The sequence below is a fragment of the Hesperophylax consimilis genome, chromosome 4, assembly GCF_061612785.1.
Source record: "Hesperophylax consimilis isolate HC1 chromosome 4, BYU_Hcon_1.0, whole genome shotgun sequence".
NCBI classification, from domain to species: domain Eukaryota; kingdom Metazoa; phylum Arthropoda; class Insecta; order Trichoptera; family Limnephilidae; genus Hesperophylax; species Hesperophylax consimilis.
In genome coordinates, this window is record NC_142839.1 from 14,397,723 (window position 1) to 14,640,483 (window position 242,761).

Sequence of the window (242,761 nt, forward strand, 5' to 3'; positions counted from 1 at the left end):
CACAACTTTTTTTCGAGTGAATATAATAACATATAAAACATTCCCACAATTCGAACGCAAAGAAAACAACCATTCAGATTTTAATTCCATATCGCATTTTGATTTGAATATCGATTTTTAGTGCACAACCCAATTAAAAACAGTGATTTTTAAAAACATTTTCATTAATAATTTAACCCATTAAACAATGTTTTCAAACATAATCCATTAAATATATAGTTAGAAGAGTGTTCTAATAATTGTTGAATTTTACTTCCCGTCGGTAAGCGATTGTAAAATTCAAAGGTATTTTTCTTAAAATAAATTCAACGGTGTTTAATCAATTATGAAATTGCGGAAATAATCCCTGTGACTGTAGTTAGAACAGAACTTTAGATTGAGGGTGATCATGCTTCTTGGCACCATGCAGGACGATTTGGTGTTGGGGGCCCCCAAGGCCCGGGCTACGGACTTCAGTATAGCAGCCATCATGTCCCGGGGGGCGCAGCCCGCTGGCAGGTACCCCATCCCTTGTAGGAGAGCGTCTCCAGGGACTGACAGCACAGGTGAGCCCCTTTTATTAGTATTTCGACAATTATAGACTGATTACAACTGAAACAGTACCTACTTATCATAATTGTGCTGATCAAAAATCTATTGATCTCTAGCTGTATAATTTATTTAGGAGGGTAGGTACGTAACCAAAATTTACCTATTGTAGTCAATGGTAGATAGGTAGATACATTTCTACTTTTTATCATATTTACAAGCCTATACATCTTTTTATATACGTTTACATAACAATAAAAGTCAAATCATCAATCTACTTAAATTTTCTCGAATCAAATTCTATTAGACATCGCATCGATAAGTTCATCGAGCTTTATCGATAATTTATTTTATCATTTGAGATTAATAATGCAATTATAAAGGTACGTACCTATACTTTAGGGTCATTGTCAGTAGGTACCCATATAGATCATCTACTAGGTACAACTAAATTATTTAATATGTTGGTACTTATCTATTTTAAGTTAGAAGGTACCTACCTAGGTATCGATTTTGCCTTCAAACATAAAGGCATTTTTTTTGTTAGCGTTTCATAGGTTCAAAATGTTATTTTCTCCTTTACTGTAAATATGAGCTAGGTTCCTAACCACCTTACTTACCTACCGACAAACATACCTAGAGTAGGTACTAGGTACATATATATCTGCATGAAAACCTCTCTTTGTTATAGTAACGCCGTTTTAGAAATTGCCAATACCAAAATGTTTTCTTAAGGTGTGTACTGTACACAGTAGGGATAAATAAGTATCTAATTCAAATTCGATTTGATGTAATTATTATTTTTGTAGTTTTTAGTAATTGGTACCAGTGGCGTGCAGTATACAAAGGCTGAAAAGCTTTGCCTACTTTAGGAACAACAAACCATAAATAAATCTGAACGACTGATACTTGGATTTTCTTGAATAGATTGTAAGATAAAATAATTATACCTACATATAATAAAATTTACGTTTGGGTCCCACCCAAGCGTCGTGAGTTGGAAGTAATCCATTACTATACAAGCAGCATTTTTCGCTTATTGTGATGGTAGTAGGAGCTTTTCTTATGTTGATAGGTTTGTTTGTATTTTTAATGAACAAAATAATATTAAAATAATAACTTTTATAAACAAATACAGGGTTTTCCAATAAGAGGTGTTATTTTGAATAGCCTGCTATTTCGGTAGATGTTACTTTTTAAGCTGTCATTTTTTAACATTTGATAATTAAAAACTACGCCATTAATAAAAATGGAACAATACACGCTTCAACAACGCATTGAAATTATTAAAATTGAGTGAATCAAATGCAAATCATTTTGAGTGATGAGGCCCATTTCCACCTCGGTGGCTTCGTCAACAAGCAAAATTGTCACATCTGGGGCTCGAAAAACCCAAATGTTATTGTCTATTAAAAGCCTCTCTATCCTCAACGTGTGACTGTTTGGTGCGGTTTATGGTCCGGCGGAATCATTGGACCTTACTTTTTCGAAAATGATGCTGGAGCAACAGTTACCGTGAATGGATTGCGCTATCGATAGATGATTAATGATTTTTTATGGCCGGAATCGGATGATATTGATCTGGACATCGTTTAATCGATTAATTTCAACAAAACGGCGTTAAGTTCCCCACAAGCAACGAAACCATTGATCTTTTACGATTGAAAATCAAAATAACACCTCTTATTGGAAAACCCTTAGGTAAGAAATACGAACTTACGTTCATAATATATTCAGTTGGCCACAATAATCTGCTTAAAATATTCAATGCATCCTAATTCATACCCAAACATGAACTACACAGCAATGCACGCCACTGGTTGGTACTTACTTGAAGATAGGTAAATGTTTCCACATTACAATACCAAACAACATGCCTACTAATAGTAGGTAGGTAGCAGTGACGTGCATCTCATTTATTCAACAACTATCGATGATAATTAATTTAGGTAGGTACCTATTACTTAAATTGCTACATAATGAACGAAGGTTATCTATCTTAGATACACGGAGAAAAATGAGTATGGTTGATAAATTAAAATCATGTTAAAAGCGTGATTGCATTCCATTTCTTAAAAAAAATATTAGTTGTTTCATAATATATCAGAACAAGTGTTCATGCAGTCGCCGCTTATCCTGTTATTATACAAAATACAAAAATATTACAATTTTTATGAACATGTGTTCCGAGATCCTCATAATTTGTTATAAAATCTTTATTCTTTCGTTAAAGACCTGTAGTCCCGTTTTTAACAGGAATACAAATAATCTGACCAGATTTTTTAATAAATTAGCAATGTTTTTAATTATCAGTAACGTTTCTCTGTGTATCTTTGTTAAAAAAATTCTTTAAAGTTTTTTGCGAAATTAGGTAGAATAATTTGACCAGATTTTTAATAAATTAGCAATGTTTTATATCAGTAAGTTTTCTCCGCATATCCTTATCAAAAAAATTCTTTAAAGTTTTTTTCGAAATTAGGTACAATTTTATGTGTAAAAAAACCGATAGCTATGACTAAGAAGTAGGTAGGTATCTGTGCTGAGATGAAAGTAGGTACCTACATAGGTCTTGTCCGATTTGAAGATTTATGAAAAACAATTATCGTTTCAATTTATTGCATCTATAAAAGGTTGATAGAATGCCATTTAACTTATATTTTATGAAATGAAACAGATTTTATTTCTTATTCGAAGCTTTATATTCGATCAATCTTTTTTACGACCGGGCAATGAATTTCAGTGCAATAATATTGTTTTGTATTTGTAAGCAAAATTTAAAAAATATTTATTCTAGGTGTTGAAATCGAAAAACGGTCGGTGGGAGTTGGTATGTATATAGGTACCTACCCACCAATCATTTTACAGTATGTTCGTTAAAATCTTCTTTTGTTATGAAGAAGTTCCTTACAAGCTAGCTTGGTACCTATTGTAAGTATAGAACACTACGTGTTGGAGGTAGGTACCTAGTAAGGTGAGATCTTAAAATTTTTCAGCCAATAGCCACACTTAATTATTTATATATTTATCCTTAAGCTTTGATGTCTTAAAGAGTGGATATACTTCAAATAATAGATATTGTTGTGTTTTCCAGGAATTTAAACTACACCTATTTTTCTTTTTTTGCGCAATTTATTTATTTATTAAGACATACACAGTACAATAAGATAAAGTTAAGGATGTTTTTCGTTATTACATAGTTTTAGTACCTATTACGTACGTCCATAAAATATCATTACGTAATTTCGCCTGAGATTGTTCTGAAAACTAATGATTTTAAGTTAAAATCAATGAATTCAAGTTTAAATTTATGTTCGAGTAGGGAATAGTTATAAAAGGAAGAAAGTGTATGGAGAGAAAAAAAAAATCAAAAATTACAATATGCTCACGAATTGACTGTTAATACATAGAAGTTTTGCCTGTTTAGATTTATGCAAGGAAAAAACATGGCCAAAAACTGCCTTTTATTTTATTTTGTGAATGTTCAGACATATATTAATTTTTTTTTATCATTTTATAAATAAATTAATTTTTCCAGATTATACAATAAAATAATATCCGAAAATGGGTTCGTAAGTAGGAGATTTTGAACTTTAAAGCAGTTTTCATAGGCCTTATACATTATTTTTTCTGGTCTTATAAAAAGACTTATCTAAAAAATACTCGATTATTTCAAAGGCCAAGATGTATTCTACTCGCAGTATTTAATTAAAGCATCTGAAACATTTCTAGGCGACCAAATTTTCAAACCAAAAAACATGATTTTGCATTACTACGTATGGCTAGTGCTAGTCTTAATATGGACACGTAGGTATCGTATCCAGTAGCATGCATACATTTTTCACCTTTTGTAAACATAAAAAAAAACTAACAGTCCAATACTGCCGTCTAATAACCTAGTAAGATATTATCCCTTTGTTTAGGTAGGTACATATGTGAACATGACATTATGAAGAATAACCTATTTTTTTATGTGGTAGGTAACGCATAAGAACCGTCTCTATCCAATGAGACTATAACATCCCCAATTGGGGTATCGTGATACTGAAGGTAGTGGGGACGGGAAGGCGGTAGAAAAGTGGAAGGTGGGAAATTAACTGCCTATTCAAATCTGGTCAACAAACACAGCTAAAGCCATTTCAAGCAACGTTTAAATTCGTAATGGTGGTCTTTCACCAAGGCGATACTGAAAGTGTCTACCTCTCTCTACAGATAGGCACTATACATATATTTGACCGGTCAGTGGCTGTATTGCCTGTGTCGGCTGTGCACCCAGGCGTAGTGAGTTCAATACCTCAGCTGGCTAAGTCCTCCAACACGACACAAGCAACATTTTCAGTTTACTGTGGTGGTAGCAAGCAATTTTCAAATTATTGTCAGATTATTCGAACACGGGAATGATAAAAATATGTATTTTAAATGAATTGTAAATTAATAAAATAAAATTTACTTGTGCAGGCTTACATAATTTATAAGGCCTATGCTCGTATTATAAATAAAACCTATGCTCACCTAATAAATAAATTAAGTTGAGTCAGTTATTCAGTGGGAAACCCATTAATACCTAGTATCTGATATATTCACAAACGTCTAGAAAAAACATAGTATCTTAGTAATATTTCTTGGGAGTAAGTCCCGCACTTCATATAGGTACTTAACACTTTGCACTCCTATTGGATTCACTAATGACCAGTAGTCTACTCTGGGGTTGAAAAAAATAAACATACTTTCCTTAGAAGATTAAAAAAATACATTATTTTACTCATTCTTTTTGGACAACCTGTTTCTCCTATATGGTGACCATTGCAGCGGGATAATATATTAGAACGACACTATTTAATTTCGTTATCTCTAGATAAAAATATTAATTCTATTTTTATGTTTACTCTCCAATACATGAAATACTACTTTTATGCAACCTAAGTACATTACTATAACAAGTAATGTTATAATAATTTTGTTCCTCATTTTCATCAATGATATAACCAATTGCTTCAACGATGTCGAGGTATTGCTCTTTGCAGATGACGTCAAACTATACAAGAAAATAACTGATATAAATCATTGCCATATACTACAGTCAAATATTAGTAAGTTTAGATATTGGTGCGTTCAAAATAATTTATTTTTAAATGTAGTAAAGTGCAAAACCTTGACTTTCTTCAGAAACAAAAATTCTGTTTTATTCGAATATTCCATCAATAACATAGCTTTAGAAAGAGTCACGGAAATGAGAGATCTTGGAATTATTTTGGACGAAAAACTAAGTTTCACCAATCATATTCATCAAATTGTGAACAAAGGTATGAAAACACTAGGCTTCGTATTGAACAACTAAAAACTTTAATTCTTTGCAAGCCATTAAACTATTATACGTATCTCTAGTAAGAAGTCTAATTGAATATAACTCAGTAGTTTGGTCTCCATCTTATACAATTCACATTAAAAACATTGAGCGAATACAAAAAAAATTTCTACGTTTTATAAATTTTAAATTAAATATCCCTGTCGAAGACTTAAAATACAATTTCTTATTAAATACTCTAAAAATACATACATTAAAAGATAGACGTAAAATAAACGATTTAACGTTCTTATTCAAAATACTCAACTCTAAATTCGACTGTTGTGAACTCCTGCAACTTATAAACATACATACACCCACAGTAACAACACGACAAAATACAATATTCTACAGCAGCACACATAAGCTTAACTACATTGCCCACTCTCCGATACAACGACTTCACACCATGGGAAATCATTACTTGGGTGATGTTGACATATTCAATACCAACTTGGCAAGTTTTGTGGATCATTTAAAACATTTATTTCAACAATACTCCTAAACACATCATGTAAACCAACAAATAGCTGTAATTTTCTGTTTTTGTTTCTTGTGTTTGTATAACTTGTTACATAGCTTTTATCAAATGTAATTTTATTCTTATTTTTTATGTTTGAAAGTATTTGTCAAATTAAAATTATACTACCAACCATGTAAAAGCCCTCTGGGCGTTAAATAATAAAAAAAAAAAATAAAGTATATTTTATTTGATAGATTCAATTCAATGTACCTGCGCGTTCAACACGCTCTTCTGTTCTGTTCAGGGTGGATCAATGCAAAACAAACACTAAGCAGAATTCTTGCCTTAACAATATTGCAATAATTGCAATAGCGTATTATCCAAGGTGGATATTTTCAGTTGCGAACTTACCAAATACAAGAGGTCCATAAATTTACATTTCTCTGATGGTTTGTAAACAATGTTACGTCTCTATTGTTTCTATTTTTATTATGATTTGATTTATATCTACAACCTCTCTCCATGACTATAAATGTATTGAAAATGTTTTGTTATTTAAATTTTTCGTTTTATGTTATTTATAAATTTTTGATTTCGTATTCCTTTCTTACAAATTTAATTTACTTATTATTTATTATGCTGTCACAGTAGGGGTAAAGTCACAAGGAGGAAATCCATAATTGATTTATTTTGGCTACATAATACTTATGTACAAACTGAAATAAATGTTAACTGTCGATTTCTCAAAAATTAATAAATAAATCATCACATTTCTCAAATCAGTTGAATTTATTAGGTATATTTAATGTGTTCCATAACTCTCCCCGTAGACGGGTGGGGAATCCAGATGGATCGATAGATGTAGGTAGGTAGCAGGAGAGAAAAGCCTCCTATCGATCTTCAGAAACCGACAATGTTCATTATTCATCGTGTCAGTATTGAATCTACGCTGCTAATCGGCGATAATCCCTCCTTCATATCATCCCACCTTCTTCTTACCTCCATATTACCGCACCCCTCTCCCTCACTCCCCTTCCCTGTCAGACACTTCTTGCTAGGTGATCTCTCTTGCCTTCGTCTTGAAGTAACAAGGTCTCATTTAATACGGTTCTGTTCTGGGATAATGAGCTCTAAAATATCTCTCTTTGGAGCTAATTTTCAATTAAATTTCTTCTTTCTGAAAGGTTGGGAAAGGGTATAGTTTTATATTATCTTCCACCAACCTAATTCGTAAGTAGGAAAATTAAGCATGCCAATTAGTCAGAATATATGAAGAACACCTGTTATTTTCCTAATAAATGTCATGACGGAATGCGAAAATATCAGTATGTCAATAGGTATCAATATAAATATGTGTATGAACACGTGATAAAACATTTGCTTTCACATCATACTTTTTTAGGAACTTTGTCAATTCATTTGTTAAAGGCTTGCAGTCCCGTTTTTAACAGGAAGTGGTGTAAATAATTGTAAAAAATATTAATTCTAATGATTTTTTTCTTGCAACAAGCATTTTGTAAACCTTTCTTGGTTAAATAAACAAACATTTTCATACTTATTAAGTTAACTAACCGAAAGAAGATTTCATACAACCGACTTGATGTTTTTTTTCCTTATGTTATTCGTCTTATTACTTAGTGAAATTTTGCATGTACCTACTTATCACGCTGTTGTAGGTTGATATATTCATTTCTCATGAAGGAAAAACTGGCTTTGAGAGTTGAAAATAGTTGCGTTAATTCTAAGCAAAAAATAACGTGAAAATTTCGCCAGAGCTCAAAGAGAGAAAATTGCTGCCGTAGCTCATCTTTCGAGAGATTTAAATTCAAAATATGGATATAGCTTGTGGCAAAAGCCAAAGGAAAATAATGCATCATTGGACAGAAGTTTAGTTTTGATTTCGTATTATAATTATGAAAATGTTCTTACTATCACCGTAGGTAATGTAGACGGAGAATACTTACTGATATGAAATATTATTAATTATTAAAAATCTGGTCAAATTATTCGTTTTCATGTTAAAAACGGGACTGGAGGCCTATAACGAATTAATTGAATACAAAATAATAACAAACTATCAGTAAAGCACAAATATGTTATGAGGTATAAATACGTATTCTTAAAAATAATGATTCCTCGATGAGGTATATTATTATATATAAGGCGGTCTGCGTGAACACGTATTTAGATATATTCTGAATGACTAATATTTTATTAGGAAATGGTCATGCAGTCACATTTTTTTTTCGTATTCTTACAAATACTTCGATCGAAATCCGCTTTCTTCTCTCTTCGATTTCGCGGCCTGTCTATTATATATTGCAGATATCTCAACCGCAACTTGCTTGGGAATAACAGTGCACAGTAATTATACCTAATTTATTACCTTCAAATTAATGACGTATTTTGATAAGTGGCAGGCAGGTAAGTCTTATTACGGGTGTAGTGCACCTGCCTTGTCATTAAAGATGGTGTCAATTTACAATATTATACAAAATGTCGATTAAAACATTGAGACGTTTTAACAACCCGTTTATTATTGGTACGTATCGCAGCAGCCTATAAATTGATCACGAGAAATTGGATCCTTTTTATGTGCCACGCTTGAAATATTTTGTGGAAATTTAACGATTGGTACTTATTGAAAACGTTCATATAATCGAATAGAAAACGTACTTATCTATCGGGCTTTTTAAATAATTTCTTTTGGTCTATAAAAATTTATTATTCACAACACTCGTAAGCTTTAAGGTATCATTTGTTGCTGTAAAAATGACAATCCTTTAAAAAACGCATCGTAAACTGGTTGAAATCTTCAAACTTCTACTTAGATGGCCAAAAGAGGTCGAACGAACGTACTGAATATTTTTAAAATCCATAATATTGATGTGTACAAATTTTACACAAAAAAGGTGGCAATACCATCTACACAGGTAAGTTTGTATAGATCAATAAATTATGCAGCCGGGGAAATTTCCACCGTAGATATGTTGTTACCCGCAAAAAAATAAGATTTTTTTTTAATTTAATTTTTTTGTTAAATCGTTTCCCGATTTTCGTAATCCAGTTAAAAATAGGATTGCAGGTCCTTAACGAATGAATTAATATGTTTCGCGTTAAACTTTTAGTAAATTACGATGTCGGAATACATGCTCATAAAGATCATTAGCATTAAAAATATCTTAGCATTTCGTCATTATACCTATATTTTCAACGCAAATGCAGCTGCATGAACATATATTTGGAATTTACTAAAAGTTTGTCAGAAAACTGCCTGCAAACCTGTTTTAACTGTATTTCCAATAATTTGAAAATATTCTTAATAATTCATTTTTTCCATGTAGTGTGTTCGTTTGTTAGATCGTGCTTTAAGGCGATGCCATACGTAATAATGTAAAATCATGTGTTTTTGGTTTGAAAATTTGGTCGCCTAGAAATGTTTCATATGCTTTAATTAAATACTGCGAGTAGAATACATCTTGGCCTTTAAAATAATCAAGTGCTTTTTAGAAAAGTCTTTTTATAAGCCCAGAAAAAATTAATGTATAAGGCCTATGAAAACTGCTTTAAAGTTCAAAATCTCCTACTTATGAACCCATTTTGGGTTATGATTTTATTGTATAATGTGGAAAATTAAGTTATTTATAAAATGATCGAAAAAAAAATTAAATATTTATCCCTGAACATCCACAAAATAAAATAAAAGGCACTTTTTGAACATGTTTTTTTCTTGCATAAATCAAAACAGGCGGATGGTGTTAAGCAGGAATTTAAACCTTATCGCCATCCACGTAAGGGTTGTTATTGATAGCGGCTCAATTTAAAATATTACACGACGTAGTGCATCGCCTTAAGCTGCTTGGGTCTCTCCAAGATAGATGTTTGAATATTTAGGGCTTACCGATGTTGATCATAAGGTATTCGTTGTTTCGTAGGTATGTATTTGCAAAGGTTGGTTTAGTTACTATTTTTCTCACTCTCTCGAGGCAATAATTCACTAGCTCCCTAAATAAACTCATTTTTCTCTTATTTAAATTACGAAAGCATCCCTTAATTTTGACAAACCTTACCGTTTCCCATAACTCTTGAAAATTAATGCGCCTACCTCGCGGCATCTGCCCTCCTTTCGCATTTTTTACCGTTTCATATATCATCCAGAAAACCGTCGTCCTTTTCCTACGTTACTTCGAAGACAGGTCTACGCCCGCCGTAAAGCCTCCCCTACCAGTGGAGGGTAGAAGGTAGGGAGGGGTAGATTTACCTATACAAAATAATGTATATTATATTCTAAGGAACCCTCTAATCCCGATACGGCCCTGGAATGGCGGCTATGACGACAGAAAGGGGTTAGACAGGTCGGGATTAGGGCGTGATACAGCTAGATTTCGTTAGGGGATTACAAATTCGCAAATTTGCTAAGACGAACGTGTCTTGAAGTTTACTTACCTGGCCTATCGATTCGTCACTTTGAAGTTGGAGATTCAGCTAGAGAGATTATTAATCATTTAAATTCGATGATTTTGCATAAATAATCGTGAAATACATTAATATTCACGGGAATATACAAAGCGTAAACTTACTGACGATTGTTCAATAGTAAAAATGGTATTTTTTTATTTGTTTTTTTTTTTTTAATGAAATATCACCTCAATGTCGTTTAACAAAGCATTGAAAAATCATAAACTTTTCTTATAGATGATAAGAGGTGTCATAAAAAAATTGAAATATTACAGGTCGGTAAGTACCTACCGTTTTAGTATTTAGATTTGTACATAGTAAATCTCATTAACTATAAATCATGCTACATAGTACCTACATAACTAGTGGTTGAGAATAAAAATAAAATGTAGGTATATCTGTTGATATTAAAATGTAATAAATTTTTATCTGTTTTTTCCACGGGTTTGAACCCGCGACCTCTGTGACCAATGCCAAGGATTTTAATAGTCTCCCGAAGAGGTTGTTTATAGAAATAAACAAGTTATTTGTGTGTTAACACCACCACTATGTCCATAAATCAATTTTATTAATTGTAACTTTTATTTGTTGGATACTGCTACCTAAACAAAACGTATAACGAAAATAATGCTTCTAGTACCTACTTACACAAGAAACGGCGCTATACAAATCAGAGTGGAAGATACTATAAGTATAGCCCTGGTGTAAGACCACCTTTCAGAAATGCGGTTTTAGCCATGTTTGGTGACCAGATCTGAATAGACTGGAAATCCCCCACCATCCTCTCACCCATCTTCTTCACATACCCACCAACTTCAGCCACACAACATACCCCAATTGGGGATGCCATAATCTCACTGGCTCTGGATGGTTGGGAGCAGTTCAGACATAAAAGAAAAAAAGACAATATTACTATGCTTACTCTGTAGCTACAAACCTACCTACTTTTGTTTTTTTTTTTAAAGTTTGTACCTACTTTTCTTGTTTTTAAATTTGAATTGTCTTTTTAACACATTCACTGCCAGGAGCTTTTCTTACCATCAAAATTACTTATAATTGGTCCGCTCATGGGAGTGATTAGCATAGGACAGGTTAAAGTGTAACTTCCCTCTACTTTAATTTTAATTCGTTAGAAAAAACGGTAGCCATATAAAACAGAAAAGTGAAAATAAGAAGTATAAAATAGTTTTTTGCGTTCCTTTTTTTATTAGTTTAATATAATACTCTCTTTCATTTAATAAAATAACAGTTTATTTATGAACAAGTTCTGCTGCGTATTTATTATTGAAGTGAAACTTCTTTAGGCGCGTAATGGATTTTCGGGGACGGAGTAAAACCGAGTCAGGATCGACACGAAAATGCGGGTACCCCCACCACCGCTCACCGTTCACTGTCCCTCTCTCACCATATGCGCTTGTTGAGGTGGGGGAGCCGCTCACGAACGTTCTCTCTCTTCTCTTCTTTCCTCTCTCTCAGACACCAGCGAACTGCGCCACGCCAAGCATCAGCTGCTTGGTTAGTATACTGCGTCGTGAGTGTAATACGAGTGAAATACGTAATTGATTGTGGTTCATACGGTTTGGTACAGAATTTCAGTGTTAAAAATGAGTAGTGACGAGATAGAGGTGATGAACACATCATTGTCATTGTAATTTCTTTGTAATTTTTAATTGTAATATTGTTATTTATGTAATATTGTATACTTGTGAATAAATTGAAAATTTTTGGAACTATACATTAATCGAACGTCATTCATCTATAAGAAAATATTAGAAAAAGCAAATCCATGCTTCGTCGTTGAATTATTTAACCTCTAATTTTCAAACTAACCTAAGAGAGAAAATAGAGATGATGAAATGAAAATAGAGAGAGAGGAATACTAGAAGTTTCACTTCTGTCTTGCGTAGGCTTGACACACCCACTTTTTTATTATTACTACACGACAGTTGTTTCGCCTTCTGAAGGGATTATTAAACTTGAAGGAAATCTATTTATGAAAGTATTTACTTACGTAAACTGAGATCGATAATGCCTTCAGAAGAATAAATAGCTGTCTTTAAACTTGTCTAGTTTTTCATGTTCTGTTTTGTCAATGTTCTATTATTCATGGAATCGAAAAACATTTTTTTTTGGTGCGACTGGAATTCGAACTGATTTAAAAAAAATGTGTTGTTTCAGGGGCCCTCTCGCGTCAGGGCTCCCCCGCCTCGAGCGGCTGCCCGGAGGAAGACGCTGACGTGGACGTGGAGCGCTGCTCCGACGGCGAGGAGGAAGGGCGCAGGGACAGGGGGGCGCCCCGCGCGCACTCCCCCGGCTCCCCCCGCTCACACCGCTCCTCCCCACACTCGGGCTCGCGCACACCGTGCTCAGGTGACTATATCAAATATTATTGTGGTTTTATCTTGAACATAGGAACAAAGTGGAAGTTATCGCTATGATAAAAGGTAGTCATTCGATAGGAATGATTTTAGCCATATGTTTAGTTCCTGGTTCCATGAAAACTCAGGACAATGGCACTTCAACACACTTTTGAAAAGTGATATAAAGTCATTTAAAGCGATAAAAAACTGGTATATAAACACGACCTAACGTAACATATTTAACCTAGTTTAGTTTTCATCACGATGAGTCATTTTGTTCGTTATCTTTTCTTTAAATGCTGAAGTATTCAGTTTATATTTTCAGTGTGTTTTATAATGCGCACTTTAAAATCTTTAATGTTATTTATATTTCACATACCGAGTAAGTAATAAAAAAATGCAATAATTTGAATTGATAGTAATTTTGATGGTGTGCGTTCCATAATTGAAATAAATTATGAAAGAAAATAAATTAATATATATTTTTTTTAATTGGTGGATGTTTTTAACATCACAGTCGTTTTTCATTAATAAATACATAAATTGTTTCTATCCTTATAACAATGACAACTTCAAGACCGTTGAAATTTTTAACAGTAGCCTTGAACGATTTAAGAAGTATGTAAATGCCATACATTGCCCTTATAATGTATATGTTAAGATAATTTTTTAAATAATGTATCTAAAAATATGTAATTCATGTATATTGTAAATGAACGCACGATCTGAAATACACAAAAAGGTAGAAATGAAAACAGCACTTTTAGTAATATAACTAAATGGCTATTTTCAAATTTTATTATTTAATGGACAATTATTCATTCCCGAACTTGAAAAACTCTACCCAGACCTCCGGTCATAGATAAATGTACGCCACTGGAAAATTCAATTTAATATTTTTCCAGATGCCGGCGAGCGCTCCTCCCCCTCCCCATCTTCCTCTCCGGGCCCCCCGCGCGCCGCCCCTGCCCCCCGCTGCAACTGCGAAGAGCTGCTGCAGGCGGACTGCCGCTTGGAGACCAAGGACCTGTGGGACAAGTTCCACGACCTGGGTACCGAGATGATCATCACCAAGACTGGAAGGTAGGAACCAAACAAACAAACAGTTAAACTGCTTCTGATTGTACATTGATTAAACGCTGCCGGGCCGAGAATCGCCGGTTAATGGGGAAAAGATTTTCAAAACGATAAAAAATGTCAAAATAAAAAAAATTATGTTAATGGTAGCAAAATATCAAATATAACGGGAATAGGTACACCCAAGATAATAACTTTTCTTTGTATGTGAATACCGCACAAGAGTCCCAAATTTTCCAAACTACCCGAATCCAGTGAGATATTGACAACCCCAATTGGGGTAAGTTTGTGAAGATTAAGGTATAGAGAGGGGAGTGACATGCGAAACCAATCACGGCTTGCCACGATTGCGTTTTCCTACAAACTTGTCGATTATACTCGAATAAAGATTATGAAAGACACAGAAATGATGTTTTTTACACGTAGTCACCTTATTTGCATTACCAAACAATAAATGTGCGAATGTTTACTCAATAAAATAATTAGTAGGTAGGCAATGGGTATGATAAAATTTACGATTAAAATATAATGGCTTAATTACGATGTAATGGCAAATTTAATTAATCAAAATCTATGTAAGTAAGAAATTAACCTGTAACTTATTTTATAATTGATTTGATTTGAGGGTTATTTTTAATTAATTACAACCCCCAAGCTAAATCTCATTGTTGCAACACAATAGAGGCTATAAAAATATCTCCCCATCATAATTACAGCGATACATCAAGAAGATCGCCTAGCTGTGTAGCTGTAGCTTGTTTGTACACCCCATCACCGGGTAACAGTTTAGTAATGAAATTGAGTCAAGCAGCATCCCGTCCACTCGAACAATCAGTATATCAATTAACCCTAGCATCCCTCTGAGATTACTCCACTTTGTTTTGTTAGAGGCAGGGCCGTGTTTAGGTAGCAAGATGCCGTAGGAAAATAAATTTTCGCATCATTCCGAACTTTTCATTTTCTCTCTGAATTTTTGCACTAGAACAAATATATTTTCAATATAATATAGTTATCGATAACAGGCATGTCGCTATATTTTGATTTTTTCGTTAATTTGCTTCTTTGAGGAGTAAGGAACCTACGAAATCCAAAAGTCCGTAAAATTTTCTAGATTGAAAACTATCAACGGATGTTAAGTATAAAAAATATGAAAATGCATTTTTAAAAAATCAAACAGATATACAATATTTTCTTCTAAAAAGACTGGGGAAAAAATCTTAAAATCAGTTTTGTAGGAGAAAAAAAAGCAATACAAATCCACAATTTTTACGATTTTATGAAGTTCTCCTCATGAACGTTTCAACAACAATTAGGTTTTCAGGAAGTTTACTATTTTAAGGATCCATAGAAAACGTTCAGCATTTTTGAAAGGAATATATACAAATGCAAATGTCAGATAGAAATGCATAAAAAACAATAAGAATTAAGCGAAAATGTTTAAAATATTTATTAAAATAGGACTCGTTTGAGAGATAAATATTCAAGTTGCGTTTAAAGATACGGTGTGAATTTTTTCACACGTGTTTTTAATATTTTTCGGAGTTTTCCTTGCGATTTTTTTCTATCGAAGGAATTTCATAAAATTATATATAAATTATTATAAATGAAATACACTATTTTTTTACGAGGAAAACTTCAATATTCATTCAATGTATGTTATTTCTTTAAAGAAGCTACCTATTTTTTTATCATTACTATCTTAATATTATTGATTTACCCATATTATGATTGGTAAATTTTTTTGCGTTTCGGCTTCGATTTGAAGGTCTAAATATCTTCCCGACATATTGATAGCATTTCAAAATCGATATGAAAACTTTGTAGTGTCCAGAATTTACGGAATGTGTCCCCCCTTCCTAGATACCCATGTCTAATACGGCCCTGTTGGTGGCCGGAGGGGTGGGGGGGGGGGGTCGCCTTGTTGACTGAATCAGTGCCTATGCTGCCCCCCGCCCATTAATCTGATCGCGTTACGCCACTGGTGGGTGTTTAGCTATCTTCCGTGGCACAATCTCCATGTCTAATGGCTCGCAGTATCGCATCAATCTAAATCACTAAATGACTCATTGTTCCCTGCTCACTACTCCCCCCGGCTAGGCTGGGAGCTGGACCACTTGGGGATGCTGTTTTGTGGGGGGGTTCTCAATCTGTTGCTTTCCATATATGTATATTATTCTAACGACATAGAAAATAATAAATAATCATTTCGATCCAATTTAAAAGACATTTGAATCACCTTTTTAAAAATAACTTTATATCATTGAACAAATTAAAATGTATCGGTTAATTTTTTGACAGCTTAATTGATACGTTATTCTTCCGTATCTCACACGATAAAAAAATCGGATATGTAAGAAATGTCTCAATTTTAAACTTCTTCCTATGGAAAAGACGTTGCAAGCTAAAAATTATATATGCATTCATTGTGAAATTTCTGACAGAATATTTTGTGCAAATTTCAAGACGTCAGTGCTGACCGTTTGAGCGGAATGTTCTTGGTGCGTCAAATAAACAAATTTTCCTATTTGTAGTTTCGAGTGTTTTGTATTCTTACAAATGTGATCTATATGGGTTTGAAAGCAAGTTATAGCAAATTTACACATTACATTTCTACTCCTAGGCCCCAGACGAGCATAAGAAATAGACTATTCCTTCAAGAAATTTTGAAATTAAAAAAAATTCCAAGATCATCAGAAGGAAAGAAAAATGAATCTCACTTCTATCTTTAGAGTTGAAGGAAGGTATCTATCTACGTAATTGTTTAGTGTAACAGTTTGAATATCGCCTGCATAAGTAATCTGTTGCCTCGATCGCACCTCGAGTGTTAGTATATATCTGCAGTGTAAAATTATTATTTATCAAAAGCTTTGATCACCTGCTGCTCGCTATTACTTTTCCCGCACTATAAATGTCCACCTTGTTTTACATAAATTACTGGCGTCTGCGCCACATAAAATACCATCCGAACAAATGCGGGGCACTCCGATCAAAACACTTGTTCTTCAAGTATGAATATTATGTGCTTATGAACCATAGTTTTACGCGGATTTTTCCAATTATAACTAAGAAAATGCTAAGCTAACTAAAAAAAGCTTAACCGTAACGGAAGAATCAATCAAAAGAAAAAATTTAATTTGTAGAAATATGCCAAACATTAATTTAAGGCGACGCCATACGTAGTAATGCAAAATCATGTGTTTTGGTTTGAAAATTTGGACGCCTAGAAATGTTTCAGATGCTTTAATTAAATACTGCGAGTAGTATACATCTTGGCCATTGACATAATCGAGAATTTTTTAGATAAGTCTTTTTATAAGCCCAGAAAAATAATTTATAAGGCCTATGAAAACTGCTTTAAAGTTCAAAATCTCCTACTTGCAAACCCATTTTCGGTAATGATTTTATTGTATAATGTGGCAAATCAAGTTATTTATAAAATGATCAAAAAAAATTAAATAATTATTCCTGAACATCCACAAAATAAAATAAAAGGCACTTTTTGGTGATGTTTTTTTCTTGCATAAATCAAAACAGGCGGATTGTGTTAAGCGGGAATTTAAACCTTATCGCCATCTACGTAAGGGTTGTTATTGATAGCGGCTCAATTTAAAATATTACACGACGTAGTGCATCGCCTTAAACAAATAAATTTAATTATGTAGGGAACATTCGATTACTTATAAAATGTGACAACAGGTAGAGCAGTGACTACGGATGCGAAATGATGTTGACTCTTAGGAATTCCTTGAATCATTTGAACCTTTTATTCCTCCAAGGTTTGAACTCAATAAACAATCTTAGCACAGGGCTGACTTAGTGTAGGATCTCCCATTTTCCATATAATATAATTATTTACACGGTATTATATAAAGTCTTCTTGTAATTCTTAGAAGAAACAATTAAATGCATGACTTTTAAGAATTGAATTTTTTTTATTTAGATGACAGGAAAAAATTAAAAAATCTCAATCAACTAAGTTTTCATAACAATGAAGTTTTTCGGGAAAAATAATCAATAAAAAATATCCTTTGGCATGCAGCATAATATTGTTATTTAGGAGCAATTGCATATATTTTTTATATTCTCTTTATCGTTCACTAGTAAATTATGTATAGTGAATCTACCGGTCGGTGGCTGAGTTGACATCGCGTTTGGGTCCCACCCAGGCGTAGCGTGTTCAATTCCTTGGCTGGCTAAGTCCCCCACCGCAATTCAAGCAACATTTTCAGCTTACTGTGTTGGTAGTAGGAGATTTTCAAATATTGTCAGGTTATTCGTAACCTGACAATATTTGAATTATGTTCATTTTTTATTTATGTTTTACATTTAAACATTAAAAACCCTCTTGTTGTCTATGTATCATGTATTAAAACATGTAAAATTTTACATCATATAATAGCCCATCAGGGTGTATATTATCTATAAATAATTAAAAATATGTTTGAATTATTAAATGGAATTTTTCAAATCAACCAAAAGAGTTTTAAATTCAAACGATCACGACGTACCTACGGGGGTAGGCAGAGAGGACGGACCGCCAAACAACTCGGTCTTAGCACACACTCCTTGCCAATTCATGCGTACTCTTCTATTATTGTGACTTTTGACGTGGCCTGACTCTAATATTTGGTTCACTTGATCGTGCACCTCTTACTCGGGGGTCCCCGACTTTTTCTACCATTCACGTTTGCCTCAAATATTCTACATATACTCATTTCTTTGTTAAATTGCTCTACATGCTCTAAATTACCCATTACGCTTGTATTCATATATGGTTTTACCCATAGACATATGAATATTAGTAGACCTGCCCTAAGTGATTAAAAGCGTATTATCCCCACTCCCCATACCGGTTCCATTGGAACCGGCTGTGCTCGCGTATGGCCTCAAGTGAAATTTGAAAACGTGACGTCATCATTCTTGTGCGAACTATGGTCGAGGCATCATCGGTTCATTTTACGAAATAACACGGCAAAATGTTGACTTGTACTATGAAAACTTGTAAAAATAGATGTGAAAAAGAGAATAAACCCAATTGTCGTATTACATTCCATATATAAGCATTATTTTACTTTATTTTAAGCATATTCACATCGTATAATATAGATCAGTTTTAGAAACATATACTATCACATCGAGAAACGTCTGGACGCGAAACACAAAGCTGGTTGGTTGCTGGGAAGTAAATTATGAACATTTATAAAAGTGTCTTAACTAAATACTTAAACGAAATATTCGACTCTGAAAAGAGAACCGATTTTTTTGCCGAGTTTGGACTTCGCAAATTTGTTCATAACGTGGCGAGTAATTTGCGCTCCCATGTGAAAATGTCTATTCATTCTAAAGCAGATTTTACTTTTAAGAAGTAAATAGTGATATTATAATGCGAGATGCCTTTTTACTGTCAGATTGATTTATTGACGAATCACAGTCAGCCTTACGCCCTTCGTTCTTCAACAGTTGATTTTACCCCTCGCCATTATCTTCTCGTCTATTAATTCCTATGTCTGTGGTTTTACCATACTTACGCTCAGGGATCTCATTTCTACAGCATGTGTAATTGTGTTACGTGACATACGAAAAATCAAAGAAAAAGTAAATTAATAATTAAAACAATATTTTTTTTTTCTTTTCGTACTAGGCGCTAAGTGCCATAGCTCCGGCTCTGCACGGGATACTGCCGATGATACGATTATACGCATTCAGTAGGTTGGTTCGTTGGTTCTTATAACATCTGTGGGCTGTTTGGTCGGGTATCCAATTCATGTCCTGTCTCGCCCGTTTTATCGCGTACTGCCCGCTTTACTATTGTGCATTCGGATAGGCCATACGTTTCCACGTTTGACATTTTTACTAGTTAGTTCAACACCTGAGAACCGCTCGTATAAATCCTAAGCGAGTTTTACGGGCCGGTCGGAATATAAAATATATGGTCGCCTAGATGAAATTTCATAAATCAGGTGCGCCTTAAATTATCCTAAATGGTGTTTTGTGTTTTGTCATACACGATTTCTATAGCCCAAGGGAATTCAATCGTGTAAGATATGCCTTACAGCTGTACGTGTAAATGCTTTACCATCATGCCTGAAATAGGCAAGCGGTTGGTTATAGCAAGGTGAATTCCTTCTCGTACAATATTCAACAATTAAAAATTACTTTAAATTTTCAAATCATTTATAGGTATCTAGGAACAAAACAACTTCCCGGTTTCAGCGCTCTTCCTTTTTGTTTTTTTTTTAATTATTTTTTTTACATTTGTAACTAAAATACATAATTAAGATTGATGTTCAGTACATATATAAAATATGTGGAACCTGTAATAAAAGAGTAACACTAGAAGTGCCTTCCATACAAATTTGAATGGAAATAAATGTTCCATTTAGCCCAGAAGTTCAGCGCCCCGTCTCACTTACAATTGCCTGATACAAATCTTCATCCTATTTGAATTTCGTAAACACAGTTTTGTATTGCAAATTAAAACATCTATTAATTTCGTAAACACAGTTTTTTATTGCAAATGAAAGCATCTATTAATTTCGTAAACACAGTTTTGTATTACAAATTAAAGCATCTATTAATTTCGTAAACACAGTTTTGTATTGCAAATTTAAGCATCTATTAATTTCGTAAACACAGTTTTGTATTGCAAATTAAAGCATCTATTAATTTCGTAAACACAGTTTTGTATTGCAAATTAAAGCATCTATTAATTTTGTAAACACAATTTTGTATTGCAAATTAAAGCATCTATTAGGCAAATATTTGGATCACAAAACATATCCACAAGGCTTGTTTATGCGTTATACATTATTTTATGTTTCAAGATATTCGCTTGCATTATTTTTTTTTAGTTTAAATTGATTTATATATGTTCTATTTTATTTATCTACCACTAAATGGATACTTCAAAGGCTTTATAGCTCATAATTGAAACGACAGCGTGATTCTGAAAAATGTAAATTTAAGCCGGAAAACACTGTTCAAATTGATTATGTGGTTACCAATTCGACAGTTTTTGTTTGGTACTTATATAGATAATATTTAGATAATAAATAAATAATATATAGATAATGTATAGATAATATGTAGATAATTCATTATTGATAAGTATGTAGCAAATTTGAAAGGAAAACCTATGCATTTTTCGCTTCGCCAGAGAGATTTATGCTTTATGGTTCGAAAATATCTTTTGCTTTTCAACAGCTTGCTTTTTAACTTCTTTTGTAATTAATAGCTCTCAAATATTAAACTTCAACTCGAAGGTTTCCTTAATTTTAATGCTCTTATGCATTCTCGTTATGTAGGCAACTACCACCAAACAGTGATAAAGTTGTCCCTCGGGTTGATTTAGAGTCACAGTTTTTATTGTTAAAGGACACCTGTTCCTCATAAAAGCTGAATTTCTATTGTCACATTTCGGTCACGAAAGCTCGTTGATGTCAATAAATATATATTTTTTTAATTTTATTATCACAACACCTTCGTTTTATGGTAAATATTTTCGAGTCCATTCTCCCAATGTTGCGATGGGCCAAATGAATAAATTCTTAATGTGAATTTTAACGTAAAGAAAAGCTTGAATTATTTATTTCGAATGTCAGCAAATATAAATATTATATTACAAATGACGTAATTCAAAGAATTAATCTGGTAAAGGATGCAATAGAGGTAAAAGTATAGTCGACTCGAATACCTACTACTAGTGAATTGGTTAATATACAATTCATAAAAAATATTCGTAAATAGTTATATTTGTAGTTTTCGACTGTTAGAAAATTTAAGATAAGTAAAAGCTTTTGGTAATAAAGATTTTTTTAATTATATTAATACTACCCGGTTTCAGAGTTATTTCTCTGTGTTTTGTAAACGTTTAGGCATTGGATACATCAAAGCTCCGTAGCTCACGGTGGACATGGGGTTACGAGATGAAAATTATTGCTTTGACTTATGAATTGAGAAATTTCAGAAAGATACCCACGTCTCATGACGTCTGAGCATTCGTTATACAGTACATTTTGAGATTTGAGTAGGTTGGTACAATATAACTAACTAACTAACCATCACGTTATCTCTCCACAGGGATAGGCAGATAGGATGGACTGCCAAACAACTCAGTCTTGGCACACATTAAACATTAATACATCGTCGCATACATACTCTTCTGTTATTCTGACTATTCCGACATTGCCCGGCTCAAGTATCGGGTTCACTTGATCGTGTTATTCATTCTACTTACGTTCCTTTCTACAAACACAATATTATATATTACTTACAAAATGTCGATTGTTCAGAATTAAGCAGTTGTTGATTTGCGTGATTTTTATATCCATTTATAATAATATGATTACAGAAAAGAGAAATGAAACTCGTTTCTATAATATTATTATATTCAGTAAAAGTCTCCTGCCATGACTTTGACAGGTTAGTTGAGAGTCGTTAGCGTGGCTGTGTGTTGATACCGTTGGGGTCACCATTACATCGAAACTTTTACTCACACTGGCACAGCCTTGGAAGCTTTGGGTGTTAACTCACTTTGTAAGCTTTCATACAAATCTGCTGCCGTGAAAATATTCTTCTATTGTTGCACCCAAATACATGATTGTATTTATATTGATTGACAGGGCAGGGGTGGATGGGGAAAAAGATTCAAATATATATGTTATAAAGGGCGCTAAAAGTGAGAGTGGTTCGAGAAGACAATTCAATCTAAAAAGTAAATATTTACGTTTTACTTCAAATACTTTTTACGTGAATATATATTATGAGTTCTAACTGGTCCCATTTGTTCAGGGACTGTTGTAGGTATTTTAAATTGGGGTTCATTATGAGGAAGAAGGGTGTGGCAGAGGGAAAGAGATGGGGAAGTTTGTGATGTATCTGGCTATTCAGATTTGGTCACTAAATATGCTAAATCTAATTAATCTACTTAAGCAACACTTCCATTCCGAATAGTGGTTATTTACCATGGCAATGCTGAGAGTATCTTATGTATATAAAAAAAATAAGGAAAGTTACAAAAGGTATCTTAATACATAAAAGTAGTCCTATTAAAATGAACATCCACCAATAAATTTAAGGTTTTACAACTGGAAACCCTGATAATAACTATCCAAGGTCAAATCAAGGAATTTAGACATCAACCAAGTTTAAGAAATAATGTTTCGTATGCCTGAAATGTAATAAAAAAATTATGGGTTATAGTTAACTCAGTGGGCAATCGGGAAATAGACCTGAAGTATTGATACCTTAAGCAATATTTATACTTATAACTAAATTGCATATTAAATGCAAATGTAACCTAATGTTATATAATTGTCGAAGGTTTTTTTTTTAAATATTTATGGGAGTCGCTTTAATATCGCGAACATATATTAGATTCCCATTGCATAGACCAAATCTTGAAGATTTCTTTCAATATTCGCTTTAATCTAACTGATCTTTAATCTTTTCGTATAGTAAATGATTAATTTCATATCGTTGCAAGAAACGAATTCGATTTTTTTTCTAACCACGGGAGACGTTCCCGTCTTCTAAAGGTCATGGGTAAATATTTGGATCCTGTCTTTAAAATTTATAAATCCATAAATATCCGTCCACAATCCATTATAATATCTCACTGGCTTATGAATCAAAATAATTAATCTTGAAGCGCGTGACGTTGTTGACACCTGAACAACAATTGAACAGCAACTGCTAATAAACCGATACGTAACACGTATTGTTAGCCCTGTGAATATACCTCATAAGGCTGTGGGCAATACCATTGTTGGGAATACAACAATGCAGCCAATGAGGTACATAATGGTCGACCACATCACGAAACTAAATATGTAAGATTCATCTTAAAATTAACCATGAAGTAATAAATCTCTACCATTAGCTCCAGCACTTACCAATCGTTGATAGTTATAATCAGAACCTTTCTATTGTTGTTGAGAGGTATCAGTAAGTTTGCAAGAAGCTGTTCACCTATTCTCGCATCGTTGTTGTTAAATTTTCACAATAATAATTTGAATGTTGTGAATAATTTATTATTTACATGGTTAGTCGAGTACAGTTTCCAGTTTCCAGTTGCAGACTTATTGCATATTCATTTAGTATGTTTATCTTGTTTGTCATCGGCGCTTTAAAAACTGTGGGAAGCGTTATTAAGTGCATTAATTTATGAATTCAGGAAATGCAGTCTCCTAATGCCTATTATCTTGTTCTGACGATCAAAATAATTAATTCTGACCTTGTTTTGATTTCTTTCGATTAATTGTATCTTTTTGCAGAAAGATTCAATTGTTAATGTTATTTTATCTCATATGGCTGATCAGTTAGATAGAAAAATTGATCTTTACGTACTTAATGTTTTTCGTACGCAATAACCTACGTTTTTGTACAGTTATTTTAAAATTCAAGTACTAGAATTAAAATTTTAAATGTGATTTTATTCACAATTATTTATTAGTGGTAGTTCATTGAAGCATTAAGCTTGTTACATACGAGGAACATAATATACAAAAAAATATGGTCTTGGGCATCTAACCTCCTCGGTAACAGACTTTTGAAAAGTGAGATACAAATCATGAAAAATGATAAAATTAGTAGGTTAAATAGTTTACATTAGGTTAGGTTTGTAGGCACTTTTAACGACTTTTTCAAAAGTTTGTTGAATTGCCACTGTCCTTTGTTGACATGGAACCAACTCAATCAAACGGATTGTATGGCGAGCGGTATCGTGAGCTGTACTACACCCACATATATTATATATGTTATTCCTCGTGTGTAACAAGCTTTATGATATTATCTACTATTGGTGAAGCAGCAAAATGATATGAGATATCTTTTTCTGTGTGGAATTTGTAGATCAACGCAAATATTTTGAGCTATGAAGCCTTAAAAAACATTTAAAAAAAATATTTATTAAAAAAAACTTGAGATCTCCAGGGAAGCTGATCAGTAGATAATGTAAGTACATTATAGTAATATTATAGGGAAATGACATTGGGTGTTCCGCGGTCCGTAGTTACTGGGTTACCTGATTCAAAATCCTCTCAGTTAATGTATTCCTTGTAAATCTAAATCATTTTACTAAGCCGACATGAATAAACACGTATAAGAGGTCCCATTCATTGTTCGTTCAAGACACCGACCAACGGTAGAACGGTAGCGCGAGGCGACCAAACCAAACCGGTACTGAACTGGAGTCAACCGTTTCCAAACAGTTTCAGTAGCGATTCAAAGGAATTAGTGAGCGTTTTGTTAAAGGCAAATGTTACTAGAATGGTAGCCGGTTTTCAAAAGTGACAAAACATTTAGTATAATAATTCACCTACTAAATTTAGCAACAATGCATAATTTATCAAAGAGAACTCATTAATTTGGAACATGGCAACCCAATGAAAATAAATAATGCCTTGTAACATTATGAGAAAAATAAACTTTGATATTCTGAATTAATTGAACATTTTTTTATATGAATACGCACAAGAGTCCCAACTGCTCTCAACCGTCTGGAGCCAGTAAAACTATGGCATCCTCATTTACGGAATTTTGTAAGGCTGAAGGTAGTGGGGAGGAAGAGGAGATGGGAAAGAGGAAGGTGTAAGAATATCTGGCTATTCGGTTCTGGCCACCCAAATTCTGAATGGTGGTCTTACACCGGGGCGATAATGGGAGTATTTTTCACTCTGGAACGTGCCGTAAATATACTATGTAATATTTTAAATGCATTGATTTTGAAATCAATATTTTAAATATCACAAATTATTTGAACCCGTGACCTTCGGCTTGCTAGTCGAGAGCCTTACCCCTCGACCACGGAGGCTGTATATATATATACATATGAGCATATGGTATTGCATAATGATTTTGAAAAATCAAAAAAAATCCCGTGCAATCCAAACGCTGCGTCTCGTCTCTGACGTCACAGATAACCGCACAGGAAGATATAGCGGATGAGATTGACGACCACGTGACGTCATACACGTAGTCGTCAATCAAATCTTAAGAACATTATTTTGCTGTAAAAGACAAAAGCTCTTAAGTAAGATGGTGAATATTTTAACGAAATCTATATTTCTGATATAAAAACGGTCAAAATCCATAATAAGTTTGTAATGGTTAAATGCATACAATATTTGGACTTCATTTCAACATTTCCAATAGGGACAGAGCAATTTTGTGCCCAAATTTCTTTTTCACTCTTCCAGGGCTGCCCAAAGTGTGTAAGTATTCCTACCAAAGTAGTATTTGCATCCCGGTGATGTTCCAACATAATGGGCGACAATTATTACAATAGCTAGGTATAGTTACTTACCAGGGATGCTTGAACGCGTCACGCGAATCCCTCATCAGTAGTGGCCCTGCACTGCAGACCGCCTGTACCTAGAATGTAAAATAGGGCTGCCACAAACTACGTACTTGCCTGGGTAGGTACATGGAAAAAATAATAATGTTTGTCAAAATGTACCTTTATTTCGGTGGCAACTTTTATCTCAGGCATTTTTTCGGGGGATCACATTTTAAGTTTTACATTTCAGCACGTTCATAATTTGTCATAATCGTTTAGATTACCTCAGTTAGAGTTCAAAATCTGGCATATTGGTTAACAGTTAATGCTTTAAAACGGTGATCAAGAAATTAAATACCTGGTTTTTTTACATTTAGCTCACACAGGAAGCCTTGAGAATAATAATGTCTTTCAGGGCCTGTCATCTTTTGGGATGCTGTGTGGAAGGTATTTTTAAGGAAAGGAAATAGAGGAAGTTCTGGTTAGGTAAAGTGTGAGGAGTGACGGACGAATAAATATATCCCTTCCACTGCGGCTATAGAGTTTTGATAAATTTTTCCTGTGAAAAAAGCCTTTTTTTCTCTTTGTTTAATTTGATAATGATTTGGAAAAGCGTTGTACGTAGACAATTTGCAGGTGCAATATTGCTATTTAAAATCGTTAACAACACTATCCTGAATTATTAAATATAATTGAACTGAAAGTACCTACGCAGCACAAGCGTTCTTGCAATGTATTATGAAAAACATTGTAAAACAAATTCAATTTTTTTTCCTTATACGATTTTGTTCAACACATTATGAAATTATGTCTGATATAGAATATAGAATAGTATTTAAAAATTTGTCACATCCCAACGACATAAAATGTCATATCTCAACTAAACCAAATGAAATGATATGTTATTAAGTAATACCTTCACTGTTAAATGGTTTCTCAAAATAAATTGCACAAATGTATTAACCAACTATATTGTAAACTCTCGATATCCATTTAAAAAAACGCGTTTTGAAATCTAGAAACAAACAGTCCAGCAACATAATAAGCTGTTGCCTTATTTTCTGTTTTGATGATCTAACAGTTTTACTATCGATTGTGCCTACTAAAGATGATCCACAACATTGTAGCTCTATGTTCATAATTGTGTATTTTTGATTTTCAATGCTAATCTCTCACAATTATAAAAGTTCGTCACGTGAACATTTACAAACGTGAATAATTTTTAATACTTCTGCAGTTTACGTGACAATAAAAATTGCCAGCGATGTGAACCGACCCTATTCACACTACTCCGAAGATCCGACTTTTAATTCGCCTGTGGGAACGCGCCGTGTCTGACGAGGTGTTACTTCTTTATTGGTTTTGTTTTTTCTACCTTCATAAGTCGGTAATTACGGCCAGCCATGCAGCGCACGACACGAATGCTCGCTGGCAATACCGACGAACGGCAGCCATCGGCCTTATTTGACGATTGTTTGTTTCGTGTGACAGGGCACTTTTTTTGTTAATTAGAAATTAAATCCTATATGTATCAGATATTGAAAATTTATATTTGATTGTTTTAGAAATGTTATTTTTTTAAACGTACGGCTAAATAAACAGTAATGATGATAAGAATTTTTGAAAATTATTTTGTTAGATTTTTATAACAATCTGCGACCTGTTGTTACAATCGAAAATTGGTTACGACTAAATTAACATAATTTTCACTGTGCGACCTTAATCTACAATGGTATGTCAAATAAAGCCAACATAAGTAAATTGTTTATTTAAAACAATGGATACAGTGTAACACGTTTATGAAGACCACGCTTATAACGAGAACACTGTTGTAGAGTTTTTTTTAAATTACGCGTTTTTCGACAGAACGGTTATTACTAGTGTTATTCAAAAATACACCGTAAATCATTTCATGCTTAGTGGTACCTGCACTGCAAAACAGTTGATCCCTACATGCCTATCAAAATAATGAATATATTTTTTACCAATCTTATTGACAATATTTTGAAAACTCACTCTCCATCGCTTCTAGTTAGATTTGTTACCGTATTGAATATACTATGCAAAGGGGCTAATATTGTAGATTCAACTGAATTTACGCATATCTTGCCAGTTTTCCAGTTATGGTAAATTGTTTTAACAATTACATCCGCGATCAAGCGATTCTTGGAAAGAATGGTAGTGAATAATAACTTGTTTGTGTAATCTGGGAATGTAACAGAAATAATGATTATAATATAGTTCTCAGTGGTAAATATTAAAAAAAATATATAGGTTAACGTATTTATTTATTTAATATTTATTAATAAAATTACAGGTATTTAAATGTTTCTTCTTCGCTAATGGAAAATTTATTTTGTGGCGTCATAATCATTTTTAATTATATGTAAATCCAATCCACAGCACGGGAGATCTCGGTGAGGATATCATTATATCTTTTTGTAAAATAAATAAAAAACAAACTTTATTTACATTTCTATTTAAGGCGATGCCAAACGTAGTAATGCAAAATCATGTGTTTTTGGTTTGAAAAGTTGGTCGCTTAGAAATGATTCAGATACTTTAATTATATACTGTGAGTAGAATACATCTTGGTCTTTGAAATAATCGAGTATTTTTTAGATAAGTCTTTTTATAAGCCCAGAAAAAAAATAGTGTAAAGGCCTATGAAAACTGCTTTAAAGTTCAAAATCTCCTACTTACGAACCCATTTTCGGTTATGATTTTATTGTATAATGTGGCAAATTAAATCATTTAGAAAATGATCGAAAAGAAAATTAATATTTATGCCTGAACATCCACAAAATAAAATAAAAGGCACTTTTTGGCCATGTTTTTTTCTTGCATAAATCAAAACAGGCGGATGGTGTTAAGCGGGAATTTAAACCTTATCGCCATCTACGTAAGTGTTGTTTTTGATAGCTACTCAATTTAAAATATTACACAACGTAGTGCATCGCCTTAATAAACATATCAAAATCAACATATTTTAAACCCTCTTTTTCATCGAGATATAAAAATTTTTCTAAAAATTAAAATAAGTTCGGACCAATAAGCGAAATTTTTTTAATTAATTAGTTATTATCTATTGTAAAAAAAGATTAATAAAAAACATTAAAGTTTCTCACTTAAAATTTAATGTTTATAAATTAAAACAATAGTAAAAAGATGTGTATACAAAGTTTTAATATTTTATTTTATTTAAGTGGTGCATTATTTCAATTTTTTGGCTTTCCATACTAGATACTGATTGTTTTGGTGTAGGTTTTCTGTAAAAATAAATAAATTTTCCGACAACAGATAATGTATGGCACTGAGAAATGTGTTCTCATTTTAAATCGTATGGCACTTTTGAGGGAATAAAGGCGCGTTCCCATCTGGCCCCTTTTGTGGTTCTTGTCACGTCCGTGCGGGTCCGAAAAATCGTGTCCGCGCGAATCTCAATGTTGTCTAATTGCAGACCACGCGGCCTGTATCCCTCGTATCCTTCGAGGGTCGTGTAATCGAAACTTGTTTTATTGCCCTTCGTTGTCAGTGCATAATTTGCCATGTGCAAAACCGATGTATTCACGGGAAATATGCCACTCGCCGTTGCCGTTGTTATTGTTCTAATTATAAGACATTATAACTCGATTTGTGTTCATTATGGCATTCGATTTTATTATTAATCGCTGGGAAAAATGGTACAATGACGTCCTGTATTCACCGTCAAAAGAAAGAAAACTTTAGACAGATTACACACCTTCAAAAACGTATTGACTTATGTTGATGTCTGGAGTCGTAGAATAATGACATTCCTATTATGATAAGAGGAGATGGAGAAAGAGAAAAAAAGAGAAATGTTGAGTTGTTGACTTCCTAGATTTTCATAAATATTTACCAAAGATGGATAAGATATTTCAAAAGTCTCTCACCAGGACTGTTATAGGTATTTAAATTACCTGCATTACGCTCAGCGAAATGCAAAAAATATTATACGCGTATCTCCATGTAAATTTTAATTAAGTGAAAAACTACTGGTGATAAAAAGCAGTTTTCTACGTTAAAATCAGTGGTTTAAAACAAAGAATTTAAATGCTATATCTTGCATTTATGCCTTCACCAAGATTTGAATCTGCAACGGCTGTTACACATGCATTGTCATTTGAAAAAAAATCCCAATGTATCGTTTTTCGTCAGTATTGCAGTAGTTAAGGAGGAATTTGTAGGATTGGCAAAATCTGATATTACAAGCTTTTAAAAAAAAATTTTTTAGTGGATATATAAAAATAATGCCCATGACACACTGCGTCAAGTTAGTGCACGACATCGGATGGTGTCGGCATTTGTCATCGTCGGTGGTGTTTCCCCTTCACACCTGACGTACCGGCACCGTGCGGCTGTCGCTCGCCGCTAATGCCTAATTAGCCATTGAGAATTGGAAAATAATGATCGGTTCTGTGTTCGGTGTTCTGTCGGACGTTGTCGCGAGCTCCGCTATCATTACGCGCGATGGAAATTGTACCTCACCTTACTCGATGTACAGGTGGTGCTTAATTTATTGATTTTTTATTAATTATATGCAAAATTTTGTTGACTTTTTGATAATGTGTCAATCAGCATTGAAAAATGAACGTAGGTAGGTGTGTCAAATGTAAAAGTATATTTTTCAAATTAATTGAAAAGTTTTCGAAAACCACGTCAGGGGCGCTTTAAAATAAGTCAAGTTATTAGTTGAAAAATCTAACCAAGAAATGCTACCAATGTTCAAAAAAAAATTTTTTTTTATATTTCTTTCTTATAATGAAGAATGTTACCACTTATAATAATAATATTGTTAAATTCACCAGGTGACAAACTGCTTTGGCAGTTTTTTTTGTAGGTTTAATAATTAAGAATAAAAAATGTATGATTACATTAAAAAGGGTATTAACCCTTAAATGCATACTGTTGTAAAACTGCAACATATCGTTCAAACCACCTTTAACTCTTTGGTGTATACTTAATGCATGCCGTTTTAGAATTATCAAGTTCACGGTAATATATTTTATCGAGTGGCATCACCTTTTTTATCTTTCGCGAATGTCAAATGTCACTTTTTCTTCAACAAAGTGAAGATTCTCGAAAATTGGTTAGAATTACAGTTTGGTTTTCCTGTTATTATTTTCATTTTCTTAGGTAAGTAGATACAATAATACAATACTTATATGTATGTAATAACTCGTATTTTTCCGGTACACTTATTAGTTTTGAGAATTTTTTTTTGGGTTTTTTATTTATTTTTTCATACGTAAATTGTTCATATTATTTTTTATTAAATACATGGTGTTGTAAATTTGCAACAATTTTTTTTTAAACAAATATCATTAAAAAATTACAAATAAAATAAATTCTTTATATTTCCTTGCATATGCATGTAAATATCTACAAAATGTATTTTTTCCAGAAAATTTAATAAATCATGCATTTAAGGGTTAAGGGATGTTTATTGACTTACTTACTTTAACTAGTGATTCTTGACATTATTTGGAGTAAAAATGTTAATGACATTTTTTGGTCTTCGATGACAATCTTGATGTTTTTTTTACCACTAAAAACATAAACAATCTTTAGGTATTGGACAGTTAGGGGCAAATTTTTCGTGTTCGTTTAAAAAAAAAAAAAAATTGACAAACTCAAAAAAAAATTTCTTTACACTTTTACCCATCAATGAAAAACCCATCAAAATAGTTACTTCTTTACATAAACGAAAATTTAAAATTATTTGTTTTATGTGAAAATTCGATTTCATTTTAATGAGGATTATTTTTAGCATCCTGTATCTGAAAAACAACAGACCGGCCTAATAAATACATTCAACCCAGGCAAGCAGATATTAGGTATACCAATTTAACGTCGGTTGTTATATTTTCCCATTAACAATAAAGTGTCATTGTCTTACCGGTGACATGAGGATGTCAATTGTCACCAATTTGGTATTATTGTGATCAATGTACGAACGAATGTGTACATTCACTTCTACATCATGTGGCGTTAAAATATAGCCTTAACGGGATGATAAAATGATTAATGGAGTTGTCTTTGTTCGGTGGACGCTATCCTATTAGCTGTAATAATGAACAATGTTTTTCATTGTATACTTTTTTTATTATTGTGGAAACACACAAGTTATCGGTGTTACTTGACGCGAAATTATATAGGCGAAAACTGGTCTGTGAAAGGCCATACTCATTACTCCCGGCTTGGGTAATATCACTATGCTATAAATTACCACTTTACATTATTTGAACGTGTTAAATTACCTTCAGAAATAAGCTATTTTCAAGCAACATTTTCTACTTACTGTGATGGTAGTAGGAGATTTTCAAGTATTGTCAGGTTATTCGTAACCCGGGAATGTTTTTCTTTCTTTAAAAAAATACTCAATCTCTTTAAAAAAGTTGCTTTATTGAGTTATGAACTTACAATCCAACTGGACATAAATTTCTGTTTTAGCAAACGCTCCTAGTACATCATTAACAATCGTACGAGTACCTACTTAAGACGGGTTGTTCCACAGAATTTTAAAAATTCCTAAAATTTCAAAATGGGTTTTCAAGTAATGTGAAGGTTTTTTTCAAGTTCTGTTATTATTTCAAACAACTGACCAATATTGAAACAATAGCAGAACTTTAATAAAACTTGAAAATCAACTATGAAATTTGATGAATTTAATTTTTCATGCTTTTCTGTTATCCCGACTACTGATACTATGGCACAAATCAACTATTTGATTCGTTTTGTCCGTGCCATGTTTTTCTTCGTAAATAATAATAAATAAAGGTAAAAAATGGTCACTTCGTTAATTTTTTATTTATTTATTTATGTCTATTCTTGAATACACATTTTACAATTTTTTACAGTGGTTTATATTGTAGTACAGAGAAAAAAGTACATAAAAATAGGTATAAAAAATAAAGAACATAGGTTGATGTAGGTAAAACTGTGTGTGGTTGATATTGTATGTTACGTGAACACCTCACTAGGAGAACCTGTGCTGAGGTGTTTACGTGTTTGTGATTAAGTGTGACAGGTATTTATGTGTTGTAGTAGAAAGTTATTTATTTATTTATTTTTTCATAGACATATTGAAACATGAAAACACACATATATATGTGCGTGTATGTAATTTTTGGATAATTCTTAAAGAACGTGTATAATATTTAATTTTATTTATCATATTTTGGTTATGTTTGGTTTGGAATTATAATCTTTTGAATAAAGTGAATATCTTGATTTTTTATCCAGGCTACGATATGTTTTTTGAGAAAGTTTGTAGATGTATTTGTAGTCATTAGTTGTTTCAATGTAATGGGCATACTGTTAAAAAGTTTGGTTGCGTAGTATTGAAAGTGTCTTTGTCCGTGTGTGGTGTGTGTTATCGGAATGTTCAGTGTTTTATTTGTTGATGACCTGGTTTTTATTATGGCTTTTGGTTGATTTGTAATATGAAGATTGTTATGGATGAGATGTAGGAGAGCAGTTTTGGCGTAAAGTTGTCTTATTGACATGACTTCTAGAGTTTTGAACTCTAACTGTTTAACTTCGTTAGTACCTACTTTTAACCTTAAGCTTTGTTAATTGTAACTAGCATAGCAGAAGCGTGAATTTCAAAAGAATATTTGCAGGAAAATCAGACAAACATTTTCTAAAAAAAGGTAGGTATTTATATATTGTTCCACGGTAACTCAACTCAATGCAAATTCAACACGCCTTTAAAAAGTGAAATCAAGTCAATAAAAAACAATCTTTAAACGTAACCATTTAGCTTTTAATTCAGTTTTTGATTCATCACTTTTCATAAATTTACATAACTTTTTAAAGTTGAATTGTCATTTTGATCAGTTATCCGGTCACCTATGATTTATTCAATACGTTACCCAACTAATCCACAAACCTCGGAATAATATAGGTTTGCGATGTTCCTACGTTTTAGGATTACGACTAGCGTAAACCCGTGAAAAATCACGGGATTTTTTAATTATTGTCGGATTTATGAAGCTGAAAGTATTTATAAAATAATATTCACCTCAGATCATTGCATATAAAAAACAAATATTGACAATTTTCTTCAAAATATACTAAAAAATATATTGACAAATGATTAAAGAGACAGCCAGAATTACCTTTCGAATGAAAACCGTAAGTAAACTTTTAAAAAATATTATTATTTCAGATTAAAATCTGTCAATAATTTAAACAAAATAAATACATATTTTTAAATACTCATTTATTAATATAATAATGTTATAACCAATCTACTTTATCGCTTCTCTGATTCATAAGTTCTAATTTTTTAAATTATTATTTTGAATAATTTTACGCATTACGCGGGAGTATCATCACATCACCCATGCACCGATAACTGAAATCAGTATACTGTTTAATTACGTGACTACTAATCGCTGCAAAGCGTAAGAAGAATGTACGTAATTTCTTGTTATTCGAGGGTACCTGTGAGATGTAGGCACACACAACACAACACACGCCACGTCACATATTCGTTACGCGCTATAAACCATAATGCAAAAGTTACCACCACGACAATTTACCCGTGATATACGAGAATTCGGTTAAACGTCAACTTCAACACGAAACTGGGTTAACGCATAACCGCCACGTAACCCCCAGTTACCGGTTTCAGCTAACTAACTTACTTACTATTCCGTAAATCGTGAAAATCATTCCACGCGTAAAAAAACACAAGTCAATACGCCTCCACGAAAACCACGCATATAATTATAATTTCAACTTTTTAATGAAGTGTTTCGTTTTTATGCTTGATTTTTAACTAGTGCGAACATAACACGCGACTTGGAAAAGTCTAATAATTATATCAACGTGAATGTACGTCACAAACCTACCCTTATTGTAAGGTTTTAGTTTATTTTTATGGCTATTTGGAATGTATATTTTTATCAAGGCATTGTGGTTGCGCGTTCCTTTGAACTAATAATACATTACTGTGTAACTTACATATGCAGAAAAATAAATAAAATTCAAATTAATATTACAACAGACGGAATCCATGGTTGAGCGGATACGATCCGTGGCCAGGAAAGCGGAGGTCGCGGGTTCATAACCCGGCCTGCTTTAAATAATATATACCTACATTCATAGTGTAGATATTTTTGGTACGTTGAAAGACCACTAACCAGAATAGAAATATTGAAATTGGTGACCAGATCTGAGTACAGATACGTCACAACCTTCCTCTTGCACATCTCCTACCCCTTCCCATAACCTTCAGCCTCAAAACACACCATAATTGGGGATGCAATACCCTAACTGGCTACAGTTGACACCTAACAATTGACAGCAGTTGGGACTCCTGTGTGGTATTCACATTAAAACATGGCTTTTTCGTAAGCAGCAATAATTATTTATTTATTAGTAAGAAGCAAAAAGCCTTTACATTATTCATTAACAGCATTACTGATAAACTTGTTCAATTTTAACCAACTGGTAAACAACCATTTTTGTATGGTAAACAGTTGTTTATAAGTTGTGCAAATTTATAAAAAAAGTTTATTAGTAAGCCTGGTAATGTTTAATAAATAATTAAAGATTTCTATTAAAACATGGTTAATAATTTATATTTCAGAATCCGCATTGGATGTCGATTCCGAGAATGATCTTTAACGTGAAATTGACATTGACATTATTGTACGATTATGTTCGTATTAAGCGTTGTTTATTTCTAAATATCACGCATTATGATAATATTTGTCCATTAAAATATTCACATAGACATAACTGTCCATTAGATGGATAAAATATTTCTTTATTCACGATAATTGTCATGACAATAATGTCATCGCATTGTCGTATTAGAATTACTTATTTATTGAATAACCACAAAGAATAGATTAGGATAACAATTATAACACGGACATAAAATACGCAATATGACAATGACGAATAATTATGTCCACAAGTTTATCGTAAATAATGTTATACGTAGGCACGCTTTATATTAAATTCCTATATTGTATACGCGTTCAATAAAACAGGATAGGGCGTTTTTTTATTAAATTTGTAGGGTAAAAGTAGCAGTGCCAGTTTTCTCTAAAGTTCGTTTGTAAGGTGAAAAGATATTTATTTAAGACAAACTTGCATTATGATAATGTGAGCATATTATGAACAGTACGCCATTAAAATTCCGCATTTAAAACCCACGCGACCGAAAATGAGGTCGAAACTCGGTTTTCCCATTTTGTGCTTTGTACATCAGCACAAAATGCTAAATACAAAAAAATCAAAACATCACAATCGCCCTGATGGTATCGGTATCGCAAACTTATGCCAAATTAAGACTATCATGGTGCGCCGCGAAGTATGATTTTTAATGCCACGTTACCTTGAGATTGATGTTTGGCGCGACCGGCCGATCTTTGGGCACAATAAAGATGCAATAAGCTAAATGTTATGTTTTGGTATTTAACATTCTACAGGAGTCGTATTAAATTTTTATTTTCTTGTCCCTGCATTTCTCCAATCGTTTGCTTAATGGCATCTGTAAATCTGCTAGTATAATGAACACATTTTAATGTGACTGTACTTATTTGAAATTCAAACCTTTTTTTAGAAAAGACGTTATTTTCATTTACGAAAGTTTCGGCAAATGCCGTATTGTCTATGTCGCTAGTTATGTAATATTGTGTTGAACTTTATCCAGTATATAGTGACAGTGAAAATAAGTACATTTTGATTAAATATATCTTCTCTTGAATTTCTGAACCCCCAGATGAAAAGACCACGAACCGCTACTGGTGAGAAGTATGGTTTACACATTTTTTTACTATTCCTATCTCACAAGGGATATCTTGTATCGAGACAGGCTAGGTTTCAAATATTTTATTTTAGCAATAGGTACATACATACATTTAAGGTAAATTACAATGGATACATTTTTTTAATATGTTTGACGTAAAAATATTTGATAGAATTAAATCAGGGAAATACAATAATGGGATTAGATAATTTTAATTTAGATTTGGGTGAGTTGGTTAACAATGGTTACATTTTTTTAATAATGTTGGACGTAAAAATATTTGATAGAATTAAATCAGGGAAATACAATAAAAATACAATAATGGGATTAGATAATTTTAAATTTAGATTTGGGTGAGTTGGCTAATTATTACACGAGCTATATTAATGATCCAATGTTTAACCAAGATTTTAAAATTGTGTAGATTTATGAATTGTCTAGTTTCGTCAGGTAGGTTATTTCATATTGTATTTTCAATATATTTCGTAAATGAAGCTAAGACGATTCACAACATTGCAAATTTAAAGCTCTGAAGTAGGTACCGAATAATTATTAAAATTAACTGTCAATATAGGTCTTGACTGCCGGCAAAAGAAATTTGTATTATGCACACTACTAGTAGGTGCGTTCAAGTGGTATAAATTCCAATACTTATCTTGACTTATTGATTCAAGATGCACTTCTTGATTTCATTGGTTCACAATACAAATTAAATTGAGAGATAATACAAAACCATCAAACAATTCATTATTATCGTTATTTTTTCTGTATTATTCTACTGTCCATAAATTGAACTCCATACTCGAGCTTTTCGAAGGATAAACATACGTAATAGAAATTAATGCTTAGTTGCTGATATATAAACGATATTCAAAGAATAACATAAACATATTTTTGTTCATTTATCATTATAATTGGGTTTTTACACATATAGATACAATATTTTAAATATAAACAAAACACAAGTAATAATAACCTATTAATCATAATAACGGCCGGCATAGTCCAGTGGTAACGCATTGGACTGCCATTCCGAAGGTCGCGGGTTCGAACCCGGCGTGCGCAAATAAATTTTATTTGATTAATTTGTGTTATTTCACAATTAATTAATTAAAATAATTTATTTTTTTATTTATTTATCGTTTCTTTACATTGTATCTTTTTTTTAAAGTTATAATTTTTAACCTCACTAGGACAAGCCTGTGTTGAGGTTAATAATTTTACAAAATATTAAAAAAATAGTACAAAGATTATAAGAGATTTAAAATAGTACAAATATTAAAAAAAAATAATTCAAATATTAAGATAACAATATTGTTACATTGACGTTTCTGCGAATTGGATACCTACATGGTACCTATCAGCCTATTCATTACAATATAATGCTGTAAACATGTAGGGTGACCATGATATTTAATTGCAATAAAAATGTAACAAACTATTTTTTTTTTTTTTAAACAGAGAAGAAAGAAAGAGAGAAAAAAACATTTACATTAAAAAAAGAAAAGGATGAAAAAATTAACTTATTCAAAATATTATGCCACAATTTAAAAGGACAAAGATGAAAGAATATGTTGGAAATCCTCGGATGGCAGAAATAATTTAACATTCTTTTTAAATGTACACAAGGAATTTGACGATTTAATGTGATCTGGAAGGCTATTAAATAAAAGTGGAGCCTGGTACAAATAATGTCTTTGCCCAAATGAGGATTTAGGGTGAATTGCCATAAAGTTCAGACCAGAGCCAATTCTTGTAGTACGAATTTGTTGCGTTCTTTTAGCAGAACTAATATTGTTAAAAAATCTGCATAACGTTTGTAGGATAAATAGTTGTTTTAAATTCATGATATTACATTCCTTATAAAGTAACTGTGTAGGATATGTAAATTTTTTCTTATACATAACTTTGAGAATCAGTTTTTGGGCAATATTAAGTGGTTCTATTACAGTCTTCAGGCAGGAACCCCAGCACACTATATTATATGAAAGTAGGCACTGAATTATAGCAAAATACACTGTTTTTAATTTTTCCTTGTCTAGTACATGTCTGAGATCTTTAAAAATATAGATAAGTCTCCTAACTTTATTTACTAACATTTCGACATGATCATTCCACCTCAAAAATTTATTAATTTTTACCCCCAGGTATTTGAGGCTGTCTACACTTTCCAAGGGGTTGCAGTTACACGTTTGCACACACTTGTGAATAATCAAATTATGAGAGGTAGATGGCTGACTTTTATAAGAAATGCTAAAAGTGATGTATTTGGTTTTTTGTGTATTTAAAGTTAAAATATTATTACTCAGATAATTATTAACTATTCCTAAACCTGTATCACATTTTTCAAAAGTTTCACTCCAATTTTTACCCTCAAATATTAAGGCAGTGTCATCTGCAAAACTAACAATGTTACCTGGAATTTTTAGATTGCATAAATCGTTTATATAAATAAGAAATAATATTGGCCCGAGTACACTACCTTGTGGTACTCCAAATGAGATAGATTTACTATCGCTTAACATTTTATTTATTTCTACTTGCTGTGTTCTATCACTAAGGTAAGATCTGAACCAACCCATAGCTGTATTATCAATGCCTAAAGATAATAATTTCTTAAGAAGCAACTCGTGGGAAACCGTATCGAAGGCCTTTTATAAGTCTAAAAATACCGCTATAGCTTTGTTGCCATAGTCCAGTGCGTTTATAACTTTGGTCAATACCTTTAATATAGCATCACTCGTACTTCTGTTCTCTCTGAAACCAAATTGGCTGTCGGAGAGTATTTTGTATTTTTCTAAAAATGATACTAATCTTGACTTAGCCAGTCTTTCTATTATTTTTGAGAGAGTATTGAGCAAAGATATTGGTCTGTAATTATTAACATTTTCGTGATCTCCACCTTTGAAAAGAGGTATAATCTTGGCATTTTTACAATGGGAAGGAAATATGCCATTCTTAAAACTAAGATTAACAATATGAGTTATAGGACCAGCTAACTCATAAACATGCTGTTTATACACCATTATACTTAAGCCATCGATACCACAGGAAAAAGACATTTTTAATTCATTTATAACTTTAGTAACTTCAAAAATGTTAGTAGTTTTAAATTCAAAACTATCTCCTGTAACTTGAGTACCAGGTTTAAAATTGTTAACAAGATACATTTCGTTGGTTTTATTAGCACTGCACAAGTTTTTTGCGTATGTAGGACCAATATCACTGAAGAAGTTATTAACATGGTTGGTAATTATATGTGGATCCTCCTCCAATGAGATAGTTTTGTTATTGATTACTAATTTTTTTATGGACACTTGCTCCTTTTGAATATTTATGGCTTCCTTTATAATCTTCCACTGTTGCTTGTTATTACCGTTGACTTTATCCAGTTTCCTTCTGTAATACGTTTGCTTTGTATATTTTATAATTTTTGTACACCAGTTTCTGTATCTCTTATAATAAGCCAGCAGTTGAATATTATTAACCTCTCCTCGACATTTGTTGTGCAGTTTGTCGCGGGTTCTAAGGCATTTGATAATTCCATCATTTATCCAAGGTTTTAAGTATTTGATGTTATGTTTTACACTTTGTACCGACGAGCAACTTTCCACGTGCATTTTTAAACATTTTACGAAGTTTTCAGTAGCTGAATTAACATCTTGCGATGACAGGACTGACTGCCATGATTCTTCTTTTAATTTAGCCTTCAAAAGAATGTTATTTATGACGGTTTTGATTTTTTCATTTTCCTTTGCTATTTTCTTTTGTCTAAAGCTCATAAATCTCAGCAATACCGCATCATGATCTGTTATGTCAGTAGTGAAGACAGCTCCCTGTGGTTCAAATTTAGATTTTACCATAATGTGATCGATGCAACTTGAAGCAGTAGACGAAACTCTTGTAGGTGAAATTATAATAGGCTTTAAGCCGTGAAAAGCCAAAAGTGAGAGGTATTTTTGAGTTTTTATACTGTTCAAATCTAATGTATTAATATTTATATCACCACATAAAATGATTTCCTTATTTTGTATAGATGTAGAATCAAGTAGGACACTCAGTGATTCAAGGAAACTATCTATAAGAGTCTGGGACGGAGATCTGTAAATGGCTATTAAACATATATTATTCGATATCTGCATTCTTAAGCAGTTTGCTCCAGGGAAAACAATTTCCTCAACAGTCGCCTGAACATTTTGTTTCACGTAGGCAACTACACCATCGTTTTGCAAATAGTTATTATTTGTATTGTAAACTGTGTATCCTGGGATGCTAGGTATATTGATCAAATTTTTTAGCCAAGCTTCTGTAAAAACTAATACCTCAGGACGATGTTCTATGCCATCAAGCATAGTTAAGGTTTCATCAAAGTTTTTACTTAAACTTCTAATGTTTGAACAAACTAAAGAAAAGTTTGAATGTTTCAAAAAATTTTTGCAAGTAAATGAATCTTTAATAGTTAAATTAGGTTCTGTATTGTCATCCAAATCAATGTTTTTTCCTAAATCGATGTCCATTTTTAATATATTAAATATTGTCGGTGCCTTTTACCATACAACTTCTAAATTCTATTGAGGTCATCTTCGTGTTTTATTTCTTTAATTTTTTCTCCTTCATCTTCTTTCATTAGAATTGATCCATTTTTAAACCAAATATATTTGTATTTTAATTCTCTTCCCTTTAATTTGGCTTTCCAAAGCAGTTCTTTAAAATAAGGAGATAGCGATTCTCCTAGGAATATCATTTTCTCACGGTTTGAGATCACCTTCTTGTTTGCCAATAATTTTGATCTTGTTTCTGGATTTCTAATTTTTAAGAGAATTTTTTTCGGATGACCTGGTCTTCTGTCATATTGTCTTATTGCTGATGTAATATCCTCTGTACTTATTTGGATATTAGCACTTTTTATTAGGTTTATAGCAGTTACTTTGGGATTTTCATCTGTCTTTTCCTCAATTCCTGTTATTTCAATACAGTTATCGAGGTTCGACTGTTCTAAACAAGCCAGTCTGGTTTCTAGATGTTTAATAATTTTACTTTTATTTGTCAAATCATTTTTTAAGCTTTCGACTTCTCCTTTAACTTCATTCATGGAGTCCAAACGAATTATTATGTCATCATACTTTTGACAAATAAATTCGGTAGTTTTTTGAAATTCAGACATTTTTTTTTCAATGTTTTCGAGTATTTGGGTTTTGAGTTTCTCCAGTTTTGTGTCTACGAAAGACGCAAATTTAGTAAAAGTATCTTCTTCTGGGCTAGTGTCTTCGGGGGCAGTGTTCATTTTGTTTTTGGATCTTGTAAATGTATTTAGAGTATCTTGTTGTTGAGAGCTTGTTTTTTTGTTCGAACTCATGGTCACCCTTGCAGTAGTTTTGGTAGAAACAATAAGATGCGCAAGCGCCGTCAAAGCAAAACAAGCAAGCCGAATGGCCCGAGTTTTAAAGATGGCGGTGGAGTTGGCCAATCACAATAGATTCACTTATACAGTAAACAGATGTCAACTTCACCGTTACTATTTCGCGATGTTAATAATTTATAAATCACTTGAGTAATTTCGCTTCAACGCGCAAAATTCTTATCACAATTGATGCAGTGAACACTTAGTTAATGTCGCAACTGACTCGAATTGAACCGTTCACCGATATACACAATTAAGCCAAGTTTTCAACGGGTCACTATTACTGTGTGCTACTTTGATTGTTGTTGTTGATCGTTGTTTCGTATATATATATTTTCGTATATATATATTTGTAATATATAGTATATTTGCGGCACGTTCCAGAGTGGAAGATACTACCAGTATCGCCCTGGTGTAAGACCACCATTCAGAATTGAAACGTTGCTCCAAATGGCTTTAGCCGTGTTTAGTGACTAGATCTGAATAGCCAGGTACTTCCCCACCTTCCTCTTTCCCTTCCCCACTTACCTTCAGCCTCACAACATCCCCCAATTGGGGATGCCATAGTCTCACTGGCTCCAGGCGGGAGCAGTTGGGACTCTTGTGAGGTATTCACTATAAAAAATAAAAATAAAAAAAAACAAAGTGATTCTATTAAGATTTTTTTCATATCTGCATTCATATTTGCTTTTAAAGCAAGCAATGTTCTTAATTTAAATATGTCAACAATGCTTAGACTTTCCCCGCACGAAGCAATCTCTGAAAACAAGAATTGTACAAAAATTTTTGCGAGAAATAACTACATTAAATGGAGCATGGAGTCTAGTGTTGTATTTATTCGGTACGCGATATTAAATCATACCAGATCAGGGCTGTCTTAATGTCCGTTAATGATTTTAAATAACAATAAAACATCACAATTTTTTCTTTGTAGTGTCAAAATGGGTAGTTCAAGTAATTGCATTAAATCCTCATAATTTAATTTTTATATTAATTAATTATAATATGCAATCTATAAATTTTGGTGTTCACATAGTATATACTTCGAGTGTTTTAAGAAATATATATTTCATTTTCTTATTATCGCTTTAGGAGTAGGTGCAAATATTAAAACAACCAGTATAAATTTTTGTTATCAATAATACCTACTGTGAATAAGTTTAAAAAAAAATAAAAGATTTAGAATGTGGTGTCATTTCAGATAAGTATTTAACACAACCGCGGGGGTATTTGAGTGATTTCGTTTTGTAGAAGTATTCTGATTTGAACGTCTGTCATGACATTATGAGGGATGACATTTACCCTCGGGGGGTGTTTAGGTGAAAGGAACCCCCGCGGCAACTCTCATATCAATCTACCATACACACCTATCACATTTTGATTGGGAATTATTTTAAGCTAGAAATACATGGTTAAAAAATACCTGCATTTTGCTTTGAGGTTCGGACTAGAAAGAGGCAACACGATGAAGTAAAATTTCTTCTTTGAAAAAATGTAGGAAAGACTTCGATCTGCATTTTCAAAATTATTAACGGTATGAATGACTGACCCAAGTTGCAACTCATCCCTTTAGATATCCCTTTTGTAGAATCCGAAATTAAGAATTGCTTATCCACAATTAACACTCCACAAATTATCGATAACATTCACCAATGTCCAGAATGGCTAGACTTGTCAACTCAAATCAGGGCCTTGGATTTTTTATGTAAGTCCAAGGACAGGTTGTTTCAGAGAATTTGAACAATTTATCAAATTTCACGGTTCATTTTCGAGTAGGGTAAAAGTTCAATTATTATTTCAGTGCTCTGAAGCAACTAGCCCATGTTCATATAATAACAGTACTTCAATAGGACTTTCGTAGAAGTAAGAAATTAACTTTAAAATTTGATGAATTGTTCAAATTCTCATAAACAACCCGTCCTTAATGATTGTTGTCAGTTATTACGCAAGTAATCCAAGTATTTTGTATTGATGTGTCAGAAGTCGTGAACTCCATCAAAACCTTGTTCCTGTATTGACTTGACATATTCTTTATTGTTTTTTAGCCCTATTTTGTCATAGCTGTATTTTTTATCCTTTACACCTCACATTTATTGTATGAACTCCTTGCAATAAAGAATAAAATAAAAAGTCGTGTAAAATGTAATGTGTTGTAATTGGACACAATACGTCACAATAAATAAATAATGAAAATATTCGGTACCTACTCGTACCAGTTTCCTTAGCATATTACTACATTACGGCATAGGTATTTAAAATTTTGTGAAGAGTACCTAATTATTGCATAATTTTAAAAAAATCACAGTTTTTTCAATCAGTAGGTATCGGTTGATATTATGAATATGTCTGTGAAGTTTATATGAGTCTCATAATTCAGTAAAAATTTATAACTAATTATTTTTTCTCATTTATCATCCATAAATGTCAGTCCATCTCACCGACCCGTGTAATTTTTAATTTTGTAATCTTTAATAGCATCTAAATCAAACTCGCCTGGGTATCTGATACCCGTTTTTTAACTGTTATCTACCAAAAAACATAGAAATCTCATACAGGCCAAAATATCACCATGAAAATTGTGGCAAATTATCAAAAGCGATCGAGAATTGTGCCTACCTAATTTTAATGAATTTTAAATCGCTTCCCCCTTTTACTATTTTCTGTCTACTACTCTTTATTTTGACATAATTCTAATTTAGTACCTACCCCAAATAGTATATTAAAGGTTACGCATTTACATATAACTATCCCCAAAGCACTGCTTAAAATACACACCATTAGCATAGTGCTGAATCATACATTTACACCTCAAATTTTAATGTATGCCACAGCCACCTTTGTGGGTATCATTTAAATACTTACTGAAGTTGAACGTTCTTCAAAGTGGTATACAAATAGTACCGGGTTTAAAACACACGCAAGGAAAGATTTGTTGCTTAGTATGAATTCTTTCAATTTCATTGTAGATTCTTTGATTGTTTGTCGATTTAAGTCTGATGCAGTATGTGGTTGGAATGGTCCACGGATTGTCATGGTAATAACCGCAGCGGGAGATTGTTGGAGAAGTCTGCTGTCATCACCCAGATCAAATTATTTATGTAGACAAGGAGGTTTTTGACAGCATCCAGTATCCACTAGCTTACGACTCCGCATCGTTTTTATAGCACCAGAAACACGCGTCGCCTCGCCAGAATTACGTATGTTAATTCCACAAAGAAATAAAATAACACAAAACGTTTAGTTTATACCATGACAGAGTCGTTTTTCATTTGTAATAATTAAAATGGAAACCTAATGGCGTTTAATAATCAAAGGCCGAATGTTCAATAATCAGTTCTTATTATTATTACCATCAACTGCATATAACATGTAGGTATCTAACATTGTATTAATATTGAATTTTCTCGAAATTAACTGTCCGAGAGTTAATAATGTAAGTATCGTGAAAAGTTAATGCCAACATCGATATTACTCAAATTATTTGATACAGTTTAAAAACCGTTTCCCGAAGGGCTAGGCAGAGAGGTTAGCTCGCCAAATAACTCGGTCTTGGCACAGACTCCTTAATTCACACTTATTCACGTGCGATTTCAATCTCACCGACCCGTGTAATTTTGAATTTTGTAATCTAATACTCTAATAGTAATACTCTAGACATAATACATATTAACGGGGGTTTGCTTGAAATTCACATTTCAATTATTTCTGATGAACGTATTACTAAAATCTCAAATGCTTCTAGAGGTATCTTCATGAATTTAAGTTATTTATATTCAAGATTAATAAAACAGGACCTTACCATAAAAATATTAGATTTAAAACGGTTTCAAAATTTCATTACAAGTTTTTCAGCTATAAAATTAGCGGTAAGCACCAGATTTTATTTTTCCAGACTATGAATTAGATCCCTCTAGAAACATTTGCGATTTTAGTAATACGTTCATCAGAAATACTAGACATGCTAGGGCAAAGTCGACTGTAGGTCCATTGAATACGCAGGGCCACGCACCGAATATTGTTTTTACATCACTTCATTACTTATGTCGTTAAGATTCCCACTTAATTTTAGAGTTTTGATAGAGAAAATTCAACCGCAGGTCTGTCCAAAACACCAAGGCCACGCATCGCATATTTTTGTGCACGGCTGCTTTACTTACGTCGTTAAGATTCCGGCTTTATTTCAGGGTATTGTCTCGTATTGACATCATCTTAATCAAAGACCTTACACCCGTTTTATTAACTGTTATATACCAATAACTCAGATTCGCATACATATCAAAATACCACTTTGCAAATTTTGGCACATTAGCAAAAGCGATCCAGAATCATGCATATCTTATTTTAATGTATTTAGGTGAATTAACATCCTTTTGATGTGATTAATGTTTCATAGCTTAATTAAATCGCAATACGGAGAACGTATAAAACACTTGTTCGTTCATTCAATATTCTGGAATACAACTCCATTATTTTGGCTCCTTCTGAACAAAACCATATCCTTGAAATTGAAAGCGTACAAAAGAGGTATCAATTACTGTATCCCTCCTTGTTCTTAACAGGAATGAATGATTTATTGAGCTTTATGTGTTACCTAATATTTATACATACTATCCATTTCTGCATCCATCCTTTTTTTAAATAGGAATAAATGATTTCTTGTCCTTGGAAGCTCGCCGAAAAATATTTTTAGGTAACATTTTTTGAAATTCTCTGGAACAACGATTCTGCAATAACCATCGACATTTTCGTCATCACTTATAGTCAGTTCAGCAACTATCTTTTAGCGAATGTCACGAAATAGTTAAACTGCCCCCATATGTACCTCAAATTTGTAAACTTCTTTGTAATATATTGGTGTATAACCGTTTTATGGAGAACACGAAGAAATGAATAATAATAACATAAATCATGTAGTACATGGGTAATATATATTGAATATTAATTCAAAAAGATTATAACATATTATGAACTTACTTTTCTGCGAATTCTAGGAATTTATTAATAACATAACAATAAATCTTCGATACTAATATTTTCATATCAAGATTTACGTCACACCTTTCATAATAAAAGGTAAATATAAATACCTTGCAAATAAAAATCCACTGAATTTCAGAAGCCAATATTGATAATCATCTTCCAAACAAAGCTACTGTAATTATATTATAATATGTATATAGGTACCTAATTAATATTCTCCAAATAACTGTCGATTAAAATTACCAACCTTAACCGATAAATTGTCAACAGTAAAATATTTTGTCACCACTTTATATTTTTATCAATTTGTTTTATTTTCTCAAAATCCGTGTGTAGCAGTAACTAACGGCCTAACAATGTATTCTCTCTGGACCTCCTGTGGTCCCCATGAAAATACCAATTAACTGGACGTTGAAATATCTTACGCCTTCTGTAGGTACGCAAAACTAACAACGAATGAACACGATCGATTAACGTGAATAAATTTCAACCACCTTGTAAAAAATGCTGAAAAACTAAGGAATGTCAAATTGAGAGATTTGAAAATGAAAAGCTCTTTCTTAAGAGATTCAGAATGGTATCAAAATTGGCCTGTTTGGACTTAAATTTAGGAAATATGCCTAAGCAGAAAAGGAAAATTACTCTGTATTATATTTCCATGTACATGCAAATAGTTTGAAATCCCTTTTGTGAGGTGGTGTAATTTTACTTGTACAATTTCCCAGGGATTAAAACGTCTACGTCTTGTATCGCTGGATGTGTTGTTGTATTTGTATTAACACACTAATGTTTCGGTTTGACCAACGAAAATACTTTACGACGCTCTTTTGTACAAGAATATTTTTTTAATGTGCTGCATATACTAGAAAATTATTTAAATTATCACGCTTGAATTGTCAACGATGATTTTTGTGTTTAATAAAATGAAACGGTCCGTTAAATTAATTTTCTATTTTATTTATTGCCCGCTGATCGCTTACAAACATTTAAATAAGCTTAATAACTGTTATTCTATTTGCATAACAATGCACAGTTTTTTTTAATATTATTTTTTGAGCCTAATAAACATAATTTTTTTTAAAAGCTATTTTATTGGGAATTTTTAAAGCCTAAATTTGTTTCTTAGGATCCTATCTAAAATAAATGATATAAAATACCAAAAGAACCCAAAATTTACCTGCAAACCATTGTCTTACAATCTAAATATATAAATATATGATGGATGTAGGCTACAAAGACTTCCAATATTACATTTATATATTGTACACGGTGTCCGGAAACTCAAAGAAAAAACTTATAAGCAGGAAATTTGTGAATCTGCATCACATTTGTCTATAAAGCTATAACATTTTTGTGATGAGCTTCGTTTTAGAGTAAATCGAGTTCAAAGTTGGAATTTTCTATGCTAATTTGAAAAATGTCTTGTGAAGCGTAGACTCAGCTACAAAAGTTTTTTTAAACGCTTTAGTTGCCGAAATAAATTTAAAAAGATCGAAATGCTCAGACACAAAAATAGTTCATTGAGTTCTCTACATGATGTAGACCCACTGGTTTCCCGCTTAATAATAATAATAATACTTGGATAACTTGTATAGCGCCGTTTTTGTGCAAAAACACCTCAAGGGCTTGTACATTGTGTTCCGTACACCGTGTACTGTATTATTACATCCCTATGTAAACATGTAATAATCTTTAAAATTTGAAATTTTCTACGATTTTTCGCCTACAAGCAGTAACAGAGAGTGCAGATTTAAATCTTTTAACAAACTGGTCATCATCGACATCTTCTGGCTTAAATTTTCTTAAAGAATTAATTTAAAACCCAGTCGGTGATATTTAGAGCCATAGTAGCCAAGAAATTGTAGGGCTAACACATCCAAACTAAACTTTCATAAAAATACGATTATAAGAGAGTCAACAGATCAGCTACTATGAGCTCTCATCGAAGAGATATAGATGTCTATTGGACTACGTTATAATAGGGCGACGTCTTTTAAAAAAAACTTTCATAAAAATGTGTGTTTTCGTAAAAAATATAACTAACTATAATGTTTCCGAATGGCATGTTTCTTGAATTTCGTTAGTTAGGTAGGTACAGTAATATTTCATGCCAAACTTACAGTGGTCACCCACCGGTCACACCACAATAAGTCTTGTAACGCCCCTTTTATTAAGCAAACAATTGGCACGCACATGAATGCGATGCAATTCAATGCAATAAATTGAGGACCTACATACTGGTACAAGTCCAATACAAGTACAAGTTTCACTCCCCGACTGCTTGTCCGCTTTTGTGCAGTGGACGGTACTGTCCAGTATTGTATAGAATATTATTTGTAAGCAGTTTGGATGGCAGTTTTCAAATTTATTTTAAAGTATGCTGCATGCCTTGTGGTGGAACGAATTTTATACTCACATTTTAAATTGTTATTATTTTGAGAAAAAATAATAAATTGCAATCCGTAGGTATGCATATAATATAACCTGAACTTTTTCAGTTTTCGATTTCAGTGCCGGCAACCCGGGTTTTTATTTTATTGTAATACATTTTATATATATTATTTATCTGCCTCACTAGACAAAATCTGTTCCATATTTAGAATAATTATATATTTATCCACACACTCATCGTATTATTACTACAATATTTGCAACATTATACACGTACCTAGAAACATGCATTGCTTATTTTAATTATGCTGCTGGGTTTGTTAATTTGTTTACACACTCTAGATTCTAGATAATATTATTGAGTAGGACATCACCGGTTTAATAGATTTTTAATCATTATTGGTACTTACTTAGTGCTCGATGATGTTTTATTATTGAGGCTTCTCTAGGTTTTGATTGAATGAATAATTTGTTCACACGACTACATACAAGTTTTTATTTGACTTTGATTTGATTACCATCACCTTAGTATCTCTTGTTCAATGTGTAAGTCCTTCACGCTGCACCCCATTCGCTGATCACTTACTCCCCGCCTTCCCCTGCATATTTATGTACAAATGTTCAACTACCTTAATGTGAGATGGGAGTAAACCTAAATACATATTCATGTACTTACGCACTTGGAGGGGAGAGTGAGGTAAGACGTTTCTGCTCAAACTGTAACAAGAAACTGTCTGTTCGACTTATAGGGGAGAGCAACTGCATTCATTTCCACTTACAAGCAACTTACTAACGTACAGTACACGTGGAACGAACACATAGGTACATTCAGTTGCAATTTCAATTTTTATATTGGCTTAGGGAGGCGGAGGGAGACGAGTGAGTCGACACCACTTGTGCGAGAAGGAGATGGGTTTAATTGGATTCAATACCACAATGCCTTTGTATTTGTGTTTTCCTACAAGGGGTAGCTCGGTAAGCGCTCCCTTAGAGTGTTGTAGCTTGTAGCTGCTTGCTGAGGGGAGATTTTAACCTATTGAAAAGACAGAGGGGATTGTGCTACTCTGCATTTGCTTTACTTGAGAGATACTCGCACTATATATAATAATCGTGAACTCAAATTTGTCTTTAAAGTTAAATTGTTTTCCAACATACTTACAGTTTGTACGTTATATCATATGTATATCGTAACTATCGCTGTCGCCACCATAGACATTGGGAATAACAGTGCAAAATTAACTCCCGAGCATTGGCTATATTTGAAAATAACAATAATTATCATCTGAATATTGCAATTTATTAATCTTAGGCCGGCGTGGTCTAGTGGTATACGCTTTTGACTACAGATCCGAAGGTCGCGGGTTCGAACCCGGCGTGCGCAAATAAATTTTATTTGATTAATTTGTGTTATTTCACAATTAATTAATTTAAAAAATAATATATAGTATATTTGCGTACGTTCCAGAGTGGAAGATACTCTCAGTATCGCCCTGGTGTAAGACCACCATTCAGAATTGAAACGTTGCTTGAAATGGCTTTAGCCGTGTTTGGTGACCAGATCTGAATAGCCAGGTACTTCCCCACCTTCCTCTTCCCCATCTCCCTCCCCTCCCCAATACCCTCAGCCTCACAACATACCCCAATTGGGGATGCCATAGTCTCACTGGCTCCAGACGGGAGCAGTTGGGACTCTTGTGCGGTAATACTGTAAAAAAAAAAAAAAAAAAAAAAAAAAAAAAAAAAAAAAAAAAAAAAAAAAAAAAAAAAAAAAAAAAAAAAAAAAAAAAAAAAAAAAAAAAAAAAAAAAAAAAAAAAAAAAAAAAAAAAAAAAAAAAAATTTAAAAACAAAAAATGCAATAAAATTCGTAAATTTGCTTAAAGTATTAAGATAAAAATCCCAACTGCTTCCAATAACCGTCCGGAGCCAGTGAGACATTGCCTTCCCTAATTGGGATACGTTGTAAGGCTGAAGGTAGTGGGATGGGAATGAGATGGGGAAGAGGAAGGTAGGAAGTACCTGTCTAGTCAGATCTAGTCCCCAAACACATCTAAAGCAATTTCAAGCAACATTTAAATTTTGGGGGTGTTCATTTACCAGGGCGATACTGAGAGTATCTACCACTCTGAATAAATCCACAAATTCCAAAATATTGAGAAAAATATTTGGTGCATCACTTTTTATAGATTTTTACCATTTCGGTTCCGTTACATCATTAACAATTTTTTTAAGTTTCAGCCAACATAAACACGTGTCATGACGTCTGGCCACCTTTAAAGCTATCCGTGTCAAGCTGTACGTCATTGTCTCAAAGAGCTTAAATTCTTTATTTAAAACCAACCATTTTATTTTATTTTTTTTTATTTTTTTATTTATTCTTTAATATATTTGTTAAACAATGGTATAGTATATTGTCCTCCACGCTAGGAGTTCACCTGTGTTGTGGAGGACTTTTTCAATTGTAAAGTTATATAATTCTAAAATAATACAGTGGAGTTGGTTACACAGAGAAACATTAAAAATTAAAATATAAAATCGATTTTTCCATAGTTATGACAGTAGTTTTTCCATAGTTATTCCAATGAGGTATGAGATAATATAAAATGCATTATAGTGTCGAGAGCACGAAAAAACTGGTTGTAAATAACCAACGACATTAAAATTAGGCCAAGTACATGACAGCTTTTTCTTCTGTGGGAAACCACCGGGAAACAATGGTGAAAGAATTCATTTTAATTTGTAAAGAAACACAACAAAAATATAGCAATAAAACAATAAAAATATTTGGTCGTGTGGCCCCAGGGACCCCCACGGCGAGGGCCCGTATTTCATAGTATTATTATTTCTTGGACCCGACTGTATTATTTGTAAGGTGCAATCAACTTGACATGTGATTATATTCAATCCAACCCAATCTTATTTCGCTGATAATATGATCTTTGAAAATAAATAATAAGCATTAAAATATACTCACCCGGTGAATATTTAGAACGGATTAAAACGCAATCGTGTAATATACCTAATTTTACAAACCCAAAAACTTTTTGCTTCTTTACAGGGTATTTATTAAGATTACACATAAGATAATACATAAATAACAATAAATGTACGTTGGTATAGGTATATCTACCATGGACAGCTGAGTTCTATGAGCTGTATAACTTCTCCGTAGAAGTAGGCAGAGGATAGATCTGTCTTGATACACACTCCTTGCTTCACTCATATTCATGCACCGTCTCCTACATATGTACCGTAAGATGGGATTACTTGAAAAATTTTCAACTTGATAAAATTTTTTTTTTTTATTAAAACACATGTGTTGGAAAATTCAATTTCAAATTTATTTCACATGATTAAATTATTGAAATATATCCAAAAATATGTATTTGTGTTTTGGGAGGCAAAACAATCCCCCAAAAATTGTTAAAAAATGCATGTTCGAATATTCAAGTACCTAGTAACATGTCGAGAGACACATATATTTTTTACAATACAATGTCGCAAAAATCATTTTATCTCAACTTTGCCAAGTTCTATGTGTTGTGACGTCACAACGGAGCTCTTAGCGGAAGTATCGTTCTAAAGTAGAAATCCAATATTCCAAGGCAGTCTTGTATATTAACTTGGTTGCAAACCCAAACCTGTTGACAACGCTTAATGAAAGGGCACGCTTTCGTATTGTCTAAGTATGTAGACGCTATAGGTATGCCTCCACTTATTTTCATCCCCTAAAACAATATCGAACAAAAGTTTACAAGCAATTGCGAAGTGTTTTGTAGTATCAATTTTCCACGGGTCGTAAAAGTAGGTACTACGCATTAAAGGGATCGTATTTCATCCATCAGTCGACGTGAGGGCATGTTGTTTATACCAAAAATGTGACAAATGCTTTGTAACTACAGGGACAATGGGTCCAAATCTTGTGGTTCCCATGGATAGAGTTTTGAAAATTGACTTCCCGCTTTGTTGGACCTTTTTTTCGACTATCGCTATTGTGCTATCTTAGTCTTTTTGCTCTGTAGACGAGTGCCTAAACGACTAAAACCGAGTACTTAGCCAAATTAGAAATCAAAAAAGAAATGTTTAGTTTTGCGAACAATTTATTATTAGTTGAGGCGCGCGCTGTGAGAATTCAAGGATGCTAAATGATGTGAATGGGAAGTGGGTATAGAGAGAGTTTGTTCATTTTGTTTTTGAAACATAAAAATATATATATATATTTTTTTTTTTTTTGTAAGAAAGACAAACATTCCCGGGTTACGAATAACCCAACAATGTTTGAAAATCTCCTACTACCACCACAGAAAGCCGAAAAATGTTGCTTGTGTTGTGATGGAGGACTTAGCCAGCCGAGGAATCGAACACGCGACGCTCGGGTGAGACCCAAGCGCTATGCCCACTCAACCACTGACCGGTATATTTATGTGACACCTCATAAGAGCGCCCGTGACTGTACAGTGCAAAGACTGTACAGTGAAAAGATTGTATAGTGAAAAGATTATACAGTGAAAATACTGTACAGTGAAAATATTGTACAGTGAAAAGACTGTACAGTGCAAATACTGTACAGTGAAAAGATTGTACAGTGGAAAGACTGTACAGTGCAAAGAAGGAGAACAATGTCGCTACCCGGTTGGGTAACATTGAGACGGGCTAAAGTAGGAGCTCTAGGAAGGGATTTGTTAATGCGGGTTTTGAAGAGGCCCGGATTATATGAAGGAGGAAATACATATGCCGGTAGTTCGTTCCACTTAGTGGACTTACTAAACTACCCGTTCTTATGAAGCCAACATCAACTGTGATCGGGTGTTCCACTAATTTCCGTCGAGTATCACGCACGTGCACCGGTGCACCGGGTGCACTCCTTAGAGTAGGCTCCATAAAATTACCTGTAAAACAAACTTAGCATGCCAACATTGCGTCTGTGCATTAGAGATTGTCAACGGATTGTTAATCATTATCAATCAATCTTTAGACGAACCGCCTTCCTTTGTATAGAATTAACTAGGTTTATCAAGTATTGTGGAGCTCTAGCCCAGAGGTGGCTCCCAAATTCAATGTTTGAACCGGTCTGACATACTTGATATACTGATGAGCATTCCAATGAAACTGCGGAAGCAGTGAGTTTCGGAATCATGAAATTTGGACAACCTTTTGAATATATGGGCTTTGTATGTTAGTGCAATTATTTTTAGCTTCTACGTAATTTAACCTACGTTTAGTTTCATGGTGTTTTGTACTACATGCTAAATACTAATCAACGGTATTTTTATAATTTTATATAACTTGCAATATTGATGTACTTACACAAATAAATTAAACAAATAAAAAACATCATGATCAATAATAATAATTTGACAAATAAAGCAAGACGCCATAAAATTGTTTGTCCCACCTATTATAACTAAGGCATATATTAGAAATACTAGATCTCAGTGTCAAAAATATATCCAACCAATAGAATATTTTAACAAAAAAATCTTATACTACGGTAATAAACTCTAAAACAAAATTCCACTTTCATTCAAAAATCTTAATGATAACATTTGAATCTCAAATAAAAAGCTAGATACAAAACACAGGGAGATCGAAAATAGAAATACAGACCGAAACCAGTCAACTGCACTAAAAATACTACGTAATGTATTAATAATTGTTCATAATATTAAATTATAATATCTCAATGAAATCCTCAGCACCGAAGATCCCAGAGAGGATACAAAAAGGAGGATAACATAATAGTTATTAATAATTTCAATTGATAAACAAAAATTACTATTTCAAAACAGAATTTTATATTCTGCTTTACTTGGTTAAATAAACGAATATTTAAACGAATAAGACAAAAGATTTCATCTCGTAATCCGATTATCCAATAAAGCGAACGGACGCTCGTTAACATCTTCATGGCATGCTCCGCGCTCATTCTTCATACCAGTTGAGCATTCTTATTGGCCTGTCAATCTTGTTATGATGGATATTGGACGTGGTCGCGCCACCCACGGACACGCTACGGCGGCCGTATGCCATACACCACACACAATCCTCCAACACAAGCTAACACGTCTCGTCTTCAATTTGTGGACCAACACTATACTCTTTCTTTACGACTTCACTCACTGAGGGATCGCATATCACTTCTTACACATACAATCCTCGTCACAATCTCTAGACAATTCTTAAATGAAATTCTGCCTCTAGATCTATAGTAACATCTCTTTCTGTGTCATACGTTGTTTATGAGAGAAAGGGAAAGATTAAAATGGAGCTATCAGTAGAACTAGACTTTTTCTTAAATGGAATCTACGCGGACAGAAAGAAAATCTTTTACATCAAATACTTATCGCTCTTTCAATGCGAAAAAACTAATATAATATTATCTAAGACTTAGTTGAAAATGTTCTCAGTATCGCTCTGGTAAAAAACACCATTCCGAATAGAAACTTTGGATGAAATGACAATAGCCGTGTTTAGTAACAACATCACCCAATTCGGGGTCTCATAAACCCACTTATTTAAGGACATTTAAAATATAGGGACCTAGTGCTGTAATTACATAAAACAAATATCTTGTTTAAAACGAAAAGATTTTACACAGTATTTTACGTTTAGCTTCGAGTATATTGTAAACATATTTTCTAGTTTTGAAAAGCACACTAGAGGTGATTTTCCTCAAAATTTTGATTTATGGTTTTTAAATGTTCTAAAACAATCCGTATTCATGTATGTTTAAAAAAAACTTCTAATTCAATTTCCTCTGGTAATTCGTCAAATATCTTCATTGCTCCGTACACCAAGGACTATGGGGTTTCTTTCTAAAATGGAGAGTTATTTGATTTCTTTTCCTCGTCTCTCGTGTATGCTTGTGAAGCAGGTTTTCAATTTTTCTCAAAAATTCAGTTGATTTGTGACCATTAATTATTTTGTGGTTTAAAAACAATGTATTGATGTAAACGATTTGTTTAAATGTCAAGAAATGAGCTTTCAAAGTTAGCCAAGTGATATATCAATGCTTTTTGCGTTTGTGATTTAGTGTAGTGTTGGTCTGTGGCCCTACTAAGGTCCAATTGCTCCGTTGTAATAACTCTTTCTGTGACATGCTCCGTTAATGGTAAATAGAGAGACCCGATGCTACCAGGATATGCCTTGTTTTATTTATTTTATCGATATATTATGTAAAGAGTATTTTAATAACACGAACACTGAAAAATAACAATAACACTGAATTACTAAAATTATTATTTTAAATTTTATTATAGTAAAGCGCATTTGAAGTAAAATAACACAAAACTGCGTTATTCAAGTATACCTTGTTGTTATTATTATTGTACGGAATAATGCGGGAAGAACGAAGGCATTTCCCATATAACACTATCTCTGTTCTCCTTTGAACAAAGGGCCCAATGTAATTTGAAACATTCACTATCGACTAGCAAAATGAAATATCCCGTGCAGATTTATTATTTAAACTTTCTTCTAAGAATCACGCCTAATGTGAGTGATGCTTTGATTGTATTTAAGTGTTCAGTAATTTAAAACCTTTTGACACTTGTTTATTTAGGTATAAAAACTTGACAGATTGTAATAAACCATACGTTATTATACTTTTGATATTTGATAGTGGTAGCGTGTCTTCGACTCGTGTTAAATGTTAAACAAACAGTATTGTACTAATATACTTACACATTTAATATTTCAATCTCTTCCGACTTTGTATACATTTGCTGTCCGAGATTTTTAATAAAATTAATCCATGATTAAATTATGCCAAAAAATAATAGTGTCATTTTTTGGAAATATTAGTACCTAACTATTAAGAAATATCAACATAAGTGCGCTTTACAAAAAAAGCAGCAAAAAATCTTGAAAGGTATTGTGGAATTTGCTCAACTTTTGCTATCAGCAATGAAGGTCAAATCTTTTTCGTTGCGAGCTATGCAGATTTTAAATATTTTTTACTTTTCATAATGGCAAGAAGCAATTTTTAATTTTCTGTGATTTTCTGTGTTTTTTTAGATTGTTCAATACGGTTGGCATATAGCATACAACAAATGGTAACTTTATTTACGAAAAATACTGGTGAATTTTTTACTGAGATCTTAATAATTTAAGTTAACTTTTATAGCGGGGTTGTGAAAATCACCTCAAGGGCGCTGTACAATTTATTACGACTTCCTAGTCTCTTTCTAATTTTATTATTGACAAACAGATTCAGAAAAATATTCATATTGTTTACAAACATACACAGAAAAACATTACTTAGCAATCTCGAATCAAAATATGTCAAAATACCTATTCACTACGCTATAAAATTCTCCTTCTTAGAAGGAGATGCTCGTGAGTAAGTCTTTAGTAAGCTTGTAAGCTAGTAAGTGGTAAGATTTAATCATTCGACTTTCTAGAAGTTGTAGCTAAAAAAATTACACTTTACTGAAAGAATCCTTAAAATAGGAATTTTTAAATCTTACCATTCTCTAGCTCAATGTCTGAGCCTTCATTAGAACAAAGGCTGTATTTATTAAAAAGCTAGTGAAATATCTTAATAATCAATGCTTTGTTTTATTCGACAGAAGTTGTAGAAATGTTGACAAGATATAGCATATTTAATTTAAACTCTCCCATTAAATAAAGAGGCAAGAGATTCCTCTCAGCCCATAAAAAAAGTTCACGCCTCGTACACACTATAAAATATTGAGCATTTACTTAGCGGAGTTTTACATATTATTTCCCGGGCCGTAGATCTATGTCTTGTAATAAAATGGAATATGACAGGTTAAGGAAGAAACGAAATACGATCAGATAACCTGGCTATTCATATTCACACAATGGGAATGTGACTGCGTTTTAACAGAACCGCACTGGCATTGTACAATACGTATACTTATAACTTATTCATTGAGTCTATAAACGTTCCACAAAAGCTGTAGGTATAAACCTTTCGTTGGCGGAGTTACTCTCCGCCTTCATAGGAGTACTAAGTCTCTTTTTTGAACTAAACATGGTTTTTTAAATGGACGAAAATAGCTAGCGAGCTAAACATGTTAATCTAGAAAGTATTACAGACAGAAAACCTGTCCAAATTTCACGTCAAAGAAATTACGTAGGTAATTAGGCATTTCCATCTACAACTTCATATTGAAATAAAAAATTCCTTTTTTAGCAATATTGGAGGAGGGTATGAGTACCGCCGCCCGGGAACCCGTTATTACATAGCCAACACCTTTGAAATTGGTCTCCCGAAGTGGTTCGCTACATTTGGTGACTTAGCAGAAGTGCCCTTCTTCATGGGGATAGGTTTGTCTAGGTCTTAAAGGGGGTGGGGTCTCCCCACCTACTTCATGGTGGGCCGGATCGGGAGACTCTGGTTTAGAGATATCGTTTGACCTCTCCAACAAGACTCTCTCGACCCATCGCCTTGCACCACAGTTGGAGGGATGAATCAATACGTCCATCACTCCTGGACCCACAGACCCCCAACTTTCTATCCACCCCTCGAACATGTTTCCTTCCCAGAACATCTCTTTCCTTTCTTTAAAATGACCTTCCACCCAGCATCCCCAAAGATGACATAGGCCCTAAAGAAAATAATTTTCCTCAGGGTCAAAAAAAGTTGTGTTTTGTCAATATTTTTTCGGTTGAGGTAGTTTATGGGGGAGTTTAATATTTTATTTTTGTCAAAATGGTAAGTTTTTGTGCTTTATGAATAATTTTTTCAAAAAATAAGTTTTCCGTTTTTTTGTGAAAATATTTTAAGAAATCTTCTCCCAATTCTGCCCCATGTTTCTTCTTCATAGAAAAGTTCTCAGCATTTTGTATGCGTTGAGTACCTACGATCCTTCTGTCAAAAAGAGGTTATAATAAAATCTTATACGGATTATTGGAGCACAGTCTTCACCTACATCAACTCTACGCTCTAATATCCTTTCTATCTCAATCTCCCATCAGTACTCCGCGGGATTTTCTTTATCTTTCGCAATCTAGAGTCATATTTTGCATCATATTTGCAATTTACATTCCTATTCAAGGGGGGATTTAACATTTCTTTTTCTTCACCGTAAATAAAATAAATAACTTAATTTACATTGTCATGCTATAAGATTTTATGTTTCTGTTCTTAACGGTCTCACACTGAACATATTAAGCATAGAAAAACATTTAAATGTACTGGTCCAGTCCCAAAGCAATAATTATAAAAAGTTTAATAATTTTAACAACAATACAATGGAATTAATTCCAACACTTTTATAATGTAGATATTTGTGAAATGAGTGTCTACAACGACAGAACGGAGAATATATGATGCTTTCGTGATTGGAAGAAGAAATCAGGGACGCCCGAAAAATAAATGGCCAGAGAGTTTTGTGGAGATCTATCCTCTCTTGTCTTCTCTCTTATCCCTTCGTAGAAATGGTGTTATGGTTAGTAAGTAATACCGAAATGGTACATACACTCAGTATTGCCCTGGCCTCTACATTAAATTTGCTTAGAAAGTATTTAGTTGCCTTCTAATCATGTGGTGTTCAAAACCACCTATCGATTTTAAATTATTTCATGTTTTATCTCTTCCCCTATGATTTACGTGGCAGCCACTTCTGACGTCATCTTCCTGACAGTAACATTATCTCCCGTTGCCAGTCTACTTACAAATCACACAGTGCTCCAAAAAAGCTCGTACCATTTTTATGACCCTGTTCCATTGTTGCGCGTCGCCTTGTTGGAGACTCATTGTCAGTTGGGCATTTAAGTCACATAAAGAGAGGGTGTCCCGCTGAGGTGAGGAACCCTGACCACCCAGCACTGTTGACAAAGGCCATCCAAGTGTTGCGAATCTCTTGCACCACCCAAAACACTCCTGACCAAATATTTAGGGATTTAAATCTCTAAAAGATACCCGATTTCATGGTGATAAAAACGTACAAGAGTGATATATCCTGCCTGAACGTGTCGCTTCGAATTTGGTACTTCATCTATTTGGTTGACAAATATTTTGACAGAATCTTGTGTTAGAAATTAAACCATGCAAGTTTGTGGTTTTATTATTAGAAAACCGTATCTGTAAATATTGTATTCTTGTTATAATTGTCAACATATTTCTAACAAAATTAAAAAATAACGTCTGCTTTTAAGTGTTAGGAAAATTGTTACTTTTATACCTGAAACATTAAATTCGTATGAGATGGCAAGGTTGAACCAATTATTTACTGATATTAAAGGGTTATTTTTTATATATTTTAAATATTGTATCAGATATTTTACAACAGAGGGAAAAGGGAGAACGGAGAGATAAATTATAATAAGCCATAAGCTTGAATGAATCACTAGCCAGGTGCACTAGCTACTATGCTACGTCGACTTATACAAGAATATTAAAAATCTAAACAAATTTAAAATCTTATCTAAACATTGGATCATCAATTAAGGTCGTAAAATAATAAGTCAACTCACACAAATCTAAGTTAATGTTGTCAATACCAATACAAAACAACCGGATTTAATACTGTCAAAAATTTTTGCTTCCAATTTATCAAAAAATGTACATTGAAATTGACTGAACCGAAAAATGTGCTTACTTATAATAGTTGACATTATATATTTTTGAACTAGCCTTAGTTTCGACACAGGATATCCTTAGTGGGCCAGGCACAGAAAAAACACATTAATTTGTGAATAACCCTTTTTATTTTTTTTTCTTCTTGTTTATGTACGAAATCAAAACCTGTTAATCCAGAGCCAAGGGGTGTGTCGCTTTACCTCAGAGGTGTTAAATAGCAAAGTTAACGTAATATTTTTTTAAATGATTTCATCTTAAATACATTATTGAGTTCCTACCTATCGTAAATGGCCCAGTTCTCCGTACTGTGATACTGCACGCTATTTTTATGAAAAGAAGACCAGAAAAACTGTATCTATTATGATTTGAGCGTTCTCAGGAAACATTGAACGGAAACTCTAAAATATCGTTAGGGAGAACAATTCGCTTTAGAAGTAATGAGCGACAAGGTGACAATAAGTAAGATTAATGACTGTGAAATAATAATGGCCGATTTATACGAAACCTTTTTATACTTTTCCGTTAGGTATCTTTTTGTACTTATGCTGTTATTCTCTTTTGTGTCTTTTATTCGAAGATGCTCCAAAAAGGTCGATCACGCTATAAAACATAAACAACGTTCATTCTTTATTTTGTAAAACCCTTTAGATTTTATCTATATTATAGTTTGGTACATGCCATATTATCGAAGAATAATATAGCACATTTTCTTATTTTTTAGATAGAAGGTATTTAAAATCTCAGTAGCTCATAATACAAATGACATTGCGAGCTAAAGTTTAATAATATGCCTGCTTAATTCTCGAGAGAACGCAAATTACTTGACGCCATAGGGATATAAATCGATTTAATTTTTGAAGTTAGCAAGACTTATGTAATAAATTAATTATTTTTAATGATAAATTAATGTTTAATAGACTAGATTTTTATTCATAGCACATAGGATAATTTTTTTGTCGGGATATTATTCAATTTATATAGGTTATTTCATGCTAATAATTATTGACTAACAATAATTTATTAAATGGTTAATTCTTAGAAAAATGCTTATATTGGCGAAATTTATATTCAAACATGCGGTAAGGGATTGGGTGTTTTTTTTTCATGAACGTACTCGTATGTATTTTCGATCATACCCTTGAACGAAAATGATAAAAAATAACCCGACTTTGCCACTTTGTCAAATTGACACGTGCGTGATTCGCTTAAAATCCGCGACATAAATAATGTATACCCAATTTGTATTTCGCCCCTCTGACGAAAAGCGGATAAAACGCTAAATACTAAATAGCCAGTTTTTCCGGCGGTGTTTCCACAGCAATATCGACAGCCACGTTCGACCCGTGATTGTGCAAATGAGTATGAGTTAATTTGTCAGGGCGGGCGCGGGGCTAGAGCGGGACGGGGGGAGGGCGGGCGGACGATTGACGAGGGCGGCAGTGATAATCCGGCGATAATGGCGGCGGTGGGTGGCGACAGCACCCGCCCAAACTGCCGCCCGCCCGCCACCCGGGCGGCCCAAACCGCCCAAACAATCTCACTAGGACTAGCCAGGTGAACACTGATTCAGATTCTAAAATCTAAACACGATGACGATCCACTGACTCACACATATTCATTAGATTATATTAGTAAAAATATATTAATTAATTAAATTATCTTTTGACCTGCTATCATAATGAATGAATCATTAATCATGGTTAACATGTAATGAATATAATATTTTGATATGATTTTACAGCGTCTATTTTGAAGCTAGAATACAACTCTCTCAACTATGATAAAAAAGCTTTTTAAAACTTATAAGTATTTATGAATATTTTATATTGCCGCAAGATTTAAACCGTTTAGGGTTTAGAACTTATGGGGTATTTACCCAAAAAATAAGGTATACCTGTCAATCACAAATCAGCTCTGAAAATTAAGTTTTTTGGGTAGTTACCTTGTTTGTATCATTGTGGCAATTATTCTACGTTCTCAATTCTGTTATAAATAGATTACACATGAATTTTATGATAATGTTGCTGATGTTTTTAATATGCCTCCATTGAAGTATAAAGCTATACTAATCAAAAACTTTAGCAGTACGTATTTTAACGAGATCACTGCATAGCAGGAAGTTTTTGTTTCTTCTTCACTGCTTTCATTATCCTTGTGTATAATGAATATAAGTATATTCTTTTTTCTTTTGTTTGTTTTCTTGTACATACTTTTTAAAGTGAATCTTTTTTTCTTCATTCTATATTGTACTATGCTTGTCAAAAAAACATGATAAGAAATAAGTTTTCTACATGATAAATAATTTTCGGATTTAACTTTATATCTAATCACATTACACACTTATCAATTTTACCTTTACCTAACCTTAATTAATATTATAGTACGTAGGTACTTACTTTGTAAAAAAATAATTGTACAACTTGTAAAAATTTTTAATTCATTTTATTTTATTTTATTAATTAATTTATTTTATTAAGTCCAGACGTGTGTTGATGTGTACTTTAACACATAAGCCAGGTAGGTACTTTACACACATACCTAATATTTGAAGCATTCCGGCTATGCGGTATCATTCGGGGTAGGTACTTCCTCGCCGAAACGGATGTATGCGGTCTGCGGTTAGCGTACACCATACAGTAGTGTAGCTACATACGCTAACTGCAGCCACCCGCCCATCCGCGGTCGCTCGGCCGAGCGGATGGACAGTGGACAGCCTCGTGTCTGACGTTCCGCTGGCTGCTGGTGCCGTTGCGGTACTAGCGGGGCCTACCTGGCAGTATTCACGCCAACGGCCGCTGAACGATTTTCGCGCTTATTGATCGGGTATTCGTGGCAAATTGAATGGAGATACATTGTACATCGTTGACACGTGCAAAATACTTGTGCAGATATTTACTTTGCCCTTGCAAATACCCTTTTGAAAATATCAAAAGACAAGCAATTAAATGACATTTTAACTAAGCTTCGTACATTTTTCATCAGTTCATTTTTTTAATTTTTGAAATTTTTGACACATACATAAAGCAAATTGATCTCTTGTCTTATTATTTACACGGAGAAAACTTACTGATATGAAATATTGTTATTTTATTAAAAATCTGGTCAAATTATTCGTTTTCCTGCTAAAAATGGGAAAGCACGACTATAACGAATGAATTCAATAGTTTCATAAAAAATATCAGTAAAGCACGAATATGTTACGAGGAAGTCGGAACACGTGTTCTGAAAATTATTAATACTTTTCTATTTCGTCCATGATATTTATTCGGACAAGCCACCTGCGTTGAATACGCCAGTGGCGTGCAGTGCACAAACTCAGAGCTACTGACCATTTTGTAGCGTTATGTAAATATCTACCGCTAATTAATATTCAAAATTATCACAGGCGGTAATTTTTCAAAAGACGAAAAGCTACAAATTGGCGTCAATCAAAATAAAAGCATGAAATAATTAACTTGGCTCTTCATAACTTGCCGCGTACCTTTTCATGCAGTGCTCGACAAATCCGGCCCGTGGGCTAACCTTAAAAAACAAAGAAAAAATTGAAATTACAACAGCATTTTATAGTCACACCTGAAATAAACGAAAAAAATTTGCCTGCGGCGCGTCTCCTTATTTGAAAAAAAAAAAACAATTCTACATCTACGTGTTCTTTGAAAAATTACTTTTATCATTTATTGAACATTACTTCGATTAAATTTGTCGCCACGATGAAAACTTTCATTTATACGGTATCAAACAAGGTTTAAGTTCAAAATCTACAATATTTTTTTTGAAATGAATTGGGGTCCGGCCAACATCCAAGTGTCTGTTTTGTTTAGTGTTCCGTTGCTAGGAGAATTCGGGATCCGCACAGTGGGCTAAAATCGCTTTTCATAGACATAGAGACTTACTTATAATGCTAAAAATAAATGCTTTACATATATACATTTGTACACGCAATTGCTTCATACAAAATTTTATAGCATAGTAATGATCATTTTGGAGGAGGCCCACCACTTCCCCGCCCTGTTTTAGGTACTGATGGTACCCCTTCAGAGCTCTCGCAAGGACGCTAATTTTTAAAAAAACGAATCTACATTTAAAATTTCAAAACAAGACCTCCAAAATGTCCATGCATACGATGTTATTCGCAGTATGCAAGTGCTGTGTTTTAATAATTTTAGTAAGTTCTATTCTACTTGGTTAATATAATAAAAACACATTTACAAAATGTCAACAATAGGTAGAGAAGAATTAAAATAATACACAGCCACCTACAAAGAGAACAAAAAAGAAAAATGGTAAAGTATGCGCCTCTTTCTGTGGTGAAGGGGGTGTCGATACCCACTAACAGGCAGACCTAGGGAGAGAAAGCTGGGCGTTGGATTGGCTTCACGAGAATCAGGTTCCGCGCCCCTAAGCCAGGAAACCGGTTGTGCCTCGACGAGAAGTGTGAGTTGGGGTTGGGAATATCCCGAAGACCATGAGGAGAAAGCGTCGGAATACCTGGAGGCAGGGCGGAAGGTTGCCGATCCACGTTCGGCCCATCCTCAGTCCAGTTCCTGACCTCAGGGGAGGCGCTGCGAGCAGACGATGACACAGATCCCTCATCGTGATTTGATCTTGAAGTTTGATATGCACGGACGAGGTCTTCTGTCACCCCAGAGTTGGGGTACGCCGGACTGACACAAGAAAAATATAAGTTCAGTGCTACTACCAGCAAGCAGGTCACTCTATAGTAGAAAAGAAAGAACAAGATACAAAGCAGTGTATAAAAATAAAAGAAAATCTTAAAAAAATTATAAGCAGAATCAGTCTGTTACAAAATATCCAAAATAACCTGCAATAAGAGATAGAAAGTAAACATTAGATGCAAATAATAAACATTAGTATAATCAGGAACAGAAAATTTGTAGAATGCTAATTAATACAGTAAATAAACAGAAAGAAAAAGAAAAAAAAAACAGTTATAAATATGTACATGAAAACAATTGTCTCGTAGTCCATTGTGTCCAGGAGCAACACCTGGCGTTAAAGCTATCGATTTTAGTCTAGTACTCGACTCTAAGATCAGACCATCTCTCAACCCAGTATAATAACAACCATAGTAATGATCAGCAGGATCCATTTCTAGCCAAAAAAAAGACCCTTGAAATTTCAAGTCTATGTCTATGAAAGGCGATTTTCAGCCCACTGTGCGCCGTCGACCTAGGTGTCCTCGAGTTGCTTCCCAGCCCGCCAAGCCTAATTTTTTTTCGATTTGACCCTTTACAAAAAAGTTTGCAGAGCCCGTTTGATGCATACATTTCAGACAATTATAACCTAAAATTTTTGTTCCGTTGCCTTAGAATAATTCGTCACGCGTTTACGCAGAAACTTGTCAAATTATCCGTAAGTGAATTGCATATTCGTAATTTACGAGTTATTTGATGAATACGATTATCTAGGTTATTATTAACGTGCTTGTTGATGATTCATCTACGTTAATTAACTTTAATTTACGCGCGTTTGTTACACGTAGAATCCAACAAATAATACTGTGTAAGGTTTCACCACGTTAATTAAACGCGGTGATTGTCGGATTAAAGAATATCATAACAAAATTACAGGTGGAAATCAGTGCGTTCTAGAAACTTGATTACCTAGCTGGTAATTTTGAGGTATTTTTATGTTTTCAGTAAAAGGAATTTCAAATTGATAATTTAAGAAAATAAGCGATTGAAACAATGTCAGCACTTTCTTTTGGTTAAGTGCGAATATTAATTTGTAAAGTGTAATGCCTTTGTCATAATGGTTCTTTATAAGTTTATCTATGATATCGGCATCGCGGAATAATAGTCAATAGACTGGTATGTAATTAACACATGGTATTATCTCGGAAGAAAGGTGATAATGTACTATACTTGTACAGCGCCCTTGAGGTGGACTTGCACAAAAACGGCACTATAAAAATCATCCAAATATTATTATTATTATTAATGAAGAGAGACCTGACAACCATGCAAACTTTTTATATGACTATAGTATAGTTGTTGTCTTGCTTTTATGCCGTATTTCTCTTATAATGCACTTTAAACCATGACAATATTCGACACCACAGGCAAAGTAAGCGAAAATTTAATTGAAACTAAGTTAAGCATATAGATTTGATTAGACAAAAATTATCACGAATAACTCATTTTTGACTAAATTGTCACTTACGCCCTATTTCCTTTCCGGCTTAAATATGTGGATACCTACCTACCTTTTCTAACAAATCAAAAAATAAAATATACTTAGAATGAATTTGGAATTACCAAAGCTTTAATATTATACATTTCGCAATTCACAAACACCAATTTTCACTATGCGAATATCTTAATTTGTTAAAAAAAGGCCAGATAGACATAAATAATTAGGACAAATTGTTTTAAAAATTACTGATTTCCGGTCTTAGATATTTGTTCTTCATTTAAAAAATATTAATCTTAATCCAAATCCAACGGAAAGCTTCGCAGATATTGTGATCGTCAAAGGCAAGCAGTTAATTCTTAAATCACATATTCTTGATTTCCCAAATGATGATTGCAATCTTCTAAAAAAAATCAATACTCTACCAATATTCTAATCCCTTCACCTGTAATATGTTAGCCTGTTACCTGCTTACATAGGTAGGTCCTGTGAACGCAATTAAAAGAATATGATTAATATAATTTTAGTTTGGGTTCCAGGTGCCCTGCCCGGGCGGTGGGCAATGGGCAGCTGCCCCGGGGCCAACACCCTTCACCCCTTCAGCTCCCAACCCCCAACCCCCCCCCCCCCACTAACAGGTCCTTATTCCGCTCCTTGGGTTACTCGGATATACTAATATTTGCATTGGGATCCTTTGGGCAACTTCCGCCGCGGATATTAATTAATTTTCCCAAATGATTGCTCGAAATGCAATATTTAAACCAATTAGATAGCAGACGGTTATTTAGAATTCTGTTCAATAGTTAGTATAAATAATTACGTATACCTAAAGATATCAACCTTAATAGTACATTCTAGATAGGTACTGGAGGTAAGCATCAGTAACTCAGATAACAGACAATAATTTCTAAGTTGAAGATTCTCTCAATATTTTCATGCGTTTGGTTATTTAGATTAGAATCATTGCTTTAGCTATGTTAGGTGACAATATTCCAATAATTCAAGTACTGCGCAACCCTTTCTTAAATCTCTTTACTCCCATATCTGCATTCAGCCCTCTAACATTCCAAAAATAAGTTTTTCTATAGCTCCACTTATTCCTGACAGTGATAACTCACCTGACAACTTGTACAAAGTAGGACAATTTTCACAGTACCATACTTGGAAAATCTTGTAAGAAAAATTTACAGTGCTTAGCTAAGTAAAATTTCTGATGAAATAAATAGTTTATCATATTAATTTCTAAGCAGAAGTGGAATCCAACTGGTAGCAACTTGGAAAACATCCATAATATTGTACTTTAATCAATGAACAATACATCTAAACGAAACCGGCAAGTTTGAATATATCTTTTGGACAGAGAAATGTTAAAATCTATTCTACAAAATTATACAATGCCCTACCAAACAAAAAATAACGGAATTGAATATATTAAAAAAATAAAAACATGGCTGAAAAGAACAAATTGATATTCAACTTACAAACATTATGAATTCGATGTAAACACAACTTGAATCTAAATAGATAAGTACAAAAGTTTAAACTACAGGCAGCCTCAGAATAGGAAACTCTAGTGAGGAGAACTGTGAAAAATTGCTTGTATACTTATATTGTGCTTTATACCTACATCAGGTACAAACTTTGCAATTGCAACTAATAAAAAAATAAAAATACGCACAGAAAATAAATAAAAGGTAACGGTCGCAACTGGGAATTGAACTCAGGATCTTTGTCTTACCGGAACAACACATTTAACCTCTCGGACATTGTTGCTACTTTTGTTCATAATTCAGACGAGGGTTGCACGTTGTGCATGAGGTGTAGAGCCAACCTCACTGAGTAATGGTCGATGTTTCCAACGATATGCCGCGCGTTAAGTTATTCTTCCTGTTTGTCATAATTTGTTTTTATAAAAGTATATGTATACTTGTTGGCGCAACGGAACAAAAAGCGAATAGCTCTGTTATTCGGATCGAGGACCACCCCTCGGAAAGATCGTCAACATTAATTTGTCAGGTGATATGAGCGCCATGCGAAAAATATGTGACATTTATTAGAACTTACGACTTATTTAAACATTTATGCGCGATACGTAGGTTAAAAATAATAATTTGTTGGAATGGATGACCCTTTATGAAAAAAAAACGAAACATATAATATATGTTGTGTCCTACCGCCATGTTATCTATATAATTGACATGTGATGATTATATTATGAACGACCAGATATTATTTCCGTGATTTAATGATTTTTTCTCCAATTTAATGAAGGACGGAAGTTAAATCAGTGTCTCGTTGTTTGAAAGGGAGGATACGAAAGCACTGTGTACCGAATACCTAGCTAAAATAACCTTGAATTCAAGTTTAAATGTCGCGAGAGGCGGAGAGGTTGAAATAACAGTACAATATATATTGGCAAAGGAAGGAAAAAAATAGAAACGGATAAATGCAGTAGAAATGTTTTTTCCTGAGACATGTCCATGGTAAAACGCCATAATGATGTTGTTGGCATACTTAACGTGATTCAGAAAGGGACAGTCATAGCTCGTATCAAAGGATACCATGAGAATATGGGAGAAAGGAGAAGTCCGGAAAGACCCAGAAAGGCAAATTTGGTGCAGCTGAATCGAATAACTGATGAGTACGTTTAAATATGGATGAATCAAGATGTGTATGCCAGGCCAGAGTTGTTGTGTTGCGTTTAATCTTTTCTTACTAATTCTTCAGAAAAATAACATCATATTTGGGTTAGGTTATATTAGATTCGTTTTGCTATTTTGAATTAATTTTACAGCCTAAATCCTAATCATCCGTAATTATTTTAAGATTCACTTCATTAATTAGGGATATCCGACTTGTGGCGTTATGGAACTGAGCACTCGCCTCAATTTTTAAGCTCGTAAATGACAAGCAGCGAAGTAAGCTTAGCTTTACATACAGATGCATTTTTCATCCGATGCATTTACGAGAGTGGCCCGATTACGGTCAATAAATAATATTTTATAACCGACTACATCCGCGGCATCGGTCGCCTGTCAGTGCGCAGTGCGACGTGCGCAGTACGAGGACATCGCTTCACTAATATCATAATGTCATTGAGATACGCATCTCTGAATAAATTAAAACTAACTTTTATATCCTATCTTACGGACGGAAAATAGCGCATCTTGATTGTTAGATTAAAAACTTATATTTATGTGACATTTTTAGTATGGTGGTGGCAAAATAATTATTAAGAAATTCCCTTTACACACACGAATCAATAAAGGTACTTTAAACTGTACTAAAGATAATTCGTTGTTAAATTGTGTGCTGTCATTTTAGAAAAAAATAACTTTGAAGGCACTTTAAAAAGCAAGAAAATAACTATTTACTTTATTTAGATAACTTAACATAAAAATGATAAGCTTTAAGCTAAACTAAAGTGCGGCGTTAGATAAGGAGGTTCAATGTCCCCAGTGCTGTACAACGTATATATGGATGAGCTTATTAAACACGGAACAATATAAGAATCGAATGCCATATTGGCGGGGTATGTTTACACAATATTAGCTATACAGACGACATGGTCATACTAGCCCAATGGGTAGGATAAATGAGAAAACTTCTATCCATACGCGAAGCATACTTGTAGACACAGGTTGACGTACCTGTGTCTACAAGTATTTCGTCTTTTATGTTCTAAATTATAAAAATGACACAGATCGCCAAAGAAGAGCACTGATCGTGCGAGCCAACATGTTCGCCAGGAGATTCAACAGGTGCAGTCCTCCGGTGAAGAAGCAACTATTCTAGACATACTTCATGAGCTTTTGCACTAGCGAACTATGGACAAAGCAGACACAAGGCGTCATGAATTCACTCCGAATACAGTATAACCATGCATACAGGGCGCTGTTTACCCCCCCCCCCCCCCCCTTGGCCGCAGATGTTCGCTGAGGGAAGATTGCATGGGTTCGCTGCTTTAATGCGCCATACAGTAGCCGGGACAAGTCAGCGCTACCGGAGATCAGAAAAAACTCTTGTCCAGGGCGTCGCCCAGTGGCAGGGTGCGTCCCTATAACATAGATAGACAATTTCCCTCAAGCAACCGTAGTACAAGAGCTATATATGTTTACCATTTTATTTTGATTATTTTATTTTCAATTTCATGTGATGTAATTAATTTAGATGTATGCTTTTATATGGCAGACAGAGTATTGCACTCATCGCTCTGTTCATCTGAAATAATAAACATTATTATTCGTATTATTCACTGATATCATCAATGAAATGTCAATATTAATAACTTTTTGAAGTTCCATCAGGTTTTTCCCCATAGAAGATTTTTTTTATAAAAACAATTCTATAGCTTGTGCGCTTTACCCACAGACACTTGTATTATTAATGGCAAAAGAAATGGGATAGATTTGGAAAATAAAAATATTTTTTAAATTCTGATAATACCTCGGGCTGGAAAAAACCTAAATCAAATATTTACATTTAATAATAATAATAATTGGATGACTTGTATAGCGCCGTTTTTATGCAAAATCACCTCAAGGGCGCTGTACAAACTTATAATCTATGTTCTTACTTAACTACTTATGGAGAAAATATACAGTACAATACTTACCTGGTAGGTCACTTGAGATTAACACTATAAACATTATCGAATTGTTTATTGGCGGAATTTAGATACAGGATTTAGGACTTTATTGAAAAATTGAATACAACTGGACTTTCTCTTAGGAATGGTATATTTAATTTAAGGGTACGACAGCTCAAAAAGGTAAGTTTTCAGTTTAGACCTGAATTCTGTTGGACTTGTTATGGATCTTAGTTCCGGAGGGAGTTTATTCCAAGCCTTCGGCCCAGATACTCCGAAAGCGCGATCACCAAACTTAGTATTTGGCTTGCGCTTAGGTTCTATCAGTCTGCCTACAGCTGATGATGTTGCTGATCTAAGCGTTGACTGCCTCAGACCAGTGTTTTCCGGGACGCATAGTTCAGAGATGTAGGGTGGGGCCATTTCATTGATGGATTTAAACACCACCCAGCACAGTTTGTACTGGATTCTTTCAGGGCACTTGAGCCAGTGAAGGTTACGAAGGTGTTCTGAAATGTGTGAATATTTTGAAACCCCGGTTATGAGCCGTGCTGCTGCATTAAACACTGTTTGAAGTTTGTCAATTTGATATTTTGGAAGGCTGGCATAAATGCCGTTGCAGTAATCGAGACGTGAGACTACGTAAGAGTTGACAAGTAGTTTTGTTGCTTCTGTAGGAAGGTTTCTTCGGACAGACTTGAGTTGTCTTAGGTGAAAAAAACCGGTGCTTACAGTCCTATTTATTTGACTTTTAAACGAAAAGTCTGAATCTAAATTGACACCGAGAAGTTTAACTGTTGTTTTTGGGATGATATCGCTGCCGGAAATAGTAATAGGTGAATTGTCTATGAAATGTTGACGTTTGTTTGTGGCTGCCCAGAGAAACTCAGTCTTAGATGGATTGAGCTTCAGCTTGTTTGAAGACATCCAACGAGTTATTGCTTCTAGACATTCAGTTATACGGATCTTGATTTATTCGAGATAATAATTTATTAGACTTTTGCAAATTCTGATTATTAGTCACTCGGTTATTTGCAGTATCAATATCCATCGACTAGAATGATTAGACCAGTAGATTTGTATCAAATACAATTATTGTTTCTGAAAGGGAAGGTAAGTACTTGAATTCTGAATACATAGAAATTTTCAGAATTCAAAAACGCATCTGATTAATATTTTCCTCGAATCGAACATACGCAATAGTATCAATACAAGACACAAGGCTATGAGGAAAGCACTTGGCGTGATATGGAGTTGGAGTTTTATTTCTCCTCATGTGAGTGCGGCCGCGGCAATTTGCAAGCGCGTTTCCGAGAACTACCGCCATGCGACGCTATTAGGAACAACTCGTACGGCAGCTATTTTAAGTGATCGTAATTTTGGAAATAAACACTTACAGATGGCGTCCACGGCTTTTTATTATTTTAATTGGCGGACTCAATTTAAAAAGGATCAAGTGTGTAAGATTCAATGCTTTCCACTGCGAAGGTGAATTTTGTATGAAGGCTCGTTTAAACGTTTTAAATTGGTGTTGCAAAATTTTTTTTCAATTTCCGTAATACCGAAGGATGCAAATTTGAACCACAGTGTACTATATATTTTTTATTATCAATGAACAATATTTTCTAAATTGGTTGCCTCTTTAAAAACTCGCGAACGGAGAGCTCTTTAGTAAATAGTAGTAAATAATAGTAAATAATCAAATAAATATGGCTGTGTTTTCAATCTTGGAACTCTACTACAATTTAAAAGTTACAAGCCACAACTGTTGAGTAAGTATGTGATTAAATTAGTTAAATTTATATTAAAGTACCTACCTACACTACTTAGTACCTACTGAAGTTAATACAATTAAAAAGACAACACCATTATGAAATAATTTGCATAATCTAAAATCTTACAATCTGCCCTTACGAGTATATCCTTCTAAATTTGTGGCAAGGGATCGTAATTCCCTGGCCAGTAGGCAGAGGGAGTCCTTCACAGAATGGCCCTGGGACTTTTGGCACACGGCAGGCGGGGGACGCCGATAAGTACACTGAAGTTAATTAGACGGATGAACGACATCAACTCGTGTAATTTAATAAAATATGAGATATACTCGTAGTATCTAATTTTATACACACTTTATTGATTATTGTTTTCGTTTCATTAAACGAAAAAAAAAACTTAATTTTTATTTTCAATGTGAAAAATGTTAAAAGGGGGTAAAACCAACTCTTATCGGATTTGTCAGCAAAACTCTGTGCGGTAAATTTGCTTCTATTTTCACTAATATTGGTAATGGATCAATTCTAAATGATGATGAATTTTCATTTTGTAATATAATTCCTTGTGTATTTTTATAAACCTGACTCACGGTTATTTCATAAGATACAATGAATGTACACTGTAGGTGCAATACAGTATAATGAAATTATTACAATTTCATATTGATCCGGTTCATTTTTTTGGCTCTTTTTAACTCATTGAATACTTAGGTAATTGAAAATAAAAATGGTCCAAGCAATATGGCACATTTTTTTCAAAGCTCCTTAGCTCATGGTCTAAATGTCGTTGTGGCCTGATAAAAGTTGTTTTTGCCTGCACAATGATGCCATAAAAAGCTATTCAAATTTCAAGACGCCAGGGCGACAATCAGCTATAGATCTGCTTTATAGAAAATGGGTATCCGAATTTTTTAAAACTTTAAACTCAAACACTTAGAAAAAAGAACTGTTTCTTTAACAAGCCACCTCAAATTATTATAATATTTAAATGACCACGAAGGAAGACCTCAAGGAGGTTAACAAGCAGCGGTTAGGAAGACTGCAACGGATCAGCGGGCGTGATAAAAGCGTCCCTGTCATAATATACTCCGAAATCCTTTGTTGGAAGATAGTACTCTATCATCGAAATAAGTATAGTTATTTCCTTCCACAAAGGAAGGGTGTTACGAAATGACGGCTTGGCTAATGATTGTAAACACGAATCCGCTTGGGTCAACCGCAATGGTGTTTATTGTGGCCTTTACAGGAGAAGTGACAGGTTGCGGCAACGCCACAAATCCTATCTGCAAGATGTTGTTTGGGGCAACAGATTTCTCTCTTTTCCCTCAGCAAGACTGTATTTTGTTACTTTCGAGTTGGACAACATGTCGTTTTTGAGGTGTCGTTATATTGACACGAAATTATGATAATAATACACATTTTGGTGAAATATCACCACAAATTCTTTACGGAAGTGCTAGTAATATTGCGGTTCAATTACCCTTAGAAGACTTAAATTACCTTAAAAAGCTGCTATTCTTAAAAGAATTAACTAGATGGTGTAACATCACAATAATATGGGATAATGAAATGTTTTGGAACTTGTGAGAAATCAAGAAAGTACTTTTCATAATTGATTGTAGTTTTAAGACAGTAGTATTTAGCTTTGATCGAGAACTTTTTTCACCATCAAAAACTACCCTTATTTTATGATAGAACATACACCTCAATAAAACATCAATATTCACCTATGTCAGTGGTTGAAGCATCGCGCCTGGTTCCCACCCAAGTTCAATTCTTCAGCTGACTAAGTCCTCACCACGAAACAAACAAGACTTTCAGACTTTCGTAGCAGATTTTCAAATATTGTCAAATTATTCGTAACCTAGATTTACTTGTCTTTCTTTTAAAATTAAAAATTAGATATGTAATTACGTAGATTTAAGTCCAATAGGAAGCATTTTTCACTGTTTTCGTTTCAATTGTTTCGTGTTGGCAAAATACACTAGCAACTTCATGCGCGCGGGGAAATTTAAGTGGTAATTAGAAAATGAAATGTTCAATCCGCAATCAATTACTGGGGCCATTAAATACCACGTTTGTTTGGCGCTCGTATCTAAAGTGAAGCTAAACAGAATTTCAAGAGTTCTGCAGCATTATCAGCTGCCAAGTGCTGCTAAATTCGCCAAGAGGTGATTGTTGCTCATAATTGAAAAGTGAATAATTCAACTTATCGGTGTCTGTCACTCAACTGACTCAACCAAAGCGAATAAACTAATGGTGCATTCTGAAACATGTTATACGTAGTTCGTAATACAGCTACTTATTGGCATTGTTGCTTTCAGGCAGTTGCATGTTGCATGCATCGCGTTGGCTGTATACATTGTGTCAGGCTTGCTAGTAGAGTGCCAAATATGACAGTTTTATTAAACGATTTGTGAACGTGTCAGGTATGGCACGTGCAAGAGATTCAAAAGCTCTATAGTTACCAGCTATTTCATTTGTAAATTTAACATGATTACCAAAAATAAAGGAAAGCTCAGGTTAATGTTATATATTTTGATACGTATAGAACTAGAGTCTCAAAAATGACAGATTTATTACAATCATCAAAGTGTGGCACCATCAAGTTACACATGTTTCATATTATATAATTTTACCTTTATAAAGAAAATGAATACTTCTAACACAATATTTTACGTGAAATTTAGTCGCATTATTTTAATAGAATTTTGTTTAATTAATTTGCATTTTTACTTTTATTTTATATCACCCTGTACTTAATAACTGTTGCAATGCATCAAAAACTTTAATTACAAAATAATAAAACTCATTATAAGCCATTTTGGAAATATAGTCCCAATATAAGGGAAAGCTTGGTATCCTTAGCATTATGTAATTTTTAATCGATTATTTTTTTTAGTTTTTATAACAAAAACTCTTTCTGCTGATATTTTCTTTGTAACCATAGAATAAATGTGATCCTTCTCTATTCCTCACGAACATACATCTCTCGAGCTCTCAGCGGCAGATTCATTTAACTATTGCATATCAATATTGAAGTCCAGTAGCAATTAACGCTACTACGTCAATGGATTTTCCTGGTGTCTGAATATTCCTCCCACAAGTCGACGCAGACCTCCACAATACGACCATTGATATTCTCAATAATCTGCCTCTCGAGCCGACAGTATTCTGCTTTGTCTCAACGCTAGACGATTTTTATAGACAGCTCCTAACGGCGGAGTGGCTACGAAGCGAGCAATATAAACTCATGTTAGCGAAATACTGAACAATGTAATGAAGCAATGCTCTCACGGCCGCTGATCCTCATACCTATATGAATTTTCAATTGTCTTCATTGAAATGTAAGTAGATAAATATACAGATTAAAATAATAAATTTGATCAAAACACGTTTTCAGATCGCGACTTTACTATTTGTTGCCTTCAAAAAAACAATTAAGCATTGATGAAAATACACTATTTTAATCGCAATTGATTTCAAACACTTTTTACAGCTTAATTATTTATTTGCTAGATGGGAGCGTCTCACGAGCGTTGTGCGGCCAGTCAAGAGGCAGCTATTGGAGAGTGGTCCTTTGCTTTCTACATCCATAATTTGTTTTTAAAAAATTGGTACATGACGTATTTTAATTTTTTAACAACATTAACAGTATAATAATATAATAATTTAAGGTGATTTAAATTTAACACAGTTAATAACATAACTTCACAATTTGAAAAAAGGGCATAAATATGTAATATTTTCAAAAACCTGGAACGAAAACTTTAAAAAATACTGAACGTTTTAGAAAACCTTCCTAAACATAAACCTTACTGAAATAAATCACACAACAGGATCATTGGCGTGCCAGAGTTCTTGGCAACAAAATAAAATTCTATGATGCGTTACAATCATTAGAACGCTCCGTCATTGCTAACTAGTTGTTTTTTAATCTTGTTTTATCTAATGAACTAATAACTTGCTAATAACCATTTTCCCACTTTCGCCATAAGCAGAGTGCAGGAAATGGTTACATCTTAATTACTCAAACGGTTCTAAATTTCTTCTACCTGCAACAGTCAGGTATGTGGTGTACCTACCCAGTTCATTAATTTACTAAAGACAAGTTAATTAAATTTCTTTAACAATACACGAAGATTTTTCTCAATATTCATCATATTCACAGACTTTATGGCTCCCTGGCACGATATTCATGAATATTTGCGCACTTTTATTCAGAATTATGGAGTGATGTTATAATAGTTTTACTGCCCGGCTCTGCCCGTGATTTTTTAAAACTGAAATCTTAAAATATTATGTTTTATTTCTCTTGAAAAAACTGGCATACTTTTTTGTCACTATTATGCTGATACATAAGCATGTAGTGGTTGAGAATTGTGCTGATACATAAGCATGTAGTGGTTGAGAATTGTAATGGTATCTGTAATGTAAATGGTAGTTTTTGGTTATTTGTAACATTTTCGCACCGTTGATATTTCTCAAAAAATAGTACCTACTATAAAAAGAGCCAAGTTAATACCTACCTATCATTATCATATTCTTACAGGTATATTGTTGTTGAACATTCAAATATCTGAAAGTAAGGAATTTTCTCACAGTTTTATTGTAAAACTCGGATACTACATTTACCAAGCATAACAGATTTTTATGTTACATACCTAGGTACTAGGTACGTAGTGAAGACTCACCGGTGCTGAACTGTTTTTGTCTGGACAATGTATTGTTGAGATGTTTTTTATGCGATCGTTGTATGCAAAAAGAAATATACATATTTTTAACACCAGCTAAAAAGAAGAATAATTTGATGGCGAGAAAACTAAGAAAATTTTTCACTGAACGAAAACCGATAAGCAAAATTTAAGGTAAATCCAAAATTTTACAAGTTTTCATTAGCATGGTTACTGATAGTAGGCTAAACCAACGATTTTTTGTCTAGGAGAACCGATAATACATTAAATTTGATATATTTTCGCTGAGGGAAAACAATATTAGGCAAAATTTTAGGAGTTTTGTTGAGGGAAAACGAGAACAGGCTAAATTTGACGGCCCATTGGCTTGGCGTCGATTAGTACGCGCTGTGTGTGGCGAAACAGATGCGGACATTTTTTCCTCACTTGCATTTCCGTTATTGCCCCTGTATTCCAGAAAATATATAAATACAGCTTGCCCGCTAATCGATTCTGGCATTCTCGTTCGTTCCCGTGACATATTTAGCTCGAAATACCAACAATATTGTCAACGAAAATTATTTTGGCATTAAGTACCAAAGTACAAAATAGTATTCGTGACTTCGGAATTTCGTACGTTCATTTAAATTACGGCTTTATTAAAAAAAGTCTAGTTATAGCTCCTCTTGTAAGATAAGACATGTAATTGGCATTTTTTTCTTTATTTATTAGCCATGCTCAATAGTGATTTATTTACAAAAACACTCCATCATTACTCTGAGCACAGTCATACTGAAAGATCACCATTCTGATTTTAAAATAGCTTGAAATGTGTTTAACCGTGATATCGTATGCATATGACCAGATACCAATACCCAGGTACTCCCAAACCATCCACTTCCTTCAGCCATACATTCCCCAAATTTCCATAGTCTGAGTTTTTCTGCAAGTTTGGACTTTGGTAATCGCATAAAAAATAAAAATAAAATTGCAAATCGCCGTCGATCTGATTATTCGTAAAAGCGGCCATAAATAAATTACCCAATTACATTTATTAACTGACGCTTGATCAATCAAAATTCTGATTGCTGTTTAAAATATTCCGCTTTTTATAAAGTGCTATTCAAACTCCCAGCACTTGATATTGACAGAAATAGCCCTTCTTACCACGTGGAAAGATGTTTAATTTCACATTATGACCTGGCCACATTAAGTTCTGTTTCCCCCAGAGTGCAAGCCATTTTAATAATAATTATTGCATGACAGGAAACAATTACAAAGTGTTAACGTGACTACGAAGGCACTTTTAAGGTACATAGGAAATAATTTATCTTGCATTTTATAGTATCCACAAAGAGTGTGAAAAAATACTAATTGCGCATAATTTTTTTAGAACCCTAGCTTATGTTAATTTTCTACCGCGCGTGTCTTGACAAGTACAAAAAAATACATAAAAAATATATCACGATTATTTATTATGTGAATTCTTTAATTCAACAAAAAAGTAATTTACTATTTTCGATGTATTTTCATAATTTTTAAATTTCACACTATCGTATGTAGCTTGCAGGAAAACATACCTGGAGATATTATATGATAATACCATGCGAGCAGGAATAAGAGGAGATGTTATCAAAATAAGTTCACACACCTAGTTAAACATCGATGTTTATTGGACGGAATAACTCGAATAGCTTCCGTAATCGACCGTAAACGGGTGAATCGAAAAGTACTGGGAACCCACTCACTTGTCAACTGAATTAACATCATTTTGACGTCACAAGTGACTAAACGCTTGAGTGAATACAACTATATTACAAAAACAACCACTTTTTATAAAATTATACCAGTTACAAAAATGCTTTTTTTAACTTTTTAGACTAGCTAGGTACCTTCTCTTTTGTTGACAGCTTTTTTATGATTTCGGTAGGAAAAATTATCTTTATAAATCTAATATGTAATTTACGTTTTTTTTTTCTCTAGGGTACTGTTGAAATTAATATCAACTCTTGACAGTCCAACTGGAAGGCCTTACGCAACACTGACCCGACTTGTCATTGCTTCAGTTGATCGAAATTAATTACATAACCAGATTTATAAGCGATCGAAAATATAGTACGGTTGAAAGAATGCAAGAAACAAGTTGTGTTTTTATTGCGGCGCTTAGCAAGCAAGCGGCAAGTATGATTTCTGCATGCAAAACAATTAGCAACGAAATAATAATGAGTTAAAAAAAATCGCATAACATAACATTTTTCATGTTTGTAGATTATTTCTTCTTGCTAACCAATTTTTGGTGTGAAACGTTTTGGTTTAAAACAATTTATTATAGTTCTAAGTTACCGAAATTTCAGATAGTTCATTAGTAAATACTCAAAATTGTTTTTATAAAAAAACATTTGGAACCATTAGAGACTGAAAGAAGTAAGAACGCAGACCGCCTTCTTTTCATGGTCCTTTAAAATATGGTTCGATTGATTCGTTGATCGAAAAAGTCGATATCGATGACATCAAAGGGTGATATAACAATCAAGCATTCCAACCGAGGTATCCCTTTTTATGTGCTAATGGTCGACAAAACAATGTCGATCGTAAAAATGGTTAACATTCCGAACATATCGTTTAGACAAAAAACACAAAGTCAACGTGTTATACGACGGTAATTCTTGTTCCTGAAAATTTACAGCCTTACAATAAAAAGCGAGCGGACTGTCTGACACACCGGCAGACACCCGAGTTAAATTACTTAATAAAAATCGCCGGATCGGCCGTAAACTAGTTGTAGGCCGGACTGGAAGGAGCGTGAAAAAAAATATCTGGTGGTACTATAATTAAGTATCGATTAGGCGATAGGGAACTGCCTACTCGTAGCGGCGTTCTTTCAGATCGACCCTCGGAGATAGTGGCCACATGTGCGGTGTTCACCCCGCGCGAGCTTTACGCAATAAGACGGTCAACCAAACCAGCCGGACGCGAGAGGAACTGGCAAGGTTAAGATCTTGCACAGAAAAGGTGATAGCGTTAATTAGACAGCGCTGTTTTATGTCATCGGTGATTTGTGTCGTTTGGAGATGTTGTTTTTTTACTGAACCGATAGTCTTGACCCAGATTAATCCAGATACAAATACTTAGGGGTGTTCCTAGATTAACTGTTCTATTAAGGTGCGGTATATCAGTCTGTCCGTGTCCTGCTATGTACGATAATGCTCGCTCAAATTTAAGTGGGCTAAATCAGTCGATCAAGATTTTTAGATGCCGAGGCGCTAGCAAGCACTTGTCAAACCTGACATTTACATAAATATTTCGATACTTCCATCTCACCGAAATTTACGTAAATTGCCTAATTTTATCAGTATGGCCTGTTATGTTAATCGAGCGATCAGGAACGTCTATGGTATTAATTGATAATCAATCTAAAATAGTCTTGTAAAAGATTTCAAAAGTTTCAACGTCAGGACAGTTCATTTTTTGCGGTTAGGTCGTCATAATTTAATGAACAGTGCACCGACTTCAGCAAAAACATATACTATTACAAATTAGTATCCTCGCATATAGCATCATGCTAACTGGAGAGGGGAACTCTTATAAAAAATCAACTCGTAAATTAAACCCGTTTAACAATTGGGTTATTGACATTTTGAAAGACTGCGATCTATTGATGACGGTAGAAAGCATATATAGATCACTACGCAGACAGTAGTTTGGTTTTACAATGAAAAATAAATACAATCCCTCAGTTAGAATCATAAGCAATAAGTGTATTATTGCGATATCCAGGCTTACTACCTCACGGATTTTGTTCCAAGCCGCGCTAAGCTCAAAATTCCAACCAAACCGAGCTTAAAATCAACTGATATACCGGGCCCTAGAGATACTTTTTGATAATTTTGATTTTGATTAATGTAGGCTGTGAAAGATAATGTAAATTTTAAAGAAAATAATGTTCACACTCTTGATTTATTTTTTGTGAGCTTATATTTCTACTGTAGTTTCATTAAGTTAGGTACTTTGTTACGTAATTAAAAACAAAATTTCTGAGTGTTGTGAATACGTAGAAGGTTTCTACATTTTGTTAATAATCAATCAAACCCTGACAAAGCAAAACAAAAAAATAAAACTGAATATTAAAGTTAACCACATTGGAAACATCTGCCTTTTAAGAGTATTTTCTTAAGTTGTTGGTAAATGCTTATTTACAATCTGTGGGTATTCATAAAATTAATTAGTTTGGACTAATTGAATTCCTGCGCTATCTGTCCATAGTTCTGAGACAATGAAACACCTTTGTTGTCTTCGCATGCGCATGTTGAAACGACAATAATTCATGTGTTAATAGATTTACTTTCTAAAATTAATTTTAACATGGACATTTACGAGCAGAAATAATATGTGAATGATCGCTATAATTGCACGAATTTATGACGGGCATCAACATCAACTTTCATCTATCAAACGAGAATAATAACAGAGAGATAATTAATAATGACAATAGATTTCCGACTTTCTGAAGGTGTTGCAGAAATGATGTAAGAGATTGAAGCCAATGCTGACAGTTTTAATGATGTCATTCTGTTCCACACTTCATAAAATCCGTTTTTTGATCCCCCGGGCAATGTTGTTCACGATCCTCTAAACTGACATAAGCCGCTAACAAAATATTTACGCGTCCAGAAAAAGTTCATTCCGACTCCACCTGCAGTCCAGCATGATGGATGCATTAATAAAATAAAATAAATAATACCTGAAAAACATCGACCCTCGTGTTTTTTACCGAGCCGAGATCCGTATCTCGATTTGCTCGAGAGAAGACCCTCACCGCGCTATTAGCGGGTGCATTAAAATCCGATGCATCAAACGTTGTTTGATTTGCTATGTAATTTCACATTCTTGCTCTATTCTTCCGTTACCTCCTGCCAGTGGATGATTAATCGCCTTCGCGAGAGTTGACGCCTCTTTTCGTCCTCCAACAGGTGGCTTAGAAATTAGTTTCATTCCCTAATCAATCAATACATTGTGATTATGATGTTGTGGCTTGGACAGCCGACTCTTTGTTGTGGCTTTATCCGGACACACGAATTTGGCTAATCAATTTAGATTGTTGATCCACTTGAAATGAATCGACAAAGACTTGTTGGTTGATTGATTTTTGGTAGGTAACTAACTTGCTTAAGCGTTTCTTTAATTGGTAGCACAAAATCACTCATGCTCTATCAAGCAGGTATAGTGGAAGTCAACGCCCGCGTCTTGCCGCTCATGGTGTTACCTCGTCGATCCTTTAGTCTTCATCACTGATTCGTTCCAACTTCTTGTTTCAGACGTATGTTCCCGACCCTCCGAGTGTCCTTCACCGGTTTGAGCGCCAGCCAGCGCTATGCCGTGCTGCTGGACATCGTGCCCGTAGACGGCAAGCGCTACCGCTACGCCTACCATCGATCCTCGTGGCTGGTGGCGGGCAAAGCGGACCCGCCCGCGCCCGCTCGCCTTTACGCGCACCCCGACTCCCCCTTCACGGGCGAACAGCTGCGCAAGCAGGTCGTCTCCTTCGAGAAAGTCAAGCTCACCAACAACGAAATGGACAAAAATGGACAGGTAAAGATTAAAGATCTAACAATTTACAAAAATAACATTAAGCTCTAACCGATTTCTCATAAACAACACATCTAACAGAAATTTGGAATTCAGTAATGGCAGAACCATCCTAACCATCTTACTATTTATGTTCAAAATTGTAAATGGTAGTATAGACAGTCCTGATTTAATTAACCTCATTGAATTTCATATACCCACGAGAGCTATTCGTTCTAAAATTTTGTTTAAATGCAACAATATCAGGACTGAGTATTCCAAACACTCGCTTGTACCTAGGTTGCATGAAGTTAGTAATAGATACGCAGATGTGGCAGATCTATTTGACTGCACGCAAGGTAGGTACAAAAGGGCTATGCTATCAAATCTTTTCAATCAATATTAATTTAATCTAATTCTACCTTATTTGCACTATAGAAACTTATGTACTTGTATCTCTTGTTTACTTACTTACTTACTCTCTAATGTCATTTCACAATCAAATGCCACATATATTTGTAATTCTTTTTTAAAATATTTCTACAATTTTAACTGTGACATGTTATCATTGTTTATGGTATATTTATACCGTTGATATTAAATAAATAAATAAATACATAAACTTAATCCATGCAGGGTTGGAAAATGGTAGCATTATCATGAGAGTGCTTGGGTTGATTGCCTGTACCCCGTCCTTTGTCAGTTTTTGTAGAAAGTAGTACTACACATAACAGGGAGAGTTCGACAAATATTGGACTAGTGCATGACGCGAAAATGTAGCAAAGAGCGTAACTCGGATTCCCAAACCCAGAGAAGAGATCATCTTAAAAAACGCCTTTGTATTCAAGGTATTCAATGTAGAGTCCCATATAAACATTTAATGATGACAACAATTATTACTGTAACACCAATCAGCAACACTTTCTTTCATTGTAGCATTTTGCAGAATAAATTCAATCCTGCTTACACCCACAAACATCAAGACGTGGTTTTAATGAAGCATTATAATTTACCTTTTTAAACGTATCCCATTAAACGCAATGCGCCTCGGAGGGGCCGTCGGTAATACAATAACAGAGCGGCCTCGGCAGCCTATCGCATGCATAACCGCTATTTTTCATGCATTACGTCTTGATGTGTTATAAACACATGCTAACCGCGTTTCCCTGCTTCTTTAAACTTTGTTTTAAAGGCGATCTAACCCGTGGTCAGGCTTCCCGTCAGCTTACCAAAAGTATTCATTACAATTTACTGGCCGCCCACGACAGAAAACCTGGAACGCAACTTACTTCCGCCCTTGGAATAATAGAAACGAAAAAACGCACAAAAATGTAACAAAAATTAAGTTTTTAGTTTTAATTTTTTTGTTTCTGATTAAGGACACTGGTTTAATGGCTGTACAAGCTCAATTATTTCTATCAAAAGGAAAAGTCCACAGTGTATTGTTCGATATCTGAGTAGGTATTACTGAAGAGTTCTTAGACAACGGGAGTCACAACGGGAAGGAGAAAAGGAAGTTGAAAGTTGACTGACTCTTCGGTTCTGGTCACCAAACGCAGCGGAATATATTTAGAGAAACGTTTCATTTCTGAACTGTGATATCCTAGAGAGTAGTTTAAGAGTTTACCTATAGATGGCACATTAGCTGTCGATAATGCAGGGATTGAGGGTATCATAAATAATATTGCAAAGTCGATGCCCAGAATAATTCCTACCGCCTGTTAAATACGAGACATTATGTCCAAAGTATTTTGTTGAATCCGGAGTTTTATTTAAAGAGTTGTGAGACAAATCATCCAAATAATAAATTCTTGTAAGCAATAATTAGTCGCCTGTAATATCAATAGAAATTGAAAATATCTCCCGAGAAAAAATAAGCCGACGTGGCTCAGTGGTCCAGAGCGTCTGACCGGACATCAGAAGGCGCGGGTTCAATTCCCTTCAGCGGCATTTATTTTTACTCGGGAGATATTTTCAATTTGTATTGATATTACAGGCGACTAAATATTGCTTATCATAATTTATTATCCTTTGTGCTATGCATAAAAACTTGTGTTATAAACATTAGTTTATCATTAAAAAAATAATAAATCATTCGAAGTTACAACATAAACGATTGGGGATAAACGAAATACAACGACAATTAAAAAAAATATGTATCCGAAAAATAAAAAAAATATATATTTGACAGTCTAAGTCCTAATTAAGTCCTTTTGCAATGGCGTTTCTTTAACAGAAGTGCCAAATTGAAGGTTTTCAAAAATTTAATCGTTAATGCTCCATTATTGTGTTTATAACTTTAATTTAAATGTGAATTGGGATGGCGGAATAATGGTCAATAGACTGTAATTAACGCAATGTATTATATCGAGTAACAGTGGTGACGAAGAAGAGGCTTGGGACAACTGCTCACACTCTTATACACTCTATTGTTCTCGTTATCTAATACCGTTTCTTTCATTCTCAACGTCAGTCCCACGCTTGTAGATATTGGGGAGATAATGCGTAGATATTGGGGAGATCCGAGCACTCGTCTCAAGTTAAATTTTCTAAACATTTTATAGTTAGAGCCACGCCGAGTGTCACCTGTGTCACCGTGACGTGGTTGATGTTCGGCGCTAAATCAACGCCTCACATTTACAAAACCCATTACATTACGACTTTATAACCGAAGTTATTACAATGTCACTGGATATCCCCTAACAGCCAACAGCTACCTTGTCCGAAGATGACCACACCTTGCATTCTTACCTCGCTGCTCATGCCGCGTACCACGTTACACCACACGATCACAGCACATAACCACACGATACTACATACAACCACACGGCATACCGCATACCACCACACGCGGGTAGAGACATTTAGCTGCAAATCATACCAAACAAAAAACAGGTAGTAATGTTTTACCGGAAATTTGATAGCTAACTTCATTGTGCAGCCGGCACACAGTCGGTATCAGATATTATTGTTCTTATCTCTCCAAAGATTTGAATATGGTATTTCTTATGGCATTTCACAATATTCCATCGAAATAGTCACCTAATCGATGTCACGTATAAAAACGTATCCCAGTCTTTATGAACGTAATATATTCGCTTTTAATTTATGGATATACGACAGCTTTATCCGCGAATCCTCCATTCATTTAAGTAACATCGCGTAAAAATCTAGTCACTTATACTCGGCTGAATATTATTATAATCATTTGGTGGGGATTAACGTAATTCATGTTTATGCTAATCTTATATTTACTTATCACACGACATGGTGGCATCTTGAAGCAGGGCTTAAACTAACTCGTATCGAACTAGGTAGTCACTTTCTAACGTGGTTTATGTTAATGATGAAAACACGCTTCTAAACAGGTACGTCGATGATTTGGTAGAATAATTTTTACATATTATATTAAAAGTTTACAAACGTATGCTATAATTTTCAACCCTAACATTTTGTAGAGAAATGGGGAATTGTAACTAATAACCTTTTTAAAAACTTTGACAAATTGATAAAAACAGTTTAACCCTCAAATAAAACTTTTTTTCAACTAACGATGAACTTCCGTACATACCTACGAACTTTCGCATGCAAGTGTAACTGATTTTATATTTCGAAAATGAATAGTAAACATTTCAGTTTTTCACAGTACAACAACTACGACATAACATAGTTAAACGGAGAAAAATTATCCTGTTAAAAAAGTGACAGCATGCTAACTTCCCGATAAAATATTTGTCGTTGTGTTCTTTTCCTAATGGATATCATGACGGAATGCTACAATACGAGTATGTCAGTATCAATATCAGTATTTGTATGAACACTTTTTCCGCCGTCCTCATAAAACATTTGCTTTTGACTGATACTTTGTTACAAACTCTTTCAATTTATTCGTTATAGGCCTGCATTCCCATTTTTAACAGAAAAACGAATAATTTGACCAGATTTATATTAAATTAACATTATTTCATATCAGTAAGTTTTCTCCGTGTGGGGTCATCCCTAGCATGGCTGGCGAAAAAATATTCTAATTACACTCTAACTATTTTACTTATGGTAAACGGTAAGGGCATACAAATACAAAATTGAACTGAATCACGAATACAATATTGTAATTGTATGATTTTCTTGAAAGTATTTTCAGTATTATACTGTCCTGATGAAGCTACGGTTGTAGCGAAACCCGGTCGGCATTAAGTATTTACCTATAAGTGATGTTTACAAAGTTATTGTTTAATTTAAAAAACAAAATTGAAAGAATTGAGTTTTATGCAAAAAAAATTATTCATATGTATATTGCGTATGTACGGGCGCAAATAAATAATTCGTCTTATTATTTTAAAACATAACTTGCAAAAGTGTGTTTTCATAAAATAATTCTTGGATCGCTATATACTCATGTCACGCAGATTATAATGAAAGTTACGTTCCTTAAAAAATGTGTAATTACATAAATACCTACCATTTTCGTCTATTGTTCACAGTATTATACAAGTATGAACCTTAGTATAGTGTGTGGACATAAATAATTATCTTGAAAATCTATTATTAAAAAGCGCTTTGAGGGTAATATTTCAAGAATTGCATGTTTTCCAGAGGCGGTTCTAGTAATCTATAAATGGAAGATCAATTGAAAATAATAATGTGTTAAAATTATATTTTTGGGAGGTTACTGTCCCATTGACCCAAAGAATCAGCTGCCCCTGGTGTTTTCTATTTTGAATTTAAAGATTGGTTTCTAGCTGGTACCTACAATTGAAAACATGCAAATTTATTTATTTTATATTAGAGTCTTAACCACCTTTTATTTAAAATTGAGGTACCTTAATACAAGTCAGTAATTAATCGGTATGATCATGTGGGAGAGATGCTGGATTGAGATAAAGCCCGTCGCTGGAGCAATAACTTAGCCGCGACAACAAATTTGTCAGCGCTCTTAACTGATGAAACGATTTCGTCGAATTGATATCAACTAGAAATAATTAATGTAATGTTTCTAATAGTTTACGTGTGCAGATAAGAAGCCTTCTGCATCGTGATAATTGAGATAAAATTACGACAAGTAAAGTTTTTGTAATATATGGTCCATTGCTAGAGAATTCAGTTCTTGAGAAAATAACAGTTGTTTTGTAATTAATATTTTTATATTTCACTGCACCCTTGAGCTGATTTTTCACATTGATTTTATAATTATCTGTTAAATATAATTATGATTACATATTAATAATTACATCATGGAAATATCTACATTATGTTACTTTCAAAACCGGACAATATACAAAAAAGAATGATAATATTGTTATTTTGTGTGGGTGTCTTATTTCGTTTCATTTAACTACTATAACTATGATCTTGCAAAAAATAACGAAAACAGCAGAGAAACTAATTATTTTCAGTTTACAGGACCAATTAAAAGATACAAAACTGTCCTCATTACAAACTGATGATACCTTTGCGAAAAAAATAACTAAGATCACAATCTAGCGCAATTTAGTGGAATCCATAATACGCTTCGCTGTAAAAGATTAACCTTTAGAAGGTACGTGCCTGCTATTCTTTAACAATGTTTTAATCTATTAAACCTTTTCATTTTCTTAAAATTACTCCAAACTCCTCTCATGTTTACATAATCACTTGAGTAACCTAAAATGACTCCAAAATTCATGTTTAGATAATCACTTGAGTAACCTAACATTACTACAAAAGTCATGTTTACATAATCACTTGAGTAACCTAAAATGACTCCAAAAATCATGTTTACATAATCACTTGAGAAACCTAAAATGACTCCAAAAGTCATGTTTACATAATCACTTGAGTAAACTTGCCTACTAAAGTCTAGGAAGTGATATTTGCACAGCGTCATCAAGGCGATTTTAACTAAAACAGTGCTTTCTACAAAAATTATCTAAATTATATGATTAATTTTTAACTATGTTATTAACATAAATATTAATAAAACTATTCATCTTCAATGGGTAGGTGGCCTACTCAAATACTGTGGAGTTAAATGTGACTATTTGTGTGTTTTTATAACACTCAACGTGTTAAAAATGGGTTCTTTTTATGATTATTTGTAGTCACCTTTATCCCGAGAATCTATTATTGAAATGGTTGCGAGTCCGTGTATCACGAGTAAGGACCCGTCCGATGACGGGGACCTCCCGCTAATTTACGGCCACCCGAGGCTGGATAGCTTCACTCCGCACAATGCCAGGTATTCTATGGACCATCGCATTCCAACTAGCATCCAATCGATCTCGTCAGATACTGTCGGATTGATTCTCCACTTGCTTGTTCAACACGCCATTTGGATCCTCTTCGATAAAAAAAACATGTAGAAATATAAGGTCGTATAGCGCTGTTTTTATGAAAGATCACCTCGAGGGCGTTGTACAAATATTAATTGCCAATATTTATCTTTATATTATGTACAAGCAGATACAAAATAATTGTTAATAACATTTAACGAAAGATAAAGCGGAAGTCCCGAATGAGTATAGCAGTAGATAGACGCATCTGTGCACTAGTGCAGTAAATAATAATGTATTCTGTTATCTAGTTCAGATATGCGTGCGATTTTATTTACGATTTAAAACAACGTTTCTACTCTTTAGTATGGAGATACTGTTTTAACATAAAATCAATTGACTGTTTAAAATTTTTGGTTATATATATCCCGCTACCGGTTTTTTACTTGAACCCTGACCCTTGAAAAAAAAAGTAGTTATGTCAGCATCACACTTCGTTAAATCGATACTAACTTAGTCATATCAGTAAGGTAAACTGCTGATAGCTCCGTTGTAACATATCTATCTCTTTTTCTCATAAACGATGCCTACAACATAAAGAGAGGTAACACCAAACTGAGCTCTCATCGAAAGAAACATACGGCTACTACATTCTACTGGTTTAGTATACAATGGGAGAGCACTCAATCAAACCGTTCAATGTTTTTATTATTGATTTTAGTAATTTATTATTCAGTTGAATTCCTAAAGATCTGATATGAATCTTGGAGATACACGCACGTGAATTTCATCTGCTTATCACTGGGAGGAATGCAACGTATCTGTGTGGGGGAATATAAATTAGGAGCGCGACTCGGGGACAACACTGAAGCCCCCAACCTCATTTGTTTAAATCTGTTGTGAAAAATAAAATAACTAAAAAGAGAAAAATTCGTGTTTGGTTTTGCCCCCTGTTGTGCGGTCGGTTACTCCCCACCCACCATTTCTTCACGCGTCCGGTATCACATTATGTGACACTCGTGAAAATTTATTCTAATTTTAATTCAACCACGATCCACGATGAAATATGAAGAAAGCTTAAAAAGAGATATTCAATAAAGCTATAATACATTACCTTATTATCTAGCCGTTTAAAAGTTTGAACAGAAGTTTAGGATTTAGTTTTGCCTCCTTGCCGTCTAGCCCACACTGTCAACTATCACGCTATCTGCTCGCTACATTTATTACAGAGGAACAACTGTCGTAAATCTTCACACATTCTTTCTTCCACGAAATGTTTTACTTCGGATTTAATTTATTGTGACAGATTATTACTTAGTGCGATCATTTCATGTTTAACACTCATTTTGACTATTAAGTTGAAGCCCCAAACCTGATTATATTCTAAACATAACAAATAAAAGTCACTAAACTCGAAAGATATATAAGTACCGTTTAAGTACCATTGAACATTGAATCAAAAATATATTTATACATGTAACAAAAACACACGAGCCAAAAGGTTATTGCTATTGCATCTGAAATTCGGGAACTGGGCGACTGTTTTAAACCGTAAGCTCTTCAGACCTGCTTTGATCTGCCAAGAACACTTTTTTTTTATACACTTTTAAATATTAACAACTTTTCATGTGTCCTTCGCCAAAGGCTTCAATTCTATATGTGTAACCATGAGATATTCAATTGTTTCATTATTAAAATTTGACGATAATCCAACCTAATTGACCAGTCGGTGGCTGAGTTGACATCGCGTTTGGATCCCACCAGGGCGTACTGTGTTCAATTCCTAAGGCTAAGTCCCCCATCACAACAAAAGCAACATTTTCCGATTACTGTGGTGGTAGTAGGAGATTTTCAAATATTATCAAGTTATTCGTAACCTAGGAATGTTTGTCTTTCTTCTAAAACAAAATTATTTTTTCATTATTAACGCGAATGTTAATACACATTATATAAAAGTGTAATTTTTTTCTCGTCAAAGATACGAACGGATTGCAGATGGGTCGATGCGTAATGAATATGTTTATGAAATGGACGATTTGTTAGTTTTGGCATACACATGGTGTCCAGAAATTAGTGCTTAGAACAAGCGTGGATTTAGAGTCGATTTTGGGTTATAACTTTTTTGATTTGAGCTTTCGTTTTCGAGTAAATCGAGATCGAAGTTTGAATCTTTTTAGGTCAAAATAAATGGTCTTTAGGGGGTTAATATAAGCTGTTTAATATCGATTAAAATGCGTTAAAGCTTTGACCTGTCTTCAAAAGATGTCATTTCATGGAAATGGCAAGATTTACCAAGGGTAGCCGAATAAATTGGTGAGAGAATATACTCGTAGGCCCACGGAGAAAAAAATTCTGTTAAAAGAGTGATAGCATGTCAATTTCGTGATAAATTATTAGTCATCCAGAAAACATCAAGAACTCTTGTTCTTTTCCTAATACATATCATGACGGCATGTGAGAATATCAGTTTGTCAATATCAATATCAATCGACACGTATTCCACCATCCTCATCAAACATTCGCCTTTAACTGATAATTTGTTAGGAATTCTGTCAATTCATTCGTTCAAGGACTGCTTTCTAGATTGACCAGATTCATAATAAATTAACAGTATTTTATATCGCTTATTATTCTCCGTGCATATCGCGTCATATCGAGAAAAGGAATTATCTTCTAAAACAATGGGAGATCAGAAAAAGATAATATACTGACACCAAATATAAAGTGTCCTTAATGTCATAGAAATAAGTTGTCAAAAGGTTAATACAAGATATAAAAATGTAATTTTTTATAACTAAATAAAAAACTAACAAAAAAAATAAATTATATTTTTATAATTATTTTAGAAAAAACACTATTTAATATATTTTCTTATTCAAATTACAAATTTTTAATAATGTAGGTTAAATCCTCAGCATGGGAGATTCCAGCGAGAATATTAATATATCTATTTGGTACAAAAAAGAAAATAATAAAATACAACATTATTCGAATAAATTTGTGACGTTTATTTTAATGATGCATTTCGATTTCAAAAAATATTTATTTGAGTTTTTTATGATGTTATAACATACATATTACGACTGCAAGATAATGGATAAAATAATGAATAAAGAACACGTTCTGTAATTTGCGAACAAGATATACTAATTATATGATTTCCACGATTCAGAGAATGCATTGCCTTCGTTAATCTCACATCTGAATCAGTAAAAGTATCAATCTGTGACTAGTTGTATGCAAGCACTAAATCATTAAATATGGTTTTATTACGTTTATGATGTTTGTTAGCTGTGGAGAAATTATATACTGGATCAGTGATATATGAGAGACTAGGTATAACCTTTGCCTGTAAGATAACGAAGGAGATGGACCATTTGATTTATTTTTTCATAGTCAGACCTTACAGAAACAAAAAATCTTAGATAATGTAAAAAAACGTTAATTCATTAACAGTTATTTAAGAAAAATGAGGTAACAATAATATTTTTGACCAAAATACAGTTGGAATTATTTAAAAAAAAAAAAAAAAAACAAATACGGTGTCACTCAGATGACCTGCATATGACCTAAGTGATTTTTTAAATTTAAATAAGGTAATGACTTTGATCAATATTTTATTCATAAAAAGTAACACCAAGAATTTTTTACACCTTATTTCCTGAACTCTCTTAAATTCGATGATTATCTGAAAAACATTTCAATATCTGTTATTTCTACACTATAATAAAATCGTTTTAATTTTCATTGAATGCAGTGAAAATGTTTGTTTTACATTGACCTCTTGTATAAATTCATTGTCCTGAATGAATATCCCACAAAAATGTCAATTAGCGTCAGATTGTGTTGGCTCTTAATTGCTCGTCAGACAAGCGCTCTATGGGCATACAAGATGGCTATCAGCATCGTAAATTATATATATTTTAACGAGTAAAACCATGATATTCATGAGGATATAAAATTTGCTTAGTCAGCATACTAGATGAACGCGAATTTTAACTTATTGTATAAGAAAATAATATGAGAAACCAAATTTTTTTTAAGTTTTTCAGCAGAACAATTTTTAGGTTTGATTTGAACAACGTAAAACACCTTTAGTGTACATTTCAAGTAAAAAAGGTGCGAAATAATTGGATGGTAGAAAAAATCAAATGCTTCTAACGCTATGCATCTTTTCCCAAAGTGACCCGTTTCGCTTTGTGAACTCTACTCCAGCTCGCGTCGTAAGGACGTAGTGCGCCGTAAAGGGAACAGACGCGTCGCTTTCCCGCCCCACCGGCGGCCATCTTGTCCCCCTCCCACCTCCCCTTTACTTCCAACACCCTCTCCGCGCTGAATCCCCCTGTTGCCTAGCAACGCCCTCCCGCTGCTTGGGGAGCAATGACAATAGCCATTTTTTACCCGGTGAGTTTACATCCCCTGGAAATTTAATTCACCTGTGCACCCTGTAATTTGGCTCTGACCCCTTCATGTTTGGAGACAAATATTTCCGCGTAGGTAGATACTACCCAACTACCACTGTAGCAAATAAGTTGACGGCGGGGGTGGAAAATGCTTTTTACGACAGAATTGGGAGGGTTAGAGGCAGTTATTCTTCACAATTTAAAATGCTGGCCGTTGTATTTTCCGGCAGATGATATTCTGTTAAATTGACAGTCAATTAAGAGGTTAACCAAAACAACAATTTAGTATTTAAAAAACTGAATATTTTCAGTCATACGTTAAAGACACGCAATCATGCATGAAATACATATTATTTATTTGAGGTTTCGTGTCCAAAAACCGATTGCATAAATACCTATATTATTTGTGAATGAGTGTACACGAAATAATAATTGATGATTTAAAAATGTTTTTGGGACTAATAATACTAAATTTTCTTATAATTAATTTTCTGAGATGCAAATATCACCTACTACAATTATGTCTAAACAATGTTTTCTTTGCAATTCATCTACACGTGAGAGGACAATATGACTTACTAAGACTGATTTAATGAAATACAACTTAAAGTGTCAGCTACACTACTCGCTTCGACGCTTCGACGAAGTCCTCGACGAAGTTAGCCGAAGTTCGAAGTGCGTGCCCACACACTCGTGCAACTTCGCGAGTAACGCTTCGAGTCCTTTGACTCGGGCGCATTTACCGACAACAATCGAAAGTCGGGCGAAGCGAAGCGAAGTTGCCCGAAGCGAAGTGAAGTTCGTGCCCACACTATCGTATTCGGTCAACTTCGATCAACTTCGCGAGTAGTGTAGCTGGGCTTTAAGTTTTTATTTTACATGTAATATATTTTGACTTTTTTATAATTCTATAAAACAAAGACAAACATTCTCGGGTTACGAATAATCTGAGGATACTATAAAATCTCCTCCTATCACCTCAGTAAGCGGAGAATGTTGCTTGTGTTGTGATGGAGGACTTAGTATATTATATATACTTAATATATAAGTTTTTGCTATGTTATTTTCTACTTTTTTATGTGATTACCACACAAGTACTACCGGTGGTCTAAAGCCAGTCTCCAATGATTGTTATGTGTTGTGAGGATGAAGATAGTGTGAAAGGGAAGCTTGTAGCTATTCATATTTGCTCACAAAACATGGCTAAAGTTATTAAAAAAGGTATTGTTTCTAAATGGAGGTCTCTCGCCAGGGCTACTGAGATGACTATTTATCTAAAAAATAATGTTTTATGTTTTATTTGATCCATGGTATAATACAAATCGTTGATTATTTATTTTTTTATTTTTATCATAAAACATTGATATTACAAGAATCTTAACATTAAAGCGATGCACTACGTCATGTAATATTTTAAATTTAGCCGCTATCAATAACAACCCTTACGTAGATGGCGATAAGGTTTAAATTCCCGCTTAACACCATCCGCCTGTTTTGATTTATGCAAGAAAAAACACGGCCAAATAGTGCCTTTTATTTTATTTTGTGGATGTTCAGGCATAAATATTTTTTTTTTTCGATCATTTTATAAATAACTTAATTTGCCATATTGTGCAATAAAATCATAACTGAAAATCGGTTCTTAAGTAGGAAATTTTGAAATTTAAAGCAGTTTTCATAGGCCTTTACATTATTTTTTCTGGGCTTGTGAAAAACTTATCTAAAAAATACTCGATTATTTCAAAGGCCAAGATGTATTCTACTCGCAGTATTTAATTAAAACATCTGAAACATTTCTAGGCAACCAAATTTTCAAACCAAAAACACATGATTTTGCATTACTACGTATGGCATCGCCTTAACTAAAAAAATATATTAGATAAAGTTGCCACGTGGCAACTTGTCTGCAATTTCCACCATTCTCTGTAGAACAGCACAAGTTTTGAAGCCAGTGATGTGCAGCTAAAATTGAAAAAAAAAACACTTTTTCAACGATATTCGAGCGCATTATTTTAGTTAATTTTGTATCTCAAATTCAAAATTTCCCTTTAAAACTCACGCCATTTGAATAATGTATAGTGATCAATAAATAATTAATACAAAAATTCACCCCGCCATTTTAAGAAATGTCTGACAAAACGGTTTTTATTTCTTTGAATTATTCTTATTACCTTCCGTCAAGAAAGTGGATATGAATTATTAGTGGAGTCATGAAGAGACTGAAAGCGTTGTGAAAGAAACAATTGTTTGTTAATTTTTAAACACGTATCACTTAGCGTGAAAGAATACCCTTTTCTGTGAATTGTATATTTTAAATTAAATTTATCTTGTCTAACACTTCGCAATATGAAAAGTTACAAGTAGACAAATCCCCCTTCCCCTTATGCATTTAATATTTGAACGCTCGATATGAGCGAAACCCAATTATTTTTGTTATAATCGACTCGTTCGTTGATTATTTTAATCGTTTTTCACGAAAGTGTAAACTTTATTAAACGTATTTAATTGTAACACTTTGAATTTTTTGTTTGAAAACTTATGAAATTGTTTCCGACGGGTAAAAGTTTTTCTATTTGTCTTTCAGCCGAGAGGTTACTGGTTCGTTTTCCGCAGCAGCGCTTACATGTCATGTGCTCTATATTGACAAGATTTTTCATTACGTATGTAGGTACATCATACATTTTTTTCTCAGAGATTTGAGATTCTCAAAATTTGATTAAAATCATTACTTTAGTGAAAATGAATTAGTACCTAAACACAAAAATGTATTTAGAGTGGTCATGAGAAATTTTGATAAATAAGCAAACATGTTTAAAAATACATTTTAATGAACGCTGCTAGACTATAGAAGTAGTATATAAAATAACCCGAAAACACACCTGTGATACACTTAAAAACGTAGAAATTCATAAAACTACCTGGCCGTATTAGGTGAGTTGCGGTAGGCGTCCATAAACGGGCGGAAATCTGTACAATTTATCACGTAATTTCAACATCTCGGGGCGTCGAAAGAGCCTTAAGGGGCGCAGGCGCTCAGCGGCCGGAAGGGCTTTGAGGGGTGAAAGCCTTCCGCACGCAAGCCACCCACCCAACCACCAAACCAACCACCCAACCACCCTCGGGCAGGCTTTGTGCGTAAGGCTCCGCCGAAACATGCGGCCGCTGATAACATCTTTGTTGCCGGCTATAACAAGAATTCTCGGTTTATTTTAAAAGCGAGATTGAGCAATTTATAATAAATATTCTTCACACTTTACTGCCTAGTACTTACAAGGTAGTTTTATTAAATTTTCTTGAAAATTATAACCCTCTAACTATCACACCTTGTTTACGTGAATAGGCACAGCTGATAGAATGGTATTACGTCATTTTCTCTTTATGAATAGCATTCTATTAACAACTCTTTTCTTCATCAAGTTTTTATACCTACACGTAATAGCGTTCTGGGACATAATTCTTTGATTATTATAACACCGAGTAATTTCAATTTAAAAAAAAAAAATTTACGACGAATATTCTCATTTTCATAATACAAAAATTCTTCAAATGCTTCGGCTGGGGTGAATCTACGCGATGTGATGATAAACCCGGGTGCGGGGTGCTAAAACCCACAGCTAGGCAAATGGGTAGTTGGGTAGTCGGTAGAGCTAGCTAATTAACGCGCGCCTTCCGCTGTTTCAGAGGTCGTTAGTAACAACAGCCTGAAGTAGACTAATGAGTCTCGATATTTCATAGCGGACCCACCCCGGAAGAAAAATAAATTATTAAACATAACCCCGATTAGTTAGACCTCCGAAACTACGCAGGATCAAAAAACTCTAGGTACTCATTTTGAAATGACTCAAACGATACAAAATCCCGTTGCATTTATCTACAAGATTACATCGTAATTTCAAATTATTTATATATAATCTTTTTAAGCTGTTAATATTACACTCATAATTAGTAATATTACTTGCACAGACCCGTGAAAAATCACAGTTTCGTCATTCAATCAGAACTCTTGAAAAATCAGTTCCAATTCTGAAAATAACAAAAACATTTTTTTTTTTAATATTATCTTAGAGGTAGGTGCTTTATAACTTGTCTGAATTCTTAACACAATCGGTTCCAATTTTAATATGATAGAAATTTGAGTTCATTAAACCAGACAGACACATAATAGAAATGAATACTTTAGATAATTATAACATATATTAGCATACCTCTTCAGAACAGAACTATTAACGGTTTACTTCATTGGACACTTTTTGACAAATTGTTCATCATCAAGATCCAAAGAGCATACCTAACCTCCTAATAATAATAATAATAATAATATTTGGATGATTTTTATAGCACCGTTTTTGTGCAAAATCACCGCAAGGGCGCTGTACAAGTAATACATTTCTACTATGTTATTACTAACTATATATAGACATAGTATACAGTACAATACTTACCTGGTAGGTCACTTGAGATTAACACTTAATTAACATTAACTAATTGTTTATTAGCGAAATTTAGAAATAGGATTTAGGTCATAATTGGATATAACTGGATTTTCTCTCAGGAATGGTATATTTAATTTAAGGGTATGACAGCTTAAAAAGGTAAGTTTTTAATTTAGACCTGAATTCTGTTGGACTTGTTATTCCAAGCCTTCGGCCCAGATACTCCGAAACATAACTTATTCCTTTCGCTCAGACAACACTTGGTCAAAATTTTATTTTGATGCTTTACAATCAAATAATGCACTTCAATCGTCCACTAGACAGACCACTAATTACGCTAAATATTAATAGGGCACAAGCCAATACAGATCAATCATCAAAAAAAATTTTAAACCTCCATCATAAGTAGGTATTACCAATGTGCCATATATAAAGTTACAAATATTTAAAAAAATAATATATTCTATAACGAATGCTTATTCCTATTAGAGTTTCCATAATAATAATTATTATTTACTTCCTTACTAAGGCGATGCACTACGTCGTGTAACATTTTGAATCGAGTCGTTTACAATAACACATCTTGTGTAGATGGCTATAAGGTTTAAATTTCCGCTTAACACCATCCGCCTGTTTTGATTTACGCCAGAAAAAAGCATCGCCAAAAAGTGGCGCTTATTTTATTTTGCGGACGTTCAGGCACAAATATTTATTTTGTTAAGATAATTTTGTAAAGGACTTAATTTGCCACTTTATACAGTAAAACCATAACCGAAAATAGGTTCATAAGAAGATTTTGAACTTTATAGAAGTTTTTAAAGGCATGATACATTATTGTTTTCTGAGCTTTTAAACAGACTTAATGCTGTAGAAATGAGATCCTTGAGGCATAGGTGTGGTATAACCATGTATGATCGTGTGAGAAATGTGGAGATCCGCAAATAGTGCAAGGCTGATGTAAGCGTAATGAGTAAGATCAAGAAAGGGACGCTTAGATGTTTTGGGCACCTAGAGCGAATGAGCGAAGAAAGGAGTGTAAGGAGAATTAGCGATGCAAATGTGAATGGTAGCAGACGTCAGAGACGGCCGAGGAAGACATGGCACGACCAAGTGAATCAGATACTTGAGTCGGGCCATGTCAAGAGTCAGAATAATAGAAGAGTATGTATGAGACGATGTAGCAATGTGAATGAGGTAAGGAGTGTGTGCCAAGACCGCTTACAACTCTGCCTACCCCTGCGAGGAAATGGCGTGATGGTTAGTTGATTTCTAAGCGATCAAATTTTAAAACCAAAAACACATAACTATGCAGTGCATCGCCTTAAATTAATTTCGTTTCTTGGGACAATGCGTTGTATTGTCCCATTCGAATATAACCAATTATAAAATATATGTTTTTGTATGTTCCACGACCTTTCATTATAGTATTAAAACAGTCCGGTTCTCCCGTATAATAACATAGACGATATTTTTATTGTGCCGAGTTTACACCTACATTGTGTAATGAAATACGATGACGTTCCGTTTTCGGAGCCGCGCTCGTAACGTCCACGTTTAATGGCCTACGGAAAATGTTTCCCTAATTTGCCCAAAACACGTCGGCTTTTTCATGATTCGGGGTCATCAGTAACCGGGGGTTACCACGCCCCTCCGCCGTAATTACCCGCTGCATTCTTCGGACACAATCCACAATCACACCGTATTGTTTCATTACGCTGATGAAAGTAGCTTTTGGCTGTGTGCTTTATTGACTGCATGACATGATTGTGAGCAATTAATTAGACGGAACAACAAAAGATGATTTGAAAGGAAAATTTAGTGAGAAATAACACGTATTAACGAACTTAAACGTTTGTATCTATGATTTGCTGCGTTATTTGAATCATCATAATGATTTGACTTTAAATTGATGATCCGATGAACAGGTTTAAATATATGCTGGCAATAGTAAGATTTCTAAATAAATTGTTTTTATGCTAGTGACATTTTTCTTTTCACCAAATAATTTTTATATTTTATTAATGGTAAAACTATTAACGTTGACTCTCCACAAATTTTCATTCTCTAGTACCTACTTAATAGTATAAAATTCTTCAGAAAATGTATTAATACCTAATAGAAATTAAAAATTTACCGCTTCCAAATTTATTATTTCACTTTAAAATGCAGAACGGCTGAATAGAAATCAATTATTATCACACATACCTATACCATCAAGGCATGCAATTGCATTTGACTCGATAGTATACCATGCGAAAATATTCGGATTTTCATTGCGTTCCTACATCGTAATTTGCAAAAATTTGTCAGGAAACCTGTTAATTCATTCGTTAAGGCCTGAAATCGCGTTTTTAACCCAAATAATTTGAAAAAAATCTTAAAATAAATGCCAACGACGGAAATTGCACCCACAGCCTTCTGATTGCCGATAGTGTCTGTGTGCTCGATTCTCGTCGGCCACATAATTTTTTTTCGGAATATTTTTTCAATATATGGGTATTTCAGGCTAATAATTGCTTATAATAATGAATTATACCATCGTATATTAACAAAAAAATGTTTATTGTTCCAAGATCGTCCTGAACTCCATGCACCGCTACCAGCCTCGCATCCACCTGGTGAAGTGGCGCGAGCACACGGCGGGTCCCATCGTGGACCTGGAGGCTGAGCAATACCGCACCTACATCTTCCCCGAGACGGTCTTCACCGCCGTCACCGCCTACCAGAACCAGCTCATCACCAAGCTCAAGATCGACAGCAACCCCTTCGCCAAGGGCTTCCGGGACTCGTCCAGACTCACAGATTTTGACAGGTAAGACACGAAGATAAGCGCTCGGATAATAGTCTCCTGGTTCGAATTCGAACTGTCCGGAATGTCTATGTTAAATGATAAATCATTTTCTAGGTATAATGATTAACTGTCCCGCAGCCAAGTGGGGGAGTAGGTAGTACCCAAAATGACTACCCTCCTTATTATATTAGCTTAAATACTTGACATATCATTTTAGTATTTTACCTATACCTACGCAAATAAATAAGTTACCATTAATAATTGACTGAATAATTGGGATTTCTATAGTTTATAAGCCCATAATACAGAAAAACGCATGGGGTCATCGGAAGACCCACTTGGTTACAGACTTTTTGTTTGGCTTCTTGGCCTGTTAAGAGTTAAGTAAATGTAAATTTATTTTACAAATTCACTAAAAAAACTCAACGAATTATTAACTGAAAAATCCTCAACCTGTAGTTTGCAGAGTTATTTCAAGGAATTTTTGTTAGACAGGTAGGTACTTACTTTAGTGGGCCTAAAAAACACCCCCATTTTCCTGAGGTTTTCCAGATATACCTGGCAGCTTTAGAAAGTAATTAATATGTAATACGTTAGTAGGTCATCATCTCGCAAATTACCCCTCATTATTATCCCGTTTACATAACTTAGAATTGTTAAAGGCTGCCCTCAGTCACCAGATTACCATTTTATGGACATTTACACTTGTGATTCAAACCTTTTTTACTCCTACATATTTTCAGAAACAAAATATTAGTATTAACATAGTCTGAGTTTCAAGTTCTTCTTTCATTGAAAGTACTTATTGTAAACTGTCAAACAAACTGCGCCTCGCGTTTTTTAACAGTTAATCTCTGAGAGCTCCATTGCTCGTGCTAGAAATGAAGTACTAAACAGAAAATGGTTAAAATGTCTTTGAAATTAGAGATACAAATAATATGGAGCAAACTTCACAGCGCTGGAACACCCCGTGGGAGAGTTTGTGCTGCTTTCAATATCACACAAATGGATGTTGTGCCTTTAATAGTATTATGTGTTAATTTGTCATGAATTATTAGAAGAGTTTATTAGACACGATATTTTCTATATAGGACCATTTGGAAACATGAGAATCTATGCAGATTCTTATAAGATTCTATCTGGGTCGTGTTACGTAGGCGTATTTATGCAACTCAAAGTAGGTATCTTGAGATTTCCGACATAACTCATCAGCTTTGATATTTACCGCAGTTTCATGATCCCGGCCGCTTCAGTGCCTCAATATATCACAGTCTATGATAAGCTGTTAGACGCTTCACATTACATAAATTAGGATAATCTGACAAGGTCTGTAATCATCGGTCAATTTCGTCCCTCGATCGATCCTCTCTATGCCTCCTCTAATCAGGGTGTCAATAATAACATCAGGGTAGTTATGTGTATTGTTGTATAGTAATTAATGAAATTTTCAATGCCAGCGGTAACTACTGACAAATTTTTTTTTCTCATAACATTCACGTGGGTCCAAATAAAAAAGCTTTAATTCATTTGATATTTTTATCCAACGGTTTACAAAACGTTCGTATAAACAGACCTTTATAAATATTATTATTTCTCCGCGCTCGGTCAGTTGTTCTATAAATTACATTTTTTTTGTATTTACACTCTTTTAGTTGTTTATCGATTACAATGTTTACATAAACGAAAATTGGAACATGTTTCCAAATTAATAACCGCTGTTACTAGGAATGCACTTTACGCCTCTCTTGGCGAAAATACATTTGCGAGCCGAAACGCGAGCCGAGCGACAGAAACCGCCGCTTGCGGTTGCTTCGTTCCGTTCTCATAATTCTAGGCTTGGCTCGCGCTTCGGCTCCCAAATGTATACGCAGCATCAGAGATGTTATACAAAAACGAGCATTACGACTCGCAAAAGTAAAGCTACAATTACACTAGACACTTTTTGTTATAATTTTTGGTATTTAGAACTGCTTTGTTTAAAAACCTAACTTAGCTTTTTTTGTTTAATTATCGTTAATTTGGCGCATAATTACCCCCAACAGTTTCGCGGTATTTTTTTTTATTTTTATCTAGTACAATATTTTTTACATTTTAAAATGTTCCAGTAATGTTGGCCCCCACTGGGTGGCTTGCCCGTGCTGAAGCCATCATTTTATAATATGAAAATAAGTATTATAGGATAGGTATAAGCGTGGAATACAATATGTCTCCTCTATTAAATAAAATTATTAATTTCTGTGTATCAAGTACTAGAATTCGCCTTGCAGGTATAAAACAGTTTTTCTTTTTGAGAACATAAATAAAATTGTGCATCTTTAAGTACAGTTGGTTTACGTTTGTTCTTCGACCGTGAAGGTAATTGACCAAAAGGCAGGTATCGCAGGAATGCAGGTAGTCGTGTGAAATACCCGTGTGTGCTTTTGCGGTGCTGAGGTGTTATTGTCTGTAGCGATGCCGCCCTGTAATCTCGGTCTTAATATACCCCCTCCCCTTCTCCTTTCTGTCCCTACTTACCTACTTGTGGTCACCCCTGATTTTCGACCGTCACACTTAAATTTCATCGACGAATCATTGCGTGTCACAAAAAGAATAATAAATTTACATAGATTATTGCAGACAATACTTCTTAATTCGAATATTATACGATGACACCGTTTTACCATAATAATATACCTTGTTAATAATGAATTCCAGAAAATTTTATTTTTTAATATGTTTCAATTCACCTTCTAAAAGAAATGCCGGTGTTTTTTTACAAATTTCGATCTGACGGGATCTGAATCTGACGGGGTACACGTGACGTCAGACTTACCCCTGTTTAATCGGTTCCCAGTTAGGTCAATCCCACTTGGGTCGGTATAAAATCAACAAATCCTAATTCAAATATTTAATAAGATTAAAAAAAACACACAAATTCTTTTGAACTAATTTTTTTTTACCGCTGTGGTGACCTGTGTGCGAGCCTAAGCAGCGCAACTTTTTACAAAATTGTCCGCATGCAAAGTACGCGGCTGACCGACCCGTGAGGTATCGGCATAAGTTCTGTAGAACCCGCCGACCAATCACAGGGCGTTTATGTCTCTTATGGTTTGAGTCGTTTTTGAATGATGATTTATTAGTTATATTTATAATAAAACCATGTAATATTCAGAATCAGGGTTTGTTGATCTATATGAATGCACGTTTTTTAAGCCATAATATTTATTCACTCAAGTTAAAAACAACATTTGATTTTCAGAGCAACATTTTTGTGATACATCACCTCAAAGGCATTTAAAAAAGCTCGCCAAAAACCTTAAGCTTTAGATTACAATACTAAATATATAGCTTGCTATTCTACGATGGGTTTACGAAGCACTGTTTTCACTTACTCATAAATCAAAGCTTAAAGCGTTGTTATTTCTTCTAAGAGAGGTTTTTTAATTCCTTTTTTGTTTGCCTTACATTAAACCAAATCATACTTAAATGTTATGTCACTGACAAAAAGTGATTGACGATTCTTTCCGGGTGAATTCTTGACACTACGATTAAAAATCAACTTGTCCACGAGACGAGAAGCTTAAACCAAAAAATATTACCAGTGAAAAACTTGTATGTACGTCCCCTGAAGCGATACTGCTACCTGATTATAATTTGAGGTTGTTTTTTGTATTCTGGAAATCTTTATTTTGAATTTTTAGTCTGATGCGACAGCGCATGTCCGCCGCGATGAAAACGCTTTGATACATCTCCAGCGGTAACGTATTCAATGAGCATGCAAAACAAGAAGATACTTCTTAAAAAGCTACCTGTTTATGGCAAGGTGCAAAACACTTACAATTTAAGATTTTAAAATTGGAATTTACTTCAGAAATCCTCCACTTCATGCAATTTTTCAATGCAGGATATAACTTACCCGCGCTTACGGCCAACAATTGACAAATGTTAGTTAAATAGGTAAATTAGGTCGTAACTGATAAGACTTATCGTGTTTGAACCTCTCATTGAAAAAGGTTCGAGGTTTAAAGAAATAATTCAGTGCAGCCATAGAATAAAGAATAACACAAGAAGTGCCGTGTGGGCGTGTTGAGTGATCCAATTAATTATGTTATAGTTCGGTAAAAATTCGGAATGCGGGCCAATAAAACACCAAATCTTTGATTTTAAGTTAATTACCGGTGGTTTCGCTATTTTTTGCTATTCGCCAATTGCTATTAAAACATTACAAGAGCCTAATCAGAAGTTGTATTTTTTTTACCCCACAAAAGCAGGAGATCGGACAGTGAGCGGAAGCAGTAGTCATTACGTTAACATGTTGATATAGATATAGCCAGACATATTAGGCAACTAATTTGAGTTAATGCCATGCTGTTATAAATTGATTTCGACATCATCTCACTGTACCCAGCATTACGCTGTATTTGGACCGTTTTGTTTAGGCTGCTGTTAATCTGACTCGGTTAGGAGATAACTTGTTTTGTAAATGAGATCGCAGCCTGTTGGGATTATTTGTATAAATGTTTTATAATATAATACAGACTTGTGAATTTTAGTTGCCAGGTCATATATTATTACAAACGCTGTGTTACGTGTTGCATATCGTTCGACTAGAGTGCGTACGGAACTAATTATTTTACTCATAAAGTTTTTACGATTTTACTGTACGACTTCGGTAATTGATTTTTTTAATCAAGATTTATAAACATGTATCCATTAAAATATGGAGATTATTAATTTTACTATTACCTAGGGACAATTATTATTAAATAGCTATATATCTACGACCACATTCCAAAACATTTCAAACATCGTTTAAACATCCAAATTATTCAAAGATCACCTAAGTACATATTACTGATTCTAAGATTTATAAGATTCAAGCTTAAAATCTAAGAAGAACATTTAGCTCGTTTAAGGTAGCTGGCAGCATGAATTATCGATTATAATTTTTACAATTTTTAATTTAGATCTTAGAATGAGGAACTCGTGTGAAAAATATTTTGGGCGATCCCGCTCACCGGGTCACCACAGCGGTATGCAAATTATAAACAAAAAGTGTTATTTTTTACTGTCTTTAAATATTTATTTCGGAATTTTTGATTTTGACCGACCCGTGTGGGAATGGCCTTACTGTTGAATGACAAAACCGATGTACGTATGACGTCACGCGTACCTCCCTTATTAAAATTCGATCGTTTTGGCGGGATTAAAGAATACAAAATTAAATAAAAATTTTACTCTCAAAACAATATCAATTTGGGAGGCCGGTATGGGTACCGCCTTCCCGGTAACCATTTATTGGTTAACCAACATCTCTACCATAGGTCATCCCAAGTAGTTTGCTACGTTTGGTGACTTAACAGGGATACCCGGGTTCACGGGGCGAGGTTTATCTAGGTCTTGGTGGCGGATGCGTTTGTCCACATATTGCGTGGCGGGTTGGATCTGGAGAGACTGGTTGAGGGAGACCTTTTGACCTCTCCAGCTGAATTCCCTCTCGACCCATCACTTTGAACCGCAGTGGGAGGGATGGATTCATACGTCCTTTACTCCTGGACACACTGACCCCCAGATTACTACCTACACCTCATACCGCTTTCCTCCCCACAACTTTCTCTCCTTCCTTTCCTCAAAAAGACCCCCACACAGCATCCCCAAAGATGACATGGCCCCCTGAGGGTGTTTTTTTCCTCGGGACCTCCTGTGTGGAGCTAATGTTAAAAAATATATTTATGAACCAAATTAACTAAGAAAACGGCGCTATAGAAGTTATGAAATTATTATTATTAATTCTTTATTAAAATTTTAAGTATGAAGTTATTGAAATTGTATCTTTCCAAAATCGTCGAATGTATCCTAAATACTACTTTCAACACCAATAAAACTCCACCTCTAAGCATATCCAAGTTTTATCGATGTAAATTTAATATTGGCATGAGACATGACCATAAAATATACTTGGACGCGTTAGATTCATCGCCGATAATAACCGTGTCATAAAAAGGTGCTGTAATTTGCCCTAATAACGGGTTGTTTTATTAGTTTTCAATGCTCTAAACTGTTGCTAATAACTAATAAGCGATCAATCTGCGATCGGAGATGATCCCGGCTCTGTGAGTAACCATATATTATAAATAACCATTCACCTTGGATAAAAGGTTTTGCCAGAGACCTTTGTTAAAGGGACCATTGCCCATTGGCCCCCACCGCTCTGAAAGATGACGATAATAACTATCATACTCGATTTAGATTCATTTATTCTCATCAGCTTAGGGTGTATTGATAATTTCAAAGAACAGTCCACAGTGGAGTTCTGGTATCATCCCTGATTTATTGCATTGACGCGAGGCAGAGGAAAGATGGAAGTATATTGAATGCTAGAAATGATGATGTACGGTAAAACCATATATGATCGTGTAAGAAATGTGGAGATTCGAAAATAATTAAAGGCAGAACTAAGCGTAATGATTTACATTAAGAGGGCAACGATTAGATGGGTTGGCCATGTAGAGCGAATTAACGAAAATGGAGAATATATGACGCGAATTTGAATGACATGGCACGATCAAGTTAACCAAATACTTTTTGAGTTTGGAGTCAGAATAACAGAAGAGTATGTATAGGGCGATGTATTAATGTAAATTAAGCAAGGAATGTGTACCAAGACCGTGTTGTTTGGCGGTCCGTCCTCTCTGTCTACCCCTGAATATTGATATTGACATTGACATGAGGAAAATAACATGTGTTCTCAATATATTCTGAATCACTAAAATTTTATCAGAAAATTGGCATGCTATCACTTTTTTAACAGGATCAAAGTAAGGAGGTTATATTTATCTTTAAGACAGTATTATTAAAGATTCAAGTCCGGAAATAAAAGGTTTTAATTAACCACTGTCTGCAGAATAAAGAAAAAAAACTTTTGAAAAAAATAATGAAACGTGTTTTTAGCACACCCATCAATGATTTTAAATGCATTGTTCGCGAGTGGTAATAGCCCTCGTGTCTGTTGGATTCTGGGTGTTTAGGCAAATTTGGGCTATTTAACATTCCACATGGGTTTGAAGGGTCCAACCCTTCCTGCCTACCCAACCCCCCCGATCCTCTAAATTAGGTACCTACCACCTACCACCATGCCAACTCACGAGATGATCTCATCTGTGAAAAGGTGTCGATTTCCTTTTTCGTGCCAGTCTATTACTCCTAACGAAGTTCATCCATAAAAATATATTGTTATTTGCTAACGTTTATATATTTACTTTCAAGTTAAACAGGATGTATGACAGCTAATTATCTAGGCGCGCCAGTATATACATGTATTAAAAACATAAATTAAGTAATAAATTTTCAAATATACTATGCTATTATGAGTAATTTGATCTTTAAAGTATCATTAAGCAATGTTATCAAGAAATTTGCAAGTTATCTCCGTTACATTACTATTATAACAAAGTGTAGGTATGTACGAATAAAAATTTAGCCAGAATATGTTTCAGCTCGTAAACCTCGAAAAGTAGTCGTAAGATATCGCTGAAAATTTCAAAGTTTGTTATTAGTGCCAGCAGTGTTTAGAAAAAGGTTTTGATTTATGGCAGAAGTCGGGGACGCCTGAGGAACAATTAACCCAATATCTCTGTACCTGAATGAGATAGGGAATCGTATTAAAATTGATGTAAAGTAGTTTTTTAACAATAACATTATGGTATACAGTTGTGAATGGTGGAATAAATCGCAGGCACCCGAGAAAGACATCAGCAATAGCGATGAATTGCGGGGTCCGCTGGTAATTTTATAAACAGATTATCATATTATTCGTTTGCTTGATTTTTGAAAGCTTGCAAATTGGCGAGTTATAAAACTCCCATTTAAATCAATACATTTTTAACTTTTTTAGTACGTAGGCAAATTATTTCATATTAATATTCAATATTTTATGGAACATCACCTGCTGCTGTTTATAGCGCATGGGAATGTACGGGCTGAATATTAAAGTAATAAAAAGGCGCAAGAAACTGATTGAAGCGAGCGATGTAGATGGAACATGATCGTATAATGATGCCCTATTAAATCGGCACCTTCATTCCTGATGGACGTGAGGGTACCTGTAACATAAATATCTGCATACATAGATGCATGATACTCTGTACATTGTATACGATTACTGACTTATATATGTACATTGAAATGATTCTTTAGTCAGTTAGAAATGAGGAACGACAAACTTTTAATTATTTTTTTACTTGAAGTGAAAATAATACCTTTGAGACGCGCACAGATAAATGTAGCATCTAATTTGCCAATTAATCGTGTTCTTCATACATTCAAGTACATTTTAACTATTATATCGACATTTTTTGATTCACTGCCCACATTTAAAAGGAGTATCAAGTCAATGATATAAGATGTTTAATGCGAATACATAATATATATAAACACACACTCAGATTTAGCTGCACTTAGGAACATCACAGGGGATCATAGGTACCCACTATTTAATATCTGTAAATTGTTTCATCACTCTTTAGTTTCTATAATATAAATAAATAAAAAAATAAAAATAATTTACGCAAAGGGTTTTGGTATTATATTTTTATATATATTTTATATATTTTTATAGATTTTGCCTAAAAATTTATGCTTTTATTTTTACTGTGAATACCACACACTAGTCTTCCAACCCTCTAGAGCCAATGGGACTATGGCATCCCCAATTGGCTGTGAGGTTGAAGGGAATGGAGAGGGGAAGGAGATGGGAAAGTGGAAGGTTGGTAACTATCTGTCTAGTCAATTCTGGTTACTAAACACGGCAAAAACCTTCTCAAGCTTCGTTTCGTTTCTGAATCGACTTTCACAAGGGCATTTATGACTCTGTTAGCAATGAACTTGAAATGTCCCCATTAAAAAAACTGTGAAAATAGTAATACCTTTTTTCGTTCATTTAGTCTTAGCAAATAGCTACAAAATTTTAATATCTGCGTACTATGTTCTGTCTAACATTTCATGAAGATGGTGCTATTGAAATTAGCAAAGTGTTTTGATTATTATTTACAGCTTCTCTGCCACGTGTAATTGTGTAACCTTCTGAATTGCCTAACGTGCTGTGATCTGATACGGTATTTCGATACTTGAGAGATCAGGAGCTTAAAGCAAAGACCGTGAAGTCTCAATTCAAACTGCCTGGTAGCCGTAAGTAATAATGAAATTTTCCGTGTAATTTATTCCCTTGTCGGCGCGAATACTTTCCTTGAACGATTTGAGGCGGATCATCGGCATTTTCCATTTATTGCCTCTTAGACCATGGACGACCGCTACTTATTCAAATTGAAAAGCTTTTAAGGCACATTACGGTGTGTTTACAGGAAAGATTTACATCTCGGATCGGCGGCAACAAAGCCGGGATCGTTCTACCGCGCTCATTATCATCGCCAGTGGGACGCAACCAACCTATCTACCAACAACCTGCCTACCTACCTATGGTGGGAAGAGGAACCTTTGCGAACTCAACCATTATCCCAACTTTATGTATGAACAGATCACGTAACCGTAGAAGTGTAGATACAGCACCTCGATGAGTGGATAAAAACAATGATTGTGTTCTTCTCGCGATTAACTAAACATCAGCTAATGTTGGCAGCACTGAGTTTTTTAAGATATAGGTAGTCACAAAGTTTCTTACTGGCATTGCTAAAGTTTCAACCCTTACAAATATTTCAAAACTTCATAGCTCATGGTCGAAAAGATATTACGCGCTGAAAATAATGGTGATGATCTCAACATTACATGGAAAATAAGCAGTGCAATTTTTATAATGTCAGAGCTTTTCGTTCGATAGTTTTAGCTAAATTGAGCATAATTTCATATATATAGCCTTTGAAAAAAGTTACAGTATTTTTTAGTTCAACTCAGAAAATGGTTTAAAAACCAATCTCCCGTAATGTCATATTATTTCGTTAATGCCATTGTGTTGATTGCAATAAAACATCCTCGTAAGTTTATAGTTCTTTCGTCATTGACCCAAGCCCATCAAGCAGAAAGTGAAAAGCACCTACCGTAAGCCCAAAAGGGGATCAACCCTACAAGGTGTCGATATCACCTTCGATTGGCTAGCCCCGACCCTTTCCACGAAGTGTGGTGATCTGTCAAACGGGATCACTTGCATGATCAGTCTGGAAGATAGGTCCTCACAGGTGCGGAGAGAATTATAATAACTGCCCTACGTGCTAAGACCGCTAATGGAAATTATGGAAATTTACGTCAGATTTGCCATTCTCATCGACGGAGGTTGTACCGAGGGGTAGCTTAGTGTGAATATACGCGTTACTTGATCATATTTTAGAAATTAATACATCGACACCCTTTTCAGATAATTCGTTTTTTTATCGAAGAAATACTATGAGGCAGTTGCGGTAAATTATTGATACAAGTTTTCCTGCAAAATTACTTGTAATGGTTGGAAGTTCTCCAATTTCATCGTTCAATCATTGTTTTCTTCTTATTATTTGAATATTTTCAATGCATATTTATAATTGCACCTACTGCGATGAGTTTATTCAGAACTCATTGTCGCATTATTTTTCTTCTGATTATTCTGGTGATCTTTCATATCGGAGGTTGGCTTTCACCAGAGCAATCTTCAGTATGTTTAACTCTATGCTATCTCGCTCCAAATTCCATTTCGTCATATAATCTAGCATTCTCTTTCTTCTTCTGGTGCCCTCACCTACCGGAGTCTGGCTATCATCAAGGCAATGTTCTGAACAATTTTCTTCTCCCCTCAAGATGACTTTACCATTATGTATTAAAGAAATTCTATCGTAATGAGTTATGAGTCATATTTACTTAGAGGCTAGATATTGGCATCGATGTAAATAAATTCATCAAGTAAAATAAATAATTCGATCATTAATATTTCAATCCATCATTGAAATAGTGTGAAAGTAAATATTTCACTTCAGTACATCGATTATTGCATCAAATTATAGCAATTGAAGATAATTTTTACTTCCAAAGATGACCATTTTCACTTGCAAACCGTTCAGCTCCACACAATGCAATCGTGACGCTGCAAATAAATTGCAGGCGTTGGGGCAACTTAAAGAGAACAATTTGTAGTAATTCCCTTCGGAATGTTTTTCTTCAACCTTCTGCGGCGCTCACTTTCTTTATGGAAATATCGTCGATAATAATACCCCCCAGTGTAAACTGCTCCACTTACGGAGTTCCTTTTATGCGTCGATATGTCGAAATGAATTAAGTAGCTATTTAGTTCCTTCATTATTGCGCGAGACGAATTGATGACTCCTCAGCGTGTAAGGAAAGCGCTTATTTCAGATAAATAGGTCAAAAGCTCGTTTTTCAACTAATTGGATATTTTTTCTTTACAATACCATAATATGACGTACTAATGTAGTGTGTAATATTATAGCAAAACTAAATTACCATCGAAACTATTTCAATACAGATACCTACACTATCTCTTATAGGATGGAACTCCCTACAACTCACTTTGTTCGCTCTTTGTGATTTAGGTGGTTTTGATTTCTCTGTCCTCTTTGATAACCTTCCTTATTCCATCCTCTTTCATACATTGACTCACCTTTCAATGATTATGACGGAATTATTTGATTTACTCAATCAATTGTGTCATGTCTTTATTGGGTTTTCCTGGTTTCTCCTCTCATCCACTGGTGCCTCACATATATTCTGACTCCCTTTTCTCTATTTATCTACGTGTCCAAACATGTATGCCTTCAAATCCTCATCGTAATCATCTCACACCACGCAAACGCCTCAGGGATTACATTTCGATTGCTATCACTATACTTTTGTTACGTCCTTTCTCTGCCAGTTCGACGCTTCTCTGTAGATATGTATAATACTAGAGAGCAATTAAAGACGCTAGCCTTGTTTCCTTGCAAGCTTCTAAAGTATTATTTTTTTTAAACTCTGAAACCGTTTGTACGGTGAAAATCTATCCCTTTCGTATGATGAAAATGAATGACTTGCATAATATATCCATGAATACAGCAATACCTTACTTTATGGTTATTTTAGACGTGCCTGCATATTCATAACTCAACCTCTCCGACTTGCAATCAACTTTAAGCCTGCATTAGCAATGCGTGAAATCTTCCAATACGCATCCACTAAGATTCCATTTCGCGGCGAATGCGCGTTGGTAATAATAATTAAGAAGAGGAGTTTTGCATGCCCGCCTAAACGTTACTACCTCTCGCCCCTCTGCGCTCCCGGCAGACGAATTTAAGATGTGAGTGATGTGCCCGTATTGGCAGTTGATTGGATATGTCGCTCATGTGGTAAATGGCTTCTAAAGATTCCTGACGAGCATTGCCCAGAGCAAGACTCCAATGCGGACAGGGGGGGTGTGTAATGAATGACTGAGAAATCATCCTAAATGGAAAATAAAATGGTTCCACTTCTTAAAAAACTGTAAGTCACTAATGATGCTTTTTCGCATTTTGATACATTTCTATCCCTGTCTAGTATAACAATAAATAGTTCTTGATAGACGAGTTATAACATTGGAGACAGAATTTTACTAACTACGAGTCAGCGAAAACGTTAACGAGGTTTTTTGTCATTAAAAAAATATTTAGAACTAGCGCAGACCCTGACACAGTGAAAAATCACATGACATTTTAAATGTTGAATTTTTAAGGCTGGAAGTATTTATAAAAAGAAAATATTTGCCTCAAACTTGAAAAATTATGAAATCGATCACACTAATTAATCATTGAAATGTGTATTTCCTTACAACGATTAATTAATGTTGGTACCTTTATACACATTTTCCCTGATGATGAACAATGTAACGCTTTCCGAAACGTTGATTACATAAGGAGGCAGCGCAACACATGATAATACCCCAAAAATAAATCACGGAAAAAAATTGAAAAATTGTAAATTACAATTACTCACCAAATGTAACACTGTGACTTTGTGCATGTAACTTCATTTAAAAACAAATGCCGACCGGTTTCAACCCACTAGTGTTCGTCACTAAGTAACTAATTTCAGAATAATAAAATTAGTGCGAGAAGCAACTACAGGAAATGGAGCATGGAGTCTCGTGCTGTACTTATTATTTGGGCACACGATAATTTATGTCAATGACCTTTTAAAAATGTTCTTTTTGTTGTGATTTTGATATTCCGTGAAGTATTGCTTTGTAGCAATTCGTTCCTTTCAATGATTTTTGAATATTTCCATCAATATAAAAGTAATAAGTCCTTTAATTAAAAGTTTAGCCGTTGATTGCCGGAGAGTTACACCCCCAGCCTCGGGGTTCACACCGCGATGGACCCAGCCTCCTGCGAGACCAGTTTCTCATCTCGTCGGCCACGTTTTTAAATGCTACTTTATTAAAATTATACCTAAGTAATTAAATAATTATGTAAATTAAACGCTACTCTACTGACTAACACCTTACTCAACCGCAAATATATTTACAAGATTGTGTACATACAAAAAAATATTGAAGTAATAAAATATATTTGTTGCGAATATTTTGCTTTCATTAGCTTAAATTAAAAAAAATCTATTTTATCAATTTTTAAATGTAAACCTAAGCACTGTGTCATAATAACACTTGTTGTAGCTAAATTGTTTTGTCGTTGTCATTATTTTACTGTTCAATGATATAACCTATCCAAAACAGTTAAATATATATGCGCGAAGACTGTTTATAACGAAAATAAATACGCATCTCTTTTGACGGTTTGTCCTACGATTTACAGCCCGCGATTTAAGTATTTTTTTATATATGTGAATATATGAATATATTATATATATGAATACCGCACAAGAGTCCCAACTGCTCCCAACCATCTGGAGCCAGTGAGACTATGGCATCCCCAATTGGGGTATGTCGTGAGGCTGAAAGTATTGTGGAAGGGAAGGAGATGGGGTAGAGGAAGGAGGGAGTACCTGACACTTCAGATCTGGTCACCAAACACAGCTAAAGCCATTACAACCATTTCAATTCTAAATGGTGGTCGTAAGAACACTTTAAAAGAATAAATTGTGAAAAAATACAAATTGATCAAGTAAAATACTTTACCTTTCTTGCGCACGCCGGAATTCGAACCAGCTACCTTCGGCTTGCTAGTCGAGAGCCTTACCTCTCGACCTTATTACTTACGTGAAACGCTAATAGAGGTATTTTTTAAGGTTACTTTTTTCTACATTTGTAAATCATTATTCTTCAGAGGTGATAATCACTATTTTCTATAATCATCTGAAATTATGAATACATACCTACTACTATAGATGTACTTAAAAAAAAAAAAAAATCAAATGAATTTTTTTTGTGGGCGTGTCCGTGTGACTGCAGCACACTCATTTTTCCTCACTCCTGGTGATTTTATTATTTAATTATCCGAATTCTTTCAGCAATAGATATTCAATTTCACTTCATGTCTGTGGCCAAGGAGTCAAAATTGTGAATTGGCGACACCATTTTAATTCAAATCGGTATAGACCACAGTTCAACGAACTTCATTTCCGATAAAACATATTTATCATCACCTCATTTCGCGATTTATTTTCATTAATAATTATGAATTTCAATTAAATAATACCAAATTTCACTGTATTGAAAAAATCAACATTGTAAACGTCAATTGGTGCAATACGATATAATTACGAAATCTAGAATATAGGTATTACATTTCTCAAGATCATAAAGTAAAACCCACGCAAAAATAAAAGAGCAGCTCATTTTCTCACGCGTTCAAGAAATAATTTTGATTTATTAGAAGCACGGTGTAAAATCTGATCCCCACAGGTGTTAATTTAGTAAATATATAATTAGCCCTAAATTAGCCCGGCCAAATGACTTACACCGATATAATACACCTTCGGCTCTTACATAAATCATGTGAGAGGAGTTTTCATTACAAGTCCTTATTTTTTTCTGTATGGAACGAAGAAGTCGGAATAGAAACCCGGCGATACCTGCTCTAGTCGCTCGGTAATTAAATTAGTAACAGATGAAGTGTTGTCGACCGAGTTTGATGAATCGCGAATTAAATTAGACGAGATGATGTAATTTATTCCAGATCGGTGAAAAAATATCTTAAAATTTTTATTTTTTTTGTTTCAAGCCAATGAAGTTGAAAATGATTTTTTCTCAACAAGAAAATTGCGTATTATAAGGTTATAATGTGAAGCATCAAAAACTCTAGGAAGATGAGCTCTGTCATTTTAAACGGGTTAGTATTAAACTTGCCACTTGTCAATGAAATTCCATTATCGTGCCCTACGAAGGGTAAAATTGAAACAACACATTTTTCATGGAATGGAGCTTTGAAATATCTTTATAGTAGGAAACCGCCGCATATTTTATTAGGCTGCTAAAATAATAAATAAAATTAAAAATCGTATCTTGCGTATTATCGATAAACCATTTATTGAGTTAGTTAGAGCATGAAAAGCTAAAATAGACAGATTTCCAAACATAGTTCTAAGATGAAGCTCATTTTACAAAGTTGTTCAAAATTTTAATGAAATAAAGTTGAGAAGGCCTGGCCTGGCTGCGCACGCAGGTCCTCACTTTACCATCATCATGCCATCAACAGCAACACCTCCCATCTGCAAATTACAGGGCGGCGAGATTCTGGTTCTACCAAGCTCCTCGACGTACCTCCCCCCTCTCCAATCCACACCCCACCAACCCGCATCAGTCCATTAGACTGTATCATCACTCATATTATCCAGATATTTATAAATAATATTATTTAAAAAAATCCTTTTCCACAAAAATGCAATTATAAGACTCTCTAGACTTATTAGCATCAATGTCCAATTTAGCCTACTGTAGTCAGTATATATGTCTATCTTCGGACCATCAATTTGTGACTTTTTATTACGAATGTTGTTAAAATTTGTTTGGGCTTGATGAAGTTTTCAATAACAGACGCATGGTTTTTTTGTTTTTACTGCACAAAACTGCATTTCACTTTATTTAATGTTACAAAGAGTTAAATTATTCCCGACCCGGACAAAACACTTTTACTAATGGTCTATTGACCATAATGACTGCTTGTTACTATTTTATAGGAGAGAAGAAGAAAAAATCCAGTCGGCGAGGCTTTTTATAATCCAACCAAGTAAAACACATTGACAAGCTAATTGTAAACAAACACTCTCAAAGAAAGCCAATTGATACAGCAAAACATCTGTTTTATCTGTTAGCCCTAGTTTTACTTCTGACCGCTAGGTGCTATGTAAGAGCCTGTAAAGTAACTGGTGGTGAACTTTGCTAATGGTTCGTACATTTTTAACAAATCTAGATATATTACGAATAAAATTAATATAAAATAAAATATGATTGTAGTGGACGTCCGAACGACTTTAGCCACTCGAGCGAGTGTTTGTATACACACGCATTTATTATATTATTTTAAATATCATTCTTCAAAATATTAATACTCAAATAAATTAAATGCTTACTGTGGCTTAAAGCCAATGAATTCACTTAGATTTCGCCGTTTTCCCATAATTTTAGATTCTATAAATTTGGCACTTTGTGACAAGCGATCGCTCAAAACGTTTACACATTCGCCATAATATGCCAAAAATCGAACGAGTGTATAGAGAGTGAATCGTCCATTAAGAGGAAGCTACAGCCCATAAATGTGTATATTCTTGGTATACCTTATATTGTAGGTAATAGGCATTAAAATCGCTTGACAAACGGAGTCTAGAAACGTTCGATTTCAAGCGCAAAACTGGTTTTTATTTATTTTGTAAATAATTTTATAAGAAAGGAAAAAAGTTAATCAAGTGAAACTGTCACATATAATCTTAGCTATAGTACTGTATTATTTAAAAGTTGTTTCATTTATGCTTCTATTGAAATAATTTTTTTTTAGTAGTTTACATTCATATTTTTTATTAAGTAATTTATTTTTTATTTTTATTCTACTCAAGCGAAACGATAGGAAAACCTTCAATTTATCTAAATCGTATTTTTTGTATTCATAATGTATACCAATTCGTTATAAAAAATTATAAAAATAGTGATTTGGTACATTGCTACCTACGATGCAGGTAAAAAAACACACATGCAGGCGAATGCGGGAGCAGCGTTTCAAAGGCGTGCAATCACTTCTCAGGAATCGTGAGACTCCAGACTTACTGACGCCGTTCTTTTACTGTTTTTATAGGTAGATTTTGTAAGACCAATGTACTGAAGTTGAATTAACTTTGCGAAAATATGGTATTTTTTTATGAATTAAAGGTTTACGTAGGTACCTACTAGATACTTCAAGATTTATTCTTATTCCATTCATTTTTACGAGCCCAACAGAGCATAAAGCTTTATGAATCCTTAATATGAGCTTTCTGATAATTATTTGCCCAAGGCGCGAGATCCAAGCGGAGTGTAAAATTATGAAGAGAATGATTTAAATGGACTGTTAATGTTTACAACATTTACTTTTGTGCGTTCCCTCGGCTAAGTACCGCCCGATACCTGATAGCAGTCATAATAACATCACACCTATCATGAAGAACTATTTCTACTCCACACTACGTGCCTCCCGGGCGCCGACATTATTAGAGGCTAGAGAAAAAGATCCATTGCCTGTTTTGACTTAATGATCATTTTTGTCGTTTTCGTTTAATTCGGCCTTTAATATCCTGCGGCCGCCTCAGTGAGGCCCAAACGTTTATACCCCTACACACCACTCCGCAAAGGGGATAATTTTACCGCGGCGTCTTAATTTACAACAAAGTGATAAGATGCATTTTTTTACACAGTGGATAGAAAAATTGAGGCGCGGCAACATGAAACACCTGTATAAGGCCGGACCACAACCACCTGTAATAGTCTGCTATTAGAGCGGTCATCATGTGTAATTCTATACCGCATTTCTATTCTTGCACCTCTCTGTGGGATTTTACAGGGTGTCCAAATATTTAAACGTACACGAGAAGACTTAATAGCATCGACATGTATATAATTTTTTCAGCTTTTCTTCAGTCCGTAATAACGGTGGCGTAGATTTTTTCAACCTGGAGATTTTGTGATGTCTGTAATTTGGCTGAATTCACCGGAGTGTACATTGATGATTGAAATGGATAAATGTAATGACATAACTGAATTATTGTTTCAAACTTAATTCGAGAGGTCTCCTGTAAGCGAACACTTCTCATTGAAAATATAATGCTTCGGAGTCTAAGAAAAATCTCTCACATAATTAATTCTTTAAATAAATTGAGGTTTAAAGTCTTGTAAAAATTAATTTAATTTTAAAACTTAAAAAAAATGTTCAGATCAGTCAGTTTTGAATACATGCAAGTTTAAATTAAATAAATATATCTGTATAGTTGGATGATTTTTATAGCGCCGTTTTTTGAATAATTAACCCAAGGGCGCTGTATACCACTATTCAATCAAATAATCGACATATTTAAAAACAATTTTTTTGTTCGCCAGGATAATGAAAACTAACAAATATAAGAATAGAATAACAGGTATAGTCAAATAAATACATATAAACATAAATATTACAATTAGCAGTGATAAAATCATTTATTATTATGAAACAAAATTAACAATTATATAAAATAATATTTATTAATGTAAATTATCCTGAGGAAGAAATCTCTAGTTTTTAAACATGTCGGTTATATTGATTACTTAGTGGTTAGTATAAAGATATTTATTTTTTCGTAGAAAACAGTTAGGTACTTGGTGTTTTAACAAATTAATTAAATTAAAAAAAAACTGTTTTATAACTAAATTATTTTATTTATTACCTATTGGTTTCGCTTAATAAAAGCATCATCCGATGATGATGCTTTAGAAATAGTTATATAATAGTTAATATTTACTATTTAACTCAATAATCGTAAAAAACTATTTCTAATTAATCAGATGATGATGCATTAGAAATAGTTTATTTACTATTGATATCAATAACAGTAAATAAACTATTTATAATTAATCAGATGAATTAGAAATAGTTTATTTACTATTATGGGTTTAATTTATACAACTCCATATATATATTTTTTTCACAATTAAAAATAAATCATGTTATTAATAAGTTCTGCAAACACATTAAAATTCATATTCATAGCCGGGGTAGTATTTGCAACAGATTTTAATGGCAATTACCTAACATAATTAGTATTTCAATTTTCAACGTAAATTGGTTTCAAATAAAATATTACTTTTAAACTGCACATATAAAATAGGGTAGGTGTAAATAAAATCATACAAATAAGTCGTCTCCATGTGGCCAAACCACGGTTTGAAATTGCTTTGAAACAGTTATCACAATAATAAAAAAGCTGTTTATTATTGAAATCAAATTGCAAACCTCTGACATGATTCCATTTAATTATGATGTGGAGAGAATGACTGAACGTAATCAGAATTGTAACGTCATCTGAATCAAAATCGGATGGAGCACTAATCACTTCAAATCTGTCCTGTTTTCTCGAAACAAAAAAAATATACTTAAAAAAAATTTTATGCTAAGAAAAAGGTGAAAATTCTTAAATTTCTTTTCGACTTTGACTTTTTCTGATTGATATTATTATAAACAAACATCACACAGGAGAATGCGGACTGCTTTGTAACATTTATTGCTTCCCTTTTGTCGGCGTGCTTCATACTCACCATTATGATATAATCATTTTATGGGAATATGATAGACACGAGAAAAAATTGAAACACCTGAGAGAGGCTGTGAACCGATGGCCCGGGGACTTATCGCGCTGTATTAACACGTCGTAATTGCGGCCAAACCGACCGCTTTTGGGCCCCGGAGATTCCGGTGGTGAAAAGATTGACAGAAGTGGAATATTGGGTGGGCTAGAGAAATGCAGACCCCACAGACTTTCTCGAGTTCATGTCATACTCCGAATCTTAAATGTATATATATCAGGTTTTTATTGTACATTATTTTGTATAGCTATATTTTATTCACAATAAATGACGTCAGTTGGCTTAAATCATACTTATTATATCTTATAAACTAGTTAACGTGTACTCGGCGTTGCTTGGGGTTATGAATAGTTTGGAGTAAAGTTTTGAGGTTGTGAATTCTAGTGTACCTGAAAACTAGGTCTATTTTTAAGGTGGAAATAAAAACCATATTAAAGAATTCATTACTGTATACCACATTGTTACTAATAAAAAACTATATTATATCGTGTAGTCCAGAGATAATGTGAAGACTTCCCCGGGCGTTCCCGAATTATTCTACCCATCAAACCACTAAACACTTCTGGCAATAACAAGAACGAACTTTGAAATTTTCAGCGAAGTCAGTCAAGTAGTTTTTGAGTGTATAGGGGACAAACACACAAACAAACGAACATTAATTTTTAGATGAAAGATGTATCACTTTTTAAAACCTTTTGAGGTACATTACCTTCACCACTATTATGTTTTTCAAAGTAGCAAAATAAACCTTTAACAATGGGAATATTTTACAATTTTTTAATAAGCCATTCAAGAATATCTCTTTTTTTACGGTATCAATAATTAGTTTGTTGATATACTCGTATTAATGTATTTCCTACATTTTAACTGTGCTTTTAGTAATTCTTACTTATAATATATATATATTTTTGTGGGACCCATTCCGACATCTGAAGTCATTATTAAACCGTACTGTAAGCCGAGGGACCTTTTGAAGGGAAGGTTACTTTTGACCCTAGTTTTCATGGGGACCGACTTATAACAAGAATTTTTGTTCTTATTCTTTTACAAGTTCTTCAAAACTTTGACCTTTCAACAGCTTCAATAACATACAATCACGAATCTAGCAAAACCAATTTGTCTTACGACGAGGATATAATTTTTTACATTACATCATTATTTTAATATAATAAAAGGCTTTTAAAACTTTTTTCCACTTTATTTTAAGATTTACTGCACGGCCGACTAGGTTGGGAACCCTCGCTATGAGCAAACTAAAATAACAAAAAAAAACTTTTTTACTCTAGAAAACTTAACTAATAATGATTTAATTGTTTTGTCTCCAGAGATCCTATGGAGCTCATGCTGATGGAGCAGCAGTTACTTCGTGCCCCCCTGCGCCTTTACCCGGAGTGCATGCAGGACGTAGAGAACAACAACAATCTGGCCGCCCTAGCTGAGAAAGCTCGCGCCCTATGGCGGCCGCTCGGCCTCTACCCCCCGCCCTACCCGCCCTGGCCGCAGCCCCAACATCCACAGCATCACCTCCTGCCACCCTTCCCCGGGGCTAGGTACAACCCCTACCCGCCACCACCCCCCAGGAGATCGCCGCCTACGGGTTCTCTACACTGAAAGTTCAACCGAAAATATCGAAATTGAATGTTCATTGTTAATAAGAAATAATGCTTCTTAATGTGCGTAGTCTGATTGCTGCAAACATAGCACACGGATTATTAATATACACGGACGCGAAAATGCATCCTAAAGATGAATCTTAGAAGATGAATCTCCCAGCGACATAATATAAACCACACGATTTCGTTTACATGAGATTTGTACATACCTCTACATATCATTAATACGATAAATCTATCAGCAGAAAATGTACCACATGCACGAATTTGTGCAGAGGAATTTGGAACACGCGTATCTATGATAATATGAATCTACTTGGAGCAAATATACCACACGCTTTCATGTATCTACAGAAGGTTGGAACATAAGATGAAAATACCCATTGAAAAATTTTCCACATATTCATGTACTATATTATGTAGATAAACCTACTTCTAGTAAATATACCACTCGTGTTTAGGTATATACCACACGGTTTCATGCAAATTTACTACACATGAGGACTGGAACACATGATAAAGATAAGTCAACCTTCGGCTCATTTATAACAGTTTCTTGCATATGAAGTTCGAACAAGATGACAATACCTGCAGCAAATTGACCACACGGTTTTATTTACATGCGGGGCTGGAACATGAAAGTTTAAAGATGAATCTATCTTGAACAAATACGTATACATTAATAAAATGAAGCTACCTGTAGCAAGCTTACCATACGGTTTCACATACACGACGTTGGAACATATCCTTAATTAGACGAATAGATGCGGTGTCACAACTAATATCGAGAGACCTTTGTATGTTTAATATTTGATTGTGTGAAAGGAGTTATATCTAAGAATCAATCGGTATAATAAATTACGATGGTGTAAGAGTGTATGTATTAACCGATGTTTTCTATAAATATAATATACGTACATTATTAATATACCTTCAAAGTTTTATCCAATATTTGTCTTACCTACCCATACCCTGCACCTACACGTTGCAAGTGGTTTATTGTCTAAATTTATTTAAGTTAATAGTTATAGGAATAAAATAATTACTTTTAAATGTAGGCGCTGTAAGTTGATGTCGCTTTTTATGTTTGTTATTAATAATGCCAAAGATGATGTTGTATAAACCTATTGAAAGATGTGATTTTGGCGGCGTGATAAAATGATTTCTTACACGGAGAAAATTTAATGATACGAAATATTGTTACTTTAAAAAATTATTCATTTTTCTGTTAAAAAATGGACTGCTGGCCTATTGCGAATGAATTGAAAGAGTTCCTAACAAATTATCAGTCGAAAACAAATGTTGATGACAAATAACGATGTTTATACAGACATACTTATATTGTAACACTCCGTCATGCTATCTATTAGGAAAAGAACACGTGTTTCGATATATTTTGAATGATTAATATTTTATCAGGAAGTTCGCATGCTGTCACTTTTTTAACAGGATTATTTTTCTCCGTGTATTCAAGTATCCCGGATGTTTTTCCGCAATAATTTTTAAGAATTTGTATTTTAACAGAAAAGTAACCATTTTCCATGATCTCTGTGATTCTATAAATCATTTGTATGTTTAAATATGTGACTCTACAGTGATAAAATAAAAGCTATATATACCTACATTCACAATGAATTTCCATGTTGATTATAAGTATAATTTAAATTAAACCTTTTTTACAAAAAATATCAACTACTTCTCTCCAAGTATTAATTACTTTATTGTAAGAAGTACCAAAAGATAGCATAATCCTGTAAATATTTATTTTATCTAACCTAAAACCAGTGAATATTTTTGTACTTATATAAACACCCGATTATATTTATTTCGATATTATATTGTTAGACAAGATTGTAGATAAAAATGTAATTAAAATATTTATTAATTAATATTGTAAGATACGAATAAGTAACTATGACAGAATAATCCAACTTGGTTAATAAGAACAACCTACCAATACATTCATAAATGAAAATCCAAAAATGTAATATAGATCGATTGTAAAATTTATGTTTCGAATGTAAATACAATATTTGTGTTATATTTCAACCTAAACTTGATATTGTACGGTGTAGATATTTATTTGTAGGTATTAATATTTTTTTGAATATCACTGAAAATGTAATATTATATGTACATTCTTGCGGAAATAGATGTGAAATATTCCTAAACTTATGTTTTATTATTACCTTTACAATACGTTACCTTTACAATATATTACCTATACAATCTTTTACCTTTACAACATCTTACCTATACAATCTATAACTTTTACAATATATTGCCTATACAATCTATTACCTTAAACAATATTTTACCTTTACAATATATTACCTATGCAATCTATTACTTTTACAATTTATTACCTATACATTCTATTACATTTACAATATATTACCTTTACAATATACGAGTAGGTATCAAAACTAACTACTTTTACGTATGTACATTCGCCTCAGAGATATCATGCTTTATGATGTGAATACCATACAAGTGTCCCAACTATTCCCAACTGTTCAGAGCCAGTGGGGCTATGGCATCCCTGATTAGGGTCTTTGTGAAGTTGAAGGGAGTGGGGAAGAGAAGTAGATGGGATTGAGAAAGGTGAGAAACCTGGCACTTCAGATTTGGTCACCAAACACCGCTAAAGCTATCTCGAGCATGGATTAGAATTTGAAATGGTGGTTTTTAAATCAGAATGATATTTAAAATAGGTAGGTTAACTACTATTCAGTACATTACAAAAATACCCTCCAAACAGCATTCCCAAAGTTGACGTAGTCTCTGAGGGAAATACTGAAAATAATTTCCCTCTGGGCCCCGTGTGTGGAGTGAATTTAAAAAAAAACAGTAAATTTTCGTACTTCCTCTGCCAGTTGACCTCAGGGTTGGTATCTTAACTCCGATTTGACGTGCTCGTATTATTTTGATTTTCAACTGAATCAGTTAATGTTCTTTCAGTACATATCTCGCGAATATGTTTACTTTAAGTACAAAAAACATCTACTTGGTAATCAGGGGTACATCGATCAATTCTCTATTACACAGGGTTTTCATATCATTTAATTCAAATAAACACTTCTACCACACAGGATCCCCGAACATGACGTAGGTCCTGACTTCTGAGCGAATTTTCCACTCGAGCGATCTTGGCATATTTACAAAAACGTTTTGTGCGATCCCTTGCCATAATTAGCCAAATTTATAGAACCTTAAATATGGGACAAATAATGAAATATGGGTAAATTCATTGACTTTTAACCGCACCAAACAGTTTCATATGTTTCAATATTAATACTTTGAGGAATTGTATTTATTAAATAATATGATAAAATTAAAGGTATATATGACACCAATCGTTCGAGTGGATATCAACATTGTATATAATAAATTAATTCCTTTTCGTCATCCCACAATAAAAAACACGATTTAAGTATTTTTTTTTTGAAATGCCACTATAATGACATTAAAATGATGACAAGATAAAATATCGTAATTTTCCACTTCAGCAATTGATATTTAAATATTTTATTTTTGATACTATACAAAAAGTATTCCATGTTCCATGCGAATAAACGTTGTCCGTTTTGCAAATTACATTAAAAGCAATTCACTTAATACGCTTTATGTGTGATTGGCATGACACTCCTTATTACGATAAATGCATGTTTCAATCATAATGAAAGAATGCACTTAAGATAAATGCAGTGTTAGATATTGCAGCGTTAGTACAATGATTGATCTACCGGTCACCTACCGATCATTAAATGCATTAAGATCTCCGATAACTTGCAATAATATTCACTGACAAGGTACCAAGTATTTATCTATTCATTGCACAACTCATGCAAATTTTCAAACAAATAGACCCACTGACATTAATTAATATGTCATTCAAATTTATTTTTAAAATATAAATATATATATAACCATATTATCCTATTTCAAACGGGAAGAAAAAAACGATAGAACAATGGCATTTAAATGCATGGCAGGCAAATTAAAAACAAAAACCTCTGTAAAAACAACTGAAATTAAAAAAAATAAGTGTAATGCAGAACAATTTTGTAAATCCAACCGTCTGGAGCCAGTCAGACTATAGAATCCCCAATTAAGTTTTGTTGTAAGGCTGAAGCTATTAGGGAGAGGAAAGAGATTGATAAAGTGGAAGTCGGTGATTAAATAGTCAGATCTCACTATTTTTTTATGATAAACTAATGTTTATAACTCAAGGTTTTATGCATAGCATAAAGGATAACAAATAATTATAAGCAATATAATTGGTCGCCTGAAATATTAATACAAATTGAAAATGTCTCCCGAGTAAAAATAAATGCCGCCAAATGGAATGATTCCGTTTGTGGCTTGAATATTTCAGGCGACTAATTATTGCTTATAATTATTAGTCAGATCTGCACACAAAATACGGCTAAAGCCGTTTCAACTCTGAATGGTGGTCTTAAACCAGGGCGATACTGAAAGAATGTTCCACTCTAGAACGTGCCGCGAATATTAAAAAAAAAAGTTAAATAACAAATTGCGAAATGACACAAATTAATCTAATAAAATTTTCAAGGGCACGTCAGGTTTTGAACCGGCGATTGCTAGTCTACAGCGGTTCAATGGCAAATAAGGACAGTGTCAATTCAATAAACTTTCAAAAAGTGATGAATATCTATTTAACCCAGTTTTGACACCATTTTTCAAGAATGTGTTGAATTGCCTTTGTCCTAAGTTGACCGGTTATCTCGAAATCTTCCATGTCGGAGACCGTCCAGGTTTCCATATTTCCTGTTGCGCATCTAAGATTTTAGGTTTTAATTTCTTTATGACAAAAGTAGGATATTTATGATACTCAACATACATCAATCTGAAAAACTTAACGAAACATTATGATAGATGATATAAAAACACTCAAAAGTCACCCAACAACAAGCTTTTAATATTTTTGAAAAATGTGAATTTGTTTCCTAAATTCATGAACACTGGGAAAAAGTCATTCGCGCCACTTCTATGTAAGTATGTCAATTACCTTCCTATTTTAAAGCCAGCGATGAAATGCAAAAGCTGGAGGCGTTATCAGATTCAATATGAAACGAACCATAATTATTACATTATTGAATAGAAAATCGTTACTTCATCGACAACTCGACGGATACTGACAGTTTGTACAAGGCAACAACAGTCGTTGCCTTGCACAAACTGTTGTCAGTTACTTACAACCTTACATATTGTGGTTTACACGAAGTACCTAGCTGAATCATCACTTGAGAATAGAGGTAGAAAATTAGTAATTAATAAATGTTAATAAATACTACGAACCATGGCCTAATCCAAGGATTTAATAAACGGCACTAATTAATTCAATTTTTTTCAAATACATTTGCACAATTAATAATCACGTACTACATAACAAAATTTAAAAAAAACCTCTTTCTACTTACTACCATCATTATAATCGGAAAATATTAAAATATTGCTTGTGCAATGATGAAACACTTAGCTAGCAGAATAATAAATTGAACCCACGACGCCCGGTTGGGAACCAGATGCATGTATTCACTCAGCTACTAAGCGCTCCAAGGTGCGTGTATTTCATATTCGGGTTTCGCTACAACCGTAGCTTCTTCCGGGCAGTACAATAATCAGTACTGCCCTAAAGAACCATCACGCCGTTTCTCCGCAGGGGTAGGCAGAGAGGACGGACCGTTAAACAACTCGGTATTGGTACACACTCCTTACCTCATTCACATTCATTCATCGTCCCATACATACTCTTCTATTATTCTGACTCTTGACTTGGCCCAACTCAAATATCTGATTCACTTGATCGTGCCATGTCTTCCTCAAAATTTAAGCAACACAATTAGTAGGGATACTTTAAAGGGCAATTAATAACCAATAAGGTAATAACAATAAAATATTTTATTTGTATTATTATAAGTACGTGTATTAAAACGATGGGACAGAGGAACTGAAATGTAATAATTAATTAGTTGATAAGAGTGGTTTATGTCAAGACCGAGACAAGGTCTTATCAATGGTGTCCCATAGTTCCACTGGCTCCCTACAAAAATACGAAATTTTGTCACCAAATTTGTCTGAAATTAGCGACGGCGACACAAAATAATGTTTGGCTGCTGTATTATTGTCTTTCTTAAAAAAAAATTTTAAAGAGATTTAAAAAAAATCACGACCACTCATTTTTACCCGTAACAAAAAAAATCAGCCGGTTGTCGGGAAAGGTAAATTAATGAAGAGTTGGCCGTTCTATCCTAATTTTTTTTTTTTATGTTTGCAGTAAAAATTATAATAAACACGTCGAAGGAGCGAGGATTAGTGTTCAAATTTCTCAGCGCCCGTGTAATAACCCAAATGGGAAAGAAGTTCGAACTTTCAAAGCCAGACTAGTTTTGAGATGGATTTGAAGTGCTTTCATGAAGGTTGCACATCCATAATGAATCCTGAGCAAAAAAATTAAGCCTGCGTATGTTTGCTCACTCAAAACTCAAAAAGTAGCCCACTGATATTACACAATATAAACAATCAAAAGAAGATGCTTACCCAACTTATCTCTTATATTGTAAACATGAACATAATTTACACGATGTTATGAATTTAATGTAATATAAAAAGTAATTTACAGGATGTTCTGAATTTAATGTTATATAAAAAGTAATTACTCCAATGATATCAATTTATTGGTGACCGGATAAATCATCACAATGATAATTCATAACACCTTTAAAAAGTTATATAAAGTCATGGAAAGTGATGAAACAAAATTTTTATTAACTGGGTTAAGTAGGTTAGGTTAGGTTAGGTTTAAATTTTATTTTTTTTCATCGTTTCTAATGACTTTATATCACTTTTTAAAGGTGTGTTGAATTGTCACTATGTTGAGTTATCATGGAACCCAATTTATTATTATGTACTTGAGTTACATTACCTACTTCATATGAACTAAACCGATCAAATTGATTGTTCTGAAACGGGAAACCTTCCCAGTTGGACAGTCAAAGATTAATTATTCTGTATATGAATTTTTTAGTATCTTTAAAAAAATCAACTTTTATTCTAATTAGTGCCTGGAGTAGTTTGAATTGCACCGGAATGAGATATGGAGTCAAATCGTTATAATAATTACACAACAGAACTTGTTTATAACTGTATTTTTTATAAATTGAAACTAGTATTTTCAATTTTACGTGTCTAATTTTTGTCATCAACGGAAAACGATACGTGTGTTTACGGTTCCTACATCTATGTTCATAAGTACCTACATGAATTAAGTTTCATTTAAAAAAAGGCATCCTTCGGAAGCCTCCGTCGTTAATCACCTTAATGGCTGCCATCGTCCAACTGGTGATGAATTTCCTACTCTAAGATCCCATCACTACATACGAGTGGATAACACATTGTGATAAATGGAAAATAAAGTTCGGCTTATATTTCTTGGGTAGGTTCTAAAATATTATTATTAAAATGTGATAAACCATGGTAAATATATTTAAGTATACAAAAGTATAGTACCTACACGGAGAAAAATGAGGAATGCTGATTGAATAAAAGTTCCTTAATTTTTTTTAATATGAAACAGCAAAAGAGTTCCAACTACTCCCAATCGTCTGACTGTTTGGAAGTTACTAATTCATCGTCATCATTTTGTATTTGAAAAACGTTTTATGGCATTTTCAAACAGTATTACATAAAATATTTTAATGGTAAGGTCCTTTTTTTATTTATCTTAAATATAAATATCTTACATCCGTAGGGATCCCTCTAAAAACCTTCTTAGATTTTAGTAATACGTTCATCAGAAAAAAGTCTTATGTAGCCTTAAAACGTATCCGCAATCCTGTACTTGGTCTTACAAATGTTATTATCTATATCGAAGTCTACCTGATCGTCTTATCTTAAATAACCTACAAAAGTCACACAATAACAGTTTCAAATCTACAAGGAGAAAAATAGTCGTGTTAAAAGACAAAAGTGACGGCATTTGAATTTCCTGATAAAATATTATTCATTCAGATTAAATAGAGAACACGTGTTTTGTTCCTAATATATATCATGAAAGAATGCAACAAAATCAGTATGTCAATATCAATATCAGTATTTGTATGAACACGTGTTCTGCCATCATCACAAACATTTGATTTTAACTGATACTTTGTTAGGAACTCTTTCAATCATTCCTTATAGGCCAGCAGTCCCGTTTTTAACAGGAATACGAATAATATGGCCAGATTTTGAATAAATTAACAGTATTTCATATCAGTAAGTTTTTTATAAAATTTCGCAGATAAATAATTTAGAAATGTTAGAGATTAGAAAAAGTGTTGACATTGTCAAATATTATTAAAAATCAGAAAATTATTCTAAACAATCATCTTCAATAATAAACTTCTACTGCTTTCGCTCGTTCATCAATTCTTCTGCAAGCGTTAATCCTGTAAGAGCCGGTAATTCAGCATATTAATTAATCAAACCAATGTGGTTTCCGGCGTTTAGTTTTTGGTTTAACCATCAAGTACCCTATATGAAGAACTGTTAAGCTTAGCCCCGTCGTCTCTATGATGATGGGTACCTGGCATTTTGTAAAATTTGGACATGTATTATGTTTGTAAAAGCCAATAAAAAATAAAGTTACTCTAGTCTGCCTAGAGTGGCTATTATGAAACAAGCCTAATGATGAGCACCTTAATGACACCCCTATCCGACTGTACACAAAACGAAAGAGTCATAGATACGCTGATACATACAGAGATACGAGATACACGAGTAGGTTTGCATGTATGTATACTTGAGATGTATGGAGGAATGACTACTAGTTTACAGTATACCCGCGATCACACGTTTAAAATAAATCAGCCGCGTTCCTCCCACGTGGCCAGTGGCTAATACCCCCGCGAGTGTTACCTGGCAGGTGTATAGATTATATATAGCTTCTGCTACAAATTGATTTCAGGCGATTTGTTATACTTTCAGTACGGACTCCGAGGAGCCGATGGTCGCTGATGTATTTCATTTTCATTGGGGTGGTAAGTGGTTGAGGCACTACTGGTTGCTGGTAAATACACCCACACACGTTGTTTATTAATAGAACCTACTACTCTGAGAAATTGATACGAAGAGATAGTATGTAATTTCTATAAAATGTCTGCAAATCTTTCGGCGGCATATAATACATGGGTTTTACAAACATACATTCATTAAAGTTGTTACATACAGGATAGTTATTGATAGTCTTCATGAAAAAATTATATAAATTACATGTAGTACCAGATAAGTAAATAATTGCTTTTATTATTTATTATTCTCAACTGGAACACGAAAATCCGAGCGCACAAATCCGAATGGTTCCAACCATTTCCGGACTTAACCGATCTTGGGGTCGGGATCCGACATTCGCTTGTCACAGTTCTCAAAGACTAGAACCTCACGTCAGTCCTTACAACAATACTATTATATATTTTATCGTAAATAAAGCAACTTGTAATCTCGACGAACCACGTATATAATATTGATAATGCACAAGATTCAAAAGACAAAATAATACAAAAAAATAGTCGTAATTAAAGGACATTTCCTAATAGAAAAACGAGACAAATGATGAGACCAGGAAAAGAAATAAATTAGACTTCGCTTTAGAAAAAAACCGAAGTCAATGGTCGTTATGTACGGAGCATTTAAGATATTTGACGAATTACCAGAGTACATTCATTTAGAAGAAATTACAAAGCAATTTAAATTTACTTAATCCATACAAAAGTAGTTTTGTATTTCAAGATTGTTTTCGGGTATAAGTAACTACGTATATATTTAAAATACAATCTGATTATTATTTTTTAGTGACTGTACAGTTCAGAATTTTTGTAAACGGAAATGGCGCCCTCTCTTAATTTAAAAAAGTACCGTTGAAGTTTTAAAACCACAGTAGCGGGCTTTTACTTACTAGTAAATAAATAAATATATTCAAAAGAACTGTCCAGATTCTAGAGATCACGATTCCCAACACTGAGGAAGAAGACGACGGGAAGACAGTATCTAACGCGTCTCTCTAACTACCCAACTGCATCAATTCCAATCATTGACGTGTGAGATTTTCTAATCAGTGCAGGCAGTCGGAAAAACAGCGAATTAATTGGTATTTAAATAATACTTTAGACTTCGAAATTTTCGCAGCTGTTGGCTTTTTTAGATGATGTTGGTTGGGATTACCTAAGGCATATCAAATATCAAAATAAAAGATTCATTTATGTTACCTACAAGCTTATTACCTACTTGAAATATCTGAAATGTTATTCTTCCATATCTATTTTATTGTGGCTTCTCGTTATATGTGTACTTTTGTTTTATAATTAATCTTGTGAACATGACCTGCTGACAAACTGCTTTTATTAAAGAATAAAAAATAAAAATAAAATAATTATAATTAAAATATCAAATTTTTGACACAATTGCATGAATGAAAGCCAATATAATATATATAATAATTATTTCGTTGGTAAAGTAGTACTAATTAATACAGGTACCAACAGATGGCACTGATTGCTACATTCGTGATTTGGACCGAAAGGCAATGCTTTTTTCGACACTAACACAAACGAATCGTCCCTTGAACAATCATTGCGCACACATGTACATTTTTGGGTCGAAGAAGACAACGTTTGAATATGTCATGTGCGTTATTTTGCATGCTTAATGTCTGCCTTTGACGATGTTTCTTTATTTGTGTGAAATAATTAGGTCCCAGTGGCCGAGTTGGTTGCCGCTGTGATTCCAAGTCAATGTTTTACGCGTATTTTTGAAAGTGTAGACTGATTTCTTGCAATCTTAATCGTAATATATACAAATTCAGACTGCGTATATTTGTGCTTGCAAAACTTGAGAAGCAGTCGACCGATATATATAAAAAATTAAAATTTTGTTCTTATTAGTGCCGGGAGTTTTCAGACAGTGGTTTGAATAGTAGAAGACGTCGGAACGCCTTAGGAATACTTAACACAATATCTCTACACCGGAATGTGATACGGAGTCCAATTGATCTAATATTCGATGAAAACTTGTCATTCATTGAACACATCAACTATATAACTAATAAGGCTTTAAAGATGCTTGGCTTCCTTTGCAGAACTTTAACTGATTTTAAGTCCATAGATTGTATGAGAACCCTCTATATTTCATTAGTCAGAAGTCAATTGGAGTATAATTCACCTATTTGGTCCCCTTTATATAAAGTTCACTCCAACAATATAGAAAGAGTTCAGCACAAATTTCTTAAGTACGTAAATTTTAAGCTCGGAATTCCTATTGATTACATTAATTATGTCAGTTTGATGAATCAATTGCATCTAATAACACTGTCTGACAGGAGAATTATTTCAGACCTGGTTGTGTTACACAGAGTCATTAACAACTTAATTGATAGTCCTGTTATCCTTGCCACTATTAAACTACATGTGCCGACTAGGAATACAAGACAAAATGTAACATTCTTCTGTAATACATACTCAACCAACTATCAGACACACTCACTGACCAATAGGATGCATGATCTGGGCAACAAGTATGGGGGTGCTATTGATTTATTTATTGACTCCATATATAGAATTAAGCATAATCTACACCAACACTTTGTTGAATCCTACAAATTAGAGTAGCGTCGGTAAATTAGTTTTAATGATTTGTCTTATATGTAGTGTTGTTGTAATTTCTTTTTTACTTTATGTTACTCTTACGTTTTACTAATATTGCTTCTAATTTTTTAACATTTTCTCATTAGAGTACTTGTAATCACAATTTTACAAGTGTGTATTTTTTACCTTCTTTAAAATGGATTACATCTATTTACTGTCAATATCTCCTGTATAATACATATTCTCTTACTGTACTGCATCATGTATCACTTCTATGTAAAAGCCTTTTTAGGCGTATATATAAATATATAAATAAATAAATAAATAAATAAATAAATAAATAAATAAATAAATAAATAAATAAATAAATAAATAAATAAATTTATAAATAAATAAATAAATAAATAAATAAATAAATAAATAAATAAATAAATTAATTAATAAATAAATAAATAAATGAATAAATAAATAAATAAATAAATATAATGTAGTTTTTAACAGTAACATTGTGGTATACAGTAGAGAATGGTGAAAGAAGTCGGAGATGCCCGAGAAAGACATTAGCCACAGCGAATCTTTGCGGGGTCCAATAGTAATTTTATAAATCAGGGAAGAAAGGGTAATTTTATAGTAGAATAAGCAGTGCCTGTATGTACGGCATGCCCCTGATTTCAACTGTAATAGAATAGAATCCAGTTAGTGAAACAGTAGGTAATGTGGTGTCAAATAAAATATTCAAGCAAAATTACGACTGTGCGCGAGTGGGTAGGTAGTAGTAACTGAAGTTATTGTTTAAGACCTGCACAATAATACCCAATTATAAATTAATGCAATGTGTTCGCATTACAGTCATATTATTATTTCCACCACTGTAACGTTGCGTTATTATTTTATGAGGTTGTTAGAATAAGACCACTGGTCTCATTTGCATAACTTCCACCGACGCATTATTCATAAATTCATAACAAGTGGAATACAATATAACTTAGATTGCAACGATTCCTATTGAATAATAAAACGATGAATTATCATGATGATTAATAACCTGTGTCTAGTGAGTAGGTACCGGGATGAAGGATTGAATGATGACTGTATTTCAGTGGTTTTCTGTACTTTGCGAAGGAACGGCCTGTCAACATTTCAAATCATTATCGATCATTAATAATGATTCTTATTTATACAGCTGGAGAATAAGGATGCAATATTTGAACAGTTTTAATTTATTTCACTGTTATGTAAAGAATAGGCAGCAAAGTGTATTTTATTTAAAATAAAAAAGTAAAAGGAGCTTTTTACGCTTTCTGTGTTTAAATATATTCAAAAAATATCATTATAAAATTAAATACAAAAGTTCCACTGGTAGGTACCTGTATATACCCGCCTACTTGTTTTTTAAAAGCAAATTCATAAAAAAAAATTTAAGCTCTAAGTATGTACCTGTGTTAATTGATTCGCAATAAAATCTCTAGATGCCTAAGGCTTAATAGTTGTTTATGCGCTCCGTACTAAAATAAAATATTTTTATGCTCTTTTTGGTTTTCATAAAAAATGCAAAATTTGACGTTGTTTTTACAACGCAGAGACCTCGTTTTCAGGGTGAAATCACACATCAAAAAGTGCTAACTTATTGTTGCAATTCATAATAAATATGTAGGTGTTACAAAATACATAACTCCATCTCTTTTTCCTCCTCATCGGGGATAAAATAGTCTCACTCGCTTCAGACGGTTGGGAGCAGTTGGGACTTGGGACTCTTAAGCGGGATTCACATAAAAAAAATATATTTTTTTAAATTGGCATATCGATGAGATTACCAAAGTGTTAGAAAGATTTGCGCCCTTTAGGTGATATTTATTACTAAACGGCGCTATATAATAATTATATTTTAACAATTAAAACTCAATCTCAATAAATCCACCATTCTTGAGGTGCACGGACTGCTCTGTTCAGTACTCAAGCACAGACTAAAAAAATGTTTTTTCAAGCTCATTAGTTCAACTCAATAGTCACGGGTTCGAAACCACACTCACACTCAACAAAAACAATTCGTTATTCAGAAAAATTCGGAAAAGGGGTGCTTTTTTAAATTATTTAATATAAACGATTACTAAACTGCAAAAGCAGTTTGTCAGCAGGTCATGTACAAAATATTAACTATTAAAAAGCAGACATATAACGACAAGTCACGATATAGAATAAAGATACAAAATAGATAGCTATAACACAATCAACATACTCATATGCATACACACACTCAAAGGCACCCTTGTTTGTCCAATCCCGATTTCGAGGACTTCAACTGGCTACCCGAATTCGAGGTCCTGTTATATTATATAAAGTAGACATGTATTCTACACTTATACGTATACTCAAGTTAATCGTGATCGTTGCTATCTATTCGGTTTCATCATACACCCGGTAAGCACCTAGAAAATGGTCCTCAAAAAACCGGAATACACAGCCGGTAACTGAGGACTTCCCATATCCGAGGCCTGTCCACGTATTCAGGATTACACATACGTAAAATACACGGATCTCGGAAGGTCCTCGATTTAGTGGTCTATAGTTTTTGGAGGTCTTGGGTCCTCGAAATAGTGTGGAACGAATTTGTTACACGTATCTTGGAAGCGTCGCGGCTCGTCCTAACGTTCGCTCGTTCGGTGAACAGGCAACAAAAGTATACGCCTCATCGTATTGCTAAATATTTTATTTAAAATATAAATTTTCACAAAACTTAAAAAAAGGTTCAAAATAAAATTGAATTGCCTATCTAAATATATGAATTTGGTAAGAGATCATTACGGCTGACACCCGACAGGCAATGCACCCCTCCACCCGCGCGCCCGGTGGCGTATTTCCTTTTCCGTGTTCAATAGGAGGAAGTACTGCCTCGAAACCCGCACGGGTTTGTAACGCCATTCTCCTTCCAAACCCGTGTTCAATACGAGGCACGCGTCCTCCTACTGAATACGGGTTTGTAACGCCATTTCTTTTTCCAAATCCGTGTTCAATACGAGGCATGCGTTGTCCAATCGTTTATAATTACCATGCGCATTAATTGAGCACTACGGATCCATGTTTGTTTCGAGACATTTTTTGTATGTGTAAATTGTTATGTATTAAGGATGGGCAATAAAACGCATAATCTAGGAACCTTTTTTATTAGGTATTTATTATTTATTAACGCCCTAGTGGGCTTTTGTAATTGTAAGAAAACAAGACAAATGAAAGCAATAAATTTTGTGTAAATTATTAAAATATTAATACGATGATTTGATATATAATACTGCTATTAGCCTGAAATATTCAAGCCCAGTGGCAAAGAATTACTAATATCTTGGAAAGGAATTCAAATGCTCAACATACAAAAATTCTCACCAAGTTTGGATGTGATTTGTCAAAGCTTAATTTGAGTATACTATCATTTATGCCGGCGTGGTCTAGTGGTATACGCTTTTGACTACAGATCCGAAGATCGCGGGTTCGAACCCGGCGTGCGCAAATAAATTTTATTTGATTAATTTGTGTTATTTCACAATTAATTAATTTAAATAATATATAGTATATTTGCGGCACGTTCCAGAGTGGAAGATACTCTCAGTATCGCCCTGGTGTAAGACCACCATTCAGAATTGAAACGTTGCTTGAAATGGCTTTAGCCGTGTTTGGTGACCAGATCTGAATACCCAGGTACTTCCCCATCTTCCTCTTCCCCAGCTCCCTCCCCTCCCCAATACCCTCAGCCTCACAACATACTCCAATTGGGGATACCATAGTCTCACTGGCTCCAGACGGGAGCAGTTGGGACTCTTGTGCGGTATTACTATAAAAAAATATATATAGGTATATATATATATTGTGGAAAAAAAATAGCCGGCAAAGATTTCGAAAAATTAATGTACAACCTATATCGATCGCTCGCCGCAAAGAAAGGGTCTATCATGCGGCTACAGGAAGGATTCAATCAGGACGACCAGCCAAGTCTTAATTGATCAAGAGAAAACGTATTCACAAAATTGCATTAAATATTGATGATAATGAACCTCTTGCCAAAAAATATTGATTAAAAAATATATATATTATCATGTTTTTATTTGTAGGTACCTAGTTATGTAGATTACCTCACATAACGTATACATCTTTGAATGTAGTTTTATTTCTATCCTTGGTTTTTAATAGGTACAACTCGTCATATTTTTTTTTTTTTAATCTCTATTATAATGTTATATACCTGACGAGTAAATAAAATTATTATTTATTCTGTTTTATTGGTTTATAACGCAGAAATTGTGAGCACACACTTACTTTTTTTATGTTATAATTTATTCAAAATTATGATTTTCCAAAATTATGATTTTTAATCCAAAATTATTATTACAACTGATAGCCTTGATTTAACAATACCTGATTAAACATTTCAAACAAATATAATTTTAAAGTTCATAATAATCTCAATACTCAATTATAAACATGCGAATGTATGAATAGATATACTTGATGTTAATAATTTTGATCTATTCTACTTAAAAACAAGTCACTTTTTTACACATTTTTAATCTCATGTCTCATAGAAATCGTTGTATCTCCCTTACTTTCATGGTTCATGGTTAGGATATGATCTTAACGGTGTTAAAAAGAGAAAAAATCACACTTTATAAAAAATCACACTTTATAAAAAATCTAAAAATGAACCGCAAAATAATTAAGAAGTCCAACATAAACGAATCCTAAGTTTCCAAACGCTATTTGAAAAAATAATTATGTACTTTGAGCAATTTATATTGATTATTTTTTATATGGCACGACAAAAACTGAGATGACAATATCGTTTATAATACATTAGTCTATCACAATATGAATGCGTTTTTTTCATTATCAGTAATTTTAGTTACAAAAATCGTAAGATGAGTCATTTTTAAAACTTCCTTATGCTGGCATGCAAAATACTTATATTTTTAAAATTAAATATTTATTTTGAATTATAAAATTTGAAAGGACATTTCATAACCTTTCCAAAACGGTTATTAGTTTTCGGATATATTTAGAAATATTCTATTATTGGGATTTTATTACAAAACGGCAATATTTTAAACCTCTCACAAAATACTGTCGAGGCCCAAGGAATTACATAAAATGTTCTATATTATTATAACATTCTTTACCTTATGAGTACTTCATATTTTTCCTTTTTTTATGTAACCCACATTAAATAATTGTATCCTGTATCTAAATACTAGATTTTCCATACAGACATACTTTGTTTTATATTATGTCTTATATTAATCAATCAAAATAACAAAAGTACATAGTTCTTTTTTTATTTTCTTTCAACATTATCTCAGTGTACTTCTAATAACAACTGTCTCATTTCAGCGATAATATTTCTAAGTACTCACATTCTTATTTTGTCCATAATACTTAAAATAATTTTTCCCTTCTATGTACCACTGCATACTTATAATACAATGTATCACTTTAATGTTAAAGCCTATTATGGCGTTTATATTAATAAATAAATAGTTTCTTTTATTTATCATTTCAGGCTAAGAGCAGTATTATATATTGAATCATCGTATTGATATTTTACTGATTTGCACTAAATTTAATTATATCCATTTGTCTTGTTTTCTTACAATTACTAAAATTCCATGTAAAAGTCCACTAGGGCGTTAAAAAATAAAAATCTTTCGAAACCAACACGGATCCGTAGTGCTCAATTAAAGCGCATGGTAATTATAAACGATTGGACGACGCATGCCTCGTACTGAACACGGATTTGTAAAGAGAAATGGCGTTACAAACCCGTGTTCAGTAGGAGGACGCGTGCCTCATATTGAACACGGGTTTGGAAGGAGAATGGCGTTACAAACCCGTGCGGGTTTCGAGGCAATGATGCCTCCTATTGAACACGTAAAAGGAAATACGCCGCCCGGTGCAACAGCAGATCGGCTAGTAATCGGCGTTCATAATACGGAAAGTACCGAAAACTTCCGAACTATTACGAAACAGGTCTCCAGCGAAATAGTATTCTTACTTAGGGTTTGAACAAGAAACCATAATATGTCTCTCGCAAAATGCAACCATTAGTCAACGGGTATTACGTGCGATATTATTGTATTATATTATAAAGCGCTTAATAAGCTCTTTTTATTGCGTTTTCGATTTTACACCGGCCGCGCCTGCTTGGAAGTTTGGAGGTTAAGTCAGTTCAGTCAGAAGTCAGTCTCAAGTTACGCTCTGAGGAATAAGCAGGTTCGAGTGAAAGAAAATAACAGCAAGGAAAATGTGGACTTCTGCTGAGAAGGATGCCGTATCAAGGCAAATGGCTGTCTTCTGGATAAGAAACAAAATTCCAAACAAAAAAGAGTGCGAAGAATGTTTGATCAATGAACCAGATTTGAGACAGAGAACATGGAAAAACATTAAATTTTTTGTGCACAACATCATACAAAAGAACGCCAAGAAATAAAATATAAAGAATCATGCCTGGAAGGAAAGAATTATAATTTTTTAAAATTTTTATTTTAACTTTATGAGTAAAACCTCAAATTGTAACATTTAATTAAATGAAGACAATGTAAGCGAAACTCAATCGAAAATCTGGAAACAGAAAAATCAGAAAAAGATATTGGCACCTCTAGGACTCGAGCCCAGGACAAACAACGACGAATTTGATATCGACACCTTGGCGCAGTGGTTAGCGCGTTCGCCCGGAAGAGCGAGAGGTCCTGGGTTCGAGTCCTAGAGGTGCCAATATATTTTTCTGATTTTTCTGTGTCCAGATTTTCGATTGAGTTTCGCTTACATTGTCTTCATTTAATAATTTTTTTAATTTTTAATTTTTTTTTTATTAGTGACTATTTAATTACAGGTTTGATGAGGATTACAAGATATGATAGTGTATATAAATATAAATGTTTCATCTGTTTGTTCTTAGTCCTCCTCACTAGGTGGTCGGTCCTGTGCTGAGGCGGACTGGTAGGTTTATGTTTTTAATACATTCTATAGTATGTCTGTATTAATTTCTACTCATGTTTTGATTTTTTCCTTAAACTTATTTATCTTTTCTATCTTTTTCAAACTTGGATGAAGGATGTTGTAGAGTTTGGTTGCCAGATATATGTGGTTTCTTTGGCCAAAACTTGTCTTGAATTTTGGATCTCGTATATCCTTTTTGAGGCTCTTGTGTCATGTATCCGAGTTTCATTGGGAGATTTTTTGTGTTTAAAATGATGTATAAGAATATTCTTGACATATATTTGTTTTAAATCATTATTATATTGGTTCAATAATTTTAATTATAAACGACTTTGCTGTCTTAATTTTTTTGTCAGACTACCTAAAAAACCATAAATTTTTTTTAACGATTTTGTATGTTTTATTTGATGATAATGTTACTCTGCGTTTGGTAATTTTTTCCGACTCTTCAAGATCCGCATTAATAAAACCCTTCCTACAGCTCCTCCTTAACCCGCTTGATAACATCACTCATCCAGGTGGCGATATTCTTCCCTTGTCCTTAATTCAGACAGAGGCGTTTTTGTGAGGTGTAGGTAATAGGGTCATAGAGCGGATTAACGAAGAATGGAGTGAAATAAGAATATATGACGCGGATTAATCAAATACTTGATCAGGTGTCCTAATTACTTATTAAATATTACAATACCGTACATCGAATTGAACAGTATTACAGAACATAGTTCACAATACGAACTAAACGCAATATTGAATTTTGTTTCAACAGTCAAAAACTGAATTCCTTGTCGGCACAATCTTAATAGTGCAATACTTATTATATAGACATGCACGTAGGAATTTCGAACGACGGGTCCTCGGTTTAGGGCGTAGGTGAGATTTCTTGACACTCGAGCTTGCAGCGCCTCCTGGTGTTCACATTCCGGCAATCGAAACCGAGGACTTTGAGAGAGTCCTCGGTTTAGGGTCTGTGTGTGATTTCCAGCATTAGCGGCGCCGCCCTGGTGGTCACACATCCGTACTAATGAAACACTAGCCAAATTAAACACGATATTTTTCGCCACGAAAATGAGGACTCTCTCGGATCGGCCCGAAATTTCGACAGTTGGCCAATCAGAACGCATAGATTATAGGTACATATTCAGTTTTTCGCATTTTGAATCCGAGGACGTCCTCGGATTCGTGTGAGTCCTCGGATTCTGGGTCTAAAGGCCTGTGAAGGTCCTCGAATAAAGGTGCATACAAACTCACACAGCATTTCTAAACACTCTCATAGGTATATTTATACAATTAAATGCAAACAATCAATGGATACTAATGTAAAAAAATGTTTTTGTAATTTAACTACAACTCTAAAATATATTAATTACAAAAATTGTATTAGATTTCTGCCACCTCGAAAAAAGCTCTACCTAGTAAGGTGGTTTATTCCAAAAAAAATCAGTATGTCTCGGTTAAAAAATATTTTCATCTACGTGATCAGTTTTCGAAAGATATGAATGAACGATTTTTATTTTTTATGATAAAGTTATGTTTATAAGACAAGGTTTTATGCATAGAATAAAGGATAACAAATAATTATAAGCAATAATTAGTCGCCTGAAATATTAATACAAATTGAAAATATCTCCCGAGTAAAAATAAATGCCGTCAACGAGAATTGAACCCGTGCCTTCTGATGTCCGGTCAGGTGCTCTGTAACCACTGAGCTATGTCGGCTTATTTCCAACCCGCCAAATGATTCTATGTGTACTAGTACCTCAATCAAAAATTACTTCTAATTATATTTTTTCCGCCTGTAAACAACCAAGTTTATTTTTGTAGGAAAGGCTTTGTTAGTGCTAAATTTCTCACTAGATGGCGTCGAGACATATAATATCTTCATTTATTGGTGAAATATTTTTGACTTGTCAAATATGTATTATTATTTTTTAATGATTAACTAATGTTTATAAGACAAGGTTTTAGGCATTGCATAAAGAATAATTATAGGCAATAATTAGTCGCTTGAAATATTAATACAAATTGAAAATATATCTCCAGAGTAAAAATAAATGCCGCCAACGGGATTATTATTTTTATGTACTTATTTATATTTTATATATTTAAAAAAATATACAGTAAGCAGTAATTGTTGATTGAGGTACTAGTACATATTGAATCATTTGGCGAGTTGGAAATAAGCCGACAGAGCTCAGTGATTTCAGAGCACCTGGCCGGACATCAGAAGGCACGGTTTCAATTCCCGCTGGCGGCATTTATTTTTACTCGGGAGATATTTTCGATTTGTATTAATATTTCAGGCGACTAATTATTGCTTATAATTATTTGAAAGATTTTGTTTATTTTTATTTTTTTTTTTTCGAAAAAATAATAGTTGTTATACTTTTGATTCGTAACATTTTTGTTTCACGATTGTGAATTTTATGTTTTTGCATTTTGTTCCGAGCGCTTTCTGACGAAGCGTGGAAATTTCTTAGAATCGTATTCACTTCATACGCTCTGTTGGAAAACCATTACTGTTTATATTTCATCTGATAAACGTTGCAGACGACCAAATTATCCGTACATTGAAAGATATCTTCAATTTACACAAAAGGTAATATATGTGCCTTCAAGTCTAACGATTTGAATGTTTCTCAGCAAAGCTTTCATTCCTTCTTCAATAAACGCAATTGTTATTTAATTTTATTGTGCAGCTTGACGTTAAATCAGTGCCATTAACGTTTTGAACTTCTTCAAGGGAAACACTATAATAGTTTTTGAAATTTACGGCTACGTGTAATGGAGTTCGTATCATCAATGTGGTAGATATTCTTGTAAAAGTGGAGGTTGTTGTAGACTTCTAGTCTCTATCTTGTACTCCGATTTGTCTAGTTATGACTTCAAATTTATGCCATGTACTAGGTATGCAAAAAGGTAGGTAGGTAACGTTTGCTTTCAAGGGAAACCTTCATGGTCCAATTTAGTAAAAGAAAAATAATTTTCTGTTTAAATATTATATTATAAGTTGGTACTGAACACCTACTTTATCACTTGTCTGCATCATTCACACAATCAGTTCCAATTTTGAAATGATACCGAAATTCAAAAAATATCTGAGTTCAATGAACCAGATTGCAAGGGAGAAAACGTACACGGAGAAAGATGAGTAAGGCTTTTTTATCACTATATTTTTAAAAATGTGTTTTATCATAATACTGTTAAAAATATTAGTCATTCAGAATATATTTGAACACGTTGTCAAAAATACGGACGAAATGCAACATTATTAATATTTCCTCATAACATGTTCGTGCTGTACTGTTATTTTATCATGCAATTTGTCAATTAATTCGTTATAGGCCTCCAGTCCCGTTTTTAACAGGTAGCAGCAGATACATACCTGGATGGATGACGAACCTCGTGCTGGCACTGTTGGTGGACGCGGTGGACTCTCTCGCTGCAGTAGCTGGTCCAGTTTCTTTACCACCTAGGATTCTTGCTGCCGAGTCTCCATCTTCCATCTTCCTTGAACGTCACAGCGGTGCTGTTGGTCTGATATCTATGTGAGGATATTGTGTCAGCGCTTTATTAGCAGCAGACACATACCTGGAAAGATGACAAACCTCGTGCTGGCACTATTGGTGGACGCCGTGGACTCTCTAGCTGCAGCATCTGATCCAGTTTCTTCACCACCTAGGATTCTTGCTACAGAGTCTCCATCTTCTATCTTCGTGTCACCCGTTTCTGTTCTTCATTTTAATTAACTTAACTTTACTTTATTTTTGTAATATTTATATTTTTTGTAATACCTGCATCAACTGTAAAGCGTCACTGAGGTGATATCTCATAAAAGTGGCGCTATACAAATTTTCCAATAAATTAATTAATTAACACGAATAATTTGACAAGATTTTGAATAAATTAACAATATTATATATTTGTAAGTTTTCTCCGTGCACAGACAACCGAAATGTATGTTTGATGATTGAATTTAGAGTTTCTCTCAAAAATACGTGAAAGTTTATTAATAAATGAGCCTTTTATTAAATCACCGCATATTAGTGGTGTTTCCTAAAAGTGTTTATATGGGTTTTATACGCAAAGTTTTTTAATTAACTTTTTAGGCTTATAATAATAATTTTTTGGATGACTTTTTTAAAACATATTTGTTAACATTATTGATATTTGAAGACTACCGATTTCGGCACCCAGGGTCCTTTTGTAAGATAACCCAGAATCGAAACATAAAATCGTAATATTTTGTGCATACACAACTTACATATGAGTATGTGGTATTGAACACAATTTTAAACAATTATCAGCCTGTTAATAGTTTTCACTGTGCTAAGGAGTTTTTATGAAATAAAGTTTATTTTCATATACGCTTTGTAGAAAAATATCTTAACACACTTTAATATACTAATTATATCAGTATCTAGTAATGTAGCTCTCGTTTCAATATATGGAAAAGAGATAATGCAGTCCCTACATTTTATCGCAAAAGTTCTCACAACATCATAATAGTCAACCCATTTGAGGTCATCCCACACAATACCGCTAAAACGTTCCGTCAATTATTTGTCAAACGACTTAAAGAAACTAACCTCGTCTATAATACTGCCGATGATATTAACTACGAGTGTAGCATGTGTCCCTAGTCCCGACCTACCTGAGGGCAATACACAATACTCCCCCATGGGTGAAATGTGTCCCGGGACCAATTGACCCCGCACCCACTCGTGTAAACCTGTCAATTATTGCCGTTGCAGGGACGGATCGATACTGAAGTCAAAGCGTCCTCTGTGTGGACGTGTTTTGAGCTAAAAAAATTCCATGGAGGTTTCTTGCCAATTTGCCCCTCGTTGTCGAGGGGTAAGGCTCTCGACTAGCAATTCGAAGGTTGCGGGTTCAAATCTCTGTTATTTCGCAACTTATCAATTTAAAAAATCTATAGTATACTTGCGGCATGTTCCAGAGTGAAAGATACTCTCTGTATCGCCCTGGTGTGAGACCACCATTAAGAATTGAAACATTATTTGAAATGGCTTTGGCCGTGGTAATCCTACCTACCTTCCTCTTTCCCCACTACTTCCATCCTCACAATATTCCCTAATTAGGGATAACAAAGTTCCACTGGCTCCAGACAGGTGTTCTTATGCTGTCAAATTATTGGGAAAAAATAAAGGATGAAAAAAATCAAGTCAAATAGTTCATCTTCGTATGGTGATCTCTTCTTTAGAATTTTGGCTACCATCAGTCAATCTTCAGCCAGCAGACTGCGGCCCTGAAGAACTTAGTGGAATTCTACTCGTACCAGTCCTTTTAGTTTTAAAGTCCTCCACTTCTTCCCTTTGAATTGATTCTTCCTATTCCATCGATCTTCCCCTGGCATATGAGGTTTATAATCTTATATCGCTTTTCATGATGTTACAAAGATATTGGTGTTTTGAGGTTGAACTATAACTAGTATTCGAGGTTGAATTAGTATTCGTAGATTTCGGTATGAAAACCGTCTGTGCCCAAAAGGGTATTGTTAGTTTGTTTCACTGTTCTGTAGATCAGCGTCTTCACAATCTTGATCTAAAACTTGCCAAATCGCACTCTGTCCTCTGTAAACCGTTTTAAATTAATTAAATTCTGATCTTACATTTCCGGAAAAACTCTTCTTTTTCAATCACACGACTATTGTGTGCAAAATACAGCCCTGTGGTTAGAAGCGCATCGCCGCGCCGCGCCGGTCGCAAGTCGCAAATCGCAACCATTAGTCGGCCATCTTGTAACCTAACCTATAACGGGGATATGTTTATTGTCACTTACGGTGCTCTTATGTCGGGCCCTCAGATGGGTGGCACTGGCCAGAGACACCATGCTTTCAGGGACATCCCCATTAGTTGTCAGGAGACAATGCAACTCGATTCAGTCACTCTGTACATCTACTGTTGTGGCGAATTTATTCTGACAGTATTTTAAAAGGAATGCGACACTTATGAATTGTCGGAATACTAAAATGTTTGGAAGTGCTTTCAAGCAAACAATAGGTGCAGAACAAGGCAAAACAATAAATTGAAGATCTCTTATATATATGTTGATGTTAAGATTAAAATCAATTAACATGAAAATATTGAATTGTCCTTGCTTCATGTCAATAGTTTTGTTCCATCTGGGATATGATGCTTCTTGAGATAAAGAAATTATCACGGTATCTCCCCGCATGGGCAGATAGAGAGCATAAAATGCCTCATGAATATACTCTGTTTGAACACATAATTGTTCATACGGTGACCGGATAAATTATCAAAATGATAATTCATCACATCTTTAAAAAAGTTATATAAAGTCATGGAAAGTGATGAAACAAAAAAATTATTAACTGGGTTAAGTAGGTAAGGTTAGGTTAGGTTTAAATTTTTTTTTTCATTGTTTCTCATTGTCACTGTGTTGAGTTATCATGGAACCGTTCACACATATCGTCTTATATATTATTCTGTCATTTTTGCTATTTGTTTTTGGGATGTTATGCCGTGTTGCGCTAACTCCTTCTTTAGCCACATGATGCCACTTTAGTTATTAATAACACATCTGCCCTGATGATGGACACTGCAATGCTGTCCGAAACGTTGGCTAAAGAAGGAGTTAGCGCAACACGGCATAACATCCCAAAAACAAATAGCAAAAATACTTTTGGCCGTGAAAATCTTAAATCATATTATTATTCTGTCATTTCTAATCTCGACAAAATGCCCGAATTGATGTTTTCTAGTGACGTCACGACTTCTTTTCTGCAAAAGCTTTTTTTAACCCTATATTTTGTAACATTTGGAAATTAACCGGGTTGTTGAGACCCTCTCAGATTAAGTGGGATATGGCAGCTTTTACTGTTACTGGAAAAGGTTCTACATTTGTTCTGAAATAAAAGTTTTTTTTCCAGCGATCATACAATGTATATTTAAACCAAGGACAAATTATGTATTAATAAACAGCATACACAAAGATAATTAACAAGGAACAAGCATACCCGTTGACCCACGGTAAAAACTGAGCTAGCTGAAGATCCAATGGTGGCCGAGTTGACATCGCGCTTGGGTCCCACCCAGGCGTACCGTGTTCAATTCCTCGGCTGGCTAAGTCCTCCATCACAACACAAGCAACATTTTCCGCTTTCTGTGGTGGTAGTAGGAGATTTTAAAATATTGTCAGGTTATTCGTAAAACGGGAATGTTTGTCTTTCTTTAAAAAAAAAAAAATGTAGAGTGTGCGTAGAACAAGTTGGTAGCGCAGAAGGTCAAACAAGATCCCTGGTTCGTCATGAGCCTGGATGACGAGACCACTGCATCCCGCGAATCTGATCCTACAAAAGCGAGGATGGCCGTCAACGTGCTGGTGAATGGAAGTTCATTGAGATCTTTTCATCAAGGAGTTCCACAAATAAATCCTTTGCTTATTCGATTCTGTTTCACTTTATCATCTCCAACGGCAGATGGCTTTCGATTCGGAAGCGCAAAGCAAAACCTCCGATGTCACTTCACACTTTTAAATCATCTCGACAAAAAAAGTATTCATTTTTTAAACTCCAACATGACACTTAGACACACAGCACAAACATTCTTACCAACAAGGATTGCCCGAAAAATTAAAAGAAACAGATCGATAACTTAATTAGGTGACATAGTCGAATCTTCGTCGGTTTCCCAGCCGGCGAGAATTCCAAAAGTGAGCCTCTTTTTCTGCCGAAAACGAAGCTCTCCTAAATTCACCGAAAAAATGTTACCAGTCAAATACAAGCTAGTGAATTAATTCTTTCACTGGTCAGGTAAAGTCAGAAAAATAATTATTTTTGACAGTAGGAATTATTTTCGTGACAATTTACAGAAAAATATGAAAAAAGTGTCAAATAAAAAGGTTTTTTTGTGATTTTCTGTGCGACGTGGATTCACCAGTTTCCCGCTTGCACTGCGAGTTTCCGGACACCGTGTGTAAAGATCCCAGATCTCCCGAGCTAGGAATAATATAATCTTCGCGATCTACGCACCGCGCCTTTTTGCGATAAGCTCTTTCTAGCTCCATAAGAACTAAGTATTTTGTAAAGAATTTACAGGTTGCATTAGTTGATTGTTTTTCTCAAACTCTTTCCCATATAAGGTATCCCATCTGTTGTGAAATCCTGATTAAAACACTTCCCACTCTCCAAAGAAAAACCACCGTACACTCACATTGTATAATAAGGGAACAAAAAATCTTGGTACAAATAATAGCCTGATAACCACGCCCATGTTTTTTGTAACCTGCTATCTGTTCTCAAGATCCAAGCTTTTCAAGTCCTGCTCGGCGTAATTCAATTAAAATATATAATTAATACCTCACACTTCCACCTGTGCGCTGATCACTTTGCGATCCCGCCCTTTCTTACAATCTGTTAACTTATCCCTGTCTTCCATCCACAATGTACCGACTTCCTGACAATCTGTCAGGGCGGCCGATTGTGCGGGCGGCTCAAAGCGGAATGGCCTTCCGTGTCCGCCAATAAAAGTCATCAGGGATGAGATATGTCCCCCCGGAGCCACGTCCCGGAGCCGCGTCCCGGCTGGGCGGAGCCCCATACATTACCGGGCCATGGCCGGCCGGTGACGTCGCCGCTAATTGAAAACTGAAATAATAAATCTCCTCCGCCCATGCACCGATTCCTTCCGATGCACATTCGTTAGAACTGTGACACATTGATATTGATGGCTGTTTGCTTTGGCTCGCATTCCTCTTGTGCGCAATCAATTGCACGTGGAAAATGAGTTACCTTCGTACACCTTCCAACCAATAGATTATGTGAAGAATTATGTTGGAGTTTGGAAAATATTGAATTTAGACAAAACGTTAGTAAGTTTGTTAGATAATAATCCCGGTAATTGACCGGTCGGTGGCTGAGTTGACACCGCGTTTGGGTCCCACCCAGGTATAGTGTGTTCAGTTCCTCGGCTGGCTAAGTCCTCCATCACAACACAAGCAACATTTTCCGATTACTGTGGTTGCAGTAGGAGATTTTCAAATATTGCCAGGTTATTCGTTGCATGGGAATGTTTGACTTTCTTTAACAAAATTTACTAAAATAAATAAGTAAGAACATTACAAATACATAAAGCATTGTAAACTTATAAAAGTTATACGTTTTGAGCATATAAATATAAATAATTTCTGTTGAAAATGTTTGTTTTTTTTAATATCTACATTTATATTAACATCATAAAATTATTAAATTATAAATAAACAAGTAGGTACATGGATTGCAGTCACCTATTAGATTTATTTTATTATGGTTCTAAAAAGAAAAGAGGTAAGTATTGAAAAACGTCACCAATAATAATATTATTTAATATTTACTAGAATAACGTTTCTATTAACTTTTGAAGGTTAAACCGAAACAGAACAAGACACAGAAAAATAAAAAGGTAACGGTCTAAGCTGGGATTCGAACCCAGGATCTCTGTCTTACCGGGATAACGCCTCTTAGCATCGGCCATTGTAGCTTATATTTTTGAAGTGAAACTTCTTTAGGCGCGTAATGGATTTTCGGGGACGGAGTAAAACCGAGTCAGGATCGACACGAAAATGCGGGTACCCCCACCACCGCTCACCGTTCACTGTCCCTCTCTCACCATATGCGCTTGTTGAGGTGGGGGAGCCGCTCACGAACGTTCTCTCTCTTCTCTTCTTTCCTCTCTCTCAGACACCAGCGAACTGCGCCACGCCAAGCATCAGCTGCTTGGTTAGTATACTGCGTCGTGAGTGTAATACGAGTGAAATACGTAATTGATTGTGGTTCATACGGTTTGGTACAGAATTTCAGTGTTAAAAATGAGTAGTGACGAGATAGAGGTGATGAACACATCAGTGGCACAAGAGGAAATATCCTATCAAATCCATGCTTCGTCGTTGAATTATTTAACCTCTAATTTTCAAACTAACCTAAGAGAGAAAATAGAGATGATGAAATGAAAATAGAGAGAGAGGAATACTAGAAGTTTCACTTCTGTCTTGCGTAGGCTTGACACACCCACTTTTTTTGTTTTGCTTGTAATTTCTTGCGTATTACATTCCAGACAAATATTTTTTTGTTTTGCTTGTAATTTCTTACGTATTAAATTCCAGACAAAATTTTTTTTCAAAAATACTCCTGAAATTGCTTTTTTTGTCAGTTCTTTTTTCAATTTTGAAATACTTTGTTAATTTAATACATTAATTTAATAATAATACATTTTTTTTATTATAATAACCAATTAATCGCTCATTTAATCAAATATTTATTGTCGGAACACTTATTTGTCTACAAGTGTTTATTTGACTATTTTATTTTGTCTATTATATTAATTCAATTTCAGAACACGTTGTTATGTTACGAAACGTACTAGGTTTGAAACTTGTCGATTATTTTGATTAAATAATGATGTGTTATTCTCATTTATGTTTTAATATTTTTCCGACTTCATGTCCGGGTTAAATATTCCTATACTCCCACACACTTTTCCACAAATGATCATTGAGTCAATCAACATGATGCAATTGCATTATATAAGCGTAATAAATACAAAACAATACAAGAACAACACGTCAACTCACCAGAGATCAGATGGAAAAATAATTCACCGGCTCCAGATATTTTCATCAGAGGGTTCGGCTCGGTAGAACTCCTAACTGGACCTATAAATCCTACTGATCCCTCAATATAAATATTTAAAAAATCTTTGGTAATCCTACATGTATTTAAAATGGCTGATTTTTGCATTTTTATATATAAATTCTTTGACAGATCTAATACGCCTAAATTTTGATTGAGAGAGCTAGGTTTTTTTTTTATATTAACTCCACACAGGAGGCCCTGAAGAAAAATAATTTCCCTCAGGGCCTATGTCATCTTTGGGGATGCTGTGTGGAGGGTCTTTTTGTGGAGAGGAAGGAGTGAACATGGGTCTTGAAGAGTCCCATGTTGTAGGAGGGAGGAAACACAGAGGCTGGCAGTTCGTTCCACAGCCAAGCTGTTGAACTCAAGAACGAATCGTAGAAGCGACCCGTTCTCATGTGACAAATGTCAACCGTGTACAAATGTTGGGCGCGAGTTTGGCGTGTATCCCGACTACGCACCGGTGCCGAAGGGATCAATGACGCTAGTTCCTCAGAGCATCTTCCATTGTAATACCGATAGAACAAGGACAGCATACCTACCTGACGCCTGTGCTCTAAAGATTGCAGTCCGTTTGTTAAGATTGGGGAATCTATCAAACGGACCGCCCGTTTCTGCACAGAGTCAATGGTTTTTTTTCAGGTATTTAGGGGCTCCGGACCAGAGATGGCTGCCAAATTGGACAGTAGGGCGCACTTGCGATTTGTACAGGGTCAGCAGTTGTGTACTATTAAAGTATCTGCGGGCCCTGTACAGTACGCCCAGCTTCTGAGAGGCCAGCTTTACTCTGGCTTCGATGGAGCCCCCGTACCTGAGCTGGTCACTTATAGTTACACCAAGCATATCAATGGAAGGCCTGTTCGGAAGATTGCTTCCGTTGAAGGAGACTAGATTATCATTTAGATCCCTTTTAGACGTAATCAGACAGGATTGGGTCTTTGAAACATTAAATTCGACGAGATTATTTTTACCCCAGGAGGAAATACTCTCGAAATAACTGTCCATTCTCTGCTTCAAAGCCCTCCGAGCCGTTGGAGTTTGTGTAATGATATAGGTATAATGATATAGAAAAAAATACTAATATATAATACTGTTAATCTATTAAAAGTCTAGTCAAATTATTCGTTTTCATGTTAAAAACGGGACTGTAGGCCTTTGACAAATAAATTGACAGATGTCCTATTGTTCCTAACAATGTATCAGTTAAAAGCGAATGTTTTATTAAGACGGCGTTCATACACAGAGAAAAATGATCCTATTAAAAACAGCATCAGCTTCCTGATAAAGTTACAGATTCAGAATATATCGAGAACACGTGATCTTTTCCTAATAGATATCATGACGGAATGAACACGTGTTCTGCCGTCATCATAAAACATTTGCGTTTGACTGATACTGTGTTAGGAACTCTTTCAATTTTTTCATTACAGGCCTGCAGTCCCATTTTTAACAGTAAATAATAAGAAAATAAACTAACAGTATTCAATATCAATGTACATACATGCTCTGATGTATATGTACGCTGTATACAGTGTATATAGTGAATACAGTACATGTATACAGTGTACATATACTGATGTTGACATTAACACACTGTCCCAATCCGTCATGATAATTATTAGGAAAATAACACGTGTTTTCGATATATTCTGAATGACTAAAATTTAATATCGAAATTGGCATGCTATCAGTTTTCCCCGTGCATAATATTATTTCCATTTATAATCACATAGTAAAAAAATATACATTTATGATGAAACAAACATCTATAAATAAGGCAATTCTATTTATTTTCCTATCCACATCAAAGATCACATAACAGTTCCTGTAACATTATAGATCTCAGGCGTTCTGTGAATTTCAGATATCATAAATAACAGATAAAGTTTATCGACGAGCATCTTTATTGTCAGTTCTAACGAGGATCATGTTTCCCAACTAAGTTTAATTGGGCGACTGCGGGGGTTATGGGTGGAAGTTATAATAAGCCAAGTAACTCTTAATTCCCATTAATTTCTTTCTAATCGAACGATAATCCGCTGGATCGATCACGATACTGTCTCTGTTTATAATTTATTTGGCCTTCGAACTTTGTGATTGTTCCGGCGCTGGCTGGTGCAATGTGTGAGATGGTATCTGATCTCCTGATCTTCTCTCGCTGGTGGTGAAGATGAGATGCTGGGCGGATAGTAGAGGCGGCTAGTGAGGTCGGCCGGAGCCCCATCTTTCTCTCATCTGCATCTGCCCAGCGTCCATCGCCGATCGCCCAGCGCAGGGTCAAATGCCATCGTTATGCGAATAAAACACTTTGGACGGGAATGCCAAAGGCACATTTACTTTCTTTATTCTTTCAAAAAACAAAAACTATAAACTCGCTGAAACTTCCTTGTCTAGTTAAAAGATATACAGGATTTCAATTTGAAGATTTTTTTTCCGGTCTCGTACATTTGTATTGAATTAAGAATGCCATCTTTTTCTTGACCCATATATTCAACCCATAAAACATATATTCCATCTTATTTTTATCTCACTGCCTCACTGTGAATATTCGAACCGAAAATACTTACAACTTCAAAAAACATTTTATATTTTCGAATTTTTCAAAAATATTTTACATTCATTGCCTTCTGATTTCGTTAAATATTATTTTTAAATAATTTAATTTTTTTATTTGTAGAGAACTAACAAATATTTTTTTTCTCTTTAGGTACTTATTGGATTTTTTATCGTCTCTAATTATTTTTTTGATAGGCATACGAATATATCCCGAGGCAAATATTTTCAACTCCCCAAATCATTCAATTATAATATCCCATGTAAAACACGTGTTCCGACTTTCTAATAACATATTTGTTCTTCACTGATTGTTATGAAATTTGTCAATTCATTTGTTATAGGTCAGATTTTTAATTAATTAACAATATTTCTTATCAATAAAATTCTCTGTGTATTGCTACACAAAGTAGAAGTACGGATGAAGAATTTTGAAACAAAGTCAGGTAGGTACTATTTTTAAATCATTAATTGAAAATGGCCTTGAAAGCCGAAACAGCTGTAACAATAACAAAAACCAAAAAATACTTTAGAACTTAATAATTCTTATAATAGAATAATAGAAATTAATAGAAAAGTGTGTGGAAGGGTTTAGTTTTTCCTGTGGGGAAGATTTAACCCGGACATTATGTCGGAACAAATTTGATTTAGATTAAATTTAAAACAAAAATTAAATGCAGCTCTACGAATTAAACACAAAAACAATAAATAAGCCAATATTTGCCGATTGGGCACGATGAAAACAAACAATCGACATAATAGTCGACACAAGTGAAAAATATCTATTGGGTCTTGCAAACTTTCTCACATTCTTTGGGTATGCAGTAAGTAGCAGATAGTACCTACTGTAGGTAGTACTAGAAGATATAGTACAAGCTGGATTTCTCCAAGATAAGGTAACATCTCACATCCTGATGAGTTGTCAGGTATTCCGTGACCTGCCCCAAGAGGCGAACGACGCGACGCTGACGGGGTAATGAACACAACTGCCCCGGTCCTAGAAGGAAATTGCAACACTCCACTTCACGATACCTATCGAGCAACGTGACATTAAGATTGCCACTCGAGGAATCACTGTTGCGGAGAGATCAATACGGACAGCTGACGAGAAAAAGAGCGATCGAGACACCAACGACCAAAGTGCGAAATTTTAAAGGATTTGTAATGTTTTGTTTTCTTTTGTGCATAGATTTCATGTAAGGATTTCTGGTTAAGTATGAACTATGTGACAATTTGCTGGACTTCCGATGAGATAAAATTGATAGATTAAACTACAAAGTAGAAATATGAAGCATACAACGAATCCGTAAACTTTCTGTTGGGCCTGGGTTCAATTGCTGTTAACTTCGATGAATTATGATATATGTGACAATTCTGTAGATTTTCTCAGTGGGCTTAGGTTAATGTACATGAATGTCGATGAAAAATTCAGATAATGAGGCTAATATGGTTGGAAAATATAGATCGGATTGACCGAAAAAGTATTTTTAACTGGAAGATTGGGGATGATTTTTCTACATGTGTATTTATTGTATTGTTTACACTAGACATTTCGGAGAAGCATGCGAGACAAAACCAGGCACGAACGCATTCAAAATTAGGAGATTCTAACAAGTGATTAGAAAACGAGGCAGATGTGGAGAAGTGTTTCAGGGGAATCAATACTTGATGCTCAAGTGCATGGAAGAAGAAGCTAGTGACCCTCAAAAAATCATGACGTGAATCATATATTTATTTTTGGTTATTTAAAGAGTTTGAATAACCTAATAGAAGAATATGAGACGATGTATAGACAATGTGAATATCAAGATAGTGCAGAACAAGGCGGAAATTTGTATGATTACATGATTTCTACTTTCCACTACGGCAAATAGTGTGGCTCGTTAGTTTCACGTTTTAATAGGTAGGTACCGATGATATTTTCTGTACGTATATTTATGTTCCACACATCAATTAGAAGTTTAACATTTGGGTGGTCGAAGAAAGAGTTTTTTTTGAAACTGGTGCAGATAATCCTTATTAAATGTAGTGGTTAAAATCAAGTACTCGTCTTACTTTAAGAAAATAGTAAATTGCAGTACTTCGAAGCACGAAAAGCCCTTGCCCTTCAAGTGCAACCTCTCCTGAGATCCGTCAGCATCGGTGATCGCGTGATCAACAGATCAGCTGACGTGATAGTCCCGACCTGCGCCAACAAAAGCACAACACAGACCCATGAATTGCGACACAGCTACACGAAGTACAACACAACCACACGAGGTGCAATATAAACACACGAAGCGCAACACAACCGCGATGTGCAATAGCCATCACTTCCGGCGTGGCACTTCCTCTACTCCGTCAGGTCCCGATCCTGACGCCCTCGCCCGGAGAACAGACTGCAAACAAGTTAATCGCTACGATTTGGATAATGGTCATTCAATGGTCGGAGGTAAAGAGCCATTGCTTTGTATGTTCGCCTGGTTAATCTTGAATTAAATTGTGCATTCAATGGGCGATGCTATAGTACCTTCTGATAGTTAGTTTGTTGTAAGTTGAAAGTAATAGGGGGCATTTAGAGCTTGCACAGAGAAAAAATAGTAATGCTGATTTCTTGAAAATCTCTTCAAATCGTTAATCATCTTGTAAAGTGTTGGTAAATTCGTAATAATATCGGAACACGTGTGTTGCACCGGAATGTGAAGCACCTGCGTTGGTCTTTAATGCATCAGGACTAAATGCAAAAAATGTTAGGATTTTTATCAATATATTAACACGTGGTCGGACATAGTGACAAAACATTGGTATTTTACTTAGAACGGATTGTGTCACAGATTTTGAACAATACATCAAATTTCACAGTTGAAATAGAGTTCGTTAGTCTTGTTAAAAAAGGGGGAAGTACTCTTGTAATTAGTTTCAAAACCATTTGTACATAATGTAATAATAAATTATAAATATTTAAAAAAAATGCTGTTACTTCTCATTAAACACCTCAACCTTTAAAACTCCGAAGTAAGCGTTCAAAGATGGTTTGAAAGGGAGATATGTAAATACGAATTACAGGGAGCGCGCTTAATTATAAACGATTATAATTAAGCAAAAACGGTAAAAATATTTCATAAAAAACGGCTCGTTGAAATAGAGCAAAATTCTTCAGTTGCATTTAAGGCGATGCACTACGTCGTGTAATATTTTAAATTGAGCCGCTATCAATAACAATCCTAACATAAATGGCGATAAGGTTTAAATTCCCGCTTAACACCATCCGCCTGTTTTGATTTATGTAAGAAAAAAACATGGCCAAAAAGTGCCTTTTATTTTATTTTGTGAATTTTCAGGCATAAATATTAAATTTTTTTTCGATCATTTTATAAATAACTTAATTTTCCACACTATACAATAAAATCATAACCGAAAATGGGTTCGCAATTAGGAGATTTTGAACTATAAAGCAGTTTTTATAGGCCTATACATTATTTTTTTCTGGGCTTATAAAAAATACTCGTTTTTTTCAAAGGCCAAGATGTATTCTACTCGCAGTATTTAATTAAAGCATCTGAAACATTTCTAGGCGACCAAATTTTCAAACCAAAAACACATGATTTTTCATTACTACGTATGGCATCGCCTTAAAGATAAACTATTTTTTCATGCCTATAACATTTTAAATAACAGAACAAATCGTGTTTTTACTTATTTTCGGAGCTTACTTTGCGATTTTTTTCTATCGAAGGAATTTCATACAGTTAACGTTTCGGCGTAACAAATGTAATGATATTATCTTCAAAAAAAATTTTTTTTGAAGATAATATTTTGGGATTAGAAAACTATTTTTATATAATTTTTTAGGATTTAAAAACTTAAAGAGTTAACGAGAAACTTGTTATAAATCGGTAGAAATTTGGTATGAGGGGACTTAACGAATCAAGCTCTTCCGCCAATTTAGACATTTATTGCCTACTTTCTAAAATGCATTAGATCCCCAGCGTGTATTGGCAATTTAACATGTTTTCTTTCCAGTCATAGTCTTGTATCATGTACGCGTTAAGTAACATGAAGCAGGGGGTATAAAATGGCTGAACTACCTTCAGGAAAAATACGGAACTAATGATGGAATAAATTTTAGCAAAGCTTGTGGCAGTTCCAATAATATTGATTTTAACTGCAAATGTGAAGATTTTGACTGTGTGGAAAACATAATGCATCTAAGTGTTATTATAGACAATAATCTTAAGTAGAAATATCATATCGATAAGCTCTCAATAAAGATTACGAAACATTATTAGATAAAAATGTCAAAGAAGAATATATTTCTGACTGTACAACTCCTTGTTAACATACGGTTGTATTGACTAAGGAAAATATGGAGGGACAATTTTGGATGAGTTTGTGAAGTCTCAGTAATCTATAATTAGAGTCATTATACGTTACTGCGTTCTCTAGCGAAAGATCTTCGAAAAATTAAATATTCTTGACGTTTGGCAAAAATATATAAAAAGGTGATTTTCCACGTATAGAATTTTTTTTAAAATAAAATTAATCATTAGTATATTACAATAAGTCACACTAGAAAGAATCTCATTGTCCCTAGGAGCAATACAAATCTAATTTCAATGTAAATCTATGTGTGTTGTTTTTTTAAAAAATTTTGGAACGTAATTTTTACCTCTATGCCTAAAAATCATACCTACATACCTACAAAATTTTTGCTTCTCAACAAAAATCCTGGAAATCCGTTGAGAAGCAAAATTTCAGAACGCTACATTACGGGAGACATAGGCAACATATGAATTGCACGGATATTGTAAACTTGATCGTGTGAGGATCAAATTTCATATAATTTCACATCATTTTTCTTAAATGTTCTTATTTTCTTTCAAACTAAAAATCTAATTGTTTAGTAAGCCTTACTCCTTGGTTCATATAAATTACTAATTCAATGTAAATATTATACAGGTAGACTTGTAGAAATATTTTTAAAAACCTATTTGAAGCGACCGCCTTTGCAGAGAACATTGGCTAAAAGAAAGAAACATTTTTGTATGCTATTTTTAAACTGTTACAAACCATGGGCATATTCCCCCTACCCTTTTCACCTGGGAAGCAAAATGTCACTAACATTTGCTAATAATCAGTTCAACTTTAACCTTCAACAAGTCTTTTTAGTCACCTACAAGTTTCTGATCATCAGCTGCCTCGCCATTGCCTACTAGACTCTGCTTGGAAAACTTCTGATGCCTACGTCAACAAGATAAGCCGGCCCTGTTAGGCAAAGCGAATGGCGCCAAAAGCAAGTAGAAGCTAAGCATATCCTGTGTACAACATCTACCGAGCACTGGGTGCGGTAGGCAATCTATAGCCTGACTATCATAATCATCAGCATCCTCATCGATTGAAAACATGATTTGAATCTATAGTCTTGTAAAGGCAACCCGTCTCATGCAAGTGGTCCTTTGATCCGGATCCCTGTAAGCATTCAAGCAAAAGTCACCACCAACACTACGATCAAAGCGTACGGTTGGTCTCAGGCCATCGTTGCGCCTGACGTCGTATCTGAGGTCACCCCCATGTCAATGTGCAGCCTGAGATGGCAAGCTCTGCAGATGAGAGCAGATATGAAGAGTCGCCGCCAACCATATCTGCTGAGGCTGATGGCAGCTCTTCAACCAGCTGCAGCAGCAGCAACTACTACCCTAACTGTAACGAGCCCAGTGCCTCTGGTGGACCAGAGGTACGCAACACTGGCTCAGACAAGGCCACGAGGCCCTGCGCGTTGTTTGACGTTATATCATATCTGCCTACCACTGCTGAGAATAGATGTTGTTATTAGTTAATTAGAGCAAGAAGGAATTCTGACCAATTCTGAAAAATAGGTGACAAAATAAGTTGAAAATCAGTGGTTAATATTTTTTTTTACCAATGACTATTTAATTACAAAGTATAATAGTTTATTCTCAGTTCTTTTCACTAGGGATTTCATGGTATATGGAATTTATGATTTTTCGGACCAAAAGATGTATTTAATTTCGTCGCGTTCAGTAGAAATGAGGTTTTCATTCTTGTAGTGTAGATGTGTTGGTCAGTAAGGTACTTATTTTTCCTAAAAACTTACGTTTTATAATTCTGGAAATATCAAAGGTTAAAAAATATTGTAAACTAGTTTTTTAAAAAAAACCTTTTTTCCTTTTTTTAAATAAATATATTTTGTTAATCACTGACCTGACTTACCAATGATAGTTGATAGAAGATAAATAAAAACCGAGGTACGCTCGCACTTTAAAAGCAGAATCGTGTAAACATCTGTTCAATAATGGGCTCTCCGAAGTGCATTTCTGCAGAGTCATTGCAACACATTTTATGCAATCATTCAAGATAAACATTGCTTTATACTAAAAACTCGAATAAATAATGTTTATTGCATTTCTTCAATCATCATTATTCTCGCAATTTATTTCTGCAATTAAAGAATAATACAGGGCAAGAACAAATTAACTTTCTACTTAAACTAAAAGTATAGTTACCTCTCTATGTTAATTTAAAAAATTATGTTTATTAAAATTCTTGATAAACGTGTTGAATTCCACTAATGCAAAGGCTCTAAAAAAACAGCACTTGACTTCATTAAATTTTGATTGTGTTAGTTTGGGTTATTTTAATAATTTATGCTTATTTTCTTACCTTCATCTGCATCTTTTACCATCTCTCACCACATAAATAGTTATTTCTTGTAGTAATTAAGTTAAAACCAAGTTTTTATTTATATTTTTTGTGCATTAAGCGTGCAGCGGAATTCGACAAGATTATCAAAGGTTTGATGCAGCTAAATGACATGATTTAATAAGACATTAAGACATATGATTGTATAAGACATTATTTTTTACTACACTTGATTTGTGGCAGATATGATAACATATGAGGTGTTTTTGCCCAAAAACGGCGCTATACAAGTCATCCAAGTATTATTATTATTATTATTATCATTTTTCAAGTCTCAATTATTGGTCTTTATCAAAATTCGTCCAAAAGGTTTTGACTTGATCTTAACTTATTTATGTTAATTTTTGTCTTACTCTTTTGTCATTTCTAATCATGGATAATATGCTCTATTTTCGCAGTAATCTCTGTTTTTCCATTCGTTGTTAAACTCATTGACTACATAAATACATCAATGGTTAAACTGAAATTATAATTACTAAAATATTAAATGAATCCACGACAAGGAATCATTTAAGTTCAAACTTCACGTGAATTAGAGGTATGGTTTTCCCTTTGCTTTTAATGAAATGAGCTTTCGATAAATAAATGTATGGAATTGCAAATAAAACGCATTACAACTTTACATAACAAATTAATTAAAAATAAATCTATGATTTTAAAATATTAGGATCACAATTTTAATTGAATAACTTTTGTACCATCGATATTAATCTATTATAAACCGTCAGGTTTAATTCTGATCGACAAATACTGAGCTCGGGCTTTCAAAAATCTATACCGCTATCTTATCCGGAATTTTTAGGTCTACACAATTCTTTCCTGCTCAACTCTTTTCAGCTTACAACGTAATGAACTGTGCTGCTCTGAAACATATTCACCGAACTCTCAAAAATTACTAGGTCCACGCAACTGTTTCCAGTTTACTACATCATGAGCTTCTCTGAAGCATATTCAATGAAGTCAACGCAACTATTTCCAGCTTATAACATCGTGTACTAAGCTACTCTGAAGCATACATACTGAACTCTCAAAAATTACTAGGTCAAAGTAACTCTTTCCAGCTTACACCATCATGAATTATGCTGCTCTGAAACATACACACCGAACTCTCAAACACTAGGTCACCGCAACTCTTTCCAGCGTACAACATCATGAACTAAGCTGCTCTGAAGCATAAACACCGAACTCTCCAAAATTTACCAGGACGCCAAGTTTTTCAATTGTTCACTGAGTTGTTCAATTTGTGTTCAAACTCAAGGATAGTCTGGTAGTAACTACCAACAACTTGTAATACATAAGGTCCGTATGTCAAAAACATTGTTATTATAATTTTTCATCTAAAATGATTCAAAACAATACTCCGATTATTTTTTCAATTGAATGAAATCGAAACTAATTTTGAGAATCAATGATCTTTTTCTTAAAATAATTGATTTTTTAAGGAAAAGATCATCATTATGTACATCACTATTCCAGACCACCACACACGCCTGTTAGCCTAGAATATATTTATATGCGTTCAGGCGCGCCGGCGTTTCCCACTCCCAAATACAATATATAATATATTAAAATTTGATCTGCAAAGGGTGACCCAGTACCCAGTAGTTCAAATCTCAATTTGAATTAGTAACAACAAACCGTGAAATTTAAGCTGCCCATAAATCAGTACACCCTTGTTTTTTCCAGCGACCCTCCTTTGACCGTAAAACGGCGCCCAGTGCTTGCCAAACTGTTTTGTTTAATAAGTTCAACCTAGCTTACTTTAAATGTATTTATACAAAATAATAATTATTAGATTATTTGTATATCGATGTTTTTGTGAAAAATCACCTCACGGGCGCTGTACAAATATAAAAAATGTTTCTACAATGATAAACGGGACCGCAGGCCCTTACCGAATGTATTGGTAGATTTCCTGTGAAACTTTCAGTAAAATGGAATGAATTAACGTGATGTCGGAACACGTTTTTTTAAAAATCATTACATTTTCTTATTTCGTCGTTATGCATTATCAGGGAAAATTCGGGTGCATGAACACGTGTTCCGATATATTAGGATTGTGCAGGAAATGGCCTGCAATCCCGTTTTTAATAGGATTTTAATAAATTAGCGAAATTCATATTTCTCCGTTCATCCACTTAACAAATTGACCAATTATGCTGTGTTAAAATGTACATTTATATTATTTACAATAAAAGAAATACATTTATTTTAGACCACTAGTTTCGGAAGCACCCTTCTTTCGTCAGGAAAATATTAAAATATTATTATTATTAAGATATTATTATGTCTTTTATTGTAAATTATGACGAGCCACAAAGTAAATGCTTATTACAAATATGACATAAATTATTATTTATTTATATTATATACTCTATACTTTATACTATTTGTATCATTTTGAATAAGAACTAGTATCTTAATTATATTTTACACTAATAATGGAAAAAAATAAAGAGTTAAAATAATTAAAAAATAGACCTTTCGCCACCCACATCGACCGTTTGAGAAGCTTAGCGTCGCTTCCGAGTAAGGTCGAGTCCCGCCACAGTTTCCGAATGCACGTATAAATATTATTCCCGTATAGGAGTATCTGCTACGGCGCGGGGGTCCCGAGAAATCCCAATTTAGATATTTAGATGAGTGAGCTACCGGAGGAGAGCGATACCCGCGCAATTTATTGCCATGCCGTATCAATTTTCCGCTAAATATTCTTGCAGTAACAATGGCGAGGGGCGCACGAGCGACGCGAAGGGGTTAACTCGATTGCCGACAAAAGTACAAAAAAAGGCAGTGGTTTTTTTTGTTGAAACTGAAAAATATTTCGTTCAGTAAAAATAACAAAATTGTAAAAGTCGCTCCCAAAATAAACCAGTCCTTAAAAATTAAAATCCCGCGAAAGTTGAGCTAGGGTGTCATGAAATTTGCACTTGTAAAAATTCAGGGTTATATCTCTTTTGGATCCAAATTGCATGACTATCAAAAATATCTAAAATTTTTAAATTCGCCATTTGAAGCACGATGGGACTGTAAGAAGGTTTTAAAAGACGCGTAAGTGGGTTGATGAATTCGGTGATGCCCCATGAAAATAAAGGAACGCAGTATAAATGTAAATGAAACAAGGAATGTGTCAAGACTTGTGCGGCGATATGCACATCTAATAGCAAAAAGAGTTATTTTCAAATGACGAAACGTGAAAAACAGAGGTCTTATTAAAAGTGTAAGTAACCATCGAAATAACCATTACACCACTTCTCCGCAAGGGTAAACACGTAAGGACGTAGCGCTACTCAACTTGGTGCATATCCCCTGCTTTATTTAAGTTCTATTTACCGAATATATTTCAATTAAATTCCATTTGCTTGCTCTTCCATAGATATTTTCTAGGTGCGGAGAGCAACACATATAAAGGTAGATATTTCACAAAAAATGGCATGTAGGTGCAATCTTGGTCAAGTATACTTTATCAGAAAAAGAAGAGCTCTACAGACTGATACGGGAAACATCATTCTTAGGATGGGTTGTTTCACAAAATTTGAACAATTCATCAAATTTAAACGTTCATTTTCGGATTCTGTGAAAGTCCCATTCAAGTTTTGTAATAATGTCATTATAGGCTAATTGATTGACAGAAATGAAATCTTTCACATAACTTAAAAGTGAACTTTTCATTTTGAAGAATTATTCAAAATCTGTGAAACTACCCATCCTTAGTTTTTGCTTTTATTATTAAATGTTTCGTAAAAGATATTTTTTGTTTTTATTTTTATTTATTTGTTCTCATTTGGTCATTAATGCAGAGAAATATAGTTTAGAGATAATTGTAATTTTTTCATGACTTGGCAAACATTTGAATTTTGAACAAAATTTTGCATATCGGTTCTTTTAAAATTAGATGTTATACATTTGTTTCTATTTCTCATAATTTTATTGTTTACCTGATTTTCTTATTCTTATTTTGATAATCAAACTATTATTATTATATTATTTCAAGCAAGTAAACATAAAAGTGATTTTACCGCACATTTTCTCGTTTTAATGAGTTAAGAATTTAGCACTCAAAACATTCGATAAATAAATTCTTCCTCTGAATACGAATGACTAAATGAGAGGCAAAACCAATTAATAATAATTATATTTATCAAACTTGAGAAAGGCGATACGCCGTGTTGTAACGAAATGTATGTGCTGGAAGTTATCGTTTTTAATATAGACGCGAATAATTTGAATACTTTATTAAGCCGTAAATTTTAATTGCCGATTTCGGGCGATTGTTGTTCGCGGGCAACTCTCTTCACCTCTGCAGGATTCTCAAGTCTCACCTGTCTCTCGGATGCAATTATACAAGAATACCTAGGTCATAAACATACTTCCAGCAGTGTAATTAACGGTGTTTTATATCGGAAGCAATTGCAGTTCAATTATATACAAAATAAAAGACCAAATATTTATACATTTTATATGTTTTAAATTTTAATTTAGTAGAATTTCATCCTTATTGCACTTTTGTTTATAAGAAGCCACTTAAGAGTTTAAAGAATACGGATTTAGTGGCTATAGTATTGAAACATAATGGGGAACACTGTGAGAATGAGAAGAAATGTTGGGAATTTACTGGCTATCTGTGGGCCTACTCTAAATCTTTCGGGTTAACCAACCAGTAAGTTCGTTGTTTAGTAAGGGTTTGCGATGAGGATAAACCGGCGGCATGGACGTTTTGAAAGATACAGACTTATATGATTTAAGATTTTCACGGCCAAAAGTATTTTTGTTATTTGTTTTTGGGGTATTATGCCGTGTTGCGCTAACTCCTTCTTTAGCCAACGTTTCGGACAGCATTGCAGTGTCCATCATCAGGGCAGATGTCTTATTTGAGGTTGTGTTAAAATGTGAGCTTAAGTATGAGGTTGTGATACCGTGTTGCCAGCTCCAATCCTCTGAGCTAACATTAACGTATCATTTTTTTATTTAAAGTGGTTTTCTTCGTTTAGCTCTGGTGTATCCGTCAATTACCGGATACCAAGAACTATTAAGCTTAGCTCCATCGTCTCTATTAATGTTTACGGGATTTTTATGAATTTCAATGGCCTCCGTAATCAGCCGTGCTCTATAAGTTTTCGGTCTCCCCAGGATTTCAGGAACGAATCCAAAGTAATGCCCGGTGTCAATCAAATGCTCGGCAATTGCCGATTTGTCAGGGTGGCCGAGTTTACAAGCTCTGAAGTGTTCCGAAATTCTTTTGGAGATAGTCCGCTCTGTCTGGCCTACATAGACCTTGTCACATCCGGAACAGCTGAGTTTATACACTCCATCTGTTTCCAGAGGAAACTTAGTCTTTGCAGACCTCAGTAAGTCCTGTATCTTTGTTGTTGTTCCGAAGACAGTCTTGATATTTTCCTTTCTCAAAAGCTTGGCAATTTTGTCTGTCACATTGTGCACATAAGGCAGGAAGGCACAGCCTTTCGACTCTTGTTCAACTCTGTCTTCGTTTGGTGCAGATTTGGCTCTTATGATTTGCCTTGTCTGACTTGCTGGGTAGCCGTTACGCTCCAGTGCATCGGTCAGCTTCGTAAGTTCCGCTCCGATTTTATGTTTTTCGCATATTCTGGTCGCTCGGGTCACCAATGTATGGATAAGTCCTCTCTTCTGCGCTGGGTGGTGGTGCGAATCAGCGTGTAAGTACCGATTCGTATGGGTTGGTTTCCTATATACAGTATGCCCTAGGCTACCATCGTGTTTCCGCATCACCTCCACATCTAGAAAGGGCAGGATTTTATCTTCGTTTTCCAGTTCCATTGTGAATTTAATTTTGCTGTGGAGAGAATTAAGATGGTCCAGGAATTCGTTTAGTTTCTCCGTTCCATGAGGCCAAATGGCGAAGACATCGTCGACGTAGCGCCACCATACTTTAGGGACAGCCGAAGCTGTGTCGAGTGCTACTTCTTCAAACTTCTCCATAAAAAAGTTGGCTAGTACTGGCGATAACGGACTGCCTATCGCAACTCCCTCCAATTGCTCAAATAGTTCACCCTGAAATGCAAAGTATCCCGTTTTGAGGCAGTGTTCAAAAAGTTTGCAAATGTCTTCCTCATATATCTCCCTGAGCATTGTCATGGAGTCTTCTAGAGGCACATTTGTGAAAAGTGACACGACGTCAAAGCTGACCAGAATATCTCCTTCCTCAGTCTTAACTTTCTTGAGCTTACTTATCAGATCTGTTGAATCCTTAATCCACGATTCAGTTTTACCAGTTTGCATCTGCAGTAATCTTGAGAGGTATTGGGAAAGTTTGTATGTAGGAGCGCCAATAGCGCTGACAATCGGTCTCATTGGGATTTCCTTTTTATGTATTTTTGGGAGACCATACAGGGCAGGAGTTCTAGAGGCTTTTACAAAAAGCTTAGACCAATCCTCTTTCCTGATGCTAGAAGCTTTCACTAGTTCCCTTGTCTTTATGTCAATCTTGTTGGTGGGGTTGTTTTTAATCTTCTTATAGGTGCCTGAATCGCACAAGAGGTCTTCCATCTTCTTTGTGTAGTCTGCCGTATTAATCACGACAGTGGCATTTCCTTTATCGGCTGGCAGAACCAAGATTTCCTCATTGGCGCGTAATTCTTTTAGGGCCATAAACTCTCCTTTCGTGATATTGGGGCGGGGTATTTCAGCCCTTTTCAAAATATGGCAAGTCTCTTGCCGGATGTCCTCTGCTTGCACCTCTGACATTTTGTGTACTTTCATCATTGTATGCAGTGCAGTCTCTACACCACATACGATGGATTCCACAGGTATCTTTTTGGGGGCCACTGCAAAATTCATCCCCTTTGCCAGTACAGAAGTTGCGTCTGGGCTCAACGCAAGGGTCGAAATGTTGATGACAACTTTATTTTGATCGAGTTGTTTTTGATCACCTTTTTTGTCTCGGTTGAGCCTTTCAAACTTTTGTTTCTGTCTCGCATCTGTTGACTGCTTAGATCTTACTGCTTGTTGGTAAGTCATGTTGTCAACTTTTCTCCAGTCTTCTTCGGTAAGGGTTGCACTTAGGTGCAGATGTAGAGCGAAAAGGTCACGATGGTAGCCTAGGGCATACTGTATATAGGAAACCAACCCATACGAATCGGTACTTACACGCTGATTCGCACCACCACCCAGCGCAGAAGAGAGGACTTATCCATACATTGGTGACCCGAGCGACCAGAATATGCGAAAAACATAAAATCGGAGCGGAACTTACGAAGCTGACCGATGCACTGGAGCGTAACGGCTACCCAGCAAGTCAGACAAGGCAAATCATAAGAGCCAAATCTGCACCAAACGAAGACAGAGTTGAACAAGAGTCGAAAGGCTGTGCCTTCCTGCCTTATGTGCACAATGTGACAGACAAAATTGCCAAGCTTTTGAGAAAGGAAAATATCAAGACTGTCTTCGGAACAACAACAAAGATACAGGACTTACTGAGGTCTGCAAAGACTAAGTTTCCTCTGGAAACAGATGGAGTGTATAAACTCAGCTGTTCCGGATGTGACAAGGTCTATGTAGGCCAGACAGAGCGGACTATCTCCAAAAGAATTTCGGAACACTTCAGAGCTTGTAACCCTGACAAATCGGCAATTGCCGAGCATTTGATTGACACCGGGCATTACTTTGGATTCGTTCCTGAAATCCTGGGGAGACCGAAAACTTATAGAGCACGGCTGATTACGGAGGCCATTGAAATTCATAAAAATCCCGTAAACATTAATAGAGACGATGGAGCTAAGCTTAATAGTTCTTGGTATCCGGTAATTGACGGATACACCAGAGCTAAACGAAGAAAACCACTTTAAATAAAAAAATGATACGTTAATGTTAGCTCAGAGGGTTGGAGCTGGCAACACGGTATCACAACCTCATACTTAAGCTCACATTTTAACACAACCTCAAATAAGACATCTGCCCTGATGATGGACACTGCAATGCTGTCCGAAACGTTGGCTAAAGAAGGAGTTAGCGCAACACGGCATAATACCCCAAAAACAAATAACAAAAAAGATACAGACTTGACTACCTATTTATTACACATAGCTCAATATTAGCTCTAAGTCATTATGGTGATTTATTTTTGGGGTATTATGCCTTGCATTGTGGTGAAGTATGTGCTTATGTATGTAGATGCGATATAAGCTCCAATTTTAATGGTTTAATGGTATGACAGTATGATTTAATATGGTTTTCTGCTTTTAGTTTTGGTGTAGCAGTCAATTACCGGATACTAAGTTTAATGGATGATTGAAACTGGCCATTACTTTGGATTTGTTGCCGAATTCCTGGGAAGACCCAAAACGCATGGAGCACGCCCAATTACGTAGGCAATTTAAATTTACAAAATATCTCATTAATATTATTAAAGACGACGGGGGTAAGCTCAAGAGTTCTTTAATTGACGGCTACATCAAAACTAAACGCAGAAAACCATTTTAAATTATACTGTAATACCATCACAAGGATTGGAGCTGTCAATCGGTATAATATCTACATAAGCACATTTGCCCTGGTGATGGACACTGTAATGCTCTCCGAAATTTTGGCTAAAGAAAGAGGTAGCACAACTCGGCATATTACCCCAAAAGTAAATCACCATAATACTTTTGGCCGTGAAAATCTTAAAGCATGGCTTAAAGTCATCCAAAATAGGTAATATTTGATTCTAGTGGTCTCTCCCTAGGGAGATACAATTTACAAATAATATTCTGTAACGATGTGCAAATATAAGTACTTAGGTGCTATATTTTAAAACAAGACTTTGAAATTGTGACCTTTTGGCCCAGAAACAAGTGTCTTGAAAATTTTCAAATTACCTGACTCTTAGATGTATATATAAAAAAATATTAATAAATATGCATATAAGATATTTTTCACCAAATACGGTTATAACCCAATATGTGTTATATCATACTTAATTATTTTATTTCTTATGAACAACGTATGACAAGAGGCCCAGAGGAAAATAATCTCCCTCAGGGTCTGTGTAATATTTTGGGATGCTGTGTAGAAGGTTTTTTTTAATGAAATGGAGGAGATGAAGTTCTGGGAAAGTAAAAGGTACGAGATTTAGGTAGGAATCTAGGGATTAGTTTGTCCAGGAGTGACGGACATATGAATATATCCCTCCCACTGCAGCGCAAGGTGATGGGTCTAGAGACCAGTATTAAAGTTCAAAGGATCTCCTCAAACCAGCCTCTCCCGATCTGGCACGCCACGAAGCTGATGGACAGCCGCACCCTGAACAAACTTCACCTGATGAACCCGGCCACCCCTGCAAAATCACAAAACTTAGCGAACCACTTGGGGTGACCTATGGCAGAGGTGTTGGTAATCCAGTAAATGGTTCCCAGAGCGGCGGTACCGAAACCCGCTTCCCAAATTCATAATTGAATTTGATGAAATTTTCACAGTTCATCAAATTTCTAAGTTCATTTTCAAGTAATGTGAAAGTTCATTTCAAGTTCTGTTTTTTAGTTTTGAGAAACAACTAGACCATAATGAAACTTTCACAAAACTTGAAATTTAGCTTTGAAATGTGATGAAATCTGATGTAATGAATTTCAGAGTAAAAATCCTTCCGTTTTTTAAATATTAGTTAGCTAATGTTGTTTCTATCTGAATATAAAATGCTTCCATTATATTGTTAAACATTTCAGAGTTTTTTCCAACTCATTAGGAATATAATTATTACGTTTGCTCCTGGAATAAAATATTTAAAAAAAACAACATTTAAAACACACCAACTGCTGCAACATTTACCTATTTTTGGATTTAAAAAAAGTATAAATACAGTCTCCACACATAGCACGATAGCAAAAATACCATAGAGTATTATCGAAGTTCTGTTGAATCGATCGAATAAATATAACATAACTTCTTTTAGTATTCGAGATAAACACAAAAAAAAAAGTTAACCCGCGATTAAAACGTCAACTTGGTAGAAGTATTTTAATTGGTGACATATTAATGCGTATTGATCTGTATCGATTGCATATTAATTGATGATTCCCCGTTGATGATAATGTTCACAGGGTTATATCTTATTTATTGAACAAGCTCTCTTAGCTATAACGATGTCTTTCACAATAAAACTCTAATTTGTTCCTATCTAAAGTATTTTATTCAAATTAAAATGCGCTCATGTAATATAATACATACATAGCACATGCTGAGCGTTAAATCGTAGTAGGCACAAATATTATATTGAAATGTATACATGTAATATAATACATACATAGCGCATGCTGAGCGTTAAATTGTATTAAGCACATATATTATATTTAAATGTTCACATGTAATATAATACATACATAGTGCATGCTGAACGTTAAATCGTAGTAAGCACACATGTTATATTGAAATGTACACATGTTATATAATACAGACATAGCGCATGCTGAACGTTAAATCGTAGTAAGCACACATATTATATTGAAATGTACACATGTAATATAATACAGACATAGCGCATGCTGAACGTCAAATCGTAGTAAGAACACATATAATATAAATACATAGCGCATGCTGAGCGTTAAATAGTAGTAAGCACACATATTATATTGAAATGTACACATGTAATATAATACAGACATAGCGCATGCTGAACGTTAAATCGTAGTAAGAACAAATATTTATAATATAAATACATAGCGCACGCTGAGCGTTAAATCGTAGTAAGCACGCATATTATATTGAAATGTACACTTGTAATATAATACATACATAGCTCATGCTGAACGTTAATTCTTAGTAAGCACTCGTATATATACTTTTTTTATATTTTGCGTTCGTTATTAAAAACGTTTAATTGTTGGTTCCAACATATTTACTGAGTCTACTTCAGCTTTCATCCTGCTGCGGAGATTGTTACACTGCAAGCAGTTTCGTCCTGCTACGGGGATTGTCACGCTGCAAGCACACACAAGTTTGAAGATGCCTTAATCAGGTAAAACCAAGCAAAATATTTTAAAAGGTTAACTTTGGAGATGCTGTGTGGAGGGTATTTTTTAAGGTAATGAAAGAGAGAAAGTTCTGGGAAGGTAAAAGGTATAAGGGTTGGCAAGGAATCAAGAGGTCAGTGTGTACAAGATTGACGGACATATGAATAAATGGTTACCGAGGCGACGGTACCCAAACTCGCCTCCCAAATTAAAATTGTTCTATTGGCACATTGATGAAATAAAACAGTAATTACTTTGTGTATAACCGACCGACCGGTTTCGCTTAACACAAGCATCATAAGGCAACAAAATTAAACTATTGAAAAACACAACGTGTATGCTTATAAATACAAATAGTGTGAGAAAAAATACAACAAAACATTCAGAAAACACGAAAGAGTAAAAAAAACTTACTGTTCCTTTATTATGTTATATTTTGTCTGACTCTATTTGTATATGTATATAAGCACACACCACGTATTTTTTGAGCAAGCGATCGCTCAAGACGTTTTGCAAAGTTACCATAATATGCCAAAAATCGTATGAGTGGTTAGTTCAGAAGACTTTCATTCCGAAAAAACAATTTTTACTTTAAAATTTGAAATCATGGGGAGGTACATTTAATCTTCATTTATATATACATATATTCTTAATTTTTCAAAAATATTTTTGTACTACAAATATTTTGCTTTTGCTTTGATTTGCACACAGTTTAGGTAAGTATATATTAAAAGATTTTTTTGGGATTTTAATTAAATTAATGAAAAAAGTTATTCAGTGTCATTTTGTTATTTGTTCTGTCATAGTTGTGTTAAATTGTAAACTACATAAATATTATAAAGTTATTTGTTAGGTATCTAGGTGGGTACACCCAATTGTTATCTGATTCTGGTAAAAGGTGTTTAAAAAAACGTATTAAAATCGAATGTCAATAAATCGATACACGTTTAATCGATCCATTCCGGCGATCATTAGCCAGCGGATAAGACGAGTAAAAGAACAGAGGAAGTGTTCACAATAATAATAAAAATGATGTGATTTTCTCACACAGGGTTATGCCTCGCCTCGCTGTCAGACACGCCTAAAGGCCGAGAACCGAAAGCAACCAGAGAACTAATAAAAAAAACTATTCAACATGAAGGTGAGTGATTTGAGAAAACTTTGATGGACTGTTTCTTTTTATTCGGAGGTGTATTTTGCCTGTTTTTTCGCATGTTCTTTGGCGGGCGGTTAGGGCTTAACAGCGGCAATCAGCGGCAGAAAACAAAAAGGGTCTCGAGATGAAACGGCCCCGCGGCCCCCGGTCCACTAATAGGCAATAAATAAGGGCGGGCGCGGTAGGGCGGGGGTGGCGGGGTGGGCGGGGGCAGGGGATGGGCGGGAATCGAACGGCGGGAACCGGCCCGGCACTGAGCCCCGCAATCGGAGATATGGCCCACTCGTGATCGGCGTCTGATGTCGTGAAAGGTATCGTTTAATCTAATTGCCTTCGAAAGAATGTATAAATTTTACCAATATCGCCTGGTGACTGTTGTGGCTTTCGGTTATGGGATTCCTTAAAGTTTAACCTCTTGTTTTTATTGCAAATACATCACATCTTCTTCTGCGATTGCCACCTCTCGCTAACTTTGATTTTATGGTTTTTTCCGACTTTAACGAATTTCCAGAACAAAAAGTATAACTATTGGTATTTCATTACGTATTTGAATTTTTAGTGGGCAAAAACCAGAAAACGCAATTTTTGTACCTTACCTAACCAGTTGTTAAATACGGTGACCGGATAAATCATCACAATGATAAGTCATCACATCTTTAAAAAGTTATATAAAGTCATGGAAAGTGATGAAACAAAAACATTATTAACTGGGCTCGGTATCTGTGAATCTTTCGTTCGTTTGTGACATTTTAGTTAAAATATTAGGGTAGGTTAGGTTAAAAAAAAATTTAAATCGTTTCTGATGACTTTTTATCATTTTTTTAAAAGTGTGTTGAATTGTCACTGTGTTGAGTTATCATGGAACAGTTAAATACAGCTATTTGAAATTCACTTTTGTTTTCGTTAATGAATCAATGAATGCAGATAGACGCTTTGTCGATGACATTGCATTCTATCAACTTTCTGGCAACCCGCTTACACACACGGAAATACACATATTTCTTAGAAATTGGAGGACATTGCATAGCAGTTAATATATGACTTAAATGTCCTTCTTACCTATTAGGGATTCGGCTCAGTTGTTAGCGCGGTTGACTCCAGTGCTTGGTGAGAAAGGTTTAATCCTCAATCAAACCAAAAAAGTATTTTTAATGAAAACAGAACTATTGTATACAAAGAAAACTTGCTGATATGAAATGCAGTTATTTTTTTAAAAATCTGTTCAAATTATTCGTTTTTATGGTAAAAACGGGACTGCAGGCCTTCAACAAATGAATGAAATATTGACATTCTAATCGAATTCCGTCGTGATATTTATTAGGAAAAGAACACGTGTTCTCGATACATTCTGAATGAATAATATTTTTCCTATTTATTAAAAACAGTGAACAATGTCACTGAATCTTACTTGTAGATATTTAATTACAACTACTGAATAACGAATAATTCTTTAAAATTTTCGTTGTATCGAAAAATATCTTCATACTTTTAACGTTGCTATGCGAGAGTGTCATGAAATAAAATGATCAAGTGCGAGAATAACGCAAAATGTATAAGTACCGACACATTTGTTGGAAATACTGATTTAGGTAAATCTATTGTAGTCATACATAGAAATATAAGAACATTATCTGCGTATTCATGTTAGTAGTCCTGAAGGATACCCGCAGTGTCGCCACCTGGTGACAGACCATCACTCAGAACTGACATATCACTGAAGATTATTGGGTGCATATGGGTTATATTAAATAAAAATAATGGAACTACATTAAGTAACCATACAGGTACCTGTTGAATCCGAAACTGCCTCCGAATAACAGCTTCAAGTGGACTGTAAATGAATTAAAACGAGACGGAATGAAATGGTGTTTGTTGGAATTGGATGATCGTATGTGTAATGAATGAAACAAGGTATGAAAAGAAGGAAAACAGGATGACCAATCACTTACCAAGATGGAGCATTACAACACAATCACAATATAATGAGTTCCAACGCTGAAATGGGAAGCCCTAATTTTATTACTTGGACTTTCCATGCATTGCAGTGCCTCCTCGATGTTCACGAAAGAACATTTTTCTGGATTTGCAGCTGTAATAAGAAGGATGGCAGGACTGATGAGAAGGACCAACAACCATTGATGTATTATACTAGATTAGCCCTGTCTAGTTAAATTCATTTTAAAAATAACGCCACGTAGCGTACGTCACAAATATGGAGATGAACTTAACAACCCAACTCTGTTTAAACTCCTTGTACAAGCGTTCAAACTCGTAAGCGAAACCACGGAGAATTCGTTGTCAGAGGTGTTGTAATATGGACATAATTCAAATTTAAATATTTGGAACTGGGTTATTTTTGTGATTGAAAAAATGAACCTGCCCAGCATAGCTGAGAAGCAAAATAGCTTACTCTAGACCAACAAAAGGTAAAACGCAATGCACAGTGCCCATTTCGGATTGCCACACAGTGCGTGGGCCTTTTCATAAATGTGCACGTGAACCAAACCAAAATTGTGTTGGGGTTATTTTTAAATGAATATGCCCTGTCTAGTCTAATTTAGTCTATGCCAACAACTCTTGAAATGTCTCCATCATCGGATCCCGCCTGACTTCAGGAGCAAGCATCGAGGAACATTGAAGATAAAGTGTTCCGTGATAACACAACACACCTTTAAAAAGCGATAAGTGGCTTTTAAAGGTCATTAAAAGTGATGGAAAAAAACTATCATAATCCTAACCTAGTTAACCTATTAAATCTAGTTTTTGTTCCATCACTTTTTACGACTTTATATCATTTTTTAAAGGTGTATTGAATTATCATTGTTATGAGTTACCCGGTCACCTTGATAAAGATATTGGCCCATACAATCTTAACTCCGATGGACCAATGACGCATATAAGCGATCAATAAATGATTTAATTTTTTTATTTTTACAACATAAATTTAATTAAAAAAAAATATACATGTTAAATTCTCTTATGATACCGCTTTACTTGCTAAAACTTTACACTTTATTTTTTAATTCTTATTTATAAACATGTTCTTACATATGTAACTATATACTTTCTATGTGATCTCTGGGATTGCACTTACCTCCCCGCATTCTGGAAAAAGACTACTGTTGTTATTATAATATTTTTTTGCATTTTACAAAATACCGGTCTTCAAAACCGACGTATATTTAAATTCTAATCTCTGGTATATACTACGTGACTAAAAGGACATGGTATACTAAACCAAGCACCATTCATAAAACGAATTTATATAAATAAAAAAAAATCTAATTTTTGTATTTCACTTTCCAATCTTAGAAACATCACTCATCAACATATCATAACTATTCCAGAGCAGTAATAACAGAATACTTCATCCTCTTTAAAATTAGTTAAATCTCTTATTTCCAATCTTCACTTAGAATAATGTATAATAAATAATGAATTGTGTTCAGCGATTACGTTATTTAGAAACGTTTCGCTTTTGTACCCAACAGAGCTTAACGTTTTAATTTATGACTTTCAGATACAATTATCTATTTTATAATAGATAATGTAATAACGCCATTCATTAAAAATATTGTGTAAGTGTTATTATTGAAAATGCCGAAGAATTATAATAAAATGTTTTAATTTGATTTACAACCTGGTCTAAAGTCTGAAGTAGCACCTAAATATAGAACTTCATTTCGTCTATGAAGTGAAATAATAATTCGACAGTTTCTTTCGTGATTAATACTTATTATACAATATTTAACCAAAAATTGTTGTTGTTTTTAAGACAAATGTTTTGCACAGTTAAAAAGTATAACAAATCATCACAATTTGATGTCAAATTATGCGTTCTAGTATTGATTAAAATACCATGTATCAATTCTTGCCAAGAGTTATGAGATTTTTATACATTCTGCAAAATTTGAGTCAATTCAAGGTTTTATTACTTTTTATGTGAACACTGAGTCTCACGGGTTGTCGATTGTCGGAGCCATTAGGACTATGGGAGTATTTGACAGATTTTGACAAATGGCAAGATGAGCTGATCGTTATTTTTGATAAATAAATGATAGATTAATAACGCTGATGACGCTTTAATTAAAGTTTTTATTTCGATAAAAAATAATACCTCAATTTTATGCATGAAAGTCGCTAGTCATCTTACTGCGGGGAAATAGCTAATAAAATGTCTAGCGAACGCTGTTTGATATTCCCCATCATTCACGCTCTTAATTATCAGCAATTATCATTACAATAAGGACGATTTCTGCACTAGGTTTTTTTCACATGTTAAGGGCTTTAATGACCGGTGTAAAACATAAAAGCATAAAAATGTAAATGCCATTAGACACAGATAATTAAATGTTTTAATTAATACACCTTTGTGTGACTGTGGGGCGGGGATTATATTCGTTAAAAGGACACAGCAAAATGATATACATATTTTATAACATGCATTGTTTGATTAGGTCGATCTATTTTTGTAATATATTTTGCTTTGAATGCAGAGCTAAATGCTTGTTTTTTCATTCAATTAGTATCAGATACCACTGACTAATAATTATTCAGAAACATGTTACTTATTAATGGTTGGAATAGACTTCTTAATTTCAAACACGTAATAAGTAAGTAATAATCCATCGATTTATTCAAGGAATTTTTGATATTTATGCTTTTGCTGTTAAAAATAGATAAAACAAAGACATGTTTATGAATTTTATTTTAAAACGGTCATGTATTCCGATGGTTTGAGTTTGATTTTATTGATAATTTTTTTACCACCATAGGTAAGAAAACAACGCCTACTTTGGTGTAGTCTATTTCTAAATAAATAAAAAAAACAATAAATAAAAAATAATAAATAATTCCGACTTACTACAACAATGGTTCCGAGAGTCAAAAAATAAAACCTTTAAAAAAATCCTCAAATTTTCAAGTCAACACATTTACCAAAATGTATTTTTAAAAAACTAATATTGATTAACCATGAAGTTTGCTTGTTGCAGGTAGGTATAGTCTGAGGTTTGGAAGTTGCGTATGTCAATGACATTAAAATAATAGTTTCACCAGGAAATCTAGAATGATCTTTAAAAAAATATCCAAAACATTATCCAAAGTAGGTTGCAATAAAATTTTGTTGATTAAATAAAATCAACATAACAACTAGCTGAGATTCCGTGAGCTATCGAAACTGTTGAAGTTTAGCGAAAGATTTCGTAAACTATTCAATCCATTGAAGTTTAGTGAAAGATTCCGTAAATTATTGAAGCCATTGAAAGTTAGTGAAAGATTCCGTAAATTATTGAAGCCATTGAAGTTTAGTGAAAGATTACATACATGATTGAAGCCATTGAAGTTTAGTGAAAGATTCCGGAAATTATTGAAGCCATTGAACTTTGGTGAAATATTCCGTAAATTATTGAAGCCGTTGAAAGTTAGTGAAAGATTTTCCATTAAGTTACTAGGTCCCAACACATAATATTTCCTTGGCTCTGTAAACTCTTTTTCTGAGAATTTGTGCCTCAAAATAAGAGTCCTTAATAATTCTTTCAGCTTTACTCAAAGCTCGTTAGCGTCCGACACCTTCTGAAGGGCGAGCTTTTTATATGAAGCCTATTATTATTATTTACAACTCTCCAGTTATGCCTAAAGTTTACTGCATATTTTTAAAAACGGCCATAAATGATGTAACTTTGTATTTTAATTTTGTCGAATAATTATCATGTTCCCTAATGGAAGTGAATGATAGACAAAATTTCGAACCTTTCGTGGTTTGATCGAGTATTTTAAAAAACCATCAATCGAAGAACAAAGGTTGTTTTTGATAAGTTTGTGCAACCTGCGTACCACGCCATTATTGTTATGGTCTTATGTTATGAATTTTTAAAAAAAAGTCCGATTTGAGGGTGGTATTGAGTTTGCAATACACCTCCATTCATATTAAAGGAAATATGATCACACAGACAAACCTAGACAATCCCCACACCATGCTGCTAAGTGACCTCACGTAGCGAACCTTATGAGGTGACCTATGGCAGGGATGTTTTTTATCCAATAAATGGTTCCAGGGGCGGCGGTACCCATACCCGCCTCCCAAATTGAATTCTGGTAAAAAAAACCATTTTCATCATTTCTCCCAAGGGTTGGGCAGAGCGGATAGACCTCTAGGCCACACAACCCTAGGCCGAAACTTCTTGCTTCATCCACATTCATATACACTTTTCTGGTAGTGTGACTCTTGATATGACCCGACCGAAGATTTTAATTCACTTGTCGTGCCATGTCTTCTTTGGGCGTCCCCGATTTCTTTTAGTATTCGCTCTTATATTATATTTACTGTCATTTCTTTGTGCATCCGTTCTACATGCCCAAACCATATATGCGTACCTTTCCTAATCTTATACATTACGCTTACAGCCTTGTATTACATAAGAATCTTATTTAACAAATGAGTATTTGCTGATTGATTAAAATGCGCTTAAAAACGGGGCAGGCCGTTCACTATTACTTTTTACTTTTAGTACATCCTCAATATATCGGAACACTTGTTCATCTACCTGAATTTTCTTTATAATAACGAAATGCGAAAAGATAATAATTTTTATAAACACGTGTTCCGACATCGTGATAATACATTCCTTTTTCACTAAAAGTTTAACAGGAAACCTATCAATTCATTCATTTATGTCCCGCAGTTTCGTTCTTAACCGGATTAAAAATAATTTGAAAGAAATTCTTCATAAATTAGAAATATTTTATATCAGTAAGTTTTCTCCGTTTTCTAGTCGTTCCTTATACCACATCTTAATTTTACCTCACGTACAGCGTTTGCAGGCATTTTTATCTCCACACAGGAGTGAAGCTGGGTCTTGGAGAGACCAATGTTGGTGGAGGGAGGAAACACAGATCTCGAAATATAAGTTTTGTAAATCGTTAAAGGAAATGTCGGAATAAAAACTCCAATGAAAAAGCAAATAAAATGACGAGTTACTACATATTATAATAATCCTAGTAGAGAAACGGTTTTAATTCTTCTAGCATAGAAAATACAGTCATTAATCATATTTCAGTTTAGCCGTAAATTAAAGAATGACCAGCAATCCGTCTCGGTGGCGAAGTAATCCCGAAAAGTTACACAGAAGTGACCTTACGTCGGGTCTACACTGTAATTACCTCCACGCTTATTTATGGCATCGCGCGTCTACCTTTATTTGGGGCAATTTGTAATTTGAGGTATTTTATTGGTGTTGCTTTTCTCACTTTTCTGTAAAAAAATGCCTTAAAACACATTTAATGTAATAATACGGGCGTGATCAAGATAAATATGCGCAGTATGTACAGTAAAAGCTACTAGAATCTACTATGTTCAATTCACGGAAGGAGTAAGCCCTAAGAAAATGTTGTAAGTGTTATAAACATGAGAACTTCAGGTGTATTCATAGCTCATGAAGAAAATTAGTGCTTCATCATAAAAATTTATAATTTAAAAGAAATGAAAGTTTTATAAAAGGGTGTGGTACTTATAAAAAAAACGCAGACAACCGCTTTACATAGCACATAAATTATTAAAAACATTTGCACTTAAATCAAATACATATTTGTCAAAACTTTTGTTTAAAGAATTCAAAGTCGGATAACTAAACGCATATCATCCAACATTGCAAATATTCTAAATAAAATTGCACCATTTCAAAATATTAGAAATCTTAGACAAACACCAATTCTCCAAAATGTGATAAGCACTGGGCCAATTTATTTATTAAATAGTAAGACAATAATGGATCTTTGACTGGGATGGTTTTCCGTTTCAGCACAATCAATTTTATGGGTTTAGTTCATATAAATTAGATAATGCAACACAAATTCACAACAATAAGTTCAAATCATTGGAGAAATTACTTTCTACATAACAATTACTTTCATAATTACAATATAAAAGATAAGATAGGTAAGCAATATCTTAAATTTTTCTTTGTTTCTCTGATGTGTAATAATTTATGTGTAAGAATTATTATTTTAACTGATTTAACCTCTACAGCGTTTCAGGGTCAAATATGACCGGCGTCCATATTTATAAACGTTTTTCTATCAAGCGGAAATACCTACTTAGTTTTTTGATATTGAAAGAGAAATAATAATTCTTTCCAGTTTGCCTCAAATATTTGTAACTAATGCCATCAATGAAATCTTGAAAATAGCCAAAATAAATAAGTAATATTTCGTGTTATAAGTTACAGTTTTCTTACAAATTCCCCAAACAAAACGAATGTGTTTTCGACATATCGAGTTGTCTAAATTTTTCTATGGGGTAGAAAATTAAGTCAACATTTTTCACGTTTGATACTAAAATTTTATTATTTAGAAAAGTAATGTTTATTTTAAATGCGTAAACCAGTTATATAATTTTATCTAGTTTGTAAAAAAGTGTTTTTTTTAGGGAAAATCATAAAATGAGATATGTATAGCGTATTTTAAATACGCTACAAATTTCAAAAATATGTAATATTATAACGAGGCGAGTTTACACTATCAGCCCCGTATAATACCTATTCATTTTTTACTTGTTTGATTCTAGTATTTTCTCACATAGCTCTAGTATTTTTCTGAAATCTCGTATGTTTATTTTCCCTGAAAAAACTGAAAGAATATGAGAATCCGGAATTCAATTCAAGCCTCGGACAAACTTTGTCTAGTGAGGCGGATAAATAATCTAAATGTTACAATAAAATAAAAGCCCGGATTGCTGGTATTGAAATTGAAAATCATATTTTGACAGTAGGTAAGCTACGCAAAGTGTTCAAGAAATATCTATGGTGTAATTTTACAATCAACGAGAATATTATTATGCCTTTGACTACTCGTTTTTCCGAGACCGGTTCTGCATGTGACTTAGATACTTTGAGTGAGAGTAAAAATATTTTACTCTCCGCAACTTGTGTTTTTGATTGGTCAATGCACTATAAAGAGATTACAACAGTACCTTCTCCCAATAATTTAAAAATACTCGCTTACCTCTCATTCGGTGGCTTATAGCATTTTATAAAACCGGCTGATCAGATTTTTTAGGCAGTAAAACGTATTATTTACTTACCTACGTGTTTGGTAAAAATTATATATTCATAAACACCAATAAAGGTGACTGAAGATTTATTTAATATGAATAGCGTTTTGTAGTTTTGTTTTATGACAGTATTATTATTGAAAAATGTCGTTAATTTACGATTTATTGGCTAGAAACGCTGACGTTTCGTATTAGCTTATATTAATAAACAACGTTTTGTTTGTGCCCCTCGCTAAATATTCACGCCCTGGCGATCAAACATTAAAACTAATGACCAAAAGCTCGCATTTGACACCCCCCTTTCAAGTTATAAAGACATAGGTACACGAAACAAACGTTGTTTAATAATACTCCTTCTGATCATAAACATATCACATGTCAGATGAATTATAAATACTGAGAGCAGGAACATTTCTTTAATAAATTGTCGAATTTTGGTAATGTTGTTGTTCACGCTTAGCTTATTCGAAAGCCGGGCGGCACTTGTCGATTTTTGTTACTAGATATTACTGGCGACATATATAAGACTAATAACAGCTTTGTTCGACGCTTACATTTTAATTATTTCTCTTGAACGTATTACTAAAATCTCAAATGTTTCTATAGGGATCTCTACGGATACATATTATTTATATTTAAGATTAATAAAAACAGGGCCCTACGATTATTTTTTTTTTGTAAAACGGCTTAAAAATTTTTATAAAACTTTTTTCAACTATAAAATTAGCGGTAACCACCAGATTTTACTTTTTTAGAAAATTAATTATTAACTTCCCGAGAGATCCATTTAGAAACATTTGAGATTTTAGTAATACGTTCATCAGAAATAATTAAAATATACCCCACGGAAAGATCGATTCTCTATATCTGCTAGGATAAAGTCTACCATGGGTCCATCCATTACTCCGGGCCGCGCGCCGAAAATTGTTTTACACGACTTCATAATTTATGTTGTTAAGATTCCGACTTTATTTTAGAGATTTGATAGGGCAATACACCAGGGCCGCGCAGTTAAAATTCTGGCTTTATTTTATGGTATTGTCTCGCATTAAATAGGTACTTTGGCTAAAACGATACTTTTTAATTGCCAAAAAGTTGACGTAAATATAGTATCCAGCTTATCAAATTAGATACTTGATTTTGGTATCTAATAGCTAAGTGTAGATAATTTTTCACTGATCACTTTAGTGGTTCATTTTTGCACTTAACAGAGTGCCTATTGAGATAAATGAGTGCGGTTTGTAATAGTGTGGTGGAGGAGAGCTACACGTGCAATCATTTTAGTGTTAGTGTACTTATTAACCACACATTTTACATTAATTATATAAGATATTAATAAATATGAAACTTTTTGTAGGTTACAGAGTGTTCAATTTGAACGCTAAAGAACTCTTCTCGATCGGGTAAAATAAAATAAACGACAAGGGATTATTTTCTAACTGGAGAGTATGTAGGTTATCGGTGGGTTTAAAAGCTGATTTTTTTAATATACCACATTGAAAATTTTGTTTTGTGTCCAAATACCAACCAAATTTTTTGTTAAGGTTTATCGCAAAAATCATGACACGACCCTTAAGCCTGCTTAACAATTTATGTTTTCAAAGGCTAAATATTCACATTCGTAGTTTTGTGCCGTGTCATTACATTTATAATAAGATTCATTTACAAAATAAGGTCTCCATTAATCGAGGTAAAGGTGTTCCGAGTGTCAGATCCCTATTATTAAACACGTTAAATACCACACGCAAATCGTTAAACTTTCAGCGTTGGAAAAACTTTAATTAAGAATTAAGGATTTTATGGCCCCCGATGAGGTAGATCAGAAGAGCTATGTAATGAAAAGTTGGCAATGGTAAACCATCACTGTGTACTGGAACATTTGATATCAAGCACTTATACATTACATTAATTACATATTATAATAATAATTAAACAATCGATTGCAAACAAGTTTTTGTAATCTTGCCTATTTTATTTACTCAACGTAAGAAAGTTGAGGCCTCTGGAAATAAAGATGGACAAAAGATCATTACGTTTTCCGAGAAGCAAAACACTTAAATAGAATTAGTTTATACTTAATATTAAGTTTTAATTATTTATTGAGGTAAAATTTTAAACTATTCAACCTAGGGTTTGCAGTGCTACTAAGGTCATTTATTTACTTGGCCACATTTGATGTTAAGTTTTGCCTTCAGTCTTTTTGATAATAAGCTATGAGATTTGGTCATGTTTGAAACTAATAATGTAGTTGGCCATGTTTGATATTAATAATGCAGTTGGTCATGTTTGATACTTCTAATGCAGTTGGTCATGTTTGATACTAATAATGCAGTTGGTCATGTTTGATACTAATAACGCAGTTGGCCATGTTTGATACTAATAATGCAGTTGGCCATATTTGATACTAATAATGCAGTTGGCCATGTTTAATACTAATAATGCAGTTGGCCATGTTTGATACTTATAATGCAGTTGGCCATATTTGATACTGATAATGCATTTTGGCAGTATTTGATACTAATAATGCAGTTGACCTTCTTTAATACGAACGATGCAGTTATCATTTTTTTGAACTAAAATAAAAATTATATCTTTTTTTATTTTTTTTATGTATAATGATAAAAATCACTTAATATTTTGGCGTTTTCAATAATATATTGTGTTTATTAGTTTTTATAGTACACGTTTTTTTCTGGTGCCTTGGATAACTAAAACCTAGCAAATATAATGTCCATCCCACATTTGAACGCTTTGAACCACTTTGGTTCAAGTGTTGATGTATCTCATGTACATACTATTTATTGATCAATAACCTCTCTTTATGTGGTTTTAGGTGCGTTTTTACTGAATTTATCAGCCTTTATTGATCTTATTTGTCATTACATCATTTCCACACAACATCTTGAACATAATATGTAAAGAAGTGCCGCACAGTGGTCGGTCCTCGAGTATTAAATTGTGTTCCTTAAAAAATCATTAGGTCGGCATAAAGAACTGGTTGGTTCATAATCGACTACTTAAAACTACTCGCTTAGTCTAAGCACAAACATTTCATTATAAGTTGGTGCAATTCGGGAGCCGACACGACGTAGTCAGGTTGACTACCATACTACTTACTAGCTTAGATATCAAAACTGTAGAGAATACAGAAAAACCCTAATGAACACAAAACCAGTTGCATAAGGTTACCGCACGCCTTTTTATTTACCTAATCGAATGCAGCACGAACGCAAATAGTACGATAGTATCAAATGGAAAATCAACATTAAAACCTTTAAAAATGGGAAATGAGTTACAAAACTGCTGCGACATGATGGCTAAATATATATAAATTCACCTTGTTTTTGGACTGGTTTATACTCAAACAAATATTTTTTCCCGTTAACCAGCAAAACTACTTTTTTCATGTAAATTTCGAAAAATCTCAAAATTTTATTTTTGCAATTACTCAGTTGGGGATGTCATATAGAGAATTTTTTAAACAGATATGGAAGGAACACAGAAGTCGATGCATTTTAAAAACGATATGTCCTTGTGCAAAAAAAATCATTTTTTGGGAAGATACCGGTACAGTTGCAGGTGCTATAATAATAATGAAACAGAAATTCACAGAAACAGAGCAGTGTGTGCAACACTGTGAGTCCTGTAAAAAGGATTGAATACAAGATTGTACTCGGATTTTCGGAAGTGCTGATTCGTTCTGGCCGCTTTGTGCACTCTGGCCACTCATCAAAGCAACAAACTCATGTCCTCTTCACTCTTCAAACATCTGCAAACCGCTGCATCGCCAGGGGAGGCCGAACAGTTCCCTGTACGCGTGGTTATGGACAGCATTGAATTACCAACCATTCATAACATGTACACAGCATTTCCCAGCCACCTATTCCAAACCGCCAATTTTATGAAATCTACATTACAATCTGCTTTTCAAAATGTTAAGGATTTTTTCAGATATCTCTGGGCTGGACTTGCGATTTATTTTAAGCTGAACCCGAAATAGAAACACGATATCTTTAAAAGCACGCGTTCCTATAACGCATAGTAAAAAAGTAACAGTTCTATGTTTTTGGATCAATATAAATTACCTGTTGACCAAAGCAACAAAATCACAAAAAGTTTTTTCACCATTGTACCAGAGGAACTCGTAGTAAAACGATATGATTATACTGAGTGGAATACAAAAAGAGAAGAAAAAGCAGGTGTCAGAAGTGAACGGATGAGCGGTAAATGGTAGAAGAACAGGTAGATGTGTAAACTTAGGTTTACAACCAGCTGATTAGGTCGTAAGATTGTATCACCTATTTCTACAAAACTAGCCGTTTAGTGCCCTTTACATCGTTTTATATCACTTTTATCTTGTAAGCAATTAGATACCTTCATTTAACGACTCATTAGGTTGGCTTAATGCTTTGGTTGTTATTAGTCAAAATTCGCGTAATTAGCAGAAAACAGTTGAATCATTAAAGCTTGCTTTAGGTGTGAGGTAGAAAGTAGTTTTATAACCCGTGTATATGTATTAGAGATTTATTTATTTATTTTACCCTTTACATGTCACATTATTATTTTAGCTTTATCGACCACCATACTAGGCTAATGCCCGTATCATGATAGTCGAAAATACGTTATACAAAATATGTCAAATAATGCAAAATAGATATTGTGCTAAGTAAAGATATCGTTCAGTGATTATTTACGGATAGTCTGTCACCTGCTTTAAAGAATGGGATTATTATGGACTGTTTCAAAGAACTAGGAAATATATCAGTTTGTAAGCTTAAATCAATTACATGTTAGAGGTAAGGCGATATTTGAATGTGTTCAATAATTTTTGTCGAATTAAATATCTAGCTCGGTGGAGTTATTGTTTTTGAGATAAGATGAGTTCTTTTGTTGGCAAGATCCTTCTCAGATTCTTTGTTTCTGTTGGTATTATAAGCAAAATTGGGATGAGAATTTGAGAACATATTGTACGAACCAATTTAGTATTTTAAATAATCCTCATCACGATAATCTCGTTGGGAGAGATTTGGCCTCCTACATTAATGTTCTCCACTGACTGTGGTCTCTCGCCATTCGCCTCCAGTCCATAGTTCTCTCCGTCCTACCCAACCTTTTCCATGCAGTCTGTACATCACTTCCTTGGTCTGCCTCTGAGTTGTTTCCACTGGAGAATTCAAATATCTTAGGAGAGTAGTCACTTAGTACGCTACCACGAACAGAACAATGATATGTTATGTCTTGCTATTTTAAATAAAACCCTACCTTTACATTGATTTAAAGTTAGATGTTATCGTGTTTTCGTCTCAATCAGACGGGTAAATAATCTTTATCCAACACATTCCTAGATTGGTCAACAAATTGATTCCGGCCACACCGACCTTATAGTGTCCCGAGTAACAGAGTAGTGGCAATGGACGCAGAGGCTCGACTGCCGCTGTCGGATTAATATCCGACATTCAGGGATTTACTTCTTTATCAAGTCGCATTTCTTTCTCACACAAGCGATGGCCAGCAAAGGTGAAATCGCCGATCGATCGATACAAACACTCTCTACAAAAAATGCCTGAGTGGTGAACGTTCAGCTTTCATGCAAAGGTTCTATTATAAGTACTGCAGACTAATGCGTGACTTTGTCAATTCTCCACCATCAAGGTAGAAAGTGTTACCACTAACAGAAATAAAATAGGGAATTTAAATCAAATATACTAATTTCGGTTGTCTGTGCTGTGCATTAGTTAGTCTTGCGAAAAATGTGAAATCTGGTTCAATGAACTCAAATTTGCTTTGAATTGTCATTTTCAATATTGGAACTGATTGTGTCATCAGTTCAGACAAGCTATAAAACGCCTGCCTATAATAAAACGTTTTTTTTTTCAGAAAAATATTTGTATTGTCTATTTGAAATGTATTTATTTTATTAAATTTCTCACGGTTAATCTTGAAAATGGTAAAGTCATATTTGGTGATTTTTCAAGGGTCTGCGCTTTCTGTCTATCCAACTAGATTTATTATATAGTATCCCGTGATATTTAATTATTTTAATAAAAATTATTTTAATATTTTTTAAATATTACTTGTCAACAAAGCATAACATAAGAAAGTTCTAAATCCCCAACAAACGCTGGACATCTGAATGCGGCTCACTCTAGCCTTCAGCCGAGAGCAGAGAGATCCAGGGTCTCTACTCCTCGCTATCAGCTCCCCTGATCTCCTCACAGCTCCCAGCTCGCAACTCCCAGCTCCTGACGGCTATGACGCGGCCGCTCCCGATAACAAAGTGAAGAATGCCCTGCGACTACCATGCTACATTATTATTGTTGGTATTAAGAATACTCCGCGACTACCATTCTCTATTATTACCGTTGGTACCTAGTATATTATTTGTCCAAGAGACGGGAGGTATGTTGGATTGTCTTGCGTACACCGGTTGGAGACTGGCTTAGAAGGATGTTTATGATTGATGTGGTATTAGCATTCGTTTAAATTATTGTAAATAAGTCTACCTATCTTGTAAATTTGTAGTTCTTTTTATGATTGGCTTAACCACAATGCTACCTATGCTGAGTATTTATCACGAAGATGACAATACACCTCATTGAAAAAAATTGGGTTACCATAACGAAATCACAAATTAAAGCTTTTTCGGAATGGTTTTCGTTTGCCTTATACATTATTTTGTTTCAATAATTAATTATGATATATTTTACGTTTTAATTTTAAGTTAGTGTAAGGTATTCGTATATTCTCTTCACCCAACAAAGACATTGTTGTTACTGTGTTTAGAAACTATTGGTACTTTCCAAAATTCGACATGATATTCTAAGATATTCAAAAAATATATATTTGACGCTTTGCAAGCAACACGGTTTTTTTGGTATTTCTCAAATGTTTGTATCACAATACACATTTAAAATCTACTTATTAAATCAACATTATAAATTTGAAAAAAGTTAAAAATTAAGTTTTGTTGTTTTTGTTTAAAAACATAATTTCAAACTCAAATATGAAGAATTTTGAACGTGAAGAACATATTTGAAACGTTTTTGTACCAATTGAATAAATTTATAGAATTTTATGCCAAGATGTACAATATTTGTTACAATTTTTTTACATGTGTATGTATATATATGTATGAATGTGTTTATACGTGTATATATATATATATATACATTTTCTCTTATTATTTCCTTGTTTTTGACATTTCTTTGTTTTTAACCTTTCTTTGTTTTCTTTGTTTGTTTATTGCTTTTTAACCTTCTTTATCTTTATTGCATGACGTGAACATTGGTTATTGGGTTGTAACCTAATTCTTTTACTTGTTTTTTCTCTCTCTCTATGCATTTTATGTTATAAACCTGTTAATGTTCCTAATAAAATAAAATAAAATAAAAAAAAATTCCAACGGTTACCTTTATAATTGTATAGAAGCCTTACAAACAAATGCACCATGTTTATTTTTTAAATGAATGTGAAATCAATCAAACCAGGTAGAAGTTCTTCACTTCTGCATCTTTTTTTGATTGTTTCTGTATTTGCCAAGTTGGAAGTTGTTGGTAGTTGGAGTTGCTATCTCCTTGTCAGTGGGACAAGCGGAGCATTGAGAGACCTCGACCACACGCAAACCAGATCGCTAAAGCAGATATCAATCAAACGTTACATCAATTACAATGTTGCAGATGTGGATTAGTTGTCAAAATTACTTCGAATATTTTAGAAGTCAATCCTAACTTCCATTGCTTTACAAAACGAACTGACTGTTGAAGGCCTTGGACATAAAAATGTAGGCGTCGTTCTCGCTAAAGGCATAATATACCTAACTGTGTTAACTTTCTGCGTAATTCGTAGTTTTTTATGACAAGAAGTTTATACCAACAGTTTTAAGATTTTCTCAACAAAATATCATCTCATCAATTATATACATTATTTGTGACAGTGTGAAAAGCAGAATTTTGTGTCAAGAAATTATTCTTTTATTTTACTTTATTTGAGAAACAAAGTAAAATAAAATAATAAAAAATAAAACTTTGGGAAATAAAGTAAAATAAAATAATAAAAAATAAAACTTTGGGAAACAAAAAAAAATAAAATAATAAAAAATAAAACTTTGGGAAACAAAGTAAAATAAAATAATAAAAAATAAAACTTAGGGAAACAAAGTAAAATAAAAATTAGGGAAACAAAGTAAAATAAAATAATAAAAAAGTACCTAATGAAAGTAAAATCTTTTTATTTTCAATGAAAAGCTTTTCTTATATATACTCAATAATATTATAATTATTTTTAGAAAAACAACAGTTTATTTATAATTTATGTTGTTTATTTATTATCACTCGTGATAGTAAATAAACGAGTGCTGTTTCGCCGACTGAAGGCATTAACAAACTGAGGGGCGAATTACAGACGATCTTTTTACCTATATTACTTCTAGTAATATATACATTCATCAGTGGCGTAGCTATAGCATTCACATGGGGGAGTTCAACCCTGGTGGGGGTGGCAAGGTAGAAAGAGGGGGGGATTAATTAGAAGGCTTTTTGGGAGAGATGCAAATCATATTGTTGTATTTTCCAGGAACGTAATCTACAACTACCATTCTCTTATTTAATGGGGGGGGGGCGTTTAAGCGTTGCCACCAACATACGCCATTGACATAAATAAGTATATAATAATATTCTCGAACATATGGAAGAAAAACTTAAATTTAAAATGGAATTCTACAAATTAAACTTTAAATAAAAAATTGTAAAATGTAAATGGTCATTTCGAAAATGACCGAAAAATTCACCACCACCACCGCTGGGAAAGACTGCAGCACATAATGAGACGATTATAAATTAGCATAATCAAATGAATTTTCGTAAAAAATGTGATAAAAATCATGTCGATACGAAAATATATGATTGATTTAAACTAAAAAATGTTTTTGAAAATTATTATATGTACAGAGGTTTTGTTAGGAAATAGGTAATTTCAATGTACCCATTAAAAAACCATAAAGGGTGGAAGTAATTTGAATGCAAGCGAAGATAAAGACGAGTTTTTTCCCTCCTTTCGATCCCAAAAGAATGCAAAAACGAAGTTAGCATAGTTAATGTTTGAAATAGACCAAAAGATAGTCGGAGAAATTAATGCAGATAAGAGTGTCAGTAGAACATAGAACGCGGAAGGCATAAAAGTAAAGGAAGAAGTTCGGTGCGTTAGAAAAATACATAACACTATTGACTGAATCAAAAACTTTAATTATTGGATCATTTCAAAAGTCTGCTCAAACAATAGTATGAATGTTAAATGCAGCATGGATTGTTTACCAATATGGAATTATGCGACGACCATAATACCCCTGCATTAGAAAGTAGGAGAAGACAGTAAGTTAGAGGAATACATAACATGATCAAGTTAATCAAAAACTTGAGTCGGTATAAGTCAAGCGCACGGGTAAAGGAGAATGCAGAGATTGACAATGCGGAGTTGTGCGGCGGTCCATCTGTTTGCCTATTGCTACAACATAATGGAGTGACGATTAGGTAATTAGTTCTATTTAAATCTGATGAATGCTTACATTTACATGGATTGTTATTTACTGAATTACAATTACTGATATTCTCTACTGAATTACAAATGAGGTGACGCTTTATATGCTTATACCGTGGATGGTGATGTTGTCCTCTGTTAAATTCTACCGCTTCTTCAAAGATTCTGGAAATTTCCTGAACTTCGCTGACATCGAGGCTATGGCCAGTCAGCTCTTACTAACTCAATAACCAGTGAATTCCGCACATCGAAATATCATAGCAATCGGCTTCTTGATTTAGGTGAATTCGGCGCAGTGTCATCATAAGTGTAGTAATTCGGCTCGTGTATCTAACTAATTTACTTGTTTTAATTGTTTTATCACTGTGCAAGTATTATCAGCGGGCAAGTTCGGGCCTGCAGCGTTGTCGCACTGTAGGCTTTAGCTACCGCCGGAGATCTCAGGCGATACCAAACGTGTGTCGTTAAACATATTTCAAATGTCCGCGTGTCCCGGGCATATTTCAGATGTTCACGTAAATTTTATCGTGATATTAATGTATGGGGCTTGTGCATGGGCGCATATTTCAAACGCGAGCTTAATGGCCGATACGTGCACTCGTTCATCTCAGATCAAAGCGGGTATTGATAGATTTGCCAAATGGAGATAATGAAATCATAGTTTTAGATTACGAGAATAAGTATCAATAGAATCTCAGATTCTTTATTTTACTGCAAAAAAATAATGAAAAGGCTATTTGAATAGTTAATAAAATCAACACAGGTGGACGTATATTTCATGCAAGCAATCGATTCATGAAACTTTTAGTTGTAGTGGTAAAGATAACCGATGCATTAGAGCGGAACGGTTACTTCGCAAAACAGATATGACAAATCATCTGAGCCAAATCTACCCCTAACGATGACAGAATTGAACAAGAGCCAAAAGGCTGCGCTTTCTTGCCATATGTTCACAATGTGATGGACAAAATTGCCAAAATACTAATAAAATAAAGCATTAAGACTGTCTTCGGAACCACGACCAAAGTTCAAGACTTACTGAGACCTGCTAAAACCAAGTTTCCTCTAGAGACACATGGAGTATGTGAACATAGCTGTTCCAGATGTGACAAGGTTTATGTAACCCAGACAGAAAGGAAAATCTCTTAAAGGATATCAGAACTTTTTCGAGCACTCAAGCATCCGAACAAATGGGCAATTGTCACGCATTTAATTGAAACCGGCAAATACTTTGGATTTGTTCAAGTCCTAAGAAGACCCAAAACGCATAGAGCAGCACGCCTAATTAAGAACAAAATTGATATTCACAAAAATTCCATTTGTATTAATAAAGACAACGGGACTAAGCTCAATAGTTCTTTGTATCCGGTAATTGACGGCTACACCAGAACTAAAAGCAGAAAACCATTTTAATCATACTGTAATTACTAGCTCTTAAAGGATTGAAGCTGGAAACATAGTATCGCAAATACATACATAAGCACACACTTCACCACAATCTTTTACACATCTGTCCTGATGAGGGAAAATGTAATGCTGTCCGAAGCGTTGGCTAAAGAAGGAGGATGGGCAACACGGCATAATTGATCAAAAATAAATCACTATAATACCGAAATGCACCGAAGTTATTACTTTCTTGAATTTTAAGGTCAACTCAACCATCCCCCCCCCCCCCCCCCCGCAACCTAATTTTCTCCAAAAACTTTGAAACATAATCGCGGTGAAGAAAGAATGTACCTGACTGTTGTATGTTTTTTTTAAAGAAAAAAAATTTTGGGTTAATAGTTTATTATTTTCAAAAACAACCCAAGCTGAAGGCATTCTAAACAATAAACTTAAGATTTTCAGGTGACGACAAAAAGTCAAATCATCAGGTTAGGTTAGCGTACCATATTGCATACATCAAAAAAAGAGACAGTGAAACGGATTGTATGCAAGAAAACAAAAAGACGATACATCATAAAATATCCAAAAAATGACACTTTATTTTCTGTGCGTGTCCCGCGATCCGACCCATTTAATTCTATTACAAATCATTTTGATGTTTTTATTTAGGTGGTCGCCACTCATGCGCAATGATTTATTATTAATTTAGTATTCTGTCAGAAGGGGATTAAACCTTTTACCTTTCCCAAGTGGAAGAGTTTAGAAGCAATCCATCTCGGAGCGCGCAACATCATGGACCAATGATGGATCACGTTTCTTTAATTCGGATCTCTAATACGTTCCAATCTGACAGCTCTTTTTCCACGGTTATTTTTACTTGTGGCTATCTGTTGTGCGCGTTTGATTCGATATCATCTGGTTTGTGGTGTATGTTTTTAATCTGTATTGCACATCCTTGATATTTTGTAAACCAAAGTAGGTACCGATCTTTTAAATTAGATATTATGCCTATTCTGATATGTCATGTTACAACTATTATTTTTTACTATGGTGATTTGAACCTCTTATATAAAAATAAACAAAGAATAGATCTTCGTGCGTTGCTTCTCCTATAGTTGTGTTGTGGTTATGTTTTGTGTAAAAGTTATTTTATTTTGCAATTTGTTTTTTATGAGTTCTCGTCCTGTTGACTTGATTCAGTTTTTTTTGTTTGCTTTTGAAAACAATATTGTTTATTTTGTGTTTTAATTACAACCGGATTAATATTATCCGTATTTGCCCCCCTACATACCTATAACATATAGTAAAAATATAATACTTATCATTTCACTAGGTGAAATCCATAGTAGGTACAGTATATATAAATAAATAATATTTTTCTACCTAAAATGAGGTTTTTTTTTTACAAATAATTTATTTTTTTATCTATATGTCTTCAGTACATTTGCGGACGTTTCTCTGTAACTGTAATTGTTAAATGAGTAATTGCTCTTGTGAATAACCTTTCCCCTTCCTACTTCCCCCAGCCTCACAATACACCCACCGACTCGAGTAGTTGGGACTCTTGTGCAGGTATATTAAGAAGTAGAATAATAAGTTAAATGAGTGATTAAACAAACCAAACTATTTCTCACAAATTGACTTAAACAGCAGTTAAAAACATATACAAATATTTTGACTTATAAATGGGGAAAAATATATACATAAGAATATTATTTTACAAATAGAGATATGAAAGAAATGCGCAATATCCTAATAAGAATTTACAAATTATTTTTGAAAAAATTTAGAAGGTAAAACAAAAAAAATATGTATATATATAAATAGATAAACATTGTTAAACAAAAATTAAAAAAAAAAATATATATATATATTTAAACGAAGTATGTCTAATAGTCCAGTCAGTGGGGAGTTTTACCTTGCAAAAGGTTAGGTAGTAGCGATTTTGATATATGTTGTTAAGATTGGGACTCTAAAGAAAAAAAAAAGTTTTCGACCTTGGGAGGGTCGAGCTCGATCCGCCATCTTGGATTGAAGGTGCCAAAATTTGTTTTTTTTTAAATAATTGTGAAGTGGTCGTTTTTACAACCAAATTGTTGAACGCAAACTTAAAGACAACTAAATTACCTACATTTTTTGTAGAAAGTTTTTTTTTGTAAGTCTAATAGATAACGAGTTACAGTGGCGGAAATGTAAATATTTTTCAAAAAAGTGATGAAATTCCCAACTCTGTAATTTTTGCGGGTTATTCATTACATAATTATAATAATTTTGTTAACTCATTTCCACACCACCATGAGGTAGAGAACATTGCGCATTTTTTTTATTGTGGTATCCCCAGTAGGTCAACTCCACAGATATACCAGCGTTATGCTACAGTAAATTATGTTACATTACTGTGAATTATGTTACTATAAATTATGTTACTTAATAACAGTCTTCGTCATCAATGTCATCATCTAACTCATTGCCTGTGATATTTGGGCTTCCATTGACAAAATCTCTTCTTCTTCGTCCTCGACATCGATGTGAACCTCTGGCGAATTTCGGCATGTTTGACCATTACAGCACCCACATACAATAGAACACTTAAATCCAGCTTTCCTGCAGCCACATGCAACGCCGCATCCTTTTTTACAATTGCATGAAATAAATTTTATGTCTCGGGTGCTGGTTTCTTTGTCATTCTTACTGGAACAAGCCCGTTGATGTCACGTTTCCAGGCCCAGTTTTCTGGATTTTTTTGGATTCCATACCATTTTTGGACTTGATGGTACGTTCTAAATGCATGGTACCGTGTAGCGTCGTTCGTTAGTGGCAAAGAGGCAAGATTGAATTTGCTTTTTGTTGTCGACAACGACAACAATGGCGAAACGTTTGTAGAGGACTTCTTCCAAGGTTTCCTTATCCATGTCACCCCCGTATAAAGCAACAAGAAAGCGTGTTCCTGCAACTGCTATTTCTTCTGGTGTTGCATCATGTTGTTTGAAGATTCTTATCATGGCATTGAGTCTTGTGTCGTTTTGCACAAGCGAACTAAATTTATTTTTTCCTTGGTTGAAGAAGGACGATGTTGTATCGCAGCCGCTAAAGGCATGAAGAAACAGAATATTCTCAGCCGCCTCTTTGTATTTCACACTTTTCGCGAAATACAATCTTTCAAAAGTTTTGCCTCTACCGGGTTTGCGAAGATATATACTATTTTTTTGTGGTGCTAATGCTGTCATGCTGTCAGCAGAACTAGGAGATCAACGTCTTCGCCAATAATGAAAACAGCGTCATATGATGAACACAAGGAAATCGCAGTATTGACAATCAACTCATCAGCATCTTCTTCAGCCTGCTTAACTGTAAAATCATCCTGTATAAATTGCTTTGTAAGCATCGAAATCAGACGGACTTTGTTATTTTCATTGGCTAAAAATCGTTCTTGTGAAACTTGAACTGGCATTGTTTAATCGAAAAGAACATCTGCAGACATGTGCTTCTTCGATCGGCGAAGTCTTTCTGCGGTTTTCGTATTTTTTTCACCATCATCAAGCGGATATCCATCGAAAACAATGACTGCATATGATCCATAGTGATTTCTTACATAGTGAACGTACTTCTCGCAAATTGACCCAAAATAATCATTCCGATTCCATACAACTTTATGTAAAAGATATCCTCCATCTACAACATTAATTTTGCTACCTTCAAGTTGCACGCCTTCTGGAAGTTGTTCGAAAACACCATAAAATGATGATTTCGTACCTTTGCGCACGAGCACACTGTGTGACCGAGCATCCAGGCAACGTCCTGTAACCACCCCGACTCAATCAGTGTTGCCAAGTCAGCTGTAGACTAGGATCCCACTATAACAAATCAACGTCATCGAGCACACGGATGATGCTATATAAGTATATTGTAACGTAGAAATTTGTTAAAATGATATTGTGTAATATGTTCGTACAAAATTTATCAAGAAAACTGGAGTTTTACAATTTTTTGTCAAAATTTTCTTCTTTCAACCACTGTAACTCGTTACCTATTAGACTTACAAAAAAAAACTTTCTACAAAAAATGTAGGTAATTTAGTTGTCTTTAAGTTTGTTTCAACAATTTGGTTGTAAAAACGACCACTTCACAATTATTTTGAAAAAAACAAATTTTGGCACCTTCAATCCAAGATGGCGGATCGAGCTCGACCCTCCCAAGGTCGAAAACTTTTTTTTTTCTTTAGAGTCCCAATCTTAACAACATATGTGAAAATCGCTACTACCTAACCTTTTGCAAGGTGGAGCCCTTTTTTATCCCCCACTGACTGGACTATAAGTTGTTTACTTTGAACTTTGTAGGAAAACAGTCTTCATTTTTCTACTAAAAGTAGTGCGTGTATCAAAAAATAAGTCAGAATCCTTGAGGTTTTGATTCTGATTAAGTGATTCGCACATTCTTCTGATTGGATCCCTGACACCAGCATTTGTATGCGTCCTGCTAATGTGGAATAAGTCGTTAAGCCTTGTTACTCTGGGTGGGACTTTGAAGTTTATTAATTTCAGTAAGTCGGGACAGTCAATAACGTTGTTACAGATTTTATACAGAATCATGAGATCAAGGTATGTTCGCCGGTTAGATAGAGTGGAGACGTTATAACTCGAGAGCATATTTATGTACCCGCGTTGGGGTGCACTCATTCTGTAATTGAGGCATCGCTACATAGTTTATACTTTCAGAGATGTTGATGGGAATGATACCTACCTAATTTTTGTGTAAATTCATTATTGGCGTACCACCGGTAGGTCCGTTGTTACCTCCCCATTAACAGGTTGGTCCTACCGGCAGGGAGGAATAGTAGGTAGGCACCTAACAACAGACCTGCTTTTTTCAGAGTAAATATTTCTCGAAGAAATTGAACGTTCATGTTCGGTACCTCATCATTCTTACCGAGTTATGACACAGTACGGGCCCTGCAATAAAATAACCCGACAATATTTCAAAGGTGAACATTGATCATTAAATCGGTTGAGTTTCCCTCTACAACCGCGACACCGGTAACTGGATAAAATAGAACAATGACAAAACAAAACACACCAAGATAATTCATATAATAGGTAAGGTTAGGTTATGTTAGATTAGGTTTGGTTTTATAGCCAGAATAATATAAAGGTATGTATGATTGTGGAAGAAGCAAGGAGTGTGTGTGTCTGATATGACTTGTTTGGTGGCATAACCTCTCTGCCCATCCCTGCGGAGAATCAGTCAGCGTGATGATCAGTTAGTCAGTTTATGTATTTTATATTCTACAATTTTCTTCAATTTTTTGTTTTGTTATGCTCTGTTTTGTCACTGTTCTGTTTAGTTATAGTTCCGTTTTATTATTTTTCTGTTTTATCACACTGTTTTATTTTGAAACTTTTCTGTTTTTGTCACTGTTCTGATTTATCATTGTTCCACATATCACTGCTCTGCTTTGTTCCTGTTCTGTTTTATCACTATTCTGTTTATCGCTGTTCCGTTTTGTCATTGCTCTGCTTTGACACTGTTTTGTTTTGTCACTTGTCTGTTTTTTCACTGTTCTTTTATGTCACGGAACCCACGGCATCGCGCCTAGGAGTGCCGGGAGCCGGGATTTTGAGGACTCGCGTGCCGCCATGTTGGTGCATGTCAAAATATCATCCATAATCGTCACCCAGTAGAGAAATGTTACAATTTAATGGAAGTTAGGTGTAAATTGAGATACGAGCGGGCGCCCATTGCTCGTTGCTTAACACTTCTGGAGTGATGGGTGGCAAAGTGTGGCTATAATTCGTGTGTGACGCCGGCTTTTTATGTGCCTTGTCAGGCCTCCGTTCTAGAATGTCCCTGCAGTGTGATTACACCTTTCTTTACGCGAGACGTTAAGGGAAAACTTCTACGGATTGCTTTTATTAACGTGACTCGGAAGTTTAGCGCGCGCCGTAAATTACTAATTTTAAGTACTTTATTTTATTTTAAGTAGGTTGCCTTGCAGATTTCCTAGAACCTACCCACAAATCTAAGCTTTCATTTTTGTCACACGCAGAAAATATACTGACATGAAATTATTCGTTTTCCTGTTAAAAATGGGATTACGGGCTTATAACGAATGAATTTAAAGAGTTCCTAACAAAGTGTCAGTCAAAAGCGAATGTGTTCATACAAATACTGATTTTGATATTGAAATACTGATATTGTCGCATTCCGTCATGATATCTATTATAAAAAAAACACGTGTTCTCGATATATTCTGAATGACTAATATTTTATCAGGCATGCTGTCATTTTTTTAACAGAATCATTTTTCTCCTTTCACCTTGTACCTATATTGCAGCTTACCTTGTGTAATACCGCACAAGAGTCCCAACTTTTTAAGGTTAACGGAGATGGAAAAGGGAAAGAGATGGGAAGGGTAAGGTTGGAAAAAAACTAGAAATTTGGTCACCAATCATGCTAAAGCAGTTTCCAGTTTCGATTCTGATTTATGGTATTTAACAATGTTTCGATTCTGATTTATGGTATTTCAATATAGCGATACTTAAATACTACTATGATTTAGCAATACTACGTTAAGTAACACGAGAAAAATAAAAATAAAATAATATTTCTAAACTAGAAGAATCTTATTTTTTCCAAATGTCATTGTGAAATTTAAAAAAAAATCATGTATTTTAACGCGAAAGAAAAGATTAGAACCAGAGAATAATATTAAATTGAGTTAATTATGCGTCTTGTACAAATAAAACTATTCAATAAATTGCATTCCGTTGTTGCGTTCAAGTGGTTGCTGTAACTGCATGTATGTTTTATATTTGAGTTTCCTGCCAATCACTATGCTATAAATAATATTGCTTTGAATCCGGTTTAATTACAAATATAAATAACAGAATGGAATAAATCAAATCAAATAAAGATAAGAACCCATTAATAATAATTCATTGGCAAGGTGGAGTAACAGAGATAATTATAAAGTTTACGAGTATTAAAAAAATCTTTATAAGACAATATTTAGTCGTTGCTACAAAATCAGGAAATAAAATGTTGGTATTATCAATAAGATACACAGATGAGCGCACGAAATCAAGCGGGTGTTGTAAAAGACGTGTTTGACGTTATTCGAGAAATGATCTTTAAAGCAGTAAAAGTTACGAAAACTGGGAAAACATTAGGATTTAACTCATATTTTTGGTTCTTAATTAAGTTCTTCAGAAAATTATCGTAAAAATTTAAATACAGAGTTTTCCAATAAGAGGTGTTATGTTGATATTCAATCGTAAAAGATCAATGGTTTCGTTGCTTGTGTACCACGTAGCGCCATCTTGTTGAAAGTAAACGTTGTCCTGATCAATGACATCCAATTCCGGCCATAAAAAATCATTAATCATCTCTCGATAGCGATCCATCCAAGTAAGGTCCAATGACTCCGCCGGACCATAACCGCACCAAACAGTCACACGTTGAGGATAGAGAAGCTTTTCAACAATAACTCTTGGGTTTTCCGAGCCCCAGATGTGACAATTTTGCTTGTTGACGAAGCCACCGATGTGGAAATGGGCCTCATCACTCAAGATGATTTGTATTTAATTCACACAAGTGAATTTTAATAATTTCAATGCGTTGTTGAAGCGTGTATCGTTCCATTTTTATTAATGACGTAGTTTCTACTTGTCAAATGTCAAAAAATTACAGCTTCAAAAGTAACATCTACCGAAATAGCGGGCTATTCCAAATAACACCTCTTATTAGAAAACCCTCTATTTGTGCCTGAAGTTCGCCAAATAAAATAAAACACGCTTTTTGGCGATATATTTTTCTTGCGTAAATCAAAACAGGCGGCTGGTGCTGAGCGGGAATTTAAACCTAATCGTCTTCTGCACAAGGAAAGGCCAGATTCCAAAACGTAGTCCATCGTCTTATGTATAGAACACACATAAACGTTGATGACTATTTGAAAGAACTCCTGAGCCTCGATTCTCGACGAAGTCATTCTAATTGAACGACGAGTGGTTCGACCCACTTTTGACGTTTGGCGTATGATACCTTTAACCAGACTCAAAAATAACAACGTCGACCAATGTATGTACATTCGACGGCGATTGGAGAATCGATACCCTGGTACCACTCTTTACAAACATAAATAAATATAGGCATTGGCATAACGTTCTCAACAATAAAACTAAAACAATCATAGAACATTTCCTTAAATTTACCCTCCTCATAATAAGGATTTCCACTATTTTTTTTAGTCTCCACATTGAAGATATTTTTTTAAATTTTATTTTTTTGTCAAAGAATCATTTCCTATAAAGAATAAAAATGCGCCGTTTCGATTTGCCACCAAAACACCGTGTTCATTTTTTAATCGTGAATTCTGTTGCGTTGACGTCACGCCAAGCGACATTGGTACAGCCGTCATACCAGCCAGTGGCGTTTTCTACGTCATAATGACGCTGTCGCCAGCAGGAACCGTTTCGGGATGTGCTATTTTTCAAATCAATAGTTATGTTTTTAGAACGATTATCATAATCAGAATAATAATAATAATCAGTTTGTGAAAATACCCCATCGGGTACCAATTGTTTGTGAAACAATGCCTCTTTTCTCTGGTGAGTATTGTGGGACTAATCTTTGATTAATATTATTCCGGAACATGTTTCTTAAGGCGATGCACTACGTCATGTAATATTTTAAATTGAGCCTCTATCAATATCAACCCTTACGTAGATGGCGATATGGTTTAAATTCCCGCTTAACACCATCCGCCTGTTTTGATTTATGCAAGAAAAAAACATGGCCAAAAAGTGCCTTTTATTTTATTTTGTGGATGTTCAAGCATAAATATTTAATTTTTTTTTGATCATTTTATAAATAACTTAATTTTCCACATTATACAATAAAATCATAACCAAAAATTGGTTCGTAAGTAGGAGATTTTGAACTTTAAATCAGTTTTCATAGGCCTTTACATTATTTTTTTCTGGGCTTATAAAAAGACTTATCTAAAAATCCTCGATTATTTCAAAGGCCAAGATGTATTCTACTCGTAGTATTTAATTAAGCATCTGAAACATTTCTGGGCGATCAAATTTTCAAACCAAAAACACATGATTTTGCATTACTACGTATGGCATCGCCTTAAATATAATATAATTCAATATAATGGGACTCACAGGTAATCTGTCTACAGAAATATAACTAATTGCTGTAAACAACAGAAATATAGTTTCGCCATAGATACTAAATACCATACAGTGCGGCGTCCATACAATGCATGCGCAGTTTGTGCAAAAGTCGAAAATTATTTGAAATATATGCAAGCCATTCGCTTACTTGTGCAAATAACAACTAATTTAGTTTTCCAAAACCCAAAGCATCTTCAACATTTAAAAAATATGACACAAACACAGAGTCAAAAGTCATTGATGTACGGAGCGTTGAAGATATTTGGAGAGCTACCAGAAGAAATAAAATCAGAAGAAAACTTTAAAACATTTAAAATTAAATTAAGAAAATATGTGATTGATTCATTTTAAATGTGTTACTATAATTATATGTATATGTATATAAGGATTGTATTAGGACATAGATAACTATGTACCTACTTAAAATACCTCAATAAAAAATAATAAACAAACTAACTCTACACGGAGAGACATCGATTTTCGCCCTCACGATAAATTATTAAAAACTTATAAATATCAATATCAGAATGTTTAATCGATTTCCCTAGATTTGTCATGACGATACAGAAAACTTTTCGTTGTAATCCAAAAATATTCGGATTTTCGTGAACACGTGTTCCAGCATCATGATACCGGTTAATTTATTTCATGGTAATTTATTAATAGTTAGGCCTGCAGTCCCGTTTTTAACTGGAATCACCAATAATTTGAATATATTCGACACGTAATAACGGGGGTTTGATCGTGGCTCACATTTTAATTAATTCCGACGAATTTGTAAAGGTAACATTTATATTTTTGGAGCGATCCCTACGGTTGTAAGTCATTACATTAAAGATCAATAAAAACAGTCTCTTACTAATTTAATTTTTGGATGGTGAATTTGTAACATTTCGAGGAATTCTTATATAAACATTTTAGATTTTATTAATACCTTTATCAGAAAAGATTTAAATAAACCGCATGGAAAAATCAGTTTTGTAGGCCTGCTAGGGCGAATTCGACCAGGTTATTTTAGAGATTTGCTAGGGCAAATTCAATTGCAGGTCTGTCCAATACACCAGGGCATCGCGTCGCATATTTTCGTGCTTGGCTTCTTCACTTACGTCGTTATAATTTCGACTTTATTTAAGGGTATTGTATTGAATACCACCGCAGTTATATTTATATCATTTTATGCATATATTTCAGGGCCAAAGTTAGGTTTTGTTTTGCATTCACCCCATATTACTTCGTCAACATAGTTGAGCAAATATTTATCTAATTATTTTCGGAAAAGACAATGTGTCAATATTATTCATTAGCCTTAAAAGTGTTTTAATTTTACGATGTGAATGTTTAGGTATTATTTAATATCATTCATTAGTAATAATAATTTATTAACGTAATGTAAGACTAGTGAGTGAGCTTGATCCACGAAATAATGCAACGAAATGAATTATATTGCGTCCGGTTGGTGATTTATATTCTGAACTAATTTCTAACAAAGCATTGTATATTTACAGTTTTAGTGAATACTCAGATTCGGTCCTAGGAACATTCCATTTTCTTATGTATATTTTTAATAATAATAATAATTCTTGACACATCAGTTCCAATTTTGAAAATGACAGTTCAAATATTTTTCTGTTATAATATTATATTGTAGTACTTACCTAAGGTAGGTACTTAACCGTTTGTCTAAATTATTTGATACAATCAGTTCCAATTTTGAAAATGACAGTTAAAATATTTTTCTATTGGAATATTATGTTGTAGGTAGGTACTAATTAATCGTTTTTCTGAAATATTGATACAGTCAGTTACAAATTTGAAAATGACTCAAATTCAAATTCATTGAAGACAAGTTATGTTTAAAAATTATAAGTTGATTTATTTATTTGCGCCCGTAGGTAAATCCACAATATGAAAATGAATAAAAAATTTTGTCCGTATACAAACTCAAATCTTTTTAGAAAGGCAGACAAATAAAAATATTGGATTGCATCTCTGATACAACATTGTATTTGTATGCCTTAGTACAAACATGAGGTTTAATACGGGCAAAACAACTCATTCACATTCATATTACGTACGTACGAACGCAAAAAAATAATTTATTTAATAAAGCATTAATCGTAAAAAGGTTTTTCACCAAATAATTAAATTAGCCATCCATGAAAGAGCAAATTATGAATTATTTAATGTTTAACGTTAAGATGTTTCCATCAAATTGGATGTCGAAAAACAAAACGTATCACCATTTATTTTTAAAAATCATGATGGTTTGAAAATATAATAAAATTTTATGCATGTTATCAAGTGTCAGCCTCCGTGGTCGACAGGTAAGGCTCTTGACTAGCAAGCTGGAAGTCAAATCCTTCTAAATCTTATTTGATCAATTTGTCTGTTTCAAAATTTACTTATTTGAAATAATATATGGTATGAATAATATATTGTTCCAGAGTGAAAGATACTTACAGTATCGCCCTGGTGTAAGACCACCATTCAGAATTGAAAATTTGATTGAAATGGCTTTGGACGTGTTTGGTGACCAATAGCCAGGTACTTCTCCACCTTCCTCTTCCCCATATCCTTCCCCTCCCCACCACCTTCAGCCTCACAACATGCTCCTCTTGGAGACGCCATAGTCTCACTGGCTCCAGATGGTTGGGAGCAGTTGGGACTCTTGTGCGGTTTCACATAAAAAAGCTATTCAATAATTTCAAGGCCGATGTTGAAAATCAACCGAGAGATTTCGTTTAGCAACACCATATATATATATATATAGAGAGAGAGAGCGCCCTTGAGGTGATTTTCTCACGAAAACGGCGCTATATAAATAATCCAATCATTATTATTATTAGAGAGAGCGTAGCATGACTAACAACTACCACCAGGGTCGACACCACGATTTGCTCGGTATTGCACATGACAAAATGGATGGCTGTGGCTATGCTGTGGTGGAAAATTCATTTTGTCATATGCAATACAGAGCAAATCGTGGTGTCGAACCTGGTAGTAGTTGTTCGGTACGAACAATTTATAGCATAATATTCGTACACAAAACAACCTATGTAATACATATTCCGTATATAAAACGGGTGCGTGGACGAATAAAACCTCCGGTCAAATTATTCGTTTTCCTGTTAAAAATGGGACTGCGGGCCTATAACCTATAACGAACGAATCAAAAGAGTTCCTTACTAAGTATTAGTCAAAAAAAAATGTTTTGTGAGACGACGGAACACGTGTTGATAAAAATACTTATATTGTTACTGACATGCTTATATTGTAGCATTCCATCGTGACACGATTAGAAAAGTAACACGTGTTCTCGATATATTCTGAATGACTAATATTTTATCAGTCACTTTTTTAACAGGATCATATTCTCGGTGTATATTGGACATATCCACCTGCAATTTAATACGTAGAAATTCATTAAATATATAAATAAGACTCATTTTACAAAGAGTTAAATTTATAAATTGCTTTCAACGAATAAAAATGTTCATTGGTACAAAAACATGTAAAAAAAATAAAATAATTTCACTGACAATTATTAAATAACAACGTTTTTCTTTGTGTTTTTCATACCGCGTAAAGCGTTATAATTCAGTGTTCTGTTTTGTGTTCATAGGAGCCTACTAGTAGCGTGGCATTAGCGGCGTTTAATTTATCTGGTAACGGCGGTCTTAATGTGTCGTAATTAAAGCCCTTGCACAAAAACGCAATTACTCACCTTTACTCGAATCAATTGTGCGCGCAAGGAGCGATGATTTATAACGCGCAATAGATCGGCCAGCGGTCGACTATGACTGTTATTATCACGGCCTGAATTCATCGCTAAAGTCGGCAGTCGTGTTCACTGTTCATGTTGATGTGGTGAGGTGTTAGGTAGACTGGTGTTGAGAATTTGTCGAGCGTGGCCATCGGACTAGTAGTCATAATCTTGTCATAATATATTATATTACGTTGCGTTATGTGGTAATATCACAGACATAGGAATTAATAGACGAGAAGATAATGGCGAGGGGTAAAATCAACTGTTGAAGAACGAAGGGAGTGAAGCTGACTGTGATTCGTCAATAAATCAATCTGACAGTAAATAGGCATCTCGCATTATAATATCACCATTTACTTCTTAAAAGTAAAATCTGCTTTGGAATGAATAGACATTTTTACATGGGAGCGCAAATTACTCGCCACGTTATGAACAAATTTGCGAAGTCCAAATTCGGCAAAAAAATTCGGTTCATTTTCAGAGTCGAATATTTCGTTTAAGTATTTAGTTAAGACACTTTTATAAATGTTCATAATTTACTTCCCAGTAACCAACCAGCTTTGTGTTTCGCGTCCAGACGTTTCTCGATGTGATAGTAACAACTGATTCATATTATACGATGTGAATATGCTTAAAATAAAGTAAAATAATGCTTATATATGGAATGTAATACCACAATTGGGTTTATTCTCTTTTTCACATCTATTTTTAGAAGTTTTCATAGTACAAGTCAACATTTTGCCGTGTTATTTCGTAAAATGAACCGATGATGCCTCGACCATAGTTCGCACAAGAATGATGACGTCACGTTTTCAAATTTCACTTGAGGCCATACGCGAGCACAGCCGGTTCCAATGGAACCGGTATGGGGAGTGGGGATAATACGCTTTTAATCACTTAGGGCAGGTCTACTAATATTCATATGTCTATGGGTAATATACATTTGGATCAATGTAGATAAACGTTTGTTTCTTTGTTAAAAAGAATCTCAATACTGAGTTAAATATATGTTGAAGTAAGGAAGTTATTTTCTTATATATATTTTTTATTCATATGAAGTAGATACTTCGTGATGTGACATTATAATTTATAAATGAATGTTTGTCCCCATAGACTCAAAAACTACTGGACCGATTTTGCTGAAAATTTCAAAGTTTGTTCTTATTAATGTCCGGAGTGTTTAGAGACTTGTCTGAATGATATAAGTCGGGGACGCCCGAGGAAGACTTAACGCATTACCTCAGCACTGGAATGAGATACGGTATCGAATAAACGTCGATACAATGTGGTTTTATTACTAGTAAGAATGTGTTATACTGTAGTGAACGGTAGAAAAATTCGGGGACGCCCGAGGAAGCCAACAAGTTAAATAATAAATGAAAATTTTTAAATTCTTTAGAATAATATTATTTTCACCTTACAACTACACCCAGTTTTCAGGTACAATAGAATTCACAACTTCAAAACTTTACTTCAAACCATTCATAACCCCGAGCAACGCCGGGTATTCGTCAGCTAATTTTAAATAAAACAAGAACTTAGTAAACATCACTTTTATTTTTTATACTTTATGCCGACCGAGTTTTGTTAAAATCGTAGCTTCGTCAGGGCTGTATACGTATACTGTATTAAAATTAAAAATCGACAATCATTTAAGACATTTCTTCGGATTCACTGCCCAAATTCAAACGCGGCATCATGTCAATAATATAAACTGTTCATATATACAGACACAAACACTCACACATACATTTCACTCACACCTATATACTACATACGTCACCTGGTAATTAATGAATAAACATACCACCTAGCAGAGATTACAAAGAAACATATTATAGGTACCCATCATGATGTATCTAATTCCTGTATATTGTTTCATCACTGTAAATGTACTGTTTGTTTGTATAATATAAAATAATTAAAAAAAAATAAAAAATTCTCTCCATAGAACGGTTTTGCACCAATACATTACGGAGAAGGTTAAAATTTTGAGGTACATTTAAGTATCAGAGGTCATGGGGGGCAGTTTTACTATTTTCTGACGTACGTCAAAAGATAGTTACTTAACTGTCTGCTGAAAATGTCGATGGTCAATGCAGAATCGTTAAGCAGTTGAGTCGCTCTGTTGATTGGTGCGTTCTGATAGACAGAAGTCCTCGCTTTCGGAGTGTAAAAAAGTGCATGAGATCTCCCGCGAGCGTACTTGTTAGGCACGTATAATTTAACCTCTTTCAATATAAGTGGAATAATTAAAAGAGAGATTATTCATAAGTGGAATAATTAAAAGAGAGATTATTCAAATAAAATGTTTGCCTAAATATATTTTCCGGCGGGCTTCTAAAGTGTTGATATCGAGCATTCCTGTTAACAACAAGAATGGATATAGGAATGGATGGTACTTATATTCTCCCATATGTAGGTAATGCATAAACCTCTTTTGTATTTTTTTGTATTTCTAGGATATGTTTTTTTCAGAAGGGGGCCAAATAATAGAGTTACATATGTTCCAGGATACTGCGAACAAGGGTTTTATATGTTCTTCCTATTGCAGATCCGTTAGTAAATTATCTCGCATTACGAAAAAAAAATCTAAGCATTTTGCTGGTGTGGGAGAAAATGTTACGTATGTGAAATTTAAAAAAGAAATTTCTTTCGAAAATCACGCCAAGGTCTTGAATCTCATTTTTGCGTGATAATATATTTTGATTAACATGGTAGGGGATCTTGTAAATGTGACGGCACTGCATTTTTGGATACTGAAGGGTAATTTGATCGGTTCCGATCATTTTCCAAGAGAATCGAGATCATTCTACAGATGAATGGAAGCGAAGTGACTGTCAATAGCTTTTACAAGTTTGGTATCATCAGCGAAGAGGAGATATTTTGAGCAGGTAATGGTCTTGCCAATGTCGTTAATGAATAAAGGAAAGAAGAGGGGTTCTAGGTTCGATCCCTGGGGAATCCCGGAGTTGGTTTTGAATTCGTAAGAAAGATGGTGTCCGTGACTAATAAATTGACGACGATTGTGTAAGTAGGTAGCTACGTTTAATTTCTTTGGAAGAATTTTTTTCCCCTTACAAACAATTCAACTTCTTGTATGGGGAAAATCTAAATCTAAAAATTACATTAAAAACTTGCAATTTCAAAAATTATTTTTTTTACTTGTACTATCGTGTACAATCACCCCCCGAAGTAAGCACTAACCCTCGGACAACCTGTATATCTTCTATGAAGAGATAAACCAATAAAAGTTTGGTGTGGGCGTGTAATAAAATATGAAAAAATTAAAAAAACACAGTTTTTTAATGTAATAATCTTTTTTTATTGAAGGATGTATTTGACAATACACACATATATTTTTTCAATGAGAACTATTAACGGCTGAACTAATTTTTCTTTTTTAGCTGCGGAGTGAATCTTCGTCAACCGCGCTAACAACTTAGTCTAATCCCAATTGGGTAGGACCGACATTTATTTCATATATTAACTGCTGTAATGTCATCCGATTTCAAAGAAATGCGTATATCTTGCGTGTGTATATGTGATTGCCACTATCACTTGAAGTGGATTAATTTTCACATTCAAGATTCCATTTCATTCATATATTCAGTTAAGAAAACAAAAGTGAAATTTAAATAGATGTTTGTGAAAATAGAAATAGTGACTACTTTCTTGGACACATGGTAATTTTATTTGACGTGTCCGGGGTCTAGACTTCGAAAGGTAAATTTTTAAATACCCTGTGTACCTGTATGTACCTAAGTACCTGCATTTACTTAGCTCTAAGAATGATTATACATAATTTGCATTCAGTAAGTAACAGATAACTGTATTGATTTGTAATTTAAATAACCTTAAAAAAACAGTAACAACCAAAAGCACAAACAGATGTAAAAGTCATTATTTCCGGCAAGCTTGACTAGTAACTACCCCAACCCCAATTTGCTTCTTCCCACCCCCAATCGCAGAATTACGAGTTCACCCATGGGGTGTATTGCACAGTTCACTACAATGTTATTATTAGCATCCGCCTCCCTCAAACATACAATTACCATGATATCATCATGTCACCCTCACGAATAATGTTCAACTCTTGACTGCTCTATTCTGATCAAACAGTGTTATACAATTACATTTTATTACACTTTTATAGAGCTGTTACAAACCTACTTATATGCTTTCATACAGATAACATACAAATTAATTCGTCAAATGATACAAATATTTCGAATATTTTGCCATATCAGCCCTAGAGCTACAATTGGAGGCGTTTTTGCGTACTAATAACTCATCGAAACTTTTTCCATCATTAGAAGGCGAGAAGCTATAAGATAAGGATTCAGAAGTTTTAGTTAGTTACAGCGTTGGGAGAATTAGAGGTCTGTTGTAAGTAAAAAAACGGAACCTATTTTTTTCGGTTCATATATCATCAACGATACCAGCTTTGTTTTTGTTAATTTTATTTTATTTTCAAAAAAAAAAAAAATTGGGTTACGAACATATTGAAAGTGCAAAGATGGATGTCTTAAGATCCCGCATTCCAAATTTCTTACGAATTTTAACATCATTCCCTTGAACGCTTTAGGTTTTCAAAAATATTTATGTTTTTTTAAGACAATTTCTATTAAGGCGATGCCATACGTAGTATTGCAAAATCATGTGATTTTGTTTTGAAAATTTGGTTAGAAATGTTTCAGATGCTTTAATTAAATACTACGAGTAGAATAAATCTTGGCCTTAGAAATAATAGAGTATTTTTTAGATACGTCTTTTTATAAGCCCAGAAAAAAATTATGTAAAGGCCTATGAAAACTGCTTTAAAGTTAAAAATCTCCTACTTCCGAACGAATTTTCGGTTATGATTTTATTGTATAGTGTGGCAAATGAAGTTATTTATAAAATGATCGAAAAAGATTAAATATTTATGCCTGAACATCCACAAAATAAAATAAAAGGTAATGTTTGTCCATGTTTTTTCTTGCATAAATCAAAACAGGCGGATGCTGTTAAGGGGGAATTTAAACCTTATCGCCATCTACGTAACGGTTGTTATTGATTGCGGCTCAATTTAAAATATTACACGACGTAGTGCATCGCCTTAATTTGCTTAGTTGAAAAATAAATTATATGAAATTTCGTCGTTAAATAATAAAAATTATAAAAAACACATCTGTATTTCACAAAAGTAAGGATCACGATATTTACATATTTTACACAATTTAAAAATGGAATAAAATGAAAATCGAATTCATCATCAGATAATACTAATATAACATTTTATGTATTACAGATGTTTTAAATCACAGATAATGGTCAGATCTCAATGATCTCATGCAAGGTTAGATAAATAGTATATTTCAAGTCTCTACGTAGGTAACTACCAATACGAATAGTTAAAATATTATAACTTTATCTACATTGCAATTATTCTTCAGTTACCTACTAATTGTCAGACAAATTAAGAAAATTCATTATTGGAATTAAGTAATTCGTAATTAAACTGTTAATTGTCTGCCATAAATTAATGAAATTATCTTTTTTAACTACATAATACGGGAAACATATTTCATTAATCAGCAATTTTAGATTTTAATGATAATTATTGCGATTAGGTTTCGCGTAGAAATGGACATTCACTTATTAAGTCATAAAAATATCAATTTCAAATTCCAATGGCGCCTACCAACAAGAATATAAATTACTTTAGTTTTTAATCAACCTTTTAATTAACGAAAATAAAAGAATAATAATTGTCTTGTTGTATCGAATATTCTAATATATTGTAATTTGACCAAGAAATCCTTTAATAAGAGATTTAATAAGGTTGGTAGTAAAATGTTAAGAACTTAGTCTAATTGAATGATAAATATATTGAGAAAAAAAGAAGTTATTGTATCCTTTTTTTAACAGATAAATGGATAATTCATGAAAGCTATATACAGTAAAAAATAGTGCCGCTGATCTAAATATTAAGGACAAAAAAAACAAAGCAATTTTATGACGCCAGAGCACAGATTTCGTGATTTATTAATAAAACTACATACAGCTTAAGCAGAAATTTATTATCATATCTTCTTATCACCTACGAAGACTAAATATTGCTTTCCATTTTTTTTCATAAACAAACTAAATAATATATGAGTTAATATTAAGCAATTTTGGAGGCAAGTTTGGCGGGCAAAAATATATAAATAATTCGTTAGAAATTTCAACGTTTTAAGGTAGTTTTCAGATTAAAAAAAAATGGAAAAAATGGGAAAAAATAATTTTATTTTTTTATTTCGGTTATCGTGTAGAATCACGTCCCGAAGTTAGTGCACTTTACTCCCGGACACCTTGTATAATAAAAGTACCACTATTGCAATAATGCGTGCACACTTGTTTTATTAGTGGCCACAAGTCATAAAATCCTTCATCCCGATATTACTGGTGACATTCAATCGGGGACCTTCTTCAGCCAATGATGCACCCCTTCGATGCCACCCATTCCACCACCACCACCCCACCCGACAGGTTTATTGGCCGCAATCACCTCCTCGGACACTTGGGGGGATGTCCCCAAACATTTATTTCAATAATCTATCAATGAATGTTCAGTTTCACGGATGCGTGTGAAACGTTCTTAAGTTGGGGTCGTTCACAGAAATTTAAATACAACATTGTCATCAAATACAGGGTTTTCCAATAAGAGGTGTTATTTTGATATTCAATCGTAAAAGATCAATGGTTTCGTTGCTCGTGTGGCACGTAGCGCCATCTTGTTGAAGGTAAACGTTTTCCAGATCAATATCATCCAATTCCGGCCATAAAAAATCATTAATCATCTCTCGATAGCGCAATCCATTCACCGTAACTGTTACTCCAGCCTAATTTTCAAAAAAGTAAGGTCCAATGACTCCGCCGGACCATAAACCGCACCAAACAGTCACACGTTGAGGATTGAGAGGCTTTTCAACAATAACTCTTGGGTTTTCCGAGCCCCAGATGAGACAATTTTGCTTGTTGACGAAGCCACTGAGGTGGAAATGGGCCTCATCACTCAAGATGATTTGCATTTGATTCACTCAAGTGAATTTTAATAATTTCAATGCATTGTTGAAGCGTGTATCGTTCCATTTTTATTAATGGCGTAGTTTCTACTTGTCAAATGTGAAAAAATGACAGCTTCAAAAGTAACATCTACCGAAATAGCGGGCTATTCAAAATAACACCTCTTATTGGAAAACCCTATAGCTAATCAGCTCCATTTGTTTTTTTTTTAACATTTTTAAGGTCCTCGCTAAACGCCGATCCTTGGACCGTTTCAGCTTTTTGACAAATTGTGATCAGCGAGAAAGCACAACTGTCATTTGTTGTGCTTGTCAGCTTATCACAAATTGAAAGAAAACTAAGACGGATCTAGAATCGGCGATTAACGGGGAACTTTCATATGTATAAATATATTTGACCATTTTATGACTACCTATTACCTATTTATCTTTAAATCTCAGTGGATTACTCGAAGGAAATTATTATTAGATCAACAAAATCACAATGTCATAGAAATTTATTTTTTATTAGTTCACTACTTACATCTAGAAGTAATATTGTTTAAATCTTGTGTTTGTTTCTTAATAAATTATTTACCTTAATACTAACATCTACATAATTGAACTAGAATTCCCTCACCAAACACAAGAGCATTGTCTCTTTATGGTGAGGAAAAGGCTACTTTAATTTCTATTGTTTTATATCTTTTTTTATCCTGTATACTTATCTATGTAAAAATATATTTTTTCAAATATTAAATAAAAAAAAAATTAAAAAAAACATAGAATTATATTAAAAATTCATCGGAGTGATAACTTAATATAATTTATTGTATGCTTTTCAATGATTTATCTAAACAAAATAATAACAACCTATCATTATCATCAATTAAGAAAAATAATTAACCACCAATATTGCTAGCAAACACGACAAGGTTATAACTTGTTTCTTAGGAATGTATCAATTGGTTAATTAAATCAAACAATGGTACCTAAGTGGCTTAACGTTATTTTATTATACACGGATCTATAAAAGCCTACACGGAGAAAATTGAGTACGGCCTTTTTATCAAGATATTGTTACGTTGTGTTATGTGACGGTATTACCATTTCCTAATAAAATATTAGTCATTCAGAATATGTATGAACACGAGTTTACGCGGGTGGCCTTGTCCAAATAAATATAATAGATGAGATGCAAAAATATTATTATTTTTAAGAACACGTATTGCGACTTCCCAATAACGTATTCGTGTTTTACTGATAGTTTGTTATGAATTTTTTCAAATCATTCGTTATAGGCCTCCAGTCCCGTTTTTACCTGGAAACGAATAATTTGACCAGATTTTTAATAAATCACCAATAGTTTTTTCTTTTAGAATAAGCGAATATATAATTTGAATCTTATTTGTAAACATGCATTCTTTAATCGACTCAACCTTTTTTTTATTTTAAAGGAATTTTACTATATTTAAATACTTTTATTTATTTATTACGACGGGTAGCTATTTTTTCAATCAAGGCAATTAATCTACTAAAACTTCTAAACAATACAAATTTTTTACACAAAAGAAATAAAACTCCAAAATATTCTGAGATTGCTCCAAATATCTAGTGACCCAATAAATAACGTTAAATGCATTCTACGATAATACAGGTTATCCTGAAAAATGCGTGTTTTCAAAATCAGTATTTATTTAGATATAATAGAGATTAAAAGTGCAAATTAAAGAAGACAGATATAGATTTTTTTGGTCAGCGCAAATAAATGTTCAAATTGATGCACACTTTTATCAAAACGTTGCTGATAACGCGAAGCAACAGAATCGCAAACGTGGCGAATCATTTCATTGCGAATTTAGTTGAATTCTCTAACATTTCCGCATTCAATATGATTACCTTGATCGACTGTTGCCGGTTTAGACATATAAACAGTCCTGTCTAAGGAGTCTCCATAAAAAGTACTCTGTGGCCATTCGATGACACTTCTCTCACATGACGATCACAAAGTCTTGTCAAATATCAGTCAATATTTTGAATGCATTGTACCTGAAAAAAAAATTAGAAAGAATGAAGTATTAAAGTGTGTATTATTTTTCGGACATCCTGTATAAATATGATGTGTTCTATAAGTGTGACTGAGCATAGTTCAATATTTAGAATAGTCCTTTTTATCCCACACAACCGCTGGTCCAACCTGCCAAAATGTGATAAAAATAAGTTAATATCACTCCAAACGGAATTTCTCAAATCCTCGGAGAATTGGTTCCGTGTGAACCGATTGACCCGCCACCTAGTCCCCCCAAACCGAAACCAATCATTTTATTGTGCGTTGGGGATAACTCGATGGCTTTACCATTAATCATGTATAACCAAATATAGCGGGTAATCGTGTTATTGTGCTTTATGCCAGCTCTTTTTATGGGTGAGAACCTTCAAATTTTTGGGATTACTTACCTACAGAAAGTTTTATCAATCTAAATATATTTAATATCTACATACCTATCTTATATTCAAATATACCGTACCCGTGCACATCATTTTAAAGGTAACACACTAGGCCTGCGTACGCAACGTATGCAATACTGCGTTCCCAAGCTGACGGGCGCATTTGTCCTACGCACGCAACGCAAATTTGAATCGTAGTACCACGATATTCAATGAATTTTCGTAAAGTCCTACAAAATTTATTAGTTATTTTTCTCACATTTTAACAAGAAATCGTGCAATATATGTTAATAAATACCAAACGCTAAAACAAATATAATCTTATACATCAAATGAACTCGTTGGAAGTCTTACCACCACCGCCATATTTTTTTGAATCTGAACAGCGCAGATCGGCGTTGCGTGGGAGCTTAGGATTGTTTCGTGTGTATTTCTATCGTCTGTGGAAAGTGGATGGATTGTAAGTTGTCCAAATGTCCCAGTGTGTCTTTGCCTTTATTAACTAATTTCACAAAAACACTTGCGTTTCATTCTATGATCCATGGGATGGTCATGATACCATTATGAAATACAAATTTCCTAATCGAATTGAAAATAATAATTGTAGATTACAATTAAAACAACGCAGGTTTAGGAGATGGAGAACGGTAAAGAAAAGTTGGGAAATATGTACCTATACACGGTAAAAAACGAATATTGTTAAGAATCTCTTAGAATTTTTGGTTATCCGGTAAAAAACGGGATATCAGGCCTTTTCCTGATAACTCCTGTATGTCATTGGAACACGAGTTCATGCACCTGTACGGAGAAAAATGAGTATTGCTGATTTATTAAAAATCTCCACAAATTATTTGTAATCCGGTTAAGAACCGGGATTGCAGGCAGTTTCCCAACAAAATTTGAGTACATTCCGAAAATATTGAAACACGTGTTTATGCACCTACACCATTATCCCTTGATGATATTTAATGACAAATTGCGAAAATTTTATGATTTTTATGAACACGTGTTCCGACATCAAGATAACAAATTCCTCTTTTACTCAAAGTTTAACAGAAAACCCCGAATTCGAAGAGATTCTTAATAAATTAGAAATGCTAACTTTTCAAACGCGGCTAAACACATTGCAAGCAATGTTTCGAATATGAATGGTAATCTTTCACCAGGGCAGAAAGTATTTACCACAATTAATCCGTGATGCACCGCTATGAATCATTTTATGTCCGTGAAGTCATTATTTTTGCGCGATATCAACTTCCTGCAAATTGCATTCCGTGTGCTCATTTTTTCCTTGTACTTTCGTAGGCGTAGACATTTCATCGGTGTGTTCACGAACTTAAAAACGCTTTTAAAATGAGTAATGGTCGTTCGTAACGGACGATCGGTAAATTCTTAATTGATCGACAAAGAACGCACTTCCATTCACCTATCGGGAACATAAATAAACTTGTCATATTTACATTAAATGCGAACACTCTCCGGACCAGCCCCTTTAATGAATTAATGTTTTATAACTACTGAATTTAAATACACGGAACATTAATCATGGACAAATAATAATGATGTTACCGTTTATCGTCCGATCAAATTATTGAAGACCGTCTGACAGCTGAGCATTTAAAATTGTAAGGAACTTATTGCGACCGGCACCTGCCACCAAACCAACGTGTTCTTTCCTCTCTTCACCCCCGCCGCGCTTCTAACTTGCATTCCTTCATTTCTGCACGAACTCTGCGAAAGTGGAAACGAAGATATTTTCTAACCATGTAAAGGGTTATTATACCTGTTTGCACGCAATGTCATATATCTACCTGCATCTTAGATAATTGTGTTTTTGTTAGATATAATTAAATTGGATATGATTTGGGATTTTCACGGCCAAAAGTTTTATAGTGATTTATTTTTGGGTTATAATCCCGTGTTGCGCTACCTCCTTTGATGTACACTTTAATGCTGTCCTGACCGTTTGACAAAGATAGAGGTAGCGCAAAACGGCATTATACCCCAAAAATAAATCACTATAATTAATTAATTTGATTTACTCGCATTCCCCGCATCGCCTCAGTGTGATTGTATATTTCAGAACATAGTCGCCTAAAGCTTGTGGGAGATAAATTATGTGAATACAAAATTTGAACCTGAAACTCCTGAGATAAAACTGTTGTAAAAGCACTTACACTTGCCTTGATGATATGATATGACGAAACGCGAAAATATTCGGATGTTCACAAACACGTATTCTGGTGTATTCTTAATTTACTAAAAGTTTATCAGGAAACCTGTTAATTCATTCGCTAAGGCATGTAATCCCGTTTTAACCGGATTACCAAAAATTTGAAGAGATTTTTGATAAATTAGCAATACCTACTATTTTTTCTCCATGTAAAATAGATTATAATGTATTATGCAACGATTATAAACACACATTTCTCAGATGTAGATAGAAGGTCTCATATTAGACTTGTACCTAGACAACCTTGTGCTACATATTCCTTAATTTTTTGCAACTTTTCACAAAAATAATTGGTGATCTTCAAATGCAGCAATTAAAATATATCATGCAAAAATTAAGATATCATCTGCTGCATCCGCATTCTGTCTGAAGTCCTTGCTGTGGAATGCTTTTAATGTAAGTAATGTATGATTTTAAATTATATGCTTATTACCTTCACTAAGATTAAGTGAAGATTGCCTACACAATCATTCAAGGAACGGAAAAAAACCCCGGCCAAATTTCATGGTTAAAACTACTGCACGTTGTAACAATGATTAATTCCAGTGAAAAAAACTTTACAAAATGTATTCATTCTGATATAGTTTAAAAACGTCCAACCTAAAATCTATACTTGGTTATACCAAATACCCCTATATTATAAACAATACGTCCAAATTCTAACATTTCCTTTACATTACGATGGAAACATGCTACACTAGCGGCTAGAGTTGTTGATATTGCCACTATTTCACTGGAGCTGGACATATTTTTTATTTTATTAATTTTACGCACATAGCGATTTTAAAAAGACATAAGTGGTACAATTTTGACACAATACACAATTTAGAATGAATGTTTGAAATAATAAAAATAAGATTACAATATACCAAATATACATACATACATTAAATAAAAGTATTTTTTTTTAATAAAGATACAATGATCAGATAGGTTAAGAAAGAGACAACCAAAGGTTAAAGAATAGGGTTGGAATTAAAAGCTTCTTAGATGCACGCACAGAGGGCAGTGCATAGAGCTTGCGTGGAAGTCCGCAAGATGGAGCCAGTGGCCAGTAGTCGCCAGGGCCAGTGGGAAGCCTCTCAAAGAAACTTACTGTTTCAGATTCCAATTAGCAAGCTTCTAGTTAGGTCGACTATCGAGTCACCTTTATAATACGCGGAGTATTAATAAATCCCTGATTAATCTAAAAGAACCACTTATTTATTAACTTCTTCCAAGACGAGTTGGAGACCTGTTTGTACGAACACAACAGTTTTTAATATGATGCACAAAATTCACCAAGTCAATATTAAACATATCAATATCACCTAAGTATAATATGAACACTCTATAGCGGAGAATTAGCAATGTAGTTGTGCTTCTGCACACTGCGATGGAATAGAGTATTGTGTCTTGTTCTTCTAGTGGGTATGTTGAAGTTTATAAGTTGCAGGAGTTCGTAACAGTTTAATTTTATAATATTAGTTTTGGAACAGTATTATTAATATCATATGGTATTTGGTTATACTAACCAAATCTAAACGTTCATACATCATCCTCTTAAAATCGGGTATCGAATAGTTTTTGAGAATCATAAATACGGTATACCTATATGGTCATCTGGTACAGATACCCTTGGCACTGCAGGCCCATTTTTACTTCAAACTCATAACATATCATAAAATTATTAAAAAATGACTGGACAAAAATACAATGAATCAATAAGATATGAAAAAATATCAATAAAAAAACGAATTAATCTAAACTCTCCGGCTCGGCTGTGACGTCATTATACCCTAATTGGGTGCCCCTACAAAGAGATTTTAACAACCATAAAAAAAAACGAAGTGATGTTATACTGATAGCCTTGGCGACACTAAACACTTCAAAATATGCAATTTTTTACTAAAACTGATAACTACCTAGGTTTGGAAAAATTACTGGACTTATTCAATTAGGTACATAGGTACTTGGACCTACCTTAACATGTAGGTGATTAAAAATGCGTGTGTACATAATTATTTAACTCAAACAAGCAACTCTCTGTAGTAAGAACAACTAACCATTAAAGCCGTTTTAAAGCGCTATCCTCAAAGTGACTAATGAATTGTCACCCCACGAATAATAATTAAAATGATAATGTTAAATTAGTGCCGCGATCATTTGCGATCCGGACATAAAATGGCGCTCCCCGAACAGCAGGCAGCAGGAGCAGTTAGGAGATATTTATGGTGGGACATTGTTAGCGGCTCGGGTACTCGCTGCTTGCATCAAATAATATACATTCCCTAACAAAACAATTAATTTCACCAATGGGGAGGATCTCATCAAAAGGTCAAACCAACTTAACTGAATCCGATGTGATTGTGATGATTTTAAACTCTTTTTTTACTCGGGTGCTTTGTTTCGTGTGCCGCATTTTCACTGAGCGTTTTGGCGGGAACGGTACTTTACGAGCGAATGGCAACACTCTCAACAGCTTTATATGCAAATGGCCGCGGAGGGAGATGTCAAACCAGTTTAGAGAGCATTGTAGAAGTGTGTTTTAATTTCGTCCGATCAGCAGGTGTGAGTGGGATCACCTCCGTCGTTTAATTGTTGTCGAGTAATTGTTCAAATAATTTAGTGGGGCTGCCCAGCCCGGCGATCGTCCGTCGCGCGGATTTACGGCCGCGGCTGAAGGCGGGAAATTTCGCGGGTGGGATAAAGTTTTTGCTGTCATCCCCGCGCTACTATAAAGTCTGCCGGCCACGCACCAACTGCAATAGGCAATTTGTTTAATTGAATTGAGAACACAAATATTTTTTAACATAACGGGTACAAATGCAAAGCATTTTTTTAATATGGTATTCAAGATTTTGTATTTAATTAATTAATTTACTGAACAATTTGTATAGCGTCGCTTTTGTGAAAATATCACCTCAGGGGCGCTATACAGTTGATGCAGGTATTGCAAAAAATACAAATATTACAAAAATTAAAGTGAAATTAAATTAAGTAAAATGAAGAACAGGAACAGCTGACACGAAGATAGAAGATGGAGACTCTGCGGTAAGAAGAAAGAAAGCGAGAGAGTCCACCGCGTCCACCAGTCATCCGTCCAGGTATGTGTCTGCTGCTAATAAAGGGCTGACACAATATCCTTTCACAGATACCAGACCTTGGCAGCACCGCTGTGACGTTCGACAAAGATAGAAGATGGAGACCCTGCAGCAAGAATCTTAGGTGGTGAAGAAAATGGACCAGTTGCTGAAAGTCAACCGCGTCCACCAACAGTGCCAGCACGAGGTTCGTCATCCGTCCAGGTATGTGTCTGCTACTAATAAAGCGCTGACACAATATCCTCACATAGATACCAGACCTTGACAGCACCGCTGTAACGTTCGACGAAGATAGAAGATGGAGACTCTGCAGCAAGAATCCTAGGTGGTGAAGAAACTGGACCAACTGCTGCAGCGAGAAAGTCCACCGCGTCCACCAACAGTACCAGTTCCTCACGCTGAAGGGTAGTTGGGAGAGGAAGTATATGGGGAAGGGGAAAGTGGAGGAGTACCTGGCTATTCGGATCTTTTCACCAAACATAGCTGAAACCATTTCAAGCAACGTTTCAATTCTGAATGGCAGTCTTACACCAGGGCGATAATCAGAGTATCTACCACTCAGGAACGTACCGTAAATACCGAATAAATTACGGAATAACACAAATAACTGCACACGCCGGGATTTGAACCCGCGACCTTCGGCTTGCTAGTTCCAAGCTTTACCCCTCGAATGCTGTCTAATCCAAGTTTCACACGAAAGATAAAAATAATGAAAAATAAGACTTTCTCACGGAAAAATACCGCTTCCCCAGAGAGTGAATTATCGATCTACGAATACACGGTCATGATTTCCGAGATTTTACTCTTCCCGACTTTCATCAAACTTCGCAGCCTCCTAACATTTCATCTCGGATATTTACCGCGGTACCATATCTATAAACGTGCCTCTTATTTTGTTCACCATCTCTCCCACACCGGGAACCACCCCATCCCTCCACCCACCCCTACCGCGCGTGGGTTGCTTTATAGTGGCGATATATTCTGATATTTCACAGCCTCTTACGCTGAATATCGGTATATTGGCAGTGCGGGAGGAATTATACTACACGCTTCAGGGTGGGATTTTAACCTTCGCGTTCCCAAGATGGCCATTTACGTTAACTTGCGTCTATATTTTTTTAATTCCATAATCTTACACACTTAGCCTTAAGCTTTAATTTTCCTAAAAAACATGTTATTACATGGAGAAAAGTTACTGACATGAAATATTGATAATTTATTAAAAATCTGGTCAAATTATGAATTTTCCTGTTAAAAATGAAACTAGAGGCCTGCAACGAATGATTTGAAAATTTTCATAACAACCTATCAGTAAAACACGAACATGTTATGAGGAAGTGGGAATACTTGTTCTAACAAATAATAATGTTTTCGCATCTAATCCATTATATTTATTCGGGTAAGGCCACCCCCGTGAACACGTGTTCAGATATATTCTGAATGAGTAATATATCATTAAACGTCACATTTTTAACAGTATCTTGATAAAAAAAATCCGTAGGTAGGTTTTACTTCGTGTATAATAAATTCAATACATTTATTTTAATGTAACCAAATAAAAAAATTACAATAAGAACCTACAAAGAAAAATCTAAGTAAATAAATTATAGTATAAAAGAGCCAGATATATCAAAGGAGCCAGCTTGTTGTATTTACTACTCATACGCGGTGATCCGACCCTTGATCCCTTGACAGTTGATCTCCCTTTAACTGATTCCCCGGACCCTTGCTCTTCCGAGCAGTTGATCCCTCTGCCAGTTGATCCCTCAGACACTTGACCCCCAAAGGATAATCTCTGTTGAACTTCCTTTCTGGTGACGCACACAGAGAGCATATATGACCGCACAGCAAAAAATAAATATTATATCTTCGACATATTGCTGTATTATGCAGTCGGTCTAGGAAAAATACGGTATACCTACCTACCTAAATTTATAGTATTAATATTCTCTATGTGAACGTTAGCAGAACAAGAAGAAAATTGATTTGGGGGATCGAGTGTTTGGGGGATCAACTGTCGGGGGATCAAGCTTCATAGAATTTCGTACACTACTGTACTGCACTCGTAGCATTCAATGGATATCAAAGCCATGAAGTTCGATGTATTCCATCAATTCTCCACGGGGGTATCAGCTGGTTAGGTACTCCTGTATAGAATAATTGGATTAATGCTCTTATAAGTATGCGAGGCACATGCTACCTTCCTATACTTGTCAATTTTCCGTGTACCTATATGCTTGGTTCGGGGCTTGGTTTTCCTTGCTTGCAAAAGAACTTGCCAACAAACTGCATTTTTATGGACTTCCCGCTTGTTTGTGTACGTGGATTGCTGACTTTTTGAGGGAAAACTCGATTCAAACGGTTGCCGATAGTTTCACCTATTCCTCACAGTCAATAAATGCTGGCGTCCCACAGGGATCGGTTATGTCTCCGACTTTGTTTTTGTTGCACATCGATGACCTTTGTCGTATGTACCAATTTATTTTTTTGCGGATGACATTGCAGTCCATGATAACATTTTGTTTGACAAGTCCCCAAAGGATATACAAACTCCAACAACTAGGAGGGCTTTGAAGCAGATAATGGACGGTCACCTCGAGAGAGTTTCCTTTTCGGGTATAATAACCTAGTCGAAATTAATGTTTCAAAGACCCAAACATGTCTGATTACATCTAAAAGGGATTGAAATGGCAATCTAATCTCCTTCAACTAAAGCAATCCTCCCAACATGCCTTCCATTGATAAGCTTGGTGTAACTCTAAGTGACCAGATCAGACACGGGGCTCCATCAAATCCTGAGTCAAGTTATCCCCACAGAAGCTGGGTGTACTGTACGGGGCCAACAGATACTTTAATAGTACACAACTGCTGACCCTGTACAAATCGCAAGTGCGCCCCACTGTTTAATTTGGCAGCCACCTCTGGTCTGGAGTCCCAAAATACCTGAAAAAAATCCCTTGACTGTTAATCTTTATAGCACAGTCGTCATGTAGGTATGCTGTCCTTGTTATATCAGTATTACAATGGAAGATTTTCCGAGGAACTAGCGTCTTTGACCCCTTTGGCAGCGGTACATAATCATAATGTACAAGGTGGACATTTGCCACATCTTAGAACGGGTCGATTCTACGACTCGTTCTTGAGTTCAACAGCTCGTAAGTTGAACAATTTTCTGGCCTCTGTGTCTCTCCACACAATGTCCCCAGGTATGACATAGGCCCCGAAGGAAATTATTTTCCTCAGGGTCTTCTTTGTGGAGTTAATGTAAAAAAAGAAGAATTGTCCAAATAATCCACGAAGCACTCCGATAATAATAAAAAATGAATACATTAATAAAATATACAGCAATAAATCAATCGCATTTCTTTATAAATTCTTCAGCAGTTACCGAGTTAATCACTCAAATTAATGAATTATATTTATATAGGTTTGAAGTATTGTAAGTAAGACAGGTAGGTACAAATAAAATTGATATTTTTCCTTATTTGAGTTACGAAACATTGATTGTGTTTATTATGTTCCGATTCAAGTAATTGTGTAATCAAGTTTTATTTATGTCATCAACAGTAATAAAATAATTATCACATGAATACACTTAGATATAATTGCTGACTTCATTAATTTTCCAGACAATAATAACAAAAGTAAATGTGTGCTAATAATCCAACGCCGTGATATTTTTAATGCAATTTTTCTTCACGTAAATGATAGTACTTGATTCATTCGATCGTATCATGTCTTCATCAGGTGTCCCCGACTTATTCTACCATTCAATTTGACGTCATATTATATTCTCCTCACACGGAGAAAAATGATTATTGCTGATTTATTGAAAATCTCCTCACAAAGTGTTGGTAGATATCATCTGCTTTGTCTTAATAATATATCAGGATGAAATGCAAAAATGCGAGGACTTTTACGAACACGTGTTCGGTCACTGTGACAAAAAATTGGAATTTTACTTGAAGTTTTTTGTTATACCTATCAATTCATTCATTAATGGCCACAATCCCATTTTGAATACGAATACGAATAATTTGAAGAGATTTTTGATCAGGATGTTTTCGCCGTGCATAATCCTTTTTTTAGTTCATTCGCATTGTATGTCCAAACCATCAAACCCTTTCCCTCACTTCATCTGCCTTGCTATGTTTTCGCATCTACACATTTTTTAACACGGTAAAAAAATAGTATAAATATTCATATGATGGGTACAAAATATGCCCCGTGGCAATTAACGCAGACATTTAATTGAGGAACTTATTTTAGACCTAATTTTATATCTTAGAAAACTATTTACCTGCTATTTTTTAAAGTCATGTAGCTTAAATCACCAAAATATAGGAAATTTAAATCTTCAATGGGTAGCTTTATTAGCTTACTTCGTCCCTGCATTCTGTTTCCAGTTTTCCGGTTCAACGCTTTTACGTTCTCGTCTGTTCCTTGCCTTAGTAAAATGCGCTCCATAAAATGGAGACTCGCCATTTCTGTACCTACCCACGTAAGGAAGACTATACGTTGAATATATGAAGACGCCTTTTGCGAATGTGTATATGTGAATATGTATAATTACACTATGTATTTTTTGGTATGTGTGTATGTATACAGAAAGCCTGTGTCGGTATTTGTGTTTGTAAGGGTGTTGGGAAACCATTCTGGAAAAGTGTGAAAGATTCTTATAGAGATACGCGTCAGAGTCATTGGAGGGTGGAATCGAGTAGACATTTGAACAACGCTCGTTGTTTTTCCGAAAACCAATTTTGTCAAAGGGATTTTTTTATGTTGCGATAGTCAAGAATGGAAATTATCTCGCTAGTGCGGAAATATCCCATCTAAGACTTTCAAATTCTTTTAGCATCCATCGACCTATCTACCAAATATTTACGTTGTTGTATAGATATTTATATGGAAGCATACGAACAGTTTTTTTTAATTCTAAAAGTTTTCCAAAACGAATAAGCTGCGTGTTTATTTTAATTATATAATATCATAAATATTGATGGTGTTTGAAAGAGAGTGCAATATAGTTGTGAATGATGAATACTTGGAGCTGGTGAATGGGTTTGTGTACTTGGGAAGTATGTTTACAAGAGATGAGAAGGCTGAAAGAGATATTGGAAGAAGCGTAAATATAAGTAACTCCATTATTGAAGGACTGGACAAGATTGGCGCCAACACAAAATTGTCAAAAGAAGCAAAGTAAACAGTCCACAATCGAGTGCTGGTACCTACCCTAATGTATAGCAGTGACGCTGGATGGAACTGGCAGAGGAAGGATGAAAGTAGACTGAATGCAAGAACTGAATAGAAATGAGATGCTTGAGGCGTACGTGTGGCAAAACCATGTATGATGGTGTGAGAAATGTGGAGATCCGCAAAGAATGCGAGGCTGATGAAAGGGTAATGAGTAAGATTCAGAAAGGGACGCTTAGATAGTTTGGGCATGTGAATGGTAGAATATGTTGGAGACGCCCTAGGAAGACATTACAGGAGGCACGATCAAGTGAATCAAATACTTTAGTCGGGCCATGTCAAGAGTCAGAATAATAGAAGAGTATGTATGAGACGATGTATGAATGTGAATGAGGCAAGAAGTGTGTACCAAGACCGAGTTTTTTTTGGCGGCCCGTCCTCTCTGCCTACCCTTGCGGGGAAGCAGCGTGACGGTTAGTTAGTTAAAATAAATACCGGAATTAAATGTCTCTAAAAAACTAAAAACAGTGTTAATTCCAATCATGGATAGTATAATTATCTGCCAGTTCAAAATATAAATAAATAATAATAATATAAGTGCTTTCTAGTTTCTTTAACTAGTGGATGCATAAGTAGATAACATAAGTTGATAATAGTGCCTATATAAATCTAAAGTTAGTACTTACTGATTTTTTATTTATTTATTTTATTTATTCATCAATATAAAGTTTTATTACATAAATTTTTCGACATCTGTCTCACTAGGGTACACCTGTGTCGAGACAGACGTATTCAGGTACTTAAAGATTACTTACAAAGGGGCTATTATAAAATTATTGAAAATATTATTTTATTTTGTTGTTACTGTTTACATGTAATTTGGTTTATATTTGTGATAGTGGGACGCCCAATACTTGTAATCCATTTCTTTATTTCATGTTTGAATTTGGTCATTGACTCTGTTCGTCTAATAGTGGCTGGTAGTATATTGTATAGTTTGAAAGCTGTGTATTTGAAATGTCTTTGCCCAAAGGTTGTTTTAGCAAAAGGAATTTGGAGAAGTTCTTTGTTTTTGGCTCGGGTATTGTGTATCGTTTGAGTTGGTTTGTGAAGTGTTTTGCTGTTTTGGTGTAAATTAATCAAGATTGAATTAACATTTTAGAAATATTTTATGTATTTGTACAATGCTCCTAAGGTGGTTTTTATCATAAACGGTAAGTACTATACAAATCATCCAAATTAATATGTTTACTATTATTAAATTCCTATTTATACAATAAAATAACAACCTAATTCATTTAGTAATCTTTGGGAAATGGGCATTAAAAAGTCGGTAAAAGTTTCCAAATTAAGATGCGAATTTTAATCATGTAGCGCTTTTTTAAACTTAATTAGGTTCTACGAGAAATAGTTACTTATGTCGGGGGAGATGGTAAAAGAGCATTAAAGTTCCATTTTTCAAGTTCAAAATTTTATTCGGGTTCTGAACGGTAGACACCATTGCGTTCTTGTTTGTATGATCTGTATTAAGTTTGAATGTTAGGAAATAAACATACATTTTTCAAATACCTAAAACTGAGAACCTAATAACCTAGTTTGTACTTGTTTTCCCCACACCTGACTTATATAGTTGTTTATGTAGTAAACATGTTGAAATCAAGTGTAATATGAAAAACAATCACGTATCTAAGTATATAACGGAAAAAGGAAAATTTATGAAAAAATCAAATGATTATTCAACATGATGTTAAAATGTTAAGACTATTTCACACAAACATTGAACGTTTAAAAATATATGAGTGTTTAACGTTTTAAAACGCAACGCATAAAAATTGAGCTATCATCTCTGAAACTCGCCATCGGGGCATAAAACATTTAACGGCGGACCTTAGTTCATTAATCGCAAAGCTCTTCGAATGCCCATCCAATGGAGGCCCGACGTGTTATCACCATAAGGCCAGAGGACTGAGGAGTGAGGAGCGAGGAGTGAGGGGATGGAGCCACCGCTAGGCCTGCCCGGCACGTGATAATGCTGGCGCTCCTGCATAACTCAGCAGGCCAGGGAAAACAATCATCCCAGAAAGTCTGAACAAATCAAGTTAACCGGTGAGGGAGCTACACTCTACCCGGTGGAGAGGCGGCGGGTAAGGGTTGGGTGGAAGACGCAAGAACTATGCAAAATAAAATACTGTGTCTAGAACAAGTGGTTTTGACAATTTAGTACGGCAAAACTTAATGTCAAATCACTATTTTGATTAATATTTATAACGAATTGGTGTACATTATGAATACAAAAAAATATTCTTTAGTTAAATTGAATGTTTTTCTATGGCTTCGCTTGAGTAGAATACAAATACAAAATTAAATTACTCAACAAAAAATATAGATGCAAACTACTAATAAATATATTTTTTTAATAGAAATGTATGAACGCATAAAGGAAACAACTTTTAAAAATACAGTATTATAGCTAAGATTATTTGTGACAGTTTCACTTGATTCACTTTTTTGCTTTCTTATAAAATTATTTACGGAATAAATAAAAACAAGTTTGTTGCTTGAAATCGAACGTTTCTAGACTCCGTTTGTCAAGCGATATTAATGCCTATTACCTACGATATAAGGTATACCAAGAATATACACATTTTTGGCTTGTAGCTTCCTCTTAACTGCTGATTATACACAATAAGGTATTTTCACTGTTACAAAAATTACGACAGTTAAGGTATTTTAATCCATTTTTGATTTTCCGCCAAAACGCCAATGAGGCGAAACGTCGCTTGCGGCTGCTTCGTTCCTTTCCCACAATTGGTGGCTCAGCTGGCGTTTTTGTACTTATCAGAAGGATTTTATGCGTCATAATGATGTTGTAGCCAGTTGGAACCGTTTCGGAATGTGCGGATTTAGAGCGTTCTTAAAATTAATCACTATTTAGAATGAAAATATTAAAATTATGCTTTTTCAGTATAATGATCGGAATATAGATTTTTTGCAACCTTTTTTATGCGATTATTGCACAATAATTAATCCTGCTCCCAGCTAGCAGGATGCAATACGGCGGGACAATGGTATCCCCAATTGGGATAAGTTATGCGGCTGAAGAATGTTTTGAGAGGAAAGATATGGGGAAAAGGAAGATTAAAAATCTGATCATTCAGATCTAGTCACTAAACACAAAAAAAAATATTTGCCAGATGTTATTATTTTTAAGACTTGCCACGTAAAAGATCAACTCAATAGGAATTATTTGTTGTCTTTGGGTTCGTTTTCCACAACCAGGCCATTCTGTGTGTAGTAGGTACTAGAGATTTTCGTGGCGGGTATAACAATCGACATTCGTGAAGTCGATTCTTGAATATTTGACCGCTTTATTTAAATTTTAACTTCCGAATAATATGTGTTAATGATGTGCCTATGAAACTAGCGGAGAGTATTTCAAATATGCACAAAAGTGTTTTTCCATTTGTCCAGTTTTCAGCCGATCCTCTACATAACAGCTGTATCATCTAATAGAAAGCACCTCAGTACTGAAGGGGTCAGGAGTGGGGCGGCGATGATGGCTGTTGCCATGGCGACGGGACCACCCCTAAAACCTCAAAAGCCTGCGGGAAAACTAACACATAAGCCACGGCTACTTTATTCAAACCGTCGTAAGTAACATGCCACGTAAACAAAAAGCTTTTCGCACAACGCATCTCAGATGTAATATGTTCCTGTGAAATTAGTGTTTTTTACTTTTACCCAGACAGCTAGACAGTAACTTGATCTGTGAGGATTTAGAAATAGACCCGAGGACTTGCGAATAGGTTTGTATATTCTGCACTTCGTATACGTTCGTAAACAGTCGTATATCTTCGTATGTGCCAGATGAAAATCTCGTTAGTTTGAGTTGTCGCATCATCAGAAGGAAACGAATGTCAGCAAACTTTTAGCTGCAAAATTTCATACACAGCTCAGTTAAAATGAAAATACAATACAACTACTGGTTTTCATCTATACGCCATCTCATTATTTCATAGAGTTATTTCGCGATTACTTCTATGCAACTAATTATTGCGAGGAGGAAATTAAAATGTTCTTAGTTCTGTTAAATTAGATTCGTATCTAATGTATTATTTTCAGCATTGAAAGCTTTCTCTTCGTGGTTCCCCTAGAATCAGTGGCGGCCAGCTAATATGTGCTCCCGAGCGCCGAACAACCAACAAAATTTCCGACATGGCTAATCACAATACGAAACTCGGTTCGGTTATAATATCTCATTCAAAAGGTACCTACTTATTAAGCGCGCTTAACTTGCAGACCGACTTTGACTTGTGCCTATGTTCGTAGCAGTTCGTTTTCGATTGCGATCCAAAATTTAACTGCTTTGTCGCATATTCTGTGGAACAGTCGAAAGCGTGGGTCCATACCATTACATACTATTCTTTGCAAATAATACCATATCAAGAACGGCGTTCGGAGTTTTACCACCACATCAGAAGGAACGGTTTATTCAGTAGAAAGTTAAACTAAAACGCGTATGTTTGATATTATTGTCGATATCGTTGTTTCAATTTACCATCTGCTATTTTTCAGCGAATGTTACGCTTCTTCGATACAAGCATACAGGATAAAACTTGTCATTAAGAGATGAGTGATGGTCAGATTACTTATTATCAGTTCAGTCAGTACTCGCCGTTGCCAGGCATTGTATCTTGAATTTAAAACTTTTCTTACTCTGAGAAAGTTTTGAAGTTTAATTGCAGGTTATATCGATCTTGTATATCAATTATTAATAAGGCATATCAATTGCATGTTATACTAATTTATGATTACTTTTGTGTTTGTTCAACGTATAAATTAAGAGTGAGTTTGAATGTGGAATACATTAAGAATAATAGGTCGAGTTTTGAAAACAAAGTGATAATAAAAAATGCCGGTCCACCTAAAACCTGAACTGATAATAAAATAAGAGTGCAAATCTGGATCGAAAAAGTTTACTCGATCATTTAACAAAACAATGTATAACAAAGCTTGTAGCTCTGTGCATGTGATCAATTGAATAGTTTATTTTGTTTTACGTGTTTAATTTACGATGTTGATTCAGTTTGGACAATCAGCGGTGTTACTGATGTAACTCACCTTTCTGAAAAAATCAAAAAACATAATTCTTATCATTTACATTTACAAAAAGTTTTGAGCTTAAAGGTTTTAGGAAAAGTTCACATCAGAATGCAATTGGATTCAGGCTACCGTGCCTAAGGTAAACACCATAATGAGCTATTTAATAAAAATCGATACAGGTCAAATTTCCCAGAACATGATTTCAACGTGACGCTTAAAACGTATGACTTCCTTAATAAAGTTCAGTACCTAAAAGGTAAACTCTGTGCAATTTACGCCCGCGACGATTTTTCAAAAGCTAACGGCGCTTTATCAATTTTACAACTTTTTTATAGTACTTGTTTATTAGAAGACTTTCCCGAGACTGTGAAATTACTAAAACTTTTGTGCACCATTCGTGACCTTTGGAATGACCTCAGTTGAAAGCTAAAGATGTTTCTCAACGTTAAAAAGAATAAAATCTTTTAACACGTAGAGCCAGGACAGACTGAACGCACTATCAGTGTTAAGCATTGATAGAGGTCTTTGCTAAACAAAATGAACAGAGAATAGAACTTCTTTATAAATAGGTATGTACCTTTATTTAATTTATTTTATGACTTAATGTTGTAATCCGGTGAACCCCCACATATTTTGACCACCGGCCGCCACTGCCTAGAATGCGACTATCTCCCCTCGTAGGCCCGGCATTACTTATTGAAGGAGATATACAGCCTCCGCCCAGGAAATATGGTGGAAGTTCCGGCAATAGGAGGCTAATGCTCTCAACTTTGCACTCTATCGTGTGCCCCTTACGGCGGACTGAAAGTGCGCAATCATCAAAATAACTAGATATGAGATCTTACGCCCGACAAATTATTTACCGCGAGTGTATCGCGTTAAAGATGCATCGCTGGTTTATATCTTGTATCTTGTATCGCCAAACTGTTTTAGGTTGTTTCCTTATTTTCAGTCATTTCATTGATGGGTTTAAAATATACATATACCAATTCTTTAAAAAAATGAACTTTCACTAGGTAGTTGTTAAACTTGCAGGATGGTCAAGGTAGGTACAAGAGAGATATAATATATTATTTTGTTAACGCATTTTTTAAAGGCTTTTACAGGTGAATAGTAAAAATCACTTATAAATACAGTGCATGTTTATTATACATAACTAAACTGTCTCAGTAGGAATCTTTTGTATTTGTTAAGTGATAAATTAAATGTGTCAACTGACTCCGTAAAATTATTTCACTCCGCAAGTATTCTAGGCAATGAGGAATTCGTATGGTAGTTAGTCCCAGAATTTCTGCACTGAAATAAATCCGATTTTTCAACCAATATTTATTAAACCTTTATCTACTTATTTACATATTTTGTACGTACTTGTATTTCTTACCTTCTATCCTTCTTAGACATTGTATTCTTTTTATGTTTTCTGATATTATTGTACGATATAATGCCACAATTAATGGTTATTTAAAAAAAATCTTGTACTCACATTAACTAAGACGTGCAATTTTTGTTTGTAATGTATATATTTGTGACATTGGTTACATAAATCACCTAGTTTTAAGGAGAAAAATAACTATAACAAACTAATACTTCTAATTTTATATTGATTTATTATTATTATTTTATGTGAATATCGGACAAGATTTGTGCACTGTTTTCAGCGTTTCTCATTAAAAAAAATGTAATAATATGTTTGATAAACGTTTAAAGTATTAATACTATTCTAGTATATTAATACTAGTATTCACAAAAAAACGGTTGATTAGAATTTTACCCAATATTTTTTGGTTTTAGACCTTTTAGCGCTCTGTCTCTTTTACACTTGCATGGCGTTGTATATCGCCATCCCTTTTGAAATTCATGATGGTGAAATATAGTTTTGTATTTAAAATTTAAGGCTCGATTGGCCAGACTTTTGGATCACGAAATACCCTCACATGGCATTTCTTGTGTTCTTCCTAATCCCATGCACATCTTAAAACTTTGTTAAATTCTGAGGGTATTAATAATAAACGTGTTTTAAATCTTACACAACTGATAAACAAACATTAATGTGTTGTAAACGGTCGTTTATCAGTTGCTTACATTCAAATATTCATGCTCTAAAAATCATTGGCTTTCCGTGTGTGTATAGCTAGGTATTTTCACTTACTAATATATCATAGCATTTTTTTTCCTTTCCATACAAATAATGAATATATGTCTGTATTATTATTTTTATTACTCTAAAAGTTTTAATCTCCCAAAAAAAGTAGAAAATATTTCCATTCTGACATGAAAGCTTCCAAAAGTAACGATATGGATATTTACGAGAACTCAATAACTAAAATGGTTTTGCTAACGCTTTCAACTTTGCACTCTATCGCTCGCCTTTATCGGCGGAACGTTACTGAAATATCCATACCTATGAAATATGTACATGGGTTCGGGGAAAATAAAGCGGAAAAACTTTTCACGTGAGCAGGCATTTCTGCTTTTTCACGCCCGTCGCATTACTGATAGAGAACTTTCTGTACGCTCTGGGTAGGCCATGAATTATGTTATCATCATGGGGTATTCAGATAGGTACTTATTATTTCGCTACATAAATAATATTTTGTTAATGTCAACTTTAAACTTATCTGAAATAATGAAAAAACTTTGTATGAATATTTATTTGCTTGTGCTCCATTTTGACAGATGTAGACAGTAATTTCCTCTTATTTTTATTATTTTTTTATTTTTTTTATTTAGTAAAAGATATACATTTATATACATTATTTATGAAATGTTTTGACTGCTAGGAGGATTCCCGTTTTAGGACAGTCAAATTAGAATGAGTATTAACATGTTGATAAGTTGTTTGATAAGTAGATATACCTAGTATTAAAATAATAGGTAGGTATATGTACTTTTAACTGGTGCCTAAGCCTACTCACATATTTTGTATAAATATGAATAAAAAAGAGAAGAAATAGAATAAAATAAAATATCCAATTAAACATAAGATTAACTGCTGCTTGGGTAGCATTATAATTTAAAAGTACTAGGTAGGTACACATATACACGTAATGATAACGATTAGAACATAAAGGTATCTTTTACATGGTTTATTTTTTGTTGGAGTTTTTGTTGTTGTTTTTGGTTTATGTTTGATTTCATTTTTTGTATAGTAAAAGTTCACTCTCCTTTCTATCTAATTGATGAAACCAATTAGTGGTCAATTTAAGAAGAACAGCTGTCTTTTCCTTTTTCCAAGCATCAGGTATGAAGTTGTATTGGTTTGAACATAAGAATGAGAAGTGTCTTTGAGCGAGAGATGTTTTAGTTGTGAGTGGTACAATTGGATTTCTCCGTGAGTGGCGGGTATTGTGAGAGTGGTTAATAGATGGATAGAGGTGGCGTGAACGTCAAGTGTGCAAAATTTCATCAAAAAGTAGCAAAATTCCTTTTCAAGGGGTGGGTAAATGGAGGGGTGGTTTTTCGAAGCTTACTGTTTACATGGTATTTTGAAAAACAAAAAAATCTTTCTCTCGTTTGTTTTTCTAAGTTCAATTGGGCAAAATTTCATCAATCTCGGAATAAATAAAAATAAAATAATACTGTAAATTTGTATAAAAACAAAATGATGCCATCCGCCTGGCCGCCGCAGACACTCTTTTTTATATTTATATTATTTTAATTTACAAATATATTATCAGAAAAGGGCAAAACAGAAAATTTACAAGTCATAATATTTGTTTGATCGAAATCATGTATGTCACTTAAACATAATATTCAATACTCGTACCTATGTAATTATATTGAAAATTTTTTTGTTAATCTTTGTAGTGAAAAGGTATATTTGTAGACATAGCAGTTTTCATATTGCCCAAGCAAAGGTCCAAAACTAGACAAAACCGGTGAAGACAAAATAGATGTTTTGTTTATCTAGCTTGTGAATGTGAAGGATGAAAGTAGATTAAATGCTGTTGAAATGAGATCCCTGAGGCGTATGTGTGGTAAAACCATGTTTGATCGTGTGAGGAATGTGGAGATCCGCAAAGAGTGCTAGGCTGATGTAAGGGTAATGAGTAAGATTAAGAAAGGGACGCTTAGATAGTTTGGGCATGTAGAGCGAATGAGCGAAGATAGGAGTGTAAGGAGGATATATGATGCAAATGTGAATGGTAGCAGAGGTCGGGGACGCCCGAGGAAGACATGGCACGATCAAGTGAATCAGATACTCGAGTCCAGCCATGTCATAAGTCAGAATAATAGAAGAGTATGTATGAGACGATGTATGAATGTGAATGAGGCAAGAAGTGTGTGCCAAGACCAAGTTGTTTGGCGGTCCGTCCTCTTTGCCTACCCCTGCGGGGAAACGGCGTGATGGTTAGTTAGTTAGTGAATGTGAATGGTGTGTTATTTTTTTATTATTTTGAATACCACACAACAGTTTCAACTACCTCAACTTCCTTAACTGCCCGGGCCAGTGGGACAATCACTGACCAGCGAGGCATTCTCAATTTGGATATGTTGTGAGTCTGAAGACGGAAAGGGGATGTGAAAGAGAAAGTTTGGTAAGTTAACTATTATTGTCAGTATCATAAAACATCCAGACTTTCATGGCGATTTTGAATCAACTTGTCGTCACGCGTGGCGAACTGAATTGAATCTGTAACCATGCCCCACAAAGTCAAATAAGTGGAAAAACTATTTAATTTTCATTAAAATGTTTTTTTTTTCTTTAATACAACTCAACATTTAAATAATGTACCACTTTCACATGTAATTTATCAAATCTGTATCTTTTACAATCCGCCACCCATATTGTCTATTACGCGTGCAGGGGTGAGCCAGCTTCCCTAGGGGGTCTGATTCCATCAAATTACAAGCCACGTGTTTACATTACCGGCACAAATTTGTCTCGGCCGGGGAGCGAGCACAAAACTCCCTTCACTTTACTAACGTGTCCTACTGTCATACAGTGCTGGTCTCAGGGGTCTAGGGGAATTGTATTAGATTTGCAAGTACACATACACGGTTAATTGAATATTTTTTTATTGCTCACAAGATTAAAAGTTTAAATTTAAAAATTGCGTTAACAAGTTGTTCAACGTTTTTATCACTGTTCATCATGCATCAAGCACAAAATATGTTCATTTTTCAGGTGTGTTTCCCAGGTAACTCTCAGTACCTACTCGTAGGTCTGAGAAGTCAACTGTAGTCGCACAGTTAACCCCCGCGCTATGCAAGCGGATTCCCCACTGAGAATCGAGCCAGGATTTTTTTATCATTTTTATTTTATCCAAACATTGTAGTGATTCACAACCATTATTGATAGAGAAAAATGAATAACGTTATAATTAAGCTAGTTATGTAATTAAATATTTACATCTAAAATTGCGGGTTTATAGCCTTATAACTCCATTCACTGATCGTTCCATTACGTATACCGTTTGATACAACTATTTTTACAACTTTTTTCAATATAATCTGATACAAAAATACTAGATAAAAACTAGAAATTTCAATAATATTAAGTGTATTAAACTACTAATTGCTTTTATTAGAAGTATCTTGAGTACAATTCTAACGTCTGGAACCCACAATACAATATTCATGTGCAAGCTATTGAACGTTTAGAAATGCTAGCATTGATAAGCTTTCGGATTCCACTGCATAATACTAGAAGTCGTCATTTATTTCAGTGCGAAAATTCTGGGACTAACTACCAAATGTATTCCTCATCGCCCAGAATACTTATGGAGCGAAATAATTATACCGAGTCAGTGGTCATCTTCAATTTATCACTTAAAGTCAAAAAACTTAAATTTAAAGGATTTTTACTGAGTCAATTTAGTTAAGTACGAGTAGAATAAATACTGTTTATATTTACTTATTATTTACTCTAAAAACATGTAAAATCCCCTAAAATAGGGACTAGTTAATAAATAAATACTAAATAATTCACCTGACTGTTTCATTTATCGTCAAAAAACTTCTAAGTTAAGGCGATGCAATACGTAGTAATGCAAAATCATGTATTTTTGGTTTGAAAATTTTGTCGCCTATAAATGTTTCAGATGCTTTTAAATACTGCGAGTAGGATACATCTTGGCCTTTGAAATAATCGAGTATTTTTTAGATAAGTCTTTTTATAAGCCCAGAAAAAAATAATGTATAAGGCCTATGAAAACTGCTTTAAAGTTCAAAATCTCCTACTTACGAACCCATTTTGGGTTATGATTTAATTGTATTTTGTGGAAAATTAAGTTATTTATAAAATGATCGGAAAAAAATAAATATTTATCCCTAACATCCACAAAATAAAATAAAAAGGCACTTTTTGGCGATGTTTTTTTCTTGCATAATTCAAAACAGGCGGATGGTGTTAAGCGGGAATTTAAACCTTATCGCCATCTACGTAAGGGGTGTTATTGATGGCGGCTTGATTTAAAATATTACACGACGTAGTGCATCGCCTTAAGGTACTAACCCTGTTAGTACCTTAACAGTGTACTAGAAACGTGCATACAATTTTTGGTTGAACAAAAATGATTTTCTCAGTGAAATCTCAATTGTTTCGATAGCACTGAACGAAAAAGCGCAGCAAAAATTCACTCCCCAATTTCCCCATTCACAATGTCTTTATTATTTCTCATGCATTGGAAAATTAGCAGTTTAATCCTGCTAGGGAGCCATTCTGGTCCCGGAGGGCCTTGTCCCCTACCGGTTGTCCTGTCGGCCCTACATCTACATCTTTATGCCTTACAAGCTATGCTGCATGCCCTTAAAGCTATGCTGCATGCCCTACAAGCTATGCTGCATGCCCTACAAGCTACGTTACACGCCATACAAGTTTTACTATCTTTACTATAGTATTATACTGTGGGGGCCTCGGGCGACACACTTTACATTAGCAATAACAATCTGATTTTAGCTTTTCTTCGTCACCCCACGGTGCATCTTTCTGCCAACCCTGGAAATTTATGGTGCTTTCGTTATGTGCTGGCAGTTTGTAGATATTTTATTAAAAAGTATTTATAATATTTGCAAGTGCCCATAGATACACCTTAGTAGATAATTATTAGTCAGACCAAATGTAAAGAGTATTTTGTTTCAAACACCACGAAATTGCATTGCAATTGCAATGAGAAAAGGCATTTATTTTACGCCTGTTGGAGGCCGCTACTACACAAAGTCGTTTGATAATTGAATTTTATTTTTATGTGAACCCGCACAAGAGTCCCAACTGCTCCCAACCGTCTGGAGCCATTGAGACTATGGCATCCCCAATTGGTATATGTTGTGAGGCTGAAGGTAGTGGGGAGCGGAACGAGATGTAGAAGAGGAAGGCAGGGAACCTTGCTATTCAGATCTGGTCACCAAACATGACCAAATACCATTTCAAGCAATGTTTCAATTCTGAATGGTGGTCTTACACCAGGGCTATACGGAGAGTATATTCTACTCTTGAACGTGCCGCAAGTAGGTTGTTCCAGTATATTATTTTTACATTGTCAAATAATACAAATTCATCAAATAAAATTTACTTGCGCACGCCGGGATTTGAACCCGCGACTTCCAGCATACTAGTTGAGAGTCTTGCCCCTCGACCACAGAGGCCATAAAAAATTAATACGGTAATGAAAAAAAAAAATTGCTTTTAGTTTGTTTTATAATCTTAAAAAATAATACTGTTTGTTGCCTGCACAAGATTAAAGAAGCACAAAAGTAATTCAACAATAACCCCACTTGCAATAAAGCGGGTGAACTGTGCGTGAAATAATCTGGCGGGAGTCGATTTATAAAGATATTACACTCTCCACTCACCAGCGGGGCGCAATACACCCTCAAACCCTGCTAGATTAGGGCGAGGCGATGGCCCGGAGGAAACAATCACTTTGGTACTGGGAGATTAGCGGCACAATGGGTCCGGGAAGTGTGATGTTTCTCTGCCAAATTGATGTCTAATCATTTATTTTGTTTGGTGCTTACTTACCTACTTAAATGGGTGCTGCTTTTTTTGTTTTGCGTTTCAGTACTTTTAATATAATGACTAGCGCAGACCCTCCAAATCCAAACTCCAACAAATCACATGATATCGTAATTATTATAGGATTTCTGAAGCTTAAATTTTATGTAAAGAACATTCACGGAAATGTAATATGTTACAGGTAGGTAGGTACTTTCTCGCTTGTTTTAATTCTTGACATATCATTCCAATCTTTTGGCAAATGACTATTAAAATAATTTTCTGTTTTTTTCCGTTTAAATATTATATTATTATTAGTACGAATTTTATTGCCTGTCTGATACACACATCAGTTTCGTTTTGGAAAGTGACACGTAAATTCGAAGCAAATCCGAGTCCATTGAATTAGAGTTACACACACAGAGAGACACACTATCGATATTAGTATTTTTTTGATCCAAGGATCTAGAGTTTGGTAAGATCCAAAGATTTGCTTAAAGCTTTCGAGTACAACATTGAAGTCATCATTAGAACTGTTGCAATCTACTTGGGAGTAGAAGCCTCATAAGGCTGAAGAAAGTAAGGAAGTTAAGGAGAGTAGTGGGATAAGTTAAGTTAACTCAACTCTTTGTATGTCGTATAGTGTTCGAAAATTAGGTTAACCCAAGTCTCTAAAAGTCATAAAATAATCGAAAATTAGCTTAGCTCAAGTCTTTGATTGTCATCGACGAAAGTTAGGTTAACTCAAATATTTGTAAGTCATATAGTATTCGAAAATTAGGTTAATCCAAGTCTCTAAGGGTCTTAAAATAAACGAAAGTTAGGTTAACTCAAGGCTTTGAGAGTCATCGTTAGTTTAAAGAAAAGTTAGGGTAACTCAGGTGTTCGACAGTCATCAAATATTCGATTCTCGATGTCTTCGATAGAGCGATACAAAATTCACTCAGGTACGAGGTGCAAATATGTGAATAATTTATTTTCTTCACGCTTGAAATGAACTCGTTTCATTTGGATCCAGAGCTACAGGACCTCATTTCTGAGGTTTCTCTTCTCCTTTCCCTACGCAATTTCTTTCAGCCTTACAAAATTTCACCGGATAATTTGTATAGCGCCGTTTTTGTGAAAAATCACTAAAAGGGCGCTGTACAAATATGATTTCCTAGGCTCTATCTCAGGATTTAGCAAAATGACCTTAAAAAGTCTGAAAATTCTACTACGAAATTAAAGTAATCTTTTTTTTACATTTTTAGACACGTAGAAAGATGATCCCATTAAAAAGGTGATAGCATGCTGATTTCCTGATAAATTATAACTCATTAAAAATATATCGAACACGTGTTCTTTTCCTAATAAATATCACGACAGACATTTGACATATCAGTATTTATATGAACACGTGTTCCGCCGTTCCCATTAAACATTAGCTTTTAACTGATACTAGAAACTCTCTCCTGTTAAAGGCACGCAGTCCCGTTCTTGACGGGAAAACGAATAATATGACCAGATTTTTAATAAATTAATAGTATTTTTTATCAGTTTTCTCCGTGCACATTTAGTTATTTACAATATCGCGAACTGCATAAGGTTTCTGATTGTAAAGCCTAACCTAACCTTAACTAATCTAATTTACTTAAATATTTTTTAACTTCAGTTTTGAAAATTGACCATTAAAATTTCCCAGAAAGTTTTAGGAAGCCTGTTAAAAAACATATTATACCTATATATTTAACGTTAATTATTTTGTATTAGTAATCCAACAAAGATCATCTACCTATTTACTCATTAATGACCTTCCGTCTCAGAATTTCACTAGCGCCCAAGCACTTGAGTTCTTGTTCTATTTGTACCGGGGTTTGATCATTTAGAACATCATTATTTCTCAGGATTTTTCAGATGTTCCACAGAACAACAATTCGAAGCTCGGTGTTGGCTGCTAATGAATTTATATCTTTAAGAGACTGACGCCATCTGTGTGGTCGCCGCGATATAATACGGCTTCTGAGCAAGAGTGATAAATTTCACACCAAGTCTAGAAGAAAGTGAATGCCACGTTCAGTAAAATGACACTTAGTAAACAAAATTTAATATTATATTCTAAATATTTATTAAGTTTTCGATACAAATTTTCGTATAATTTATACCACTTTTTTTGACACAGAGTGTAAGTTAAAATTTAACCTAGAAATTTGGTTTGATTTAATTATATTCAGCTATTTTAATGAGAATATCTGAATAACCATGCCTATTTTATTTTAACATTCCCCTCCTTCATTCCATTCCCCTTAGAGCCTCATATGGATAAGATAGTTTCAATGGCTTTAACCAGTTAGGACTCTTATGGTATCGATTAGTAAAAAAAAGTTTAATGATCGTTTTAATATTTTATGGAAACTTGTTTGAGTATTTATTTAATAAAAAGTAAGGGGAAAATTTTTAGGACGGGTTGTTTCGGAGAATTTGAACAATTCATCAAATTTCAATGTTCATTTTCGGGTTCTGTGAAAGTCTTATTCAAATTCTGTTATTATATAATTACAGATTAGTTGCTTGACAGAACTGAAATAATAACAGAACTTGAAAAAAATATTTCACAGAATTGTTCAATCCGTCTCCAAAACAATCCGCCCTTAGAATGAATTGTTTCACGGGAAA

At 34.1% G+C, this 242,761-nt stretch overlaps 1 protein-coding gene across 1 annotated transcript; it reads left to right on the forward strand.

The window, feature by feature from the left end:
* Positions 1-388: 388 nt before the first annotated feature.
* mid (midline) lies at positions 389-123,703 on the forward strand. The gene is made up of 6 exons (XM_089631052.1): positions 389-545; positions 12,969-13,160; positions 14,056-14,233; positions 84,116-84,389; positions 102,023-102,261; positions 123,247-123,703. The coding sequence occupies exons 1-6, from the start codon at positions 389-391 to the stop codon at positions 123,530-123,532; spliced, it is 1,326 nt and encodes a 441-aa protein (XP_089487178.1). The 3' UTR covers positions 123,533-123,703.
* Positions 123,704-242,761: the final 119,058 nt, after the last annotated feature.

What these genes read in the sequence shown, in the direction of transcription:
- mid (XM_089631052.1), top strand. Translation starts at nt 389, where the DNA reads ATGCTTCTTGGCACCATGCAGGACGATTTGGTGTTGGGGGCCCCCAAG. An exon ending in ATCATCACCAAGACTGGAAG is followed by an intron (nt 14,234 to 84,115) that starts GTAGGAACCAAA and finishes TTCTTGTTTCAG; the next exon opens with ACGTATGTTCCCGACCCTCC. An exon ending in AAATGGACAAAAATGGACAG is followed by an intron (nt 84,390 to 102,022) that starts GTAAAGATTAAA and finishes TATTGTTCCAAG; the next exon opens with ATCGTCCTGAACTCCATGCA.